A 260,829-nucleotide genomic window follows, 5' to 3' on the forward strand; every position below is an offset into this window, starting at 1 on the left:
GAAACGTGATCATTCCATCCTTTTACGTTGCCCCATAATAGTAGAACAAGAGGTCACCATGAGATGCTAATGGTAGCTTAATTTAGCTCATCTGAAAGATTTTTTTCCCCACACAGCAGGTTGTGTATGAAATTTACACTCCCTCAGGAAGTCAGGGAGTGGGAGTCACTGTAAAAGGTTTTTTTAAAAAAAAAAATGGGCTGCTTAATTTTGGGAGGGGGAACATTAGCATTACTTTTATGACAGTGCCTCATGGAGTTTCTCATTCTGCTGAACTGCACAAATCCAATAAGGACACCATGACAAACAGATGAAAGTGGTATCCAAGCATTGGATATACATTCACTCAGGACAGAGATACGATTGTATGCCCTATGCAGCATTTGTGCTTTAACCACATCTTCCTCCTCTTTACCTCATCGGCCTTGTGCCCATATTAGGATGATGGCTCATTTGCATTTATCAGTACAAAGATGGATTTTTTTTTACACTCAGTTCTTTGAAAGAAAGCAATTCCAGGGGTTCTTTCTCTCTCTCTCTCTCATTCTTTGTATATATAAAGCAGAAGCATTTACTTGATTTTTAGTGAGATAATTCTAGCATGAGCCCAAAAACCTACTGACACAGATGTACCTTATATATGTACCTTCAGATCTTACCACCAGCTGCCTATCTATCTTGTTTGCCCTTTCTTTTTCCTTTTTCGCAGACTGCATTGGTATTCAAAACAATTTAAGACGTCAGGGATGTTTTCCACCTCTTGTTATTTCCTCTTGTTGTCTTCTGCTGGCAGTCTCACAAACCATCAGTGCCAGGAAGATCCTTCCACAGAAGCCTTTAATTGGCTGGCTGACATGTCAATTTCTCTGTATTTGGGTGGCGTGGGAGAGAGAGATTGCTCATCGACCAGTCAGACCTGGACATTCTAATGATGTCAGAGCTGTACATTCCTGTGCTCTGTATGAGCAGTGACTTTACACATTTATTTTCTTCTGGTAGCACTCAAAGGAAAGTCCATCTCTTCTCCTCATGATGCTCTCACAGGTTTCACAGTTCTGAGTCTTATTCCCAGTATGAATTGCAAGTGTCAGGTCCTTCTCTCAATTGTTTTAAGTGAGTAATGTATCACCCTAGCCTCCTGGATAGATTATATAGCTATACAGTGGTACCTCAGGTTACAGATGCTTCAGGTTATAGACGCTTCAGGTTACAGACTCCGCTAACCCAGAAATAGTCCCTCGGGTTAAGAACTTTGCTTCAGGGTGAGAACAGAAATCGTGCAGCGGTGGCGTGGTGGCAGGAGGAGGCCCCATTAGCTAAAGTGGTACCTCAGATTATGAACAGTTTCAGGTTAAGAACGGACCTCCAGAACGAATTAAGTTCTTAACCTGAGGTACCACTGTATAGGTCCTCTCTTTAGCACCTACAACAAGAAGGCCCAAACTCAGTGCTTGGGCATACCAATCAATATAAACATATTATTTAAATAATTAAAGGTTTCTGTGAAGGAGAAGAAAATGCCCGTTCACTGTTCTGGCCTTGCCTCTTTCCAATCAGGAAATTCTTCCCCAACTGCATCAAGTGACAAGCAGATCACTCAGTTATTCCTGGTACAGAGATGCTGTGGACTTATACACCCCTTAGTGTAGTTTTAAAACCCCTTAGTGTAGGTTACACTGATCTGAACATGCAAACTTTGTCTGAATGTGTTGTTGCAGGCCATGGGAGTATGCCAGATTACAGAAAAGATAGGCTGACAGTTCTTCCTAGGACAGCCATCTCAGAGGTTCCCATGTGCTCCCAGCAGGGAGAGCCTTAAGCCAGTGGTGTCTACTCCAGCATTATATAACCCAACAAGGTGGAAACAAGCAAAAAGGTTTTCTGGTTCTTCTGAAAAAATAAGACTGCATAATATAAAATCTTTTTGGCTGTAAGAGGACATGGAGTTATTGCACTCCTATGAGCTTGCATATAGGCAAGGACCAAACGCAAACAAATCCCAAACCAAGGATTCCTTTACTGGGGTAAGACGAATAAGAAGAAAGAACAGGAGCACCCATTGCCTTGTGTTCTCACACTATTCAAGGTTGGGAGGCTCACAACTCCATGCCTTCCCAGTGCCAGCTATCTGAGGCATCCATCTTTTCTATCTGCTCGATTGGCTGCTAAAAGCTGTCTCTGTTTGATCAGGATGAGCTACCCTCTTAAGAAGTCTGAGACAGGTTTAGAGGCAAGTAAATGGGACAACTAGCATGGTGCACAGCTCTGACAGAACTTCACTATAATATTCTGCAAACTTCCAAGTGGGTTCTGATGTGCATCACTCTTGAACAAAGTATATGGATTACCCTTTTAAAATTTATTTATTTTCACAATCCACCTACATATGGAATTGCCAGATTGGTCCATAGCTGGAAAAGAATTGAAAAACTGGCCTATATTGCACATGTTCCTTAGGCTCATATTGGTCTGAACCAATTGCTATGTTCTGAGCTGACTAGAAAAGCAAGGCGATTTCTTCTCAGTAATAAGATTGTACAAGGTTGTTGAAGCACTTAGTTCCTTCCATTGATGAGTATCTCTGCTCTACCATTTTATAATTTCCCAAATCAATACTCAACCCAACAGAAAATTTCTGTGAACCATAACTCATTAAGCTTTAGTACAATTTAAGACAAGGGCCTTGCATGCATGAGGCCATCAGGCACTGATATTGACTCTCCAGGACATTTTTAAGGCTATTTATATCACAATAAAGTATCTTTATTAGCTTCATCAATCAAGAAAAAGGCCGTGTTTTGGCCTGAAAATGACTTTGTCTTAGTCTTGGCAAAGGAGAAGAATTAGGATTCCTGGGATCCATTATCTTCAGTCTCATTTGAAACAATCTAATTGCAACCATATGTAAGAATTTCGGGCTGCTAAAATAAGTGGGAGAAACATTGCTAATTGTGGTGTTACCTTTATAATCAGAATGGCCTTTAGGTGCTATGCAAGAAGTTACTGGATGGAAAGTGTCAACAACTAGCTCAAACAAGATGGCATCCTTTTGCAATGAAAATAACTGTAATGTGATATATTGATTGAGAAAGCATTGGCTCAGCAAAATCTAGGTTCAAATCCTCATCCATTGACAAAGCTCAGTGAGTGGGCTTAGGACAGTAGTTGCCAACTCACTTCCCCACAGAACACTTGAAAATTGCTGATGGTCTTGGCCAGGGGTCAGCAACCTTTTTCAGCTGTGGGCCAGTCCACCATCCCTCAGACCATATGGTGGGCCGGACTATATTTTGGAAAAGAAAAGAAAAAGAACAAATTCCTATGCCCCACAAATAACCCAGAGATGCATTTTAAATAAAAGCACACATTCTACTCATGTAAAAACACCAGGCAGGCCCCACAAATAACCCAGAGATGCATTTTAAATAAAAGGGCACCTTCTACTCATGTAAAAACATGCTGATTCCCGAACCGTCCGCGGGCCGGATTGAGAAGGCGATTGGGCTGGATCCAGCCCACGGGCCTTGGGTTGCCTACCCCTGGTCTTGGCTGACCCCTTAATTATTTATCCACTTGTTGTATCAGTTGTAGTGTGCTATGTCAGATGTTCTGTGATTTGTAATTCCACAGAATTCAAATTATGATACAATAACACGCCCTCCAACATTTATCAGTAGAAAATTGGGGCACATGTCAGCTGGCTCGCTTGCACAGGACCATGGCACCAAATGACGCACAAGCCTCCCCTGCTGCAGCCCCTACCTGACAGCTGCTCACTCTCTTCCCTCCTCAATTACTATCTTCGTCCGCACTGCACCTCACACCGCCATGACTTTGGCAGCAGCAGAGAGTGGCTGGCAAGAGTGTCATGGGCATTTGCGGCTTCCACTCCGGCGGGGAAATGCTTCCCCCCACCCCCAGACACAAGGGTTCTGCTTCACAAAGGTTCCCTTGCTAAGCAGAATCGCCTGCTGCAAGTGCCGGCTCATTCTCCTCCCATGCTAGGATTATATAAGGACCCAAAAGGAGCTCTAAGATGCAGCTTTTCAGTTTGGGAAAACACACATGCAGCAATCAATTGCCATAATTTAAAATGCTGGATCAAGAAAGACCTTCATCTTGGGGGCTCGTCTCTGCTCTCTATAGCAAATACCACACACACTCACACATAACATCTGCTGTTAATAAGCTTGGTACACGATGACCTGGTGTCCTTTGTTGCCAGTACCATCTGTTTTTAGCACTGCATCCGTCAGCATCTCTGGTGTGCATGCTGTCATTTGTGGATGACTATATTTAGTTTACATACCTTGATTAACAGGTGGTATCAAGCTGGCATTGCCCACTAGTTTCTATCAAGACCAGCAGAATGTACTTATTAGTATTCCAGTCCAGCAGCATCAATTTTCTTCTCTCCTTTTCCACCCTCCTTGCAGATTTCACACCTCAGGCTTTGCTTACCTGGGAGTAAGTTAATAGGAGCAGTTGTTCAGGTAAAGAGACAGCAGGTTGGCATCACTCGCAGGGGCCTCTGAGATTAAGCAATAATGCCAGAGCTTTAAAGTAGTTACAGATATTTGATAACTAATTGGTTGGGAAATCAATTTATTTTAATTACACCAGTTAAATAAAGCAGAGAGATAAAAAGACTTTGAATTCCTGTGGTGCTAAACCACTGTCAAGGGGAAAGTGAGTGTGCGAGAACCCATTATATCACTGCTTTTATGCCACCAGGGGCTTTTAAGTTGCTGAGAAGGCTTCTTATGAACGTAGCTATGCTCTTATCTCCCTGAGGTTTAGAATTAGAAATGCAAAGAGATTATTTCTGTAGCCTGTTGCAAACGTCTGCTGAGGAGTGGGAAGGTGAGACTATTACAACCTTGTGTTAGCCGAGAAGTTCTAATCATTTTTCCACCCTGCTCTAGTCTTTTTTGCTGCTTAGGCCCTAAAATGCAATGAATTTGACAGGCCATCTGTCTGTGTGTTTCAGGGCGTGGGTGGGTGTACACATACATACATACACACAAAAACGTTTTAAAAAAGGTATGAAAATCAGTCTAGTAAGCTCTGTTGAAGGTTAAAACAGAAAGCTTCTTATAAAACCTGCAACACAATAAGATACTTGTTTATAGTTATTATTCTTAAGCTAGCCGTGAATCAGCTTAGTATCAGGCCTTATCCATGTCCCTCTTCGAGAGATCAATTGATCCTTACAGCCTTTGCTTCCTTCTTCCCAAAGATCAGTTATAAATCAGCTCCTAACTTTCATGCTGACAGTAAAAAAGAAAAGAAGAAAAAGTCTTCCATCAAATAAACCCTGCCATTTCTTTTTTCTCTTCTACTTATTTATTTATAACTGCATCTTCCTTTGGAAAGGCTCATTGTGGGTGCAGGGATGAAGGTGAGTTTAGATCAAAGCTCCCAAGAGACCTCATTCCCGGCATTCTTTCTCTCTCGTTTCCTGCCTCAAGCCCTTTTCAAATAATTCCCTCACACAGCCCACAGTGGACAAAAGTGACACATCCGTGACATGCAGAAAACTCAAAGATGCTAGAAGAGGAGAGAAAAAGTTTACTTTAGTTCCCTACTTAATATAAATGGCACAGAATCTCTTATAGTACACCTTATATACAGTACTAAAAAATATTAATCTCATCTATCTATCTATCATCTCCCAAGAGAGAGAGAGAAATGAAGAAATTGAAGAGACTCAAAACCAGACACCTGATGTGACTACCTCCCTTTGCTTAAATGCAGAGGTAGCATTGCCCATCCCTTTGTGTTTAGTCCTAGACCTTTGTATACATTCTTGATTCTTTCTTAGATTCTTCTTGCTTTTGACTTGTTAGCATGGTCCCTCCAAACAGGTTCACGTTTTTGCTTACCCAAACCTACACATACTTAGAAATCTTAAACTTCCCTTTCAACTCAGCTGTGTTGCAGCTCTTTCATGCTTCCTGCCCCACTTTATTTGTTAGTTCACAGAAAGAAAAGCAAACTATCTTCAACTTGCCTGTACCTTCCTGTAAATGAGGCACCCTAAACTGAACAGAGGCATTGTGGATGAGTTGTGTGTGTGTGTGTGTGTGTGTGTGTGTGTGTGGTGATCATTATTGTTAAAATGAATAGAAGCAGAACAGCTGAGAGTGAATCTGCCACTTGGTGCCTTTCTTGATGAGCATCATTTGCTGATGGTGTTTCAGAGCTGGCCTTGGATATGGAAATGAGACTGTGCATATGTGTCTTGCTCAGAAAGCTGTTCTTAGCTTTCAAGTAGGAGCAATATATGGGAAGCAAAGCAGGTAGGTTAAGCGCATCAGAAGATTCGTCAATGCTAGACTTTTCTTTACATTTCTCTGTGCTTCAACAACCAGAGCAGTATGCACACTAAGAACAATGGCAGGGATGGATATAAGAAGGCCTCACTTTCCATTCTGTGTCATAGCATCACATGCAGCACTGTTTCCAACCTGCTGCACTTCATCTTCCATCAAAAAATATGTTGTCTCAACGCCCACTGTGGTGAAATTATGTTGCCATTACATTATCTCCCTCTTGGACTACTGCAACGCGCTCTACGTGGGGCTACCTTTGAAGGTGACCCGGAAACTGCAATCAATCCAGAATGCGGCAGCTAGACTGGTGACTGGGAGTGGCCCCCGGGACCACATAACACCGGTCCTGAGAGATCTGCATTGGCTGCTCCCAGTACGTTTCCGAGCACAATTCAAGGTGTTGGTGCTGACCTTTAAAGCCCTAAACGGCCTCGGCCCTGTATACCTGAAGGAGCGTCTCCACCCCCATCATTCAGCCCGAACACTGAGATCCAGCACTGAGGGCCTTCTCGGTAGTGGCACCCGCCCTGTGGAACGCCCTCCCTTCAGTTGTGAAGGAAATAAGCAGCTATCTTCTCTTTAAAAGACATCTGAAGGCAGCCCTGTTTAGGGAAGTTTTTAATATTTAATGCTGTATTGTTTTTAACACTTGATTGGAAGCCGCCCAGAGTGGCTGGGGAAACTCAGCCAGATGGGCGGGGTATAAATAATAATAATAATAATAATAATAATAATAATAATAATAATGTATTCCTTCTCATTAATTTCAGTGCAAAGAAAACATCATGAAAGGGTGGTTGTGTATCAATTATGTATAGTTTGAGGACTGAAAGCAAGAACAACATCAAATACCAATCATATTCACTGGATTGATTTCCATTCCAGACAAGGGATTGATAACCGATAACAGGCAATTTCTATTTCTGTTTTTATTTCTGTTGGAATTCTGTGGCCTCCCTAATGGCAACTGCTTATATCTTCACTAACATGTCAATATCTCTTCCATCTTTGCCTCCTCCAGCAGAGCTGCAAAAAATTATAAAGTCACTGCATTTATAAAAGATATTAGTGGTGACTGGTGAGATGTATTCTGCTAGCAACACATAGAGATGGGCTTATCACCAACTTTTGTGGGATAACCAGCTTCATATAACCAACATGCTTGAGTCTAATTAAAGTATGAAGGAGTTAAAACCATAAGAGTGCCCTGCCAGGCTTAGCTCACCTTGGGAGGGATTAGGTAATCAGCACTTTGTTCCCCTTCATTCCACCTGAGAAGCTCAGGGTGTGAGAAGGCCTGAGCTAGTTGCTGCAACTCAGACCACATGGCTGTTACAAGCCAAGCTGAAGTTCCTATACCAATAATTTAGGAACTTCCACCACTGTAACTAAGTCATGTTTTACTACCTATGCAACCTTTTCCTGAATGCTGTATGGAAAAGCATATGAATCTGACCTTTGAAGAATTTGTAAGTAAACCAATTTTTAACTTATCAAATGTGTGGTCTTCTGTGCTGGGGGAAGAGGGACATTTTGGATCTCACAAGGGCAAATTTTAAAGGTCTAACAACCTATATGTCCATGTTTACCTTTGCTGCATATTTTGTGGTTTTAAATCTGCTGAGGTTCTCTCACCAAAGACTACTTGCCCCAAATCTTGATCTTTGCATCCAAGATATGTGTGTGTACACACATGTACACACACACACACACTTGCACCAAGACTTTTTTGATCCTGTGCCTGTGACAGCTGCATGAGAAATAACAGGGCAATGGATGCAGCTTTCTTCATCACTGCATCTCAATGCTGGATACTTCTGTACTTGTTATGTTGCTATCTGTCAGGCACCCTGAAAAGGCCCACATAACATATGGGAAAATATGCAAGGGTGTTTCTGCAGTATAAGCGATATACTGTATGTGCTTATTATTACACAGAGATTAGTTAAAAGTGGGAAATGTGTTGCATATGAAGATGAAACCGCTATAATAACATTGACTGCATGAGAAGCAAACCTATTAATGTTATGGATCAGTTTTTATCATCTCTGATGAATTATTTTTTTTTATTCTGTGCCTTGCTTTGCTGATGTCTTTCTTCATTGATCATTCCTGTGTTTGTAGAATGATATTTGGGTGTGGGAGAAGCAAGGCAGGAAGCTTTGAAGTTCTCTCTCACACACACATTTTTGCTTCTTCTTTCTCTTTTTCACCTGTACAGTGTCTCTGTCTTGCCCTCATTTTCCTCCCCTTATTCTCCATTCCTTTCAGGGTTCGTCTTTACATCGATAAGCTATGACTTTAACTAATTCTTCAGTAGCTGCATTGGGTGCCTTGATATCGCTTCTCCCCACCCCTTCTTTCACTGTGATCTATTACTGTTTTGCTCCATCTGTCTGATTGTCATTTTGCATTTTAACTGGGTTTAAGGGCATCAGGTGCTGTAGTTCTCTGATATAATTAATTAATTAATTAATTAATTAATTATACCCCGCCCATCTGGCTGAGCCTCCCCAGCCACTCATATGAAAGAATGTTTCATAAAGCCTAGGCAGGCTTGATCATTAGCAAGCATTAAGGAGTTCCAGCCAAACTTCCCCTCCTTCTCCCCCCCCCAATAAATGTCCTTCAAACCAAGCATTCAAAGAACTGAGTTGTTGTTTTAAAAAAACCTTCTCATAATTGATCTATTTCAATGTTTAAAAATATTTTCTAGAATTTATCTGTTTCATCAAATACTAAATATTGTTCTATGCATGTCTAAAGGTAAAGGACCCCTGACAGTTAAATCCAGTCGCGAATGACTCTTGGGTTGCGGCACTCATCTCGCTTTATTGGCCAAGGGAGCCAACAGTTTTTCCGGGTCATGTGGCCAGCATGACTAAACCGCTTCTGGCGAAACCAGAGCAGCACATAGAAATGCCATTTACCTTCCCACCAGAGTGGTACCTATTTATCTACTTGCACTTTGATGTGCTTTCGAACTGCTAGGTTGGCAGGAGCAGGGACCGAGCAATGGGAGCTCACCCCTTCATGGGGATTCAAACCGCCAACCTTCCAATTGGCAAGCCCTAGGCTCAGTGGTTTAGACCACAGTGCCACCCGCGTCCTTGCAAGTCTACTTCAATGTAAAGTCCACTATGTTCAAAGGGACTTACTCCCAGGTAAAGGGCATAGGAGTGCACCCCTGAATTCTGAAGTCATGACCTCATTCACCTTTGCAAATTCTAAATGAGCAAAATGGAACAAAGTTTGTTGGTTGTTAATATTTATAGTATACATTCCTACATATGAGGTACCCAAAGTGATGTAATTATTACTATGAATCTGGTTTCAAGGTTGGGGAATTGTATGTAGGGGAAAGCATTTTTCCCAAAGCTACTCATTTGACCTGATGGCTACTCAAGAATTTTGAACACAGAATTCCTATGTTCAATTTCAATGTTGGCCACAATAGAGACTATCTCACATGTGACATTCATTTTTTGTGCAAGTGAAAGCAAAAAAAAATGCAGTGTCTATTTTTCCTTGTGTACAGGGTTTTCTTTTTAGATAAATGGCTTCAAGTTACAAGAAATGAGATTCTGACTAAAAATCAGGGCATATTTTCTGACTGTAACAGCTGTTCAACAGTGGAAGCAACTCCCTTGGAAGGTTTGGGGACTCTCCTTCACTGGAGTCTTTTAAGCAGAGGATGGGTGGCCATCTGTCATGGATGCTTTAGCTGAGATCCCTGCATTGCAGGGGGTTGGACTAGATGACCCATGGGTCCCTCTCAACTCTATGATTCTATGAAAACATGTCTATATGTTGAAAAAATATTAATGGAATTTTCAAACATAATGTACCAATTTTATTAGGGGTGGGCATACCCCTTCAATCCCTCATGGAATCAATCCAGTAAAAATCAGATGGATAACTTTAAGTAACTACGATCCATAAATTATATCCAGATTTTAGACATTCATAACCCAGGTGTCTTGTTTGGAGGAGCCTTGAGCTCTTAGATAATATGTGATAATAGAAGACACGTAGTGCAGCAACATTGCTGAAGCCAAGCAGGTGCAGGTCTGGATATGAGAATCTAGAACTTTGATGCAAAATAGACATTCAGTGGAGGGTAAACACTGTTGCCTCATCTGCTATGTCCTTCCCTGCCACCCCTATACCAGTATTCAAAGGAATACCTTTTACAGAAATAGTAGCAGTAGACATGGATGTCTATTGCTGTTTTGTATCAATTTTTCATTTTGATTGGGGTGGGGAACCTTTGGCCCTGTAGATGTTCCTGCACTACATCTCCCATCACCCTGACCACTGGTCATGCTGGCTGGGGCTGATGGGAGTTGTAGTCCAACAACAGCCAGAGAGGCTATATGTTCCCCACCCCTGATCTTGATAATCACTGTCTTGAATAGAGAGATGAATGTTCTTCATAAATAAAATAGGGTTGAATTTTTGCTGTGGTTTTTCTTTGCCGTTGTTTTCCCAAATGCATCCCTTTATTTCATGCTCCAAGCCCTCTGGCATTGGTATAATGTTTTATTTGTCTTTTGAAGCCTTGAAGTTGTATTTGTCTTTAGAATCCTTCCACACGTTTTTTGCACCATGCTTGCTTCTAATGCAAGGTTAAGTATGAACACAGCCTGGCAAACAGTTTGTTGTTCTTGGTCTCAGTAGTATTTGGCTACTCTTGTGCAGCTATTTGCTTGGCTTAAGAAGCCAAAGAATTATAGAGTTCAGGAACATCCTAGGGAAGTTTAATGTCTGTCATTGGTGGTAGTTGGTAGGTGTAACAGGTCCGCCCATTGTGTATCCATGAAATGTTTTTTGGCTCTACAAGATTCAAACAAGCATCTATACATCAGTGCAGAAATCTAACAATCCACTTTATTCCTCTGCTATGTACTAATGCAATTCTAGAAACGAGGTTTTCTTTGCAGAGAGAAATAACAATGGCAGGCTAGGATTTTGATGGCAGCCTCATGAGCCATGTTGGAATGGGATGTTCTGTTTTCAAGAGGTTGTGTTTCTGTCCAAGAAGCACTTGGACAACCACTTTCCTCCCATGCCTCCTGTAGAGGAAATTTTCTCAGCCCTCCCTCCCATAGTTTAGAGGCTTCCACTGGGGCTAGCTGCATCTGCTTGGTTAATAGGGCCAGAAATAAATTTTACTGTCATCCTTCTCTTAGGGAGAACTACACAACAATAGAACTCTGAGTCACCCAGGGGAACTGAATGTTGAAAGATTCAAGACTAGCAATATAAAGTACTTCTGTTAGTTAAATTAACGAATTCTCTCCCATAAGACGTATGGGACTTTGATGCCTTTAAAAGAGTATTTGACAACTTGATGGAGGGCACAGCTATCAATGGCTACCAGCTAGGATGACTATGTTCTACCTTTGCTCTTGGAGGCAGCAAGCCTCTGACTGCTGGTGGCTGAGGGACCACAACCAGGGAAGAATTTTGTCTTGGGTGTGGTGAGAGAGGGGAGCTGCTTGCAGCACCCATTCCGGCCACTGGATGATACTTAGGTCAGCTTTTGTCAACCTGGTGTCCCTCCAGATGTCTTCAACTACAACTCTCATCAGCCCTGGCCAGCACTTTGTTGCTCAAGTCGATTTTTTTTACATGCTTTCTAATGTATTGTGGTATTTTAGGCATTGTGACATGGCTGCTTATTTGTGCTGATTGTTGTCTAGCAAGGTTTTGTTGTAATTGTTGATAGTGATTTTTCTGTTGGTATTTTGAGAGTTAAATTTATTGTGTAATATTATATACTAAATGGATTGTGGACTGTTACTTTATTTGATATAAGTTGTTTATTTTAAAGTCGTTTTTTAATTATGACTTATTTACTGTGCTTTTTTTCTGGGAGTACTTAAAGGTAGGCAGTACCGGGACACTTTTTTTTCAAATGTCCAAAGTGTGGCACTTACAGTAACAACTTCCTGGTGACTACCAGCACCTTTTTTTCCTTTTTCTAAAAAAACCTGCTTATTTGCATTGGATCGGACTGTAGGTTGTGGGATCTTTCTTGTATGATTTTTGTTTCTACAGCTTGTAAACTGCCTTGTGTGTATAGCTATATAGAAAGGTGGCACATAAATCAAAAGTGAAACGAAATGGGAAAATAGTGTGCTCAGGTCCTGCTGGATGGCTTCAGATTTGCCACTGTGAAAGCAGGATGATGGGTCCTTGGCCTGATCCAGCAGTACTCTTCTTACATTCTGATGAAAAGAAACCATCTTTGTTTGCTTTGCTATGATGTCGTTCCTCCCCTGCCCCTTTCTGTATTGTGTCTAACAACAGCATTTGCTTTCCAGGATAACACTTTACAACACTTTAGAGAATTTGCCTGGCTTGTTTACTCTGGCTGCCAGGAGTCGGCATTGCTTTGCATTGAACAAGTAGCATTTGATCCCGTTTTATTTCCCTTCCTGCCATTTTGCTGCTGGCTCTGGAGGTGGCAGGGGGCTAGGATGGGTGGCAAGGGAAGTTGTTAGCTGAATCCTGCAAATTCATGTGAAATGGCAAGATTACAGCTGGCTCGTCAGCACTTGTGGTGGTGTGATCCTTAAGGGAAGGCAGGCTTTAGCAGGTTGCGGTGCTTTCAGAAAGAGGCAACTTAACATTTGCAGGAGAAAAATGCACTGCACTCTTTCCAAACTATTTTTAAATCCTTTCCTCTTTTGTGCTTTCTTTATGCTAAGATTTCAGGTGTGTCTCCCTGTGTGTGTTTAAATCACTAAGGTATACCCTCCACCTGTATCTATTTATGAAATGCAGGGTCATAGCTCAGTTGGTTTTACAGTAGTGCTGATAACGCCAAGGTTGCAGGTTCGATCCCTTTATGGGACAGCTGAATATTCCTGCATTGTAGGTGGTTGGACTAGATGGTCCTCAAAGTCCCTTCCAACTAAAATTCATTCTATGATTCTATGAAACATTCTACTGCATCTTGAAATTTTACCTAAATCATGAACATATTTGACACTTGTACCTCCTAAACTGGTGTAGTACTGTCTGTCTTAACTGAGCTGGCCTTTACAACTTTGCTATCGTATACTGAATATGAGGCATTCTTAGCACCAAAAGACATGCTGGCTTTTGGCACCAATGTGACTGTCATCAATACATGTGGACTGTTCCATTAAAGAACTGAAATATATTTTGGGTCTGAGTGTCTGTAGACATTAAGTCACCCATAAAACACATTTTTTTTCAGAAAAAGTAGATATATTGATACAGATTTATGTAAAAGCATTCATACAAAGGCTGGATATCTTCTCCAATAACCTTAAATTATGCTGCCAATTACAGCTATGTAAAATGTATACTAGGAAATGTTCAGATGTAATTATTGTTATGTTCATTGATCCTTAATAAACATTTATAGTTGCTTAAAATCGGATGGGTGCTATGCAGTGGCTGTCTGGACATCAACTAACTTGCCAGTTAATATTCTGTTAGTATTGAATTAACACTTATTACCCTCTGTTTGAGCAACTTGATGCAAATCTTTATTAAGGTGTGATCACAGGGCAAAGTGTTACGCAAAATAATGTATATACTTGGAATTTTCACATCTGGCTGTTGATTTCATCCACCCCAGTTTAAAGAAAAAAACCTATCTTATTGCACAAGCTGCCAAGGAATTAATAAAAGCTTTGGAGAAACTCAGTGATGTCCTCCTCTACCACAACTGTATGCACAAGTGAGGGCTGAATAAGCTCTGTGCATGGACTGAGACTGGTTTTCCATGCAGATTCTCTGGATTTTTTTTTTTACTGAGGACAGATGGTCATGTTTCTGCCTTTGGTCAGTAGCATGGAGAGTTAGTGTGTTATATTGGATATACACTTGGGTTGAACATACTGGAGCTTACTGGGTGAATTTGGGCAAGTCACTATCTCTTGCCAGATTGTTGTGCAGGTGTCTCTTCCTGTGATATTTTCACACCTTTTCATGATTAGAGATCAGATTTGCATCCAGCAATGCTGAAGAGAGCAAATAGAGACTTGTTTGCCAGTGGGGACAACCAGGAAAGGAGGCTGTGAATGTTTTAGCAAAGCAGTGATCTGTGTTCTCAGTATATGGATCAGACCTACATTCGGTTTGAAGAACTCTGTAAATGTCTGACTTTTCCCCCAAGAAACCATTTGAAACCCTACTGCCAAATAGTTTTCTTATCTTTAGGTTCCAATCTTCATTCTTCTGCTCTCAAAATACACTTGTGTGAATAGAGCCGACAAAAGGTGAGAGAACAACAGCCCTGGAGACTGGAGGCTTTACAGAATAAGAAATACAGAGCAAGTGAAATGTCTCTTCGTATTCTGTTCATCGTTAAAAATATTGAGAGCAAGTTTTCAAACTAGCCTATGAAACTTAAATCAAGGCACAGAGCAAAATAATCACAATTCATAAAAATAGATATTATATGCCTGGCATTTATGTATATTTGGTTGAATGAGCTGCCTTTTAAAAGACAGAAAACAGAATAGCAGCTATCATAGGAAGGTAGGAGGCTGCCCATTGGTTGAGCTGGCTGGTCACAGCTCTCTTAGGGTTTCAGATAGCAAATATTAGCCCTATCTGGAGATACAAGGGATTGTACCTGGGACCTCCTACATGCAGAACAGATGCTCTACCATTGAACTATGACCCTTGATCAGAAAAAGGGTTAAGGACTCGGCTTAAACTCCCCAGAGACAAAGTAGCAAAGGAAAAATATGCATCAAGTGAGATATAGAGGCAAACTGAAGGGTTTTCCTCCAAGCCAGTAGAAGTATCCATTGACCTAGGAAACATCAGGAACAAGCTGCATTGAGTCTCGTTTACCATAAAAAAGGGCAGGGAGTAAATGTTGAGAAAAATGCATACATGCATGTCCTGCAGCTCCTGGTGGCAACAGATACTCCTCTGCATGCCTGTGAGAACATTCAGAACTTTTAAGTCTGAAATCTGCAGCAGCAGCCATATTTATTCATTTATTATATTTATTATATTTATATCCTGTGCTTTTTTCTTTTAAAAAAAGGTTTAGGGGTACTCTCATTTCCCTACTCATATTGAAATGCTGCCCTCAATGAGGCCAAACTTAGATTCACAAAATGTTTAGGGGTATGTGTACCCCTGCATATCCCTAGAAAAAAGCACTGTTTATATCCCAGGGAGTTTAAGGTGGTATACATCTTATTCCACTTCCTGGTTGGTTGGTTGGTTGGTTGGTTTGTTGTTTGTTTGTTTGTTTGTTTGTTTGTTTGTTTTCTAAATCAACAACCCTGTGAGATAGGTCATATTGAGAAGCAATGACTGTCCCATGGTCACCAAGTGAATGCTTTTCTTGGAGAACCATCAAATCTAGATGCTGCTAGTGACAACTTAATTCAGGCCTGATCCAAATCACACCTAAATTATTATTATTTTCTAGTTGGGCCCAGTCTGAACCAGGTGCATAAAAGTTCACACACCATTGCACTAGGCCACTGCTCTATATAATATGTAGAACTGTTATTCACATGCTTTCTTCAAACTGCATGGAGAGTTTCCACACCAACACAACACAATCCTCAGCCTCATCTGGCATCTAATATTGATTGCAAACCTTGTCACTTCTGCAAAGAGCATGTGTACAGTACATTGCAGTCAGGACTAAATGAAGGTTCAAAAGAGCTGTATATTTTACCATTGCACTCCAAATTGCATTTATATGTTTTGAGTACTCAGCATGCTCCTCCTTCAAAGCAATGGTGGAAATGTGTTAGGTAGTTTGAAGTGCTTCTGTAAACCAAAACACACCATTGTTTCCCATCCACTTCTTTTTAGCGTTGCCTCTCATTTTCCCTCACCTGTGAAAGCAAAGGGCAATGTTAGCAAAATGATAATCTTGCCTGGGAATAATTGATATTAGGTAGTGCATTCAGCGCAAATTTGATGGAGCTCCATAGCAGCAGTTATTCCAGATTAATTGCTCTGGAGGAAAAGGGCTGTGAGATTCTATGTATAGCCTCCTGGGTCAACTTCATCCTCTAGATGCAGCTGGGCCTGACTTTTTGAGAGCTTTGTTATTCTTTTACATAAAAGAACTGAATGACTAATGTAGCCTGCAAGGGCTGTCAGTCCCCCCTCCTGCTAGCAGATACCCCACTGTTATCGACAGCTGCAACTAGGGGCATGCCAGGTGGCAAACTGTACTGTGTTTCTGTCTGCCCTACATCTTCACCCTCCTTCCTCTCACCTCTGTATCACCTGGTTTTTCTAAGGACATTTAGGCAAGCACAATGGAAGGTTGCTAAAAACAGATCAGAATTCTCGTACCGTTTAGGCAGCGAATACACTGTATGGAGATCTGCTGTTGGCTAGGGGGCAGGCAGCAGCAAGTTTCCAGGAAAGATTAAAATGTCTAGTATAGCAATGGGCAAGAAAGGGGGTAGATAGCACACAACTCTAATGCCAAAAGGAGCTAGCGGGAGCCAGAACTGGAGAATAAATGCATAATGTAACAGCTGCATTCCTATAACAAACAGAAAGTACAGTTCATAGCCCTGACCTCTCGCTCCTTAAGCTGGCAGGGGGCTGCGGATATTTTGAGTCTGCTCTGCATCGAGCATCTAGGTACATATGGCGGGGAGGACTAAAAAGACTTTCACTTTATGTTCTCACTATTGGCAATGTCAGAGAGAAGCTTGTAGCCTGGAGATAAACAGTGCAGAAAACTTAAGAGGAGTTCTTGAACTCTCTTTAAAAAGCAGGGAGGGAAAGAATAAGGAGGGAAATAGTTATTCACACATTTTTGGGACTGTCCTCGCCATTGCACAAAATAGGTAGTTTTAAAAAGGGTAGTATACTGTAAACTTTTGAACCATACAGAGGTTCCTCTGTAGAGAAAGCAGAAGATGGCATGTCATGAATTCAGATTGCTTGAACCAGGGATGAGAAACCTGTAGCCCTCCAGATGTTGTTGGACATAGTATATGGACAGCAAGTGGAACTGAAAGTTTTTTTTTAAAGTGGGCTCATATCACATCACTTGTGTGGATGTCTCTCACTGATAAGTTGTTTCCAGTCAGGTTTCATATCCTGGAAAAGGAAATTTTACAGACCTGGACAGATGTGTAGCCCAATACAAGCATGGTTAAAAATAATAATAAAAAGAACTTGGCTAATTAAAATATACTACAGTATAGTAACAATTGTAGTGGATTTTTGTGTGGATGTGTTTGTGCCTCAGGGAGTGTTTGGATGGATGGAGAATATTACAGGCTCTATATGCAGAAGATTTATTTGATACCAGTATCTGTCTTTTTCATCCCATGCAGGTGTTTTATAGAAGACAAAAGCTCCAAGGTGGCCTGGTTAAATCGTTCCGGCATCATTTTTGCTGGACAAGACAAGTGGTCTCTGGACCCCCGAGTAGAGCTCCAACAACTTTCTCTTCTGGAATACAGCCTCCGGATTCAGAAAGTGGATGTCTATGATGAGGGATCATACACATGCTCAGTGCAAACACTGCATCATCCCAAGACTTCACAGGTTTATTTGATCGTTCAAGGTAAGAAATCATGGCGGGCGGTCAGTGGCGGACCTACATTTTGGGGGCCCTGGAGCTTGAAATGATATGGGAGCCCCTTTGTAACCCACAATGAGGTCTGGGTAACCACTGTTATCTTCTTCAATGGGGGTTTTCTATGGCAGATCACTACATTTAAAAAAACAGCAACTCGGATTTTGATTAAAATTGCTGTACTGGATTATTTCACATGCCCAAGTCACTGGTGTGAATTAAAAATTCATTTGCACCATAGTTTTTAGAAACTGATATATGAAAGCTAGGAGCTAAATGGCACCTTAAACCTAGGTTATGGGCACAACAATGGAATGTCTAGGCATGCTTTTTATAACAAGAATACAAAGCTGAAAATGAATGAATTGCAGCTAAAATATTATGTTCATTTTTCACATGGTCTACTCCTTCCCCTGCCCATACCCTAATATTCTTAAGAGGGTCTCTTCTCCAGTCTTCAGTGAGTAGCTGGAAGTGGGCAGGCAGAAAAAGTTCCTCCTTTCCTTCCAATCTGTAGTTTTAACCTGAAATCTTAGGCGTAGCACCATACCCAGAACTCAGAAACTGCTTTCACTAATGAAATTCCCTGTTGCAAAATGTGATTAGAACAATAGAGGTTTCGAACACTGACCAGTCTTTAGTCATTCTTAATATCTGATTAAACAAGGGTTCCAAGGGCACCACAGTGCCTGAAGTCTTCAGCCCTTGCCCCGCCCAATTTTTTAAATGAAGTCTATTGAGGGACATTTAGCAGGTCATAGAATTGTAGAGTTGGAAGGGACCATGAGGGTCATCTAGTCGAGCTACATGCAATGCAGGGATATTTTACCCAATGTTAAGGTTAAGAGTCTCATGTTCTACCCATGGGGATGTTTCCAGATTCAAACTGCTGGCTTCTCCAGCCAAAAGGATTAGGCAGTAGGCAATTTTAATTCATTAGTTCACATCATGAATGCAGAAAGGCTTATGACTTGATAAATGCTATCAACTGAACGATTTTGTTTCTGTTTGCACTTCTGGGAAAACTTGGCTGCTAATTCACAGTTGCCCTTCCACAAAACCAAGCAAACGTGTGATAGTTGCAGCTAACATGGCTGATAACCACAGTGGCTGGCCACTGTGAGATCCAGTTGTTGTACTAGATGAGGTTCTGGCCTGATCCAGTCGGTTCTTCTGATGTTATTATGGGATAACATAAGAATTAGGCCTTAGTCAAACTGGTGTTTTGTGCTCAAAGCTTCCCGCATTTTTCTTGACTGCCTAGCGCTCCCAGTTCTCTGCTTTTGCCAGATTTATTCACAACTTTATTAAAAGGAAACAATAATTGGCAGCACAAGATATGCTGGGACTGAAGTGCCATAAAAGGGAGATGAATTTGAAACGAGAGAGAGAAAACGAGCGCTTTTCAGCAGGCTTTCAGTCGCACCTCAGCTGCTGAAGCTCTGGCCTACAGAAGCTTTTCACAATCAAAGTTCTCTTTGAACACATGTGAATAATGCCTTTTGTGAAGGTTGCTCTACTAATTGCAGAGATAAAATTACCATCAGCGGAAAATATGATTTTTTTCCCCTTCCCTGCATGAAGCGTTAGCCAGCCATCTCCATTTGGAGACCTTATGCCCTTGACTCTCTGCAAATCCAACAGGATGCTTAAAGATTACAAATTTTTATATGCTCTTTCTCCTGATTCTGTTTAAAAGTATATTTTGTCAACCTACAAGCCACACAAGATACATATGTGCATATATGACATACATAGGACCATTTCGTTGAGAGACAGGTCAGGACATAAATTTAGTAATGAAAAAGAAAAATAAATTATTGACTTTTTTCTCAAGTAGGTACTGGCATTAACAAAGTCATGTAAAAACTAAGCAAAGCACATACAAGATCAAAAGCAAATGTCTTAGTCCCTATATTGATTATGAAAACACATTTTTACAGCCACCAAAATCACAGCTGTTATTGCTGGCTATGTCTATGATCACTTGCATCACACTTTTGCTTCTCTATGTGAAATACACACACACACACACACACACACACACCTGGGGATGATCAGTACTGTTCTATGGAGGTACACACACATACCACACTGCTATGAATTTTAAAGAACCAGGATGAGATTCTTATTGGAACATTAAATGTAACCAATTGGTGCAATAACAATAAGACAAAAATATTAGACGTTTATATTGGATATGTCCCATTCTATTTGCTGATATAAAGTGCATTCTGCTGGAACCGTTATATTCCATTTTGTGCCAAGAATGTACTTCTCATGCGCTTGCTGCCTACATGCGCCACGGTGAGCACCTTCTCAGGTCAACTCCTTTTGAGGTAGACGTGCTGATGTTGCAGGGCTGTGCCACCTCCCACCCCCAATGTTTAACTTGTCTATGAATGAAATAGGAGAAACAGGAAGCAGCTGCTTAGCCACCTATGTATACTGATAAATATCACCCCACCAGTTTCCAGCCCCTCTGTATCTTCTTCTTCTTCATAAGAAGAAGAAATAATAATAATAATAATAATTAATAATAGGAAGAGGAATTGAGGAGAATAGATAACATGGTTGCACACTAATTTGAAAACCTATGTGTACAGACCACATGGATAGCAGATGCCCCTTTAGATGGTGTGAAGGTATGTGCAATTGTAAATGACTACGTATAAAAGCACACTGGAAAAAATAGCCTCTGCACATTTCAAAGGCTATGTCTACATAGCCTTTGCCTTTGTTAATCTGGCTTTCTTTCTTTTGGCCTCCTTGTTTCTCTGCATATCTGCTGGTTCCCAATCAATACTACAGCTTTTGTCCATTGCCCATCTTTGATCAGTTTTGGCTCTGCCTTGGCCATCTATAGCCCATCCATGGCATTTGAATTCTCTTGAAAGTACGGAACTCTACAGTTCTTCTCAGAACATTATTTTCTTACTGAGCTGCATTGTATTTTTCTCAATGTTTAACTAAAAGTTAATTTCATGTAATTGAAACTCATTGCTTCTCCCTTCCCCTCCTCCTCTGTAGATTTGGTGAGCAATCATTCTGTAATTGATTGTTACATTGATCTTTAAATCTCTTGTACCCACATTGATCTCTTCTAATGTTTCTATCTAGAAGGAATGTATATTTTACTTAACATCTCTTATGTCTATCTAGCTCTAAAGTGATGTATTCCTAACAAGCAGTATCATTCTACTAAAAAAATTGCTTGTACAATCTGGATGCCCAAAGCAATTTTCATTATTGTTGATGCTACATTGTTACTCTGAATCTCCTGTTATTTCTACAGGCAGAACCTCTTACAATGTTTTCCCTCTACATTTACTTCCAAATCATGACGGAATCAGAGTGTACCTTTTTCATTAACAATAGCCAACACTCAATAATTTAACATGCCTTACTTAATATATGGCACCAGTGGAGAAATGATCAGATCTGAAATCTGCAAATGAAATGGCCGACTGACTGACTTTTATTTTTTTTCTGGCTTCACATTATATTCACCCCCAGTTCTTCATCTAAATGTGCCACTCATCCATTAGCCTGGTGAAGTTGTGCTGTTTAGTCTTAACTGTACCAAGATGACCTTTGACTTGCCATTGGGTTTTCCATACCTTTCAATGCTGTCATATGCCAGAGTGGCTTCTGTTGCTGCTTGGTACAGCGCATTAACTTAACTGCGGACATTATTTCTTTGTGTATGATTCTAACTAGGCAAAAAGGATCAGCAACAAAATGTTGCAGCATATTATCACTTCCTAATAAGTCTTTAAAAGCAGAGACATCACCTTGCCAACAAAGGTCCGTATAGTAAAAGCTATGGTTTTCCCAGTAGTGATGTATGGAAGTGAGAGCTGGACCATAAAGAAGGCTGATCGCCGAAGAATTGATGCTTTTGGATTATGGTGCTGGAGGAGACTCTTGAAAGTCCCATGGACTGCAAGATCAAACCTATCCATTCTGAAGGAAATCAGCCCTGAGTGCTCACTTGGAAGGACAGATCCTGAAGCTTAGGCTCCAATACTTTGGCCACCTCATGAGAAGAGAAGACTCCCTGGAAAAGACCCTGATGTTGGGAAAGATGGAGGGCACAAGAAGAAGGGGATGACAGAGGACGAGATGGTTGGATAGTGTTCTCGAAGCTACCAGCATGAGTTTGACCAAACTGTGGGAGGCAGTGGAAGACAGGAGTGCCTGGCGTGCTCTGGTCCATGGGGTCACGGAGAGTCGGACACGACTAAACGACTAAACAACAACAAGTCTGCTCCAGTGCAGGGTTCCCCACAGCCATGCTCTTCTCGTGTTTTTCTTCTCCCACTGATATTCAACATTCCTTGGCTACTACACATACTTGGTTTTATATCCTCAAGTTATAAAAAAAACTGGCTCCAGGATTACCTTCAGACTGTGTTTCTGCTTCTACAGAAGGAGTGCAACCCCATCCAGAACAGACATTGGCCAATCCTGAACATGGGAACCGCTCACCCAAAGCTTCCATCTTACCAGGATTTAAATTCAGTTTATAACCCCTCATCCAGGCACTGTTCTATAACATGGCTGGTGAGAGTTTGCACTTCTGCAAACCTCAGGCTACCCCTGAGCATGCTGATCCTTACTTTATGTTTTTCAGTGCCTCTCTTTTGGCTCACTTCTGTTTGTACTTGCCATCTGAGTTTGCTGTTTTAAGGTGTTATGATTTCCAGTATTCATATAGTGAGTTCACAGCTCAAGAATCCTTCTGCATCTGTTGCTTAATAACTTTCATTTGCATCCAACTGCTGTTTACTTGGCTGCCCTGATGCATTTTTTTATCAACTTTATTACGAAGTGGTGGCCTGAGAGATGCAGGTGGCTTGGGCAAACTGCCCACAGCTAGCAGAGATTCAGTGACCACTGGGTGTCTGCAATTTCATCCATGCCAATGGCCATGGGCATTTTGCTGTCCATGACAGCTTACCATCAGCACCGGACAGCTGCTTCCGTATATACTTGAGTTCTGATATTCCTTCAAAGGGTGCTTTATGGTTTAAAGTTTGTGGACTATATGGATGTTGTGAAAGTGAGGCTAAGACAGACTGCAAATGAAGTCCCACTCAGTTCAATGAACTAGAACAAACAGAAAATATGTGTGCCAGAGACTAAAAGGATGCAGGTGACAAGTTGAAATGAGCAATACCACTTTACTACTGATATTCCTGATATTTCATATTTTATACATTTCCCTTCATAGAAGGCTCTTCTTGAAGGAAGCCTGGAAGTGTAGCAATACCAGATATTTATGTTGTGCTAGATGTACAAGAATAGAACAAGAATAAAAATATAATTAATAATAACATGCTGAGAAGCTGCAGATTTCACCTAAGCATCACGCAGTACAAATATTTGTGTGATTGTGACACTTACTGATGTACATGTAGGTTTTATATATTCCGCCGTAATCTCTGTCCAGTACAAGACATGGGTGTCCAAAACATTTAATTGTATTTCCTCTTCCTATAATATTATTCACTTTACATCATATCTTGGTGGGATTTTTTTCTTTAGCTTTCTGCTGCTTACTTGAATTAGATATTTTATTTCTTCTATTAAATACCGATCTGTTGAAAGATACCACCTTTCTCTCACCCTTGAGCCAACATGATGCCAGCTCCACACACTAGTGTGCAAGAATGAAAATGTTCAAGCATTATGTGTTTTGTTCTTAGTTGGAAAATGGCTGTTTTCTGTTCAGTTGGTCACAAGAGGCATAACAGGTCAGCCCAGAAAACAGAAACTTGAGGAGGAAAGAGTGACCTAGTTGCTATGGGAAATAGCGACTTTACTGCCCTTCTGACTGGCCAAGAGGTTGGGAGTTAGAACAGTAACTATGCAATAGTGGATATAAGTTAAACTGGCAAAAGGCAGGAGTGAATAGTTGGAAAATTCATGAGAGAAAAGGCTCGAATTCAAAAGAAACCAGGATGGAGAGTATTGCAAAAGAACCAGACTCCAGTAACAAAAGAAGCATAGCTGAAAGCGTAAAGGCTGAAAGCTGCATTGACAATGGACTAGGATGAGCTGAAATTGATTTATTCTTAGGGCTTAAGAATTCTTAAGTATCTTGCCTTCCTTTTCCAAATTGTTCTTATAGTTAACTACTAAATTTGTTTTCTAAGCAATAGCCCCCAGCTCCCAGAAACATAATCATGGTAACTGTTCATTTCGTGCTTTTCAAGTTTGTTGTGGGTTAAACTTTGGTCTGATGCCTTGATTTTCACCCTATCACTAATTGCCTTACCATGCTACCCAGGACAGTCAGTTGGCAGAGTCAGTAAGTAAATTATAGAGATTATAGGGCTGCTTTAAGGGATTTCCACCTGGCAGTCTGGATGATCACAGGAATTGAATTAGCTCATGGCTCACCTCCTGTCCTTTTTAAGGTGCAGGCTGTGGCCCACGCAACAGTTCACATTTCCAATTTCTTTCCTTCCATAAGAAGTCAAAGCTTATAGGTGTCTGTTTGCCTGTCCCTAGATATAATAGTTGGATCTGTCTTGGCAGACCTCTTTGGTAAATGCTTTCCAATCCTGCCTTATTTGGCTGGAGACTGAAGTAGGTGATACAATGAATCCCTTCAAATTTAATGCGATGCCATTAAAATTGTATTTGAAATACTTTGGGGGCAAAGTAGTACTTTCAAATCCAGTGCTAGGCATCCCTCATCCCTAATATTTTCAGCTTCATTCTATAGTTGGGTGACTCAGTTTTCAGAAGACTGATAAGCAGAAAACACCAGCGATTAGACAGATGGTATTTTTTTCCTGTGCTCTACAGTACATTGTATGACTTCCAGACTTCCTTCTCCCATAATTTTTCTGCAGCATTGAAACTTATTCCATACAACAATAATAGCTAATGTTTCTTCCCTGCTTACTTCAACATCAGGTAGGGCTAGTTCTTGCAGGTCTTGAGTTTACTTTGAGTTGCTTCACATGTTGCAGTAGAGTCTCCCTTCTACCGTATACTTTGCAAGGAGGAGACTCTTGAGAGTCCCATGGACTGCAAGAAGATAAGATCAAATCTATCCATTCTTAAGGAAATCAGCCCTGAGTGCTCACTGGAAGGACAGATTGTGAAGCTGAGGCTCCAGTACTTTGGCCACCTCATGAGAAGAGAAGACTCCCTGGAAAAGACCCTGATGTTGGGAAAGATGGAGGGCACAAGGAGAAGGGGATGACAGAGGACGAGATGGTTGGATAGTGTCTTCGAAGCTACCAGCATGAGTTTGACCAAACTGCGGGAGGCAGTGGAAGACAGAAGTGCCTGGCGTTCTCTGGTCCATGGGGTCACGAAGAGTCGGACACGACTAAACAACTAAACAACAACAACAACAAATGTGTCTTTCCCTCCCTAAATGCTCTGGTAGCTATGAATAGCTATTCCTGGAATACGTTAACAGAGTTGTATGTGAGTGCACGTTATAACATGGGAGTCACTTAGAAATGCAACTATCCTGAAACTGGATGGAATTTCAAAACTTCCTTTCTGTCTCAGCCTGAAGGGGAAGTGTGGGGTGTTATGTGAGGGAAGAAACTTAAGTAGTGGACAGATTCCATCAGAGAACTGATATGAGCCAAGGGTGACCTATGCACATGTACACAGCTAATAACTCCACAGATGGATGGATCTGTCAATATCAGTTCCTCTTATTTTCTAAAAAATAAATAAATTCAGCCTTAAATTCAGTTCTCCACATTTCCATATCAGTTTGCAATTTTGTTTAAATTCATCAGCATTTTAGTGTGAAAAGGGTGCTTGAAAATGGAGCTCTGTGAGTTCCCAGGATTTTCTGGGGGAAGCCATGGACTTTAAATGCATGGTGTGTATGTAACCATAGTCTCTTTGCCACAATGCTATACCAGTTTTTATCAACTCCCAAATGCCCAATTTGTGGCTTTTATTGTCAAACACATTGTAATAGACACTGTAAGTTTCCCTAAGAGTTTCAGGGAGTGAAGGGTGGGATATTAAATGTAACAAAATAAACAGGTATGAAGTCAAATCTAAGTAATTGTCCTGTTAATGGCTAGTTTGTGGCCACTTTATAACAGATGAGTAAATGATACAACTGTTCATGTCCCAATGTGATTTCAGCTTTGAAGCATCTGAGAATCACACCTTCTTACTTCACCTACATTTAATAGTCTTCTCACTTGAACAGGTGTACATCTGTTTTTCACTTCTGTAAGTGAGGAAAAAGTCATATTCTAGTGACCTAAGGCTTACTTGTCACTCTCACATTTAAAGCCCACCAATTGTAAGAAACTCCAGTATAGCGTTGCTATAATCCTTTACTCCTTTCTCAAGCCCATGTCCAAAAGTACTGTTATAAACTGTTGCCAACAAATGTCTGTCAGTAGTTTCCTTCCACATTAATGTAAGAAGCATAGTTCTTAATTTCTGTTTGTTCACAAAGTCATTTCAGAATGGAAGTACTGCAATCCCTCATTTCAGTTCCAAGGGTTATGTACATACACGAAAATCACAAGATCTTTCAGGAACTTGAATTGTCCTGTGAGATCTCACAAGAGCATCCCAGAGCCACCCAACCCACTTCTAACTGGTTCTTACATATATGTTCCGTGTTTAAAAAGGGTATCAAATACAAATGAACTATCAGATATCAAACATACAGGCAGAGCTTTCATATCATCATATATCATCTGAAACACAATGCTTTCCAGTTGAGTCGTTTCATATATTCATTGGCCAGCTCAGTTCAGCTGCTCAGTAGCACCGGCTCAATCACCTGCGGGAATAGAGAACCTACAGTGCTGCCCTGAAACGCTTTCCCTTGAAACTCTACCTATCAATAACTTCTCAAGCACAGCTTGTGTAGCAGAAGTTAGTCTAAGCCATAGCCATCTTCTCTGTTGCCCACACATCTAAAGTTTAATGAGTGCTGTGTGTCTGTAAGCTATAAACAAGGCAGATAAAACATTATGTCACAATTCCTCTCCTGTCAACACCGAGTGCTTGAGTCCAGCGATCTCTTGGCAGCTATGGACACAAAAGCTGTGTTTGGCTCTATGGGACACTGTTTCTTATATATATGAATTATATGCAGTGGTGGGCAGTTAAATTTCATGAAGGTCTGCAAAGTAATGACAGCAGGCACTAAGGGCGATGCAAACAGTTATGCTGGCAGAGGGAGCTGGGTTATGTGGCCCAACCAACCAAGGGGAGAGGGTGGAACTTTTCATCAATTAATCTGGGGTGGCCTAAATGTACTACAGTGAAATCCAAGCACTGTTATCACTTGTCCTTTCTCCACTACTTGGCCTCTTTAGAGCATACATTCTGCTTTTAAAGAGCTCACATTTGCTTAAGTTAAAGATGCTCACTTCTGTCAACATTATCAGCAGACTCATGATTGCAGACTAGTGATTATTATTACCACTTTCTCACAATAACCATGATTGCATGGATGAGTCCATAATTATGCAAGGGGGGGGGGAATCCCACCATTTCATGTGAAGCCATTCAGATGCAAGCTGAAGCATCTGTAGGAAAGGGGTATGGTTGGAGACCATTCTGTCTTTATCAAGAATGAACCATCAGCTCTCTTGTAGTGCAGATGGTGTGAGGAAAAGCAAATGACTGGCTTCCAAGCTAGCAGGGAGGAAAGTCTTTCTGGGGTACAAACAGCTGGATGGTACTATTTACCCTGGAGGAGAGTCAAACGAGGTAGCCTGCTCTACCATTTTTTAGAATCCTTTGTATGTCTAGGGTCTGCAGGCAAAGTCAAAGAGACAAGATGGTTTGGAAGTCTGTTTATATCACAGGTACACTCAGAATTTCCCATTCAATATTATTCACATGGAGGATGATCTGTGTTAGAATAATAAGATAGCAACATAGTTCTTCATCATCTTTAGCATCCTCTAATGAGCTGGTGTCTGCCTTCAAAAACAATCATCTCAGGACACCAAGGGAGACAAAACAAGAGAACATGTATAAATCAGATTTTAGTCAGCTACCCAATGAGATGTGAAATAGGTTCCAGGACAGATCATACCCTACAACAAACTTGTTTGCCATGATAATGTATAGACATTCCCTCTGTTATAGAAGTCTCCTTATCACACCTTAAAATTCCTACCTAGTAAAAATGTTTGTTGTTGTTGCTGCTGCTGCTGCATATTTAATGGAGGTTAAATTTTTTGGAGCAATCTTACTTAATGTTTTCTCTCATTGCCTCTGAAACAGAGACATTTCATCTTTTCTTTCAGAGCTCCAGATTACAAAGTTACACCAGTTCATTAGAAGAAGCTAAAGATAATGAAGAACTATGTTGCTTTCTTGTTATTCTAACACAGGTCATCATCCATGATGAATAATTCTGGCTAGGAAATTCTTAGTTTACCTGTTTCACATGCTCCTCATTCTATTTCTGTGATTTTTCAGAGCTTTGATTGTTACATCTGCTTTTACATTTCTGGTCAACAAGGATTTCTAGTGCCAGCGCTATTGACTTCTTTCTTTGGTCTTATTTCCTCTCTATTTGGGCTCTGTCTTTCTTTTCTCTTTGAAATATGGATCTGTTGGGGCACCTGGAGACTGCTAGCCTGATACTCCCCAAGAGCATACTTTAATTTGTCTACCAGAGGAAATTATCTGTTTTTTCATGTAGCATTTCTCACTATGGAAATATCAATACCTATATCACCAGGTGGTAAATGTTAGTGGAAGTGTAATATCTTCAGGGCCTGCCCTACCATTAGACAGGAGTGAAGGAGCTGCATTTGGTGACATATCCTAAGAGGTGTTGGAGGACAGGGCTGTGTGTCACATGCCCTGCCCTACACTCCATTAAGCCAGTTTATTGCCATGGAGGATGCTGTCCTGTCACCAGTCCTAGCAATCAGAGTTTACAACTATCAGGAATAGCAATCCTGAAAGGGTTTGCCGGTTCAGATCAGTAGTAGTAGGCAAAGGGAAGCAATTAAATCAAGAACATACTGGGCTTAAATATGAGAGCCGTGGGGGGGGGGGAGGGGAGAATTACATAGAATACTTACATATACTGTATATCAACATTTTCAAGATGCAAAATTTAAAACAGGTCAGTAAACAATAAATATACTGAACGTGTGCTCGCATTTCTAAGTGCCCAGCCTCTGGATGAACCGTTAATGGCGGGCCATTAATGGCAATCACAACATGTATTGCATTCCTTGCTCATCTATCACTTGAGATAGCATAGAATCTTTGATGGCACTGATATCCATCATGTTTCACTTTATAATAGGGGTAGGCCTTTTCCATAGTTATGGAATCTATGCAAAAGGTAGTAACATTTTACAACACTACACAAGTCTTTAAAGAGTACAGTGATGATTCTGTGAAATGTATCATTCCACTCATATAATTTAAAGGTGTCTGATATCTTGTGTCGTTGTAACTCTGAACACAGGTTGATTTGTGTAGTGCTAGAACAAATGAGCTAAACTTGGCACAAGACACTCAGAAACGGTGTTGGATGAAGGCAGCCCTGTATTGGGAAGCTTTTAGGGTTTGCTGTTTCATGTGTTATTTTATACCATGTTGGAAGCTGCCCAGAGTGGCTGGTGCAACCCAGTCATATGGGCAGGGTACAAGCAATAAGTTGTTGTTGTTGTTTTACTAGACTCCCAATTCTCATCAGTGCCAGCCAGCATTGTCCATGGTCAGGGATGATGGGAGTTGAAGCTCAGCAACATCTGGAGAGTCACAAGTTTCCCATCCCAGAATATTTCTGTGCCAAATGTTTTAAGTTCTCCAGCTGTAACATCAAGCAGAGTGCATAGTGCCAAATACCAGTGGCACCTCTCTGTATGTTTCACTTCTGTCCAATGTGCTAAGGAGCTATGAGGTTGCAAAGAATGGTTGCCTACTACCACTCTGAGCTCGAATGAGATCCATTCCCTCTTTGCTGAGTAGTGTATATTTATGATGGAAAGAGTTGCAGGTGGTTTTTCTTCTAATCTCTTACCCACACTGCCGAGCTCCCAGTATTTATTCATAGCATGCATCCAACATCCAGCTGCTATGCAGAAGTTCATCAGCACAGCATTGGAAGGGACAGGCAAGATAAAGATTTTCCTTTTCCCTCCTGCTGTCCAGTTTGTTTTCCCAGACAATCTTGTTTAAATGTTGGATCCCCTCCCTTCCTATAAGTAAGGATACAACATCAAACAAATACAGCAATGAAAAATTTTAAGCAAGCAGTGAGAAATTTGAAAAAGCACATTGATAACAAATTTTATTGCTCTTCCAAAATGGACTTGAAGGCTGTTTTTTATTTGTTTGGTGGTGGTGTGTGGAGGGTTATATTCAAATGTGATTAGGACCTGGATGATAACAAAAGTTAAATGCACACAGAAAGCAATAGCATAACAAATTTTAGAAAACAAGAGTTGAATACACTGCTACCTCTGTAGCACAGTTCAAAACATTCCTGGATAGAGGTGATTTATATTTCCAGTTCATTTCAGCTTCATTCTGGGTTTGGGGGATAGTCAAGGTGGTATAGGCATTGGTAGCCATGTAGACTAAGTTTCATATGGAGATTAACAGGCAAAATGTGACCTCCTGTGGCTTTGACACCATTAATTGTGAGACCCTGTTGAGACAGCATTGGAATTGCTTTGAGTTTCCAGATTTGGATGTGAATGTGAAACAAGATCAATCTTGTACAAACTTGAAACACATAGTTCCTCTTAGGGGAATAACATCAGAGCTAGTGCAATATATGACTTTGAGCTAAGAGTTTTGGCTATGCCCTTGGCAAGTCATCTCAGTTACGAATTCTCACCATACACTTAAAGCACATATCTTTTCTCAAAGAATCTTATGAACTGTAGTTTTTTCCTCACAAAGCTACAGTTCCCAGCACCCTAAGCAAACTACAGTTCCCATGTTTCCATGGAGGAAGCCATTCATTTTATATGTGCTTTCAAAGTATGTTGTGGATATGATGTTAGCTGTTTTAGGGAAGCAGCTTTAGCCTCTACCTCCATCTGCAGTATGGGGAATAAGACTGGTCTACCACAATCTTTATGACCACTGTAATGACTGACTGACAAAAAGGAAATAAAAGATGCAGAAGAGAAATCTGATTTATGTTTGAACTTAGGTTTTTTTAACTTAGTGGCCAAGCACATGTTTTGTATGCAGAAAGTCCCAGGTTCAGTCTCTGGCATCTCTAGTCAAATAAATGAGGGGCAGCAGAAAATGGGAAAGACCTTTCTCTGCCCAAGACCCAGAAGAGCCATTGGCCAGCCACAATAAAACAATACAGGACTAGACAGAAAAATAGCCTGACCTGAGAGCAGCTTCCTTTGTTTAATCAGTAACAGCTTTTGTTTATGGTTTGTGCGATTGTCAAGGCTCTTTTGTACTTGAGTTCATCTGTAACTGAAGTCTGCTTCTTTCAGGAGTACATTAGCCTAATAGATTAGACGGCAACATGGAAGCATCTAACCTTATCTAAGCCCCTCCTTCTCCACTACCCAGTTACAACATTAGTGCATAAACATCTCCTCCCTGTTGTCATTCCCCCTGCCTGTTCTCGCCTCCCCAAACACAAGGCCTTTGAGCTCTGCCCCTTCCATTTAAACTGTGTTTCCCTACTTAATGACATACACTAATGTGTGTTAACAGATGTCTGAGGGGAAATTAGCTGCGGTGTCCAGATCAATTAGAGTTGAGTTGCTGTGCAGAAACAATTGCTCAATAGGCTATGGAGGCTTCGGAAACGGGTGGGTGGGAGGAGGACTGGTGGCATTTTTTTCCCTTTACAAAGGTGAAATTGTGCTGGCCCAGCTTGAGCCTGCCTGCTCCTGTGAACTCCAGCTCTAAACAACCCTCCTCTTTATTTAATGGATTCTGATCTCTCTACTAGATGGAGACAGCTCCGACTGCTGCAGGCAGCTAGCAGCAGCAGCAGCACAATGGTGAATGCAAGGTAGCTATGCTCTGTCGCAAATGAACTTTGTAGGGCCAGATTGCACCTTAACATGGGAAACCCATGCAGACACTTTTCTTTTTTTTTTACTTTTAAGGCAGCCATGATGGGTTCCAAATCTGATCTGATGTTGGGGAAAGCAGTCTGTAACTCTCTTCCATATAATCTTTTCCCATTCGCAAGTATCCCTCTCTCCTCAAGTTGCAGTTTGGACCCCCTGGAAGGAAATGCAAGAATTGCTCCAGGAAGATTTCTGTGATGGCCCTGTATAGGTTTTGCTACAAGTGTGAAGGAGAGAGTTTCAATGTTCTTTTGGGTTTTGGTTCTCTTTTCTTTTTTCCTCCACACAGTGGTATTAGAGGCTGCAACCAGGGATGGGGAACCTGTGAGCCTCCAGATGTTACTGGACCACAGTTCCCAACATCCTTAGCTACTGGCTGGAGCTTATGAAAGTTGTAGTGCAACAACATCCGGTCACTGGTTCTTCATTCCTGCGATCCACTGTAGTGCCCTCCCAATATTATGCAAGTTGGTGCCTTCCACTTATCATGCTGGAGTAAAATTTCCATCACCCCTAAACAGAATGGCCAGGCCAGGGGTGATGGCAGTTGGAGCATGACAACATCTAGAGGTCACCATATTGATTACCCCTGCTAATACACTTACCCAGGAGAAAATGCCATTGAACTCAATAGAGATTGCTTCATACAGAGAGAGAGAAAACAGGGCCAAATAGTATAGGTACATTTCAAAAAGGTTTAATTCCTTTTTACAGGGACTGTTCTGAAAACAACCATACAAACATTTTATATATTATGCAATTAATCTTCCAGACATTTTTAGGGTAATTGCTTCATCTAAATTAAATGAGGATGAGGTAATTATGCTAAAAAAAAAAATTCTGTTTGAGAATTTGTGTTGTTTTTAAATCAATTTTTAAAAGCGGAAGATTAATTGCTTAATGTATAAAATGTCCGTACGGTGGTTTTTAGAATAGTCCCTGAAGAAGAAGGAAAGAATTTTCTTTCCAGAATGTGCAGGTATGTTCTCTCTTGATTTTATAATGGTCAGTGTGCCTTTTCTGTGTGGTTCCTTCCTTCCCAATAGACATGCACAGTATTGCAGTACACCTCTCATATGATGACACAGGAACACTGCCTGTACTGAAATACAGATTGCACCAGTATTCTGCTGGAGAAATACCAGCAAATACAGCTGGTGCAGACAAACAGTTATGTGCGCAGCTTCTTTTCAAGTATCTGTGGGGAGTGAAATGCCCTTCTAATATTTCTAGTCACCCATTTGGTAAACTAGCACATTTAAATGCTTTTTGAACCAAAATTCCACCAGGTTCTTTATAGTTTTATTGATTTTCTGCACTGAATTATTGTTGTTGTTGTTTTAGTTCCAGGCACCCAGTTCAGCAAACCAAGTCCAAAACCAAGTTTAAGTACACAGATGGTTTTGCTGATGTTAACAGCCTGATACTTCTACCTGAAGCATCTGTTGCCTTCCACTGCTGGTCTTTTCAATTTTTCTCTCTGCTGATACACTAGTTGCCAGTATATGGTCCAGAGTCCATATATGACCTCTGGGGCAATTATGTGAAACTCATAGGCACTTCTGAGAAGACTGAGCAGGTCAACTGATGCTTATTTGTGCTAAGTATCTAGCCTTCATATTTGTGAAGGGAAGTCATTTAACATTCTGTGATGTTCCAGAATAAAATTATCAAATAGTATGTGCAACATGTCCACCATGATTATGCACATGCATGTGAAAATTATGTTACTTAGCAGTAACTAAATATAAAAATGCCATTTCTGTCATGTTGCCAGTACTAATCAGCTGCCCGTCACTTTTTCTAAGTTTAAGATTTCACAAGGATTTCCTGTGTAAGTTTCTTAGTCTTCCAGATTTATATTCCTGAGGAACTAATAACAGTTCATTTTGCAAAGGAGATAGTGGAGAATGTACAGATGAAATGATTCAGCCAAAGTCAATTAAGACAGCTGTGTCAAAATTCCAGTCATCCGGCAATGTCTATTCTGTTTGCAATTTCAAGGCCATTTCCCACATTCCTTTTTAAAGAGATTTGGCTATGTAATATTGGAAAAGCAGTGTGAATATTTATTTTTGAAAGTAAGTATAGGGGGTTTCCAGAATTAGTTCTGGAGTTTGCACACTTTCTTTACTTGAATGGACATTACAGATCCTAAATCATATTTTCATGTATGTGGACTCTCAAGAGTACACCAATGTGTCTTAAATGTAATGGAAAGTAGTCTTCTGGCATCTCTCTCTTTTTCTTTCTCGTTTGTTCTCTCTCTCTCTCTCTCTCTCTCACACACACACACACACACACACAGAGAGAGAGAGAGAGTGCATTATCACACATTTTTCAAGATGCAGCCTATTTTAAATTTCAATGTCAGTGTTCCTAATCTCTCCAGGCACTTCAGTATAAACTTCAGTATAATTTCAAGTAGGTTGTGATTAACATACCACGTCTCTTGGCCCTCTCTGCCCCATCCCCCTTGTCATCACCCCAACTCTACATTATGTTACACACCCATTTGTGCACCCATCGGAATGTGGAGAGATGGGGTATGAACATGCAAGCTTAGCACTAGACTCTTGTCAGATCAGCTTCCGAGCCACATTTATCAAAATTACACCACAGTCCTTTGCAGAGGCAGATATTAATAGTGTTCATTTGAAACCAAGAGTGTTACTAATGCTTTTTCCTGTGTGCTAAATCAGAGGAAACAAGAATTATCTAAACAAATGCACCAAGAGAAAGACTGTTGAGATTAGTCAACAAGACAGGTAAAATCTGAGGATGGTGATTACTTCACCAGGCAAAAAATATAAAGGAAAGATATATTAGACTTAGTTTCAAGAGAGGCAAACTCTCTCTCTCTCTCTATATATATATATAGCAGCGTAATTTCTATAGGGCACCCATGATGGCTTTTCTCATCACTGTAGTAATTACATCAACATAATGGAAAGTAAAATGTTGAAAGGAGATGCACCTTAAATTGTGTATTGAAGATTTGATGTTTTGGGTGCATTTAATTCAGCAGGACACCTAAGGTTAGTCAGTTAACTGCAATGTGATCTTGCACTTTCTTCATAACAACTCCACCTCAAACTATCTCTAGCACCTCTTCCAACAGTGGTATCAACCATCACCCTTGGTCAGCTGCTTACTTGTCAGAAACGAAAGCTTCTTCGCTTACTACCAATGTTATCTATAGTGGTGAATTTCCTGCATTGACATGGTGTTGCAATTGATGACCTCTGAGGTCTTTCCAAGTTTAGGATTCTGTGATCTAGCAATGGTACTTTCCTTGCTTCCTACAGCAAATATCCCCACATCTATTCCCAGTCTTGCAATCAATATGACTGTGAAGATTTGCCATATGGAGTAAAAAGTAGCCTAAAATATTAATATCATCATTCACCAAACTTAGACTCCTCTCTCTTGTACTCTCTCGTGTACTCTCTTGTATAAGGTGATATAGAATCTTTCTTCCATAACTGCAGTCCTATTGTAGAAGACATAGCCAATCAGCAACTTCCAGAATAATGCAATGCCCCTGTGAGTCTCTCAGCTTTCTTTCATAGACTTGGTTTGCATGACACATGAAGCCATATTTTGGCTTACCAAGACACTGCAAGCAGGCAGACTCTTGGAAATGAACTTGCAGTCACTTTGTTCCTCCCAGGTCCTTTTTAAACTCACATATGCTGCATGCATGTTAGGGATAAGGAACAGTTGTTATGCAGATGAAGGTATACACTGCATCCTTATTGATGAGGGAGGAAGGGCAGATTCAAAGATTAACTCCAGGTCAGTACGGGATACAGGTGCACATGAGCAATCCAAGTGATGGGGAAATTGATCTGTTGGACCAATTGCAAACCATTTGATGCAAATTCACAGTTCTCAGCATACTCCACAGAATGTATGAGGATGCACTTTCCCATCCATCTCTCATTCTGAATGTAAACATGTATGTATCCGAATATAGTGTTTGTTCCACCGGATGTTTCCCTCCCAAACAACCCCAGACACGGTACTAGTCTTGTATAATGTATTTTGTATGTGAGCATCTCTGAATTAGAGTCAAACCCTGATCACTTTTGGTCTGGCCATAGTTCCCCATGGTCAGACCATATAGCTCATGTTCTTTCATTATTATTCTCTGTCCTTTCAAGGTGTTTTCTGCCTCTCCACCACACCAATACATTCACTCCTAAATCCCTTATTCAAAACCCCAAAAAAGGTTTTTTAAAAAGAAATAAGGAGAAATTGTATGTGCATGTGTGAATTTAAATATATTCGATAATTTAACCCAATCACAAAATTTGGATTTTCTCATTGCAGAGTTTGTAGCATTAATACAGAAATCTGATTATGATCTGTAGTGAGGGGTTAGATTTGTGCCTGGGAAGCAGGGATTCAGAAAAGGAGCAGGGATTATTGTAGATAGCATCCTCCACATGAGCTCAAAGTTTAATGATGTGGCAAACTGGGCTAATACGAACACTTTGTGTATAAAAAGGATAGAAAGCAGAATTTATAATGCTTCAGCACACAGCACTGGTGAGCCCACTGTTACAAAACTGTATTCAACCCTAGCAGTCACAAACTTTAAAGTGGGACAGGAGCATGTATGAAAGAATTCATAGAGGGATCAGAACATGCCCTGAGGTGGAGAGCAAGCCTTGTGATGTAAGATTCAAAGCTGGAAAGTCCCTTTATCTCTATACATCAGTGTTTTCAGACTTGGGTCCCCAGCTGTTGTTGGACTACATATCCTGTCACCCCTGACCCTGCTGTAGTCCAACAACATCTGGGGACCCAAGTCTGAGAAACACTGCTATACATATACACATAGGCAACATGCCCAATCTTAGGAAGTTGCAGACATAAAAATAACAAGATCCATTGGAAAATAATATTCTAGCTCACAGTTCATGGAATTTGCCATCTAGCACAATCCTCAAAATGTACTAAGGTACTAGTTTATGAAGCAAACTATAATGTGCCACCAGACAATCTCCAAAATGGGGGTTAGGATTCATCACAATACATGTGCTGTATATCTCTGGTGTATTTGAGCATGTGAACTACAGTGTCCAAGAAAAAAATGTACCAGACTGCACCAGGAAAACTGCCCTATTGTAATTTAAAGTTAATGCAAAACCAGTTACTGCATCCAACTCCTTTAGCAATGTCTAGTCAGATCTGGAGGGTAGCTGAGGAAAGCTAATTGGAGAGCAGGGGTCTCTCTTGAGTGGAGAGCTGCCTGGAGATAAAGATGGGCAGCCTGCCAACAAGAAAGCCCCCAAAACCTGGCTTCTTATTGATTGTCTCAGGAGAGAAATTTATTTATTCATTAGTCCACTGTGAATGTCCAAGGCTTGAGTACTCTTCATCTTTTGCTGATCCCAACCCCCATCTGCCAAACAATATGAAATGACTTGCATCTTCATGTCAGTCCCAATTGTCAGTTAAGCACCAGGAACAGCAGTGATTGAAATGGTATCTGTCACATCTAGTATTCTGAGAGTGACTGCAAATTATAATTTTGTATGCAACATAGTGAGGCAGAATTAACCACATCCCTGAAACTGATTGTAAATCAAGGGTGCTGCCATGACCCATGACCAAGACAGACTCGGACAGCTGCTTTGAGAAGCAGTGTGTGTGTGTGTGTGTGTGTGTGTGTGTGTGTGTGTGTTTGTCATCTCTTAGCTATTCTGTAAAACTTGTCACTGGAGAACAAATATCTGCAGAGTCTGAAGAGAGAGCAGAATCACAACCTCACCTCATACTTCCAGAATTGCTTCTCTTGCAGCACTCTCAGATGTGCCAGTGAATGTCTTCAAAATACCCCTCTGGTACCATGCTATTCCTTTTTGCGCTATTTCCAAACTCAGTATTGCTGATGCAGTATCAATTTCCCCCGCTGTTTTCTGGCCTAACTGCATTCAGCTCCCCTGTGATCTGTCCATGGTCCTGAGCTGCTGTTTGAGATTCCAACTTTTGAACCTCTCTTTCAGTTCTGTTTCTTCCCAGTGGATACATTAGTCCATCTTCTTCCTTGAATGAAGGTGTGCCTTACAATGCTACCCCTACGTCTCCACAAGTCTTGGCCTTGATTAGACAAATACTAGGAATGGGATAGTTGGGGGTTTACTTATCATACAACCAGGGTTCAAAATTAGCAGGGCGCCAGGTGCATTTTGCACCTAAAGATTCTCCATTTGCAAACACCTCAAAAAGGCTGGGTGCCATTTTTTGTACCTGGCTGATACTCAAGGATTATTGAAATGTATGTGCTTTGAAACTTCAAAGTATATGTTAAGGATAGACAAAATGTTAAGGAGTTTACAATAAAATACTTTATATTGACAATTTCTTTTAAAAGTGTGATATTAACAATGTAGCACTTACGTTAATTGTGTATTAGTTCATGCTTATCAAAATTATAAGTAAAAAGTGTCTGTCTCCCCCCCCCCCGCACACAATGGCGACTAGACATTCTGTTTTGGCACCCACAACCCAGGTCCCAGGAGCCATTTGGCTCCTAGCTTTCTATCCCAGTTTCTAACACTGCATACAACCAAAACTATACATGACACTCTCCATGCATTTGCCCTATGCATTTTTTCAGTACATGGGAAAAGCTGTGTTCAGGCATTCACCCAAAGAGATGAAGGGTTAAACTGATAGAAGATGCTTAGAAAATGTCCCTGATAAGCTAGTGTTACCACTTACAGGGCATTTTCTAAATACATGGAGCTGAAAACACTATTAAAAATCTTCAGGATGTTAACACTAATCACGAGTATCTAAAAATTAGCTGGTGTGCCCAAAGACATTGGGGTGAGGCTTGTGTGTGGACCTTTTTCTCCACCCCCAGATTAAACCCTCCATGTGTTCAAGTGAACACATGAGCATGGCACAAGAATGAGTGCTGTTGTGCTTATCTCCTGCTTGTGTATTTCTCACTGGCACATGACTGACCACCGTGAGAAAGGATGATGGACTCGATGCACCTTTGATCCAGAAGGGTTTTTCTTATGTTTGTATGCTTGGCTGTAAAAAGGATGGTGTGCCTCAATGACTGTTTTAAGAGGGAAGAGGTGTGAGTTCCACAGCAGGCTATCCTGACACTAACTAGTACATAGGGAAGGCAATAGATTTGGATATAAATTTCATTCTTATTATTTATAAAACCACCAAGCCCTTTATTTGTCTATTTTTTGAGGGAAGGGAACTCTTATGCAGAAAGGGAAACTTTCAGAAGGAGAAACTCTTCTGTCAACTCATGTTGTTTCCCATCTTCTTTTTATTCCTTCCCTCGCAAAGCAAATATTTTTTTAGTGACATCTGTCACCTTCACAATGCTTTGCAGCTTTCAGGTGAGGAGCTCCATAGGCAGGTAAAAAATCTGATCCAAATTAGCCAGTCTTCTGCATTGTCAAAGAAACCATCCCCACAATGGAAATGCAGATGCTTTCCTCTATAGTTTAGCGATAGACAATGTGGAATACAGATAAAAAGGTAAAGGGACTCTTGACCATTAGGTCCAGTTGTGGCCGACTATGGGGTTGCGGTGCTCTCTTTATTGGCCGAGGGAGCAGGCATACAGCTTCCGGGTCATGTGGCCAGCATGACTAAGCCACTTCTGGCGAACCAGAGCAGCACACGGAAACGCCGTTTACCTTCCCACCGGGGTGGTACCTATTTATCTACTTGCGCTTTGACGTGTTTTCAAACTGCTAGGTTGACAGGAGCAGGGACTGAGCAATGGGAGCTCACCCCATAGCAGGGATTCGAACCGCCGACCTTCTGATCGGCAAGTCCTAGGCTCTGTGGTTTAACCCACAGCGCCACCTGCGTCTGGAATACAGATAGACCATCCCTATTGGGCAATCTGACTGAGGTTCATGGGAGTCTAACAACACCTGGAGGGCACCACATTGGCTACTACTGCTTTAAAACCATATATAAGCTGTTTGTAGATAGCCTTTTAGAGAGTGAGATCAGGCCCAATGCATGCGTACGCAGTTACACACTGAGCATTTTTTTGGTGTGTGTGTATGTGTATAATAGATGATATATATTTCAGGCTTTTAAAAGCTATTATGAACCCTACTGATAACATGAAGTTTTAAAGCTTAGACTCAACCTTTTGGGAATGTAGTTGTCAATCTGGATCCTGGGGAGTTGCTATTTTAGCACTGATGAAGTGCCTATCCTTTCAGCACAGTGTGCTGTTTCCAATTTATAATATCCTACTTAGGACTCAGCTAGAAATTTTCAGGGGCTATTTTGACCAAACTTGGATGGGGAGAGAGACCAAGAAACTCCCTGCTGAGCAGTTTCTCAGGAGCAGAGAATTTAATTGGAAAGTGAATAGGGAAGGTCATAACGGCAGCAGCTGTGGGCAAGGAGGGCAAGGGTGGTGCTAATAAATATAATGTCCTTCATCTGGGGAGAGAAAATAAATTGCAAAGATAGAGGGCAGGCTGGGGGGCATGACACCAAGCACCCTCCTGCATTAGCACTAATAACTTTACTTTGTTTTTTTCATTCGCCTGTCCTGCTAAAAAGCTTCAGGGTTGACCAAGTCATTTCTGGTACTGATGCAGGAACTGGACAGCAATTGGTCTTCCAGAAATCCTACTACCAAATGGTCCACACCAACCATATACAGCCTGTGGGATGAATCAGTGTGCTTAAAATGCGAAACTAACACACACACATCATGCAGGGAGAAGCTCCATTTGTGAGATTTCCTAAAATACAGAAAAGTGCAGCTTCAACCACCATGCTTCCTGTAGAAGCATCCAGAAATTTCATCCCAAAATTCTTCTTCCGTTCCTAGTACCAGGCATGGATTTTTACTTCTATGGAAACCCAGGCAAGAAATCGTAGGAGTTCTGAGCTATTCTACATTTTCCCCAAGAGCCATTTATGAACCTAAGATAGTAAAACTTGGAATTTGTTGAACTGAATGTTCAAATCTCAAAAAAGGGTTTTCTGCATGTGTTGTTCTGTTTATGTTTGCCAGTCAGGAAGGTTCTTCTTTAGGGCAAAATTGTAGGATGAAGACTGAAAGTGATCTGCTTCGTGAGACATCCATAGAGGGCTGCTTTCGGCCCTCACTCTCTTCTTTTTCCTGCCACATTGTTTGGATGTCTGCTGCTTTAAGTTGAGCAGCCAGCTGTTTGTGTTTCCCCTGATCTTTTATTATTTCTACCACACCATTCCCACGGGTGGGGGAAGCTGGAACTGCAAAAGTGTGAGGTTCTTTTGCATACAATGTGTGAAATTCAGAGAAAGGTTAAGTGCACCGAAGCCCCATTGAAATCAGTAACAGTTAACTGCTTCATTGTGTATTTGATTTTGATGGAACTTGAACTTTATTTATTTATTTATTTATTTATTTATTTAGAATTGCACTCAAAGCTCTTGCCTTATTTATCATGGAAGTCATGAACAGTTGCTCTGGATTAGGTATGTACTTCTTTTACGATGCAGTGGAAGGCATGCAGGACAGAATGTTCTGAAGACCACGTTCCACTTGTCCAATCAGAAGGGGGCCAGGCTTGTGCAACCATCTGTTCAAGACACTTATTTCATGCTTTCCCCAAAATTACAGATTGCTACTTTTCCTTAGCGTGAATCAAACTGAAAGGATTGGATTAAACAACTTGAGTTTGCTTTTCTGTATGCATTCAGGGGCGGTTAGCCTCAGAAATTATATCCTGTGAGAGTTTTGTAAAACCCCTGCATTCTTCTTGTTCCATTTTTGAAGCTAGCTTTGTTTATGAAATGGCTATTATTTCATACAAATACTAGTGAGATTGCGCCAAAGTCTCATTATCTCTATTCCATCTCCATACTAGCAACGGAAATAAGTCTGTATGCTCAGAAGAAAATATTGATTTGCTTCTGTGACTGCATGGACCCCTTAGCAGCTTCTATTGTGGAGGATGCAGATGTTTCTTCTCAGCATCTGTCACCGGTGTGCCTTGGCACTGTCATCCCTCTTCTTCCTTGCGTATATGCAGAAGGGATTGCTTTTCTTCATGATATTTTTCACCAGTTTGGCAGGGTGACAGTGTTTTTGCTCCTTCGGATTAGAGATACCTGCACTAAATTGGTCAGTTGCCTGAGGTCCTTGGAGATCACTGGAACCAAACATTTGACAAGCTGTAGAAGCCTGCTCTATTTACGAAGCTTTCCAAGCCAAATGTCATCAATTTGATGGGCCTCTGGGAGTTTGCAAACTCCACAGCAGGCTCATTTCTGGAGGGAGAGATCTCTGATGTGTCTGCTCCCTGTCCACTGAGATATAAAATGCTTCCAGAGATGGTTGAGAAGGGACAGTAACAGTCCTCATTTTGTGTGCATCCAGGTAGAACAAAACCATTCATGCAGAATCATGCCACGTTTTATTCTGCCTTGACCCTCTTTCATTTTTGTTATCTTGTGGCATCAGCTTTAATGTTTACAAGAGATCAGACTTTAGCTTTGTTCACCTCCGTGATAAAAGAGGAAGCTTAGAATTGAAGGAAGAAGGAAAAATAACCAACTTTTTGAGTCATGCAATGCAAAAGGTAGCTGTAGCTCAGAGCGCAACATGTCTGCAAGGGAATAGTGCAGCGCACTGTGGATGAATGTTGAGAGCTGAAGGGAAGCAATTGAAAAGTGAACTTCTCCCTAGAAATAGACTGGCCACTCAAAACAAATTGCCAACTTGCCTTCGGGTGAGGAAGCACACCTGCCAATCCCACTATAGCCAATTTAGTGCTGTAACTTTAACAAGCCACATTCAGTACCATGGGCTCAACTTCTCTTGGCAAGCTGAAATCAGCAGGTCATTTCCACCTACAGCACCTGGTGCTGAAGCAAGAGGAGACAGCTGAGGCTCGTTACTGGAGCAGAAGGCAAATCTCAAATGAATGCCGCTTGTCTAGGGTTATCTATTCTCTTGCATAGACGCTAAAAATATCTGTTGCATTTCCTGTTTCTGTATCACAAACGAAAATTTGCATTGGCTACTGTCCATTTAATTTTAAAGATAGCTCACTTCCAGTTAGGGATGAGGGATAAGTTTGATTTTCTTTGCATTTTAATGAAAAACTATCAAATTCACACTTCTCAGATCAATAGGCAAAGCAAAACACAATTACCCTTTTTAATTCACACTTCTCTGAATTTTGCAATGCAGTTCTCTGACCATACATTGTGTATGGAAATGCATATATTATGCATTCAAATGCCCGTATTGGTGAAAATAGTATATCAAATGCATTATAGTAGGTGAAATTGCTTTTTAAAATGTGTATGTTAGTCATAACTGCATACAAAAATGTAAATATTATGATAAATTTGCACTAAAATGCTGATAAATTTTCATGATAATTTTTTTATGTTCCAGAAATTGAATTTAATATTTAGAAACTGAGAAATCAAAATTGGAAGATTTAACCTCTCCTTCCAGTTTTTAATCTTACATGCACAACATTCATGAGTGAAAAATGATACAACAATGGCTTAGACTTGTGGTAGTCAACCTGTGTCTCGGTTGCACCACTTCAGATCTCAAGGGCCTAGCTTGATTGACTCCCCTTATTATGGCAATTAGGAAAGTAGCATATCAAGGAGAAGACAAGGATAGATTATTTATTCCTGACAATTAGTTTTTGTGGGATAGTAAATGGAGGAATATGCAGTCAGGCCCTACCTGACATGATACAGTCTGGACACAGATTTACTCCCTCACTGAACTGGTATGCAAAATTACAATTAACTGTGAAATAAGTGGAAAATTTAATAGCAGGTGATGCAAGGACAATATGCTTGAGATATAAACAGTATTTGGTCCACAAGGAGCTTAGATTTTAACATTGTTATTATTATAAACATATTTTCAGAGTAGTACCAGTAACATAAAAGACTGAGTTTGAGATTAAATTGTGTAAAATATTTTTGCCTCGCATGTCTTGAATCAGAAAGTAACTTTAATAGGACAATTCTCTCCTTCTTGCATCAGTTTCTAAGAAATTAAGAGTAACAAAAAATAATTTGGAGTATTCTTTGTAACTTATTTAAAATGCAGTGATTAAGCTGATAAATTTGATGTGATTTTTGTGAGTGAGAGAATCTAAATTTGGTTGTTTGGTTGAATCTTTCTAGAATTAAAAATTTACAATGTTTTTGATAACTTCTTTATATGCCTCCCACAAACCAAAAGCATTAACTGTTCATAAAATATATATACATATTTACAGTGTGTGTGTGTGTGTGTGTGTATCTATCCAGACTCTATAAGTTAATTGATGCCAACAGACTTTCCAAGTCAGAACTTAGTAAACATAAGGACTTTAAATTCATTCTTATGAGTTCTAATTTAGCAATATTAATTTGGGTTTGCATCAGCCACAGTTAATCACTTTAATGCTCTATTAACATAAAACATAGTATAAACAAATATGTTACCATTTATTTATTTTAATTGTACAAATAAGCATAAGAGGTTTTAAAAATGCCTTTGGCCATAGTCCTATGCATACTTACTTGGGAGTAAATCCCACTAACTCCAATGTATAGGATTGTGTTATGTATTGGCTTGAACCATGCCCCTATTGCCCCACAGGTGCAATTTGTTCACTTGTGAACAAATTGTCAGTCACAAGCTTAATATGGGCTAAACTGGACATGATGGCATCATGGTTAAAGCATGGGACTAGGACTCCTTTCTCAACCATAAAGGTCATTGCATTACCTTGAGAGTTACTGTCAGCCTAAACCAGCCTCCCCCAGCCTGATGCTAGCTGGAGCTGATAGGACTTGCAGAACAAAACAGCTGGAAGTTCCTGTTAACTGCAGGAAGAAAGGCAAGCAGGCTAGCCCTCAGGTGTATGGGGTGTTAGGAGAGAGAGAGTACATCTGGTAAGGTACATGTCTTGCTCCTTTTGTGGTAGTTTGTCCACCTTTTGTCCCCACCCTGCACTCAGCTTTCACCTGTGGCTCCTAGAAGCTATCAACAGTGGCCACACCTGGGAAATGCCTTCAACTGGCCAACTAAACCAGTTGAGGGTAGCTGATGGGTCTCAAACCCTCAGCAAGTTAGGGAATTCCCCTGCATGTGAAGACAGGCTCCAATGGATTGAATGGACAAGACCAATAGTGGGTCCATGGTCAAGATGGTAGTTTTTGCATATGCTGTAGGCGGGAGTGATGGGCAGATAGGGCTCATCAGGGCAGCCTATCCAGGAGAGGAAAAACTGTGATCCTAAGCCTCCACTGCATTGCGGGATATCTTCCAAAGAAGAAAAGGTTAAGGAGTAAATCCTACACAATACCAGAGTGGAATCCCTAAGATGGTTGGGTGGAGCCTTATATGCCTCCTTCCAGCAACTCATGCAGCCAAACTGGTGCTAAACATACTGCTCTGCTTTGCTTTGGACCACATCATGGAGGCCGAGAAGCAGGACTTGTTGTCTGGGCAACCCAGGATCTCCATATAGGTACATTGCCCAGGCTTGTGCCCCAGGGATGTCACTCTGGTGCTGTTAACACAGTGATTTGACTCCATTGAGACAGACAGATGCCAACCAAGTCCAGCCCTACCCTCTGTGGTTAATAGCAGCTTTGGAGGGATTTAAACTCCAGGCACCATGGTCCTGATTTGAATTTGGTGCTTCTGTGGCCACTTTCAGTAAAAGAAAAAGTCAATGGGAGAGTCAGGCAATGAGAATCCTCCATCACTTTAGGTTTTGCCCTGACTTCACTTGTGCAGGTTATAATGTTTGGGCATCCCACCACCTCTCTCATTCAAAACAGGCTCGCTTATGTTGCAGAGTTCTTGCAAGCAGGCATTACTGAAGTTGTGTTCTTGAAGTGTCTGGAACATTTTCAACATGCTACAGAAATTGTTAAACATTACTCCTAAGTGCTGCGTCTCAATTGCATAGGGATTTCCGCCCCCCCTCAAGAGACAGAACAAAAAAGGGACAGAGCAGGCCCAGTGAGTAGCAGGAGCTCATGTGGATTTTGGAGCTACTCTTGAGTTGCTGCTAAGATGAAACAAGGCTTTGCGGGATTTGCTGTAGTAAGTTATTTCCAAGTTTCGCTGCAGCAAGCAACACAAGGGTTCATCACTCTTCGCCCACATGTCGAGTGCAGGATAACACATTAGCTGCAGCGGCACACACTGCTGTTAATGCTGCCGGAGCTCCATAGCACTGGACTGCCTGTGTTTGAGTGACCTCACTGCCACACACACACAAATATTCCAGAGGAACTCAGTTAATGGCGGGCACCACCATTAGGAAATTTGGGGTGCAATAAATAAAGTAAATTAATGTACTCTTTCTCTAATCTCTCCTCATTCATTCGCACATCAGTTCTTGTCAGCCTTTTCCTCCTGTGTGCAATATTTTTATTTGTTTTCCCCTCATAAAAACTAAAAGGCCTCGGAGGAAAAGAAATGAAAGATAAGCTTAGGTGAATACACTGCTGATTACTTGTAACTGCAACCTGAGGTTTTGTGAGGAATGCACCAAGCATTGACAACACACAAGAGAAGGATTAGCAACTAATAATAATAATAATAATAATAATAATAATAATCCCTCTCCAAACAGGGTTGTTCACATGAAGGGGAAGATTCCAACTATGGCTAAGGGTGGGTTTGGAAATCTTCATTGCTATAGTTAAATCAGCCTTCCTCAACCTGGTATGCGTCAAATGTTTTGGACTACAGTTCTCATCATTCTTGACCATTGTCCTTGCTCGCTGGGGCTGATGGGAATTGGGAGTATGCAGGGTATGAGGCTGCGGAAGGATGAGATTTTTTTCATGCTCAACTGTTGGTTTGGCTCTGCCTTTAATAAAAAGTAGGCGAGTTTGCCATAAACCAAATCTATCTCTGCAACTTAGTTTTGGGTTATAATTTTACACACACACACCAGAAAATGATCTTTAAAAAAAAATATTATGAGAAAGATATGATAGTATTAATGTTATAAGACTTTGGGGGTTTTTTAGTGTGTTGCCTTGGTTATTCCCAGGTGAAGAATAGGGAGCTATTCCCTTAGAATAAAAGGTTACAGCATTTGGCCCTTTTTCTTTTATAGAAAATGTATAACATTATGCATGGTATTGAGAAAGTGGATATAGGAAAGTTTTTCTGCCTCTCTTATAATATGTGGGCATTCAGTGAAGCTGAATTTGGGACAGATGAAAGAAACCACTTCTTCACACAGTGCGTAGTTGATCTATGGAATTTGTTCCTCTTTGCTTCCTTTTCTGTCTTTTGAAGATGCTGTTCTGAAAATGGTGTCAGAGGTTGCTAGATGTGCAATAGCAGTCAAATCTCTGAGTTTAGGGGTGGGTGTATCTCGTCTCTACAGCACATGCATGAGCATGAAGATGTTTGTGAAGTGCATTGTATGGTGGTGTTTTGCACACTGCTGAACTACAGGACCATGACCTTAGCACATTTGCAACTAAAAGGACAAATGCCTTCTTGTCTTTTAAAAACAGTTCAGGACAGGCTGTTGTTGCACAAAGAAACACAGCAAGAGGGGCTGGATGAGGCGTGTTGATTGTTGCTCCCATTGCTTTCCACATTGATTTCAGTGGGATCTAAGTTCAACCAATTTGGGGATAAATCCAAACTTAGTCATGCTCAGAGCAGACCTATTGAAATCACTGTGACTTGAGTTAGACATGACTAACTTAAGACTCCTTAATTACATTGGGCATTTTCTGAGCATGGCCAAGTCTAGATCCAACCCACAGTATAGAGTCTTCAGTAGCATGGTATGGGAAGGGGGTGGTGATGTCAGGAAATGATCTTTGCTCTCAGAATGGAGGTAGTAGAAGTGTGTCCATATTGTCAGCTGAGAAGTGTTGGAGGGGTGAAACATGCGTTGCCCTTAAAGATAGTGAGAAAATAAGTAATAGACTTTGTATGCTAGTGGGAGGCTATGTCTGGAAGGCTGGTTGAAAGTATGATCTGACAATAGTGTAAACCTCACCTTAGCCATAAACTATTAAGAGGCTTTAGCCAAAGTGCTGTTCTCCCATCCATAGCACTCCACCAGCAATAGAGGAGGTTGCCTACATTAAAGGAATTTTGTAGAGGTAATTCAGGTGGATTTTTCAAACACTTGAAATATACTCTATAAATCCTAAGTCTTATTACCCATAAACACACCACTGATCCAAACCTTAAGGGAAGGGCCATAGCTCACCTGACGCCTACATGACATATATTTAGGTGCCATATCAAAACGTTTCTCTTTAACCAGGCGTTTGGCAGATTAACATTCTATGGCTTTTTAAATGTGGGCGGGGGCGATAATTGGTTTGTTTTTGCTTTATTATGTATTTTGTGTTCTCGTTTTGTATTTTTACATTGTGAACCGCCCTGTGATTTTTCAGATGAATGGCAGCATACAATTTTTAATAATAATAATTAATAATGTAATAATAATTAATAGCAGCTCAGTGGAAGAGTGTCTACCAGAAGCTTTCTGGTTCAGTCCCGGGCATTTCTAGGTAGAGCTGCACATTCCCTCTGCCTGAAATGATGGAGAGTCACTACCAGTCTGTGTAGGCAATAGTGAGCTAGATGGACCAGTGGTCTGACTCTGTATAAGGCAGCTTCCTATGTTCCTATGTTAAGCTTGCCACTTTGTCATGGTGATATCATACAAAGGTACAGTGGTGTGTACTGGGAGGACACAAATCCTGAAATTTAACGTATCCTACTTATGCAAGGGATTAAGTATGGGGTTTATTTCAGCAATATATTTTAGTAATGTGCTTTTATTAGTCCCCCACACCCTGTTATATATATGCTGTATAAGTTATATAAAGGCCTTGTAAAATGCTTATATGGCAGTGTTTGAAAATTGTTGCCTGCTATAAATAAAAATGAATGAATATGTAAATAAGATGTGTATTCTCAGGTGTGCCTAAGTCCTCTGGGCCACAAGAAATGTCAGTGATTGGTGATGGAACCACTTGCATTTCGCCCTTACCCCCAGAGTCCTCACCTCATGATTGTGAAGCACATAGCATCCAGGAGGAAACATAACAAAAAGTCTCCCATCGTGTTTCTGTCACCAGGTCTCAATCCACAGAAGTATTTCCTGGCTTGAATTATCATTTCCAAGCAAGTGTTTACTGACACTGTGTTTTCCCTTTGACCATTATTTTTGCAATTCAGTTCACAAACAGTGTGTGCTGGTATACATTCAGTACCATGGGCCTGCATCATAAGAACTTAGGGTATTAAATCTGTATCTCCCCACAATAATAAATGCATCTTAATGTCAAAGGGCTTCAGAAAAGAAGGGAAGATTACATTTCTTTTCAAACAAGTAATTGGTGCCCCAGCAAGGTAATGCTGAACAGAAGTTTCCTCAGCAGTTTTTTTCTTCTTATTGTTTTAAATGGTTTGTTGCGTTTCAGCAGGTATACAGGATGTTAAATGTTAAAAGCATAAGTTTCCCCAAGGCAACTTGACTCATATATTACTGTCATGCAAAAAATTGCATATTGCTTATGCCAAGATATCAGATGAAATCAGTCTACATTTGGACATTTGGATTGCCTTGAAAGAAAAGAAGGGAAAGTAGGTTTTCTGCAGTAGTAATTAAATATTTTTGACACACACATTTATTAGATCCAGAACATTTACAGCTGCAAACACATTGTGAATCTCACTTCTAGGACTCAACCCTCCCCCCCCCCCCAGCATACTCCCAAGAAACATGCAATTATCCCAAAGCGAGAGTGCTGTTTGGTTTAGGGAAATTTCTATATTCTACAAAAAGAATGGGTAAAGAACTTAAGCATATTGTCCATTATATACTTTTTTTCATTTCTGACAATTCCAGCTTGCAATACAGTCCAAATATTTTCAGTAATAATGAGGGGAGAAAAGAGTAAAATGCACATGTTCTAGCCGTGATCTAGGAAATCTTGCCTACTCCAATTTAAACTGAAATAATATTTTCAATACAAATTTAAAGAATGCTGGGATTATCTTCAGATCACACACACCAGGTAGGATTTCTGTTTACATGGTTTTATGCTGGATAGACAGGGCATTCACACACACACTCCCCTTCATGTGTTGAGAGGGTCATAGTGGAGAGGCAAGTATTATCCGAACTGATCCTATGCAACTCTTACACTAATTACACACTCAAGGTATGGCATGCTTTAAATGAGTGCAACACTGTCAGAGTCCTCTCAATTTTAGCTGCACCCTGGGTAGGCTTGCCATACGTCAGGATGACATGTCTTGATTTTCTAGTGTAAAAATGGCGTTGGGGGAATTTTGTCGAATTGGCAAAATGTCAGGGAAATCCCAGATGTATGGCAATGTGATGGGAAAAGCAGCGAAAACAGCTCTTAAAGCTTAAAATCACTAATTTTGGGGGAGATTTTCCCCAAACAGCTCAACAATATGGGTTTGTTCCCCCCAAAAAGGTATTTTGCTTTTTGAAATATGGCAACCCTAACCCTGGGCCTATATTATTTAAAAACACAAGGAAGACTTGCAAACTTGTATCACGTTTGCTTTCCTCCAGTCTTTCACTTTCTCTTCCTCATTTCTCCCTGACTTGTCAGGTATAATTAGTAGTTGTTGAATGAATTGATCAGCTAATTTCCTCCTCACCCTCGGATGCATTTAATCCATTAGCGGATGATTTGTAGAGACTTGGCTCCCCCCCCCAAAAAAAAACCCCACCACACACACCATTTCCTTGCCTGCGTTTTAACAATAATTATATTTACTAAATCATCACCATTTCCTGATTGCCCACCTCACTATGTTCTTTATTTCCCTTGGAAAAGGCTTTGTGGTATTTTTACCAAGCACTTTTGCATCTCACTTGTTTTAAAAAATCATCTTGAATGTCACCTCTCTTTCATATATTAATGGGCATATCTACTACATAGCAATTTTCTCCTTCTTGATAAAAGCTGTCTAGGACATTAACCCATTCTTACAGTTTATGCAATTATGTATTCCTTGCTTTGCAATTAATTTAGAATACCTTTTTATCCACGTTGACTTGTTTGCCTTATAGATAACTTTGCCCCACATTCAGATCCTCAGAAACCTCCAACTGCAATAAGTGTTGGATAATGTTGTGTGCTATGTTGTGCAGTGGGGTGATTTAGTCTTCTGCAGAGCTGAAGTCTTCTCTTCATAAAGATTAATAAAAGGTTTATTTATTTTTAAAGTATCCCGAGCCGCAAGTGGAAGCATAATGATACCAGAATCATATATTGCGGAGTTGGAAGGGACCATGAAGATCATTTAATCCAATCTCTTGCAATGCAGGAATCTTTTGCCCAGCCTGTGGCTCAAACCCACAACCTTAAAATTAAGAGTCTCATGCTCTACCCTGTTGAACACAGTGAATTCAACTTTTCTTTTCTTTTCTTTTCTTTTATTTATTTATTTTAATTTTTTAAAAAAAATAATTTTTATTAACCGACCAATCACATCAAATCAAACCAAATTACATAAATTCCAAATTACAAAGCCAAATTTTAAATTTTTGTTGGGGGTACCCATATTTCAAGTTCCGAAGGGGATCCAATCCTCTTCTTGCTGCTGCTTTAATGTCCACAAATCTATCCATATGATGTTCACAGTGCTATCCAGTCCTTTCTTATTGTTTTCCACATTTCTTCTTGTTATTCTCATATATTTCTCCTTTCTCTTTGTGTCCTCTGATGCTCTTCAAAGCGGGTTAAGACAAATTGTAATCCTGCGTGGATATTTTTATTCATCCAAGAGCCATATGTGAATTCAACTTTTCAGGCTGGCATTGGAGACAGCGGTGAAATTTTCATAGGGGAACAGTTAGGGCCAAAGGCACTAGCTTGCGAGGGGGCATGGGGAGTCGATGTCATGCATGTGACATTGTGTGACATTGTGACATCCTGGCATCATGCACAAAAGCATTGTGCTTCCCTCCCTAAGCTGAGCAGAAGTTTCCCGGGCTTTGAGAAGGAGGTACCACGGTTCTGACAGGATGCTGGAGCTCTCCTACCTCCTTCCAAAAGCTGAATGGGCTTTGGGAAGATTGCTGGACTGATCTTGGATCCAGCAGAGCTTCTCACTTTCCTCCCTAAGCCAGGCAGAAGCTTACTGGGCTTTGGGAAGGAGGTACCAGGGGAACATTTAGGAGACCAGCTTAGTCCCCTGAGTCCAATGACCGCAAGCCACTGGGAAACATCCACATTGAGGGTTGTGTTCTGCGACTTACCCAAGGCAGGAATATATGACTAGCCGATTTGCGTGTGCTTCTCGCTTTAAGCTCCTCCTCCAGTTTAGTTCCAGTCTTCACTGAAGGCAGGTGTATTTCTCCTACTCTTCTTGCTTTACCTTTTGAACTCAGGCTCCTGTTGGATCTAGATCTACTGCTGGGCAGTTTGGTCTAGATCCCCTTGAAGGGGGCCCACATCTGTTATCAGACATCGTAGCTGATGTGGCAGTTGGGAGATAGGTTCTGCAAGACATCCATCCTCATCCATCCATCCTCATACCATCCCTTGCAGCTATACAATTTTCACCCAGCTTATGTAATTCCCTCTAGGTGGATGTGCCCAGTGCCAACCTGAGAATGGAGCAAAGGGCCTTCTAGGGTAGCATAAGGAGACCCCCACTGTCATACCTTATCACACTTCACTCTTTTTACACTGACTTCCTTGATTATTCACTCAACCCATGCCACTTTGCATAATCTACTCCTTTTTCCTTGTGGTGTCTTTTCATTGTTTTCTTCTCGAGATGAAATATCATTTTTGCTTTTGTTTTGTCATGGACAAAATTGAAAGGGGAGTTTAAAGGGAAGAGCTATTCTTGACAAAGCACATTGTCTAATGTGCATGTCTCCTGATGCCAACCTGGAAGCCCTGTCTACCATAAGTGATCAATGTTCCTTGCTAGCTTTCTTGAAATCATGACGGCACATGAGAATTCTTAAAAGCATCTTCATTCCAAAAATTGTTGTTCAAGTGGCTGAGAAGCCAGTACTCATGTCTTCTATATCCTACATTGCCTACTGTGCCCCCAACCTCAGCACAGCACAGCACTGCTTGAGCAATCAAATAGACTGAATAAACAGGAATAGAAATGTATAGGACTATGTGATTTTGTGTGCTGCCATTTCTTAATCTGATATCCTGGCATTTAGAGGGTTAGCTTGGCTTTACTTTGCAGCACTTCCTATTTACCTTTCCTTCCTATTCATCCAAGGAGATGCAGTGTTTAGAAACTGCAAAATATACATACCATACCTTACCAATGATACTATATATGCCGCTGGACGTATCACTATGTGGCAATATATGTCCACTCAGCCTTTCTACCTGACAGTGCCTATCTGCCTCAACTTCAAAGGGAGGCAAGTAATGGCGTGCTTGCGGCCTCTACATTTCTGTTCTTGTGTCTCTTGCTAAGTGGCTTATAATAAACAGTATTCCCCTTGAGAACTGCAAGACATACTTTTCTAAGAGAATTAAATCTTAATGGAAAATTACAGTAATTAGATACGATATCTACGGCTCATGTGGTTTTTTATGTTCCTGAATCAAATTGGAGTACTAATTTACCCTGGAAAATATGCAAATCAGAATTTTGAGGCCATTGAGAACTCGGAATTTAACTTCATTGGTCACTCATGCAGGAAAAATCTGAACTTTGAAAATTAAGGCAGCCATTTTGCCTGAATGGTAGGCTGGACATTGGGAAAGCATAAAGTGTTCTGGTATCTGTCAAAGTATTATCCGAATAACACATGGCTATAGCCACGGCTGGCACCCGAAGGTTCACCACACTGCTCCAATGAATGAAAAGTTCCAGGGGACTAGCATTAAGAAGTAGGTTCCCTGTCGACGAAGGTCAGTGAAATAGTCTGGGAATTTCATAACAACTGTGTTTGAAAATATACAGGCTGGCCATAGACAGAGGTACAGCTTACAGACTGTAACAGAAAGCTGGATTTCTAGGGAGATAGTCTGCACCCTCAGGTGCTTATGGAGCCCAAACTCTTTAGGTTTTCTTCTGTGCCTGATCTAAACTGCAGTCTGTTTTTCTTTTCACAAAACAACACCTTGCCCCTCCCCCTGTGATTTCTGACCATCACCTATCCATGTTAGCTCACATGGAAGCACACCACTTGAACATCATGGACAACAGCACTCCTTTGACAAATCCAGGTATTGCCTCCAGCAACCCACACTATCAGAGTGGTCTGATAGGAAAGAATTCTCATAGGAAATGCCAGAGCTTATTTTCTTGTGCAGTCTGACTATTGGTTGAGATTATTCCCCTCCCAGGGAAGGACCAGTAGACATGTCATATCACATAAACCCAAGCAACTGGGAATCATACTGCGGATGTTGTAAGAGTTCTTGGACTGCTCAAATCTAGCGGAGAGACCTATGTAGCCATTAACACTCTTCACTGAACACAGGCATTGTGGATATTAATTTGTGCGACTGATATGAGGAAGTAACAATTGGAAATTGAGGTGGAAAGCAAGTATTTGAACACAGTATTCATTTCCATATACTTTTAAATATGACAGTGCAGCATAAATACATTCTCTCTCTCTCTCTCACACACACACACAGAGAGAGAGAGAGAGAGACAGAGACAGAGACAGAGACAGAGAGAGCGAGAGAGAGCGCACACATAATGGCCTCTAGGTTGCAGGGATGTGAATACAGCATCAAGAAGTTCAGGTATATTGCAGTTCTGGAATTGGTAATTGAATTTTTGCTCTCATTGCTATCTCTATTGTTTTTTACTTCATACAATCTGAAGAAATCCTGGGTTATTACTGATTTGAATATGCAAATTAATTAGCATAGAAACAATATCAGCGTGCTTTCCAAATTTATGAAATTCTTCAAAGGTCTGGGTTTCTTCTGTGGTTCCTTTTACCAGTCAACTCATGGTTCATTTGAGGAATTTTTGTTTGTTCTTAATTTCAGTGCATATATTAGCAAAGTTGTCCCAAAGTTAACAATTTAACATATCAAACCGTATATTATTCTTCACTACATTTTTTGTTCCTCCAGCTTCCCTTTTTACTCCTTCCCTTGCCTCTCTTTGGTTTTTCTTTCACTCTCTGCCTCTAATAGTCTCCCCAAGTGATAGTTAGCGATCTCAAATTCAAGACAAGCTGTCTCTGCTGACAAACACAGAAGTCAGTCACACTGCTCACCAAAGGGGAAAAAGACAATTGGTCTCTACAGCACACATCTGATGGCTGCATTCTTTTCCATGGTAGGGAAGGAATCTGTCTCCCTTCAAACTTTCTTAGTCCATTTGATTTGCATTGATTATGTGGCCTTGGGGGAATGAAAGGTGAAACAGCAGAAGTTGAGCTACTCAACTTCATGGGGTACCCTAAAACCCAAAGGGCATATTTGTGATTTCATCATAAAGTTGTAGCAGCCTAAATGAGTCGTACAGTCTAATTCCTTGTGCTAGGTCATCCCCTTGTACACACATACCCAGCAGTACCTCATTTAATCCTGTGTGTCCCTAAACCGCAAATAGATTTGAAGCCTCTGATTTAAAACATTATTGAAAATGTTTGGTTGTAAGTCACTTTGGGTTGCCTTTAGCAAGATAAAGCAACAAACAAATTTAATAAATATTAATAACAATAATATTAAAAGAAGCCCTGTGCTTTGGTGTATCTCAGTGATGCTCACCAGTATCTGATCTTGTCATGTCCTTGACCTTGCATGGTAGCAAGCCAAGCCAATAGCTGCAGTACCTTGAAAAGCTCCAAATTCGAAGCCTATCTTAAGGACTCGATTAAATAATTTTATATCTTCAGGAACAGATCACACTCAGAGGCTCTGCACATTCCTTGAGAAGTCCTTAAACAGGCAGTCCTTAAAGCCCAGTGTTCCTTCGCTCTGAAATTTTCTTCCAAGATGATAATGATGACAATTTATATACAGGCCTTCATCCAAAGATCTCAGGATGGTTCACAAGATCTCAGGAAAAGACCAGGGGATGTAGCTTGCTTCCTCAGGGGTTTACAGGCTCCAGGAGTACAGACCCTTATTCAGCAGTCTCTACCTCAAGAGCCTCTGATCTGATGCTCTCTGACTCAGGCCTGCTCATGATGGTAAGGGTTGGGTCACTTTCCAGTAACCCTGCTGGCATTGGTTCAAAGGATCTGGCCTGGCCCTTCTCATCTGGATCAGAACCTACCCATACCAGCATTGGGATCCTGACAACTAATTTATCAGAGAAACTAATGTAGGAGATTTTTATCTCCTCTTTCTCCAGACTCATACCTTAGGGGAAACGTGTTATTTTGTAAAGAATAGGAACTGAAGCAGACTCTGGTCTGGTTTACACATGCACATACTTCATTTGATTTCTTTGCACTTAATGTTTCTTCCTCAAATTTTCCCCTGTACTATCCTTGACATGGTAGTACAACACTAGCTATTCATTACACTCAGTATTAATCAAGAAGGGACATTTAGATTTTTTAGGCCAAAAATTGAGATGAAATATTTACTGGCGGGGAATTCTTTTCTCACTACTGATTCTTGCAAACTTCAGCATGGAAGCTCTTAAGTTTCATCTTTTTTTTAATCTGGTTCATATTGATTCCCTTCAAAGCTTTTACTTTTCTGTCATTTTTTACCGTATTGGCCCAAATATAAGCCGCACCCACAAATAAGCTGCACCTTAAAAATTCGGGGGGGGGGGAGAGAAAAGACATTTCCCCATGTTCCTGGGCTGCTTCCTGGAGGGGGCAAAGCGGTGTGGCTCTCTCCCCCAAGAGCAGCCATGGAGCTGTCAGGGGAAAGGAAAGGTCGCAAATATAAGCCGCACTTTAACTTTTCACTGTCAGAATTGGGGGGGGGGGTGACATATATTCGGGCCAATACAGTAATTGAAATTACTCTTTTCTTTTCTTTCCTGTTCAGTTTCACGGGTTATTCCAACTAACTGGGAATCATGTAATGAAGAGGATGATGTCTCAGTGTCATATAGATTAGGCTATATGGTGTCATATAGCCAACTGAGAGTAAGGAACAAGGACTGCATCAGTTCTGTGCATGATCTAAGTTGGTCAGACAACTGATTGCCCTCACTCCTATGGCTCAATATTTTCTGCTCCATTTGTCACAATCATTGAAAAAGTGTTAAATGGGAAAAGAGCCGCTGCAGATACTCTCAAAAAGTGTCCCCCTCATTTCAGTTCAGCTTTAGCTCTCTATGCTTCTGATAATGGATTTCTGCAGAAAAATGCGTTACATAAATTAAAATTTGGCTGATTCTACTTTTTTCAGTTGTTCATTATAATTTTATTCCCTTGGATATTAATGTGCATATATTTTAGCTCAAAATGTATCATGTGTTTTCTAGTCTCAAAGCTATAATACAGAATCATGTGTGATTGTGAGTGTGTTTATCACACACACTGCATCATAGTGGTTGTAGTAGGCTGTACAAACAATATGCTAGCCACCTTAATTGGATCCTGATGCAAAAATATTAACTGAATGACCCAGCAAGGAAGTGGTTTGACGCAAATGGTAAAACATTATGAGAATAAAATACTGAGACAATAAAGAATGCTAATTGCTGTGTTAACTGAACTTAGCTGTTGTGTCCTTGGTTAGCATTCAGCGAATTTAATTAAACGAATGCATATTTTGGTAAATTTGCTTGAAATTTCTGCCTACTATTCCACTTTGGTGAAATTGGAAATTTCAACCTGAATTAAGTTTTTAGTTAATTTCAACAAGTGACTTTTGTGCAGAAAATTCCATCTCATATTAAGTGGCACTAATTCACTTATTATGTGCTTTAATTCCTTGTAAATCCCATAAAGCAGAATTGCAAAGCACCTACCACTACTAAATCAAACTTCTATTGTCTCAATGAATATAATTTCTGTATGCTGAACAGAAAAGGAAAACCAAGACAACAGATGCTTTGTCGCCATTGTTACTAGAGTTCCGTTTTGTATTTTGGCAAAGCTTTAGCCACATGATTGATGCACTGGTTTTGCTCCATTCAGTTTAGCAATCTATGCAATTTTCTACCATCCTGATTGAGTTTGTACCTTTCCTACAGATGGCATTTTCCTTTCTTAACTGTCTCCTGAATTCCTGAGTTACTGTGATGCATACGTCATTGGGAGCTACCCATGTGCATCTGATGGTTTGATTTCTGCCTTGTGCCTTGAGGCAGATGATAATATTAAAAATGTGCAAACTAAATGGCCAGAATTATTCATACTGATGTTCACAGCAAAGTCTCCTATTAAGAAAATAAGAGCCTCGCTGCATCAAACCGAAGGCCTAATTTTTGTCCAGAATTCAGTTCTTTAAAGTGGCATGCTGGCTCTGATCCTGGAGGTAATATAAACCATTATGGCTAGTAGCCATTCATAGGCTTGTACTCCATGAATTTGTCTAATACACTAAGTCATCTAAGTTGGTAGACATTGCCATATCTTGTGGTAGGAAATTCCTTATGTGCTGCAGGAATAAATATTTATTTTTGTGTGTCCTAAATCTTCCAACATTCAGCTTCAATAGATGACTCCGGGTTTTATGAGAGGCAGAGATAATCTTCACTGTCCCCTTTATTCACACTATATGTATGGCGCTGAACAATAACCCAAATGTGCTCCCCATTTTGGGGGCAAGGTGAACCAGATGGGCAATGAAGAGCATGGAGTCACAAAAGATTGACCTATGAAGCAGACACCCAGACTGCCATTAACGGGCCTAAAACACCTCTTGTTTCAGGAAATTTCCTTTTTTCATACAGCATCACACCTAAATTGTAAAATGCATTTGGCAGTTGGAATGTAGTCCACCATTTTTCTGCAGCAAAAGGCTTTTTTTCTAAATTTGAGAGCCAGTGTGACTTGGTGGATAGTGTCTTGGTTTTCAATGGGCCTGGTTCATAGCCACACTCAGCCATAAAACTTACTACATGACCTTGGTCACCTGTATTAGTTCTTGTGAGGAGGGGAGAGATGGTCATGTATGGCACCCTGAGCTCTTTGGAGGAGGCAGAATACAAATAAGGATTTTGTCCTTGATACAACTTTCTACAATCTGAAGTTAGAGGACCTTGGGATTTCTGTTGCCAGTAAGTTTGAATATTGTTTTTCTGTCCATTTCCATTGAGCATTGTGACCATTTATAGGAATAAGAACAATTCTGTAGTAACATATCTTGGTAAAGAAAGCAAACACAATGGGCTAAACATTTTGCTCCTACAATGTATTTTGTATGAAATTTACAATAACTACCAAATAACTACCCAAATAACTACCAAACTGTTAGAAGACATCTGAAGGCAGCCCTGTTTAGGGAAACTTTTAATGTTTAATAGGTTACTGTATTCTATTGTTTTGTTGGAAGCCACCCAGAGTGGTTGGGAAACCCAGCCAGATGGACGAGGTATAAATAATAAAACATTATTATTATTATTATTATTATTATTATTATTATTATACATCTTATTTGTTTGTTTTTTAATAATTTTAATTAGCGATGTCACCAAAATAAGTTGTTTGTAACTAGTAAAACTTCATAATATCTGACTCCTATATTGCACAAAATTTCTGATTTTTCCCCACCTAAAAACCCAGAGTCTGAAAAGAGTAAATAAAGCAAAAGAATCAACAGTTTGCACTATTATTATTTATGTTCATCTTGCTTGACAGCATGAGTAGTCCTCTTTCACTTTGCAAGCTCCACCACTATTTTATCAATTAGCAATACTAAACTCTGTTCATATTTTGCTATTTTTATTTCTAAACATATTAAGGCTATTTGTTTCCACCTGATATCCAATTTGCTAAAAATACATTTTCAGCCAGTTGATTCAAAATCCTAGCAGCTCTTATTTGTTCCATTTTGTCTTGTCTCTAGAGATTAGTTCAAAGCAATAGATCACACCTAACAGTGATGAGGTTGCAGCTTTGGACTCTATGAATGTAGATATATGCTCAGCTGCATATAGCAGAATTTCATGTTATCACCAGTTTTATTCCCTTGATGTTACAGAATAAACTTCATATCCACATGTAAATGAGGGCAAGTTGCATTACATGGCTTTTCCTTGTCATAAGTGCAGTGAAAGTTGAAGATTTGCATATTACTACACTAATACAACTTGATCTAATAAGGACTGTCATTTTACCTCTTTTGTATTGTGGAATAGCTATGGCATGAAGTGTTGTGATAGATGGTCTTATAAGATTTTGAACCCAGCTTTGTAGGCATGAATCATAACACACCAGGGAAAATGCCTAAAAAGAACTTACCATGCACTTCAATTGTGTATAGCTTTTGCCCTTCAGATGCAATTTCAATATTTTTATCGGTCACTTCTCTGTTCCAAAGTATTCAAACTTTACATCACTTGACCTTTTTTTTTATCTGCCATCCTATATCAAATGTAATCAGGATGAGACAATAGTGAAACATCCCATTTGTGCATAGAGTGCCAAAAATGGGGGGGGGGGGCTATTCCAAAACTGCTTTATCCATAATTTTGGTAATTATTGATATACATAACAATATCATGTGGGAATATTGTGGCTTGCAACCTGAATACTCCAAAATGCTAGAAAATAACTTCAAGACTGTCTCTCTTAATACCGCGTACAGTGAATGACAGCATCTCCCATGTTCAGCTGTCAGAATTGTGCAGAAAAAAATATCCTCCCTGCCCACAGCAAAAACATGAGCATTGGTTATTTCTTGTACCTACTTTCATCATCAGACCTTTTTCCTTGCGCCTCTCACATTGACAACTGTACCAACTTGTACTCATCCTTTTTTCAACTTGTTAGTTTTTTAACCATATACAGTGGTACCTCGGGTTACAAATGCTTCAGGTTACATACGTGTGATGGGACGATGAGCTGCTTGTGTGTAAAATCCTAGTCCCTCAGAGTTTGGTCAAGTTTGCAAACCTCTGTCTGTAACGGAGCCCCTTAAACATGGCTCCGTCAGTCGCTGGCAGATTCCGACAGTGGTTGCTTTCGGAATCGCTTCCAACATAAAAGCTCCTTAACGGAAACACGTCTTCTGGACTCTCTGCGTGACAGTTTCCGGCGAGGAGTGGGTGTCCCTACAGGAGGTCCTGAAACCTCCCCACTGTTTTCGCTGGAAGTGTCTCTGAGCCATCCCTCCAGCTCACTTTCCCTCAGCTCAGCTCCTCTCCCCCTACTGGTTCCCTCTTCAGCTGCTGAGTCTCTCCCAACCTGTGTGAGCCCTTCCACCTCCCTTCCTTCCGATGGCAGTTCCCTGACATCCACCTCCCCTCCAGGGCCCCCTTCATCCCCTCTCGCCCCCTCCTCTACGGGCGGTGAGGAGGCAAAACCCCGGAATGAACTTCCTTCATCTTCCGATGTCCCGAACACTTCTCTCCACCTGTTGCGGTTCCTGGTCTCGAAGTACTCCTCCTCCTCAGAGTCCATCTCCCCTTCCCCTTCCGAGTCCGGGAATCCTTCCAACTCCTCCTCCTCATCGGTGGTCCCAAAGTATTCCCTCCGGAACCTCTCCACAGGCTGAGGTTTCCTTGGGAACCTTTGATGGAACGTTTCTATCAATACCTCGTCATTGATATCTTCTGCCATTACCCAAGTGTTTTCTGACTCCGGTTCTCCTTCCCACGCTACCAAATACTCCACCTGATCCCCCTTCCATCTGGCGTCGAGGATTTCTGCCACATGGCTGCTGCATTCCCTTTCTTCTATGACCGGTCCCCGAGTGGCCATCCCTTCTCGTCCCCCCTCATACGGTGACAGTAACGACCTGTGAAATACTGGGTGCAGTTTCATGTGGTTGGGTAACCGGAGCCTGAAAGCCACTGGGTTGACCTGTTGAATGACCTCAAAGGGACCCAATCTCCTGGGTCTTAATTTCTTACAACCTCCTTTGAACGGCAACCCTTGGGTTGACAGCCACACCCTATCTCCCACCCTTATGGTTTCACCTTCCCTTCGGTTCTTGTCTGCCTGCCTCTTGTATTCTTCCTTCGCCCTTTCTAAGTTGAGTTGGAGCTGACGATGGATTGCTTCCATTTCTTCTACAAAATGCTCGGCTGCCGGGACACCCCATCTCTCCCCTTCTCCCCCTGGGAAAGCCCTGGGATGACACCCATAATTAGCCAAGAAGGGGCTCATCCCTGTGGACACATTCTCGGCATTGTTGTAGGCAAATTCCGCCAGCGCCAACTTTTCTACCCAGTCATTCTCTCTGTCATTGACATAACACCTCAGGTATTGCTGGAGGACCCCGTTTGCTCTTTCCGCCTGCCCGTTGGTTTCAGGGTGCCGGGCAGTCGAAAAGTTGACCTCCACCTGCAGTAAGCTCATGAGCTTCCTCCAGAACCTGGAAGTAAATTGTTTTCCTCGGTCTGAGACCACCCTCAATGGCACCCCGTGCAACCTAAAAATGTGTTCTACAAATAACTTCGCTGTCTCTTCCGCCATGACTGCATGCGAGCAGGCTACAAAGTGGCACATCTTTGTTAGTAGGTCTACCACCACCATGATGGCTGTTTTCCCCTTGGACTTCGGCAGATCAGTCATAAAATCTATCGACACTGCCTCCCAAGGTCGTTCTGGGGTTGGTAAGGGTTCTAATAGCCCCGCCGGCGCCCGCCTCTCCCCTTTGGCTCGCTGGCATTGCTCGCACCCTCTTACATACTCCCGTACATCTTCCCTCACCTTAGGCCACCAAAATTCCCTGGTGACCAACCACATGGTTTTGTGTTGTCCAAAATGCCCCGCCGTGGGGCTGTCGTGCAACTGCTTGAGTACCCTCCCCCTTAAGTCTCCTTCAGGGATATACAGTGCCCCTTTGTAATACAAAGCTCCATTTCTTTCCTCGAAACCCCCTGGTTCCTCTCCCTCACCCCTAAGACCTCTGAGCTTATTCTGGGCGTATTCATCATTCTCTGTTTCCTCTACCAGTTCTCTTTGTCCCACCAATGCCGCCCCACACACCCAGCGGTCCTCTGGAATGACATGTCTCTCTTCGGGTGCTCCCTCCCCCTCCAAATATTCAGGTTTGCGTGAGAGAGCGTCCGCCCTAATGTTCTCTGGGCCTGGCACGTAACAAATCTCAAAGTTAAATTTGGAGAACTCCTGGGCCCATCTCACTTGCCGTTGGTTGAGCACTCGTGCCGTCCTCCAATACTCTAGGTTCTTGTGGTCAGTGCACACTTGCACCTTATGTTGTGCGCCAATTAGCAGGTGCCTCCATCTCCGGAACGCCTCATGAATGGCTAGTAGTTCTCGGTCATACACCGTGTAGTTCCTCTCGGATTTGTTCAGCTTTCGCGAAAAAAAGGCACACGGTCTCCACTCTGACTCCTCCTTCCCTGGCTGCAGAAGCACCGCCCCAATAGCTCTGTCTGATGCGTCAGTTTCCACTCTCATCGGTTTTTGTAAATCCACATGCAGGAGTTGTTGTTCCGAGGCGAAGGCCCTTTTTAGTTCCTCAAATGCTCGCTCCGCCTCCTCAGTCCAAACGAACTTCTTCTTACTGCTGAGACAGTCCGTAATGGGCGCCGTCAGGTGGGCAAAGTTTCGGATGAACTTACGATAGAAGTTCCCAAATCCTAGGAACCTCTGCACATCCTTCCTTGTTTTGGGTGTTTTCCATTCCAGCACCGCCTGGACCTTGCCGGGATCCATGGCCAATCCCTTGTCTGACAGGCGATACCCCAGGAATTCCACCTCCTTGGTATGAAACTGACACTTCTCCAGTTTCACCCACAGCTGGTTGGCTTGCAGCCTGCTCAACACTTCTCTGACGTCTCTCACATGCTGCTCCTCATTCTCAGAATACACCAACACGTCGTCTAAGAAGGCCACACAATTCTTGTAAAGCAAAGGCCCCAGGACGTGGTTCATAAACGATTGAAAGCACGCGGAGCCTCCTTGTAGGCCGAAGGGCATAACTAAATATTCAAATGCCCCCAAAGGGGTGAACATGGTGGTTTTCCATTCATCCCCCTCCCTTATTCGTATCAGGTTGTACGCCCCCCTTAGGTCCAGTTTAGTAAAAATCTTTCCCTTCCTGACCCTTGTCAAAATGTCGTCAATCCTGGGCATAGGGAAAGCCACTGGTTCTGACACTGCATTTAAGGCCCTGAAGTCACACACAAGCCTCGGCTTGTTCGTGTTTTTTTTATCCACAAAAAACACTGGGCTGCCCCCCACCGCCCTGGACTCTCTGATGAACCCTCTCTTCAAGTTCTTGTCAATGAACTCTCTTAGCTCCTGCATCTCTCTGTCTGACATGGCGTACAGCTTGCCTACAGGGAGCTGTGCCCCAGGGAGTAAATTGATTTGACAGTCAAAGGGTCTATGCGGGGGTAATTGGTCAGCTTCCCTTTCGCTGAAGACGTCGCGGAGATCTGCGTATTGTCGTGGTACCTTCACGTTCTCCGTTACTTCAGTCCCTGCTAGGGTGGCTTGGGCCCCTGCCAAACCCTTTCCCTCTTTGCAGTGTTCTAAGCAATGTGCTGAACCAAAAGAAACCACTCTCTGATGCCAGCCCACCAGCGGATCATGTAACGCTAGCCAGCTCATCCCCAATATAATGGGAGCTCCTCCCAAGGTGGCCACATTAAACGCTATCAGTTCGGTGTGCCTTGCCACCTTCATTATCATTGGGACGGTCTGCAAGCTGACTTCTCCTCCCAACAGCTCCCTGCCATCGATCGTGGTCACCTGCAGGGGGTTGCTTAAAGGGATCGTCTGTATCTGGTGTTCAGCTGCAAACTCTTTGCTCATGAAATTGCAGGAGCTGCCTGAGTCCAACAGCGCCTTTATCTTTAGAGGGTGTCCGTTTGGCAGCTCTAGCGCCACTTCTATCACTAGGGCGGGTTTAGGAGGTTCTGGCGTGGGCACTTTCACTGCTCTTTGGCCTGGCTGCTGTGCCCCGACGGTGGCAGCCAGGCGTTGGCTTTTACTTGCTTCGGTATTTCTTCCTCTCTTCCCTCCACAGCTCCTACCATCCCTTGCCATTCCTTCCTCTGGGGGCAGACTCTGGCAAAGTGACCTGGCTGTTGGCAGAGATAGCATTTCCGGGCGCCTTTTCCCTCCTTCTTTCCCCCCTCACTGGGCTTTGAAACTGCGCGCGCGCGCGCTGTTCCGATTTCCATCGGCTCTGCCGGCGGGAAAGTTGGCTCTGGAATGTCTGGAATGCGGAACTCCTTCCAACGTTCCCCCTTCCCTTCCCGCCTCTCCAATGCTCTCGCCTCCTGGCGCGCTCCTATGGTCAGCGCTGATTTGGTCAGCTGGTCCATAGACTCCGCCCTGGGCGCCCGGGAAAGTTCGTCTTTCACAGCCGAAGAAAGCCCTTCTTCAAAGAGCATTTGAATGGGTTCCGCCGATAGATCCCACCCCAATTTATGGATCAACATGGTGAATTCAGTCCAGTACTCACGGACAGATCGGCTCCCCTGTTTGCAAGCCATTAACTGTCTGCGGACCACTCCCTGTTCAATATCGCTGGAAAACATCAGATCCATGGCGCGAAAGAACTTCATCGTGTCCTTTAGGACGTCACTATTCGCTGCCATCAGGGGTCTAACCCAGTCTCTCGCCCCCTTTTCAAGATGCCCAATCACGAAAGCCACTCGTGATTCCTCGTCAGGGAATTCATCAAACTGCAGATTGAGGGCATATTGCATCTCTGTCCGAAAGCCATGATAGTCTTTGGGCTCCCCCCCAAACTTCTGCACCAATCCTGGTACCTTTCTGACGAGCTGGGTGTCTTTCCCCTTTTTGTCTGCATCCTGAGCCCTCCTCTCCTCAAGCCTCGCCGTCTGCAGCGCTAGCTGGACCTCCAACACCCGGTACCTTTCTTCCAGGCTTGGACCCGCTCCAGCTCCTGCTTCTCCGGTTCCGGCTGGGTTGCTCATGATGCCTTCTCCTGCACAAGCTGCTCACGAAGACTGTCGGAATGCTGTGATGGGACGATGAGCTGCTTGTGTGTAAAATCCTAGTCCCTCAGAGTTTGGTCAAGTTTGCAAACCTCTGTCTGTAACGGAGCCCCTTAAACATGGCTCCGTCAGTCGCTGGCAGATTCCGACAGTGGTTGCTTTCGGAATCGCTTCCAACATAAAAGCTCCTTAACGGAAACACGTCTTCTGGACTCTCTGCGTGACAGTTTCCGGCGAGGAGTGGGTGTCCCTACAGGAGGTCCTGAAACCTCCCCACTGTTTTCGCTGGAAGTGTCTCTGAGCCATCCCTCCAGCTCACTTTCCCTCAGCTCAGCTCCTCTCCCCCTACTGGTTCCCTCTTCAGCTGCTGAGTCTCTCCCAACCTGTGTGAGCCCTTCCACCTCCCTTCCTTCCGATGGCAGTTCCCTGACAATACGCTTCAGGTTACAGACTCCACTAACCCAGAAATAGTACCTCAGGTTAAGAACTTTGCTTCAGGATGAGAACAGAAATTGCGCAGCAGTGGCGCAGCAGCAGCAGCGGGAGGCCCCATTAGCTAAAGTTGTGCTTCAGGTTAAGAACAGTTTCAGGTTAAGAACGGACCTCTGGAATGAATTAAGTACTTAACCCGAGGTACCACTGTACATGGAAATGAGATCAACCAGAAGCCGTGCAGGAAGGCTACTCTTCCACTTTTGTTCCTGTTTGCCAGGATGGGGGAATCAAGTTCACAGTAATGACTTAAAGCAGGTATTGGGAATCTGCAGCCCTTGATATGTTGTTGGACATCTCCCGTCATCTCAATCCTGATCATTGGCAATTATGGGTGAGGCGGATGGGTGCTGAGAATCATACACCATCCAGGGGCTCATAGGTCCTCCATGTCTTGACCTAAATGATGATGGGATTCAGCCTCAATATGGTTGTAAAATGTCATCCCCAATAAGCCCAGCTGTGTTGTGAATTAGCTCTCCTATTAGCTCAAAACTGAGGGTTGGGACACATGTTAAACTCAACATAGGGTTGCTGCTGAAAATAGGCTTATGGTGATGTGTTCTCCCTGGTCCAGTCCTATGATATTCAGCTGCTTACTGCATGGATCTCCTCTGTCATCTTCTGAGATTTTACATTCCTTGACACGTGTTTGTGTTGTCCAATTTCAGTAACGTTTATGGGAAATTTCATATTTCTTAGTTTAATTTAGGTACTGTTGATAAAATACTTGACGATTTAGATGGCTATTACTTTGTCCATTGTCCATCAAATATGAAATGCATCTGTTCTCTCAATCCTAAATATCTAGAAAATATTATATCTGTACTAAAATTTAGCATCTAAGGAGCAATTAAGTGAGAAGAGTTGCTTCTTTATATAAAAACCATGGTCTTAGGAAGCTGCCATCTACAGTGATCTGTTATCACTGCTAACATCAAAATCCCATGCCAAATTCTCGCAAACACTTTAAATATAAATGCTGCTCCAACACATATATTATTAGGTTTGGTTTTTTTAAAAAAAATACTCTTTACCCTGTTGGATTAGTCAGCATCCCAGGGATTAATCATTTGGATTTAGTGCAGTAAACACTTTGTAGTGTAATTTAAACATGCAGTAAGAATAATGCCTTGCACCATTATTCACAGCATGTCTTTAAAATATAGTAATCAGCAAGCTCTAGCTGGTATCAAATTTGCAGGGCAAATGCATCTAGAGATTATTGCTGGTAACCTTATTTAGTTTTACTTCATTCTGCAAAGAGAGTAAATTTTATTTTATTTTAAACCATAAATTCAAGAATAGAATATATAGAATTCTTTGGTCAACTCCTTAAGAGTTCAACTATGGTTATGTTACATAATTTCCTTTTGACAGTTGGCTAAGTTAGCATCATTGTTATATCTGAATGAAGCAGAAGCTAGCTTTATTCTACCTTCATCATTCTTGTTACAGGGGTACCTCAGATTAAGTACTTAATTCTTTCTGGAGGTCTGTTCTTAACCTGAAACTGTGCTTAACCTGAAACACCACTTTAGCTAATGGGGCCTCTTGCTGCTGCTGCGCCGCCAGAGCACAATTTCTGTTCTCATCCTGAAGCAAAGTTCTTAACCGGAGGTACTATTTCTGGGTTAGCAGTGTCTGTAACTTGAAGTGTATGTAACCTGAAGTGTATGTAACCCGAGGTACCACTGTATTGTTGAGCTGGACCTAGACTGAGCTAAAGTCCTAGCTGATGTAGAAGATCCCATTAAAATCAAAGTGAAAAATAGAGTTGTGACTAAGTACAATTAATATGACTGGGAACTAAATGTAACTAACCTAGTCTGGATCCAATCTGTAATTGTCATCACCATTGTATGATGATGATGATAATGATCATAGCTACCATTACAAGACTGAAAATAACATAGACCCTGCACACATGCTGACAATTAAGAGTATTTTGTTCTTTATGAAAACAGAGAGATTGGAACCAATAATTTTCTATTCTTAAACCAGTATTTTCTATCGTTAAGGTTGGATGGAAGGGAACCTATATCTCATTCCAAACCTGCATAGTTTTCACAATGTAGACCTGAATGACTAGGGTGAGAGTCAAACTAGATATTATTTTAATCATATGGTGAACAACCACATCAGGAGATTATTTTTAAAAAAAATTAAAGTGTGCTCACTCCATCAGCACCCATCCTAAAATATGAGGGGGGTTTTTAATGTAATATAATGCTAATTAATATAGTACTAAGTGCACTGGCACTTTAGCATGCATTTATCCAACTGCAGATCCTTTTAGCTGGAGGTGGTAGGGCAGGGGCCTCTCTCTCTACAAGTCACACCCGTCAGTGGTCCTGCTGTATGCCCTCCCTCAGTGTTGACATTTCTATTCCACCTTAAGGAACAGGCATGAGATTGTTGCATGTTACATGTCTGTTTACATTCCAGCACAGTATGCTGGGAACTTCCGTTTGTGTATAGCTTTTGCTGTTCTTTCTGAGACGACAGGAGAGAGAGACGACATGTTTCTTTGTTCTGATTTATGTTTAATAAATCTGTAGCTGTAGAATGATTTCACAAGCCTCACGCCTATTCTGTGTGCGCAGTACACTCTGCTAATAGTGTGCCCTGGCTTTTGAAGTCCGGGTCCCTGATTTACGTCGGAGCATGGGACTTGCCGATCAGAAGGTGCACTTCACCCGGCTGGAATACTTTGTTGAACTGTGATCATGCCTCTTCTTTACCTGCAGTTGCAGATCTTGGGGTCTCAAATTTTAGAGGCACCCTGTGTAACACCAAAATCTGGCACCCCTTCCTCCCACCTCTCACCTTCCATTGGATGCCATAGTTCTGGAGCCTCAGTACTACAGAAGCTCTGTGCCTGGTGTGACTGCACTAGTTGTGCTCCCCCAGATCTCCCTTTGTTACCTGGATGGAGAGATCTCTGTGTAGAAACATCTGACCTTTGCATGGATAAAATGTAACTTACTGTGCAAAGGTAAGAGTCACCCCTTGCTCCATGCACTTTTCCCTCTGGCCCAATCCAACACTGGTATAGTATTGTGTTGCATTGTGGAGTTTTTAACTGAATAACTTTTTTAAGGTTGGATACTGCTTTGGGACTGATATAGAAGGCAGTATATAACAATTTTTAAATATTAATAAATAATCACTCTTAATATGCACACTTTTATTTGGAAGCAAAATAAAAACAAAACCCTCCAATACTGGTAGCTGTATGTGCCTCCAACCAAGAAATTCAGAGCCTGAAATCCAGTCAATGAATTCAGAAGAAAAGCAATTTGTCTATGTGACTGAATGGAAAATTTTGGAATTGTATTTGCAAAGCAAAGATTTTGCCTCTAAATCCCAAGCAGCAGCATATTTGAGACCTGGAAATGTTGGTGGATTCTGATGCATCAGTATTTAGATTGAAATCAGATTTAACATATTTGCAGGTGACAATCAGTTCCAAGTTGATGAACTCAGTTGGCTGTGATAAAATAAGGATGTTGGATTTAGTTCGGAACAGGTGTGTGGTTCTGTGTGTCCATCTGTGCTGTGTTCATAGTATACAGAATCTTTTCTGCCCTTCTTCTCTGAATGCAAAGCACCCTTAAAAGGATTTTGGTTTATTATGAGATACAGGCCAGTCTTCTTTTCCTCTTCTAATCAGGAAACTAAATGATCTCACTTCAAAGGTGCTCTTTGAAGAATGCCTACTTGATTACTGAGCAAAGGGGGAGGGGGCTAATAAAATATTTACGCAGATAGGTCCGAGCCTAAGATTTGTATCTTCACACACACCCGAAGTTCAAAGTTATTAAGGCTGAAAAAGGTTCGGTTTTGCACCTCCCTGTCTCTTCTGATGTTCCTGCCACATATATCCATGCAGATTAAAAGCCCAATGACTTTATTACACTCTGTGATTCACTCATGTGCTTTAAACCTGGTTGGTCTGGTTGCCAGCTGCCAGTTTCTTGCCTTAAAACACAGGTAAAATGTAAGGAGTGCTGCAAAGACACCCACTACTTCATTCACCTCTAGCTTTGGGCTCATATTTTGGCATAGTATGGTATATAAAAGTGGCAAGGAATCAAGTGTCCTGATGCATTGCCTCAGCCAGTATATAGACATGGAGACATTTTCAGTGATAGTTTCTGATGGTCCCCACGTCTACTTTCTCATTCTGTTCTTATACTACTTATACTACTAATATGGTAAGAAGATAAGAGGAGCCTGCTGGATCAGGCCGAGGGCCCATCTAGTGCAGCAAACCGTTATCACAGTGGGCTGGACAAGGTAACTGTTAGATGGATTGGTAGCTGGTTGACTGAACAAACTCAGAGTGCTCACAAATGTTTCCCCGTCAACCTGGAAACAAGTAACAAGTGGGGTGCCACAGGGTTCTGTCCTGGGCCCGTTGTTGTTCAACATCTTTACAAATGAGCTGGATAAAGGAATTGAGGGGGTGCTCATCAAATCTACAGATGACACCAAACTAGGAGTGTAGCTAACGCCACAGAAGACAGAAACAGGATTCAAGTTTACCTTAACAGATTTGAGAACTAACAAAATGAATTTCAATAGGGGCAAATGTAAGGTTCTACACTGAGGCAGGAATAACCTGCTGCACAAATATAAGATGAGTGACAGCTGACTTGCCAGTAGTACATGTGAAAAGGGACTTCCGGAGGTGGCGCCACCGGCAATGGCGGACTCCCTCTGAACTGGAGGGACTGGCTCCACGGTAAACAGGGTCTACTCTGCTACGGCGAAGCGGGGACCCCTTCCAAATCACAGGCGGATGAAGCCTGTGACCGTGGGACTCGGCGGGCACCTTTAGCGCCCCCCCAATCCGCTAAGGAACCCATAAACGGGCTCCGAAGTGAGGAGGGGGAAGTGGCGCGGTGCTGTGAGTCAATCGCTATTTCCGTGGAGCGAAGCCGCACAGCTGCTGCCGGAGAGCGCTGCCTTTTTTTCCTGGGACAATTTGGACTTTAAAACAAGCACCCGTGAGTACTTAGAATTCGAACAAATGGGATATCAAATAAAGATTTGCGAGAAGGACAGAATTGGACTATAATAAAAAAAAAGTTATCGAATTTGGTACGGAGTGGGAAGGGCTAAACAGGAAGTCACCCTCCCGTTCTTTTGTAAACAGAATAAAGCAAAGGCAATTTACACTAGAGCTTAGAAAATCGTCTTTAAAAGAGTGGATTTCAACATTTTAAACTGGGAATCTTTTTTTCGGACTATTTGAGTAATTGCAAAAGGAAGTTATTTCCCTCCGTCCTGATCCTGGAGCGGGGTGTCAGGACTGACGTGAGTTTACCAAGATAATTGTCTTTTGACAGATAGCTAAAAGAAGAGAAACTTTGTGATTCCACTGTTCCCTTTCGCATTTTAAAGGAATATATATGGACAAAGTATCTTAAGTATTTTTTTGGGGGGGAAGGAAACTTTCTAGCAAAAATAAATATAAGTCTTCCCCCTAGGGGGAGCTTGTGAAACTGTAACTAACTCCAGGAAATTGACAGCTGTTACAAAATAACCGTGGGAAAGTATTTGACTGTGCAAGACAATGTATTCAGAAGCCTTGGTCTGCGCTTTTTACAAAACAAATGCTCTACTGGAAGAATTACATGATAAGGTGAATTGGATGGCCATTTCGACTAGAAATCTTAAACAGGCAGTGGAATGTTTTGACCAGACTGTGGGAAAACATGTGGAGCCCATTCAGGATTCAAACCAGGAGTGTGTTTTGACAGAACAGGAGTCTGTGGCATTAAATCAGCAGTATGTTTTGACAGAACAGACCCAACAGGAGTATGATCATTCGGACTGGACAAATGAATTTGGAAAAAGTCAGATCCAGAATGGGAAAGTTCGGTGTGGCTTGGAAATGGGGGGTTGGATTGACCCCCCTATGTTGGGATCTCTGGACTCTTTAAATATGGTAATGGGCTGCGATATGTTTGGGACTGTGGGGGCTCTCAATTTTGGAGGGCCCTTGAAACATGCCTTTAAATACTACATGGAATGCAGCGATGAATACGGAAAAGGGTCTGATCTGACAAGAAGGGTTAAAAACATTATTAAGTTGGAGCTACCACGAGCAAGAGACATTGTCAAGCTGGAGTTACCACGAGGAGATAAGGGAAATTACAGTTACAAATATGAAGAAGAGCTGCGGAAGGGCCATGGAAGTGACCTGAGGACCTCGGACATAAGGTTACCGGGTTAGACTGATGGGAATAAGGACTGACAAATCCCGGAACCAGGAGGAAGGGACGTTGGATAAAGATTGGACTTGTCTATATCATCCTTTTACTCTTTCGTTATTATCAGAATGTTTTATAAAGTTGATGAATGATAGAAAAATGTTGGAAGAAATTACCTGACTTTAGTAAAGATGCATAAAGAAGTATGAAAGAATATGACGATTATAAGAAGCTGGTAAGGTTAAGACTTAAGTTTTAAACTTTAAGGTTTATTTTATTATAGAAAGATAGGATTAAATTAGTCGAGGTAATGTAATGATAGAATCTTATGAAACATGGAAAGGAAAGGATTTGCTGGGATAAGTAATAACTAGAATACAAAGGAAGGGAGGAGGAGGAGGTCTACGAAAGTAGGTAATGACAGTCAAGGGTCTGAAAATAATGAACCTGTTTTATTTTTGTTCTTTACTCTTTTTTCTGTATTTTCTATTTTTTTGTATTTTTACTTTTTGTATTTTTTTTTTTTGTTTCTGTGTAACTTTTGTATCCTTTGAAATTTTAATAAATATCATTTAAAAAAAAGAAAGAAAAGGATCTAGGGATCTTAGCAGACCACAAGCAGGGGCAAACGAAGGCTAACTGACACCCGGGGCGGGGCAAACCGACGTTTGCGCATTTTGCGCTGCTATGTACAATGTACGCATAGCGTCGCTATGTAGGGCGCGTGTGCAGCGTTCCCACCTACAGTGCATGCTTGCGACACTGCGCATGTGTCGTACATAGTGGTTTGCCGCCAGCGCCGCTCGAACACCGTACGGATGATGGCGGGATCCTCTGCTCGTGGCTGCAGCTGCGAACGGAGGATCCTCCACATGCAGCTGCGGTGGCGCAATGGCTGCTCACGCTGCCGCACCCGGGGGTGGTGGGGCAAGCACCCCGCGGTGTGCCTTCTTGTCACATACACCCCGACATGGCACCTGGGGCATACCACTACCCCCTTGCAACGCCGCTGACCACAAGCTTAATATGAGTCAACAGTGTGATGCAGCAACCCCAAAAAGCTGTGGTTTTGCGCAACTGGTATTCAAAAGTATTACTGCTTCCAGTGGTGGAGGCACAAGTATAGTTTTCATGGCTAGTAGCCATGCAACTGAAGCAACCCACTGGCAAAGCCGTATAATTGTTCTCATTATTTTCTTGCTTATTCCATTCCTATTGAAAGCTTTCCCCTCACCCCTCTAAATAAAACTTGTGAAATGGGTGGTTGAGATCTTAGTCATATTGCTACAAAACTTAATGAGTGTTTCTCTTTCTGACATATTTTAAAAGAGCCCAGATGTAGTAACTAACTGAATTGACCTTTGATAACTGCCACTCTTGTGTGCCTGTGAGCAGATTTCAACCAAAACAAAAAATTACAGGAAGCTGTTCTTGCTAAATCAAATTGGATGCTTATGTAGCACTTTGTATCTTCAAAGCGATTCATGGGCATTAGCATGCGTCACCCTAAAGGGCTTGGGAATTTGCTTAGATTGTTAGCCTTGTGGACAGAGGCAGCATCACGCTGCTTCTTGTTATAGGTGTAAAGAGCAGTGATTAGCCTACAGTGTAGAGGAGAAGAGGAAAATTAGCCACTCACTTCTATTTACCAGTTCTGCCCCCTCTTTAAATCCCCTCTCCTCCTTCTTCACACTCCTCTCATTCACTTTAACTCAACAATGACTAATGAGGCCAATTTGATGCCAATTAGTTGCCATAGGAAATGACTGCTAATTGTAGCAGCCAAGGTGTCAGCTCCAAAATGCTCAAGGTGTGTCTGTGCATGTGATGGCCAGCATGCCCCCTCCCTTTAATCTTCACCTGGGGGCTGATTAGTTTCTTTGTATTTGTTGCAAAATGTTGTTAATTAGGAGCTAGGGACAAGGAAATTACAGCCCTCAAGGCTTAATTGGGAAGCTCCTGTGGAGGCTTTTATGACTATAAACTCCTTTTTTTAAGATGCAGGTTTAATGGTTTGCTCTTCGCCCTTATAGTTGAGGACTACAAAGTGCTAGAGTACTCATTTTCCACACTAAAGGAACAACAGATGTAGAACGTCAAAAAGATGGTGGATCACCAAAATTGAAGAAGCATGAGAGAAATTGATTCACAAAAGTGCCCAAGTTTACTGAAGCCAAGCACATTTTGGAAATCCAGCTTTCTTCTTAACAGGCAATCAGGTGAAAAGTGCGTCTTGAGTCCTGGGCATTCCTGAATCAAACACCTTTGAGCAGGGTAACCAATGTGGTACTCACAAGAGGTTGTTGAACTACAAACTCCATCAGCCCCATCCAACATGGCCAATGGCCAGGGATAATGTGAGGTGTTGTCCAACCACATCTAGAGGACACCACTTTAGCTACCACATCCCAAAGAAATATCCTAGCTAGAGTCATGAAGCATACTCTCTGGATTGCCTCTGGAGAAGAAAATTGTATTTCCAAAATGCTTTGGGATTGCGTAAGGACAGAAACTTTTGAGAATTGACTCCTCTCTCATTTCTTGACTGAATGGTGCCTTTCATATTTGCTTTCTAGATAACCAAAATCCCAACAAGTGGGGAAAATTGTGTGGAACCCCAGATTTTGGCTTTGCAAGGAGCTTGTTAGAGAAGTATGTACATCTTCTGTTGAGTCACAACTGAATCAAATGTGAAATGACTCACCTGAAAACCACTAGGTTGGAGCTTATCTGAAAGGTCTGATTGTAGTGCTTTGCTGTGCACCCATCACGTTCCACAAGGATGCCCTCAGGAGCCAGGGGCCCAGTTACAGAAGATAAAAACCTCCACCAAAAGCTCATCAATAAGTTGTATATACAACACAGTCCAAAAAGCCAGAGAATTAGTTTATGTCCAAATATGATCCAGAGACAAAGTCTGGCAACAGTCCAAAGTCAGTATTTTTAGCTGTGATTCCTGCATTGCAGGGGTTGAACTAGATCAGCCATAGGCAAACTTGGCCCTCCAGATGTTTTGGGACTACAACTCCCATCATCCCTAGCTAACAGGACCAGTGGTCAGGGATGATGGGAATTGTAGTCTCAAAACATCTGGAGGGCCGAGTTTGCCTATGCCTGAACTAGATGATCCTTTGGGTCCCTTCCAACTCTCCAATTTCATGATTCTGATATCACAGGGAGTTCAGACATGGTCCAACACAGCAAAGCAAAGAGACTAGAATGAAAAAATGAGATACCAGGTCAGGACTAGGCATGACAGCTGGACAAATGCACAAGTGAGTATTCTCTGGATGCTATAAAATGATGACTATCTATATCTATCTATCGATCTATCGATCTATCGATCTATCTATCTATCTATCATCTATCTATCTATTTAAATTTCTACACCACCCTTTATCTGAGGATCACAAGGCAGTTTACAATATAACATTGTAAAAGAAAAAATTACTTTAGCACAGAGAAAAAGTAGGAGCACAGGATATGCATGTTTGAATCAGCCTCACTTTCTCTTGAAAGCCAATGGAACTTTCCCATCAGAAGATCCTGTTCATTACACAAACCAAATACTTGGGTAGTTTTAAGGAGGAGGGTCATCCTTGCCTCTCCTTTCCTTCTCTCCATCTCCCCCCCCCCCCCGCCATTGCCCAGGCATATGTACAAGATAGTTGAGTCATGAAGACACAAGGGAAATGAAAGAGCAATGGACTTGGATGCGTGATTGGGTCAGAATGAGGAAACAAGTAGCTTGAGGGAAGCAGAGAGGAGGAATTATCGGAACCAGAGAAATGGGAATCCTCTATTAAGACTAGGAGCTTGTATATGAAAACAGAAAGGAGCCAGCACAGGCACTCACTTACAAACTAGTGCAGTTGTAGTAAACAAGGAAGTATCAAGAGAGCCACTCAGAAGTTACTGCCTTTGTCTAAAAATGATATTTGTCTTCCAGCAGCTGTTTTCCCTGTATGTGTTTTTGAAGATATTCCCTCCCCCCGCATTTGTTACAAGTGCAGTTGGCACTTAAGAGACATGCTAATGTTTTGTGGAAACAAATCACTTGCTTTCATCTTGAGTGCAACCCTGATTGCACTGGGGGATTTTTGTATGTTTTCATGTCTCATTCTTTTTATCATTTACATCAATGTGAGTTGTTCCTGTCATGAAAACTAGAGCTTGAAAATCACCAGGGTTAGATATGATGTAGTGGGAAAAGACTGTCTGCCAGCTTCTGTAGAGCCCTGTCAATGGCCTACCTTATAACAATGCTATGCACAGTTCCATGCTCATGAATAGCCTGTGGTTCAGCTGTCTCACCATGGGCGTAGCCAGGATTTATGTAGGGAGGGGGCAGAACCTCAGTTAAGTATTTTTATCGGTTTAATTGATGGGGGCAGCTCCCCCATCCACCTACCCATGCCCATGTGTCCCACCAGAGGAACATGACTATTGGACTCTTTCTCCAATGGAGCATGAAACACTGGGACCAGAGACTGTGAATTAATGCGGTCCTTTTAGGGAGATGAAGTTTTCTTTAGCACATTTTATGCAAGTACTGGGACAATACTGCCAAAATTATGATTCTACACAAAGGCATTTCTTCTATATAATGGCACATTGTTCTTAGGTTGTGCTGAAAGTGGCATAGATCCACAAGTCACATCAGAAAGCCCAGTTGAATTCGGCAAAATGTACAGTGGTACCTTGGGTTAAGTACTTAATTCGTTCCGGAGGTCCATACTTAACCTGAAACTGTTCTTAACCTGAAGCACCACTTTAGCTAATGGGGCCTCCTGCTGCTGCCGCACCGCCGGAGCACGATTTCTGTTCTCATCCTGAAGCAAATTCTTAACCCGAGGTACTATTTCTGGGTTAGCGGAGTCTGTAACCTGAAGCGTATGTAACCCGAAGCGTATGTAACCCGAGGTACCACTGTATTCTGGATGTTCAAGATTGGCTTCTTTGGCTGTCCAGACTATCCCCAAGCCACACCTCTCATCTTGACCTGGCTGGGGTTTTTCCTTGCACTGTGATAAGGCCTCTTTTTTTTGCCTGGATGGAGGGTGGAGAAATGTGGGAAGAATATAGCTTCCTGTACAAAAATATTTGTTGCCCTGCTCACTTTAGCCTCTAGCCCCAAACACCATGTGGCCCTGAAAGGTTGTCCATGAGGGAATGTCGCCCTCAGGCTGAAAAAGGATCCCCAACCTTGACTTAGAGGTAGATTCCACTAGTTCCAATGTATGCTCCTCCTTCATTAAGGAAGCATGTATAAAGTTAGAGTTCACAGATGTCTACCCTTAATTTACAACTTAAATATATTACATATGCTCCAGCTGTCCTATTCACTAGGGGCAATACTTATTTCATAATAATAATAATTTATTATTCCATCTACCTGGGTGACTATATATGTATTAAATTTCCATACCACCCTTCATCCTAAGATTGCAGGGTGGTTTACAATATAAAAACCAAAAATGCATACCACAATGACAAAACAAAAAGAATAATCTGACCATACAGTTTAAAAGGCTTGCTAAATAAAATAAAAGTTTTTTTTTAATGAAAGAGTACAAAACAACTTTCCCCATTATTTATTTAATTCGATTCACAAATCGCTCTCCCTAAAATATCTCAAACGAATTTCACAGTAATCACGGAGCACCTAGAGTAGTTCAAGCTTGCTTTAAAAGCTTTACAAATATTTCAAGCTGCTGCTAAGGTCCACAACAACTCTATTAGCGCAGGAGAGCCAAGATTGTCCTTAATGCAGCCAAGACTTCCCAATTTAAAATTGTCCTTTAAAAATTGCATACAAAGCAGGTGGGGAAGAGAGAGAAGCTAGTACAATGCTGCAAATTAAGACGATGCTGCTTTTAACACCTATAATTTCTGACACAGTGGGGGGGAACCCATTAGAAAGGAAGGCTTCAAATGATTTTGGTCTGTTTTAGCTAGTGGATGACTCTGAATGTTGACCGTGTAAGATCCAGTCTTGCTTTAGAGGCTGCTGAGTGTATTCTGGGACTGTAATGTTCATCACAGCCCTCCCAAGCAAGCGAGGCAGGCTTCCCAAGGGAGTTTGCCAGTAGTTAGGTCACCACATGGACAGATTTGTACAAGCAGGAGGCATTTGGAAGCAATCAGCCTAAAGTATCAAAATTTTTAATTTAAAAAAGATGAAGAAACTGAACTATGAGGTTGTCTGTACCTCTCTGGGGCTTGCTCAACCATTTCTTTCATCAGGGGCCCCCAATCATTTGGAGACATATTTAGAAAAACAAGAATTGTTTTGGGCCACACAAAACACACACATTTCCAAGAAGGAAAAGTGGTAATGCTCAAAAGCAGACATCTCAGAACAAATGAAACACAGCCAAAACAAGAAACCAACATGTCACCAAAAAAACAGGCAATCTCCTCCTGAAACCCCAAAATTCCCATATAAAATTGGGAAGATACCACAAAGAATGCCTGATGGTGTTGTGGTGCCCACAGATGCCGGGGGGGGGGGGAGCTCCAGTGCTACATAGATGGTGCTGAAAATCACTTGCCAGGGCAAACTAAGGAAGCCGCCTAGGGTGGCAGAATGTTACAGTCCCTAGACCAGGCTCCCATTGCTGTGTCACAGAATTACAGCTTTTTGATTGTTAACTCATTAATTATTTGATAGAGTTTAGATAGAATAATTTATATTCATTTTATGTAATAATCAAATTTTCAAAAGATGTTAAAGGTCTTGTAACATGCACTTTAACTTCAGAATTTGATGAGCCTAAAACATAAAACAAAATTACAATCTTCGTTCCAACTTTTCTCATTTGTTCAGCTGATATAGGTGAACCATTTTCAAATGAATCAGTTAGTCTGTAAGGACCTTTCTCTCTCCATTTCTGAATAGCACATTCTTTTCAATCAGTTTTGTCAATCAATCATAGGGCTCAGTCGGTAGAGCATGAGACTCTTAATCTCAGGGACATGGGTTCGAACCCCATGTCAGGCAAAAGATTCCTTCGTTACAGGGGGTTGGACTCTCATGGTCCCTTCCAATTCTATGATTCTATGATTTTCCTGTCATATAAAAAGTGGGTGCAGTACAAAAGGCATCCACAGTGAGATTGAAGGAGCTAATTTAGGTGCCCACATCTTCATTACTTTCAGATCTACCTAAGCAAATGGCTTTAAAGGTAAAGGTACCCCTGCCCGTACGGGCCAGTCGTGACCGACTCTAGGGTTGCGCGCTCATCTCGCTCAAGAGGCCAGGAGCCGACGCTGTCCGAAGACACTTCTGGGTCACGTGGCCAGTATGACGAAGCTGCGTCTGGTGAGCCAGCACCAGCGCAGCACACGGAAACGCCGTTTACCTTCCCGCTATAAAGCGGTCCCTATTTATCTACTTGCACTTAGGGGTGCTTTCGAACTGCTAGGTGGGCAGGAACTGGGACCGAACGACGGGAGCTCACCCCGACACGGGGATTCGAACTGCCGACCTTTCGATCAGCAAGTCCTAGGCACTGAGGTTTTACCCACAGCGCCACCCGCTTTACTATGGAATAAAAATGTTTTTAATATATGTTAAAAATGGTAAACTTGGTACTCTATATCGGGGGGGGGCAACTCCCAAGAGACTGTGATCTACTTTTAGAATTAAAATCTGGCAATGATTTACCCCCGTTTTTTGGGGGTTCAGGTCAAAGTTGTTGAGGAGGAAAGCCCCATTTTTATACAAATACTTTCTTGGGAGGGAAGTTCCGTTTTGGGGGGGGGTTAAAGGCAAGGGTCAAAGGGGGAAAGTCACTCACAATAATATTGCTTTGAAGGAAAACAGCAAAAAGTGATAGCAAACTTTGTACACTGGGGTAGAAGACCCAGATTACAATTAGCTGTGATCTATCAACAGTCTCAAGGTGTGTGTGTGTCTTGCTGTACCTAATTTACAAAGTTATAAACTTTGTAAATGAGGTACAGCTATCATCTTTTGCTACTTAAATACAAATACAAATGGGTATAGTCTGAAACAAAACTTTTAAAAAAATGGTAGGTTTTCACCTAGGACACTGTTCCCATCCATGATAATGTCTGCCTAGACCAGTTTTTGAAATCATTCTTAATATTTCTTATAAATGGCAGAAAATTAGCTTTATAAAGTTTTTCCCAGGTTTTTGTTATATTAATTCCAAGATATTTAATATATTGTGGGCAGATCGTAAAGTCTATCTTCTTTCTTAATTCATCTTGTAAATCAGTTCAGACACAACAATTCTGGTTTAGTTTTATTAATTGTCAATCTGGTCACTCTGCCAAATGCTTCAGTTTTCGCCAGGCAGTGAAACAGGGCAGGCTGCCCCTGCCACTTTCAAATGACACTTCTTCAACAAAACCATGCATTCTGAAACCAGCTCCCAATAGGACTATGTTTTTTTGGTATAAAAGGTATCCATGCAGTTGGAATAAACCATATAGAAGCTGGCTTTCAAAAAGTAGGTTGACTACAGAGAGCACACCACCTTGGAATATATGCAGTACAGTGGTACCTCAGTTTACGAACTTAATCCGTTCCAGAAGTCCATTCTCAAACCAAAACTGTTCTTAATCTGAGGCACACTTTTTTTAATGAGCCTCCCGCCGCCGGTGCCCTTCCACTGTTCGGATTCTGTTCTTTGTTGTTGTTGTTTAGTCGTTTAGTCGTGTCTGACTCTTCGTGACCCCATGGACCAGAGCACGCCAGGCACTCCTGTCTTCCACTGCCTCCCGCAGTTTGGTCAAACTCATGCTGGTAGCTCATGAGAGCCAGCATAGTGTAGTGGTTAAGAGTGATGGACTCGTAATCTGGTGAACCGGGTTCGCTTCCCCACTCCTCCACATGCAGCTGCTGGGTGACCTTGGGCTAGTCACACTTCTTTGAAGTCTCTCAGCCTCACTCACCTCACAGAGTGTTTGTTGTGGGGAGGAAGGGAAAGGAGATTGTTAGCCGCTTTGAGACTCCTTAAGGGGAGTGAAAGGCGGGATATCAAGTCCAAACTCTTCTTCTCCTCTTCTTCTTCGAGAACACTGTCCAACCATCTCGTCCTCCTTGTGCCCTCCATCCTTCCCAACATCAGGGTCTTTTCCAGGGAATCTTCTCATGAGGTGGCCAAAGTATTGGAGCCTCAGCTTCATGATCTGTCCTTCCAGTGAGCGCTCAGGGCTGATTTCCTTAAGAATGGATAGGTTTGATCTTCTTGCAGTCCATGGGACTCTCAAGAGTCTCCTCCAGCACCATAATTCAAAAGCAATTCTGTTCTTAGACCAAGGTAAAGTACTCAAACCAAGACACTATTTCCAGTTTTGCGGAGTTTGTAAACCAAATCATTCTTAAACCAGACTGCTCTTAAACCAAGGTACCACTGTATATGAAGAAATGACTCTTGGTGGCTCTCCTGATTTGATTAGGAGATAACCAACCCTTCCCCCAGATTTTTGAAACAGTGTGATGCAAAAGAACTGGCTGATTTGTGTTTCTGATCACAGTATGTGAAATTCAGCCCACACAATCACTCTTTCTGTTAGCCCTCACAGCCTTTTGTTGCTAGTTTCAGCAGCACGCAAAGCTATAATGGACAGAATTCCCATGTACTTCAAGCCTTACAAACCTATGTTGCCTTGGCCTAGTTCTCCAAGCTGCCCATTTCCTTCCACGCAGTCCTAATTTTCAGCTTTCTCCTCATACCTTCTTTTCTTCAGCTTCGTATCAACTCCTGTTATTTCCCCAGGCCCTTCCTTTTTAGGTCTGCTTGAGTTGCTTAAGAACATAATAGGAGCCTGATGAATCAGGGCAATGGCCCATATAGTCCAGCATCCTGTTGTCACATTAGGTGAGCTTGCAAGCTAGACCAACACTCTGCCCACCTGCAATTCCCAGCACCTGCTATTCAGAATCATAATGCCTCTAACAGTTGAGGTAGAACATAGCCATGGTGGTTGGTAGCTGTCAATAGCCTTGCTCTCCTTGAATTTTTCTGAACTTCTTTTAAAGCCATCCAAGTTGGCGACCATCACTTTAGCCACCCTATCTCTTTATTGACTTGAGGAAAAAATTGGCTGCCCCTGCTTGAGGTGGAAACAGCAGCTGAAAGGCTTCTAGCCAGCAAACTTCCAAATGGATGAGAGAACGATTTTCACCTAAGAAGCCACCGCTTAAGGTGACTCAGCCTTGTGGTTATTTTAGCCTCCATAGTGAATCAAAGCTATTTGATTCCCTCTGTGCTCCTGAGTTCCTGCTTGGTGCTCTGGAAGCTGACTCATGGCTCTAGCAAAATCAAAAGAGCCAAGCAAATATTGTATACATTTTCTTTACTCAGCTGTACTTCCACAGCTAAATATAGCCCTGGCATGACACACTGCATTGGTTTGCACTCAGTTCACATTTCCAGGATTATTTACAGAATCACAAGGACTCTTTGAAGTGAAAGCACAGATTCCGAAGCAAAAATATGCATCGTAGGGGGAATTTCACAGCAAATTCAGCTTCCTGCCATGCCGAAGAAGACACCGCAACCTTACCTTCAAATGGAAACTGTATGCTATACAAAAAGATTAGTAAATCCCATGAGTAAATGCTTTCTCAAATTCAAGGGTACAGGCACTTTTACTTCGGACTTGTTGGGGAACGCTGATGACAGAATATATGTTAAAACTGCAGACCCATAGACTTAGAACATGGGTTGAGCTTGGCAGGAGTGAAGGAGTGGGGAAGGTGATTTGGAGGGGTGAACCTGCCTGTCAGAGTGCTGGATCCTGTTCCTGCCTCCTGCTCTAAGCCCTTTAGGGAACAGACACAACTCAGTGGTACAGCATCTGCTTTAGATGCAGATGTTGCCCAGTCCAATCCCCAACATCTCCAAACAGGACTGGCAATGTCTCCTGTCTCAAATCCCAAAGAGCTACAGCTTCCTATGCTTCCCCCACCTGACTACAGTGGAGTAAGCTAAAGTGGCTGGCCCAGATGGGCTGCTGGGAAAAAACTGCAGGCATATTATGAGTCCAGTTTCTCCTGTGCAGCGTATATCCACTTGAGGCAGAGCATTCCTCTTCTTTGCAGCTATTTGGTGCTACCTAGGTTTGAAATATGGGCTGCTGTCATAACTTGCAATTTGGCCCTAAGGCTGCACTCCTATGCAGATGCATTAGAAAGCAAACACCACTCAACACAGTCTTGGTTTATCATTAATGAATACATTAAGTTTTGTTGAAGTATTTCCTGAAGACATCAGTGTCCAAAGCTAAAAAGTGTGGGTCACTTACTCTCTGCCTCTTCCTGTCCCTACTCTGTGGTATTCTGATCACCTGTGTAATGAGTTTTAGTAAATAATTTTAAAAAGCAGTGGGGTTACTCCTGAGTACGGAGAGTTGGGTTGCACAACAGCAATGTATATCAGTGAGAGTAGCACCTGAATATTTGCCTTTAATATGTTATTTTTATTTGACTCTTAGAATGAGGGGATTAGGAAGGGCACTCAGTAACCCAACTATAGGGTAGAGCTGCTCTGAAGTTGAAAAGCTAAGCCAAAACCAACCAACCTTTTTGTTTCCATAGTTCCACCAAAGATCTCCAACATCTCATCAGATGTCACTGTGAATGAAGGCAGTAACGTGACCCTGGTGTGTATGGCAAATGGGCGCCCTGAACCTGTTATCACTTGGAGACACCTCACCCCTACAGGTAGGTAGCCTTGGTCTGTATCTATGTGCTTCTTATTGTTTCCTGTTTTGCACACCAGCAGAGGAAGTTTCAATGTAAAAACAGCCAGGAAAAGGTAAGCTCATTGGATCAACAAAGTGTTGATGGGTTGTTGTTTTTCTACATCAGACTGTGCCAGTCAACACTGGGACATTCTGCTTGCTGTTAGCAGCTGTTTTCATCTAATAGATGTGGTCTTTGTCATTGCAAATACAATATAGCAATAAGGGAACCTATCACTAGCCGCAGAAAAAGTGAAAAGGCCTTGCCCTTCTAATAATGAGTTCAAAGTGAGCCTTTCAAAATCACAAAATTGGCTTCTAGTATGGTGCCAATCGTCATTTCTTACCTGCAGTCTTAAGTCTCTCTATAGACTATTTTTGCAGATAGGTCATAGAAGAAAACAGGTTGGCTCCCCACCCCACCCCCACCCCCCGTTTTGTGTTACAAAAGAAGAGATGCTAGCAGGAATTCAATGAGTGCGAAACCAGCCAGGCCCAATGACCATTTAATTGTTCCTTTGATACTTTAATGTTGGTTGTCTTGGAAAGGGCACTGTCATTAGCCTGACCCACAGGGCAATCAGAATAGGGAGGTTGCTTTCTGATTATTTATCCTTTTAGCATTTATCTTAGACAGAAAAAGAACATGCTTATGGCAGTACTAAGAGCTTCTTGACACTGAAGCCTTCCAGACTAAGTGCTGCATCACACATTAATCAGCAACAAAACCAGGTTCATTATCAACTATGCACTCTATGTGAAGGCACAGCCAGTTTCTGATGAATATTTCTGTATGATGCATGTGTTTTCAATCAGCTGTTTTCAGAACGATGCTTAGCAAGACAAAACCTTATGTGCACACCTAAAAATGTAAAGTGTGAAGTGACCCCAAGATGATTCCACAGTGTTTTCATCTATATTATAACACACCCACACACACACAACCACATATGGCATATTTTAGCCTTATCATAAAATGGCAATGCAGATTCTAACTGTGCCCAGTGAAATTTTCCACACATGAGGGATAGGGAACCTATGTTCCTCCAGAAGTTGCTGAACAACAACTCCCATCATCCTCAGCTATTGAACATGACATGCAGGCTGGGGAGTTGTAGTCCAACAATATCTGGAAGGCCACAGGTTCCTTGCTGAACACCAGTACAATTAGTTCTGAATTCTCAGGTAAATGATAGTTATAGATCTGACTCTCCAAAATGTTCTTTTTTTAGGACAGTATGAACCCATTTGTAAATAACTGTCTTTTACATTACAAGGTGTGGTTTTTTCCTTGACCTGTACCAGTAATTTCCTTCCATTTTCAAGGGATGTAATTTCCATACATATTTGCATCCTATTAAGCTTTAGCAAGAAGATTTACAATTTTTCAAAGAATGTAGCAAGACGTGTGCAAATTCAACTTCTGACGGTGCCTACTCTAGCTCCCACATGTTATCAATGCTGATGATCCCAGCAGATGTGGGAGAGAATCAATTTCAATTCAGCAATTACCCCAGACGGACTCACAATTCACTCTTTAGGTGCCATTTCCTTTAGAAATGGATTCCGCTCTTATTCAGATTAGCGAAAAACACAAAATGAAACCCAGACCGTGTCTTCTGACTTCTGTCTTTTTAAGAATAAGAAATTTGACAATATGAGCCAAGGTGTTAGAGGAGATTAATGCTGTCATAGGAGAAATTTACAGAGCAAGAAATACTGTGAAATTAAACAGCAGGCACGGATCGGAAATTAGGAGGGAAATGGATGGGAATGGAAAAGTTGGAGATTAATTTTAGTTTAGTCACCCTTAAATCGGAGGGGGGATTGTCAAATTGTGAGCCAACCTTACAGTTTATACATAGGACTAAGGTAAACAGGGTTTCTGGGAAAGCCTCTCTGATTTTGCATGGCATGCATGCAGGAAGAAACTGCACCAGCTGTACTTTTGCCTGTCTTGCAACTATTAAAGAGCCCTTTCCACTCTTTAAAAAAAACCACCCCACCAAAGAAGCAAAGAATGAAGCAAAGATTATTCCATATGAAACATCTTAGAAGAGCAGTTTTTGAAATCAACTAATATATTTACAGTCCTCATGCAGAATGTCCCAGTTTTAATCCCCAACATATCGAAATAGGGCTCAGAGAAATCCCGACTAAAACCCTGAAGAGTCACTGCCAATCAGTGAAGACAGTACTGAACTAGGTGGAACAGTGGCTTAACTCAAGATAAGGCAGCTACTACCCCTACCAATGCTACTAACATTACTACTACCCCTAAGTAATACTAGTGACAGTGTTACATTTCTATCCCACCTTTTGTTCAAGATTAAGGCATCATGCATGGTATGTTCTGTCCTTTAAACTCTCACAACAACTGTGTGAAGTAGGTTACGCTGAGAGAAAGGGACAGGCTCAAGATCACCCTGTGAATTTCAAGATTGAGTGGTGGTTTGAAACTGGGGTCTCCCCAGCCCTGCTCTGACACTCTAGCCATTCATTACATTACGCTGGCTTTCAGAAGTAGTAGTAGCAGCAGCAGCAAAATGATAATAATCCAAAAGGCCTGGTCCTCTCCCATTGAAACAAGCTATATAATAAGCAAGGGAGGGAAATGCTGCCAAGAATAAATGGGGCGGAAGAAGGGAAGCAAGCCAACGAAAGAAATGTGAGCAAAGCAAGGCAGAGAGAATGTTTCCTCCACTGAATTCTGAAGTAACCAGCCGTTCCCTTCTGCCATTGCCAGTACTAGGTGCAACTGTGCCAGCTCCTGAGGTATGATTGGAAATGTGTTCTGTTTCCCACCCCCCTTAATTAAGTTATATGCTTGCAATCTGCTAACTTCCAAGACCTAATTTTGCTCCAAAGGGCTGCTCTCCCACAGCATTTTATTTTCTTCCTGCTTGGAATATTAGTCTTGCAACATTCAGACATCTCTTCTAATGTTACCGCGGAAGTCATTCCACATTGCGTACGGATCATTGGTGTGTATTACAGGAGTTAAGTGGATGCTCATTGCTTTGAAAATCTATCCTGGAGCCTTCATCATTTTTAAAGTTTCCTGCAAAGTAACCCTTTTTTTCTACTTGGGTATATTTCTGTATATTTCTGGATGACCACCCCTTCGTATCTGCTAAACTCATTTGCCAATATTTAGTTATTCTATGTTAGCAATGACCTTTATAATTGGTCTGTGAATGAAGCATGTGGCTTATTGCACTGATGTCTAAGGATAATACAAACAAAATAAAAATAACAAGACTATAGCAAATTCCAGTGAGTTTAAGTCCCAGCACCAAATCAGTATCAAACTCTGAATGTTAGATAGTCAGTCCCTTCACAAAACATTCAACTACTTAAAATAAAACCACAGCTGAGGTGCAGGTGTTCATTGCTTCTTTTTAGAATTATAAAGTACAGTTCAACCCTAGATGATTAGGAGACCCCCAGTGCTTCACTTCTATACTAAATGGTGCTTTTATACTGCCATTAATTGGAAGATAGATAGGAGAAAGTAAAGGCATATTTACATTCCCCCCCCCCCGCAACAAAAGTAGGGGGAATTGCTTTCCCCCCTTGTCTTTTCTTTTACCAGATATGCAAAATATACCAGACATTTTTTTTCTCTCACATCAGCCACCAGTTCCTCTAAGCCCATAAGCTGCCTGTAGCAAGCAGGCTTCCTCCCTGGTGAGATGGTTAAATTGTCACAGTTGCTGTCGACTGTAGCACAGAAGCCTGGGGTAAAGGGAGAGGAGCTGAGGTATGGGGAAAGAAGCCCTTTAATAATTCAGATGGCAAATATCAATGCAAATCAGCTTTAATTCTGGGAGGTATTCTGGTAATGAAAGCTGAAATGCCATTTCTCAGAATGACATCAGCCCCTGATTCATTCTTCATGACTGTTCTGCCACTTTTGTACGGTAAACAGATTGGTTTGGGATGAGCAAGCAGAGAAGAAAAACAACCGCACCTACTCAGCACAGTCATTGCCCTCTTCATATTCTGGGATGGTGAGCTTCAAAGCTTGGATGACCACCTTTTGTAGCACGTTCAGGGATTCCATGTTGGGCACAGTGATTACCAAAGCTAACCAAGCCGTGAATATTTCTGTAGCTCAAACGGCAGAACTTTCCTCTGTGGATCAGTCTTGTAATAAGGGTGGGCAGTAGGCAGCACTTGCCAGGGTTCAGGAGCCAACAAGTTTGAGGAAAGACAACTTCACTGCCAGAAATGTAAAAAAAATAAAAATACACTGAATGTTGAGAAGATATGGGAGTGAAATTGGAGGCTCCTTTCTAGTGGTTGTTGGGGATTTGGGGGGGGGAGATAATTAGGTGCCTCCATCTTCAGTTGAACTTCAATTAAAAGGGGGAAAAACTGTTTTGCCTGAGGCATCCCTGCATTTCAGGTGTTTAGACTAGATGACCATTGGAGTCCCTTCCAGCTGTACATTTCTATGAATCTATGCGTCAAACAAAAAGTTGTTCTATCATAACCTTAAATCCATATGAAATTCTTTTAGTTAGCTGTGGGGGAGGAGAGAATTGGCACCATATCCAATTTCTTACTGTGACAGTCAAATTATGGATAAGAAGGGGTGCTTTGTCAACAGTAGCCTCATTCTTCCTGTGCACATATTCTAGTGTTACCTCTTTCTAAGTGACTGGATATATATTGTGAATATTGTTTAACAGATGGGGTTTCCTCAGCTATTAATCTGCACCTATATTTTCATTATGCATTTGCATGCTCTGCAACTTATTGACACTTCCATTACAAGTTCCCTGTCTTTTTGTTTTTAAATGGAGTAGTTTCTAAGTTGCTGGGCCGAGATGTCATGTTCAGCATTTGCCCCAATTAGCTCCCTGTGTGCTTTCTTGAATCACTATTTGTAGCAGAAAGTCAGCTAAGTAGTTCCTGTGACAGTTAGCCTGGCCCGTTCCCATGCTAGCGACCAGACGCTTCTCCTGCATGAGGCAATGGCTTGTGGTGAAAATGCTCATTTGTGCAAAGAAGATACTGTGAGAAAGTGTTCTAAGCAATATATTAAATGTCTAGATAAAGGCCATATCAATATCTACCATGGGAGGCATTCAGGCTCATTAGCATGAGAAGTAATGTGAAAATGTCATACATACGCTATGTATGAACCACAACAGAAATCAGAGCCACTCCATATGTTTACCTACAATAAAATAGTTAGCTGGAAGATTCCATTCCCATTATTTACTTTCCCAATTCCTTTCCATGCAATACCAGTAATAGGACAAACGCTGCACCCAAATATCTGGGACAGGCAATTCAGTGCAAATCAAACCTTTCTAACTGGGCTTATCAAATATATTTGATCCATCTCTTTTTCAACAGTAATAATTCCTTAATCCCGTCTAGATAAAATACATATCCACATAGCAATGCTGGTGTGTGTGTGTGTGTGTGTGTGTGTGTGTACGCTCAATAAACAATGGACTTAATACAACCTCCCCACAAACTTTGTGCAAATAAATTAGGGTGAATGCTCCATAAACAGATTGTTGGGAAGAAAACCTAAACTTTTATTCAGCATTTATTCTTTTGGGGTCCATTGGGTATTACACTGAAGAAACAATAAATTCTCTAATGTGGTAAGAGTTATGGTCCAGTCCAGGCCAAATCTCGTATTTGCAGGTAATGAGTCATCTGTAAAAGCAAAGAGAAATTCAGGGCACCTTCGTTGAAAAAGGGTTACTCTAGTTATCTAGTTTGAGTTTAGTACAGCATTTGAGGCTGTGAGTGTTCAGAACTCAATACGATACTTCGATTAGGCAATTCAATTCACTGGGACAAAAGTAGCTTGAGGGGGCTTGTCTCTTTTTCTTTTTTGCTCTTGCAGAGGGGAAAAAATCATCTCTCCTGGTTTTTCAACTTTACATTGCATTCAAAGAAAACTAAAAGTTATGCTTTCCCATACACTGGACTCCCCCACAAGGCTTAGTATTAACCTGAGATGTCCCCGGGCAATGCAAAGGTCCAGCATAGACTACAGAGTTGAAAGAATCCATTTCTGACTTTGTGCAGCTGTTTCAAGTGGCGCTGCTTATCCCTACCTCTTCCTAGTAATTTGATGTAGTTAATTTGCTTCCACATACTTGATGGCGATGCCTTTGCTCAAAGTCCTCTCTTCACAAGCTGTTTAATCGTGGTTGGTAACGAGCTGCCTCTGACAAAGTTGCTGCAACTCATAGAGCTGCTTTTGGGACCTGAGCCTTAAAAGCTGCCACTGTAATCTGGTGTGCAGTTTTGTAGATATGATACTAATATCCAGTGTGGTGTAGTGGTTAAGAGCGGTAGTCTCGTAATCTGGTGAACCGAGTTCGCGTCTCTGCTCCTCCACATACAGCTGCTGGGTGACCCTGGGCCAGTCACACTCCTTTGAAGTCTCTCAGCCTCACTCACCTCACAGAGTGTTTGTTGTGGGGGAGGAAGGGAAAGGAGAAGGTTAGGCGCTTTGAGACTCCTTAGGGTAGTGATAAAGCGGGATATCAAATTCAAACTCTTCTTCATCCCATATTCTGACAGTACTCTGTCAGTCAACCTTCAAAGCATCAGGCAGGGTCTATATGCCCTGTGGGGTAACACACATTTCTGTATGGTTTGATGAGCTACAGCATGAGGGATTTCACCAGCAGGCATCGATAAGGAGCATACATAGGTTTTATTTTTTGTTGCATTGGGTTAGATGCACTTGTATGGTGTGCATTTATAGAAGGCAACACAGGGCATTTCCTATATCTTTTGCTTGATGATACAGTTATATTTGATACCATATTTAAAGATTTTGGAATTTTTAGGCTCTCAGTAAGTGTGGATATTATGGTTTTATATTGATGGTCTTTATCATAGTGGTTGGTGCTTTTCAGATTGCATTGATTGTCACATCTTTTGAATTGTTTTTGCAGACATTCCTTTGGTAAGGGTATGCATTTGACATCTGGTAGGGAGAGCGGTCTGTGTCAGGGTTGAACCAGAGATCCTATTTGTGCAGAGCATTTGTTCCTAACTAAGTTATGGGTTGTTTAAACCCACTGGTTTCAGAATTGTTTAATAGGACTTAAGACTACAACGCAGGTGTGTTGTTGTTTTTCTTCTCCTTTTGAGACACTGAATATGCTTGCAAACAGTCCCATCACTAAAGACTATAAAATCCCTGGCGATACACGTCACATGTATAATATTAATTCAGCTTGATGACTGATAGTCCATAGGCAACTCCATATATAGCTGATACATTGTTAAATGAGTCACACAATATTTAATGAGAACCCTTGTGAAAATCCGCTTCCATTAAAAAAATACTAATTAAAAACAAGTTTCTGACCCTTGTGGCTAGACATATGGATTTAAAAAATGCAGGGTGCACATGCAAAAGGCTTCATTATTGGGGTACGGGGCGAAATTAATACACATTATATAGAAATTTACCACTTTCTCATGGTTTTTTTTTAACAACAAAGCATGGAGTTTGTGCACTTTTTCAAAAACAAATAAAAATTTCTTAGATAAATGCATAATTTATTTTGAGACGAGATGAATTTCTGAAGTAAATTTAAAAGCTTCCATAAATAAGAAAACAGAAGAAAAGAAATGGAGCAAAACATTTAATTACTGCCCTGTCAATGTCTGTTTTTAAAAGCAAATTTCCTATCTTAATTATAATTGCATTCACATAATTGGGATGAGAGATGTCCTTAAAGTTTTTTAAAAGGGTGAAGCCCTCATGCATTCATCACCACTTCTAAATGGTTCCCCACTCCGTCACAGGAGGGATACTATGAAGCATCTGTGATGGGATTGTACTGTCCATGATTATGTATTTTCATTCTAAAGGTTTTTGTATATTTTTAAAGAGAGAAAGCAAGCCTAACTAGTATCCTCAAAATCTCTCTTTACAGTGAAAAAACTTTAGCACGAATAATGAAAATTTGGTTAGCAAGTGCTCAGTCTTCACCGATACTTATTTTCACTGTAGTTCAAATCTGTGCTGTCGGAAGGTCAGGGCTGCTTGCACAGGCAATTACTCTGGTCTCCTCCTGGTTTTCTTCCTAGCTGCTCTGAATCCTTTCACTTCTGCTCCTGCTGTGCCGGTTGGTTTATCCAGAACCATGCGATTAGAGACAAAAAGCTCTCTCTAGCAATGGATATCTGCCCAGGAAGACATCATTCATTCACCTGAATTGTGGGACTAGCTAACCTTCATGCATGGTACAAAAATACTGGCACTAGATTCTCCAGCAGGGACTTTGAATTACACAGTAAGAACAGCCTTTTGCAAACTGAGGGACTAGGGACCTTTGAGAACGTGCAACGTGTGACTACTAAATAGGCATAGGGGGAGGCAAGAAGCCTGGTTCCTTACTTACACATGTATAATAATAATAATAATAATAATAATAATAATAATAATAATAATAATTTATTTATACCCTGCCCATCTGGCTGAGTTTCCCCAGCCACTCTGGGCGGCTCCCAATCGAGTGTTAAAACAATACAGTATTAAATATTAAAAACTTCCCTAAACAGGGCTGCCTTCAGATGTCTTTTAAAGATAAGATAGCTGCTTATTTCCTTGACATCTGGTGGGAGGGCATTCCACAGGGTGGGCGCCACTACCAAGAAGGCCCTCTGCCTGGTTCCCTGTGACCTCACTTCTCGCAATGAGGGAAACGCCAGAAGGCCCTCAGCACTGGACCTTAGTGTCCGGGCTGAACTATGGGGGTGGAGATGCTCTTTCAGGTATACTGGGCCGAGGCTGTTTAGGGCTTTAAAGGTCAGCACCAACACTTTGAATTGTGCTCGGAAACATACTGGGAGCCAATGCAGATCTCTCAGGACTGGTGTTATGAGGTCCTGGTGGCCACTCCCAGTCACCAGTCTGGCTGCCGCATTCCGAATTAATTGCAGTTTCCGGGTCACCTTCAAAGGTAGCCCCACGTAGAGCGCATTGCAGTAGTCCAAGTGGGAGATAACTAGAGCATGCACCACTCTGGCATGACAGTCCACGGGCAGATAGGGTCTCAGCCTGCATACCAGGTGTACTGGTCTGTACAAATGCACGTACAGATTATGCACATGTAGGCTCGTCTGCCTATTTGGGCGCCCTGCTTTATTTTAGAGGCTCCATGCATGCACATTGCATGTGTATTGGTTTTGTGCAAACAGAACACTGAATCTTTGTAGGTTGAGCATGGGGACAGCCTCTCCAATTCTACTTACCAAATACACATATGCATCAACATACACACACGGCGGCTGCGTAAACACATACTCATTTGTAGTTCAAAACAGTAGTTTTCTCAACCTGGAATCGTTCATTCATGTCTTCAATATGCTGCTTTCAATAAAGATTGAAGAGCCTGCTGTCCACAAGGGTGGGTGTTGTTAGTTGTTTGAAAACACTCCCCATGTTTAAGTTACTCACAGTTTTTCCCTTCCTGCACATGCCTCAGGTGAAAGAAGAAGGAAGTGGTGATTGTGCTCTTGGTGTATGCCCACCCACAACTGGGCAGGTGTGCATACAGCTCCCATTGCTGGGGCCACCTGTTTTTTTTCTGATGGACACATTGCAAGGTACTGCATAATAAATCTGCAATAAGCTTGTATTTTCATAATGAAACTAGTTTCTCAGTAAGTGCTTTTCTGGGGTAAAATAAAGAGCAATAAATCTAGATTGTGTGTGGACTATGTAGAAAAAGCAAGCACTCATTCTCCATTGATTCTATTATAAAAAGTGTGCATGCAGCCACAAAGGAGTGATAGCATGTACTGAGATGACATCCTCTTCTGCCTGCCAACCGAAGCAATTATAAAGGCATATAAAATATCCACTTCTTCAGCAGTGTTTTGTATGTTTAGGGTAACAGATCCTATGCTACTACCCTCTCTTATGGCCAAGATTTTTTTACAACGAATATAAAACACATTCATATATGCTATATAAAGAAGTAGGGGGCAAATTAAGAAAGGAAAATGTGTCCTCTGTATTTAACTGCTCCAATTTAAGCATAATTCAACGGGCTTCCCATAAAAATGAAATGGAGAGACTTCGTTCCCTCCCATATCCGTAACGTGTATCCTCTTCTGCTTGAACCTGGCAGGCTTTCTTTTCTCAGCAGGTAGGGGAAGATGAGTTGTTATAATAAGAAGGAAAAGTTTAGGATAGCGGCCTCAGGCGTGCTTTCTTAAAAAGAGGGTTGTTTTTTTAATTATTTCATCTCATTTTTAGTTCGTTTTCCCCCTCCTGAGTCTCTGATTCGTTTTCTCTATATCAAAGCAGGGACTACCAGTAGCTCTTTCTAGGGCTCCCCCTCCCACACCAGAAAATGCACTTTCAGCCTTGCCCTGGCAAACACCCCTATGCATGCCTTCCTGACGGTACCCAGGAAGTCCTTGAAAGCTTCTGTATGCTTCTCCCTTGCAAGTTCTCCCCATTACCATGAGCAGCAGCACCCTGAGTCGAAAAGTGACTCAACATTTGCCTGCTAGGTTCAATGTTGGCTAGAAAACATGCTGGCAGGAAGGTTTTTTGTTTTGTTTTTTGGTTGAAACACATACAGGATTCAGAAATAATTGAGCTGGACTCTGAAGTCTCTGAGGTGCAGAAGGAGAGGAAAGACAGAAAGATTAATTCCCTTCCTATTGGAGAACTAAGGCAGTGTTCTGATTTATGACTCACAGGCTTCCCAATCCCTCTCTAAACTGTGCTCTTAAATATGCCCTCATTTCGGGATGCTACAGTCTGTTATATGAAACTAATGAGAAATAGAACTTTATTTGTCACATAGGGCAGCTTGCAGGAGCCCAGAGAGATGAACTGCGCTTTTGTTTCTGTTACTGAGACCTTGATCAGAAAATCGCTTCATGCCTGTTCGATTTCGGGCTCATTCGCACAACCTTTTTTTACATGGGGCAAAGTCCGTATGAGTTAGCTATTTCAGCAGGTCTGGCTTATTGAATGATTCTGCAAGACTGTTTGGTAAAAGGAATAAAACTGCAGACCCCAGATATGCCAATAAACAATTCTGGAGGCCATTACCATAAAGCATAACATCAACAAATGATGCATTTACAGAAATGGGTCTGGGGTTATGAGGCATATAAATCAGATATATTAGATCACAATCCAGCCCTTGTTGTGGCACATGCTGGGGACAGGCAATGGTTCAGACAGAAGGCACTTACAGAGCAAGGTAGTATTAGATGGCCCAAGCAACTAACCCAAGTAGCATGTTCAGAGAAAATGGGATGTTTTCCATTAATTAATGGGAAATGACAGCAGAGAGATGGAGGAAAACAGAGAAAGGGATGTAGTTCTTTGAGTGACAGTGCTAGCATCCAATCGGGGAATTTACTAGACTCACATTTTTACTTCTAACTGCAGTGGTTTGGATTGGGGCATAGAAAGAATATATCAGAATCACAAGTTTCTCTGCTCTTTGAAAATATATCTGTCTGGCAGCAGCACCCCCCAAAGAGGGTTCACATCAATGTTTGGCCATCTCTGTCCCACCAGTGCTAGATGCTATTGGATAGTTTTCTTGCTTTATTGTTGGCGCCCAGCCACGCTTCCCTTGGGCATTTCTGCAACTTCTGTTTACGCAGTGTGGCCGTAAAGCAATTAGCAGAGTTACACAGCGGTCGTGTGTCGAAAGAGCAGTAAATCAGTCCCAAACGTTTCTTCTGTCCTAATATCTCTTTATTGGCACAAAAATAGCGTATTTACAAACTCCAACTTCCATCTGAGTTAAGCTGCATCTTCTCTCTCTGCTTGCAGCGTCGTAACAGACTGCTTTCGATTTCCACTTAGTACACAGCATTCCAAGCTGTTTGCGTCACGTCCTGGCTTACTTCCCTTGTAAGCGCCTCCTCTCAGGCTCGAGGCATAGAAGGTTAACCCTTCACTACACCCAACAGATGCTCCTGTTTCCATCAGCTTCCACCAGAGCACCAATAAATTCACTTATTCTGGATCTTCTAGATGTTAGTAGTGAAATGCACCTTCTGTGGCTCTGTCCTATGCAGTTCCTCTTGCACAAGGGTGGAGAACATATGACCCTCCAGATATTTGCTGGACCATAATTCCCTAGCCATTGGCCATGCTGCCTGGGGTGGATGGGAGTTAGAGTCCAACACTGGCTAGGTGGTCACTGGTTCCCCACACTTGCTCTAGCTCTGTCCACCTGGTACGGCGAGGGCATCAACCTCCTGCTGAAGGCATATTGAATGATCTCTACTGTTGCACTTCCAACAAAGGGGTGGGAATGATGGTCTCAATCCCTCCCGTCTCCATTTTGTTGTGTGGACATGCCTTATGTTAAAAGCCTAGTTGTCACTGACATTTTTTAATAATAATAATAATAATAATAATAATAATAATAATAATAATATATTATTTATTCCCCAGCCACTCTGGGCAGCTTCCAACAAAACACTAAAATGCAATAACCTATTAAACATTAAAAGCTTTCCTAAACAGGGCTGCCTTCAGATGTCTTCTAAAAGTTTGGTAGTTATTTTTCTCTTTGACATCTGATGGGAGGGCTTATACCACTTCAGGCTCTGCATTAAAAAAACAAACAAAAAACCTCTCTATTCATATAGAAAACTGGATGTCAAGGATAAGAGTTATAGTCTACGTGGGAGGATTTTTTATTTTATTTTATTTTATTTTGCATATGCAGAATTATTTAATCATGTGAAGCCCCTTCTCTAATCTCAAGCCCAGAGACAGATTTGCCACCTCAGAGGATTAAAGGCTAGGAGCACGGGAGCTGGAAAAGGTTCATTTTGGCCACAGCATTCATAGGGAGCAGCACACTTAAGAGCCGTTGTTAATACAGGTAATGGGGACCTTGGAAAGGCTAATCTATTGATCAAGAGTGATTTCAATTATTCTGCTATTGAGCAGATTCATGGGAGAGTAGTCAGGAAAGGCAAAAGGGTCCTGGAGGCAAGACTCTCACCTCTTCTGTATTTGTTTTTCTGAGCATTTGACAAAAATCAATTCCTTGTCCTGAGTTTTCTGCCTGGGACACAAGCCAAGGAAAGGCAGGCAAGCTAGAAGTTCAGACAAGAAGGAAGAAAAGCAAACAGATGCATTGGATGATAAGAAAGCTTTGTGTTCAGCACATCACAGTATGTGCCTTGTGCTTATCCCTTATCAAATACTTATGGAGGTCCAGAGCATTGCTGTTGTCTGCCGATGTAAATGCAGACCAGTGCATGGGATTTTCTTTTCTTTTCTTTCTTTTTTAAAGATGAGGGCATTTTTGGCTTGGATAGTGTTCCTTCCAATCCAACCAGGGAGTCTAAACAGGAGGAATAGTCCTAACTGAAGCCAAAGGCATCTACCCAGAGATAAATGAGATGTAAGATGGATAAAGCAGATGGACATGTCATTTCAAGCTGGTGGGTCAATGCTGGGAAATCCATCTGTAGCAGATGAAGAAAAAAGGTGACTGATGGAGCAGCAAGGATAGGAATAAAGATCAAGGTGCAAAGAAGATAGTTATTAGAGGTAGAGAGATCAGCCTAATTCTGTCCCATTTCATTTTCATTGACATTCAGTCTACCATCTGCTCCATCCTGTTTTGCATGGACTTTTTAAAAGAATATATGAAATTAGCCATATCGATTTGCATGCTGTCATAGGGAGGGTTATGTTGTTGTTTTGTTGGGCTGCGTACGTAGTAAAGGGGAGCCACACCGGGGTGAAGGCATCCTCTTTTGTTTGTCCCCATGCTAATTTTGATTTGTTGGTTAGCTATTCTAGTTGGGAATGTTTCCTATACAGCTTGGTACCAGTGGTCTATGTTCACTCCTGACAGGTCCCTCCAGTGTCTAGTTATGATGCTCCTAGCTGCTTAGATCAGGTGGCTTATGGGTTCTTTGTAGTGTGAATGTGCATTGTTGGCTTGTAAAATATATAATAGGACCAGTTCTGGAGTTGCTTCTAACCCCTCCCTCTCTCACACACAAATAAAACTCACTGCCATCAACCAAATGCAACCAACCATGCCCTGGTCTCCCCAATCTCTCTCAATGCCAATGAAAACTAATAAAATTATAGATGAGGAACCTATCCATGCAACGCTGACACAAAAGCCCCTCACATACACTATGTAAAAGAATGGAAGTTTACTATCCCCCTTCTTTCCCCCCCTCTCTCTCCCCACCTTTCTTCTCCCCCAACCTCATACTGCCTATAACAGTAGTGTCTCACGTCGAATGTAACTGATCTTTAGAAAGAACTCTGTGAATTGAAAACTTTTGTTGCTGAAGAAAACCTTTAATAAAAAGAATTTTTAAAAAAGAAATTACAAAGCATATATGAAAAAATGTAAGCATTATTTGTATTCATGTTTATATACACTTCCCCAAAATAGATATTTTCCAATGCTTTTCAGTGTGCTTTCCCATAAAATATGTATTTTGTACACATTTAAACCATAAAATCCATATTTCCATGCATCAAAACTGCATTACAAAATCTGGAGACGTGTGAAATCCAATTGGGAGTTCCAGTATCTTAAGGGCACCAAACAAATTCCTTCTTCATCTCTAACTCTAAGCAAAGGAAAGGTCAATGAATGAGCACAAGGGGTCTTTTGACAACCAGGAGATAAGACTGCATTCATACTGGTTATCCACAGCAATCAGGAAAAAGAAGACCACAGGCCTTTTGTATAGACCAGAGTATAGACCAGAGTATAGACCTTTTGTCTATAGCCAAGATAGCTAAGGAATCCACCCTAGCACTCAGCTTTCACGTGCTGTTGGGGAAGCAACTCTCAGGCCAAATCTAGGAGCATACAATCAACAGATCAGAATCTTTGACACAGCCTTCTGTTGCTCACACAACAACCAGGATGCCTAACACAAACTATGTGAACTAGACAGGACATGCAGTAGTGGTGAGGAATCTGAAATGGAAAAAATATGCATGGCATGGAGAAAATAGATGGAGATTTTTTTTCTTCCTCATAATCTGAGGACATCCAATGAAGCTGAATGTTGGAAGATTCAGGACAGATATTGTATTGTTCCATGTATAACATGCCCCCATATATAAGACAACCCCTATTTTTTGGACCGCAACAAAAAAAATGGGGTGGGGGGAATTGCACAAAGTTGTTGAACTTTTTTTTGGAGGGGGGGAGATTTCCCAGAGTTGTTGAGCAAATCACACGCAGCAGGCCTTGCGGCAGCAACCAATCAAGCATCCAATCTCCTGCTGCCTGCTGTCACCAATCATGTATAAGGCGATCCACAATTTAGGATTATTATTTCTAAGGAAATAATATCGTCTTATACACAATATTGCATAGTTATGTATGGCCCAACAGACTTTCAAAGAGGTTTTGATAAATTCATGGAGGAGAAGGCTATCAAAGTCTACCAGCCATGATGGCTATGATCTGCCTCCACCGTTGGAGGCAGTAATGCTTCTGAATATCAGCTGTTGGAAACCACAGGAGAGAGTGATGTTGTGCTTGAATCCTGCTTGCAGGTTTCCCATGGGCACCTGTGAAAACAGGATGCTGGATGGGCTATTAGCCTGAACCAGAAAGTCTCTTCTTATGTTCATACTTTTGCAATAGCTTAAATTATTGCACGCCACCCCAATTTCCGAGCGAGATTCCAGGGCTTGCAGGCACTTACCCAGGGTTCATGTTTCCTTTGGGGAATGAGGCACAGTGGATACGGTGCTGGATATGTGGTTTATTTACATATAGATACAACCAGAGCCTACAAAGAACAGGTTCACAGCATTGACACCCCTAAAAGGTCTTGTTTCTGCCATAGCCGCAGCCTTGGATTCTAACAGAACTCAGACATTGCACTCAAACGCTGCTCTGACTCTCTCTCTCCAGCTTGCTGCTTTACTTCTAGGTCACATCACAACTCTAAACTCTGGTTTTGTCCTTCTCTCTGTCTGAATTGCCCACCCATTAGCCATATCCCACAGAGCACCTTCCTTTGTTCTCCTTACACCTCACCAGGAGGTGAGTCTGACTATTCCAAAAATTAGAAGCCTTGATTAAATTCTGACACTTGCTGGATCCAGGGATTAGAGGAGGCTGGCACACAACTTAACACCCCAAATTCATAACAATACAAACAACTAGTATTAATCTCCATGGGCTTCTATTCCCCCAAGACAAAGTTGTAGGAAGCAGATTCTAACAGCTATGAATTTTCTGGTATTCTGATAAAATAAAATTGCAGCATGGATATAGGTAAGTGACTCATAATATGAAGTACGTTTTGTGATATAATTATAACCTTCTGGTAGAATAACCACAGCAGTGATGTACTCGTTTAAAAGTTGTTTCACTCTGAAGACTGCCTTTCTATTACTGTCTTAGTTTTTTTTAAAGTGTGGCAATCATATTGAGAGAGAGAAAAACCCCACATCTTTTAGCCTTAAACAAAGTATTATCTATTAAGAAGAGCTACAAAATCAGTTTTTGACCTATCCTATGTTTGGATATACCGTTTTTTTTTGTTCTATAAGACTCACTCTTTCCCTCCTAAAAAGTAAGGGGAAATGTGTGTGAGTCTTATGGAGTGAATGCAGGCTGCGCAGCTATCCCAGAAGCCAGAACAGCAAGAAGGATCACTGCTTTCACTGCGCAGCAATCCCTCTTGTTGTTCTGGCTTCTGAAATTCAGAATATTTTTTTTTCTTGTTTTCCTCCTCCAAAAACTAGGTGCGTCTTATGGTCTGGTGCGTCTTATAGAGCAAAAAATACAGTAGGTATTGCTTGAATGAAAATTGGAACACAGGTTTCAATATTCACTGATGCTCTCAAATGCCATTGCAATAAACAAGGTTGGTTGGTCCTGCCATTAGCCGGAGTGAAGGCATTGCCTAAGGCAACAGATTTTGGATCCTGGGTGCACATTACTTAAAACATAGCTAAGTATTTCTTTTTCACAATTGGGATCCAAGCTGGCTTGGGGGGAAAGGCATCAAAATGCAGTAGTGTATTTCATAAGAAACAGCAGGATAGATGTGGATTGTGGCTTTTGTCATGTGTACTATAATTCTAAAACTAGTGGTGGGAGGGCACCAGATGTAGAGTAACCAGGAGTGTGTGCATAGCCTGGGTGCCATGAAAAGGCAGAAAATTGTTGGCTGTTTTAATTTATTTTTTATTGTATTTTCAATGCCAGGAAGGGGAAGAGACGCTTGTGGAATTTTCTGCTTCGGGAGCCGAAACAACTTGGCCGGCCTTAGGTTCTGTACACCTTCACTTGAAGCAGCTGCAATTTGCTGCTCTGCCTCAGGCAGGAAAAAAGTATTGGGCTGACTCATGCTACATCTGCTCTGGGACTTGAGCAATTTTAAGAGGACAGTAGACAAGTCACAGATATAGGGAGGAGGTATCTGAACCAAACTGGAAGATCCAAACAGCCTGGGTACAAGACAAATGGGGGGGGGGGGAACAAGCCAAAGGAGGGGGGAAATAGTGAGCAGCTGTGGAAATAGTGAGGGTTGGACTCGATGGCCCTTGTGGTCTCTTCCAACTCTATGATTCTATGATTCTATGATCAAGGGAGCTTCTTAATTATCTGTCATAGGAGTTATTTCCCCAAGGGTCAGAGAAGTGAAGAATACAAACAAAAGAGTGTTCTTTTAGGATGTGGCTAGGGAATTGGTATTTAATAGACCCAAACAAATGTATGCAGCATCAAATTCTGAACTTGATATTATATAAGGGTAAAGTGTGATAATGAATACCTCATACTAACCTTTGCCAGCCTGATGTCAACCACATGTTTTGAATTACAGTCCCAGCTTACACAACTATGCTGGCTGGGAGTTATAGTTCAAAACAGCTGGAAAACATCAGGTTGGCAAAGGCTGCCTTATTCTGTATGTTGCTAGTAGCATTCCTTTTGTATGGTTCTTTCAGGATTGGGGGAGAAAATTCAATTCAAGTTCACATTCAATAGTGAACCCAACCTAATTCGCACTTTCTGAAACAATAGCCAAACCAAAGCTCAACCATCCTTCAAAATGTGTGCTTCTCCAAATGCTATTATCCAACCAAGTAATATGCACAAAGATGTATATGCTAGGTTAAAGTGCACATAGAAAATTATATATTCATGAATATATATATATATATATATATATATATATATGCGGCATACAAAACTGTATTATATTAGGGAAAATTGATTTGCAAAAAATGTGTACATAGGGCAAAATGGAATACAAAAATGTGTATATTTGAAGAAATTTGCACTAAAATGCTGATGATTTCCATGAGGACTTTAAAAAAACTACCACAAGCTGATGTGAAAATATGAAGAACTGAATTTAAGATTGGACAAAAAATAAGAAACTGATGGAAACTGAAATTGACAGATTCACCCATCTCTAGGTTCTTTGAGAGACACTCATGGCTCATGAATCAGTTCAGATATCATGCTTTGGTTATTTATGGTTAACTGATACTTGGTATGCACTTGGTGGTATTGAAGCATAAGAAGACACCAAGTGTTCTGTTGGATCACATTGTGAGCCAGCATTCTGATTCCAACCACATCCCAGGATGGATTGAGAACCAGGACTATTGTGGTTCTCTACAAAGCTCTCCACTTTCACATCTGAATATACCATTTTCTATAGGCTCTTTTCTCCACATTAGGTTCTCTGTCATAAGGGCAGATAGGAAAACACTAGTGGAAATGGCAGAGATTCAGCTGAGAAGCCTTGTGTTTGAATGCTACCACAGCCATGATCTCACTTGGTTCCCTTTGGAAGTACTAAAGCCCTATTCACTTGTTACCCCCTCCCACTGCATGCATGTAGTGAATGCGTAACAGAGAATAAAAACATTCATGGAGGAAAATCAATGGAAACAAATCCTGATTGGGTGCTGATCTTTCTTTCACTCACTCTCTCTCTCACACAGACAAACACATGCATACACACGCCAAGGCCAGGTTAATGATTTCCTTGGAGACTTCTGGGATCAATGAATGGAGTTTGTTTTAAAGGAATGAGCTTTGTGCTGGAGGTTTTGCAACTTGTGCTAATGAGAGGCTGTCTATCAAACTTAAGTGGCATCAAGTGACTCAGAACAAGAGCTCTTGGGCGTTAAATGGTTCCTACCAAATACCAAAGCCATTATCGTGATTGGCTGTTATGGCCCTCTAAACAGCAAAAGTGATTAAATTGGTCGTTATGAAACCCTGAAGATGCATAATTATGAAAAATACAGCTTGAGTGCAAGCGTATTTTCATCTCTAGGCTGCTTTCTATCTCAAAGAGGAAGAGATACCAGAATGTTTTATATGCAGAAGTTGTATTATTCAGAGGTTCAAGGACCAGAAAAGCCCCTCGAGCAGCACAGAAGGTTTACCAAGAGGAAGAGAATTCATACATTGAGTGTGCAGTCACAACCACAGTTCATCTACGGCCAGTGATTTCATTATCATACATGTGATCCCCAGGCGGTTACCCATCCAGTCACTGTCCAAACACAGACCAGTGTCTGATTTCGGATGGTGTGGGTGGTTGCCCTGCACAGGACGCCGAGTCAAAGGGGCTAACAACAACAACAACAACAACAACAACTAGTACCTACTGAGAAGATCCACAAAAAGCAACTGAATCAAAAGGAATTCTTGTGAAAATAAGAAATATGGGGGGAAGCAAAATTTGTCCTTTCTAAGAGTGCCATATTACCAAAGTCTGCCCCTGCACAGACCACCTTAGCTTCAGCATACCATGGGAAGCTGAAATTACATTTATATCCTTCCTTTCCTGAGGCAGAGTTCCTATCCAGGTTCCTACATTATGTAAATAACAATGGAGTTATCACATGGTTGCTGTTCTCCCATGTGACTTGATAAAGCTATGTTGGGAACAGGTAAGGTGCAGGGTGCATGTTCCAGAAATAAATAAATAAATTCTGCTGCGATGCACTATTGATCCACATAGCCTACTGCTGTGTACGGTCATATAGCTTGACCACAGTGATTCACACATTGGCAACCTCACCACTTGACTACTGTAATGTGCCCTGAAGCTGCATCTTGTGCAAAATGTAGAGGTTAGGTTGCTGGAGCAGTCAACCATGACCATGCATGACCATTGCTGAAAGAGCATCACCAGCTGCCAATTTACTACCAGACCAAGTTTAACGTTTTCTGGTTGACTTGCAAAGTTCTAAACAACTTGGGACCTCATTACCTGAAGAAACACCTTTGCCTATATAGAGCTGCCTAGCTGTCAAGATCTTTGAAGTAGGCCTTTCTGGTTGTCCAAAGCCTGCTGAAGTACATTTGATGGCAGGAGGAAAACTTTTTCTGTTGCAGTACCTAGCCTTTGGAATCATATTCCCTGTGAAATAAAGCAGGCACCAATTCTACTGAGTTTATTCAGCAAGATTTTTGTGGGCTCCTGCTACCAAGACTTGACAGGCAGCTTGTCTACTGTAGTTACAGTAGTACTGCAGTATATTTATCCAATGTGATGTGTTTTTACTTATCGTGTTTGCATGTGGGTTTTTCTTAAGCTGTGTTTTGTTATGGTAGGCCACCTTGAGATCTATGGAAAGGGTAATATAAAAATATTTTTTAATAAATAAATTTCTTCTAACAGGAAGAAAACAGACTAGGTTCCTGTTAACTTTCATGTCTGAGTGTCCCATAAATAAGTCCTCCCCCAGGCTCAGCCCATGAAATGCAGTTCTCCCAAGACTGAACACTGAGACTTAATGTGATTTTTGTTGTAGGTCAAATTGTCCCTGGAAGGGGTTTCCCCTATGTGATAAAGAAGAGAAAAAGGTGTTGGTGGATAACAAAGGGTCCATGTCTATAGGATGACTAGAGAGATTGAGATCCTGTGCAAACTTTTAGTGGAAGGTTTTTCTCCATTAGATATGCTAATGGCTGTTGTTGCTGTTGCCATCATGGTCATGAATTATTATTCATAAGCATATATTAAGTATTCAACACTTTTCAAGGCAATTTACATTCATACAATAAAAACAGTTAAAAACAGGGTTTAAAACTGTAAAAAAAAACCCACCTCCAATTAAAGATAGATCTAAGAACAAAGAACACCCCAGGCAAAGAGGTACCCCCCTCTGCCCATCCAGCTGAGAAGCTTGTGAAAACAAGAACACCTTCACTTTTTTTCCTGGAAAATGCAAATAGTGGGCACCTATTCCATGAAATAACTCCTGTTAATGAGTTGACCAGCATTTGTAGTGCTTTAAAGGGAGTGCTGTGCTGCAACTGGATTGTAAGAGAACTAAATTCTGGATGTGCTTTTGGGTGATTTAACTTATGAATCAAGTCATGAAAAGGCACCTGCATGCCCACAAATTTCACACAAATGTACAAAGCTGGTGGGAGACACTTCTACTGGAGGTAGCAGGTGTGCATGCAAGGTTCCATGCTGTGGCTGTCCTTAACATCTAGCCTTTCACAGACAAAATTACAATAACTATAGCCAAGGCACTTGGAGGGATACACAAAAGACCATCATAGGTGAGCACCTCAGTAACAATGCCTGCTAGATATCTTATTTTTGCACATTCACAGACTTAACATTCTAAAAATACATAAAAGATGGGCCCTATTCCTGGTGCATCTACAATCAAATATTTAGAATGGGGTCTAATGACAGCTCCAAAGTGCTACTCTGTGAAATCCAGTAACCACCAACTGTTGGATACCACGTAGAGGAGGGTTGGTGGAGAGTTGGTTCTATCACACAGCCCAAATCCACTACTGACATATATACATTAGTATATGATGTTATTAAGGGGCAGAGACAATAATGTGAGGCTCAAGACAGAGAACAATTATAGGGAAACTCAAAAATACACTAACCTAAAAGTATTCTGGCTGCCAATGGCATCAACCATGAAGCCTGATGTAATTGTTGGGGTAATCTGGGGAAACGGGAAATTAAATACTGATGCACTGATGTACTGGCTTCCCACATTTTTGTAGTGCCAACAGACCAAGGAAGACCAAATATCCCAGAGTCACTTGCAATATTTAGGCACATAGCTAGGGCCTGAACTGATACAGTACAGACAGTGATACCATTAATTGGAGCCTACTTGCCAGAATCAGAACACACATACCCTTTCTCGTTGACAGCGTTTCTGCCTTCCCCTACTCATCTGGAATTGCACATTGATCCCTTTTTGTACTTAAAGCAAGAGCTTCTATTTCCATTTCAAAGAGACGTGTCTTTTCCCGGAAACCAGTGCTGAAGACTAGTAAAGAAACCCCACTGACATCCACCTGTACACCCATTTGGAAGTTGTGACATCATCATTCCTTATGTTTTCAGACGTTTTCACATTTTGAACTATCATTCCACTTGTGTCTAAAATTGTTCTCTTGGTATCCATGCTGGAAGCTGCCATTCTGCTGCCTCCTGTGTTCAGGATTCCTCTCATTCTGATGTGATTCTTCTGTGAGTTCATTAATTGAAAGGAAATTTCTGCCAGACCAAAGGTGTCAGGAAGCTGAGGGAGACGTGTTCCTCTAAAGTTAGGCTTGATCTGCAGCATCTGCAGCACTGAGAATCTCCCACACTGTGCCTGTGAGGAATTTAACAAGGGTGCCATCAATTTATATCCTTTCAGCACAGCCAAAAATGTCCTTACCCTGGTCTAGGCTGCAGTGAGATGTCAATGCCCCTTCCCCAACTACTGAGCCACTGCCATTTTTTCAATTCGCATATTTTGACCATTTTTTCCCACCCAGGAGTGGTTAATAACAACAATAACCTCAACTGCAAATGATAGGCTGAGACAGTGAGAGGCGATAATGAGGAACTGGACGTGTGAGGTAAAGACAGGAGAATTAAGTGGCAGCCAGCTAAGCAGCAAAGGGAGGATGTGATTATTTTATTTTTTTAAAGCAGCATCAGTGAAATAGACAGGGAATGACAAGACTGAGTCACATAAAAATAGAATGACAGGAAGAGATAAGTGAGGGAAAAGAGAAAGGCAGAAAACACAATATAGATCCAGCCATTAACTAGAGCATCATAAAGAAAGCAGAGAGCAAAATGCAGAGGAAAATAAAGGGCACAGGGTGGGGAGAGAAACAGATGATGGGGGAGGAAAAAGAAAGGACTGTCTGAGGAAGAATGAGATATGGATCAGCACAAAAGGGGAAGGGGAGAGAAAACTGATTTTCATTTTTCTTTCGCCTACATCAGTAAAAATCAAAATCTGTGGACTCTACCAAGTTGCTACAACCTTCTCTGTTGCTGACCAGCCATGCTGAGGGATCTGAACTCAAACCACCAGTATGGCTGTTAAAGTCATGCTCCTGAGAGTTGCCTCTGATTCAAGGCAAAGTCAGCAGAAGTCTGCTAAGCATTCTTCTTGCTATTGATTGAGTTATTAAAATGTGTGCATGCTTGCCACCTGTCCTCCAAAGACCTCAAGGCATCTAGCAAAGTGCAGAAAACTAGAGAATGTGGCAAGAATAAGTATTCAAAACTCCAGAGACAGTTAAAGCTAACACCATAAAACAGCAAGTTGCAGCCCAAGTAAAATAAGGTTTTACTAACTTGCAAAATGATAATAATAATAAAAATATTATTAACAATAAATTTGTCACTTTTTACATTGAAGTGACTTAAAATGATTTGCATTATACAAACAAAAATAGCAAAGAACATTAAAACCAAATATAAAAACAGCAATAAAAACAAGAGTTGCATATAAAAGGACCAAATCTTACCCATGCCACTTAAAAGGATGAGGACAAAAAGAGGCTATAGGCACAATTAAATTGCCACCCTCTCAGTTAAGAACTAAGGTGTTCTTCCCTGGGGATAGCATTGCACAAGTAGGGAGCCACCACTGAAAAGGCCCATTCTCATGTCACCACTCTGCACATCTCCCTCAGATATGGCACACAGGAGAGCCTTAAATGATGAGTGCCAGATTGGTTTATGTGGAGAGACAGTCCCTGAGGTATTGGGGTCCTGAGCTACATAAGGCTTTATACAGCAAAACCAGCACAGTGAATTGAGCCCAGAAACTAATTGGTGGCCACTGCAGTCATCCCAGAATTAAAAAGGAGGCTAAATGGACTTTCCACTAAAAATATTATGCTTTGTCAATATATCAACTATGGGAGATGCTGACAGGTCCTTGATTCTAGAAGTATGTATTCGGATGCCATGGACAAATTAGTGCTCACAGTCCCAAAGACCATAAATCTTAGAACTGCTTCCCAGGTACTTTTTGAAGCTGGATGATTGCTCAACCTATTTCCCAAAGATCTATGCCCTACACACATGTGTTCTATGAAAGGATTGTTCTTTCTATACTATTGATGTTTATACTGAAAGAAATGCATAACCAGTGTTTCTGCTTAGATGGGGGACAACCCTCAAAGCAGCTTCACATGCCACAATGAAGGAATCACATGCTTTCCCACTGTGTTCACAGGGCAGGGCAATCCTGACATCTTAATGTTTTATCCAAATGATTCCTGAGCTGGAAACACTTGTATCTGTCATTTGTAATAACGGGTACATGTGAAATGTTTTGCATTTAGCCTTAAGAAAATGGAATATGTGAAGCAATCTTCAGAGACTGAGAAATAAGCACACAAAGTTAAGGAGAGACATGAATGCTCAAAGTGAAAAATAAAAGGAGCTACAAGATGAAATACTGTGAGGAAAGAAGAAAGAGGCCACCACTTTCCATTAAGTTCTTCAGAGGAGCATGAAGAAACAGGCTTTGAGACATTGAGTTCCTGATGACTCCTGGCTCTCCACGACTTCAGAAGCTCCCCGTCATGTATGGAATCTGCTTAATTTTCTTTGCAATTTTCTTCTTATAAACAAAAGACTCAACTGGACTTGAAATCATACCATTCTAGGATGCTGGCATATGGTCTCAAGAAAAAAAAATGTATTGTGTATGGCTAGGTATTAGAATTTCAGCTCAGCGTCTTATGGAACTGAAGTGAATCAGGTTTGCATTATTCTTTCATCCAGGTAGTTCAAGTACCGCCCATACTCTGTGTTTGCTGGGTGATTACGTCTTTCTACCTGGGTCTTGTGTTGGAAGAATGTTCCTCTGTGTTAGTAAAGTAGATCAATGTTGGCATCATATGCTATAAGAGAGTTTTCTATCAGTGAAAACAGTCACAACTGCCCTGGGCACTCATCAATAACCAATTATGAGATCATCTGGATTTTCTAGTTTTATATTTCTACCCTTTCCAAAGGGGGGGGGCGGAGAAATGGTTATATTATTTATCACCACAATTTGTCCCCAATTCCAGTCAAAATAGAAAAAGTTGAGCAATAACAATTTATGAAATATATCTAACATCTTTGAGCAGCAACACCTGTCAGAGTTGCTGATAGCAAGCATCAGTTTATATACTGATGGATGGATTTCACACTGCATGTGGAAGACCCCAGTTCGGTCTCTAACTTCTCTGGTGAGAAGGAGCCAGTGAAACCGTGGAGAGCAGCTGCCCTCAGAGAAGACACCACTGAGCTAGATACATAAATTGTGTTAGCTTACAGAAGGCAGGTTCCTGTGCTCTTGTGTCTTTCATATTCATTTCCTGAAATTAACACCTTTGCACATTCACCAGCTCTTCTTTAAATATCTGATGGCTTGCTTAAATTCTGTGACTTGGAGTACCCAACAGCAATATTTTGTATTCTTAGTGGGAGACTTATAACACCTTCAGTCCTATCTGTATCCCTCATTTCATATCCCACAAATATTGTGGCATCTGCTGGTACAGATCAGACCTGTCTTTTAATCATTTTTTGCCTGTTCTCTGAATCTTAGCCCTGATTACTATCCTCCCATCTCTAAATTGGAAAAGTGTTACTGAAATGTTTTTTCAAGGAATTGGTTGGCATTTGTAGACTTGGTTGAAATCATATGTTGTATACTGAAAGTGAAAAAGAGGTGCAGAATTCAGAAAGCAGAATTATGGCAATAGAAGAGAACCCAGGCAAGACTTTGATTCCAATAGTATAGGACTGCTCCAGCTCTCGTCTATTGTTCTGTGAATTCCATATAACAACATTGGCCTTACTGGGTCAGGCCAAAGTCCTATCTGGTCCAGCATACTGTTCTTACAGTCACCAACCAGATGCCAGATGGAAGTCTGCAGCCAAACTACATGCATAATGCCTGTATTTCTTCAAACAGTAACTCGATCTTCTCTCAGAACCTTCTGCAAGAACAATTCTCATTGCTTCTGGCGCTGATCTCTGGCACCTGTACCGTCATGTACAAAATGGTAGTGAAGAAAAGGCATGATGGAAATGCACAGCTTGAAATCTCTGCAGTAGCACCTGAGCCTGAGAAAGTGGCTAAAGCATCTAATGATGATATCCATCATCTTGTTCTAATCATCATCAAAAGACTTATGGTATACATATAGAAAATTTGCATCTCTGGTTTGGGGATAGTGCATACATTTCTGCAATTTGCTTTTTATTTAAATTGTTTTACACTTTTAACTTATGGTGTGTTACTTTTTGGCTGAGTTTTGACTGGTCAGGATAAGTTCCATGGTTACCACTGAGTTCCTGTTTGAATGAGCATTGCATCTCCCAGTTTGAGAATAGACTCACACGTATATAAACTTTATGTGTGCATACTGCAATACTTTAAAAAAAATAAAAGTTCCCATGAACATTCGTGCTAAGAAACATTCCAAGAAAATTTATGGGTGGAGTTTAGAAAATGGATTGAAAAGCAACCACAGTTGCTCAAAAATTGAGACATTGCTTTGCAATGTTTGTCCAACTTTCATGAGAACACTCATTGTCCATTCATACTGCTTCCTATGTCCCTCAGTGTTTTCTTAATAAGATCTTGTGGGCTTTAAGAAGGCTGAGAATAATAATATAAGTTCCAAGCCAAGGAAATGAACACTTCTAGTTATTGCGAGCTAGGCTCATGGCTGACATCCTGATGTAAGGATTTGGTTTTCAATGAGACAAATCTCTCCAAAAACAGGGCAGCAGAAACACATGGGACAATATTGACTAAACAGAAAACAATTCAGTGGCTGACCTTCATTCTCTTGAGTAAACAGCTATGAGAATTCATAGCATGTAGATGGCAGCGGATCAGTATTCATTTTTTGCGAATAGTTTTTTGTGAATTGTTACCATTCATTGCCATGGAACAGATGAAAGGCAGTATCCAGCTATATAATATGATTATAAGATAACTAACATATAAAGCCATTATTCCAGAAAGCCAAAGGGTCAACAGGACTAGTGCCTTTGATGAAAATGATTTATTTTTTTAAGATTATTGACTTTTCTGTGTAAAATAAAAGTAGCAAACAGCTAGAATCACATACTACAGCATTCTGACCAATTTACTCCATGCAACAACAACAAAACAATACAACAAACATGATGACAGTGTATTTTTAAGAGATTAGGTGTGATAACTAAGAGAAAATTAGCTTTGAGCATCCATGAAAAAGCAGCTGAAAAGGATAGGAAGGGGAGCTTACCAAAATCCATAAGTCCCACCAATGACTTCTCCCCATTTTAGCTAAATCAGATCCTCCTGTTACCTTGATAAAGGGGGCAGGACCCGTCTGCAATTCAAGCATTGCCAGGAAAGTGAAATAGGCAGACAGGCTGAGTAAACAGAGCAATAGTAAACAGAGATCCAACTGCCCTCCTAGAGTGATGAATGTGAGGGGGGCATGGGGAAGTGTTGCATAGAAAAGGGGTGAATAATGCACTCACCAATACTCGGCTAAAACTACGTGGTAGAAACTTCTGGGTCCTTCTTTTCCCTGTGATTCAAGCACTGCCACAAAATTTATCTTGGAATCATAATGGAAAGCTCACTAGAAATATTGTCTCACCATGTAGTAGAAGGGGTACAATGGGGGGGCAAGGCTTCCAAGGGCCACAGGCACTTAGCTTTAATTTGTTTTTAAAAAGTAAGTCAATAGGACTTTTCTGAAGGAAGTTAGAGAAGGAAGCACAGATGTAGCTCTATAATGCTTTGACACTCGGCATGTAGCACCATTGCTCAGGACACTTAATCCCTGTTGCTAAGCAATCAGAGGAAAGGATGTTGACGCCCCCACCTGGGACTCCAGAGGGGGCCCTCCCAGAACAACACAAAAAGCAGGAAAGGCTGAATGAAGGGGGATACTGAAGTATGTTTGTTAAAGCACCCTCCTCCTGTCCACATTATTTCATACACTCAGTGTGCTGCCTTTACAGAATAAAACAATTGGCTGGTTTGGGTGTGTTTTCTCTGGAAGTAAATAATGCCATTGTATGAGCCTTCAAATTCACCTTGAACTTTTCTTTGAATGAAATTTTGGCGGTTTCTCTGATAATTTCCAGTGTTTTCCTTTCCTTTCCTTTTTAAACTGTAATCTGTAAACTGTAGTATGGTCCACTGTCGAACAGCTTTTAGTGTCCAAAAGATCTTCCAAATGTTTAGTTAGCATCTTCTTCTTATAATTTGAATCCTTTGGTTTGGGTCTTACCCTCTGGGCAACAGAAAATACTTGCTCCAGTACCCATGTGATATTTGAAAACAACTATCATAAAATGTCTGTCTGCTTTTCTTTAAGTGAAATCTACCCACTCCCTCAAATGTTCATCATAAGGCTTGGTTTTTCATCTTGGTTGCCCTCTGCACTCTTTCCAGCTTCTCAATATCCTTCTTAAACTGTGACGCCCATATCTGGACACAGTACTGCAGGTTGGGGCTGACCAAGTGGTACTATTACTTTCCTTGATCTGGACATTATAGTTCTGCTGATGCAGCCTAGAATAGCTTCAGCATCACACTGTATCACTCATGTTAAGCTTGTGGTTCATTTATTTATGTACTGAATTTGTTAGTCGTTTTATCTTGTCCAAGGCAACCCGAAATGTCTTGCATACAAACAGACAGCTCCCCTTCCCCTGTGCATGCACATAGATACATTAAAACCAAGAGGGAAAATAAAGACATTAAAAACATCCCACCCACTTCTAAAAGATAGTTAAAGTTCAAAGTTCTGGTTCTAGAGGAAAGGCCTGTTCTCCTGTTGCCACCCTCCAGATCTCTCATGAAGGGGGCACATGAAGAAGAGCCTCAGATGATGATTGCAGGGTCCAGGTCAGTTCATATGGAGAGAAGTGGTCCTTGAGGTATTGTGGCCCTGAACCATCTACTAAAACCCCTAAATGCTTTTTACATGTACCGCTGTCAAGCCATCCTATATTTGTATACCTAATTATTTCTGCCTAAGTGTAGAAACTTACACTTGTCCCTACTGAAATTTATTTTGTTAATTTGGCCCATTTCTCCAATCTGTTATTGTTGTCTTGAATTCTGATTCTATCCTCTGAGATATTAGCTACCTCTCCCAGCTTGATATCTACAAATTTGATGGGTACCCCCTCTATTCCTTCATCAAAGTCATTTATAAAGATGTTGAATAACACCACGCTCAGGACAAAACCCTGTGACACCCCACTTGTCATTTTTTTCAACACCAGTTTGCAATTATTATTAATTTTAGAATTCCTCCTGAAAATTCATCATGATTTTAGTGTGAAATTCTTCTATTATGTACACATTTTTTGTGAATTTCCCTGCTATGATGTATTTTCCATGCTCTTTTCACTAATATATGCATTTTTATGCACACTTTACCATAACATATTAATTTTGGATGCATTACTTGGCTGGAAAAGCACTTTACAAAATTCAGAGAAGTGCAATTTTTTCCAAAAAAAACCCCCTGTGTTTCAGTTTGCATATTGTTTTGGAAAGTATGGCTTGTGTTGGTTCATCTTCAAATGTGAACTGAATTTAATTCTCTCTCCAGCCCCTGGTTGTTATGCAAAAAGGTTGGAGAGGAACGCTGAGGTCACTTTTCTTGAGGAAAGAGTTTCAACAGTTCGTAAAAGCCTCTCTCCCCCTCCATCTTCTGAATAGCAACTGCTTTATCCTTCACCCTAGAGTATACTTTACAGAAATAAATCACCCTGGTGCTGCCACCCAGAGATTGTTAAGTGAAGACTTCAAAAGTGTACAGAGCCATGACAGACTTATTCCTGTGCAGTTCTGAAAACTTGCATTTCTTTCTCTTGCACTGTTGCCTTGTTTCCCTCTCTTCTTTTGACCCGAATGGAGGTGCCTCCATTACTATTATTTAGTACTTCATCACCATCATGTCTGCTTCAGACGAAAGTAATATTCTACATATAGTTTCCATTCCAGTTATTAAGTGGCATAGTATTAGAAAAACCATTGTCACATATTTCCACCTGGAACTTTGTGATTGGAAGCACAGAGATGTTTATAAGAACAGTCTCTTGAAATAATCTGTTATTTGTTCGTTCATTTCATTTCATTTATTCCAAAGTGATTAACAAATATTTGTGACTTCTTTCTATGCATATGTGTTTGGGATATCTGGTAGAAAATTCATGACATTTGTAAAGTGGTGATATAAGTTACTTTAAACCAGGTTCCAAGAAAGAAGCATTCAAGAAGTCAGATAAGACCACTGATAGGAAAAAATGTTTTAGGTTTTATATTTTCATATTTCATTTTATGGCTTTTGTATTTTTCAAGCTGTTCAGAGTATGCAGAAAGTCATGAGCTTGCACTCAATCAGTCATTTTAACTCAGTCCAATAGTGCCTGGATTTGCAGGTGGGATTCAATCATATACCAGCAATTTCAGGGTCCACAGTTGGGCACTCTTATGCAACAAACCCTCTTCCCCCATAAATTGGACTTTTGCAGCAAGGAAAGTGATGGGGAAATGAATTACCTTTATATAGAATTATAACATTAATGTTGCTGAAGCTAACCCAAAATAATTTACTCCAAAGAACAGAAGATATTATTTTGCAAAAGCTTTTGCAGCACATATAATTTAAGTTCCTGCTGATGTTCTTCCTGTGCTATTGAAACAAGGCCAAATAAAACAGGCAAAGAAATAGAGCAGCTGTATGCTGCAAAGAAAGTTGGGCTGAATACTAGACCTTTTCAAGTGGAGTATTTCTTTTCTTTTTCCACTAAAAGAACATCATGGTTATCTTAACTTTACGAATGTTCTGCTATTGTTACAGAAGTTCATAGATTTGCCTGTGAGAAGAAGACATTTCATTCTTTTTCAATATCATCTGAAGAACTGCCCACAACTTATTTATATAGTGCAATTGACCACTCATCCCTCCCCCCTTTTCAATTAATGTGAGTGGCCTGTTTTCATGAACATGGTGATGTGTTATTTGAGAATGAAAGGAATGGCACAAGAGCAAGCTTTCAGGATAGAGTACTTCCCTGACCTTAATGATACATATGCCCCTTATCATCTTGACCAACTGAAACTAATGGGAGAGTAAGACTGCAATCCATATTAATCTTACCTGGGAGTGAGTCACATTGAAGTCAATAAGGCTTACTTCTGAGTAAGCATGCATATTATTGCACTGCCGATCATTATATTTAGAGGGTCCAGAAGTTCTTGTGTTCTGTAAATGTGTGAGAAATAGACTGCTTCTATAGGTTTCTAGGCTCTTCATTAACAGTAAAAAGTAAAAGATACTGCTCACAAATAAGCCAATAATATAAAGAGCATAAAGTCAATAATGTGTGATTAGATGAACAATGCAGAAAGTGTTTGCTTCATATTCTAAAACCCACCTTTGCTCTTTTCATATCAGGATCTCAGAGGACTTTATAAAAAGATGTGTTTATAATGAGCTATTGTTAGAACCTGAAATCAGGGTGGCCTTTGTCAAACCACTAGACTATATGAGTAATGACTCCTGAGTTTTATTCCCATCTTTGCCTTTGACACACCATCATATTTATTCATCTGTAAAATGGAAATCATACTCCATGGTATTCTAAAGCAGCACATCTTGCATCTAACTCATAACTTTAATTTGCTGACTTGTGCCTTAGCCATTCACCCACTTCTTCGATTCTCTTTGAGCTCATCAACTGGATATAATGCATATGGCACAAATAATACTGTGCAGGTTTCAAGAGCTCGCTGTGAAGTGACTTGGCAAATTCCCAGACACTTGCAACTGGTGAAGAGGGAAGGGCGTGATGGAGAGGAGGGTGAAGGTGTAGGATGTGGCGGGGTGGTGGTTGAAGATGAACTGGTTTTTCATACAGATGCCTGGGGAAAGCCCAGACAAATTAATATTCAGAAAATATTCAGAAATATTCAGAAATATAATATATAATATTCAGAAAATAACTCCAGTGTAAATACAGTGGTACCTCAGGTTACATACTCTTCCAGTTACATACGCTTCAGGTTACAGACTCTGCTAACCCAGAAATAGTGCTTCAGGTTAAGAACTTTGCTTCAGGATGAGAACAGAAATCGTGCTCCGGCAGCACAGCGGCAGCGGGAGGCCCCATTAGCTAAAGTGGTGCTTCAGATTAAGAACAGTTTCAGGTTAAGAACGGACCTCCGGAACGAATTAAGTACTTAACCCAAGGTACCACTGTAATGCCAGAGTAATATCCTAGAGTCCACATCCACTGGAGGGCCTGTATGCAAGTGAAAACCCTATAATCTCCCTATTTGCATTTATAAGTACCGTACTTCAAGCAGCAGCCTTGCAACTAGCCCCTGTGGTACCATTCTTATGAAGTGGTTTGTGTTTTCCTACGGCTGAAAGGGTCTCAGCCACTTGGTTGCTCAGACCCAAGTACAATAACAGGAGAAAGAGCCACTTTGCCCAGAATATGGCAAGCCTTTGGAAAGTGGAAGAGCATTGCCCATTTTCTCTCCCTCCTGCTTTCAAGCCATGGGTGAGCAACCCATGACTGAGCAGAGGGGTACAAGGGCTAAACACGGCAACAGTGCTTTCTGGAGGGAAAGGTTTTTTTTTTTATGGGCACTCCAGGAAACAGAGGGCTCACTAGGAAATTATGGAGAGCCGCAAGGGTCCTTTTTTAATTGTATAGAAAGGCAGGGGAAAAGGACACCAGCTGGGTTTGAGAATTCACGATGCTTTTATAAAAGGAAAAGACAATGTGATGGGGCCAAAGCTCAGTATCAGATCACATATTTGGCATGTCTGAAACACAGAGAGCTGCTGCCAGTCAGTGTACACAGTACTGAGCTAGATGGAATCAGTATAATACAACTTCCTGTGTTCCTAAACCAATGAAAGCTGTAACTATTTTTTAAAACTACAGAACAGGGGGTGGAGAAAATCCTCTTCATAAACTCAATCAAAGTGAGTACAACATCTCCCATGAAAAATTTCAAGGGAATTTCTGCCCCTCAGCCAGGCTCCAGAGGCAATTTCTTTTTATATCCCACCCCATGAATTGCACTAGTTATAACTTAATATCAGCTGCAAACATGAAGTTACCATGCATCCAAACACAATTAAGAAAACATCTTAGCATGCTTTGGATACCTGATTGTCCTGGAAGACTGAGATCACTTGGGGGCATTTCATATAAAATATTCAAGATGGAGGGATTTCACAGCCTTACGAAATCATCTTGTGAAAAGGGGAATTATCTAGGTGGCATGTCATTGGAAGGGCCACAACATAGACCAGTGATGGCATTGTGAATAAATGCAATGAAAATTGTGTTTCGGTGTCTGAAAGAAGAGTCTAGTGCTGAGAAAAGAAACCCTGAAAGTTTTTTCAAAGTTGAGTGAGGCACAATGTGAGAATTAAGAGAGTGTTAAATCAAAGCCTCACCATGACATCGAAAGCTGCTGGAGAGATAGAACACCAAAGGAGATGGCATTCTTCCTGGAGACCTTTGAAGCAGAACAATTCCTTTTAATAGTCACCTTGCCTACAGGTTTTAACAATAGTTCAGCGTGCAGCTGCAGTCTGTAAACTTTCTCTGACAAGTGTCACCAGTAACTTTGGAGCATCCATTCCCCCCCCCCCTTGCATTCAAAATCTGGGCCAGCAGATAAGACATTTACTCTTTTTAATGGTTAAGAAATTTGACTATAAAAATAGCTATATTTTCTTTCCTCACTTGCAAGATTTTCTTGCCCTATTGCATGCCTGAGAAAATGAGCATCACTTACTTGATAAATGGGTTACAAGTGACAAGTATTGGACAAGAAAAGGTAACAAATACAGATTCAAAGAGAAGTTGGAATCTCAGCAGACCATAAAAAGAATAGAGATTCTGTATGGAAAGAAAATCCAGTATAGTATATAATTTTGAAGAAAACATTATCCAGATATATACACTAGGCTTTATAACACATTTTCACAAAACTGGGAAGGTATATGAAGGTCTGGTCATATGTTCAGACAAATTAATGTTAGATTCTTAGATATCCCCAAGAGAAAAGAAAAATCTAGTGTACAGAACAGACTGTATTTTATGAACCTTCTTGCAGAAGAAACAATACAAAGCAACCTTGAGCACTTGCATGATGTGTTTTTGGTGGCACATTTCCACCAGGAGGTGTATCAGAAAGAGCCACCAGGGTGGTCTGAATCCAGAACATGGCTGCCAGAGCATGGTCAGGTCTGAATCTGAATAAAGAGGTCACTTTTCTTACCAGGTGACAATTAAACCTGCAAGTAAATTGAGTACAATGATGGATCCATGAATGTCCCAAAAGCAGTTAGCCAAAGTGATGTAAAATGGTCAGATGCCATCAGTGACTAAGGAACCCATTCTTTCAAAGCTTAAGGACCTGCCAACCACCATTAATCCAGTTTTGCCTAGATTAGGCCAGTGTGTGTGTGTACCACTATTCTGTGCTTTGAATATCTATCATCTCAGTTAGAACCCCAAAAAGTGAATGTGGGAGAGAGGAAATATATAGTAATAGAAGTTAGATCAGGATCTCATCCCCTCACAAACTCCATTGTCACATAAAACAACCAGGAAAATTTGCCTGAGTTCTACATTATCTATTCTCCTCTGCTACTGAGCTCCAGTTAGAACTGCACACCACCAGTTTTACCCCAGTCTCCAATTCCAAACCACTTCATAAGAATGTTTAAAGTGATAGAAGGTAGCAGGATGGTATCAACTGTATAAAGAAGAATCTCTGAAAAAATAGAGTCCTTACTAAGGAGACCATTTTGTGGGTTCTTACCATATTATTCATTGCAGAGCTCCCTTAAAGGGCTATCCAGCTAAATTTTATTAAAAGACAGTGGAGCAGTGGTCATGTCACAAGTGGAGGGTTGAATCAGAATGGTGATAGCTTTACCCATAGAAAGAGCTTTATATTTCCACAAAATATGAAATACAAATCAGAAGAGGTGGGGTGAGGGTGTATGTCTGCATCTCTTGGGCCATTTGAGGCTGGTCCATCAAGGTGAATGGGGCACCACCTCACCAATCTCAATCTGCTCTCAGCCAGCTCGCACCCGCCCAATTTCTCACGACCAGTTCAGGAGGTAGCACAGCATGTCAGCTGTCTTCTCTTTGGCCTCAGTATTGCCATTGTAGAACTTTGCAGGGAATATGATGGCTCAAAAACTAGAGTTAGTTATCTCTGCCCTTGGCAGTGGCTCAAACTAATAGTGGGCTCCCTGCCTTCTACCTTACCAGCTGCCACTGGCTTGAGTTTGAATTCTGGTAGGTGAGGAAGCACTGCACACCAGAACGGTGTAATACCTCATGTTCTTTAATGGTGTTAGAATTAAAGCAATACATCACTGCATTCAGATTTAAAAGCTGCAGTGGCAGCCTTAATTACTTGGTTAGAAAACAAACCGCTTCATTCAGCTTCAGACCTCCATGTGGTCATTCATTCCATTGTCACCTCAAAAACCTGGAATATATGCTGCAGCCTCCAGCTGATACACAATATGCTGATGCACCCCCTGGTGGGAATGTGTCACCAAAAACACATTACAAGTTTGCTGCAAATAGCCTGTAATATCTGCTGCCATCCTTCAGCCATCGCCTGCATATTAGTCCTCATTCTATTATGAGCTGGCAGCCCAGGGAAGCTGTAAATCAGAAGCGAATCGTCCTGCTGACTGCTGAGCTCAGGAATCAAGCTGACCACTGAGCAGAGCAGGCCTTTTCCTATGGTAAGACCAAGAGCAGTGAATAACTCTTGCTTTGAAAACTGTGTCATCCCAAACTGCCTTTCGCCATACGTTGAGGTGCACAGATTTACCGTGACACTTACAGATGAATAATTGTTTTCAGTAAAAATGGATTTGAGGAGAACAAGAACAGGAGACAGACGTTTAGGCAGGCTGCAGTTTGGGAAGTACATACAGGGCTCTTTCCACCTGAGCTCTAAGACAGTTAGCATCATGTATTGACATTGGCATATCTTATAACATATGAAGAAGAAGCGTTTGGATTTGATTTCCCGCTTTATCACTACCCTTTCGTTGTTGTTTAGTCGTTTAGTCGTGTTTGACTCTTCGTGACCCCATGGACTAGAGCACGCCAGGCACTTCTGTCTTCCACTGCCTCCTGCAGTTTGGTCAAACTCATGCTGGTAGCTTCGAGAACACTATCCAACCATCTCGTCCTCTGTCGTCCCCTTCTCCTTGTGCCCTCCATCTTTCCCAGCATCAGGGTCTTTTCCAGGGAATCTTCTCTTCTCATGAGGTGGCCAAAGTATTGGAGCTTCACCTTCACGATCTGTCCTTCTAGTGAGCACTCAGGGCTGATTTCCTTAAGAATGGATAGGTTTGATCTTCTTGCAGTCCATGCAGTACATCACTACCCTAAGGAGTCTCAAAGCGGTTAACATTCTCATTTCGCTTCCTCCCTCACAACAAACACTCTGTGAGGTGAGTGAGGCTGAGAGACTTCAGAGAAGTGTGACAACCCCAAGATCACCCAGCAGCTGCATGTGGAGGAGTGGGGAAGTGAACCCGGTTCACCAGATTACAAGTCCATTGCTCTTAACCACTACATCACACTGGCTCTGTTGGAAGAGGCTGTTGGATCAAATCCAGCATCCTATCCTCACAGTGGCCAACCAGATGCCTCTGGGAATCCTGCCAGCAGGACCCGAGCACAAAAACATCACCACCCCTTTTCTGTGGTTTCCAGCAACTGGCATTCAGAAGCATTACTGTCTCCAGCTGTGGAGGCATAACATCAGCATCAAGGCTAGTAGGCACTGTGAATAAAGCCAACCCCCTAATATTCCAAACTGAATAAATAGTGAGACTTGAAAAATAATAAATAAAACGATCCAGAGATTGATTTGCTGGAGAAGAAAAAGATACATGTTTACCGTGACCTTAACTACCTGTGCTTAAGGAGAATTGTGCCATTAGTTGTTCTTCTCCTATCCCTGTCTATATTTGAGATGCTCTTGTTTAGCAAATATGAGTCTTGGTGTTTGAAAAACCTATACTTCAATTTGTGAGTATAAAAAAAAATGAATCCCAATGTCATTTGATGTCAAAGGATTTAACACACTGCACATTAGCCAGTTGTCTAATGAAGGATGTGGTAAAGGGAGTCACAGAGAAACTCATTAAGACTGTCAAGAAACCTCTTGTAAGTTTTGAATGGTTCAGCACACAAATGGGGATGGTTTGTGGTCTATCAAAATGTATTACAGAAGCCCTGATTTAGTAAGCCAACACACACGAAGGAAGCCTGTTTTGGTATTAAGTGGTAATTGGCATAAAATAATATAAAAATTAATTAATAAACAAGAGTTCAGGGTCACATCAATGTCCTCCTGCCTTCTCAGGACAATTACCTCCCCTCTTCCCTGCCAGGAAGAAGAGCACCACGGTGGAATCTGGGTATGGCATCAGCCCACCACGAGGTGTGGGGTAACTGGAGCTTGAAAGGGAGGATACAGCTTGTTTGCCCAGGCTGTACACCCAGGGTATTTCTGAGATGGCTTGAAATGCTTTTGTTCAGACTAATGCAGTTCTCCATCAGACTCACAATAAAGACAGGGATGAGTCTGACACCATCTTTATACATTCTACAGTGAGGCCTATCTGCAAAGCAAAGCTGTTTTGCTCAGCAGGGGGGTGGTTTGGTGTATTAATTTAGAGGAAATTGCCAGCACTGATTGAGATGGATTTAGAAGAGGATAGACAAATTTAATGATGATGGCTTGAAAAAAAGAAATTGTTTAATGGTTCTAAAGGTGGATACAGATTTAAAGAAAATTGTTCTGTTTTTCCCCTGTGTGCAAAGGTGCTAATTAACATTGTTTTTTTTTCCTAAGTGTCTCCTTCCTTTTCAGCAGGAGCCCTGCTAGTTTCATTTTATAGCTCTGTAGCTGTAGAAACAGCAAAAAGTTTGTTTCCAAGTAAACTGATTTTCATATTCATAGTATAATTCATGGATATCACATTTCACAGGAGAAGATTACAAGGTTTTTTCTTTTTGTGGTTTATAGTTGGCTGTCCTAGACTTCTAGATCTTCTTTTCGATTAGCTGGGAGTGCAATGTGTTGAGTATTGGAGTGACCCAGAACCTTACCCTACATAGAAAGTTGAACTGATTTTTTTTCTAAGATTAAAATAACGTATTGAAAGGGGCATTTAACTAGCGGTTACTACCAGTTTTAAATACCTTCTCGGTGTGTTATCATAATCTGAAAAGGTAAAAATTAGTAATCCATAATTGCTAGCATAATGACAGCTATTAGTAATAACTAGTTCTCACAGTCAAAACAGGACTTTCGGCTAATTGGTTAAGTCAAAGCTTGACAGGAACCAAAACCCTTTCCATTTTGTTGCGGTCTGGAAGCAAAGAAAACCTCTAAACTAAAACAGTGAACATAAGACTGTTCCAACCTTTCGTGCAAAAACCTAGAGCCAATTCATATGTAGGCTGCACATTAATTCACACATGAAAGTGGATTCCATTGAGTTTTGAACATGTAAAATGGCCTGTTGGCTTGGAAATTTAAAATACATCAAGCCTTGGAGAAAACAGATCCCAACTGATTTAAATCATACTTTAGAAGCCAAATAGGTTGTGCCATTCTCTGCATTGATATTTGCACCTTGATGTTGAAAACCTTAGAATAATAATGTCATCCAGGTCCAAGCAAACAATTCTATCAGAGGAGCTGTTTCATTTTATTTCATCCCTTTCCATTCACTGCCTGCAACCAAATAATTTTTGATTGTACCTGCATAGACACATAGCTGTTCATTGTACCAGTTCCTAGGTTATTGTGTCAAAAAGGAGATAGGATGCATATGTAGACAAACAATTTTCTCACCTAAACACTGTTTTAAAATAGATGGTGCATTTATTAGATATAGTCCTACTGGTGTCCCTATTCAACTTTCCAAGCTTCACAGAGCTATCCTTCGGGTGGGTTAATGACATCTTTCACATTCTGCCAGGGTTGGATCTGATAAAAGATTCCTGCTTTTTTTCTTTGTGTTTCCCATTGTTTGGTGCTAACATGATGGATGCTAAATACCTTCTAAAATAGGGTTATATCAAGGCACCTAAACAAGCATATTCTGCAACTGTTGTCAGTCACAGAAAATGAAGCATCGAACTCCAGCAAGTTTTCCTTGCAATGTTAAGAAATGAAAAAACCAAAACACCAACCAATGCCTTTTGATGTTGTCAATACAGCTATTGCATAAACAAAGAAGGGTCAACATTATTAATAAGCATAACATTTTCGTGGCAAAGGGGCTGTAAGGATGATCATGAAACGAATGATAGAGGATCAGCATTTCCTGAAGAGCATATTTTGAACTAATCTCATGCATACTTATTAATGAGAGTATTTTAACCAGTGTAACCTATTAGTAGCAAAAGGGCTGTAAGGATGATGATACGATGAATGATGGAGGATCAACATTTCCTGAAGAGCACATTTTGAGCTAATCTCATGCATAATTTACTTCAAAGCAGGGGCAATCTGTAGAAAAGGTGTACAAATCAATGCAAGTATCTGCAGCAGCTTCTTCACAGGGCATGAGCTGGCTGTAATTAAAGACCGGTGGGAGTCTTGCTCCAAATTCTAAGTTTATATTCTGATCATAAATATTTGCTGTTTGTCCAAACACGTACATGCTTTTACAGTGGTGCCTCGCAAGACGAAATTAATCCGTTCCGCGAGTGTCTTCGTCTAGCGGTTTTTTCGTCTTGCGAAGCAACCCTATTAGCGGCTTAGCGGATTAGCGCTATTAGCGGTTTAGCGGCTATTAAAGGCTTAGCAGCTTAGCGGCTTAGCTGCTAAAAGGCTATTAGCGGCTTAGCGGCTTAGAAAAAGGGGGGGGGAAGCGAAAAAAAATCTCAAGACTCCCAAGACATTTTCATCTTGCGAAGCAAGCCCATAGGGAAATTCGTCCTGCGAAGCGCATCGAAAAACAGAAAACCCTTTCATCTAGCGGGTTTTCCGTCTTGCGAGGCATTCGTCTTGCGGGGCACCACTGTATTCATTTGCTTAAGCTTTCTTGTGTAAGATATATGCATTCAACCTTTCACTTTAACAAACATTCACAAGGCAGCTTTCAGATAACAAAATACAAGTTAACAAAACAATAAAATGCAATAACTGATCAGTTATTGCATATGACACTGCAGAAATTGTAGTTTGCAAAGTTTATTGCGACAACCACTCTAAATATCTGCATGAAAAATCTAAAACAATAAAGAATCTCATTATTATAATTTGGCCAATATCAAACCCTTTCAAGAGCATGTGTTATTTTAAATCCAGGACACTCTGAAGGCATGTCTTTTTAAATTAAAAAAAAACAACCCAATGTAACACCCTTTCCAATATAAATATAGAAATAAAGTCAAATCTAATGCAAGCAGGTTTCTTTACATCAACTGTTGCACTTGGAGATCCCAAGGATAGCTCTTAGCTCCCATGGCTGGAATTCTAATACTGTATGGAGGTCTGAGGAGCATTTAAAAACCCTTACTATTCATAGAGTTGTCACAAAGGTGATTAATGCATTCTTGAAACAATCCAGGGACATAAGCTATTGTTATTCTGAGTTTACAGATGGATAGCATTGACTTAAGGTTGGAGAGGATCTCAAGGCTACACACTGAGTCCAAGTTTGAACAGTGGTATCAACCCAGATTTTCTCCATAGACACATGATGAGAGTTTCATACTGTGCATTTCACCAGTTCATAGACAATGACACTCCACTGGCTTCGAAGAGGGCAGTTGTCAACATTACAGAGCAGCTCCTCTGATGCAGAAAGTTAAGACTGACACATGAGAAACCCTACATAAATGTGTCATCATTTTCAGAAGAAACTGGGCTTCTACATGTAAACATAAGCCGTGTGTCCATGACAGATCTATGTAACTCCTAAATCTACACTGAGGCCACCTTTAGGGTCTCTGCAAATTAGTGCTCCATTGTTACCTTGTCTATCCTGCAAACCTGATCAGCCAGCAGACTTCCCCATTATACTGAATGAGAGTTTGCACCACCAAGACATGGAACTAAGGGAGCACTCTCCAAGCACTGATGGACAATAACTTTGCAATGAGGTCAAACATTCTATTGTGCTTGGTCCTCTTAAAATGAACACACAAAGGGGGAAAGACCATCATAAATTCCCTCACACTGCCATGGTGGTTATTAACTTTACACTGTGAGAATATATTAAATATGAGAGACATTTTTTGTGCAAAGTGAAGATAAGGAAATATATGCCCTCTATTAAATGGCATGACCCCTTCTTCATTTTTTTCCCAGTGCAAAGTAAGAAACCTGGGGGTATGAATAGTTCTGTCCCACTTGCTGCAGTTCATTGAGCTATACCTCTAATCGCTTTGCTCAAAAATAAGGCCAGAAAGGCCAACGTAATTGGCTCTCAACCACATAGATGGGACATTTAAAACAGTCTCCCAGCAGACCCACAGCTCAGTAACGAAGAAGATCCTCTACATACAGAAGGTCCTAGGTTCCATTATTGAAAGTCCCCTGTATGGGAAAGACATCATTTTCAAATTGTGAGGAGTGGCTTTCAGTCAGTGTAAACCAGGTGTAGTCAAAGTGGTGCCCACGTTGTTGGACTCCCATCAGCTTCGGCCAGCATGGTCAATGATGAGGAATGATGGCAGTTATTGGGCAAATTAAAGACATTGTGTCCTTCATTTGTTTAATTTATTTAAATATATTTAATTATTTAACTCTCCCAAGAAGGTATACAAATAAAATAAAATACCACAATAATTTACAGCTGGTAAAAATAGACCATAAGCAACCACCTCCCCCTCCCCACACAAAATACCCCAAACACAGCACACAATTACAATAAAAAGCACAAGACAATAAAAAGGAGACGAAACAAGACCCAAAGGCCCACATCTAGATATATTCAAAATTAAATACCCCCAATCACATTGTATTTTAAGGCTGTTGTTGGTGGTTACTTTTTTAAAAAGCTCATAATTATCAGAGGGCAACAGGCATTGGTACTGGTACCCTTGGGAAGCTGCATATGTCAGTATGCATGGCAGTCATTGGAGCATTCTAATCACTCCCCAGGTAAGCCCAGTGAGGCTCACCAGCATAGGGACATTTTGCTAAAGGTCACCCTCAGACCCTGGTGCTGGTCTTCTTCAAGGGAAGAGAAAAGGTGCCTTTGAGAAAGAGTTATATGTGATCTGAAATGGGCGCAGCGGGCAGGCATTGCCCACTCTTTAAACTGCATCCCTGCTCAGCTCAGCTGTTCTCTTCCCTCTGTCAGATCATTGGTGAAAGTAGACCTTCAGCAACATTTCCTACCTACCTGACCATGCAGCTGGCCATTTCAAGAGACAGGAGCCCAGAGTCATTGCAGCATGAGGAAACTTGTTTTCCATATATCAGGGTGAAGGTTGCCTCTGCTGCTGGGTGACTGACAGCAGCAAAAGCTTTCAAAACCTCTCTCTGCCACTGCTTAAATTAAGAGTCACTTAATGAAATGCACAGCTTCCCACCCCCAGCACCTCATGACCAGATTATTAGTGGCTGCTTCCCCCTACTGCATAGGTTTTTAATCCAGGTCTGGAATAGTAGATGGTGTTGTATGCTAAGAAGTTGAGCAAACCTGTGTGAGAAGTAAATCCTGGAGAATCAAATTGCCCACTTAAACATATCAGTCAAAGGAAAGTAACTGTTGGTGAGTGAATGGCAAACTCTACTGTATCTTCCCCCCAGAGAGCCTGTGTTCCACTCCTGTTGCAACTACTTAGTTTGCAACTGTATATAATCTTTTAACCAGATAATGTATTTCCTTCCATTATCACAGATTCCATATCCCATAATGTTTCCATAAACCATATGTCCATGCAGTCTGTGTGTATTCATAGATAGATGTATCTGTTTTCATGCAGCTACACAGGCACACAAGGGGATGTAGATGAGCCCTCTGGGATTTCAAAGAAAGCCTCATAAAATGAACCTGCTCCTCAGCGGATGCAAATTGATGCAGTTCATTCTGCCTTTAGGCCAATCTGACATCTGGCTAGTTCTGTCCCAAGTAATGGGTGATGCTATACTTCATGGGTATACCTCTTTAGCAGCAGAAATGGCTTGGGAAATTTAAAGAGTCCGAATCTTATTACTGTCACTGTGCTGAATCGACACTGCTTTTATATCAAACTCTCCATGTACTTTTCATTATTTCCCAGCTGTGCTGAATTAATACAATGATAGGTGTTCAAATTCATACCTGCCTGAGATCATTTAACTGGGAATGCATATGTCTGCATGCATGTGGGCTTTTGTAATTAATAGCATTCAAAACACTCTGCCCATCTTTGCACATAACTAAGCCCTGGTGTGAAAACAATTGCTGGGAAGACAGCCATGTTGCATTTTGGCTCAAATTAAGTCTCCTTTTTGTGGAAAATTACAGATTTTGGGTGTAGATGGAGATATGGAGAGGAGCGTCCTCTCTAAGGTTAGGTTGTGGGAGGGATGTTTCGGTTTTAGGGTTTGGTTGTGGGAGATAACTATCACCCACCCAACCTCCTACCCCTTGTGGCTGAAGTAATTTGGGAGGACATTCCCATTTCCCCTAGGATTTGTCCGGATTCGTTCAATGGTGATAGGCAGGGACAGTATCAGGGATCATCATTAGCAGGCACTCGCTGAGAACTGCACGCTGTGAAGGGCCCAACAATGATCCCTGGACTTCCTGGCCCTGGTGTCCTTCCTTTTTGCCACTGCTGCTCGTTCACCTTCCCTCTACAAACAATGAATGGAATGAGATGAAGAAACAATATTTTCCACTTTCCATGGTGGTTGTGTGAACTAGGCCCTAAGGGAGAGGGCAAGGAAATGAGCAGCAGACGTGGTAATGAGAAGGATGTGGGCCCACTCCCAGAGGGGAACCTTCCAAAGGCATTCTGCCTAAGCCTTCCCAAACCTGAATTGCCTTGCCAAACAAATTGACACAAGAATTTGTGGAGCTGCTGATCCAATGGGGAGTGGGGGGTGGGTTAATGACATCACATTCTTACTTGGGAGGCTGGGAAAGACCCCAATTTGCCTGTTTGGCCACACACAGAGCTGATGCACACTTCTGCCTTGCACTTCTCATTTAGCCTTGTTTATAATACAGAAAGGGTGCCCAGTAGATAAGATTTCTGCATGTGTAAGCATCTTGTGCTTTGAATGTCCCTGCCTTCCAAAATAAATCACAGTAAAGCTAGAAAATGTCTGACAATCTCTTTCATTCTAGGTTACAATCTGAAATTTCTTTTTTAAAAAAAAAAAAAAGTTTGATTTCAGCCATTTTAAAAAGAATGCTGCAGCATCGGAGTTTGGTTTGTTTGTTGAAAAAAGCTGAATTAATGGAAAGAATCCTGAAGTGAGTGTACCTGCTGCCAAAAATGTATCAAACTATCCCCCCCCCACCACCTTCCTTATGATAAAGCACAAAAAAAAAAACCTGCCCCTGGAAATGCTAGTAAGGTCACTGGGTCTCATCAGCTTCTTTTGCAGCTCCATTAGCTAAGCCACAGATACACCAGGGACGTATCTGGCACAATAGTGTGTATCAGTATGACAACCTTACTGAATGGTTTGTGTTCAAACTGTTTGTCTTCAGTCAAAGGGTAAGCTTTCAGAAGAGACTGTGGGACTTGGAGCAGGAATGAGCATTGGGGGGGGGGGGGGCAGCAGAAGGACCATCCATTATTTTGCTATTTTTCTGTGTTCAGCTCTTTGACTGTTATTCAGCTCCCTTCATCCAAACACCTATTCTGTTTCATATCATTTGATTGTATCTTTATGGCTCTATGGCTACAGAGCTATAATTAATTACTCAGCCCTTCTTCCCTTGTATTCCTCATTTCATTTTTTAAGTATTTTGAGTTCTTAAAATTACATTTTTTTCATTATGTTCTAGCCATGTTAATCTGCTGGAGCAAAATGGAAAGAAAAAGGGAATTGTGGCACCCTGTGGCACAATCCTATGCATGTTTATACAGAAGTTATTGTTGTTGATTTAAAAAAAAAAGACTAGACAGCCATTTTAATGATTGCCTTGTACTGCTTTTGGTGTTTTTATTTTGATGTACGCTGGCCTGATATGAGAGCTGCATAAGTAAATAACTACATTTTATAAATAACCACATAAAAATAAATAAATCTCACAGTATTCAATCAGCGTTAGTCAGAAGCAGCTGCACATAGAATTGCAACCTTAGAGACTGAAGGAGCAATCCAAACCAAAGAACTACCAGATGAGCTGCAGATCTCCAGCTCAGCCAGAGAGATGCTGGCATAACTCTTTCAGCCTGGGTCAGCCAGGGCTCAGCTGGCTGAGCTAAGACTTGTGAATCTTGGGCTGGCATAAGCCCTGGCGGCAGGATGTTTCAGAGGAGTAGCAGGACTAGGAGTGGGCCAGGGGAACTTACAGTGGATTCTAACTCTATCCAGCTTGATCTCATGACCTTGCAACCTGGCAGAATTTATACTGGCAGAAAGGGTGGTGTAAGTCAAACTCTCTTTTAAAGACTTGTTTCCCCTCTGCAGATTCCTAAGGCAGTAGCCCCACTCCTGAAGAAAATTTGGAATAGGGGTAATTTATGCCAGCTTTCTATACTTTTATGATTCCTCTGTGATATATTGTAGCTCAAGCTTTAATAGGCATGACCAGTTTCCTATCTACAGTTGAGGGTAGGAGGCAGCTAGCATGAGACCAGCCCACATTGATGAGAAATGTTGCAGGTTCCTTAAGTGCTTGATGTTTGTGACTGCCACCACATCTAATAGGATGGTGCATAAAATGAGGCATGTCTGAAATATTCAGAGAACAAGGAGTTCAGGTGAATAGAAATACAATTGGATGCCCAAGGGGATGCATTTTGTGTCTGAATCACCTCATTACACATTATAACAATTACTGCATTCAAATTATTAATATGGAGATCTGCATTAATGTTGAATTATAACTCATGGTTTGGTGGGTGCTGTATCTTACTTCAGTGAGGCAACATTCTTTTTAAGTAAGCATATACAGTGGTATCTCAGGTTAAGAACTTAATTCGTTCCGGAGGTCCGTTCTTAACCTGAAATTGTTCTTAACCTGAGGTACCACTTTAGCTAATGTGGCCTCCCACTGCCGCCGCACCACCGCCGCACAATTTCTGTTCTCATCCTGAAGCAAAGTTCTTAACCCGAGGTACTATTTCTTGCTTAGCTAACCTGAAGCGTCTGTAACCTGAAGCGTCTGTAACCTGAAGTGTCTGTAACCTGAGGTACCACTGTATATAGCTGCCCTGTGAAGAGATAAGTCTGCTTTATGTGTGCTAGTTCTCTCTCTGTCACCATGGATTTGCTTTATGTGTGTTCATGCTGAGTGCAGTCTTATTATTAAATTACTGCATCAGTATTGTTAGTAGATGAGACACCAGTTTCCTCTGGGCAGATGCAAAGCTCTCCACTACATAAATCATGTTCATGTGCAGAAACAGTGGTACCTACCTCTGCAATGTATTCCTAGCTGGTGTCATCCACTTCTGCCCAACTCAAGGCAGCACTTCTTCATTGAGAAAAGTGAGTGAAATCCCAACCCAGGCAATTTCTGCTGTTGTTGTGGGGAAAGAGACACCCAAAAAACGCCTGATACTAAGACTGACAAATCTACTGCAAAAGGCTGTCTGTCCATCAGTTGTCAAGAGCAGAATGTTCTATATTCACTGCTTTCAGTGTTGTAAAGAGCTGGGGTAAATGAATTCCATGCTTCCATGGCTAGGCATGTCAACAAATACTTTCTACTGTGTGACATAGCATTTTAATGGTCATGTTGATACTCCTGTACTTGCAAACGCCTCCTGTAACAAATCTTGTTAGTTTCCCCTTCCAAAGGAAAGCAGGTCAACTTGAAAGGGCCAGCACTGGAACTTGCCTGTTGTTTTTGTTGTTTGCATCCATCTGTCTGAAGAGACACTGGAGTGTGCCTCTGGGGGGGTGAAGCCAAATTGCTGCATTAGCAGACAGCAAGACCCCCTTCTCGGCCTCACCAATATGATCCAAAGGAAAGAAGAGCAATACATATGGCACCGTCTCGGCTGCAGGAATTGCTGGACAGAGGCATACAAGGTGCCATCCAGCCATCTTAGGGACTCTACTCTGGATTGTGTAGGGTTTACTCCTTAGCTTTTTCTTCCCCCAATTATATCATGGAAAGCAGTGAATATTCAGGATCAGAGTTTTCCTTCTCCTAGATGGGCTACTTTCCCAAGCTGATGAGCCCATCTGCCCCCTCTATAACACATGCAGAAACCATCTTCTTGGCCATTGGACCCACTATTGTTCTTGTTTACTCAATCTGCCAGAGCCTGTCTTCACATGCAGGGGAAGTCCCTAACTCACCGAACATTTGAGAGCCATCGGCTATCCTAATCTGGTTTAGTCGGCCAGTTAAAGTCATTTCCCAGGGTGTGGTCACTGTCACATGCTGATGGCTTCTAGGAGCCACAGGTGAGAGCTGAGTGCAGGGTGGGGACCAAAGGTAGACAAACTACCCCAGAAGGAGGTCCTATCCTTCCCCTAACACCCCTGTACAGACATGGCAACTAACATATAAAACATGGATTTGGAAGTTCATTTCAATGAGCATGTAATTCCATGTTCTGCCAGCATGGATGCATCAAAGAATGTATTTTCATATTAGCCACTCAAGAAATTCCTTTAAAAGTTAGGAAATAAGAAATGAAAACTGAAACAATTTTCCAGCTATAGGGGGGTAGATGTTAATGGATTACAGGCCATGCATTTGTTGAACTGTTAGGGGTGGACAAACTGCCGCCTTTGGTGCAATGGGAGGGAAGGAGAGATGAGAGGGAAGGATCACACACAAAAATGAGACTTTGCCCCTTGCTGCACCAATAAACAGTATGTGGCCCCCAGAAGGCTACTCCTGAAGGAATGCAGCCTTCCTTATCAATAGAATTCCCTTTCAGTGGAGGCCTGCCTGGCACCAACTTTGCAAAGACATACACACACCAGGGATTTGGGCAGCAACCAATGGGTAGTATTTAATTAAGCTTTACTCAGAGTAGATGTGTTGAATCAATGGACCTAACAGTAATGTTCATTATATTCATGGGCCTAGTAAAAGTAAAGGTAAAGGGACCCCTGACCATTAGGTCCAGTCGTGACCGACTCTGGGGTTGTGGCGCTCATCTCGCTTTACTGGACGAGGGAGCCGGCGTTCAGCTTTTGGGTCATGTGGCCAGCATGACTAAGCAGCTTCCGGCGAACCAGACCAGTGCACAGAAATGCCATTTACCTTCCCGCTGGAGCGGTACCTATTTATCTACTTGCACTTTGATGTGCTTTCAAACTGCTAGGTTGGCAGGAGCAGGGACCGAGCAACGGGAGCTCACCCCGTCGCAGGGATTCAAACTGCTGACCTTCTGATTGGCAAGTCCTAGGCTCTGTAGTTTAACCCACAGCGCCAACTGCATCCATGGGCCTACCTTGAGTTAATTTTAGTTCACTACTATCCAATGTTTGAATGTTTTTACTCTGACTATCTGATGGTATTCCATGCTGATACAACTCAGAGTAGACACGTTGAAATTAATAAACATGACTAAGTTTGGTCTATTAGTTTTAAAAGGTCAGCTCTGAGTAGGACTTAGATGAATAGTTTTTAATTATGTATTTTTATTACTGCATTTTCATTTTGTTGTACATTGCTTTAGGAATTATCATTATGATTATTATTTTTGGCCGTGAGAAGTGATTCATAAATTTAATTATGTTAATCAGTGATGGCCAAACTTGGCCCTCCAGCTGTTTTGGGACTACAACTCCCATCATCCCTAGCTAACAGGACCAGTGGTCAGGGATGATCAGGGATGATGGGAATTGTAGTCCCAAAATAGCTGGAGGGCCAAGTTTGGCCATCACTGCTGTAAATCAACTCAAAGAAAAAGGGTTACCCATCCCTGATCTATGTCAAAGGAAACCCACTAACCTAAAGCCAACCAGCTAGGAAAATGTTCATCTCTGAGAAATAAATTTTCACTTAACAGATCACCTTCCATTGATTAAAACACATACCCCTCTTAGACTAATAGTGCTTTTGCCAACCCAAGGACTGTCATGTTAGAGCAGATGCTATTTGCCTTCTCTTATATGCAGAGGAAGCTGTGTGAGGAATTACATTACATTCTGTAAAGAACTGGAGGTGAACAAGAGTTGTGCATAAGTGGAGATGGAAGTTGGCAGAAAAGTCTCATGTTCTGCTGTGGAGATTTCTGTGTTTGCCATTGTTCCGAAAAGGTTATTAGCAGGCTGCAGTACAAACCGTCCTGAAGTGTTCGCTATGCCTTTGTCTGACTACAGAGTTTTTACAAGCCCTATTTTCTTTGAGAGCTGACAGCATAATGGTCCTGGACAAAGCCAAATTAACATCTGCATGTTCACTAGGGGATGGGCCAAGCTCTTTTATAGGAGAGAAAAAAGAAAAGCAATTCAGCAGCAGCCGTACAAAGGAGAGAGGGAGAGAGAGATTATTTTATTTCTTTGTGGTCCACCAGAAAGAGGCAGACCCCGTGTTGGGGTTATAACTTGACCACAACTTTATTAACATTTATAGTATTATGCAAAATTGAGAAAGAGCCTTGTGGCACCTTAAACACTAAAAGGTTTTAGTTATTAATGAACTAGCATCCTTTTGATATTATCAAGAGAAACATTTTTCTTCAAGAAATGGACTAGAGATGTTGTCCAATGCCACACCCCACCCACTGGTGTGAATGAGATTCAGTGCAACGTGCTATATATTGGTGAAAAAGCCACAGTTCCAAAATGTGATAGGTACTGTACTGCAGTGTGAAAGGAACTTTAGAAAAACAGAAGTGTAGCATTATAGTTAGGAAAACTAGTGCAATATTCCCTAAATCTGAATGCATCCAATGTCGCCACTCCCCAACCTTTCAACACATGCATGCTTCTGTCCCCCCCCCCCTAATTTGCCCATGACAATTGCAGGAAAGAAGTGTATGCAGCACACTGCCCTAAATTTCATCACTTTTCTTTCTCAATTTTCTGGGTTAAAGCAGTTGCAAATGGATTTTTTTCTCGAAACAACACAGAATGAGTGCTAAACTTCCACTAGATTTTCAGAAGTGTCTTTTGCAGTGTGAAAGCTCAAAGAGGGAAATATTGGGGAAATGGAATGAAGTTCTGTGTCAGTGCAGCCTTTGATTGACCAGTGGACAGACAGATAGTAGTTGTTCATGTTTAGGCCACACATGAATGGGTATTTTCAGTAGTGCTTTACCTCTCCCCAGACTGTGGAATGTTCTCCCCAGGGAGACGTAACTGGGACTATCCTTCTCAGTCCCTAGGCACCAAGCACCCTGGCAAAAACATTCACCTTGTTTACTCAGGCCTTTGGTAATTCAGTTATCTTCTATGGTGATGTTCATTTTTTAGTGGGTGGGTACAACTCGTCCTTCTGAATATTACTAGATTAATATTTTAGGTATTTTGGATTATACATTGTTTTAACATTTTCTGACTACTGCTGTGTCAAAATCTGTCCTCCAATTTCTAAAACTGTTTTCTTCACCAGTGAAATAGACTTTGCATGTTTCTCTCTTTGTACTTCTGATGGGTGCAGGACCAATATTAATTTGTTGCTGTAAAGTAGCTATGAGTGTTTTATGTGTATGTTACAAGTAGGTAGCCATGTTGGTCTGCCGTAGTCGAAACAAAATAAAAAAATTCCTTCCAGTGGCACCTTAGAGACCAACTAAGTTTGTTATTGGTATGAGCTTTCATGTGCATGTGGTATCTGAAGAAGTGTGCATGCACATGAAAGCTCATACCAATAACAAACTTAGTTGGTCTCTAAGGCGCTACTGGAAGGAATTTTTTTAATTTTGTATGTGTATGTTGTTATCTGCATTAAACATTTCTCCAGTGCCTTCTGAGCTGCTGCTGCTTCCGGAACTAAAAAAGGGCCCATGGGAGACGTTACCTCATGAAGTCTTCCCCTGGGTTTTAACTGAAATGTGGGGAGCTAGGAGGGGAGCTAGCGAGCTCCTGAGATCAGTGTGCTCACTTTCTTTGTTTTTAATTAATTTTTAATTAATTTTTAATTTCTTTTACTTTAAAAGACTTTGGTTCAAATAGTTTTCCTTTAAAGTAAAAGCAGGGATTTCCCATGAAACAACAATTAAAAAGACTTAACTTTAAAACAACAGCAACCAGCAGCCAGGTATATGGAAGGCCCTTTGCACTTACTGGAAAGCTCAGTTGAGAAAGGACGCCATTGGGTCAACAGGAAGTGTGGGCACCCAGGAAGGCTGCAGAGTGCAAATGCAATTTCTTTTCTCATAAATTTATGAAGAACATTGGGGGGGGGGGATACAGGATAAATATTTGGCACAACAATAATAACTGAGGCAGAACACTGCTTCTCCCACCCATGAAGAGGACCAAATTCAACAAAGGGCCCTGAGGTATGTGGATGGGTGTAAAAATGTGTTACTGCCCCTTGAAAGTACCGGGGTCCTAGGCTTTCTTCAGTTAAGGACCATGGTTAGGCTGATTGTAGCAACAGGTAGACATATCTTCAAGAAAATCTGTTTTAAAATAGCTATACAGAAGTATAATGTTTTATTATTTCTATAGCACCATCCATCTCTACTGTGTTGTGTAGAGTTTCTTAAGCAAGGACAGGTTCCTGCCCCTCAAGCATTTTACAATCTAATTATTCAGCTCTGGATGGCATAGAAAAAATATTCTCCAAATGTGTTAGTAATATCTTGTTAATGGCAAAAAAAAAAATGATCTACATGTTTATATGGTTTAATACAAATGGATATCCATTTCATCCAGATTTTTTTTTTTTTAATGCAGTGTCTTAGTTTTGGCTTCTCTGTGGTTTAGGGCAGCCATCCCTTTCAAATCTTGAGTCAATTGCTATTGTGGACTTGGCATGAGGCATCCAGACCAGCAATGGTTTCAAATTCAATGATTACTAACCATGATGGCTATGTTCCACCTCCATTGCTGGAGATAGCATGCCTTTGAATGCCAGTTGCTGCGGTCACAAGTGTGGAGAGTGATGTTGTGCTCAGGCCCTGCTTGTAGGTTTCTCATAGGCATCTGGCTGGCCACTGCGAGAACAAGATGCTGTACTATATGGGTGGCCATTAGCCTGATCCAGCAGCCTCTTCTAAATTCTTAAATTTATTTGCTTGCTTTCTTGATCTGCAAATTCTTCAGACTTTTATTACTTGACCCCTGCCCTTGTGTCTACAACTTCCTAGGATGACAGTGTTGGAGGGGGGAATGAAACAATTTTTTCTAAACTCGTATATCAAAAAAATATTAATTAAAAAAAGATTTTCAGACATGGAGCAATGCAGTAGATGATCCTGGCTGCATTCCTAACCTGTTTAGGTTCTGGTGAATATTAGCTATTCATTCTCAGGTTCTCTTTATGTCTTCTATTAAATTTTTACTTTCATAAAACATTTATCACCTAATATTAATTTGAAACCAAAATATTTTCCGTGACATAAAAATATACAGCCCCTCCTCCCGTCCCCCACATACTATTGTCCCTTTTGCAACTGTCAGATATCTCATGGTACCATGGTATCACTTGTTAATGCTGCACTGCTGCTTGTTTTCGCTGCAAAAATAAGAGGAAGAGTGTGTGGTACAACTTCAGACAGTCACTGCTATCAGGAATCCTGCCCTGACCTCTGGAGACCCCTTTTTGTGAGAGAATCCAATTTGTTGATGCACATGCTTGAGTGCCTCACAGCTTGCCCATAAGTTTGCTTTTGCTAAATCAGTTGCATATGAAGAGCTTATTAAAATGTCATTAATGGCAACCATATAATTATCATTAAGTTGGTTATCTACTAGGCACTGCGCTGGTTCCTGATATGAGTGCAGGCACTGGCATTCTGATTTTAAAGGAATATTGTGTCTGTGCTTCAGAACCTGCTAACTGTGGTGACTTCTGAAGAGCCTGAATATACCAGCCTCAAGAAAAGCTCCCACAGGGGGATTTTCACCTATCAAAATTCTGAGAAAGGGCCATATACCTGCTTGCATCAATATCCAGGCTGGACGAGCACCCTAACCCATCTCCAAAATAGGGAGGAAGGGTTTTCTTTCTTCTCATCAGTGTCCCTTGGAAAGACTACAACTCCCAAGAGTTGCTGCTCTGGACGCCCTGATGTGCTGTCATCAGGGTGACAGAGAAAAAAGGAGAAAGAAAAGTCATTTTCCTGCTCTTTCCTCACTGCTCCTGCCAGCAAACTCATACTTAGAAGGGTGAAAATGCAGGAGGTGTTTGGGGTTGAAGAGTGGCAGGAAAGAAGGCCCAGTTATTCCCCAAGCCCCCCCCCCCATTGCTTTGAGAAGTAGTTTATCAGCTTTTTTCCCCCAGGGAGAACTAAGCCCTTTTACAGGTTAATCTGGTGAGCTCACCTAGCCCTATAGGTTAACTTTCCTTCACATTTGATTTAGGCAGAGGATTGTACTTAAGATATCCATCCAGTTAAATAAATAAATTTAATTCTGATTAACAGAATTTGATTCTTCGCTGGATCTAGTTATGGAGAAAGGGAGTGATTATAGCTTCATCACCCAAAATGTTCAGCTAAGGTTTTTGCAGAACAGGTTTCGGGGGGAAATATCTGCCTGAGATTCAAGAGATGTAATCCTTTGCCAGTCTGGATGGACAGCAATGGGCTCAGTTACTTTGAAGTGGCTGATAATATATCCATGTGATGCTCATGAGTTAATCAAGTGTCACTGTGTTTCATTCCACTCTCCACCCTTATAGAATTCCTCCCTGGGTGAGACCCACCTCTGTCTGAGCTCACTATACTGCAAGGCTTTGCGGTTTTAATGTGGTCTTGTATAATTTCATGGCTAGTATGTGTTGCAATGATTTTATGTTTTGTAAGCTTCCTTTGGCTTATAGTAAAATGGGGTTAAAAAGGGATTGACTGATTGACAGAAAAAATCAAAATGGGTTGCTGATGTAATTGAGTGGAAAGCCACTTTGAAAGGGTAGGGATTAGCGGATCACTGTCAAACAGGGAGGAGTTAGCAGTGCTGTACAGGGTTAAACAAAGTCTTCCATGCTGCGACATACTTTGCTTCCCTTGCCACTGTTTTGCTGCAGTAAACTTTTGAATGTGTATAAAAAATCTGGCTGTGTCTGTCATAGTAGAGACCACTTGATGAAAATGTAGTCTTTAACCATCTTAAATAAGAAATGAGCTCTTCTGCAAACCTGTGTGCCATGTGGCATGATTGGCAGTCTCTGATCCAGCATATAATAGATTATTAAGTTGCAGGTCACAACTGGGGTGCATCATTAGCAAGCGTTGCCATTCAGACAATGGGAGACGCAGAAAAGAGAAGGGGAAAGTTTGTATGTTGACTGCCCTGGTTTCATTTAGCCATGGGCAGCCATTCTGTTTGAGTAAGACTAAAATATTCCTATTTGCAAATACATATATATTGCATTGACCTGTCACTCAGGATTTACAGAGTTGTCTTTCTTATCAGAACACGAAGACAGGGGAAGACATTTTACGTGGAATGTCATGTGTCAGTCTAGGCTTAGATACCACAATAATGGGCACTGGAGGAATGTCAGAGAAGGGGAGAGAGGAAGACGAAATAAAAGCCAGCTCAGAGATATAGTGGGTATCTAAAATGAAGAGAAGCAGGTACTTAAGTATCCAATCAACTGACAATAAAAGAGGAAGCGTGAAATCGTTTCCAAGGAGCTGCAGCAAAGGCCTGAAGTAGATAAATAACAGTAGGTATAGATAATGGGGACCAGCTTGCAGCTCTGTGGTTAAGTGCACAGTCTGATGCAGCTCTTCCCATGGACTGTGGATATCATGCCTTCCGACATTCCATAGATAAAAAGACAGGCATCTTTGTATCACCCCTGCTCACATTCCATAGATTATTCTACAAGACCCGCCTATCTTGAAGGCTCTTCACTACCTGAACTGTATGCTGTATTCATTATTCTGCAATAGACCTGTCCTCCACTTATATAAACACACATTGATTGGTGGTTCTTTGACCGAATCACATACTTAAAATATATAATTTTACTTCTGTATGTGAACAACAATTTAAAATATACCTCTGCATCTGCAGCAGGTGTTTTGCATTGATGCATATGCCTTTACTAACACATAATGATGAAAATCCCTTTGTTCACCCCAAAAGGGTTGAGCTGCTACCAGTATTGCATGCAAATACTTGGAGAGCTTCTCCCTCTATCTCCCCTGCAAGCCTTTCCACACACCCCCCCCCCCATAAAATATAGATATACTTTGGGGTAAGGGAAGGCAGAAATCTCAGCTTTGGCATTCCCAGTCCCCAAATGGAACTGAACTGGAACTTGTATCCCTGGCAGGAAAAATCTTGCGCAAAGCATCATTTTCCCATTCAGAGTGCTAGAATGTTTAGACCCAAGTCTCATCCCCAATGGGAAACTGAGCCAAATTTTATCCATTCTCCCACACAGTCTTCAGCTATAACCCTATGCATATTTATCTGAGAATGAATTCCAGTCATTTTTTGTTAACACTTATAGCATTATGCTGTTATTTTCCTGGGAAGGGATATGAACCTTGACAAAAGTTGACTCTAACCATTCTTACTAGCAACTTGAACAAGCCATCCCTCCACAACAACAAACATAGAGGCAAGTTAAGTGCAGCGATTTAGTTGAGAAAACAGAGATTGTCCTTAGCAAATAGGAACAGGTAGAAAATATGAGAGATGTGGCTCGTCTGTGGCCAAGTTCCAGATGTGTTTGTATGTGTGTAAAGCCTCATTATCAAGAAGCCTACTCCCCCTGGAGCTTCTCACTGCCCCATAGTCCCTTCCCAGCTGCTACTGAATCTCTTTACTCTGGAGTCACCTTCTCTGTCTGCTTTGTCAAACTTTTGTTTGGTCTCTTGCTGACAACTCTGCCTTTCAGGGATGTGGGAGGGGGTTATTTTTCCTGTGCCCTCTTCTCTTCATTCACTTTACCTAGCCAACAAACTCCCCACATGCAATGAAGTGCCTGGCACAATTATTCCAAGCAGTGGGGATCTCACAGGGGAACCGCACCAGTTAACATGTTAAACCAAAAGGAAACAGCAGGCCAGAGCGTTCCATGCTCTGGCATAAAAAATGGATGATCTAATATTTTATTCATCAAATTCCCCTCTTCCTTTTTCTTTCATTTTTTTTTCCTCCCACAAGATCACGCTCCAGCTCCTCTCACGCTCCTTTCCCCTTGTTCTTGATAATGATGGCTGTATTATGCAGCTTTCCTTTAAGATGCCTCTCAGCCTCCCCTTTTTAAATGGCAGCACTGAATCTTTAGCTCCTGGGGGAGTGTTTCCTAATCTCTGCTGATTCCGGCAGCTCCGCCTCCTTGTGACTGGGCGGGCCATATGCAGATACATTCCCATATGGCATTAGGAACATTAGGAAGCTATAAGCTCTTTGGAACTTTATTCGCTCACTCAGCAACTCCAGCAGTGCTCCTGATACATTTGAAGGGGCATAAAAAGATGCTTAGCTGTCATAGTGAGTGGGTGCCTACAGTGAAATAAAGGTATTAAAGGTATGCATTCACTTGCCCATGTTCCATCACTAATCTAGCATCGTATCTAGGCTGTAATAAGTGGCAAACGTCACACTCTTGGGCCTGAATAAATCAACATTCCTGTGTGTTACTAGTCATGGCTTCAGCTAAAACAAACAAGGAAATGTGTTCCGGTGACAAAGGAACTGCATGTGGAGTTGTCACTTGCTGGTAAAAACTCTGTTCCACAAAGGAATGCCGGTCTGTAGCAGCTCAAAAATATATCTTGCCAACATTAATTCCAAAGGGGCACAGTGGCTGTAAATCTAGTCACCTTCTTGCTGTCTTCTCTGTATGGATTCTGTTGGTTCCTTAATATGGTTTCTGTGCATTATTCACATTTAGGGGCATTTTACACGTGCATGCATTTCACTTGACTACTCATTGTTTCATCATGTCCAGATGAATGGGTAAACCAATTATACTGAAAAGTACTGTGTTTGTAAAGATATGAAAGTCCTGTTTGTGGTGTTTTGGTCCACAATGACCTGTTCACTCAGGCAACCCACCTGTTGATGCTTCTGTCATCAAGTGAAGAGTACATGTACTGTCAACTGGCCTTTTCACCACCTTGACTTGCTTTTACCAGAACCTTCTACCTGGTGCATTTCTTTGGAGCGCATGCCTCCAAAAGTCATCTGCTCCCAACTATGGTACCAATGGTTTGGATTCAGGCTCGGTCAGTTGAATGTAGATCCCACTGAAATGGATGTGAAAAATTAGTTACAACTAAGTCAAAGGACCTAGATTTCAATGGGAACTAAGTTAAATTAACTTAGCCTGGATCCAACCCAAACTATGAGACATAGTTTGCACCACTTGATGTGGGAGGGTGGCACAAGGCTGCCACAATTCTTTTTAAATAGCCTCCCCCCACCCCATGCTGCTTTGAATTCACCTAGAGGGAAACCTACTTTCTGACCTCTGCTGATCTGAAACAAGGGAATACTATAAATCATGGGTAGGCAAACTAAGGCCCGGGGGCCAGATCCGGCCCAATCGCCTTCAAAATCCGGCCCGTGGATGGTCCGGGAATCAGCATGTTTTTACATGAGTAGAACGTGCCCTTTTATTTAAAATGCATCTCTGGGTTATTTGTTGGGCCTGCCTGATGTTTTGACATGAGTAGAATGTGTTTTTTTTTATTTAAAATGCATCTCTGGGTTATTTGTGGGGCAAAGGAATTTGTTCATCCCCCCCCCCCATTATAGTCTGGCCCCCCACAAGGTCTGAAGGACAGTGGACTAGCCCTCTGCTAAAAAAGTTTGCTGATCCCTGTAAATCTTCCCCACATTTTCTGGTTGTCTTATAATTTTGAGGGTCCATTTGTTGAACTGCCATAGTTTTTACACATGGGTAGTATAGTGACTGATGTGGCAGCACATTATTTATAGTGCTTAATCATGCACACATTAATTACCCATACCTGATTTGATCAAGACTTTAAAATATTATGGATTTATATCATGAATGTTCATTCATGTAACACATGCAAACTCTGAAAACATTCTCGTTTCTTCCTGGATGAAATTGTTGGTGTTTCCAGATCATTCTTCCTGATTTGTCTGCAGGGAGGCTAGATGGCTAGATTTGGTATTTAATGAGCAATCACCTTGATTTTTTTGTGGGGAGGCTAGACGATATTACAGAAAAATTAATGGTCATCCCACACTTTCCCCCGTGACTTTCCTTATTGCAAGGAGTCCAGTCTTTTGGGGAGGCACAAGAGCTCCAAAATGACTTCAATTGAGCAACCTGAATTTTGCCAGTATGTGATTGTCTGCCGCCCCAAAATAGTGACAGTCTTGAAGTGCCCTGTGACCGATTTGATGGATTTTGGTAATCCAGAACAACAGTCTGAGCTTTCCTCATGTTTTGAAAAAAGTGAGAGACTGCCCTCCCCCTATTTCTAATAAAGCCTTCTAACAGAGTTTTTTTATCACCTCCTACCCCTATGGAATAATACCCTTCCATTAGGGTTGGCCGAATCCATCTATTTCTCATCAGTGTCACTTCTCCTTGCATTCTTCCTTAGGCCGATTCCATCCTTCATCTGCATTAATCAACTAAGTTTGATGGATTTTTTTAAAAAACACTTTAGGAAAAACATACCTGGGGTGGATTTACCTGCTGTGTGATTCTGGTCCTTCATGTCATTCCAGGCAATATTTGTTGTTTTTGTAAGCACACATACATCCCAAAACTCATTTCTCTCACATGCCCTTTGTTCGTATTAATTATATTTTAATGATATTTTATGGACACATGCTTTCCTTCACCATCTTCTGTGAATGACACCACTGAACTCATATCAGGACCTTTTGAAGTCAGCCACCACCTGTACTAATAGCTGTGGGTATCCTGAAATGCATACTTTTTGCCAGTCACAACAAAGATGCTTGTGGAAAACTGGCTAGCAGGACCTGAGCACAAGAACACTCCCACCACTGCGGTTTCCATTAACTGGTACTTAGAACCATTACTGCTTCTGATCATGGAGGCAGAACACAGCCCTTATGGCTAATAGCCACTGATAGCCTGATAGGACTGAGAGTACAGAGCAAATTGGGCAAATTCACTGAGAGACCAATACCCCCTGCAGAAAGGTTCTTCCACATCAAATAGTTGAAATATTGGCAGAGCAGCATTATACTAGTCATTAGAACACTCATTTAAAAATTAGCAATCCCTCTCTCAGCTAAAACAAAATGCAGGAACAGCAGAATAAGCATATTAAAAGACAATTTGTCCAGTCATTTGGGCAAGTAGGTTTTTCATGACATCTCAAGTTTTTGTATGCAAAAAAATTGCACAGTTCCAAGTCATTTCAAATTCATGCTGTGCAACACTGAAGTTCTGCCTTATAACACTCAATAAATAAAAGTTCTTAGCTTTCAGGTGTTGATACAGGGCCCAGGAATATAAAGCCACGGTGAAATGACAGCCGTGGAGTGCATGTTCTGACATTTGAACATGAGGGTCTTTAAAAAGAAGCACTGTTTAGCATCTCCTCTGTACAGCCACTCTCTGCTCCTTGAAAGTCTGTAACCCTCACCAGAACTTTCTTTTTAGTCATGTCAAAGAATGCCAGTGTCCTTACATTCACTGAACACCAGCACTGCACTGAACTTGTGGTAGGGTAAACATATCTTCACCTGCTTGACAGGTGCTTTTAGTAATCAGAAAAGTCATGCTGATGCTTGGTTGTCTTTTCTTCCTTCCTTCCTTTATTTTTTGAGCATTCATTCAGGCATTGGGTTTGTTTGTTTTCCCACCTTTTGGAAATGGTGTGAAAGAAACACACAGTCCATTTGTACTTTAGGAATTACTTGACTGCCTTACCATTCTGTTCCCCATTGTCACGGGGGTGTATTGCAGAAACTAATCCTGTTTTTGAGTTTAGAAACATCCCTAGAAAGTGCTGCAGCCAGTTGAAATAGATGGTTCTGGTCTAGGCAGCTCAATGATCTGACTCAGTATAAGGGAGCTTAATGTGTTTGAAAGTGCTTTTATATCAGGGGTTTCCCCATTGCCAAGGGCAAGTACCTTTCCTGCACAAGTAATGCGGTGTATGGTGGTATTAGTTACCAATTCCCTCTTTACAACTCATTTCCAGCCATTCCTATCCTGAGCTGAGTAACAGATATTCATTCATCTTCTGTAAAAAAAAATTTAAAAAAATACTTTTGCATATATTTGTATGAAGTAGTATGTGAACCACCCTGAGACTTGAAGGTATAGGGCAGTATATAAATTCAATAAATGATGATGATGATGATGATGCACAAAGCAACATGCATGAGGTGCATGATGGGGTGCAGAGACACTGTCATGCACAGTAGTTTGAGTAGAGCTGCAAACAACTCTCATGGTTGGAGGTTTTGTCAAAGATCTTGGCAGATTGCTACCACATTCTGATATTCCACAGAATGCTACTTGTTTTTGACAATGAGCATATGCCATACTGCATAGCAGCAGAGACATTTGTCTGTATGTTATGTGTCTTTCATCCTTGGATGTTACTCTGTTACTCTGTTTCTCCACCTTTTGACACCTTCTCTGCTGTTGCATGTGATAAGATCTTGCACTGCTGTGCTGAGATTATATTGTCAGGTGTAGGGTCAAAACACATTAGTTAATGGACTGTATCTCCCTCTTAAGAATTTATCAATGCAATCATAGGTCTTTAGGCCTTGGAAGGATCTGGCAGTGGCAGGTAAGAACAGATTGGTTCATCACCATTGCAAATTATTACCAAGTTGTATTGCTTTAGAAGATTGTCCCATAGACTACAAAGCTGAGGTGACAAATTATGTCAACATTGCTAGTTGGCTTGTATGGGTGGTAAAAACTGAAAGTTGGCTTTGTATACCTAGCATTGGGGGAAAGTACATTTGCGTGACCAGGCGGTGACAGCCCCAGCCGCCAGAGATCATAAGGAAGGAATAAAGACCCTGACAATGTTATATGGAATTAAAATTAGGCCACAGCTTTATTAAACTTCCAAACGGAGGAAGACCTTGGCTTAGGCCTTGGGCGTGTATCCCTCCCAGCCCCCCAGCCGGGGGGAACTGGGGCTCATCAGGGTAAATGGGATATGGGGGTGTTCTGTGAGACATAAGTGTAGCAGGCAGCCAAACACACATCCCCACATGCAGGGAGGTTCACTGACGACCTTTCAGTGTATGGCCAGTGACACCCATATACATAACCCCTTTAAGAGGGGGACCCTGGAATCACTGCTGCAAGGGGGTGAGTCACCACTTGACACACACACACACACCCCAATATAGAGAAGAAAAGACTAAAGGATTTCACCCAAGGCTATAACTGCCCAAGTTGTGACAAATCGCTACGGGGAAGACAAAACCTGCCAATGCAGGAAAATTTCTTCCCGGTCCTTCAACAGCAACCAGTCCAAGACCATAGCAGTGCCCGCTAAACAGGAAGAAAAAGTTAGCCTGTAAACAAGACACATTAAACAAAGGGAGGGTAGGGAGGGTGAATCTCCAGAGCGGACTGTCTGGCTATTGTCAGCTCCACGCCCTATTTATAAATGGGGCTGGCCCCACCTCCCAGTAAGAAACTTGATTACTGAGGCTGGGCGTGAACCTCCAAAAATTAACACTGAGAGGCAAGCCAGCCCCTGTTTGCCAGTAAGCTCCCTGGGAACAGTAGCCCCATGCATGATCCCGCAAAGGGCACCCACAATATAAAGTGTGAGTGCTCATTATGTCACAAGGTGATACGTGATATGAACACCATTTGTTATATGCACAAAGCACAACTGGTTTTATTGCTAATCCTCCTATTATATCTTGATTGGTTATAATAGTTTAGCTGCCTTGGGGGTCTTTTAAAGACAGAAAGGCAGGGTGTAAATATTTTATTATAACTATGACTGCACTAACAACAACAGAGATATGATGACCTAGAAACAATTCTGGGCAAAATTCGAGAGTGAACAGAGCTGACACAATAGATAGTGTTACTTGATAATACTTAATGTTATTATAGCAGTTCGTATGCTATGTATTGTAGTCCTTAAGGTAAGGTAAGTCAGTATTATTATGCCCCATACTGCATGTGAATGGGTGGAGATAGAGAGAGAGAGAGAGTGAAGCATGTGAAAGTATAGTTGGTACCCACTTAGAGTGAACAAGGATCAGGCAGACACAGCTTTGGAGAAAGAGAAGGTGAGGTTTTATTGCTGAGCAATAAGGACCCAGTTGGAATCTCTTCCAAAAGACTGGGACCCCGAGAGACAGAACTCCTGAGGTCTTTATACCTGAGCAAATCACAGCAAATCACAGATCAAGAGACAGTCATGGGACAGTCACGAATGCCAGCGAAAATTAGCCAATTAGCGTGCTTCTTGCCATGCTTACGGCTCCTGGTCAAGTGCGGAGCTCTACTCCCAACTTCTGCTTTCCGTTGTCTGCACAAATGATGCACAATGATGCACAATCTGACCTTTCCCCCAGTTCTGACAGAACAGGGAGTTTGGAGTTTTTGTGGTTTGGCCCTTCCTGTTCTTGTGGATTATTTTAGCCTGCATTTGAGGGGGATTTTGTACCAGTGTCTCTGATTCATGTCTTTCCCCTTTTGTTCAGGGTACACGGATGTTTTCTAGGGGAAAGGTCGGTTCTAAAGTTGCTGTTCCAAGCAGTTTGCAGTTAGCTAAGGCAAAGCTTTCCTTTGATTCAAAATGGATTATAAAAATACTGTAAGCCCTGATTATGTGTGAGCATATGTGAATATATTGATTACTGATAACTGATTATATGAATAGCATAAGGGTAGCCCTTCTTTCCTTGCCTCAAGAGGTGCTTGCCCAACACCACCAGGTGAGTTCATGGAAGATGTGAGATTTGAATCAGGGGCTTTCTGATTTGTCTGATCTGTCTCTCAGCCACTATATTACATGTATGGCAATGAGAGTTCCATCTCTCCAAAATTTTATTTCTGCAGTGAGATAGGGATAACTTCTTGAAGGATCCCCAATAGACATCATGCATGAATAGAGAGGGACTGCAAACAAGCTTTCTTGGTATCAGCTCCCTCGTTTTGAAATTTAATCCTACATTGGTTTTTTATTACAGTTGAATTCTGGAGATTATGGGAAAAGAGTGGGAGACAAAAACCCTTCTGAATATTAGGATGTTCCAGTGACGGAAGTGGAGTTTCAGGAGGGCGGAATCACTTGGCTTACAATTGCAAGGTGGCCCATTCCCCCCTTCTTCTTTTTTTACTCTCTCTCTCTCTTTTAAAAAAGTCAGATAAGTAGCCTGTCTATCAAGAGTATTTCTACTGCAGGAGATTTCAGAGACAAGGCAGAAAAGAGGAAGGATAAGGACAGCTTTATGAAACCTTTTATACAAGTTGGAAACTCCATGTAATATTTCCAAGGTCATTAGTCATTATGAACATGCTCTCAGATGATGAATCCCAAAGCCAAGGTATTTCTTTGATTTAAAACTAATTTTCCGAGTTAGAGCTTAGAAACATGAATGAGAGACACATGGATTTTGTAAACAACTTTGAGGTTTTTAACAATCAAGCAGTTTATAAATTTTATGAAATAAATAAATACATGAAGATTGCACCCAAAATGTCTAAGCCTGGGGGGCCTCACACCCACTAGAAATGGGAAAAATGTGATTTATAATACTTTTTCTTAGGTCAAACATTTCCCTTTGTCTTGCCTGAGTTGGGTAGAGAAAGGCATGTCAGAAGTGGTCAGAACAGCACCCCAGTGTAAATGTGCATTGCCATTTAGTTAATCTACACCAATTGCAATGTGCTTCTATTCAATGACATGCATATTCTGGGTGAATGTGTGCATTTCCTCTGTATGTCTTTTAGGATTTTTTTTTAAAAATCATCATTTTTGTCTGACAGCATACAGGGCCAATCAATACAGCATATGCCTCCTTCTGTCCCATATAAAGGGAATATTTACTTGTGAGAGTGATTCTAAGAATCCCTAATAATTAAAAAATACTCTAATGAATGCAGTTAATTTCCTATTCTGAAAATTTGTCGGGAAAGCACTTTTGCCATATTAGCATATTTTGCAAGGTTAATGTAGTGTACTTAATAAGATAAATAAAGCTTGTCATGATATTTCAGGCAAATTTTAACAAGAGAATTCAAAACCATTCTGAAAGCCCTAATCTCTTGGTGTTGTTGAAACTTTGCTTGTTCATGCTGAAACTTTAACTCCTGAGCTTCCGCTAGGAATTTAGGTCATTGCCATCATGCTAAAGGCAGCTCCTGTATATGGGAACTGAAGATGCTCACAAGAAAGATTGGTGTCGCTTTTGTGGTATGGAAATAATAGAAGCTGAGACGAGTTTCTGCATGAGATGAGTTGAAGCAGACAGAACTGCCATGAGATAGAATGGGGGAGTCAAGGAATTAGGAAGGGGAGAATCAGCCTGTTTCTGCACCATATCAGTTTCACATAAAAGCTCCTGTAAATCTATCTCATCCATTTTTGCGTTATTCTGGATGTGTGTGATATAATTTGCATGAAAACTGAAACTGAAATTTGTATATTAAATGTATTTTCTCTCATAATGCAGATTTCTAAACCTAGATTCCCTCAAAATAAGTACTTATAATAAGTCTATTTTGATGAGGTCACATTTAAAGGTGAACTTGCCCGATTTTCGCTTTCCAAAACAGTACGGAAACTGAAATGCAGCCATTCTTTGAAATTTGCACTTTACCTAATTTTGCAGTGCTGTCCTCCAGCCATGTAATATTTGAAAAATGCATATACTGCAGTAAAGTGTGCATACAAATGCATGTATTGGTGATCATTTAGAAAAAAATGCATGCAAAAATGTGCATATCAGGATAAATTTGCACTAAAATGCTAATAAATTTTCATGAGATTGCTGTACAAATGTGACGAATTGGATTTAAGAATAGCACAGGTGGGCAAACCGTTTCAGCCTGAGGCCCATTTTCCTTGCTGGGCAACCTTCCAAGGAGCCACACATGCATCCCTTTAGCATCCATCTAGACAGCCAAGAGGCGTTATTAGAGTTCAAGGACATATTTCAGCCAGGAAAAAACACTTGGGGCGGAGGCAGGGCCAAAAAGAGTGTGGCCAGGGGAGAGTCCTGAGAGCCAATTAGACCCTAAGCTTGAGGTCCCCCATCCCAAATTTAACAACATGCATGAGTATCAGGGCTACCCTGCCATCCCCGCTTCCTCCAAGGAAGGCTGCAAGGAGATCAGAAGCTTCTGCCTGCGACCATCCAGTGATTTACAGTGTCCAAACCTGTACAACACATCACGATGCCATCCACAGTTTCGGGAAACAAGTCAACTCCAAACCATGGCTTACAATCCTGGCTTGTTTCTCTACCAAAACCACAACCGACAGCTACCAGAGCTCTCAGCTTCAATCAAGCATGCAAACTCAGTGCACTAAAACTAGATGGTTTCCCCAATGTTTTCCCCATGCAAGTGAAGCCAACCATTGCTTGCCATTTCTGCATCCCAAGCCTTCCTAAGGAAAAAAATTAATAAAATCTGAATGAATATTTCAACCCCTCTCTGGTATGTGCACAGACACTTCCTATTTCCCTCCTTGGGCTTTTATCACTAGCAGTAGGATGCAAAGCGATATGCATAACAGCAAGAAGAGTGAGGCACAGAAGGAGCCTGCATTAATGTTGCCGGTGTGCTGACTGTGCACCTAACTTGCCTGTAGCTGCTCCCATTCACTGTATTACCTCTATTTCCAAGGCCAACAGGCTGGTGCAGAATGAGGCATGGCAGATTACAGGGATCAAAGGAACACCCAACCGCATCCATTGCAGATGCAGCCCCTGGAAATATTCAGTGCAGATGTGCCCTCCAGCAGTGGAGATATAGCAGACAATTTTAGTAATAAACAATCAGGTGGAGTGGTGCAGCCACGGGGTTTGATGAGAGCTTGCGATGGGTTTTGAAGAATTTCAATTTCACATAGGTACTGAACACATTTTTTTAAATGCCTTATTTGAGCTATTGACTTAATGTTTTATTTTCCTGTAAAAGTCCAAAAGCAGGAAAGCATTTGAAAAATCCTCATGTAAGACACTGAGGGCCATGGGAGGCAATCATAAACTCGCTTCCTGGCTGCCAGCCGTGGGCAAGTCTCAGGTAATCATTAGCAGAGAGCCCTTGTGTTCCTAATGGTTTCTCCGCCTTGCCTTTTGCAGGATGATTGGTTTCTCAGCCTTCTTAATATTATACACTAAAAGCAGCTGCATCAACAGATAAATGAGGCCCCAGCTGGTAAGGTCAGGAAGTGAGAGAACATCCCAGGCAGACAAGAGGGCAGCTCGCTCATTCACAAAGCCCCAAATAGGGCAGCCAGCTCATTATTGCACATACTGATGTGGGCAGGATCGGGGGGGGGGTCAGAGATGGGCAGGCAAACGAGATATTCAGTAGAAAAAAAATGCATGGGTAGCTAACCACTACAATAGAAGGATGGGGGAGCCGATCAATGCAAGGAACGGATCGATGTGAGAGGGAGGCAGGTACAATTGAAAGATGGAGCAAAAGATACTGGAGAGGGGTGGAGGAAGAGATAAAGTAGGACAAACCCAGAGTGAAGGGATGGAGAGGCAGATAAGAGAGGCTGAGAAAGAGGGGCGAAGGCGTTAACAGGCCAGCACTGTTGTGAGGCAGGCCATGGGTGGGACGTGTGGGAATGACAGAATAGATTGCTACAGTGGGGAGATTGATTTTGTTGTTAGATATATTGCAGGTCAAACGCAGTCCTCACACCCCATTGCCTTCACATCTGTTTTTTTCTTCCACCTGCCTGTCAGGCCCCTGCTGTGTCCTCAATTTTTATTTCAGATGGAGCCCCTCATGTTTCAATGCAGTACGTCTAGCAACCCTGGAGGTGAGGGAGGGAGGGAAAAGCAGTGGGTATATTGGCTCTGTACCCTGCTGTCACAATCATCTTTTACTAGAGGAAAATGTAAAGAGCTTAAAATTACAGGACTTGCTGCTTACCCTCAGCTCACTCATTGTCAAATTCTCAATCAATACTCTGGGTGGTACAGGCCTGTGAGAAGACTATGCCACTTCAGGTAGTGAATGTTTGAAATGAGGTAGCAGTAGCACTGCTCGCCACCAGAGTAGTTTTCATGAGCTGTCAAATTCTAAATCAGTCTGGCATACTTACTATAATACAGAAAGTTTTTGAAACAAAATAAGAGCCAGGAAGCATGGCAGTCAGTGAACATTTATTGAGCTTGCCTCAAGAGCCAATCAGAAGTTTGGAATGGTTCACAATGACCTCCCCTTCCATAGCCCCATATAGCTGATCATCACCACCTCTCTGAGACAGTTGTGTTCATTACCTCATAGGAAAGTCTCTTCTAGCGCTTCTTCATACATAATGGTAAGCCATGAGCTGTGACAAACTTTGTACTTGAACACTTGCCTTTCTTCTCTCCTTCTCTAGCATGTGCTAGTGGAGGGAATAGGAAGCATCTGATTCTGCTTTTAAACAAACCACAGTTTCCTGTTGCATTTGTCAACAAACCAGGAGAATACACCCTGGTTTGATTTGGGTTTGTTCAAATTAACTAGAGTTTAAAATGGGGGGCTAACCTGTGACCCTCCACATCTTGCTAAACTACAACTCCTGTAATCTCTGACCATTGGGCAGGCTGAGACTAATGGGATTTGTAGTTAGCAATATCTGGGTGGCCACAGGCTAGCCACCCCTGGCCAAAACAAACCAAAAAGCTTCTGAACTCCCCATGCCAGGGGAGAACAGGGGAAGGAGAAGGCACATGCCACACAAACCTGAGGATCACCAGGGCTCATGCATGTCATGGGAAAACATGGTTTCCCATTATATTTCAGTTGGCCCTCTCTCATGATTTGCAGCGGCATATGGGTAGTCTGAAAATAGGAAGTCAAAGCCATCCTGAGATTACTGAGATGGTAGTGCTCACAATACCTGTAGGCATCTTTTCACTCTTCATTTAACAGACTCCTGTGATGCTTCTGTTTGAACTACTACTGATTCTGTCTGTCACTCTTGCATGCATTTATTTATTCGTGCCTAAGTGTATTTATAAACCGCCAACGCTGAAGAAAAATATCGTAACGGTGTATGCCAAGATGTGTAGCTGTACAGAAAACAAAGCAAGAAGTTAACAAAAAAGCTTACGAGTAAGGCTGAAGCAAGGAGATCAAACATGTTGTGGGTTATGCTTGTGGGCAGTGAGTCACACAACATTCACTAGCACTGCAGCTCTGTTTATGATCGCTCAACACACATTCCCATGTTGTTGCCTTTCTGCAGTGAAAGTGGAAGAGGAGAGAAACAGAGGTGAGACAAAGAAGTACGCTTTGGGGGGGAGGGTTGAAAGTTCACATCAATACCCATGTTATGTTGTGTTGTTGAGGAAGGATTGTGGTTTCAGCACTTGGAACTAAATATATATATATAACTACTGTTTGTTTTCATGATTATTCCTTCAGATCTGGGGAACTAGAAAGTATATGCAGAAATATACAAAATGTTTGAAAGTGGGGAGTTGTTTACCAATATTCCTAAACATGTAGGGATGTAGCATGAGTTTCTAGTGGCCGGGGCCACGCGGAGGACGAGGTGGGTGGGTGGAAAATGGACAGAGTCTGCATGTGCATACGAAACAGTACCAAACACTACCAAACCGTAACAGTGTCCACATCACCCAAAAGATCGCAGCTGCTGTTTTCAACAGAGCCCAGCAACAGAAGTGTGCAGCTATATTGAGGCAGCAGTGGGTGCAACTGCCCCTGTGGCTCCCTGCATGCTACACCACTGGAACACATGTCTTGCATGCAGAAGGTCCTGTCCTTGCTCCGGTGTTGGATGTTTTTGAAACAGCCTCATTGCCTTTTATGGACCAGCATTGTGAGGAAGGATACTTTCCTCCCTGTGGACCCTTTTAGGGGAAAGGTGGCCACGCAGGTATTAGCATCTTTAGTTGGGCCTTGTCCCTGTCAGGCAAGCTCCTCACGACTGAGATAGCGTTGTCAACCTCCAGTGTGATGGGAACGTCCTATTAACATGAGGCTCTTGTGCTTTTCTGTACAGCAGCCCATTATTGCCTTGTAGCATCCAATTAAATAACAGAAAAGGAACAAGCCTCTTTCTCCTTCAGAGCTGATTGTTCTCTTGCCTCCTGGGGTGTTTGAAACAAACAACATTTGCAATTTGAAACGTGTTTGCTTTCCAGCACTGGACTCCCCACTTCCTCTCCTGCCTTTCTTTCGTTGCTCAGAAGCCTCTACAGCGGAAAGGGGTTCGGGAAGATATTTCTCTGCCAACCTGGGTGGCAGCCAAGCCAGGAAATGTTGCTACAAGCCCCCAGTCCTGATACAGCAGAGATTCAATTTTTATCTGTTTATTGGCAAGGAAAGACTACATAGATGGGTGTTAGCATGTGTGATTGAGGTTTCATGTGAGGGTAGAGCGCCCTCTTCCTGCCACATCTGTCTTCCTTCAGAACTATATTGTGCTTTGGTTTGCTGAGGAAGGGGTGTCTGTTTTGCTGCCAGCCTTCTCCTTTTTCACACTCCTCTGTGCCCTTTTCCTCACTCCCTGATCGTATGTTTTCCTTTTCTCCACTGCCCCAGTCACACTCAATCGTTTCCCTGGTATAGACTCTTCAGACCATAGCAGATGCCTCAGGCAATAAGGCAAGGATCTAAAGTGTGTACATCTATTCAAAGAAGTGCTGCTATCAAACCTTGAATCTCCTTGATATTCAGATTCACTAGACCTCAGTGTGGCTTTGCACAGTGTAACCTCACAGCAATACCATTTCAACTTTTGTTGAACTTCCTATGAAGCTTTATATATGTTTGCACATAGGGAAACTGAGGATATCTTCTACTTGAACAAAATACCAGTAGGCTCCCCTCAACTATTGTACTTGCTAAATGAAAATGCAGTAGTAACTTTAGGAACTCATTATCCTTGTGAAGGTCCACAGGTAAAATGAATGAGGCATCCCACAATCTTTGTTCACACGACCAAGTTCTGAACAAGGTGGTTAAAATAAGCCCCTGCCTTCACTACAAACAGCACTGCAGTTCAGATTCCACCAAATACTACACTATTCACCTCACTATTATTTACACAATTACATAACAGGTTAATGTCATTATTACCACATCATTCATTTCAATGCAAAAGGACACACAATTTAAAGAGGGAAATCGCGCATCATTCAAGAGTGAAAAGAACTCAATATTTGCTGGATCTCGATCTCAAGAGGCTTTGGGCATCATAGCTTTGTCCCCACTAGCACATTCTATAGAATAGAAGCATCCAATGGGTTGCTGATTAGAGCTCAACTACTACTCCAGATAGTGGCAAACTTTCAATTTGTTTGCTTAAAAAGAAATGAAACTTGAGGAAACCTCTGCACCCCCTGACATGTAGGAAACCCTTGTAAAGAAATGTATTGAATCTGCCTTTCCCTCCTTCTAAAGAAACCAGGTTTTGGCTTGCTGTTTGCCAACCTCCAAAGGGGGGGGGGGCTCAGAAATCACACAGAAAAAGGCCAGGCTGCTCTGTTGTGTACACAGTATATATCAATCTTTTGGAATGTGTCATTTTTAATGACTCCACTAGACTTATACCCAGGCTAGCTCTCAATTATCAATACAAGTGTGGGAGTGTGAAAGCGACTCTATTCTGCCTTGTGCACTGTCAATACAAATAATAACTCCATTCCAAGTGGCACAGTATTTATTGCTGGGGATGATGGACACGAAGGAAAAAACACAAGAATAACTAAACAATGCAAAAGATTGTCCATCCCTCCCCCACCCCCATCAGATCACAAGGGACGATTTATGTTGTGTTGTTGCAAAATCATTATTTAACCTTTAGTTAATGGGCATTTGTGTGTAACCACAGATGTGCTAAGAGTTCTCTCAATATCACTGAACCCAACAAAGTTTAAAATAGAGCTGAGACCGCAATGCCATCTACGAAGGGCAATTAGAATGTATGAGGATGTAAGTCCCTCCAATGGTACTCACTGAAATTATTCCATGCTGAGATAAACACATCAGCAGCCTGCCCTGGTCATACCTGCATGTCTTACATACAGACATCAGTACATTCAGATGTCCTTTTACCCAGGCTTTGCCAACCCATAAAATCAGATCCTGCTTTTGTTTGAATTCCCTGAATTCCTGGTTTGATATGCTTTTATATACTTTCACTTAACTGTAAAAAACAACACAGAAAACCTCTAAACTAAAAGATGTTTTTTAATGTTTAAATATATTTAAAATATCAAGTCATTTATAACTGTTTTAAAGAAATAAACTTCCAAATAGTCCCATTGAAAATAGTAGGCTGCATGAAAGCAATACTTTGGGCCAGGGGAGCCTTAGGTGCTTCCATTCAAATGTATTTACAAGGGACTGACAGTGTAAATCAAAGCTCCAGTCCCCTGCTAACAGTTTCAGATGGTGGGGTGGAGTGCTGCCACTCACCTGACCTCTTGTTGGCTGTGTTATTGCTACTTACCAGGTGATAATGGAGTACGGGGAAGTGTTGGAGATGTTGGTGCAGTGCAAAAGCACCAGCAAGATTGGTTCTGCCAATGCATTTGCACCACACTAACCTTACTGCCACCTTGCCCACCCACCCTTCCCAGCAAGCAGCAGTGATGCAGTCAGATGGAGGGCAAGTGAATGGTTGCACCCCACCACAGCATCCACTACTGCCTGCAAGCTGTATGTTTGGGGAGCAAGCCTTGTTGAAATTGTGCTAGTTCATATGGACTGCAAGGCTCAGTGTGGGAGAGAAGTGCTACCGTCATGCAGATACCACAACAGTAATTCTACCACAGCAACAGGAGCAGCAAGTAGCTCTTTAATGAGATACTTCTTGTTCTTTCCTTTTCCCTTTGCTGTCATTACCAATTGGATCGATGTCTGAAAGTGCCCTTATTTTTTTAGTCAGTAAGGTAGGCAATCCAAGCAAGCATATCCACTATAAAGAATTCAAGCTTATTTTGTAAGATGATCTTAAAGCACATACTCTCACTTTGCAGGTTTCTATCTCAATTTACTCAAGAAGCAGAATACAGGAAATAGCTCTTGGGAATTTTCTGGCCATACTGTGGATAATTCAATAATGAATGGCCTTAAAAGATGTTCCGTATGCAGCAATGCACCATTGATCTGAGTGAAGAGCAGTGCATTCAATAAAATACATAAGCGCTCTGGAGTAAACTCCCACTAGAGAATTGGAGGAACTCCTTTAGTGGTGAAACAAAGCTGGCTGGGTTATTGAACTCCTGCTTATAAATATCATATAAACCAGTATATGAACTAAATTCTTGTGATCGTTTTCAAAACTATTAGCAAACACATTTGTATATAGATCTGAGGCTTATTTAACTCTCTAGAGAGGTTTTGACCATGCCCAGCAATTTATGCTATTATCTCAGTTTTGTGTTATGGCTGAAAGTAAGTTCTAGTCTGTGCTAGTTTACAAAGTTATTTGCACCATTTGCTTCTTGCTATATAAAGACAAAGGTCATCTTGCTTCTGGTAGTTAAATAAACACATAGAAAGAAATCCATTCATCGTTCAACTGTTCTTTCGGTTACAAAGCAATTAAAGCATAAACAAAAATAGAACGAGAGAACGTCCAATATGTAGTCACAGCGAGTATATAAGAACATAAGAAGCACCCTGCTGGATCAGGCCAAAGGCCCATCTGCTCTAACATCCTGTTCTCAAGTGGCCAACCAGATGGCTGTGGGAAGCAGGACCTGAGTACAACAGCCCTCTTCCCACATGCGATTCCCAGCAACTGGTGTTCAGTGGCATGCTACCTCTGACAGTGAAGGTAGAAAGTCGTTGTTGCAGCTAGTAGCCTTTGATAACCTCCATGTATATATTTTTTCCATCTTCTTTTAAAACTATCCAAGTTGGTGGCCATCGCTGCATCTGTGGAAGCCAATGCCATGGTTTAACAATGAGCTGTGTGAACAAGTTTTTTCATTTGTCTGCCCTGAATCTTCCAACATTCAGTTTCATTGGATGTCCACAAGTTGTAGTATTATAAGAGAGGGGGGAAACCTATCCCTTTCCATTTCCCCCGCACCATGCAGTATTGTATACACCTCTGCCATGCCCCCACCTAGTCGCCATTTTCAAAACTAAAATGCCACAAATGTTGCAGCTGTACAGGAGTTGCTCCAGCAGCTTGATAAAGTTGCCTTATTCTAAGCTCCTGAAATCTAAATGATATAAAATACACACATGGAACATGCAGCCTGAGTGTAATAAGTTAGCATACATATTGTGTATAACATCTGCCAGGTGTTTCATGTCTACTAATCCTATCATGCGCTGCAATAGCTATCCAAGAATGAGCTTAAGGCAGCCATTGCAATTAAAAAGTAAGAGGTGCACTATATATATGAACAATTTCTTCTTCTTCTTTAATAGGAACAATCTCCAAGCTGTTATTGGGATAGACCAGTTGTAGCGCCGGGGTTATAAATGCAGGCCCCTTTCTTCAGTGTATATTGGTGGTGGTTGCCTCTGCCTACGTGATTCTCAAGTGGAGTTAGGAAATTGGACTGTTTAGTCCTCTCCCTTCTTTTTCTGCCTGGCACACAAATCCCACTGGATATTAAACTTTATGTAGGAATGTTAGATGGATGGCCAGCTATGCAATTTGGGTATATATTAGCATTAAAGCTGTAGTGATTGAAATGAAAGGCTGTTCTGATGCGCATATCAAATCATGTCAGAACTTTTGTGACTTTATGAAAAATGGGACCTGAAAATTGAGTAACATCTAAAAGCAGAATTACAAATACAAATTGCTACCCAGCCAGTTTTAAACCATTCTGATAGGTGTTGAGCCCCATAACCAGTTTTTGCTTTCTGGGTTGGCCTCCTCTATATTGAGCAACAGGCAGATGCAAATGGGCCCATCTGTTAATTTAATTATGTGAGCAAAGCCCAGATTTTTTTCTCTGGGAGAAAAGCATCCTTTCTGTCTCCAAGAACCTGTTTTAACTGCACTCTCCTGTGTGATGCTAGAAAGAAGGCAGCCTGGTTTTCTCAAGGACAAAAGCCTATACTAATGCACAATTATCTTGGCAGTCAGCAATAATGGTTTCAGAATGTGTCAGTAGACTGAGACTTGTAAAAAATTCAAAGATATTTCTATATTGAGCACTTTTTACCTGAGCCTGGCAGCATGTTAACTCTTTCTGCATATAATTTTTCCTCCCGTTTTGTCATCTGCATTTATTTGTCTTGAGAGCAATGAAAAGAACTCGAAGAGCTTTTGAGATTTGTGACAGCAAGCTGCAAATAGAATTATTTAAAACACTTTCCTTTTACAATGCTTAAATATAGAAAAGATTGGTGGGCTATGTGCACGGTGTACAGTGGGGAGGGAATCATTGTTTGGAGAGAAAAGGAAGAATAGCCTCTGCAGGTCTAGATCTTGCAAGTGCTCCTGTACTTAGAATAATAGAATTATAGAATTGTAGAGTTGGAGGGACCCCAAGGGTCATCTAGTCCAGCCCCCTGCAATGCAGGAATAAGTGGTGTGTCCCACATATTCTTGCATAGAAATGCATTTCTTACAGATCGACTACTTAATGAGTTGTGGCTGAATGCTGGAGGTGATGGGAAAGTTCTGTCTGTGGTGTTTGATTTGTGATGGCTCATTCACACATGCAGTCAACAAGTGATGAGAATGCATATGTGAAACGGAATTCTTTTTTTAAAAAAATATCCAGCCATTATTTCTGTCAGTGAAATAATACGATAGGGATTGTGCTAATGAGGTAAACTGGTAAAAGCCCATATGAGCCCATATATTTTTTGAAAATGCATGCACATAGAAGTTAGCATCACTGGGAGAAAGTTAGGCAAGCACCCTTCATCCTGATTTCGGTGTGCTGGGATTTTGCGTGTCATGTGTAGAGGGACATCTGCATATGCGAGTCTAAGTGGCATAGCTCAGACATTGGTTCATGCCCTACAGTGAGAACATGGTCTATAATATATAGAAACCTGTACATGGTCTGTATCTGACAACCTTTTGACTTGGGGCTGCAGCCTGACACAAGAATGTGGAAGAGGTTTCATAAACTTCAGTCGTCCATAGTCCTTTGCCTACTACAGCTGATACCAAATGGTTTCCATGGAGCTACCTTCAGTTAACATGGAACATTCTGGTTTTAAAGCTAAATTATTATTATTATTATTATTATTATTATTATTATTATTATTATATCCTGCCCATCTGGCAAGGTTGCAAACGAAATTGCATGTGGAATTCCACTCACACAGTGGTTATATTCAAACAGTACATTAAGCCATAGTATAGCATGACAAGCATAAGCTGCAGTGAATTTCGGGCTCACACACTTTCTTCTCACCTCCAGCCTGGCTGAAAGGAGAAATAGAATCTTTTGCTTCCAGTTTCAAATAACCTCAATCGAGTATGTTGTCCAAACATTAAAATGTAGCTAAAATTAGCCATGGTTTGTATAAACAAGAAAGCATCATAACCCATGGTTTGAAGCTGGATTCTTTGAAACAAGCCATAGTTAAGATTAACCACAGCCAGGTTCAGATGGCAGGGCAAGCTGTGGTTAAGGTAAGATGAAAGTGAAAACTCATGAATTCCTCCCTGTGGCAGCACTGGAGAAGGGAAGAGCATGCGACCATAAGTCTTGCTGTGGCGCATTCTTATCATGCTGTGGTTTGGTGTGACAACCATACTGGGCTAATAAGGCTCCTCCCCCTTCATGCTACAGTTCTTTGTGCCTCCGCCGCAGCAGATTCCAGCTTGGAAGGAATTTGTTGATGATTTTAGTCCGTTTTACAGTCCTGCCTTTTTTCTATCCTGAAACTCCAGGCAATCTTCTATTCAAGCACTGCTTGGTCTGCTTGGTCAGCGCCTGTATTCTTACAAGAGAAGACTCTTGTACGGCATTGTTTTGATCCAAGTCTGATTTAACTGCAGTCCATTGAAATGCAGTATAACAGCGGATTAGGGGAATACTGCATTTGTATAGCTTCTGCCATGCTCCTGGATCTTAACACAAACTAGATAGCTGGGTCAGAAAGACCTGGGTTGCCATGGAGTTTTCACAGAGACATGAAAGTATCCTTAGACAAAAGTGTTTCTGTAGCAGACGCTGCATCTGATCAAGCATGGGTAGGGTGGGTGTGTTGTGTGCACATACATTCAGTATCTAGCACTGGCTTGCACAGCTTGTTGCTATCCAAACAGTGCAATATATCAGCTATATATGGCACTGTGCAGCCCTGGTCTAACATAATGAGTTTTGTTGCCATGTTGTGCTCAGTTCTACTTCTGGAATGTGTACATTAAGTCTTCAGTGTCACTTTAGAACTTTAAGAAATGAACTTCTAGAGAGTCGATTTAAAAAAGGCTCAAACCTTAAAAATAAAAAAAAAGACAGTGTGGGCTATTTAAGCTGTTTTTCAGACTACATCCTTCCTGCAGAAATAACCCCCTTTTATCACTTGAGCAAAAAGTGCTCATGTATGCCAGTAGAAATTGGATATGTACAAAATCTTGTTTAACTACCATTCTGATGTCTGGGTATTCAGTGGAATTAAAAGACAGAGAGGCAGATGCTGTTGCCAAGATGAAACAAAAGGATTGCCTAAACTTAACTCAAACAAGCTGCTTTTTTTCAATGAATGAAAATGAATGCACAGCAATAAGAGCACAGTGACTTTGTAGCAGGTTGCTGGGCTGCATCAAGGCTGAGACTTGTTTTGTTGGCCCATTGGTTTACTTTTATTTACTTTTTGAATACACAACTCCTGTGTGTTACTCACAGGGATGGATGGAACTCTAATATTGCACAGGCTATTCCTGCAATTCTGGGTTACCAGACTGTCAGACTTGAGGGGGTTTAGTTGGAGAGAGCAAGCAGTCAGGGCTGGACTAGGTCTAGGACTATAGTCGCAGAAGTGTGGAGCTAGAGACCTTGTTGCTTTTCTGCGCTCTGTATCACAACATCTCACAAAGGAGATCACAGAGCTGGGGGAAGATATACTGTATAGAAAAGGACAATGAATATGCAGCTTCTCTGCTCTTAAGCAGCAATGTTCCAACCCAGGTGGTCAAACAGATCTCCCCTCAACTCACCTTTATAGTGAGTTGGCAATGAAAGGCTTGCATCAGTTTAAGACTGATACTGGGCTTTGAGCCAGGATGATGTCACGCAGATAAAGAGTTAGGGAGACATTTTAGACAAGTCTGCAGAGAAGTAGGTTGAAGTTCCTGTTGTTTCTGAAGATACTACTAGACTGCAGGCTGACAAAAGTGGATACCTTTTAACACCACACTATTGTGTGTGTTCCTTCTGCATGTGGGGACAATTATAAAAGGGATGGAATATATTTCCTTTGAGGAAACCAAGTAAATCATTGGGACTTATAGGTTTGGGGTTTGTTTGTTTTTTAAGACACCAAGAGAGGAACATAGTAGAGAGGCTTGTAAAGTTATAAATGGTATAGAGCAATTAGATAGACTGCTTCATAATAATAGAACTGAAGTATGGGGAGTGTCACCCAAAGAAGCTGATAGGCAGTTCATTCAGGATAGACAAAAGCCAGCATTTATTCAGGCAAAGGCTTTGAATCAGTGGCAGAGCTCCTGCATCACATGCAAAAGGTCCCAGATTCAATCCCAGGCATCTCAGATAAGTTTGGGGATAGCTTTAATCAGACACGAGGGAGAGCCTCTGTCAGTCACTGTAGATCAAGAATGGGGAAAAGTTGGCCCTTCTGATGTTGCTGAACAACAGTCCCATCATCCTGGCCCATTGGCCGTGCCAGCCTGGGCCAATGGGAGTTGGAGTCCATCAACATCAGGACAGTCAAAGATTTCCACTCCCTGCTGAACCAGGTGGACAATACTGTACTAGACAGTACTGAACTAGGTGGAACAATGGTCTAGTATAATGAAACTTTCTATGTTCACACAATGCACAACAATCTTATGAAATGCATCACACTAGTTATGGTAATAGCCACTACCTTTTCTTTTCTTTTCTTTTCTTTTCTTTTCTTTTCTTTTCTTTTCTTTTCTTTTCTTTTAGGATTCATTGTTAGCCACAATAGCTAAATGGGAAGGCTTTATTATAAGGAAGCAGTTTTCATCTCATTTCCAAACGCTGGCTACCTGTGCCTGAACCAGAAAGACAGTTAATGTCTTCTTGATCTCAATTGTTCATAGCTAGTGGGTTAAATAACAATAAAAAATTTAAAAATAACCCATGATGGCGGAAAAGAGAAATTTCCTTGTCAAGAAATGCGACATGTATAGGATGCTTTTCTTAACCAGTAGAATTAAATTCTGCCGCTATTCCATCCACGTCATACCATTCTGTTAATGTAAATGTTTATGAAAAGGCTGGGCAGTGGGGGAGGAAAGCCAAGTTCTTCAGCTGGAAACATTCTGTCAGTATATAAAATATGCCGATGTATCTGAGAGTTAGGCTGACACTGAAACCATAAATCCAAGATAAATAATTTATCTTCTGTGAACACATTTCAGTGTTTTTTACACATCCATTTGTTTCTAGAATGCAGTGAAGTGGGGCTGGCACTCCCTGACAAGTCTCTCAAATGGTGTTTTTTCCTAACACTGGTGTTGACAGCAGTGTTGCAGTTGGAGTAAGGTTTTTCCTCCAAGCCTTCACTTCATAAATGGTGAATTAGACCACTGGAATAATAATAATAAAAAAGAGCACTTTGGCCAAATCTGGCATTTCCCCACACCCACCACTCAGCTGCAGATCAAGAAAGCAAGAGCTATTTTTAAATGTTTAATGAAAAAAATGTGTTATTCATTAACAGGAATAATGTTGTTAGCCTAAGCATTCTTCAAAATGCTCCATTTTGCCTCATGGCAGGAAAGGGGAAATAACTGGCATGAAAGGAGTGGGTAAGAGAGAGAAACTTAAATTAAAAAGATTTCTTCTGCTAAAGAAAGTGGGATAGTGGAATTCTTTTGAAATAGTGGCTCCCTATTATAGATGAGTAACAATGGGCTCCTTAAGTCTAACAGCTGTCATCATGTACACAGGAAAGAAAGAGAGCACGGGGAAGAATGACAGCCCGGTCCTAACCATATAGAACAGCACTGTTAGTTTTGTGACTTTAATATGAAGACAATTTACTGTTGCTTCCAAATCTAGAAATAACCCAACTCAGTACAGATTAATTCGCTGCTGGATCTAATTCCTCCCCACTTCCTCAAACCTTCCAACTCCGTGATTCTATGAAGTCTGATTGTTTGAAGAACTGACGTCAACTTAAAATGGATTTCACTGTCAGTGACACAAACCCAAACAGGCTATTTGTTCCCGTTTAGCATGAAAATTGTGTTCTTGTCTTTTTCTTTGGTTTAGTGAATCTCTTCTGTCTTTTTATTCTCCCAAGCATAATGACCCACCTCTTTGCTGGTGATAGATAGATATTGTTATAAACCAGTTTGTAGGGTGGTTGTGGTTCTTAAAAAAAAAAAAAAGCACACACACGGCAACAGCCAAATTATGCTCCAAGTAAGATAATCACTTTCCCTCTGCTGTTGTATTCAGATCCTGCTAGTGAGCTTTGCCTAGGCATCTGGTTGGCTACTATGAAAACAGGATGGTGATCTAGGTGGGCCTGTGGCCCAATGAAGCAGGGATTTTTATGTGTTCTTAATGCCAGCCTTTTTTTATGGATTTGATGTGAAGTGTTAATTTCTAAAATGTTTCAAGTCAGGGTGCTGCACTATACTGGAAGCAGAAGTCTGGAGTGGGAAGAAGAGAATGGAGCAAAAAGATCAGGGCTCTGTATGCAACACCACTTCCCAAACCAGCAGTGGGATCACACTGGATGCAGAGTAACTGAGAGGTTGTACACAGTCAAAGTTTAGGTGAAAAAGAGCAGGTGAAGAACACTGGGGGGGGGGGAGGTTATTTCCCCACAGCTCCTGAAGCCATTCAAAGGGGTCACTTGTAGTGAGGTGTCGATATCCTGACGATACCCACCTCCCCTTCTCTATAACATCTGAATTAGGAGGTGCCTTGCAAACCCTGGATCAGTGTCTGAACTTGGTGATGGGTTGGATGATGGCCATTAAAGTGACTCTGAATCCTGGCAAGACAGAGGTGATTTTGAGGGCCGGCTCCTGAATCCAGATAATTGGTCAATTGCCTGCTTTGGGTGGGGTCATCCTGCCCCCGAAGAACCAGGTTCATAGTCTGGCAGTGCTCCTGGATCCATCCCAGTCACTAAAGGCCTGAGTGACCAAAGTGGTTAGAAGTGCCTTCCATCAGCTTTTGTCTAATAAGACAGCTCTGGCTGTTTCTGGACTGATAGCCTGAGCAGTATTGTCCCTGCACTGGTAACCTCCAGGCTGGATTACTGCAATGTGCTCTATGTGGGCGACTCTTGAGGTTGGTCCAGAAGCTGCAGGTGCAAAATGTGGCAGCTTGACTGCTCACTGGGACAGGATATCAGCAACACATCACCCTGCTGTTGAAAGAATTTCATTGGCTGCCAGTTAGCTATTAGTCTCAAGTTTGAGGTGCTAGTTTTGGTGTGCAAAGCCCTATGCAGCTTGGGATCAGGATATCTGTCTCCCCTCTTATGTAGCCAATCGATCCCTGTGCTCTGCAGGTGAGGCCCTCCTGCAGATATCATCTTTTCTGATTGATTCTGAACAATGTAGGAATTGGGCCTTAAGTGTTGCGGAACCTACCCTTTAGAATTCTCTCCCCTTGAGTGTTGTGCCCAGCTAAAAATCATAAATAGCTGCCATCTGCACATGCCCTAATGTGAGAAATAGGAAAGGGACGGAAGTGAGAAAGACATCTGAAGGGAGAGTAAAGAGTCCAGTAAAGAGTCCAGTATAAGAGCAGGAAAAACACTTCAATATTTAGGGTTTCAGCATATAGGCAGGGCAAAACCCAGGGGAACACAATCCAATATTTGTTCAGGTTCCTCAGTTTATGAAATGAATGAAGCAGCAGAGGAATGGATTAAAGCTTACTGTGAATTCTAGTTAATAAAGGGTAAAACGTATCCAGTCTCTTTGAAATACAATTTCTGGTCTCTAAAATTGAAACAGCTGTAGTTTCCATGTGTGCGTGGGGAGGACTTTTCTTTTCGATGCTGAAAAGATATGTGCGATTTTGTTTAATTGCTTTTCCCTGCTGAAGGGACCCAGAGATTTGTGTAATACGCAGGTCTGTGATCAGTGTTTTTGTACAGGCAAAGGAAATGCCTTGGGCCATTTTTTCTTTTAAAGAAGAGCAAGTGCTCAGCTATTAGTCTGAGTCTAACCCTGATTACATTTCTCCTAGGAGAGGTTCCCCAAGAAGTCCGGGCATAGCAACACCATTTCCTAGTAAAGCACATGAGATACATGTGCTACAGCTCCTGGTTTAGTACTCTTGCACAAAACTGGTGGCCTGAATGGTGACCTTGGAAAAGATTTGCCACAGGGAGAACAAGATGCTGGAATAGAGGCACTTTTGGTCTCATCCAGCATAGCTATTCTTATGTTCCTAATATGGCATCTCCTCTCCTCTGAGATCAACCTCTGAGGCCACCCCCTACCTGACAATCTTAGTGTCCATGCTGTTTGTCAAGTTCTCTCTCCAGCACGCATGTGGACTGTTCCAGACCCCCATGTTGCAAGGTAACAAGCTTACCAATTAATTGAGACCAGAAGCACCCACTTTTGTAGACTGCTGTAGGGATTAGATGTGCTGCATGAGTAAAACTATGCTGTGTTGAATGACAAAATAAAACAGCTGCATGAGCATCCACTCCCTAAACTGAGATTGGCCATGTGGACAGTTCTGAACAGATCCAATTGATACCTTTCTCTGATGTGATGTGAAGGCAATGGAGAAACACTCAAGAGTTATGATGTTAGGACAGTGAATAAATTGTGCTATGTGTTATTGTGGAGAAGCTGAGAATTTAACTTGGGGATGACATTTTTGTTTTGTTTTTTATAATATATTTATTAAGGTTTTTTGAAATATTACAGTGAAAATGAAAAAGAAAAAAGAAAAATACAAAATAAAAACAGTTAAAAACACACATATTTTCTATTACTTATTTTCCTTTAGCTTGTTTCCCGGACCTCCTCGTACCTCCCTTTTTTGTATTCCACTTCAATTTATTGGTTCAGCAAATCCTTACCATTAGATTTTAACCCATTTATAACCCTTTTTTCATATTCTCTTAGAACATTACAGCTGGAAACCGCTTAATTACTATCCAACATCATTCTATCATTCATTAATTTTACAATATTTCTGTAAATAGTCTTTAAATTTCTTCCAATCTTCTTCCACCGACTCTTCTCCCTGGTCTCGGAGTCTGCCAGTCATTTCTGCCAATTCCATATAGTCCATCACCTTCATCTGCCATTCTTCCAAAATGGGTAGATCTTGTGTCTTCCAATACTTTGCAATGAGTATTCTTGCTGCTGTTGTAGCATACATAAAAAAAGTTCTGTCCTTCTTTGGCACCAATTGGCCGACAATGCCCAGAAGAAAGGCCTCTGGTTTCTTCAAGAAGGTATATTTAAATACCTTTTTCAGTTCATTATATATCATTTCCCAGAAAGCCTTAATCCTTGGGCACGTCCACCAAAGGTGAAAGAATGTACCTTCAGTTTCTTTACATTTCCAGCATTTATTGTCGGGCAAATGATAGATTTTTGCAAGATTGACTGGGGTCATGTACCACCTGTATATCATTTTCATAATATTCTCTCTTAGGGCATTACATGCCGTAAACTTCATACCTGTGGTCCATAACTGTTCCCAGTCAGCAAACATAATATTATGTCCAACATCTTGTGCCCATTTAATCATAGCAGATTTCACCGTTTCATCCTGAGTATTCCATTTCAACAGCAAGTTATACATTCTTGACAAATTCTTAGTTTGGGGCTCTAACAGTTCTGTTTCTAGTTTTGATTTTTCCACCTGGAAGCCAATTTTCTTTTCTTTTTTTTCTTTTTTTTAAAGCAATTTATTGGGTTTTACAATAAAAATAAACATAATAAACAATATAACATTTATCTTAACATATTTTCACATTTTCTTTGGACTTCCTCACATCTCCCGCTCCCACTTTCATCGTTGTAACATTTTGTCAGCAATTTATCATCTTATTTAAATTCTTATATCCCTTCTATATTTCATAATCTTATAATTCTCGGAAGGAGCTAAGTTTTCACAGTCTTACTTATTTTCTTAAAAACTTCTAAATTTAGTGGTGCTCAGTTATTTTAATCTAGCATCTTATTTAGCATTCACTCAAATTACAATACTTTTGTAAATAGTTCTTAAATTTCTTCCAGTCCTCCTCAATCCTCTCTTCTCCCAGGTCACGGATTCTGCCGGTCATTTCAGCCAGTTCCATGTAGTCTATCAGTTGTATCTGCCATTCTTCCAGTGTGGGTAAATCTTGAGTTTTCCAATGTTTGGCGAGAAGTATCCTTGCTGCTGTTGTTGCATACGGAAGCCAATTTTCTTATCCAAATTATATGCCTCCATTATCTGATAATAATGAAGCCAATCTCTCACTTTGTTTTTTAGTTTCTCGAAACTCTGCAATTTCAATTTGTCTCCTTCTTGTTCTAAAATTTCCCAATATTTCGGCCATTTGGCCTCCATATTGAGCCTTTTCAGAGCTTTCGCTTCCATCGCTTAAATCTTTTTTCACTTCCGTCCAACATTTTTCATAATTATCTTTAAATAAATTCCCATTTTTGGCTGTCATATTAATCCCCAGGTATTTCACTTTCTTAACCACAGTCAGGCCTGTCTCATTCTGAAACCTCTCTCTTTCAATCGGTGTTAAATTTTTCTCTAAACCCTTAGTTTTTAGCTTGTTCAATTTAAATCCTGCCACTTGACCAAATTCTTGAATTAATTCTAAAACCCTTTTAGTACTAGATTCTGGCTCCTGTAACGTCAATACTAAGTCATCTGCAAATGCTCTCAGTTTGTACTGTTTGGCTCCGACCTGTATACCTTTAACCAACCGGTCCCTTCTAATCATATTCAGCAGAACCTCCAGGACCGATATAAAAAGCAGTGGGGAGATTGGGCACCCCTGTCGTGTCCCTTTTTCTATCTTAAATTCTTCCGTCACCACATTATTTACAATTAATTTAGCCTTTTGTTCAGAGTATATTGCACCTATACCATTTTCAAAACCTTGGCCTACCCCCATCCCCTGTAGATTCTTCTTCATGAAGCTCCAAGAGATATTGTCAAAAGCTTTCTCCGCATCCACAAATATCAGAACTGCTTTAGTGTTTATATTCACTTCTAGTTTTTCCAAAATATCAATTATATTCCTCAAATTATCAGACAAGTGTCTTCCCGGGAGAAAGCCCGCTTGGTCTTTATGAATCTCTTCCATCAATACTTTTTTCAATCTCTTGGCCAAAATGTCTGCAAAAATTTTGTAATCCACATTAAGTAACGATATAGGGCGGTAGTTCTTAAGCTGAGTCTTTTCAGTCTCTGTTTTAGGTATAAGTGTAATGTACGCCTCTTTCCACGACTCTGGTGCCCTTTTCCCTTCCAAAATTTCATTGCAGACTTCCTTCAAAGGTTGCAATAGCCACTCTTTCAAGGATCTATAATATCTAGAAGTCAGCCCATCCGGTCCTGGAGATTTGCCCAATTGCATGTTTTGAATGGCACCTTCCACTTCCTGTTCAGATATTTTATAGTTCAGCATTAATTTACTTTCTTGAGAGATTTTTTGTAATCCATTTGTCTTCAAGAATCGGTCTATGTCCATTTCTTTCTGTGGCCCTTGCATGTATAATTGTTTAAAGTACCTCTGGAAACAGTTTCTAATCTCAATTGGGTTGTGTATATTGTTTCCTTCCACTTCTAAGTTTTTAATAGTATTTAATTTTTGTCTTTTTTTCATTTGCCAGGCCAATAATTTCCCACATTTATTAGCTGATTCAAATGTTTTTTGTCTCATTTGTTTAATTTTCCATTCTATTTCCTGATTCATCATTTTCATGTATTGTACTTGATATAATTTTATTTCTCTCAGAATCTCCTGCGACTTTGGTTTTGCTCTCAATTTCTTCTCACTGTCTTTTATTTTCTCCAAAATTTTATCTTTCTTCTCATTCTGACTTCTCTTCTTTATTGCATTCTGTTGTATCAGAAACCCTCCCATGACCGCTTTGCTTGCGTCCCAGACATTTTTGGAACTAGTTTCACACTGAGATGACTTTAAATGATATCCCTCTCAGATGTTACACTTGTAACAGCACCTGAAGACTACAACTATTTTTAAATAATAAATAATGGAATGTAAAATTAAAACTTTAATTAATACTGCAATCCTAAACATTCTTACAGGGAGGTAAGATTGATTGAAGAGTGTTGTACAAATTATACTTTAAAAAGTAGTAATGAGTTGATTTGCAAAGATCAGGGGAGATGGAGGCTGCTTTATTTGGTGTTCATGACAAAGGAGATGACAGATAATCACATTCAGCAGAGACCAGCCTTCCCACCACACACTAAAGATCATGTGCAACATAGCCATAATATTTGTTTCCTTTAAGAAAGCAGGAGCCAAGATAGATTTAGTTTGCGAAATCAGAAGCAGAGAGAGATGATCCAGACACTACTTTGAGTGGTTTTACATTTGCTGAAGAAGATCCAGTGAAAAGCTCCAAACTGCTCAGGTAGGAGAAGAGAGAGCATAGCTGTCAACCTTCCCTTTTTTTTGCGGGAAATTCCCTTATTCCAGCTCCGTTTCCCGCTGCTATCCCGGATTGTTAGATATCCCGTAGACTGTCCCCGGGATAGGTGAGGCTGCTGATCCCTTATTTTCAAATCTGAAAGTTGACAGCTATGAGAGAGAGTAAAGCACACAAAGATAGTGGCATTCAGAGGCCTTGTGTCAACATCAAGAGGAAAGAACGGGCAGGAAGGGAACTTCCTTTGTAATGTACTAAGCATTATTGTCCATGTATTTGGGGAAGGATCATGGTTCAGTGGTAGAACTTGCTTTTGCATGGAGAAGGTCCCAATCTCTGAAGTCTCCAGGTAGAGACGGAAAATATCCCTGCCTGAAACATGGAGAGCCACGGCCTGGGATCGTAGACAATGCTGAGCTTGATGGACCAATAGTCTGACTCTGTGTAAGGTAGCTGCCTATGTTCCTATGTATTCCTGTACCACTTGGGCCTGTGAATCTTAATACCAACTGGCTCTTTCAGTCCTGAATGAGTTGCCTTCATACATCCTGGAGAGGCAATCTTGAGCCATTACTGCTCCTGTAATATTCCCTCTTTCCCTTCCAACAGCATATCTCATGCACTTCGCAGAACCTGAGACATAAAACAGATGGGAGATTAGGTGGCTGTCAGATGAAACTTTATCAGAAATACAGGCAGCCTAATTCTTAGCATGTACAGCAGATGGGGGAGTAATTACAGAAGCCCTGGGTTGCCAGTTAGTGTCCAGATTAGTAAAACATTGGATTGGAGCTCTGCTGCCCTTTCATATTCAATTAGTAGACTTTTCCCCCACCCCTAGAGTTTGGGGTTGGTTACAATTCCCAGTTCTAGCAGCTTCCTTGGATCACAGAGGTCATTGGCTCACTTCTCTCACTTATTGGCTGGCCTTGCTCAACTGCGTGACAACTTGATAGGGCAGGGTTTATACCTTAGCCTTCATCCGCCAAAACAGATTAGCACATGAGTGCAGTGGAACTGCAAACAGGTCAGCGAGAGGCAGTTAGAGAGCCCCCCTCTGTGATCCTATCTGTCTCAAGCCTCCTGGCAGTCACGCTCTCCTCCCAGCCCCTCAGTGAGAACCAGGGCTTGTACACAGCAGAAGCCTAGAGGGAGAAAATTAAGAGGAAAGTGTGGGGAGTCTGACAGGGATGTACAGAAAAGCTAGGAAGGTAGGTTCCCTGCTGTGCAAATATGTATTTTTCAGAGCTGCATGTCTGCTGATGTCTGCTTACTTCCCCCTTCCCCCTCCCCGCTCTAAACAATCAATCTACAAGCTGTCAAACAATTTTGTGGGGTGGATCATAATACAGAAGTGTCTTAGTATCCGATTTCTCCCTTCCACCCTATTCCCAATTACAAAGCAGGTAATGGCAATGGTAGCAATTTCTCACTTGGAGAGGTATCACTAATAAAATATTTGCACTGATATCAAACTACACAGTGCACATTAAACTACACATTACAGTGGTACCTCGGGTTACGAACTTAATTCATTCCAGAAGTCCGTTCTTAACCCAAAACCTTTCTTAACCTGAGGCGTGCTTTTGCTAATGGGGCCTCCCGCTACCGCCGTGCCACCAGCACACGATTTCTGTTTTCATTCTGGGGCAATGTTCTCAACCTGAGGTACTACTTCCGGGTTAGCAGAGTTTGTAACCTGAAGTGTTTGTAACCCAAAGCGTTTGTAACCCGAGGTACCACTGTACATATTACAAATGCATGTTTTGTATCTCTATGTCCTTTCTAGTATTTAAAAGTAAGTGTCTGGGACTGATTTGAATTGGGACCACAGCACATGGGGAGAGATTATATGCTTCTCTTCCCCATGACAATGACGACAAAATCTGCCCCACGTGCAAAACAGTGTAAAAAGAAAAAAAATCTCATTGGTACTAATGGGTACTACTATTTTCTTAGCTATCTGGCATGCAGTGACCTTTTTTTTTTTTTTTTTTTTTTTGGCATTGCAATGGAGGAACAGAAGGATTAAGCCTTCCGCCCCCATATACTGCAATCCCTAGCAGGCTCTGTGAATTTTCCTTTAACTGGAAACAGCAACAACATACAGAGTAGCCATCTGTGCATTTAACATAATATATAGTTCGGCCCTTAGTGGCTAAGCATCAAGACATCACTCTTGTCACCAGCCTATAGGTCTACAGTGAGACATTTTTCTGTCTGCAGATTAAATTGCTAATGGTCACAGTGTAGGAACCAAAGATCTATTTCTTTCTGTATCCTCACATTACCATAGCACCAATATCTGTCAGCTGAACCTGCTTTTGGTGAGATTATGTGTTGGTGACAGCTCAGTTATGTTTACCCAGAAGCAAGTCGCATATTAGTAGTGCAATGGGAATTATTTCCCTATGGTTAGGATTGCAGCCTAACAACCCAGCTCTTCCTTAAGCAGAAGCAACTGAAATAAAAATACAAAACACCACACCGAAGCAAAGAAGTCTGTGACCAGATGACCTATATGCCTGCTCACTTTGCTAACAAAGTGCTAACTGTTAATGGACAAGTTCTCCTTCCCATGGTTCTTTATCTTTTAACTTGACTTGGTCTGTACAGTCCTTTAGACAGAGGTCTGACCTCTGTAAAGAAGGGCACAAGGCCACCCTAGTTTTCTGGCTGGAAGCCATGACATTTGAAACCAAATGCATTTTGCCGTGGAACACTAATGGTACAAGCCAGTGCAGTTACTTGAAAATAAGTGCAGTTGAAACCAATGAAGCAAGTAAACATAGTTATGTTCTGGCTGAGTGTGCTTAAGACTGGAGCCATACAGCCCAATTCTGTGCATGTTTTCTCAGAAGTAAGTCCCACTGAGTTCAATGATAAATTCCCTGTGCACATTTTCCTGTGTGTGAGCTGCAGTGAGCTCAATAGGACACTTGCTACATTTGTGTAGAATTGCTGTTCATATTGTATTTTCCTAGCTTATTGGAATGCAAAGCCCTTATAATCATTCCCTCCGTTTTCAAGTTCAGATGTGAAGGGTAGGCCCTTATGTGGCCAAAACAGCATTGACACAAAAGAGGGGGAACTGTGAGAGGGGAAATGAAAGAAAGCATAACAGTGGGGGGCATGGCTGACTGATTGACTGGAGCAACAGACAGGAGCACTCTGTGCTGCAACATTTTCTTGCTGTTCCCACTTATCTATGTATGTCTGTTTATCACTGGCACTCTTTCTGTTGACTTTTTCCTTGTTCTCATGCAGCCTTCTTTCTTCATATTTTTTCTCCTCCCCACCACACACACAAACACACACACACACCATATGCCTTTTAGGTTGTTGTTGTTTTTTATTAGCCCTCTGTTTCTCTACCTTTCTTAATCTTTTTTGTTGTTGTTATTTTCCTTTCCCTCCTTCCAGTTTCCTGGTCTTTTCCACGCTCTTATCTTCCTCACTCACTCTTTCCCCTGACTCGCTGCAGGAGCAAGACTGCATTTGCTAAAAATTGCCTGAGAAACTAGTCTACAAAGCAGAGTGGAAAGATACAATCTGTTGGTAAATTTTTGCCATTTTTAATGTATATAATGCCTCTTGCTCCACCTCTCCTGAAACTGCAAACTGCTGAGATTTATGGCAGAAAATCGCACCAGGATATTGGCATAACCTCTAAGCCAGAAAGTTGTTTTTAATCAAACCCAGCATCCTATTTGGATTTTGGACTCAGAAGCACAAGGCCAGCAGTTTTGACAGCAACTTGGAAATAAGAAATTAAGTGATGGGGGGGGGAGGGCATTTTTTATAGCTATTTTGGTGTTTGATGAACAGTCAGGAGTACTAATTTTGCTCTCACTTCACTTGCCCATTTTTTAAAGCTATTTAATAACATTAGCCTTGCACTTTTTGGTCAAGTGCTGGCTTGTGAAGGACACAATTCTGGCTACTGCAACTTCATGGGGACATTTATCCCCACTGATGAGCAAAGCTCTTGGCCTGTGTAACCTGCCTTACACATAGTAAGTAGTGATGCCGCCTAAATAAGAATGCCATCAGTTCATCCTCTGGCTCCCCTATTGCAACAGAAGTTCAAGAATGATATATACATAGTCAGTTTGCAACCATCTGAAGGAGGATTCTCCTTATGGATGCTCCCTAGAAATCAGCAATAGTGAGACACACCAACAATGTCCATTTGGTCAGTAGTCTGCCTATTAGCAAGTAGATATAGAAGGCCCTCTGAGTTGCTAAACTGCATGTGAAGGAGATGGAACTTTAAACTGTAAAAGAGAAAAGATGTTAGGCCTCAAGACGCAACTACCCTGTACCAGATAGAAGCCTTGCCTTACACAAAAGCCCTATCATTTTTCACCCTTTTGACTTCTCTGGGATATTTATATATACATCTAATGTATACATTGACTTAGAAAAAAATGCATAGCAGGGTGCATAAGATATACAATGGTACCTCGAGTTACAAATGCCTCAGGTTCCAAACGCTTCAAGTTACAAACTCCGCTAATCTGGAAGAGTTACCTTGAGTTGAGAACTTTGCCCCAGGATGAGAAAGGAAATTGTGTGCCAGCAGCGCAGCAGCAGCAGCAAGATGCCCCATTAGCGAAAGCACGCCTCTAGTTAAGAACAGTTTCAGGTTAAGCATGGACCTCCGGAACGAATTAAGTTCATAACTTAGAAGTACCACTGTACAGATATATAGAGAGAGATCTCAAACACATACAATGTTGACTTCAAAGTTAACCCAGAGCCATTATCCCAATGGCATCATCCATGTCCATATGTGTCCTGTCTCTATGAATGAGCAATAGAAGGGCAACATTGCAAATATGTCATTGAAAATGATAGTGGAAAGGTGAATGAGGGGGAAAGGAAAGTAGGAAAATTGTTGAATTTCTTTTTTTTCCCCTCTCAGCTCGATAGCAGTGGTTTTCCCCAAGGTAGTGTTATTTGTCCAATTGTGCCAGCAGACAAGAATGTCCTGAATGCACACTGCCTTTATTGTACCATGCTATCCACCATGAAAGATGGCAAAGGGCAAAGATGTATGTCACTCCAGCCCAGGCAGCTAGTGATGAGCTGAAGCTCTCTGAAGCATGAGGATTTACAGCCTTTGTCATTATTCACTGTCTGAGATAACATATTGATAGATGATTCATTTAATCATATAAACTACAAGGACCTTTGTCCAAGATCATCAGAGAAACAAGTGAGTGTATCAGCCCTACAAATTGAGGCATACTCAGCAGGATCCATCACAGTCAGAGTTGGGAATCTTACATGTATGTTTGTGTGTTGGAGAGTGTGTTGTATCTTGTGGGGTAGGGGTGGGCAGAAGCGTGATCAGGGTTACCTGTATGTGTACTAGGGAGAGTACTGAGACCCAATACATGTATGTATGTTGGAATGAGAGAAAGCTGGAAGAAGAGCCTACAAGAACTGTCTATCTTTGGGACTCTTCTGCTGTATTTGCTTGGAATCTATCCAAATCCCTTGGGCTTCACCTTCCGATCTTCAAAAGAAAATGGTCTTCCAAGTGAATACAAATGGAAGAGTGCTTAAGATCCACAGTGCTATCCATGGTTTTAAAACAATAGTACAGTTAGGGGGGGACCAAGAATGGGCAACGGGCATTTTCAATTGGTTTTCAGTGCTATTTTCCAAGAAGTTATACTAGTGATGTCTTTTTTACCTTATTGCTACCATTTAAATACTGTGTTTCCCCCCTGAAATTCTTTACCTTGCCTTGCCTCGTATGCTATATCATATATAAGTGACTGGTAAAATTAAACAGTGCTATATAAAGCAGTTTGGAATAAAACAGTGGTATAAAAGATGAAGCATGTAAATAGAAGTATAACATACTCACTTTATACTATGCATATTAATATGTATTTTTCTTCTAGGTGATATAGTTGCCACCTTTAGCTGGGACTAGGGATTTAAGAAGGATTTTTTGCCCTCCCTCCCTGTATTTCTCACATGCAGCACTGTTTCCATTCTTCTGCAGTTTGTCTTCCCTCCAAACCCAAGATATTTATCTTGCTTTCCTCTGTGGCAAATTGACATACATTGGGCAATAACATTGTTATTATGTTATTCCACTCTGTTCATTCCAATGCAAAGGAAACACAATGCAAATGGGAGAAAAGGCACATCTGTTACATATCATTTGTGGATTGAAAGCTACAACAATAGTGACTGCTGGCTGTATTTGCTGGATTGATTTCTGTACCAGACATGGGTTAAACAAGCCAACATCAGCAATTACCCTCCCCATTTCCATTACTGACAGAATTGTCTGACATCCCTACCAGGGACACACCTTTTAAGTATCCCAGTGACGAGGGAGGCAAGAAATTTGTGAGGAGGCTGCCTCCTGTCTCCTCTCTGGTCCTATCAGTCATCCCCTTCTGTGGCTCCCAGGGTGAAGGTGTGGCCCAGTGAGAGTCCCAAGGGTGAGACAGAAGTGCATTAAGGGCTTCATTCAGCTCCTGGTTCTCCACCTTTGGCATGAAAGGTGTGAATATAAAGCTCTCGTTCTTTGCATATATCAGTCAACTCTTTCACACACCTGGTCTGCCTCACTGTTTTATCAACTGCCATTAGAGTCCAGCCCTTTCCCCATTCATGCACAGATTCCATTTACTATTCTCAAGCAAACCACTACAAGCAAGGGTCCCAGAAGTGAACCGTGTCTCACAAAGTCTTTATGGGACTTTCCACAGAAACTCACACAGCAAATAGAAGGGTAGTTTAAATGCTTTTTTAAAACCCGCCTTCCACGCCCACTGGCAGCATGTTTGTTGTCTGTATTTGAGAAGCAGGCACGGGGAGAGAAGCCTGGTAAAAGACAGGCTTTAAAATGAAGTGACTTGTCAAGTGTGTGACTATAGCAGGGATCTAGAAGGCAGTAAATTTAGCAGCTTTCTCTTCCACTGACAGCCTGTCATGTGCTTGAAACGTAAATAGTGGTGGAGACAAATCGCTGCTGTTTTCCTATTAAGCTTTGGCCCACTGGCCTGCTGGCCTCCTGGCAGCATTTCCACCCACCTTCCTGGCGTGCCTCATTTCGGGGACTGATGTGGGGCCCTCCCATAAGCTCTGGAACAGGAAAGGAGAGAATGATGGTGTCAGTTTTTAAGTGTCCTTGGTGTTATAGTACTGTTAGTCACATGGAGGAATAGTCTCCTTTTCTGATGTACCTGAATCACATAGTGTGAATAACCTGGAGAAGAGGGGGGGAAGAGGAGCCTACATTTTTCTCCCCAATCCCCATCTGGCCCCAGTCTCCATTCAGTTTGCAAATAAGGGTCATACAAAATACAGGAGATCTGTGGTTAGGATCTCTCTCTCGGCTCCTCCAGACAAGCTGTTTATTGAGCATTTGAATGCACAAAGCTTATGTGGATGTCCAGTTTTTGCTGAGCATTTGTTCTGATTTGTTTGCCTAAGCTGAAGGACAAGATGTATCATCCTTCCAACCAAGCTTGCAGTTGAATCTTTGCTGATGGGACAGCATCCCGAATTGCACCTGAGAGCAGTAGGCTAGCTTTTAGGGACACAGGAGCCGACCACATATTCCATACAACTCTGTTGCCGAACATCTTGCCACTGCCTCACGCTGTCTAATAACAGAGCCAGCCCTGCCACAACTACACAACTTGACATTCATATGCATGTAACAAAAGTCTGGTGAGAATGAGTCTTTTTTTGAATGGAGAAACAGCAGGAAGACAGGCATTTTAATCACAGTAACAAAGCATGAATAGTTATTTTAATTCTTATAGGTTAAGTCTATAGATGTTTGTATTAGACTTAAACAAAAGGAATTTGTTTCCTACTGAAGCTAGTTACTGCAGGTCTAAATTTCACTCCGCCTCCTCTTCGTCAGAAATTTCTACATTCAGCCACATTCTTTTTCTCTTCTTTTCCCAGTGGAAAATGAAGCCATTCTAGGGATGAAGATGACATCCTTCTCTGTTGCTGCGCTTTGTGTTCCCAGCACATTCATTCAACTGCATCTCTTGTAGCATTTCAAAATTCTCACAAGGCCTATGCAACCAAGTCACTTTAATACAATCCACGGCTCCCTTAGGTATGGCAGAGCAAAGGAACGACAGCAAATTCTGCAACTCTCATGAGTACACCCTGACAAAGTTCCTAACAAAATCCCAACTCCCAGAGTTTCAAGAAGAATAGTGCCTAAAACTAAAGTCCTTTTAACCGTTCTTCTGGGATGGCACTGCTTTGTGTATTCAACAACACTGATAAGTGGTGCATGGCAGAACAGGGTGCTTATCTGCTCACTAGAGACACATGGGTCCCTCTAGCACAACTTCTTTTCTGTCAGTCTTTGGAATCACTTATTTGATTTATTTTCTCTGCTTCGTTCCTCTTTGCTTTATCTCTTTCTGGACTCCCCCGCCCCCCACTGTTCCATTTTATCTCTTTCCCTCTCTTTCTCCCATTCATTTCTCTTAATCAGCCTTCCAGTCTGCTCTGCATCACCTTTCACTTTACAATTTTCTTCTCTCACACTTCTGTTTTCTCTTGAATACTCCAATATTTTCTATGGATTCATTTCTTCTGTGCTTTGCCAATCGCTCTGTTCTTCCACGTCATCTTGGGCCTGCAGACTTTTTTTTTAATACACCAAAACATGCATATCAACTAGGGGAATGGCCAAATGATACAGCCCAGCAGCACCAAATCCACAGTTCTCTTTTTGTACTGTTAGATCAGATATTATACCACCAGAGCATAAATGTAAACATGGGTCATTGCCCAAAGACTCCCCTGTGTGCAATCTTCTAATCCCAACTCCTCATACTATGTTGTTGATCACTCCCTTACTTTGCCCATCCATTGAAAAATTCTGCCAGTGACAGTGGAAGGACAAATTGTCTGGTCTGCAGTAAGGCAGTTTCGTATCTCTCCATGGGCAGAAACAATCCAAAGTCCACAATGCATGTTTGAGCCAAACAAACTCCATAAGTTATGATACCATCCATTCAGGTACTTGCCCAAATATTTGCAGCTCTGGGGGTGGCATAATTTAACCCTGTGATTTTTACCATTTATACCATTATTTGCAAATGGTATAAACTAAAGTCTGAATACAGATCTTAAGTGGTTTCAAATTTATTTTATAAACTCATCATTGTGCTTAGTTAACTAACCTGGATTTATAAAGACCTTTTTTTAAAATTAAAAAACAAAACAAAGCTGGGTCGTTGTACCCAAAACCAAGAAGCTTAACTAAAATCTGGGAATCAACAGTTGTTAAGAAACCTTTCAAGCATATCACTGTCACTAGGGACTGCAGCAGGTCTTCAACCCATTCTTTATGCTCCCTTCTACTCCATATTCCCTTTGCTATGGTGCATGGATATGGTTCAGCAAGAGCGAACATTTTGTTCCCAGAGTCATTGGAGAATACGAAGGCTGGCTGGTTGTTCTGCTTTAATTGCCTTTCAAATGCTTGCACGGCAAGCAATATACCCTTGTCCCCCAAGCAACTCTTAGGCTCCATTATGCTGTTGTGCTGAACATAGTCAGTAACAAACCAATTGATTTCCTCTGTCTGTCTTCCCTCCTGCAAAAGAGAACTGCCACCCCACACCCTTTTTCCTCCTTCTTTCTGAATGGTGGTTATACCAAGACAAGAAGCAGAGGATCTTATTAAAACAACTGAGAAATCGATCTGCACCACTCAGCACCACTTGGTCAATGCGAACTCTTAGGCATGGATGACAGCATCAGAATTTTTATCTGAGAACTGTGTGCATTATTCTCCTTTTTAAAGCTAAGGATTTCCCAGGTCATCAAATAATACTTCATTTGGGCTGTCTTTGAATGACCTCAAAGTCTTGGATTTTATGATAACTCTTTTAGTGGTAGAGTGCAAAATATCAACTCTGCACATGGATATAATTTTGGCTTGTTGTAAAAACTTCCAGTCACATTCCTTGTATATTCTTGGACAATGATTCACAAATGACAAAACAAATATTCCTAGGTGAAAGCATTAAAGGTGAGTCAGAAGGGTCAGAGTATCAATGAGGGTTCATAAGTATGTCTTTATCTTTGCACATAGTATGTCTATATCTACTCGATATGTGCTCCAGAGTGTGTGCTCTTTTGTCCATTGAACCTTGGGAAGTGGGCTTTCAATACAAGGCTGCAGGAGAAATATATCAGCTGTGAGAGCTGCGGTTATTTTCTGCCCAGAAGATGTGCATGGAAAAGACATAAACTGGAAAGAACACTAGCAAGTCCAGCTAGAGGGAGTAAGGTGGGCGCGATGGGCCTAGACTATAAACTCTGAAGCATCACAGCTAATGCTGTGGACTGGGGAAGCTGGCTTGCCAGCCCATAAATGGGAGCCTTCAAAGAACCAGCCAGAGCCAGACCTCTTTGCCACTCTGCTCATTGCTGGTTATGCACAAGAATGAGATGTCTAAAACCGTTGGTGGCATGGAGCTCGCTTACGCAGCATGCACTCAGCTGTGTCTTATTGCTTTGACAGAACAATTGTTAACACAGCAATTTTTACCCTGTCTGCTTTTTTGCCTAGGGCACTTGATGCTTCTTTGAAACCTGGGACTATTATTCTTTGATTCATTTATTGGGATTTTGTAGCCCGCTCTACCTTCTGAACAAACAGAATAGGTAGCTTCCATTTCCAGTATAAATAATATACAAAGATATATTTTGCTGCCTACACATACAGCAAAAGCATAAACTGTTTTCGAGTGTTGAGTGCACAAAGCATACTCTACAAGTGCAAGGGGCTAGGGGAGCCCTGATGCTGTCTGCTGTCTCCAGCATCACATAGCTTCCTTAGCCCTGCCTCAAGATCCATGCATTGAGATTGGATGTGAGCCAATTGGGTGCCTGTGCACATAGACCTGGGTGCAAATAGGCTGCCACTTGAACCAACTCCCTCAAGGGTGCTGACTGTGGACACTGACCTGCAACTAAATGTAACACATAGGGGAATGTGAGTTGCATGATATCTGGAGTGGGGCCAGCAGTGTGTCCTTGTGGACCCTTATACTCATGGAAAATCATTACGGTGTAAAGAAAGCAAGAGAGACGTGGTCATTTGGCTGTCAGGCAATGCTTTCTAGCCACAACCTGGTAGTGCTTCTCTTGTATATCTCCTAAAACAGGAATGCAACAGCACTGATGCAGTTTTAACCATCTCATGCTCAGTCTCCCAAGCTTCCTTCTTTTATCAGCTCCATATCCCTACCACTCTCCATCTCTCTTCATTTCTGGCTTGCCTGATCCTCCTTGCGTTTCCTGCCTCCCCAGTCATTCTTGTTTTCCATTTTCAGCGTTGCCTGTTGCCTTCCAGCATGTCCAACCCTTTTACTCATTTACCATCTGCCACTCTCTACTGATCTTTGGATGTGTGTGTGTGTAATTTAAAACAAGTCTCTTCAACTAAAGGACAGATAAAAATGCCAAGCTCCTGGAAATCTGTGGTGGGTGAAGAAGAAAAGACTGATAAACAGAGGCTTCAAAGTTGTAAATAGGACGGGGAGAAAATCCCCAGCTGGAGGTAAAACAAGAAAATGATGCCAAAGGCTCCCTTCGCTATCTTTGTTTTTCTGAAGCACAGTCCTGGGGAATGCAAGGTGGTGAGCTGGGGAAAAAGCTAGGTGAGCTAGACCTTAGATTAAACATGAAAAGTGCGGAAAGAACAAAACAAAACAAAAAAGGACCCTCCATACAGCACTGGAAGCTGCCACAGAAAACTTCAAATGGCATCTTTTGATTGGCACTCTTTTTCATCCCTTTGCATCTTGTTTTAAGCGGAGGGTGCCCAACACGGTCCCACGGCCCCTTCTACTCTCCACTCCACACATCTACAAAAGGGTGTTTGAAGAAAACAAACAAAGCAGCAGGAATTCTGCTATTTCCCCCACCCCATACATAAACATATACGTAGGTGAGTCTGAATTTTATCTTTGTGTAAATACGCAACAAGGAGAAGAAACAAGAAAAAACAAAGAAACATATGTGGGTGGGTATCAGAGAGAGATGCAAGGTGTGTGGGTGTGGGTGTGGGTGTAAGAGAAGGATGGCAAGGAATTTTGTGCTCGTCTCCTCAACAGAATACATCAGTGAAGTGAACATGAAATGTCTGCTGCTGTCTGTAGTTGATTCTCTTACCTTTAGCTACCAATAAGGATGTTACCAATAGATTGCTGGTCTGGTAAAAGCTCTGTTCTTCAGTTCAGGCTTATGGAAGTGCTTTGATGACAAGCTATGTATACTTAGAACTTCGAAAGATTAATACCCTATAAGGAGTAGCATGGTAGTTAAAGAACATAGATGCCCTATTTTTCATTACTGGACAGATGTTCTGGGTATATGTACAGTGGTACCTCGGGTTACATATGCTTCAGGTTACATATGCCTCAGGTTACAGACTCCGCTAACCCAGAAATAGTGCTTCAGGTTAAGAACTTTGCTTCAGGATGAGAACAGAAATTGTGCTCTGGCGGCACGGCAGCAGCAGGAGGCCCCATTAGCTAAAGTGGTGCTTCAGGTTAAGAACAGCTTCAGGTTAAGAACGGACCTCCGGAATGAATTAAGTACTTAACCCGAGGTACCACTATATAACAGACTCAGGGGTTTCTCACATTTGGATCACCATGCTTCCACCCAAGCCTTTGCTGCATTATTAGAAGAAAAATCCTATGCCTGAAAGCTTGGAGTGGGTGTTTTCCCGATATGAAAATGCCTATGAAACATTACAGATGTAAGAAGTGACCCACTAAAGGAAAATACAAGAGAGTGTGAAAAATGTGAATACGGCATTAAAATTGTATATGCATGCTAGGGCAAAACAATTTGTGATGCTGTGAATAATGTAAACCTTTCTGTATTTGTATTTGTGGTTAGGGATATATTTGGGAATGGTTCTTCAAAACAAAAGGTTAAGTATTGTATATATCTTCATGTGCTTCTATGAAGACACCTAAGTGTACCTGCAAGTTCTCACAAGAAAGGTAGTGTACAGTGCACATATTTAAGTTCCAGGGGGTCATGTACAGAGAGCAGCTTTTGAGCTGCATGGCTGGACATCGGAACCCACAGCCAGAAATGCAGCAAGAGTCTCTGGGAAAAGGCAGGTGCCTATTATTTCAGTTGGCCCATGGTGCTTACTCTTTTGGCCCTTCTGGTGTGGTTGGTGGTGGACTGGTAGAGACTGAAGCCCATTGCCTAAAGTTAAGGCCATCTGAATTTCCTCACAAACTGACCTATGGGACATTGCTGAACTGCAATTCCCCTCATGGGCCATGCTTGCTGGGGCTGATGGTGGGAATTGTAGCTTAGCAGCATCCAGGGACCAAAGGTTTCCCACACCTGCTCCTGAGCAACATGCTTTTTACTGACCTTGGAGAACCCTCCTGTCCTATATTCTATTAGACAGTAGGAAAATATGGCATGAGGACCCTCGTACCTACGGGACCGCCTCTCCTGGTATGCCCCACAGAGAAACTTACGGTCTTCAAATAAAAACATCTTGAAGGTCCCAGGCCACAGAGAAGTTAGGCTGGCCTCAACTAGAGCCAGGTCTTTTTCGGCTGTGGCTCCGATCTGGTGGAACACTCTGTCACAAGAGACCAGGGCCCTGCGGGACTTGACATCTTTCCGCAGGGCCTGCAAGACAGAGCTGTTCCACCAGGCCTTTGGCCAGGGCACAGCCTGACTCCCTCCCTCGGCAATCTTCGCGGAGCTCTGGCCCAATGGTTGCCAGTGGCTTGAATTAATTAATTTTATAATGAATGATTTTAGAGTGTTGTTTGTGCTGTACTTTTGTACTGTTTTGTTGTTGTTGGCCGCCCTGAGCCCGGCTTCGGCTGGGGAGGGCGGGATATAAATAAAATTTATTTATTATTATTATTATGAGTATGGTTTGTGTTGGGCAACACCTAAGGGAGGGCATGCAAACCATCAATCTAGGAGTCTCTGAAGGGTATATTCCCCAAGGTAAAGAGGTGGGCAAAGTGGTATATAACTTGGATTTATGAGATGTCACTAAGAAAAGGTCAGTTCTGTAAAGGTCAACTGTATTTATATGCTGGCTAGCCTTGCCTTAGGAAAGTGGTGAAGAAACACCCATCACTTGGGATATATATAAAGCTAAACTAAGAAAACTTTTGGAGAATACACAGTGGGGAGCCATCTGAAGCTATAACAGTGGAGAATGCCAGCAAGCGGGTGGTATTCCCAACTTGCTTATGAAATGGTGCAAACACAGAGACTTGCTCTGGAAAGTGTCCAAAATGTCCACCTTCCTCCAGCTCCCTTTGCTGCAGTAAGATAGATAGCAACAAACAAACACCCTGCTGTTTCTCTTCTTCCCTCCCCCCCCAAGAGCTTGACAATTTAATGCCTCCCTGCAGACAGACTCTGTTCTTCTTACTATTCATTTCCGTCTTCCTCAAAGATAGCCTCCAACCTCTTTTAGACATTTAGATTGGAGCTAGCAAGACCCACATTCTCTGTTTGGTGAACTGAATTGGTCAAATAGCGCTCAATCTCGACAAAGAGGTCCAGTTAAAATACCCAGCTGTATCAGTTTTGTTTTGTATTAGTATGATACAGCATCACAATTCAATGAATTTAAAAATAAAAATAGTTTGCTTTAAGGGCCCACAGCTGAAGAAAGAAAGGCTTAAGTATGAGTTGCATTTCATAGCTGTTATACAGTATATGGATCAAACTGTCATCCTGTGAACAAATGCAGTTTAGCTAAAAATACAGCAGCATTTTGCTGTTCATCTCTCCTTGTGTCCTTCTTCCTCTTTCTTTTTCTATCATAGTTTTCTAAGGAACAGAGTGCTGTTTTAAATTGTAAGCATGTACAGCTCCAGGCACACTGCAAGAGTGATAGAAATATACCAGCACAGCAAATATAGCAACAGTCACTGACACTCAAGGAATAAGGCCACAAAAGTCTTTGGAGGGCTACTAGAAATAGTACATAGTTTAGGGAACTAGTGTTATCACAAATCCCAAGCATCACTGTGCTACAGAAAACACTTAAGACTCCTACTGCATTTTAATACATTGAAGAATAGTTGGGGAAACATTCACACATGTTTATTTACACACATATCTGCTTAGAACCGTTACCAAAGGAGTAAGGATTTTGCTGTACATATTATGGCACCATTGAGGTCTTCCCCCGATGACTATGAAGTCTGTGAAGGGGACACACACACAGTCCCCTTAGTCATGAGGTGGTGAGATGCACATGCTTTTCTCCATTGAAAAGTACAGAAGGGGAAAGTTGGAAGCCTGACATTCTTTCCAACTTCCTCTTTCCAGCTTCAGATTAATTCCACTAGATCTGACTTTTAAATAGAGTCCTTGGGAAAGCGAAGTGTGTTCTCTCTCAGAGGAGGGGAAGAGAAAGAGAATTAACCTGAGTGGGCATTGCCCATGGTACCTGCTCAAACCTCAAACTGAGCCCATGGATCTGAAAAGTTGATGACCCCGCATGAAGCACATACTTTAAAACATAGGGGCCAACTCCTAGGAGTTGAGGTCCCTTCACCCACCCCCCATAAAGCATTTGAGGGGACTGCCCCCCCCCCAGTTTATGGGCATTGCCATTCAAATTGCGTGAGTGTGCCATGTCTTGTGATCAAGTATGCGGGACAGGCTTACCTGACACCCCCCCCCCATCAATATTTTATTCAAGTTGGTATCCCTGAAACAGGAGGAGGTTTGTGGAAGACACACAGGCAGAAAAAGAGTGCTGTAAGGTGGTTGAAATCACCTTGAGGATGGAGGCCTAATTTTGAGGTTGCAGGCATTCTGATGTGGAACAATGATGAGCTGCCTTTCTGGCCACACATATGCCTTGCTTGTATATTTGTAAGTAAATAGAATACTTAAAACACATCCAAAGCCAGGGATGTCCTCTGTCACTTTGTTATTCATACTAGCATTGGAGATACTCTTGCAAAATATTAGGACGAAGGAAAAGATAAAGGGAGTTGTAATTGGGGGGAAATCCTATAAAGTCAGGGCTTTCACGGATGACTTAATAATAGCAACACAAGATCTGGAGCAAAGTATTCCTGTGGTGCTGGAATTAATTAAAATATATTGAAAAATGGCAGGCCTAAAAGTAAACTACCAAAAAACTAAAATGTTAACTAAAAATCTAAATACAGGAAAACAGGTCTTGCTGGAGAAACATCCAAATTTGAAAAGGAATTGATTCAAGGTAAACACATCTCATGGAAGTATGATTTATTATTACAATGGGAGATAAAAGAACAAGTTAAAGCAGTAATGGTGAGATGTTCGCAAGACTTGGGTTATAACATTTATATGGAACAAAGGGGAAAACTCTGGCAGGAGGATATTAAATTGACGTCTTGTTATAACCTCAGGGAGAATACTATGAAGATGATGTACAGATGGCATCAAACCCCTGCAAAACTTGCCAAAATGTGTAAATACAGATCACCCATGTGTTGGAGATGTAAAAAAGAGAAAGGGTCCTATCTACATATGTGGTGGAATTGTACAGAAATCAGTGAATTTTTGAATAATATATACGAGGAACTCAAAAAACTACTTACTTTTTAAAGAAAGACCGGAAATTTTCCTCCTAAGCATGTTGCCAAAGGAACTTGGAAAATCAAAAAGAACATTGACCATGTATGGGATAACAGCTGCCAGAATATTAGTGGCAAAAAACTGGAAGAGTCAATCAATACCCAGTATAGTGGATTGGCAGAATCTAATGGTAGAATACCTGCAGCTAGCAAAGATGACAGGAAGGGTTAGAGGTCAGACAAAACAGAGAGTCTATAATGAATGGAGAATATATAAAGAATACTTCAAAAATTATGGTGTAAACAGAAATCTCCTGGCAGAATTAAACTGATCATTGAAACTCATAAAAGGTAACGAAGGTATAATGAAAAATCACAAGAAACAGGTAACTGTGTGGTATAATGTACATAACAGATAAAGTACAATGAGAATACTTGGAAGTCTTTTTAAATGTTTGCAGCACTTTTTATTTCTAATTGTGTGAATAATCATTGTATTAACAAAATACTTAATTTTGAGGAATTTCATAATTACATATGCGTTTTCTCTTCTTTTTTCCTTGATTTTTATACAGTTGTCCTTAACTTGCGTTTTTCTTTCTTTCTTTCTTATGTTGTAAACTTGTAATGGCAAATACTGTATGGATGTATTCATTTCAACTCAATAAAGATTGACATAAAAAAACAAAACCAACAAAGCTTCCCTCATCTAAAGAAATCTAAATCCAGTAGCCCTGATTCTGGAATTTCTCATCCCTCTGGTTAGTAGGGAATACATAGCAATATAAAAAGAAGTGAGCTTTGGGCGTTAAAAAAAAATGGTGGGGGGAGAGTCAGCATTGCATCCCCTTGTCTCACAGTTATTTTGAAAACTGGGCCTGTATATCAGGTCCCCTGTGTCTCTTCCTATCTGAATGTCCATCTCAGCATGCAAAGCAAAGAGGCACCTGTTCATAGTCCAAGAGCCCATACTGAGAAAATTACATTGGAAGGAACAGATTATGTGGCTATTTAAATGTCTTAGGGTGTGAAATCTCCAAAAAGTGCCAGCCTTACCAGCACCTGCTGGGGTATTAAATGAGTAGCATCCTACTCTGGGGGCCCATATTTATCTCTGAGAGCATGGGCTCTCTCAAGGTTCAAAACAAGCTCTTCTCCCTTCAAAGACACTCTGATTTGTCTACCTCACATGGAACGCCTTTTTCATTACTTCTCCAACAACACATTTTGGAATGGTAACTGAATAATTCCCAGATTATGCTAAGAGGGTTTACTTTGTCTCCAGTGAAAGCACTCTGCCACCACAAAGCGGCCATGGGATCCAGGTGTCTGTTGTTCTTTATATCAGTCTTGGCAGATTTTGGAATTGAATGCCCATGTTTATCCAACCCTAGTCTGGAAGAAGATCAGTGAATGTGGATCAAGACCCTTCCAAATGCAGAAGTGTTTCTGCCCAGTTTTGGCTGTCTCTGCCAAAGGGACAAGAATGGAAATTATGCTTTAGCTGAGAATGTTTTGTTTGGGACATTTATACTTGTTACTGCTAACTCTTAAAAAAAAATCTACCCAATGTTCTGGTCAAAGTTTCATCTGTTCTCTTTATTAAAAAAAAAAACCTGAGCAAAGAAATTTCAACCAGGGTCTTGCCTACATGCTCTGTTGCACTCAGCTAAAGAGAGCTGGCTAATGTACTTTGTACTCTATGTCACAGGAAACCCATGCCAATACTGTAAAATGAATGGAAGGTTCAGATACATTGGGGCCACTGTAGGGAATCCAAAGGGAACAGAAGCTTCTAAGGATGGGTCTTGCTGATATTGCCATTCAGTTGACAGTCATTGGAAGGGAAGCAAATGAACCTCTGTTTTTTGCTTGCTTGCTTGCTTGCTTGCTTGCTTGCTTGCTTGCTTGTTTTGGATATATTCACATCTGGACCATAGATAAAGATCTCAAGTCTTACTGAAATGCTTCTATGAAGAAAAATGATGGCAGATTCAGGACAGACAAAAGTACTTTTCCACACATATCATAATGAAACTATAGCATTAAACTCAACCATAGAATGTGATTATGGCCACTAATTTAGATGGGCTTAAAAGGGAATTTAAAAACATGTGTATTTTCTCTCAAATTGTGCATTTTAATTAGTGCTGGGCCAAATATTTCCTTCTCCCTCGCTTTTGTGAGGCCATTCGTGATGACTTCTGGTGATAAGCAAATTCTGTGAATTTCCCAAGGGGCAGCTTGCTGTTAGCAATGAGAGCTTCCCCAAAGACAGGAATAATATTTGATGGCTTGGTGAAAACTTTAAAAAGTGGATTGGTTTAACATTAAAGATTACATGGCCCAAGTTTTCTCACTTTTTTCACACACAGAAGCTTTGCCGCCATTTCAAACAGTGGTTATGGGGCCTTCAAGTAGCCCTTGCTTTAGATTTTGGTACATCTTCACTGTTAAAGAGAGTCAGTGAGTACCATTGGGCAACTGGTTGTGTGAAATTTGAGGGGAATTGTTTTTGTCTCATAGGGGTGAAAAAGGATTGAAAAAGAGAAACTGCAGCTGTTTTGGTCCCTGTCAGGCTTTAGGATAGGAGTGACGTTGCATGCATTAGCACCCTTTACATAGGTATTTGCTTCTGTGTCCTGTAAAGCCTGGTTAACTTGTATATTGACAAATAAACATAAACATCATCCATTCTCTATAAAGGAAACAGAGAAGAGGGAGTGTAGAACATAATCATGTGTGCATATATTTGTAGCCACTGCCAGACTGGCTCACTTCAGTACCCAAATACCTTCTACATGAGCTGACAAGTCAACCCAATTTTCTTCAGGAGTTCAACTTGAGTCTCTAATTACTGGACGTGAACCTATTTCCCAAAACTCCTTATTTTACAGATCTTTCTTTCATACAAAAAATAATAATAAATCCTATTCCATTCAATGCCCTCTTAAGTACTTGAATTATGTCTTTTGTCTCCTCTCAGGCAGGGAATTTGAAGGTGAGGAAGAGTTCCTGGAGATTCTGGGGATTACCCGGGAACAGTCGGGCAAGTATGAGTGCAAAGCTGCAAACGAGGTGTCCACAGCAGATGTCAAGCAAGTCCGAGTCACTGTGAATTGTGAGTATCTTTATTACCAGATTGGGGTGTGGAAAGCAACACTTAACTTCACCACATTGTCATGTTGATAACAAGAAGGAAGGTTTGCCTTACCTGACTGAAAATAATTCTCTTAACCTTCGTGGGCTTGCTTCGGGGAGGACTTCAGCATAGAAAACTAGTTTGATATCCCTGCTGAGCTATCAATATCCATTACTTTAGCCCAGGGTTGGCCCAAGACATTTTGGTACCACAAAATGGTGCCCCTACATCCTACTAGGCAAGAAGGGTTGAGTGAAGATCTAAGTTAGGAACAAAGGAAGAAGGAAGGTTGACATCAGGATCTGCTGCCTCTGTGGACCCTTCTGCCTGAGGCTGTTGCCTCATGGATGGGCCAGTCATGTCTCAGCCTCTACTTTATGGGTATCCACAGGGCAGAGGAAATAGCAAGGAGGGACATTATCTTCCATCCTGGGATGGACCATAATCCTCGGATTCCCAGCTTTAGTTTTCTTTTTTTTAAAAAAAAAAAAAGGTTAAGATTCTGGCAAAATATCCAGGCACTATTCTTCTTGGTTCTTTGTGAGGAACTAGCCTGCTCCCCACTTTGAGTGTTTAAAATTACCCTCTGCACTCCGAAAGAATTGCTGTCAATACTTCCCATCTGAAGAATGTAAAATTGTACTTCTCTTTTTCCTTTTCAGTATGATTTATTTATTTATTTATTTTGGAACACATTTCAAAAAAAAGGAGTATCAAAAAGCAAGAACAGAACAGAACAGTACTACAAAGGGAAAGGGAAACTCACTGTTTAATAGACCTTTAGTATATCATGTGGGAGGTTGTGTAAAACAGTAAAGCAGCCTAAGGAGAAGCTCATTTTCTATTGAGAAATCTGGATGTGTAAGCTATGTAGGCCAAAAAAATATGCATGTATATTTGATTGGAATAATACACAAATTACTAAGCCTATGCATACTACACAAATTACTCAACCTATACAAAATCATGGATAACCATGGAATGCAGTGAAGTGGCTTCTGTCATACATCCTAACACAATCTGGATTTTTGTCTACATGAGATTTGTGCTAGTTCACAGTAGTAGAAGAAGAAGAGTTTGGATTTGATATCCCGCTTTATCACTACTCTAAGGAGTCTCAAAGTGGCTAACATTCTCCTTTCCCTTCCTCCCCCACAACAAACACTCTGTGAGGTGAGTGGGGCTGAGAGACTTCAAAGAAGTATGACTAGCCCAAGGTCACCCAGCAGCTGCACGTGGAGGGGAATCAAACCCAGTTCACCAGATTACGAGTCTACCGCTCTTAACCACTACACCACACTAGCACAGTACAATCAGTGGTGGACTTTGGGTTTTAAAATTTCAGCGGGGCCTTGTTCAACACCAAAATTCAGCATCCCCCACCTCTCACCTTCCGTTGCTTGTCATTGTTGTGCCGTCCTCGGTAGTGCCCTCTTGGCTCAGTGCCCAGTGCAGGCAAACTGGTCCCAGTCCCCTAAATCTTGCTTTGCTGCAATTCTATACATGCTTACTAAGGAGAACATTCACCAAGGCTCTGTAGGGTTCATTTCCAGGTAAGTGGGTATAGGACTGTAGCCTAAGGCTACAATTCTAAACACACACACTAGAGATGGGCACAGCACTGAGCACAGTAAGATTTACTTCTGAGTAGACTTGTCTAGGATTGCACTGCCAGTCATACTTGTGCAATATAATAATCACTATTATTCTTCTCATATAGAGAATCACTAGTTCTCTGACATTAAAGGAGATTGGAGAGGGTGCAAATAAAGACCTGACAATAAGTAACTGTAAAATGTGAAATGCTGTAATTACTATCTTCTGAGTGACCACATCTGTATGCAAATGTGTGCCACGTTTCTTTATTATTTTCTCCTAATGGCCTTTGTTTGCCATGTTTTCTGAGATGAAGTGCCCTTTCTTATTAAATAGCATCATTCTAATGAGATCGTTATTTAAAAGCCTATCCTACGTGTAGGCATGAGATATTTACCCTTCCGTTGTGGGATAGATAAAAGCAGCAGGGAATACAGCTTGTTTCCAAGATCAAAACTCCTGGCTTCCATTATATTATCATAACAAAGGGAGCAGCCTAACTCAACTCTTTCTTAACTTTTCCTCAACTTGATAGACATAAAAACAAAAGAAGAGCCCTTCTAGATCAGAGCAGAGCCCCATCTCATCCAGCATTCTCTTCCTACAGGAGCCAACGAGGAGCCTATGGGAAGCTCACAAGCAGGAGTAGGAGTGACTTGCCCAGTGGGCAACAATATTCTCCTGCTGGGTTGGGTTGCCACTGTCCTTTAAGTAAATAATTTTAATATAAATTATATTTGCATAAATTTGCATAGGAGTAAACCATAACAAACACCTGCTTTGTTTTCAGAAGAGGCATTTCCTCATGCGTAAAGGAAATGCTTCTTTCGAGATGCGGCCTGAGATGTGCAGGTATAAATATTAGGGGTGTGCACTGGCCACAATATTCAGTTCAGATCAAAATTCAACACTTTGGAAAACAGCCTGCCTCAGTCCATAGACTGCCTTATTTGACTTGGGGATTGTCTGCCTTTTCCTCATTCCTTCCCCTCCAAATACACTGTTGGAAAATAATAATAAAAATTAAGCTTTAAAAATTGCCATTCCGACAGAGGTGTATGAGATTTGTAGCCATAGCAGCTGCTCTAGGGTGCATAAAACCTGGAAAATTGCAAACAGATTGGTACAGAAACATTTGTCAGGGGCACTTTTAAACTTTGCATTTTTAAAAAAGAAAAAGAAAGAAAATGTCTATATTGTTTTTATTTGGGGGCAGAATTGGATTATATTTGTAAGGAAGTTCGCTCCTTCTAAAAGCATGAATTCTGCTGAATTTCAAATGGATAACTGCAGTAGCCATTACAGTTTGTGAGTCTACTTTGTTTCCTCACCCGCACTCATGATTGAAAAACCAAAAAGTGGCTGTAACGTTATTTCTTCTTACAGAAGTAGGTGAAATTTGCAGGCATAGTAGCCAGAATGGATAACACCAGCCATATAACAGGCAACATGTGCAGGAGCTTTTGTAGCAGGCATCTTTAAAATTTGATTTATTTAAAGAAATGCCTATAACTTCTTTTATTATTATTTGGGGGCAAAATCGGGGCAGATAGCATTGAGCTACTCTTCTTCAGTTCTCAGCCCAACTCCTACCTTCTAGTCATATAGAGTATGTTCTTTCTTTCTTTCTTTCTTTCTTTCTTTCTTTCTTTCTTCTTTTTTTGCTATTAATGGCTAGTCTGTACTGGTGTGCTTTCAATAAGCACCTTAAAGCCTGGTTGCTTGTTTATAGCCTTTGGGGAAGTTAATGAGGCCAAAAATATCGCAGTTGGAGATATCTTGCTTAGTGTCTAACTGAGGTTTATGTAAGATTGAGAAAGAGGAAATTTACATTAAAAATAGACTCAAATACACTCAAATTTGACTCTCTCTCTCTAAAGGCTTTTGTTTGTTTGAGCTGTCATTGCACATTTTATTTAGCAGTGGCTCGAATTAAAAATGCACAATCTAAACACAACACTGCAGATTGCAGCTCTAGCACATAGCTGGCTTTTTGTGTTAGGAATAAAGCAAAACCTGGAACGCTATTAATCTATGGGAAAGATGCTGGAAATTATTTTTAATGAGCCATCATTACTTTTACCGGATGTAGTTTGCCAGTTACTAAAAGTAATTCTGTACTACTTTTTCCCAGTGCACATCATCATCATTATTTAATATTCCACTGTTCTGTGTACAAGCAAAGGTGGTGGAGTAGTTAGCATGCTGTACTTAGACCAGGATACCTGAACTGGAATCCAATGAAGTCCCTGATCTTGGCCTAGACACTCTTTTGCCCACCTCTTTCCCCACAAACTACTTCATGTGAGGATAAAAAGAATGTGCTCCATGCAGGCTATCCTGAGAGGAAGGGTGGGATACAAACGTGACAAATAAGTACCGTATTTTTCCGTGTATAACACGCCCCTGTGTATAAGACGCCCCCTATTTGGGGGGACTCAAAATTAAGAAAATGGGGGGAGATTGCCCCCGTGTATGATGACCCCCCTTTTTTAACATTATTTTTTATTTTTTAAAAACTAGTCTTATACACGGAAATATACGGTACTTGAATTTGAACAAAAGCACATAGTGGACAGAAAACTTTGATTTCACATATGCATTTGGGTTCTAAATTTACTGCTCAGAAAAAATGACCCTGAGCTCACCCAATGCAGCCACCAGTCTTAAGTGTGTTGTAGTAATGAAAACAACATTTTTAATACCCTAAAGAATTTCAAAAAGAGGTTAAAAAATAAAACTGCAATTAATGCCCTTATACAGAAACCATCATTCCCATGCCATTCAAGTCATAAGAAACAAAGTTACAGATTAAAATTACAGTAAAGGTAAAGGTAAAGGACCCCTGACAGTTAAGTCCAGTCATGAACGACTCTGGGGTTGCGGCGCTCATCTCGCTTTACTGGCCAAGGGAGCCGGTGTTTGTCCACAGGTGCCAGCATGACTAAGCCGCTTCTGGCAAAACCAGAGCAGCGCACAGAAACGCCATTTACCTTCCTGCAGGAGCGGTGCCTATTTATCTACTTGCACTTTTGGGGGTGCTTTCGAACTGCTAGGTTGGCAGGAGCTGGGACCTAGCAACAGGAGCTCACCCTGTTGTGGGGATTCGAACCACAGACCTTCTGATTGGCAAGCCCAAGAGGCTCAGTGGTTTAGACCACAGCACTACGTGCATCCCTAAATTACAGTAGCACATCTAAAATCACCCCAAAGAGTAAATAACATATGGCAGAGAAGGGATGGACAGATCAGGCTGTGCCTAGACTAGGGCACTTTAACAGGTGCCCATGCATAAGTGTGTTGTGCCCAGTTGGCACACATTAATATGCAAAACAATAAATAAATAGAAAGATCTGCACACACAAAATCATATATAACTAAATCTCTAAATCTCTGACTAATCACAAAATACATATTAAAATATGTGTTTTATTTCAATGTATGCATTTCTAAATCTATTTAAACCTACAATGCACATCTTAGCGCATTTTGAACAGACAGCTGTATTGCAAAATTCAGAGAAGAGCAGAAACCTGAGGATAATTACTATCCAAGGCACACATTATTCTGGGACCTGCAGATCAGGTCAGTTCACATTGGAATTTACAGAAACTGACTTCCGCAATCATCCCTGGCACAAACAGATGTTTAAATCAATATGTTTATCCTACAGCTAAAAAAGTTGACTTGAATATATTTTTCTTGCGTCTATCTGTTGCAACTACAAATCTGACTACCCTTGTAATAGAGCAATGTTGTTTAAGAAGATTTTGTATTGAACAGGTGTTGTCTTATTTGCCACCTTTGAGAAAAGGGGGGTGTCATCCAGTATCCTCTGAGATGCTATAGATGGAAAATTAATATGAGTTTGAGCTTCAGCTGCACCCTTCCCATGTATGCTATAGCCCCCAAAAGCAAAATCAATGCCTGGATGAGAACAGCTGGTGGAAGCCAGTCCCTTCTCTTCATGCATTAACTATTCCCTGTTTTAGTTGGCCAAGCAGGGCTAAACTGTTTCTTCACAATGCTCTTTTGAATATCAGCCTTTAGGGGGTATAGGAAGCATAATTTGTATCAGATTATATAGTTGCACGGTTTCTCCACCCTTGGATTATTGTTTAATTTTTGTTTATTACCCCTCGTAAAAGAAAGGATATAGCAGGAAGGGGGGGCAAGGATGAAGGGTGATATACAAACTTAAGTAAATATATAAATAAATTTATGATCTAGGTAAGATTCCTATATTGCAGTGGGTTTGAACTAGATGACCCTTGGGGTCACTTCCAACTGGGGTCACTTCCAATTCTTTGATTCTATGATTCTAAGTATGAAAAGGGCAGCAAAAGGACTCTTGGTTCTCTTTGGGGTTTCAGTCATTGGAAGGTGATGTCACTCAGTCATTCCTACCTAACACAAGAGGGAAAACAGCTCAGTGTTGGAGCATGTGATTTGCACACAGAACAGGAGTGCCAGCTTGGCCCTGGAACCATGGGTGTCCGGGGCCGTGGGTGCCATGCAGTGTGCATGGTCCTGGCACCGAAATTTGTGGGTGCCTGGCTCCTTCATGGGGAATTTGGTGGGTGCTTGGGCACCCAAGGCCCTAGGGAGTTGGCACCTATGACATAGAAGGCTTCAGGTTCGACTTCTAGAATCTGTTGGACTTGGTGGACAAAACAGCATGCCCAGATATGATACTGTGGAACAAACTGAGAAACATCCCAAATCTGTGGGGCTGCCACAGCTAAATCTGCATCCCAATTAGGGAAGTGGAGCAGAGGAATCTCCTTCTGCCATCCTTATCCTTCACGATTGCTTGCCCTTCATTTAAGGTATCAACATTCTTAAGAAGCAGCATATATCTTTCATGCAGCCTGTCCATATGTACTATTTCTTGGAAGTAAGCCCATGGAGTTCAGCAGAGCTTATTCACAAGTCAGTGTGCATGTAGGATTTTAGTTCTTCGTATCAGATGGTATACTAAGAGAAAAGGAGCCGGGGTAAAAGTCAGAACAGCAGCTATTTTTGTATTTTAGTCACTTGTTCCTCCTCCAGAAACATAATAACATAAATAAATAGCAAATAAATACAGGCCTTTTTCAGATCCAGCCAGGCTATTGCAACTTCCCTCGCAATACCTTCTCAGCAAAGGGGAACTGCTGTTTTTCTTAGCAACTGAAATCAGTTGGCCTGGGGTCCCTTAGACAGGGCGATGGGTGATCAGGATTAAAGCCAATGGAACTGGCCATGGGCCTGCCTAGAATGTCTCTCTTAAAGTGTTGTGGAGCGTGGCTAATATGAAGAATGCTGCTGAAAGTGAGAGAGTCAGCTCCTTGGCAGGGAACAGGAATACAAAGCATTGCTAGGCCTGGTGGTGTAGCTTTCAGGTCTGTAGAAAGGTATTTGTTCATTTCATGACTCATCTCGTGTGTGAGGTCCAATGGAGCGGAAATGGTTTGTCTCGCTGCAGATGGCAAAGAGATTTACTGCCAACAAAAATACATTCGCACAGTGAGGTTTTGAAAAAACACCCGCACTTCTCCTGGTGTTTGCCTTCTTTATCCCTAGGTCTCGGTGACCGTTTCATAGCAAGGTCGAGTTCTTGAAATAAAGATTTTGTGCTAACTAAACAGGGCATATTATATTCCCCACAACCACCGCTTTTGTGTATAAAAACACATTTCCTTTTTTCCAAAGGGATCTGATCCCTTTCCTCTTGAGATCATAACAGCTTATTTCTGCAAACTCAGTAAAAACAGTAAAGCTGTGATCTTGACAGCCTCAACCATTCAGCCACAGAAATGATGGTGGTACTGTTGATAGCAAAGGAGGAAACACCCTGAAGTAATATCCTACATCAGCCTTTGTCAGACTTGTATCCTTCAGATGTTTTAGATTACTACAACTTCCATCAGTCACAGTCAGCAGACAGTATACTGACTGAAGTTGCTGGGAATTGTAGAGGGGAGTAACTATGGAGGGCACCAGGTTGGCAAAGATAGTCCTACACCTATGGCTGGACACTTTGATGCCACACATGTAGGTAAGGTGCATGTGTGGCATGCTCCACCAAGGACACAGATGTTAGGATAGCAAGAGGGGCCTCAGAGATGGGAAGGAGTAAACCACACTTGTGAGTCCTCAGCTGCTGCAACCAGCAGTTCAAATAATGACCCCAAATCAGCTCAGCTTTTCTGCAACATTCACCCATCTGAATCTTCTCCCTTTAATTTCCATTGCTGCTTTTATCCCCTTGTAACAGGTGAGTGACTGTCGCCTGTTTCCTTCACTTTAGTCATTTTTTGGCAACCTTAATGTCACCTTCCATTCAATGGGTCTTTCTGTTTCATGCAAAAGTGTAGATAAGTTTGGGTATCTACTGCTTTGAACGGCTTTGTTCCTCCCGTCATGGCTCCAAAAAGTCTTTCTCTCCTGCAGACCCTCCAACTATCACGGAATCCAAGAGCAATGAATCTGCTACTGGACGACCAGTTTCGCTTAAGTGTGCAGCCTCTGCTGTTCCTACACCTGATTTTGAGTGGTACAGAGATGACACTAGGTAATTATATTGCTTATGTATATATTTTTCCTATGTTATCTTTGATGTCTAGTAAAAGAAAGGAAGAAAGAAACCTAAAGCCCCTTGTTCTCTCTACAATCAGTGTTTTACAACCTACATTTTAAAATGGATTTTGCTTAAGGAGTTAAGCAACACTTAAACACAGTGTTGTGGGAGGGAAATGGGGGAGAAAATGGGTGTTTAAGGGCCCTCCCATGAACCTACCCTTTCTGCAGTGGATATGCCACTCACAACCAAATTTATCAAGGATACGCAACATCACATTTGAAGACACATGATGGAAGGCAATGTGTAGGTTTACTCAAAGTATACTACAAAGTCTCCTACAACTCTGTCCAAAGTCAGTGGTGATTCAAATAGAAATCCAACTTGCAGTCATCCCATTCTTACTGGTGCGAAGTACACAGTCCATACAAGAGCCACACTGAGTTGATCAACTCTGTAGTGAAGCTGCTTGCCTTTATCTCAGTTTTATTTCTTGCTTTCCTTGTCTTCTTCCACTTTTAGCTTTTTCAAAGTTGTTGTTTTTTTGTGTCTTCATGCGTTTATTAATAATTATGATTTGTGAAGAGCGTAAAATACAAACAAACCAAGCACAAAGCACGTGTAGTATTCCCAGTATTCCAAGTTCTTGTGGTCAGTTCGGACCTGGATCTTGTGCCGCGCCCCTATCAATAGATGTCTCCATTGCCAAAATGCCGCAAGCAGTTCTCGGTCATACACCGTGTAGTTTTGCTCCGACTTGCTCAGCTTCCTAGAGAAAAAGGCACACGGCCTCCAGTTCTGCTTGGCCCCGGGCTGCAAAAGGACCGCTCCAATTGCGCTGTCGGACGCGTCCATCTCCAGTCTCATGGGCTTCTCCGGATCCACGTGCAGGAGCTGCTCTTCCGAGGCGAACGCCTTCTTCAGTTTTTCAAAGGATTGCTGCGCATCCTCTGTCCACGCGAACTTCTTTTTGCTACTAAGACAATCCGTTATGGGCGCTGTCAAGTGAGCGAAGTTCTTTATGAACTTCCTGTAGAAGTTGCTGAAGCCTAGGAACCTCTGCACATCCTTTCTGTTTTGGGGGGCTTTCCATTCCAGCACTGCCTTCACTTTGCCCGGATCCATGGCTAGTCCCTTGTCTGACAACCTGTACCCCAGGAACTCGACCTCCCTGGCGTGGAATTGGCATTTTTCCAGCTTGACCCACAACTGATGCTTCTTCAATCTCTGTAGCATCTCCCTGACGTCTCTGACGTGTTGCTTTTCATTGTCCGAATAGATTAAGACGTCATCTAAAAAGGCTACGCAATTCTTGTACAGCAGGGGCCCCAACACATGGTGCATGAAGGCTTGAAAGCAGGCGGACCCCGATTGTAATCCAAATGGCATGACTAAGTACTCAAAAGCCCCCAGGGGGGTGAACATGGTCATTTTCCATTCATCCTCCTCCCTTATCCTAATCAGATTGTATGCTCCCCTGAGGTCCAGCTTGGTAAAAATCTTCCTCTGCCTCACCCGTGTTAAAATGTCGTCAATCCTTGGCATTGGGAAGGTCACGGTTTCTGACACCAGGTTCAAGCCCCTATAATCCACGATCAATCTAGGCTGATTAGTCCCTTTTTTGTCCACAAAGAACACCGGACTGCCCCCCACCGCCTTTGATTCCCTTATGAACCCCCTCTTCAGGTTCTTGTCAATAAACTGCCGCAACTCTTGCATCTCCCGGTCGGACATGGCATACAGCTTACCCACCGGCAACTAAGCCCCTGGGAGCAGGTTGATTTGGCAGTCAAAGGGCCTGTGGGGGGGTAGTCTTTCTGCCTCCCTCTCGCTGAAGACCTCCTTCAGGTCAGCATATTGTGGTGGCACCTCCCCCTTTTGTTCCATAGCCAGCCCAGCCACTCTGGCCACCGTCATTCTTGGGTTCTCCCTCCCAGACAGTGTCCTAAGCAGTAAGCTGACCCGAAGGTGACTGACCGCTGATGCCATGACACTACGGGATCATGCAGTCCCAACCAGCTCATTCCCAGTATTATTGGGGGTCCTGCCAGCGTGGCCATGTGCGCGCGCTCCATCAATTTCCATCGGCTCCGCCGCCTGGGAAGGCTCCCTCGGCATCTCCGGAATGCGGTTGTCATGGAAACGTTCCGCCCTTATCTCCCGCTTCTCCTGAGCCCGCGCTTCCTGGCGTACACCGATCGCAAGCACAGTCTTTGTGAATTCATCCATCGACCGCGGGCGGGGCGCTTGGGACAGACAACTCGCCTTTCACTTCGGGGACCAAACCCGCTTCAAACAACATTTGTACTGGTTCAGAGTCCAGATCCCACCCGAGCTTGTGGACTAACACCGCAAAACGCGACCAGTAGTTTCTGACGGACAGGCTCCCCTGCTTGCATCCCATCAGCTCCCTCCGTGTCACGCTTTGCTCCACCTCGCTGGAGAACATCAAGTGCATTCCCTGGTAGAATTTCTTAAGATCTTTCAATGCATTATTCTGCGTCGCCATTAGGGGCCTGATCCATTCGCGCGCCCCATCCTGCAGATGTCCAACAATGTAAGCCACCCTCTCCCCGTCATCCACAAAGTCATTTTCCTGCAATTCCATAGCGTACTGAATTTCCGTTCCGAAGGCATTGTAGACTTGGGGCTTTCCACCAAACTTGTGTACCAGCCCCGGGACCTTCCTCCCTATCGGGGTGGCTCTGACCTGTGCATCCCGAGCCCGTCTCTCCTCCAGCCGTGCAGACAGGGTAGCGACATGCGCCTCCAGGTCTCGGTTCCTCTCGACCAGACCTCGCACCATGGCTTCTTGCTCTGTCTCTCCGGCCGGCCCTGTTTGGCTCATCGTGCTGCCTCTCCAGGGCTGCGCACAAGCAACGTCAGAGACTGACGGATTGCTGTAGTGGTTCTAGGGGTTGCTCGTGCGTAAGCCGGTGCAAACACCGGGCTGGGTTGCCTGAGTGAACCTTTTCTGTCCGGACAGCCACTCACCCGTGGCTGTCTCAATCGCTGGCAGAATCCGTCAGTGGGCGTTTCTTAAACTTCTTCCAGCAAAGAAGCTCTTTGACGCCTAGTCGCCTCCTACTCTCTCTGCGCGAAAGCCTTCTGCGCAAGGAGGGCGTAGGCAGCGGAGGACCCCTACTCTCCCTGCTGGTCCCCGGCAAGGAGTCATGGGACCGCCTCGCCGCTTCCCCCATCTGCCCCCCTTCTCCACTGGTGCTACGCTGATTCTCTTCCCCAGAAGATGGGCTGCCTCTCCCAATCCCGGGACGTTCTCTGGAATCCCTCTGGATCTTGCTCTCTCCCTCCGGCACTGATGGCAGTTCCCTGACAGCACGTAAACTGCAAGTCCTGCTGAAGGGCTTGGAGTCTAATTTAGATAACAAAGTGGCAGAAACAAGAGTAATATTTATTATTTATGAACTACTTTAAAATCTATAACTCCCTCCCTCTCCCTTTTCTTTCTAATTCTTTATTCTTATGTCCCCACCCTTATCTCCTGTTCATCTTTGGTCCCAGTCTCCCTCCCTCTCTGCTTATTTATATTTCTGCCTTCCAGTCTCTATATAGTTTCATTCTTTTCTCTTAGCATATGAGGAGCATGCGAGTGACTTCGTACCATGACTGTATTTACCAATTACTTTTCTTGGTTCTCAGGATAAATAATGCCAATGGTCTGGAGATCAGGAGCACAGGGAGCCAATCTTTCCTAACAGTGGCCAACGTCACTGAAGAACATTATGGCAACTACACCTGTGTGGCTACCAACAAACTGGGAATCACAAATGCTAGCCTATTTCTCTACAGTAAGTATGGAAGAGGGAAGAAAAAGTCCAAGTGGGTTTTTTAAAAAATGCACATTTTGCAGTAAGATAAGGATTCCCTTTATCTAAATAAAGTTTCCTGTACTGTCCTTCTTCCACCCATTCATCTCATGAAAAATCTCTCCAGAGGGCCAGGAGCCCCTCTTGAACAACTTAGGATATGGTGTGGGGAGCTACTAAAGAACCACCCCAAACATGGCAGGCCACTGCCAAACCAGAGGTGATATACTACTCCCTTGGCAACCTCTCATGCCATGGTCTACATTGTGTGGGCTGATCTTCTGTAGACCCCTTTCCCAGGGGCACTGGTGACTGAACTGGAGAGGAGGCATGGAGACTTTTCCTCTGTGAATTTTCTTACCATTACAGTAAAAGACATGGCCACATTCATACTTGAAATCCAATGTACATGACTGTAAGAAAAGGCAACCTGCTCTGTCCTTGTTCATCATAGAACATGGGAAAAACCACCATCACAATCCATTTAAAGAGAAAATTTACGGTACCAGACCACCGTGTGGCCAAAACAATGAAAAGGCCTTTTGAACACTTGGTAAGACGATGGAGGTTAGCAACTGGGAGAAAGAAAGGGGAGGCTGGAAAAAGTGCAGAAATGAGAAACTGAAAGGGGAATAAGGTCACAAAGCAGAAACAGAACTGAAAAAAATGACTTGAAAGGATGTGACTGTTTTCAGAGACTATGAGAACAGATGATACTAAATCTCAGGGCTGGCCCACATATGCGGCAAGGTGAGGTGACTGCCCTAGGTGGCAGGCTTAACAGGGTCAGCAGATCTTGATGTAGATCTTTATTCCCCCCTTGTTCCTAGTGTAGATCACTCACCCCTTCTTCCTTGGCAGGGAGGGGAGGCTACATTTTGTGGTTCAGCTCAGGTGCCAAAATGTCTTTGGCCAGTCCTGCTGAATATAAGGGAAAGGTGAGGAAGTCTGTGCTAACTAACTACAGCTGAATGTGTTTTTGTACACAAAACTACTAACTGTAGTTCATTCCTAATGTTGAACAGTAGCCCTGCATTTTAATTTTCTATTAGCCCAACATGCAAACCATAAAAATGGCATTTCAGTTGTATTAAAGAACAACATCAGATAGTCTTAAATCCAGTCAATAATTCATGTGTAGAAAAGGCTGTGAGACTATAAGATGATTCTGAGAGCAAATTCTGGTTTTAGGTGCAGAATCATGTCTTCCAACTTTATTTTTTTAAAGAGAATAATTAGGCTAAGAAATCAGCTGAATTATTCACTCCCCTCCACACCCTTTGCTGGATTCTATTTTATGAACATTTTTCTTCTCTTAATTCTTTATTAATTTGACTAAAAGAAAAAGGAATCAGCATGATTTCCTAACTAAACATGACCTTGCTTTGCAGTTGTTTCCAGGAAATCTAATCAAACCTTCAGACCAGACCTGACATATCCAAGGTTTACTTCTCTGTAATAAATTTCTAAAGTTCAGTCCATAATCTCCCCTGGACATTATATATGTTGGGGGCTATTATTTCTTTTTCTATCAGCAGTTTCTTTATAAGGTCTTCATTGATTTGAAATATCCCTGAGGGCAAACTCAGTTAACACAAATAATTTGACCTGCTATAGCTCTGACCTACTCACCTGTGATGATATAAGATATTACGGAAAATGAAAAATATAAATGGCTAGGAGATGGATGAATGTTGTTGATACTTTTATTACAGATGGACAAACTGGGGTATGATGCATGATAGGGCCAAGCCCAGGGTTTTATAGGAAGCCAGTAGTATATGCCCAAAGAATAAATAAAAGGAAATCCGTGGTGATCTGTTTTTTTAAATTATTATTATTTTCTCAATTTTTTATCTAGGATTAAAAAAAAAAACCAACCTGGAGTATAATTCCCATCACCCACAACCAGCATAGTTCTCAGGGATTATGAGAATTGTAGTTCAAAATGCCTGGAGTACACCAGGTTGGAAAAGGCTAATAGAGAGAACTTCTAGATGAGCCTTCTAGATCAGTTAGCACAATGGCACTTTCCTCCATCTGGACAACCCCTATTCTGCTCAGGAGGGTTGGAAGAATCCCCAGAATGGGGTGTAGGGTTAGGAGAGGGGAGATTGTTCCTTCTGGCAAGCAGAAATGCTTACACTGATAGAATTATCACCTTAGCACAGTCTTGAATGCCACCCTGAAGGAGCATCTCCACCCCCATCAGTCTGCCTGGACACTGAGGTCCAGTGCCAAGGGCCTTCTGGCGGTTCCCTTACTGCAAGAAGCGAAGTTACAGGGAAGCAGGCAGAAGGCCTTCTCAGTAGTGGCGCCTGCCCTGTGGAACACCCTCCCACCAGATGTCAAAGGAAAAAACAACTACCAGACTTTTAGAAGACATCTGAAGGCAGCCCTGTTTAGGGAAGCTTTTAATATCTAAGGACTACTGTATTTTAATATTTTGTTGGAAGCCGCCCAGAGTGGCTGGGGAAACCCAGCAAGATGGGCAGGGTATAAATAATAAATTATATTATTATTATTATTATTATTATTATTATTATTATTATACATTTAAAAAAATACTGCCCAGAATGCAGTTAGTAAGGCATACCACAACACCTCTTTGCTTATTTCTTATTCAGCATCTGCTCTCACCACTCTGCTGATTAAGCAGTAAATTTGGTGGGATAGTAAAAAGTGATTTGGGGGTGATGTGGGAAGCTCTTGAAAAGAAATGGCAACGAAAAATTATTGGCGTGGGCATGAATGTAGTAAACCAGTGGACTACTGCACTAGTGGTGGTGCCTCCACATCAAAGTTAGCAAATGTGAGCAGCTTAGATGTTATGCTAATGCAAAGAGAGCAGGAAGCTCAGGTGCATCAGTGTGTTGCTTTTCTTCGCAAGCTCAAGTTGCAGGTACAGCCATGGTTTCTTTAACAAACCCCAAGTTAATCATGAGTTGTCCCACAATCAAACAAGCCCAGGCTTGATTCTCTCAAAGTTTGGGTGTTTTCCCCAGCTGCTCTTGCCTCATACCTTTGTAGTTTGGTTGTTTGAGGTAGGGTGCTCAAACAAACCACTGTTAAAGAGGGGTGCTGGGTTCACACAGAACACCAAGCCATAGTGAAAGCAAACCAACAACAAACCATGGCTTCAGATCACGATGTCATAAGACATAGTGCAGTATTATGTGCAAACCAGGCCATTAAATATCTACTGAGAGCAACAGGAAGCAGAGGGTACTTGCAATTCCTACTCTCTTTATATCTGTATAACATCCAAAGCCACTCTGCATGCAATTAAATGTGTATATACTGTACATCTTTGTTTTTTTAAAAAAATAAAGTAGCTTTTCTCCTGTGACTAAAGATGAACACTTCTCTCTAGCTTTTAGATAAGCTGGCGGGGGGGGGGGGAGGAAGGACCTGGAACAAATTTCCTATGTAGTCCACGAAGATGAGAAAAACTTAGTATTTCTGTGTTAAAGAAGTGTATAATTGGAGGCCTGGTAGTTTATAATTGGCTATCATTAAGCTTCAGAAAGAAGCAAAAGGAAGCACAAGCCATTTTGAAATACCCCTCCAAGCCTGCTTGGCCTCACATCCAAGAACAAACTAGAGCAAGTGATACAGCCCTCCCCTTTTGGGTGGTTTTCTTTTTCGGAATCAAAGGGATTGAAGCATCAGTAAGAGACTTTTCATGCTTTTTAATAGAGAACAAATTTGTTCAAAGATATCCTCTCCTTTGAGAGGCAGATGGAATGTCAGTGCCAGAAGGTTCTGTAGTGGTTGAAAAATGACAGGAGCCGAGATTGAAACTGCAGAATAGGGGCAAAGTGAAATGTTTGTGGCTTTGCCCATAGCAAAAGGGTGCACGGGGCTTATTGGGTCCTGCAAATTATTTGAAAAATACAGCCTAGGAAGGGACAAAAATAAGTGATGGATGATCCCAGGCAGAGCATGAAAAAGGCAGAGGTGGGCCTCAATACGCAGCACCACCTAAAGCAAAATGCACTTTGGGAAGTAAGGGACTGGACCCAAAGGAGGTGGGAATATCTGTCATCAGTGGAGATTTATACCTGTCATTCCTATGGCCATTTAGAAATGGGAGGATTTGTCCAACGAAATGAAGCAGAGCTAGGCAGGAGAGGAACAAGATTGAAACACACAGCAACAGGAGTAATAACAAACTGTCGGAGGACAATACCCTGAAATTGATCAGAAAGGTCCAAGTGCTATCATCACTGCAGAATATAGTGATCAACACATCAGAAGTATCTCCTCTAAATACCAGGTGAAAGAAAGCATTTGCTTTAGACAGCTTCCTGTCTCTTTGAGAGACACTGGCTGTCAATATGTGCAGCAATGTATATAATTCAATCAATTGTTTGACAGTTCGTAGGTTCATTTATCAAATTTTAGTGGCATCAATGGACTGAGATCTGGAAAGCATTGAAGAAAAACACAGTATTTTTTTATTAAATCCCCAAACAATGCTGCAATCCTATACACACTTGCAAGGGAGTAAGCCCTACTGAATTTAATGAATCCAGTAGAACTTAGCTCTGAGTTGTCATGTATAGAACTGCACCATAAGCCACAACCATGCAGAAACTTTGGTGGTGGAAGAAAACCTGGGCAAACATGGATTTCACAAGCCTTACTCTGAATCACAAAAAGAGGTGGGGGAGAAATGGTGGAGAATAGAACCAAGGGTCAGGAAACAAGTCCCCCAAATTTTCTGAGAACAGATTGGAATGTGTAGGTTTTGTGTGTCCGGTATATCAAAACCTCTTTTCTTATTTTGAATTAAGTTAATTATTGATAAATAAATTCTGAGATGTCACAGCACGACTGTGCAGATGTTAAATGTCCAATATGCAAATGCAGTCTATGTGCCTCAAACAGAGGGAGGGAGCAAGGCAAGTGGGTGTAATCCTGCCTCCCCATCCACACAACCAAAACACTTGCACTCAGTCACCTAATATCAATATAACTTAGCAGTATTTGCTGCAAACGCTGTGGGAAATTCAGGTCATATTTTACCAAGCGGCTTTCCTTTGAAGAGAGCCCTGGAGATTTATGATAGCTGCGTAATATAATCCTGGTGCAAATGTACAGGCTGAGCAGGCGGTATGAGGTCTCTGGAGCAAGCACACACTCCTTTGCATCGCCATTTTAGAACCACATGATAACACAGCCTTTCTTGTACATGCACACACTGACCACAGAAAGCATTGTTTACAACCCGCTAGCTTCATATGAACATTGGATAGGTACATAAGCCATCTTGAAGGAGTTGCACTACAAAACGTGGCCTATAAATACTTTAAAATGATAATTGACTGGCAGCATAAAAACTAGAGCACAGTTTTCAGTTGCGCGGGTGGAAAGGCACTCGACAAAGTAGCTGCCATCACATGTCAGCTATCCCTGCACGGCAAGTTTTCAGAGGGGAGTTAGTCATCCAATGAACCAGGTTGTTTTCTCAAAACTTCTACAAACTGTGGCATGGATATCCCCCCCCCCCCCGCTCCTTTTGCTGCATACGTTTCACTTGGCCCACAGACGCAGAGGCCACACGGGGCAATTTCATGCAGCCTTTTCTTTGTGGTTGTAACATGTGGACCAACTCTCAGTTGTGATTTAATGAACGGACTGTGCAGCAGACCAGTGGCTAGCATGCTTTTCATTTCATGCTTGCCTTAAGCATTTTACTCAAGAGCTATAGTATCACAGAGAGTAACAAGGCAAGGTGGAATTATTAGGGCAGGAATGGGGTGGAGTAAGAAGGGTGTTGCACAGCAGGCCGGGGAAAGGTACTGCCGTTTTGTACAAAGCAATGTAATAATGAGGCCAGAATGCTTCAGAATAACCACTTGTGAAGAAGTGTCTTGCCAACTGTGCGAGGGAAAGGTAATGGGCTTATGTTATTTAAGCGCACTAAATAACAAGGAAATCCTGTCACTGAAGCTGACTGTTTTCCCCGAACAATAGGCCCCCATTGCTACATAAACACTAAGTTCCAGCCTGGCTGTGTATTTTTCCAAGCCAAAAGACAATATCTTCCAGCACCTGCTGTGACATCAAACACTCCCATTAAGGCAGTTAGTGCAGGGAGATCTGTCATTAGTCACAGGGATGTGCTTGACCTGCTATAGCATGATTGGCTTATAGAGCTTCCACAACAAGTCGGGTTGTAATAGCACGGTGTACTCTGCCTAAGCATTGCACTGTTGGTGCCTGAAGAGGTTTATAAGCAAATAATGACTGGCTGACTTCTTGAGAGATCCGCCAGGAAATGCTTTAACCTATGATGAGCTTCATGAAGCTCCCATAAGCTCAGAGGGGACATCCAGCATATATTGTCATTCCTAGCTATGCTTCTGCCTAGAGCTTGCAGTTTTTGTACAGCCACCTGGTTATGAATGCACTCCCCACAGAGATGTGCCTGCCATCATCTCTGTGCAGTTTTTGGTGAATGCTTTTAACCTTGGCCTTTGACAACTGTGGTGTGAGTTTTCAGGACCCAGCCTATTCCTGTGACTATGATTTGTTTTAGCTGTTTTAATTTAATTTAATTTAATTTAAAATTATTGTAACCTGGCCTGGGACCTGCTGTTGAAGGGCAAGTAAATAATATTAATTAATAACAAAAACAATACAAGGGCAGAATGTTACCTCCTTCTGTTCAGATAGCCTTGCCCCAGTACCATCAAAGCTTAGTCCTAGATCCTTTTAAATTTGGGTGTGGCTCATATTGGAGTTTGCTGCTGAGGTCTAACCCCCACAACCTCTTCCCTTCACCCGAACATATTTGGCAGTGGTGAGGCAGCAGTGACAGGCGGCAGTCAAACAGCTACATAGCCTTTATGGAGGTTTCTGTACCAGGCATCCCTCCCTGGCACCAAGAATGCTGGTGGGGACTGGATTCTGTTGTACTACCAATGGCATCACTGGTAATTTGAGATGCTTCATAGGAAGAGATTAATAAATGGAATGAAATAAATAAATTTAGTACATAAATAATTCAAAGCCCTACATTGAGATAGATTACACATATGCTTCAGCCTTGTGGTCAGCCTCTGGTTAGCTCACCCTGGCTCTGCCACTGATTTCTGGACAATAATTTCTGTCTCTCCCCTCTTCTTATCCCAATCTGTAAAAGCCTGAATGAAGACGTAAACCAAGCTTCTCCAGATTGTACCCAAACATGCTATGTGCCTGGGAGTCATTTGCATAACAGACTCTTTGGTGGTGACGTTTGTCATTTAATCAAGATCTTTCCTCTTAAGAGAGAGAGGGTGGTCCCTTAAGTCATTTATTTTGGAAGCTGACTAGGAAATGCTGCAACATTGTCCGTGAAATCCACAATTTTCATTGGTACTTTGGAGATTCTGCCATGAGACAAAAGGGTTTAAAGATAAATCAAGACATATAATGCAACTGAGTTTGTACGAAGGAGATGCCATTATTGATTCTTGAACATGGCCTGTATGTACAGAGTAGAAAGTGTCTAGAATGTCTTTGCTGCTTGCAGTTCAGCATAGTTAACAAAACATATTAACAATACAAATTTAACAGCAAAGCAAAATAGGCAAAAGATTACTAGGTCAAAGAACTGTGTATTGGGATCTTGTGGTGATATTTGGATAGTGAAATCATGGCACTCAAGTTCCCTCACAGAAGGCATCACAATTCCCTTTATATTCTGTATATTGCTTATTCAGTTTGTGTCTCCTTCAGATGGTTCCTCCCTGCCTCATCACACACTTAGGTGCTTTGGGAAGAGCAAATGTTCTTTTGAATCAAAGCAATTTCAGGTTGGGAAGCACTCCAGGTTTGTAACTGTTGCTTGCTGAATGTGGAAAGTGCATGTTGCTTATTGTTTTGTTTTGTTGTTTTTCTCACTCCTTAGAGAAAATATTACCCACACTCCCCAATCCTTTTCCAGGTCAGTATATGTTTTGTGTCACAGTAGCTCTTAAGCTGGGTCATTCTCCATCAATTCAATAAGTAGGATGAACCAGGGAAGAGGAAATAGTTTACTTGTTGTGTAAAAATAAGACATCGTGTCTACATTCTGGTTGCTCCTGCCCTTATATCTATGCGCCCCATTGCTGGCAAACTCAGCTGTTCAACTCTTAAGCCATTGGTCTTTTAAACTTAGGTCACCTGAATCTTTTAACAATTCGGCACATTAGAGATTTTTCCTTTGTTCTTCAGTCTTCAAATACTCTCTAACAGAAAACCTATATAGACCCATATAGTATATGCTCCTCACAGACAAGTATCACCTCAGAATGCATATGGGAGATGGTTGATCTGAAAGTTGAAAAAAGTCGTAATTAAAAAAACACAGTAACAAACTCACTTCACATGGAAAGCTGACTTGCCAGAGAGGAGGCTTCTAGACTAACCTTCTATACCCAACATTGTAAATATTTCTCGCGGAGGAAGAGACTGAGTTGAGGTCATTTTAAAAGGACTGACCCTAATGTGTATTCTGAGCTGGTATGAGCCAGTGAGAAGACTATGTCATCTTGAATCCACCAGCTCAAAACTAAAGTGAAGAAGCCAACTTGGGATGATTACCTACCCCAAATAGTAACAATTTGTTTGAATCTCTGGTGTATGATGGACAGGTAGTCCACTACATCCCTTTACCATTACACAGAGTGAGGTGGTTGTCCAGGCAGCAATGCAGAGGAGTAGTGGTCTCAGGGAGTGACAGCAAGTTGTTGGAGACTATGATTTCCTCTGTTTTCCTTAAGTTGGTCTGCTGCCTTCAGGTGCAGAAGACACTGTTCCATTGGCAATGCTAAGGTACAGTTTGTCTGCCTGTTCACTTGAATTCTGCATGTGGAATATGCTCTCTTGCAATGAGGATGGTCTTTCTTGGGCCTGCCCTACATGCCGAATGAATAGCAGGAGATAGTGAAATGAAATCTCACCCCTTGTATGTGATATGTTGGCGCATTCAAATTGAAGGTCACCCATCAAAAAAAATATCAGCCTCCGGTAATTTCAACAGCTCTGCTGTTCACTCAGCTTCTTGGTGATCCAGGTGTAAGGTAGGTCTTTGAAAAAGCACCCCCAGGCTCCCACACAGCACTGGTGTGTGCTTTTATTCTTGGAAGACACCCAGTGACAATGGTATCCAATAGGCTTAATAGAAATGGAAGCACTTATTTCCACTCTCTGCAACATTGATATTTATTTCTTTTTTGAATTTGTGTCCCACCCTACATCCATAGATCTCAGGGCAGTTTGCAACATAATTTTTGAGAGTCGCTGGTCTGCAAGGGCAACTTGGTTCCAGAACAACAGCAACAGCAACAAACCCTCACAGACAATACAGCAGGTGTGGGAAACCCTTTTGGTCTAGTGGGCAGGCCAACTTTGACATATGACTAGGACCACCCACCCGCTAATCATCTGGTAGCATAATGATGTTTCCCACATCTGCAGTGCAGCAGCAGCACTGCTTATTAATCAAGAGGATGAGGGCATACAACATGTTGGTATTGTCACTTGCTTGTTGTCATTTGTTCAAAGGGAATCCACACATTTTCATGGGGAAACTAAAATGGTTAGAACATTGTAGCCACTGGCTACAACTGGGTAAACAGAGGCAAATCTACAAATACAATTAAAGGAAAGCAGATACAAAAACAATGTACCATTAAATTAAATCCTGTATATTTATTTGCCATAAAGCTGAAGAAAAGCAATAAAGTAGGCCATTTGCAAACAAGCAGTCTAAAAATAAATCAAATAAATATGGTTATCATATGAAGCAGGAATGAAAATGTGCACAGATACAAGAATAACATCTTTAAAGGGCTGCTCTGGGTTTATGTTTAGCATCTCTAAATTAATTAAATTTAGGTTTTATTGAAAACAAAGTTGTATTTAAATTAATCACCCACATTGTGTGTGCCTTAAAAACATGCACGCACAACACATACAGTGGTACCTCGGGTTACATACGCTTCAGGTTACAGAGGCTTCAGGTTACAGACTCCACTAACCCAGAAATAGTACCTTGGGTTAAGAACTTTGCTTCAGGATGAGTACAGAAATCGTGCTCCGGCGGTGCAGCAGCAGCAGGAGGCCCCATTAGCTAACGTGGTGCTTCAGGCTAAGAACAGTTTCAGGTTAAGAACGGACCTCCGGAACAAATTAAGTACTTAACCCGAGGTACCACTGTATAAGGAATGCTTTACTCATAGTTATCATTTGGTTGTATTTGTTTGCATCCAGATATATGTTTGTATCCACCCAAAGTAGCTTCAAGTTTAAAAGCTAAATAAATACAATTATTAACAATAAAAAACTTACCTGAAATAATTATCTCACAGCAGGACAAGTTGAATATTAAAATTTCCTTGCTGAAAAAAAAGCAATAGAACGTATCTGAGAAGCAGTTTAGATGCCACCACTGAAAAGGCCTTGCACCTTGTTAAATATCCATCTGATCATGAGACACAGAACTGAGCCCCCAAAGCTGACCTTAAAGCTTTGGCAATTAACCCAGTTTTTTTTTTTTAAAAAAAGATTTGTGGTTTTATCAGGTAAAGAATATATTGGTCTCACTTCATTCCTACAGTCCTAGGGTATAGCTACAGTCCTAATCACACTTATCAGGGAGTAAATCCTATACTTCAAGGGCACACTCTTACTTTAAAACATATTGAACACTGGGACTTAGAAGTAACATGCATAGGATTCTCTGGACTGAGGCATTGCAGGGAATTGGACTAGAGGACTAGATATGGGCCCCTTCCCGTTCTAAAATTCTACAGTTCTAAATGAAAATATCAGCAGAGAAATATATATTTGTACCCACATGATCAAAACTTTAAGCTGTAAAGTTTTAATAGCACTTTATAATGTGTCAGTGTGATTTATTCCATGCTTGAATTAATGCTCAAGCATTCGATTTTGATTCACATAAGCTACATCCTAGTTTACCTTCAGTGCATCCTGGATTACTGAGCAAATCTATAATTTTAATATGTAGAACCTTATTTCTCTGCCAAATGTTCCCAGCAGTTTCTTTGCCATGGGCAATTAGCACAGGTATTGGTGCTTTACTAACTGTTCGCTCTGCCTTTACAATTCACCTCTTGATAGAGCCTCAGGAAAAATATTATCAAATCCCTAAACTGTGTAGACATGGTTTCTTTTCTCAGACATGAATGCGCTCCTCTAAGATTTTGATCATATCACCCTTGCTCTTAAAGCCTTAGGCTGTGGCACTTGTTTTGTTGTGTTTAATATGAATTAGCATTTCCTGACCACATGGGCGTTACAAGGACACATTGGAATCATTTCTGATTTTTTAAACTTTATTAGTATGGGTCTTTGCTGTTAAAGGCAAACCATTCTCATTGTAAAGCAGCATTTTCATAAAATATCCTGTGCAATGATTTACTATTTTGTCACCATTCGCCTGTTAGCGTAGTCACCACAGGCAACTGCAGCCAGATAGGTATAGAAAAGGCTGTCGCTATTGCATTGCCTGGGATGCAAGCCACTGCGGATTACCTAACAAAAACTTGTTTACTGTCTAATAAAGCTATTTTGATCTTTTTAGATGCCAGAGCAAAGGTATTTTTAGAGTGCACATGCTTCTGCTAAAAGTGCTGTGGGTTTCAATGTGCTTCTGTAGAGAAGTTTCCCATGCCTCCCATTTCAGTTCTAAACCAAAATCTTGGGCAAACATCTCCCCACACAAGCCAGAACGATAGTGGAGGCAGCACAGTCTCAAGTTATACCAGGTTCACCAGCTTCCTAAACCAAGCTGTCCCTCGTGTCTTGTATCCACTTCTAGCTTAAGGTTCAATCCCTTTCACCCTCCTTGTTCTCCAGCTGCCATTGTCCCTTGTGCTTTCTGAAGATGCAGTAGCAAAGTAGTGGTAATGCTGAATTTAATCAGCCACTCTTTTCACATACCTAAATCAGACACATGGTTATAGTAAGTGAGTCCAAGTAGATGAGGTTGGTGGTGGTGGGAGAATAACAGTTCCCTTTATGTAAAGCAGATGCTGATTGGAGAATGGCCCTGCATTGACTGTAGATTGTAGCTAGTTTCCTCTTAGATGTAGATATTCTAGCTTGTACTAACACTTTCATTTGGAGGATGGGTATAATGGTGGGCTATAGGCTATAGTGAGAAAGGGGTTGGTTGGAGGGATTCAAGGCAAAAATAGGAGCTTCCTCAAAAAGGTATGACCAGTTTTCTGTTTGATGGATTTGTATTTTTAACAAGGGTTTCTGTTGTCCAGGAGTCCCCCAGTAAATGGAATCACTCTGTCCTAGCAACAAACTCACTCTCTCTGGATGGCTTTCTGTGTGCAAGAAATTTGATAACTTGTGATAATAACAACTTTCTTCCCTTGATCTAACCAAGTCAAATCAAGTGATGGGGGTGTGTTTTGCTGGTCCATCTTTTAAAATGATCTCATAATGCTCAAAAGGCATACTTAGGACTAGCTTTGTATAAGGCTGTGCATATTAATCAGATTTGAATCTAGCATATATGGATAGATTTACAAAATTCAGAGAAGTGCAAATTTCACAGGACAGCTGTGTTTTGGTTTGTGCATTGCTTGGAGAAGTGAGAATTTGGATGGTTCTGTGAACTAAATTATACCTCATCTCTACTTCTGTTTATGCTGGATAATTGAGGGAACCCATTCAGCATGAGCAGGAAAGTCCTAATCCTGCCAAGGTTCATGGTGTCTTCTGATGATGCTATTGGCATATGCAAGAGCCTACATACCTACAAGTCCAGGCTTCAAACCATTTTGGACCTTCAACAGATTCTTCTAAGCTCCAAAGCAGACATGAGGTGTGCCAAAGAGCCAGTCTAACCTTGGTGATCCTCAATTTTGGTGGCTTCCTGCATTACAGTCATTTAGCTGCTCACCCCTTATTTTGCATATACAAACATATACTGGAGACCCAGTGAGGTGTTAGTGAGAGAGTGCTTATGATTGACTGCATAGACCAGGGTTCAAAATCCCACTTGGATATGAAGCTGATTGGGTAACAACATAACTTGCTTTAAAGATAAAAATGAGACAACCAGAACAGGGATCATATAAAAAGTAAACTCACTGTTCAGAGTTCAGTCAAATGATGGAAGACAATGACTGTTTTGGAATAAACTGAGGGTGGGGGAGAGGTTTCCAAAAGACAAATATACTGAGTAGCAGTGTTATAAGCAGGACAAAACAATTCCAAGAATGAGATAGCCAAACATTTGCTTAGAACTTTAAATGTAGAGAATCACACATGCACATACAGCCCCATCTATGCCAACCCGAACTGCTTGAGAAAAGGGCATGGTAAAAATGTATATAAATTTGGATTACAACCAAAATTAAGAATGAATCATATGCATTTGGGTCAACTGATGTATGCTGCGTTTAAATTCACATAAGTTTTGTCTATATATTTCCACAAATGTTTTTGAAGAAAGAAGAGTATTTTCTTTGTTTTTAGATGATTCCCTAATAATACATATCACCAGTCTGGAAGAAGAGAGAAACCTGCTTTAAGATTATGCTTGCCTTCTGTTTTTATAGGCACTTGTATTTAAAAAAAAACAATTTTTTTGAAAGAAAAAAGTCTGCTGCCCCATTAATAGTTGGTAGCCTTTTAGGCTTTAATAAGCAGAGAGGCTGAAAGCGTATAAGTAAGGCAGCTGCTTTTGCTTTCTTCTCTGTCCATTCCACTTGTCCCTAAGTTCCCATTCAAATAACAGTATCTGGTTCTGTAATGGTAAATGGGAATTTAAAAGGATGGCAATGGGAGTGGAGTGGGGTGGCATGTCTCACTTTAACCTCAAATTATTCTCTCTTAAGGCAGTGGCAGCCAAACAGAAAACAGCTTCTCCTTTTACCATTTCCACACATCGCAGGCCATCAAAGGATTTGCCTGACAAATTGGCTTCCCATATGGTTATTTTCCCCAGTGAACAGTCTTTCCATTCACTAACCCATGTTGGTAAAGTCATTTTGGGAAGTGTTGGTTTTATCTTCTGGACTCAGGCTCTGGGGATGAGCCTGTTGGTGACACTGTTCCCATTCAGCATTGGCAATAATAAAAAAAGCACATTACACATGACTGGGCTTGCATGATTTAATACCACTGCATATGCTAGCTTATGCTAACAACAAAAACAGCAAGTCCTTTCCAAAGAACCTGGTCTTGTAGAAAAGCAGAGAATGGTTTCCAAATGGATGGGCTTCCAAGGGAAGAAAACGCGGGAAAAACATTCCAGTCCTATCCATCCCCACGTTGCCTGTGTTTGTAGAAATGTAAAGTATATTCCCATAATCAGGAAAGTACAGCATGAGGATAGGGGCAGTTGTGGAGGGCATAACAATGTTAGATAGATAGATAGATAGATAGATAGATAGATAGATAGATAGATAGATAGATAGATATAGATGATAGATAGATAGATAGATAGATAGATAGATAGATAGATAGATAGATAGATGATAGATAGATTATAAAAACAAACAAATAAACTACATGGGGCTGCTATCCAATATGATAGCTTGGCATCAGTTTCCTCCTTTGTCCTCCATAATGTAAAGTCCATCCTACCTGTGTCCTCTTATCATGCTGAGCATTTATCTACCCTTTGAATTAGCAGCCAGTGATGGAAAATGCACAGTAAGTTGCACAACATGTTATGGAGGTGAAGGGTGCTCTTGACACATGGGCTGCTATTTTCTGTAGCACCCCAAGTTTGTTATTGTGTGTTGTGCCAGGGGCATAATCATTTATGCCTTGAGGCAGGATGATGCTGACCTAGTAATTCCAATGAGATTAGTCCGTAGAAGAAGCATTAGCCAATACTAACCGCCAACATTCAGTGTATCTTCCTTCTTCAGTCAGATATTTTAAGGGTTGCTGCTTTCACACAACTTACAGCCTCTTCTTAGAAGACAGTTTCTGTGGTAAGAATGGAAACAAGAAGGCAAGAAAAAGGTGCCTCAGTTTGGTATGTTTATCAGCTCCAATTATTTACAAATCCATATATCAAGTTTTATTTTTCTGAGGGCCAACTCTAATGGTAACTTTTTAATGGGGCCTACTGCAGAATAAGGTAGGTAGCCGTGTTGGTCTCACGCAGTCAAAATTTTGTAAAACATTTTTTTTAAAATCTCCAGTAGCACCTTAGAGACCAACTAAGTGATATATATATATATATATATATATATATATATATATATATATACACACACACACACACACACACACACACACACACACTTTGGAATAAGCATACTGTAGAAGATGTCCACTGTGCCTGCAAACTGTATATTGGTCTCTGTGATACTCGCCCAGCTCATTTTCTATTCTTGAAGCAGCCCCATAATTTAAGTAAAGTTGCTCAGAGATGCCAAGGATGGTGAAATGTGATTGTTTTTCAGAGAGCTACATATGGCTGAGTGAGGTGGGTGGGGCCCTATCTCCTAGCATCCCTGTGTTCTGTGTGACATCTGCAAAACAGAGCCTGTGCAGAAAAAGTCATACCTCCATAGGCTTTCAAGCAAACAGAAGCCACAGTTGTGCTTTCTGTCAAGTGTTAGCTAATCCAGGTATCACAGTGCACACATAGGCTCCTCTTTGCAGATATTGTTATCAACCCATGGGTGTTAGGGGATGAGACTGATGGGCTGCTGGTGCCAGGGCTGGAGGACAGTATTTGGAAGCCCTGCTCCATAGTTTAGAATACACATGGAGGAGAATGACCGAAGAGGTTTAGAACAGGGGTGGGGAATCTCTGGCCTACAAACTAATCCTGGCTCACTGAGGGATCCAATTTGGCCAGCGACGGTGATCCCTTTGCCTGTGGAGCCAGAGTGTTTCCCACCTCTGGTCTAGTGTCCAAGATAGCCCTACTTTCCCAAACAACTTCTATGCATGTGGGATTCTTATTACTTCTTTCTTTGAGAAGCTGTTGCACAAATTGATGTGCATTGTGTTAGCATGCCAGTGCAGTTTTGTTTTAAATGGTCCCCCCCCCCCATTTTTAACTATCTTTACATTGCCTTGGGATAACAATAGCAATAATATTAGCATGTCAGAATCATAGAATTATAAAGTATCCCTGATGGATGGCCATCCAGCCTCTGCTATAAACCTCCAATGAAGGAGAATACATCACCTTCTGAGAAAGTCCATTGCACTGTCGAACAGTGGGAATCTGCATTGGAATAGAAAATGTGCATTCCACTGAGAGTAATGCAATGCTCCTAGACATCCACACTTGGATATGCATTTATATATGCATTCAGCATCTATTTTCCCTCCTCTCCACCTAGCTTGCACAAAGGTTTTGTCTATCCAGCAGCCAATGTTAGGCAGCAGATGAGAGGTTTGACATATAGGACATAATGTGGTTCAGAATAAGTGCTTGCACCAACAGAACAATGCTATCCACACTGGAATCTTAATCTGATGAACTCTCCTAGAAACTCTAGTTGTTGAAGAGGAACCAGTTCATTGAGATCATTAGTTCAAAATTCAGATCTCAAAAGAAAAACTAAACAAAAGACGTCAGAGTCAATGGAATCTTCTTTGTGCACAAGTTATTAGTGTGGCTATAGGGCAGGGATGAGGAGCATGTGGCTTCCAGCTGCAGTTGGATGCCAGCCCTGTTCATCAGCTACACTAGCTGTGACTGATAGGAGTTGGAGTGCAACAACATCTGGAGGGCTGCAAGTTCCCCATCCTTGCTACAGTGGCAAATGAGATCATGTTCTAAGCAGGACATTGGTGGCAAATGTGATTTAAACTGCAGTTGTGAGGAGACACTTCAGTAGTAGATTACTTATTCTGAAGTTGTGCGGTGCCCTGCCTTGCACTCGAGGGAAGTTCAGGTAGTCTCAGCACTGCTTGAAAATATCCTCCCACTCAGGGAATTGCCACAGTACAAGTTGTTCTTGTAGAGTGGAGGGATTTCATCAGTCTTAAAAGTTCTGTCATGCTCTTTGAGCAAATGCAATGTGATCTTAGTGTGAGAGAGAAGCAATGGCAAGACAAATTTCTTCAGAAGAAAATTACAGAATGCCGCCCACAAACGGTCAAGTGACCAGAACACAGTGTGACAGGGTGATACAATAGCATTCACAAAAGTGAAAATACAGAAGTGTTCTCTGTCAGTCTCTCCGTGTGGGCCATTGGGTAGCTAATTAGCGAGAACACATCATACCCTTTGAAAAGTGTAGTATGGTTTAATGGACCACTGATATCTTCAGCTGTTTACTACTATCAATATGTTGCTTATGCAGCAACACTGAGACCTACTGTCTTAAGACTGTTCCTCCCTATGACTCCACAAAGTCGAATGCTTTTTGAGCCTGAAGTGTGAATGGAACTTTAGATCAGGGGTAGGCGCTGTGATGGTTTGACTACAACTCCCACCATGCCTGACCATTGGTCATGCTGGTGGGCTAATGGGAGTTTGAGTGCAGTAACTTCTGGAGGAAACTACACTGGCTACCCCTGCCAACAAGTAAGATCAAGGAGAAAATGAAGTATGCTTGTTTTTTATTTGCAAATTTAACAATGAGAAAAGGAAAAGGAAAGAACTGTGAAAATTAATAATATGAAAGCAAAAGAAGAATACTAATAATTACCACCAGGGCACATTAAAGATAGAATAAACATCAGCACATCCATCTTAAGTTAAACATACAGGTTGATATAAGCCCTCCAGATGTCCAAATAGGTATCCACATGACATTGATATCTATAAAGAAATATGTTGAAATGAAGCCAAGGCAGTTAGGTCCTCAGATCATTGCATGATAGACATTGGGTCTATTGAAGTATAAATCCCTTGATGATCATAAGGGCTTGCAAAATCCGCTTTTGTTGTCCTTCCTGTCATTAATCCCTGTATGATGGGAATTTAATTTAAAAGTGCCTGAGCATCTGCAAATAGCAAAGATTTTGCCAATGCAAAATTGATACAGCAGCAACTTCAGACCAAAATGAATATATCACTGTACAAGCCCACACTATATGCCCCAATGAGACATTTTCAGCACTACACCTCAAACTCTATCTGTAATGGGCAGTACCTTCCTATGTTGTGGAGTCCCATGTGCCTGAAAATATTTATTTTGCTGGATTGATCTCAATTTCAAATCCAAAGGAACATTCCATATAAAATATTCTAAGTCCCTCTTCCACATATATCTAAGTTCCTGAACTACTCTCTTGCAAAGATCCATAAGCATTTATAAACAACAGTTATGGGTTCAACTTTCTGTAAGGAAAAACCTGATTTCTGCAGAAAAGCTGATTAATGTTTGCTCCAATTCAGCAGCAGAGAGTGGGTTTTCCCAGAGGAAAGCAACAGGACAAGCGGAAGTGTGGGCAAGCCCTTAGAATGAGAATAGGATGCAAATAGAGCATTATGAACTTGATGCTTCTAGCAGCGAAATTGGGGATATTTTTCCCTGTACAGCAGAGAAGCAGGAGGAAAAATCCCTAAGTGTAGCCTACTAAGTACCAGCTGCAAATCCCCAAAGCCTTGGAACTGAGTACAGAGCCTTGGAAGAAAGAAATTAATAACTTTCAAAGCATGACCTTGAAAATGGAATTAACAGTATTCCCCCCCTTTTAAGCCTCCCTGATAATAAAGATTTCATCTTCAGAAACCCTGGCAAACAGAGTCAGCAGACTAGAAAAAATGACTTCTAGCTGAGGTGCTGGCATGTGTGAAACCCCAAGCTCTCTAGGCCGCAAGGGGAGGGGAGACAAAATATGTCTCTTCCTCTCTGTTTTTGGTCCAGCTGCATAACTTGTTTCTCTTTACCTACTTCTGCTTTGTTCCCAAGACACATCAAGGAATACAGTAGGCACAAGCATCATTGCACACAATAGCCTTTATGAACCTGGTGTCTTCCAGATGTTGTGGACTACAACTCCCATCAGCATGTGCTGGCTGGCGCTGGTGGGAGTTGTAGTCCAAAACTACTGGAGCACAGCAGGTTGGCGAAGGCTAACATACAGCAATGCAAGTGTCCACGTTCAAATCTCCCTGGTGCTTCCAGTCTTTATCGTAAGAACCTAAGAAGAGCCTGCCAGATAAGGTCCATCTAGCCCAACATCCTGCTCTCACAGTGGCCAACAAGATGCCCATGGGAAGCCTAAAAGTAGGATCTGAGCACAACTACAATCCCCCACTTGTAATCCCCACATCCATTCAGAGGCATATTTGCCAAGGCATTTTTTAAACATATAAAGTGTGGTTGGGATTCTCCCCCTCAGTCCTCATAAATTCCCCACCCCCAGCGCGTGAACTCAAAATCCTCTCCCTCAGTTGTGCCCTTTTAATTCTGCTTGACCCCAGGTTATATTTGGGGAAAACAAAATTCGGATTTAGAAGTTGTTCATGTTTTCCTCTAGAGTTTCCCAAACTTCGTTCTCTAGCTGTTGTTGGACTACAACTCCCATCATCCCTAGCTAGCAGGACCAGAGCTCAGGAATGATGGGAATTGTAGTCCCAAAACAGATAGAGCCCCGAGTTTGGGAGACCCTGCTCTAGACTCTGTGATTTAGGATTTGCCATTGTATTTTAAGCAAAACCTGGGCCTATGCAAGTCATGTGGCTTAATTAGGCTTGTTAACTTTTCAGAGATTTGAGGCTAAACTGGGCACTGGCTTTTAACTTTACTTCAAGGCGGTAGAGGTTACCACCCTCACTATTTCATGACCAAGGAGATGGTGAGTGGGGAGATTCAGAGGCTTTGTGGGTGCCAGGTGAAGACCTTAAGGATGTCACTGTGCCCACAGATGCTACGTTGGTGGCTGCGGGCTTAAGCAATACACAAACTTCCTGTTTGAGTCTCATTGTTCTCATTGTTTCCAATTTTAGAAGATGTGTCATTTCTTAATAAGTTCTCATTACATATAAGACTTATAGATCAGATAAAGAGATTTGCTGCTCTTTAACTGCTGAACTATTAACAGATTAGTTCTTAAATGCTTGCCAGTCCCTTATTTGTGCCAATTCTCCACCTTGTGGCAAAAGAATAGATTCTTGCTAAAGTACAGAGACCAAATGTAGGTGTGCCACTAGATGGCAGGCAACACCCACTTTTGCAAAAGGAGTGAAAATCAGAGAGCTTAAAGCAATGTGTACTTTTTAGCAAAGCCCTGTGTATTATTATTTTTTAAAGACAGAACCAACCTCTCTGAATATCATGTAAATGCACCCTTACCCTGCCACATGTAAGTAAATATAAATCAGATTTATACACCTAATTACTAACACTTCTCATGGATTCCAGCCCCTAATTCTTTTTAAAACAGAACCTTTCCTACTGCATGCGAAGTGTGATATTGTGTTTAGAGCCCAGTATTACCACCTGCAGATTTGCTAATCAACACTCCATTGCCCCAGGAGATTCATAACTTCTTCCTGGTAGCACTGAGCTCAATTCTCACTTCGGGATCCTTTTTCTTGCTTTTGCCAGACTTCCAGTGTCAAGAAACATTTTTTAAAAAGTGAATTTGCCACTACACCAGACAGGAACTCTTTTGTAACAACATACAAAACATGCAAGCATTTCATACCACAAATGGTGAAAAGGCTGTCTTTGGAATAGAATATACCCTGTTCTGCAGGCAAATGAAAATTGAGAATGTGTGATTCGTATTAGGGGCATGCAATCATGATTTAAACCGTCATTCATTCCACTGTTTGCTCATTAAAATTGATTCCGTTTTGTTATCCATTCATTTGAATTTCACTGTAACCACTGGCAGCGCGGGAGAGGGGAGACTGAATCTCCCTCCCCAACTCGCAACTGCCATTGCTGCACAAAGAGAGAGAAAGCCTGCATTTTTAATTGCAGGCTTCATTCTTACTCTTCTCGGGGCAACACAAAGTAAAAAAAAAAGCTTCTTTCCTCCCCTTCATTCTCCCCACCTGAAGAGAGTGAAGGAAGACTGCCCCCCCCCCTTTGTTTACCTGCTGCCTGCTTGCGGCAGCAGTAATACAAACACAATAAAGTTTGCAAAGCTCATTCCATGCTGATCCTTTCCACCTTGATGTCCCACCTGTCTCCCTTGATCCACCTCGTTCCACCCCACCCACCCTCGGTCTCACTCACTTACAGGCTCAGCCAAGCTACACCCTTCCCCTTCCACTTTAGCCAAACCATAGCCCAGGCAAGCCACAGAAGAATAGACAGGACAGACTGGGGGAACCTCCCCAGCAACTGTTCTGTTCTGTTCTGCTGCTACTTCTCTCCTCCCTGACCTCCTATATCACTGAGGCCGAAATGATGGCATCAGTGTGAGGTATGTACTGACAGCCATAATGGTTGCTAGAGAGCTACCCCAGTTTATCCTACCTGTTCCTCTGTTGCTTGACTGTGCTGCCCTCCCACTTCCTTACTTGCCTACCTGGGCCACCCACCTGCTATTCTGTTTACATGCTACAGTTTTCTCAACCACCTGTTGGCAGCTATGCAAACTGCAGCGTGATGACATCCTTCCAATTCTATTATGTAGCAAGATAAGTTTTGCATTTGCTTTGGATGAATCCTGAATTCCAAATTGTGCTCTTCAGAGAGGGATGTGACTGATCCAAAGACAGTGTCCTTCAAGGGTGTCCAAAGTGAACCAGTCTCTCCCTGAAGCTTCAGGAACAAGTTGAAGGAGCACAAAGGCACAGACACTGTGTCTGTGAAAATGGATCTATTTCCCCAAAAGTAAAATGCCAGCAATGTAAGTGAGGAGAGTATGGGGGGGGGGGTTAACCTAAAGAGAATAACTTTAACACGTCTCTCCTTATTTCCAATTACATTGCTTTTTTAAATGATTGTAGAGGGAGTACTGAACTTTGTACCTGTGTGTCTGTGGCAACAGAGAAAGTTGCAGTGGTTATAATGGCTTGAGAGGCAGCACTAACTGGGAGATGCCTGGTGTCCTACTGCTGCCTGCTCTGTGGGTGGCTGCTGGCACCAGCTCCCCAACCAAGTATGTGAAGTTCCATTGAATTCCCAGAATGTAAGTCAAACTCACCCAGCACTTACATACTGATCAGCTACTAGAGTAAAGGGCAGAGCACCACTTTCCTGCTAAAGCAGGGGTTGGGAACTGGAACTGGCCACCAGGCTAGATCCTGACCTTTCCTGACCACCACAGACCACTCTGACCAGTGGGATCAGTCACCATGGTAAACAATTGTTTGCCTTCATGGTTTGCAGGCAAAGGAAATGGAGTTTGCTGCCATCACGAATCAACTGAAAACAAACCATACGGGGAAAGGAAGTCTTTCCACCTAAGGCTTCCAACCAGCTGGTTGGTGCTTAGCGCAATCGCTACTTTGGACAGAGATTGACTGAACTACAGTGTTCCTGATTGGGAACTCTGCGGTGCACCTGATTCCAGCCTCACTTGCCCAGAAACAATACACCTTAAGGCTCTCAGTTGCTCCTTGTCAGTCACATCTTGAGCTGCACCACACCTAATGTTACATATGATATGTGCAATGGGATGTTCTCCCTTGCTCCTCCTGCTGTACACCTCCTGAATCTGTTAGAAGGGTTCCCACAAACCCCTGGAGAGATTTGGGGAGGCTACAGAGAATGCACAGAGGGGAAAGAGTGGGGGACGTCCTGTTATGCAGGTAGAAATTCTTATACTGATGGGACACATTGGTTGATTTTCACCCAAATGGTAGCAAACAAGCAAATAATGAACAAACAAAACACCTAAAAATGCCTACACTCCCTAACCTCTACACATATCCATCTGAATTTTTTCTGGTTATGTACCTAGTGACATGGCTACAACATGTGCCAATTTATACAAATCCCACCCACCCAGCCTGAATCCCAAGGGGTGAGTGAATCTTTGTCTCCCAAACTTTAAAAACTCACATTGCACAAAAATATATATCTGCACCCATCTGTCTGTATATTGGTAGGCTTCATTCTCTCAGGAGCAGCAGCTATGTCTGCAAATTCGGTTCGATTTCAAAAACCAAAATATTATATGCAATGATACTTTTTAAAAACAAAAAACAAAACTCAAAGTGTAAAGGCTAATTGCGTGTGTACATGCAAATGTGTGCGTGCACACACAAGCCCAGCACCCATTTGTCTGAAATTGGCTGGCATCATCCATAAGGACACCTGTGCCTACAATTTTCATCGAATCATCATTAAAATATTGTGCTTGTTTGTTGCTCTCCCCATTATTGCAATGGGACTACGCAAAGTGCTGTATTTTCTAAAGAGATGTTTTGATTTGAATCCAATACAGAGTGAGTTTCCTCCAAAGCAGTCCATGCTGAATCATCTCACTTTCTGAAGTGCCAAACTGGGATCAGAACTGAATCTTGTCTTGTGTATGCCCCTAGTGATTTATTAATTCCACAACCTCTCTACACATCATATTCCAGCTACTTTTTATTAACCTGCAAGTTCCTTACTGATTGCTAAGATCTACATCTCTTTACCTTACAACAGAGTATTCTTGAAACTAAGAATGCTAAGCTATTTGAAGCCCTTTCTCCCTTTCCATTCACATTTAATCAATCAAATAAAATTCTCAGTGGTAAAAAATTAAAAACAATTCAAACAATGCTTGAAATGTGAATTATTAGGTTTGAAAAACATTATGATTGGGCAGGTTTGTAAGGAAAGAGCAGCATGTTGTCATTACAGAGCAGGGAAATTCAGCATGCTGTGTCTTTGAGTTTGAAATGAATTAGCAAGAATTAAAGTGATCATTTGGCTGTGAGCATTTGGAGATGTCAAGGTTTGTAAAGGATCAGAGGACAGGGAATTAGTTTGCCCAAAACTTGCTCACATCACAAGTCTAGAATGGCAAATGCTGCCCAGTAGCAACAGATAGTTTCTTTAAAATGCAACATTTTCCAGTCTTGCTCAAAGGGCTTTTCTTACTGTATTTATTAGCCTTGCTGCAGTGAGAGACAGCATGCAGCAGGTGGCACCAAAGCCTACAAGATCAGCTGTCAGTGCTTCCCCTCTCTTGCCCTCTCACTCACTTTCTCCCTCCCCCATTTTGATAAAGAGTTCTAATGGTATAAAGAAGAAAACACCATTCAACATTTTGCTGATAAAAGTGTGCATGCCCAGGAGTTTTCCTGGGCGGGCAGGCTTTTGTTAGGAGGGGACAGGCTTTTGTTACAGGGGCAGAGCCTCAGATTTGTATTATTTTTTATAGATTTTGATTGATTTGGGGGGGCAGCTGCCCCCTGTCCCCCCCTTTGCTATGCCGACACACTCACACTCTGCAGCATTAGTGGACCATGTAAGAATCTCCTGCCATGCTGACTCCATTACCTGCCTTTTTCTCTGCCTCAGTACAAGGCACAGATCACCATGCACTATCCTAGTTTTCCCACGAGATCCCTGGAATACATTGTTTAATCACAGTTCGCATCAATGACTACTCACTTCAAAATGATAATGAATCCAAAATCTTGGACGCTTGATAAAATGCTGTATGTGGTCCATGGATCTTCATAACTGCTGCAAGCAGTGCCATAGCAAAATGGCAGAACATCTGCTTTGCATGCAGACGGTCCTAGGTACAAATAGACAGGTCCCAAACAGACTGTCTTGTGTGAAATTCTGGAGAGCTATTGCCAGCTAGTGTAGAAAATACCCAGCTAGATAGACTCATAGGGTCTGTCTGTTCCTAATCCCCAAACCTTTCCACCTTCCTCCAAGCACTGTCTCCACAATCTTCTACCTACCAGTTCCTCCTCTGCCACCAGTCTAAACCATCCATGTACTATATTTGCACTACTAGTCTGTCATCATGCAGTCCCCACTGAAGGATTTGTAGTGCCACAAATATGAATGTGCATAAAGTCAGAGTGCAGCTCTCATGGGAGGTTTTGAGGTGCCTCATGTCAACCCAGAATTTGCATGAAGTCAGGGGCTGGAGCAAAAGAGAAGGCGGGTTGCGCAACAGTAGTGGCATAGGAGCAAGAAGGAGGGAACACTGAGAGGGGGAAAGCAGTGGGTCAAAACAACGGGAGAAGCCTGAATAGATGGGGAAGTGATAGGGCTGCCACACGTCTGGGAAATAGAGTCTGGGAGGAAATTCCCTTCTCACTATAATAGTGTTAAACCACCACTATTTTCCTCTCAGTGTTCCCCACTGCTTGTTCTACTCAATCCTTTGTCGTTGTTTAAGACCACCACTCTTTTCCTCCCAGTGTCCTTTCATTTCTGCCATTGTTTAAAACAGGCACTATTCCTTCTCAGTGTCGCTGCTTGTCACTGCTTTACTCAAACCTTTTCACTCCTGGTACAATCAGTGGTGGAGGAAGCTGCTCAGGGACCCATAGGGTGAGCACCCCACAGGGGCAGGGCTCACCACGGGGCCTCCAGAGTCTGCTTGCCTCCTCCCACTCAGCTGTCCTACAGCTGGGGGGGGCAGTGGGCAGACCATTTGGGCAGTGCGGAGCCTGCGCATGCCCAAGCCACTACGTCTCTCCCAGGAGAGACGCGTGGCTCAGGCATGCTGCAGGCCCCACGGTGAGTGCCGCCCAGCATTTTGTCACTCCCCTCAGTGATGACACCCAGGGTGGCCCCCACACCCACTGCAAGCCCCTTCCTCCACCCCTGGGTACAGTGTGCTGCCTTTACATGAAGTTCCTGATTCAATTTTATAATTGGAACATGTATTTTATGAACAACCAAACACCCATATACATCCAATATCCATCTTTTAATCTTCTCTAATTGAGCAAGCTAACAGATGGGCTTGTTCTTAAGAGTCTATTTATCTTAAAAATACAGAGACATATAGCTGCAGAATTAGGAGGGCTGTAGAATAGGGAGGAGGCATGGAAATGGGGTGGTCTCCGTGCAAGAGGGAGGTTTAAAAAAAGGAGGCAGGAAAAACATGGTGAAGATGAAAATGTGGTGTCTTGGCAAAGGAGCTGTAAAACAGAGGAGAAGGCAAGGAAATGGGAGTGGTTTGTGTGCAATAGGTAATTGAGAAAAGAAGGGAGGAGGAAAGAGAAAGAAGGAGTGAACGGGAAATACAAAGCAGGGTTGTAAACAAGGAGGGAAGAAAGTGTGGGAATTGGGTGAAGATGAAATGAGGGGGTATGAAATGGACTGCAGAATAGGAGGTGTGGCTTCATATTTGGGCAGAAGGTGAAAAGGGTGCTTAGTAGTTACAATGTGTAGTAGGGAGGAGATGCAGGAGGTTACCATGGGTTGCAGAAGAGGAGGTGGGAGAAGAAGGCACAGACATGGTAAAAAGGGGTGAAATGGGGCTGTAGAATAGAAGAGAGAAAGCTGGGGTGATTTCTTGTTTGGTCAGCCAAGTAAATTGCATTGTGGATGGTTTGGTGCAGGGTTGACGAGTGGAGTGGACAGGGTAGCAAATCCCCCCCACCCCACACACACACTATGTGCGGTAACATTGCCATTACAGTATAAGATACCAAAGACTTGCAAGATGGTAGGCCCTGTCCTGGGTAGCTTGCATTGGAGTTGTGTTTCTTATTTTAAAATTCTATTTGAACCAGAGATGGCTATTGAAGGAAATTTGAACAGATGCTGACATAATTTCTAGGAAGCCTCGCAGAACTATTCATGCATCCATTCTGGGACACTGATTCATGCTGCTCCTATAGAAACTGTATTTCATGCTGTTGCTTTTTGTTTTGCACACAGTTTCTTAAGCTTTTTGCTATTTCTCTTTCAAGAAGACATGACTCATGTTAAGTACAAGAGCTATGGGTTCAGGGCTAAAGCTGTGTGAGTGGAAGACTTACATTTGAAAACTAATAGCTTGATTTCTTGTAATATTTTATGGTAAAGTAGGGCTTAAATCAGATTTGGGTTAATTATTAGACCACTGGAATGATGACTGACTGTTAGGGCAGCTTACTGTAGACTTGGGCCCCATCTGCATTATACATTCCCAGGGCAGTTTAACAATCAAGCCGTCTTACCAGGGACTCTGGGAAATGTAGTTCTGTGAAGGGAATAGGGCTCTCCCTAACAAACTAGGATTCTTTGGTGGAAGCCATGACTGTTTAATGTAGTATAATACTGCTTTAAAGGTATAGTGCAGATGGGATTTCCGTGCTGCTCAGGTATGCAAGTACTCAGTTGATGTATTCAGCATCAAAATAACACTCCACATTATTTTCCCATTTAATCCAGATGTACCATTTCCAAACAAAAATCTGGTAAATTAAACAACAACAACACAGAAACAATAACTCCAGATTAAATAGGGGGTTTGGAGAGAATGAGATGACATTTTGACAAGGATGGTGCTATGTGGATGTTGGGGGGGGGGGGAAGGTTGCATTTATAAGTATCGTCCACAGTTCTGCCCCGTGGAAATGCCCTAAATCTTCTTGACTCAGTACTAACTCCAATAAGCCATGAAAGCATTGGAAAGCAAAAGTGTATTTAAAGAAAGTGAGCAGTCAGAGAGAGAAAAATATCCATTCTATACATTTTGTATGTTTCTTGAATATTCAAATAGGTTTCCCAATGTTTATCTTAAAGATGCCAGCTCAGTTGGTGGCATGCTTAATAATGTCGGAATAATGTTAATAATCTCAGCATGTGTACACTTGCAATATATACTGTTTGAAAATTGTTTCATACCATTTTAGTCTTGCAGGACAAATAGGTCCAAGAATTCAGAGCCTGCTTGTATCATCTTGAATGCAAGAAGGGGCTACTTAAGCACACCACAAGGGAATTGGTTGTTATGTGCTTACTTGGGGGGGGGGGAGTATTATAACCTGCAGCACTATCCCATTCATCACCAGTTTACGTGTATAATTCAGAAGTGGTCATGCTTGCATCTGTGACTCAGAAGTGGTCGGTGCAGCAGCAAGGGTATGGCAGCATCGCTCAGCTGAGTTCCAAACACTGAATGTTGCTAATGGTGCTTGAGATGGGGAACAGCGAGACACTGGAACTTAGTGCAATGGGGGTACACTGCAGGCAGGGTGGCCGGAATGTTGGATAGGCTCCACAGCCATGCAACACCACTCTGAGCTTCCCATCGCCTCCCACTCTGAGGAACTAGCAGCAATGCTCAGTGTTTGGAGAACTGGTGAGCAACGCTGCTCTACCTGCACTGTCCCACCAACTGCTGCTGCTGTGACTTTAGCATCTCAGAAGAAAATTTAGTTTGCCCTTTCGCTAAGCAGAGTGTGGAGGCCCTCACTCTCCACATGAAGATGGCAGAAAAGATACAAAATACTAAGCAGCCATGTCAGGAAAATATATATATATATTCAAAAGCTAATGTAGGATAATACATTAACCAATTCACACTGTAAAATCATCTCAAGGCATTTCTGATTCATAGGATCTTTGATACCATATTTTGTTGAAGATGCCAAAATGGACAAAGCATATAGAAAGATCCCTGCAGGATCAGGCCAAAGGCCTGTCTAATCCAGCATCCTATTCTCACAGTGGCACCGTAAACAGAAGTGTGTTGATCCTAAGGGCACATTGCCAAAGCTCAGCAGTTTTGGGCTTGGTCAGTGTCTATATGGGAGACCTCCTAGAAACATCTTGTATACCCCACTGAGTTCTATGATGGCTAATGAAATTTAAATGTGCATACACACAGTCTGCTATTCAGCAAATACTATATTTTTAATAATGTTAATTTGAGGAGTGATGACACCATACAATATCCACCACACAACAAATACTAGCATACTTGTCAACTGCCCCAGAAAAAATGGGACATGCCATTTTTTTTGCTGTGAAACAACAGCAGCCATTGGGGGTTACTTCCTCTAGCACAATTTTGGGACAAGATTCCATGTCCAAAAAATGTTTCTTTTCAGGTCTGTGGTCTTGCGTGGTGCCCTAAAACACGTTTCTTTGAATGCCATGCCTGAAAAAAACCCTTTTCAGAGTCTGTTATCTCTCTACAATACCAGAAGTCCAATTCCTACCTTGTGTAGAATAGACCTCCTGATAAGATGATATCTGTAGGAGGGCCTCACCTGCAGAACTCAGACATCAATTAGGTATATAAGGAATGAGGCAATATTTCACGTATCCTAGTCCCAAACTGTAAAGGGCCTTATGCACCAAAACCAGCTTCTTGACCTTAGCCCGGTAGCTAATTGGAAGGTGGTGCAATGGCCTTGCATTTTTTCAGTCATCCTCTCCTGCGAAAAAAGGGAGTGGGGTAATTTGCTGTGTTGAGTTGTCACTGTTGTCAAGGTATAGCAGCATTCCCTGTCCAACAATAGAATTCTCTGTAGTAGAATTCACATAACTAGGATTTTGATCCAGATGTATATGTGTACAGCAGCTAAGACAGTGCTCCTATCCTTGTGAGTTTATCAGCAATCTTACTGATCAGCTGTTTTGTGAGGAGGGGGCAGGAGGGGGGGTTAATTCAGTCCTCTGCTCCTCCACCCAAATACTTGATCAATAACAAATATCCTTTTTTTCTGAGCAGGGCTTCCTGCATACAGTCTTGGAGGTTAGACCAGGGAAGAGCACTTCATAGAGCGTGTGTTTGGCCCCATATTTTTCTAGCTAGCAAGAGATAAACTAAATAGGAGTCTTCAGAATAGTTGAGGTTCAGGTTGGAGCAAAGGATTCTATTGGATTTTCATAATGCAAAATGCAACATTGACTGACTCACAGGCATATATTGCAGGGTGTACAGAGCTGCCACTACAGGGAATACCAAACGGAATCTCTGCCTGGAGATCATTCCAGGCAGGAGAGTAGCAAATGGGAAGCTGAATGAAAGGACGTCCGTCGTGTTAGCAGTTAATAGTCCTGTTGTGATTCTGCATCATTTGTTGCTGCGGCAGTGAGCGCCTTCTGTTTCCCCCACCCTTGGAAAAATCAAAGCTTTGCTGGCATTCCTGTTGCTCCTCCCCATAGGACTTGCCCTGCAGGAGCACAAACGTTACATTGAAATAACTCCCCCTCCCGATTACCAGATAAATAATTATGCAACCTCCCCTGGGACTGAAGGCATTTGCTGATTGGTTCCATGTTTTATTGATTAGAGTGCTGTGATGAATCTGCCCCGGAGGAGCCAGCGTCTGGCTGTAAGCAGACGGTCGTCAATGTGCAGAATTATAACGAGTCCTGGCATTCAAGGGCCACCACACACAGGGAGAGCAAACAGGTGGACCACACTGCCTCCCAAGGAAGGGAGGAGGGAACAAAAGATCAAAGAGAGAGCCACTGCTCAGGCTCTCCCTCTGCCCCCCCCACATGACTTTCTGACAGGAAATGGGGACCCGTCCTTAAAGGGAGGCTGATAACTTTTTCAGTAGCTTGTGATCCATTCCTTAGTGGGAGAAACAGTCAGTTACCAGCAAAAACAGATATCAATCCCAACTCCACCTTCTTCAACTCAGTGTGATGCTGGAGGCGGATTGCTGTTTGTTCCAATTCCACAGTAAAGAGTGTGCTTTCCAGGATTAAGCTGTGGGGCAAACTGATCATAGCTGTGCTTTCTAACCACAAGACAAGATGAAGTGTGGATGAATCCTAATTTGCATGATAATGAAACTTTTATGAGGAAAACATTTTTATCTATAAATCCTTTGAACAGCTTGCATCCTACATACTGCAATGACCCCCTACTCTCCTGTGCTCCGGATCAGAGCCTTAACCACACCATCCATGACTTATGGGGAGTTGAGGGATTTCTTAGTAGCTGTCACACAACACTGACTGAGTAAAAACAGATGATTCTGAGGTTTGCCCTCCCATCTCAAAGTAACTAGGTTGTGTCTATCATCTAGGTTGTGTCTCTCATATTTGGCATATATGATAGATAGATAGATAGATAGATAGATAGATAGATGATAGATGATAGATAGATAGATAGATAGATAGATAGATAGATAGATAGATAGATGATAGATAGATAGATAGATGATAGATAGATAGTAAGTAAGTAGGTGGGTAGATTAGATAGCCTTATGCTTTAAAAAGCAACATATTGTTGTCCTTTTCCTAAAATCCTTGCCAGGCAGGCTATTCATTATGTGTGTGTGTGTGTGTGTGTGTGTGTGTGTGTGTGTACAGTGGTACCTTAGTTTTCAAACGTCTTCATTGACAAACATTTCGTTTTTTGAATGCGGTAAACCCGGAAGTAAATGCTTCGGTTTTCAAACACATTTCGGAAGTTGAACATGCCACTCAGCTTCCATATTGAGTTTTCCGTATTGAGTATTCCATATTGAGTTTTTGGTTTTCGGACGTTTCATAACTCGAACGGTCTTCTGGAACGGATTACATTTGAAAACGGAGGTACCACTGTATATATGTGGATACAAATCTGCACTCAAAATATTGAGGGGTTGGACTCCAAAAGGAGATAATGGACAGGATTCACTTAACAAGCCCCATTGCAGAAGCCCTGCGCAAGGACTTCCATTTTTGTGATGCAGTTCTCCAGTCCTCAGTTGGTCTGAGAACCCCTGAAACAGTATGTGTGGGAAGAAGAGGGGGGTTGTTCTGTCTGGCAAGCGACAATGCATATGCAAATGGAATATTTGTCATGTCAAATTCCACCCAACGGCATTTCTCTCTCCTTCGTATATCTACTCATCTCTGGAATTGGTTATAAGGCATTTTTGGGTTGCCTTGGGTAAGTTAAAGTGACTAACAAATTTAATAAACAATGATAAATAATAAGAGCAACACATCTTAACTACTCCCATTCTGATTTCTCCTGGCAGGAGACACAAAAAATACAGGGGCAGGGGAGACAGACCTTATCTGCTAGAGTGTGGTTTTTCCTTTGTATTTCTCTTCTTGTATAGTTTGTATGTAATCCCCCACCCCCTATTTTTTGTCTTCTTTCTCTCGTCCCATAGGACCTGGTACAGGGATAGCGGGCAATGGATCAATGTGTCTGGCCGTACCACTGTGGCTCTTGGCAGCTTCCGTGCTCTGCCTACTCAGCAAATGTTAATAACATCCGAATTTTAAAAAAAGGAAAAAAAATATAAAAAACCCAGCAACAACAAGAACAACAACACACAAAGCAAAACAAAAATATGTGTCATACAGGAGACAGAGCAAGAGAGAGAGCGAGAGAGAGAGAGAGAGAGAACGGGGGAAAGGACAGTTTCTTTCACAATTTTATGTGTGTTCCGCAACAAAGGGGGAAAATTTCAGTGAAGAAGATTCAGCAACATTTATTCCAACAAACAGTCAAGTCACTGACCACCCAGGAGTAAGGAAGCCTAGATGGATCACTCTATGGAGACTGGATCCTGCCAAGGATGCCAAGATGCTGTAAAAAAGAAATATCAACAATGAAATTATTGTTATTCTCTCCATTCCCTCATATCATTTCCTTCCTTCCTTCCTTCCTTCCTTCCTTCCTTCCTTCCTTCCTTTCTTCCTGGAAAGAGATGGCCTTTGCTTTGGTGTTGATAGTCACAACATTTTGATTGGCATGCTTATTTCTTAAATTGATACTTAACCTTTTCAGATTTTCAGCAAACAGTGATGCAAATTTCTGTAGCTACTGGTGTCCCATGAAGAAACTCCATGTGGTCCTTTGTTTGCTGCTTCCCCTATTAAGCTCTCCCATATTTTCCTTTGTACCATAAGCCCACAATGTTTTGATTATGCCGAAACATACCAACATTACTCATCTGCCCGCTTGTTCTTAACAGGCCTCGCTTTCTCTCATAAGTGTGTGTGTGTTCATAGACGGGCAGGCATGGGTGTATCTGTGTGCGTGTCTCTCTCTCAAAAGCATGCAAAGGGGGCAGCCCCTGTGTACATAAGCTCATCATGCTGTAGATAATGACTTGCTGTGTACATGAGTTCAAACATTAGCTTGGATGTGAACGCAGGGGAGCAAGGACATGAGCAAAGTCTTCCCCAGCAAAATTTTGCCTCAACTTCTTTTTGTGATCCCAGTTTTGAGGAGCTGATCCTTAGCCTTCTCCTGTTCTCCAGCTGAATTCATCATGGTAGCTTTCAAATGGAACGTATATATTGTCCCTGTTTAACTCTTCAGTTTGCTTTTATCAGAGCAGGACTGGCGAGCCTCCAAGGCCATAGATAGCCAAGTCCCAAAGAGGCTGCTGAATGAATTATATGAAGATTTGAGGGTGTCAAAGTCTGGAATGAGAGAAGGTTGAATGAGATTAGATCTATTATATCTCACAATGTGGACAAATGTTTGGTAAATTTCTTGTAACTGCACAGCCCATTGTCTAGAGGGCTTGTTCTGTCCACTGACCTCAGGCAAGGCACCATCAGGATCTGCTGTGTGGCTTGGTCAAGGCCAAGCAGGCTCTGTGCATAAAAGACCAGTGGTCTGGAGTCAAAGAAATGAGGGAAATCAACAGAATCCAGGAGGTTCATCAGAAGGTCCAGGAAGCCAGAGAGATTAACTTCAGGACAAAGAGAAGAGTTCCTGAAGAAAGACTGCTGCAGCCTGCAGATCAGAGTTTCTCAAATTTGGGTCTCCAGCTGCTGTTGGACTACAACTCCCATTATCCCTAGCTAGCAGAACCAGTGGTCAGGGTTGATGGGAACTGTAGTCTGAAAACAGCTAGAGATCCAAGTTTGGGAAACCCTGTTGTAGGTGCAAATTATATTGCACCAGCCACTGCTACTTACAGCATGTGTAGCTTGGCTACACAAAGCCCTAGCATTGCTCTATCCCTTGGTCTTTATCCTCCAGCCTTTTTGCTATGCTTAATTTGCACTGGTGGGCATCTTTTCTGTGTGTGAACTGAAATAGATGTGGTCAAAGTCAGGTGACCCTGGTAACCGGGAGATCTCAGACTTCATAGGATGACTAGAGGAAAGCATAAAAACCAACCCTCTCCAGTAGGGATTTTATCTCACAGTGGTTCTAAAATTATTAATTTCGTGGTTAGTAACCATTATGACCCCTGAGCCTGATCAGCTTTCCAATCTTTTCCCCCCTCTGATTAGAAATCTCAGGAGGGTGCACTGTACTCAACACTCAGCAATACATAATTCTATAAAGTCAACTTTCTTATAACTATGGTAAAAACAAATAGAAATCTGCCAGAAAGAACAAAGTATTTCTATTACTACCATCATTTTGACTTTATACCCTTCAAATAACCAGAAATACACTTAGAAAGTTTCTATGGTTTGAAACTTAGGAAAGCCATCTCCCAAAACCTGAACAGAGGTCTCCTTGCAAAAGGAAGTTTGAAAAAGGTTTGACAGGCAACTACTATCCACTTGTGTGTTTTTTAGTGTAAACTTTTTCTCTTTTATTTTTTACTGTGCTTGGCTCTTGGCATTCCTACCACAGAAGTAATCCAAGTGCAGGAGATTAATTGGACGCTCATTATAAATTGCAGATGGAGATGGAGAAGAGATTGTGTGTCTCAAGCCAGGTCACTAAGAGGGGTCTGTGCATCCCTGGTGTGAGTTGGAACCTTATCTTTCAGTAATTGAGTCACCTTTGTTTATTTCAGTACTTTACTTGCACTGGTTTGTCATTGAAAACTGGGCAGATATGAAACTAACAGTTGCCTGTAATTCCCATTCCTGATGCCAAATATCCTAGAAAGGGCAAGCTGAACTACTTATGAATTCCTGGCCCAAAGAGGCTGCCTGTAATTTTTAGAAATTGCAAGTGTAACTGGCAGCAGGAATATAACATGAATATAATATGCCCATGTCATGCATTGATTAAAGGAAAACGAGTGCCCTTCATAGCTTATTGTCAAACCCGTGGTAAAAGTACCAGCCTTTTGCCCCAGCCACAAATTTGGCTAGACCTCACAAGTGCAATCCAATTGCATGGTCTCAGTTTATCCATAAAAGGGGTGGGTTCTGAAAAACAACACTAAGATTGATATAAATGCTTCTTTCTCTTTGGGGAATTGTAGATTCCTCATCTACAAGGATGCAGTGGGAGGGATGCAGGAACTGCATAAGGGAAATCTACTCTTCTAAATTGCCCAGTTCCACATCCATAGTTTTCATTCCACTGAATTGCTAAGCAACAAATATCTCCTTTTCTCAATCATTTCAAATCAGTATAACTAAACTGTGCCATCAGCAGGTGTAGAAGCTGAGTGGTTCTAACCTGTAATGCAATTCCTGTATTAGCAAAAGTGGTCATTTACAGTTTGGAAATACAGATGTGAAGAGTGTCTGTGTGTGTGTGTGTGTGTGTGTGTACATGTGTGTATGCATGCTCTCACACATGCATTAAGTCCTTCCTTTTACTATAATGAGTACCAGCCGTTTACAAAAAGCTCCCTGTAGCTCCATGCTCACACAGCAAGACAGCTCTCACCTTGATCAACAGCATGGCAGAATCCCCTCCTGCTGCTTTAGCGATTTATTTTCGCTGAGGTCTGCAGTTTGGGGCAGACTCAGGCAGTCAATTAAGCAGCCACCCAGGCTTCTCAGTACCATCCTTCCAAGACTTGCAATTTACTGTTAGACAGTTAGTATTCTGTAAAGGTAGGAAGCAGAACAGAGAAGTAAGGGGTGGTTGGAGGGTGAGATACAGACAGGAGAGAGCATTCAGCTCTTGGGGAATACCCAACACTGAATTTTGCTACAGTGGCATGGGTCTGACGAGAAATAAATTTACAAAGCAATCCTTCCCACATGCACACATTGTGTGCCCTGCAAAAAGGCAAAAACTGCTGCTGCTGCTCAGATAGAATGAATCTCCAAACCACAATTTAGTTTCAGAGAGAGCAAGAGAGCGCTTCCTCGTCACTCACATAGAAAATTGCTCCTCATCCTTTTGTTTCGCAAGTAAGGCTGAAAGCCTATGGTCCCTAGGAGGGCATCACATGAGATAACTCAGATCTGCCCATCTGACTTCTGACACAGAGATTCAACATCAAAGAGGACAATTCAGAGTGGGATGAGCCTCCCTCTCTGACAGCACCGGCTCCTTCAGTGCTCTGATTTCAGAGCTCCAGTGTTGAAAGGGCCAATAGGGGTTGTGCTGAGGATCCTGAGCCCTCCCAGTCAGCTTCCAAGAGTCTCTAAACCTCTCTCTCCACTTTCTCTCCCTTTGGAAACAGTGGGAAGAAATGGTAAACTAACAAGCAAACAAACAAACCTGAGGTCTGGAAACAGAGCAATATAAAAGTTGCCTCTTCCCTCACTTCCATCCTTCTGGCAAAGCCTGGTAGGGCATTGGCTGAAGTAGTTAAACCACATTTTGTTTCACACACACACACACCCTTAGGTTTGCAACCTAAGTGTCCCAGACCACTACTGCAGGAAGCTACCATGTGGTCACCAAGCTGGATCATCCCAAATGGATTACTCCACATAAGTTCTGCTTTCTGAAAACTGTCTGAACAAAAGTACTGCTAGTGATTTGGCCAACACTTCAAAAAGGTGTGCTGGTTGTGTGTGTGTGTGTGTGTGTGCGTGCGTGCGCGTGTGTGCGTGAGAGAGAGAGAGAGAGAGTGTTTGGGTGAAAAAAATCCACTGTGACTTGGGCTGCTTTTAATTGCGCCAGCAAAAACACATCCTTTTGCTTGGATTGTGGGTTGGCTCACTTGCCATGGCTTCTGGTATTATGCTGTTTACAGAAATGGCATGAATATCTAGTAGCAAGGGATAGGGTTTATTGCCAGGCTTATACATATAAATGCATGCAATGAAATCCTGCCATGATCATGAGAGTAAAAACACATGTGTAACTGCATAGGAGGAAATGACTCTGGGGATGTGATTGGGAAAGTGGGAAAGTGATGGATGAGTTTAGTGTTGAGTACCCCACTGGTTCTCTATTCCAAATTGCTCCTTCTGAATCTGTTTTTTTTTTTTTTTCCCCATACAAGAAGCAGCTGCTGGGATTTTATTGCACATTTGCATGTAAAATGCCCCTCTACCCTGAGCTTTAAAGAGAAATTTGTCAATGTTCCTGAGTTTTATTTTCAGACCTGAAACAACTTATCCTTCCCAACACTACTGGTATTGAAACTTGCCAGAAGTCAGAAATATGATTCCCTATATAATTAATTAGTTCCTTAAGAAATTAATTGCCTTATACAAAAAATCTCAATGAAATAAATAATGCACACAAAATATGAAATATACAAATTTTTAAAACGCAATAGCAGGAACCCACTACAACTGATAGAATTGTATCTGTAATTTGTATTTTAGTTATTGTGCATTGCCTTCAAAAATTTTGTGAAAGGTGATGAATAAGCGAAATAAATAAAACAAATAATAGTAGTATAGGGATTCAGTAGCTGAAAATAGGAGTCAGGAAGGAATCATTTCATAACAACAAAGGAAGTCCAGAATACCCGGAACTTGAGACAAAATAGTTGGGGATGGGGATAGATTTATCTCTGGGTTTCAAGTGAGAAATATATTATTGTTCTATTTTAACCCCTTGCTCATTCCAGCTGGAAATGTAGGATCGGGGGGCGGGTATCAGTAGGGATCCAAATATACACACACACTTACTTCCCTTCTTTCTGAGGAACATCCATCACAATGAAGGGAAATTCTGGGACAAAACACCTGAAATAGAAGGTTTCTTTAATAATAATAATATATTTTTTTTAAAGAAACTGCAAGCTCCTTCACTGTCCTCCCTTTTCTCAAACTGAGCTTCTCCAGTGAGGTACTTGCCATTGAGGAAGGGAGAAGAAGCGAAGTTGAACTCTTGAGGTCCGTCCCCACCAAATTAAGGACTTGTCTTCCTGACAGTTCCAGATAGGTACTTTCAGTGGATTTCAGACCTCATACACAGAGTACTACATCACCCTCGGTTTATATGCTCATCAAATAAGATTATCCCTTGACAATCGAATTATAATATCCCTATTTTATTATACAATAATAATTGTATTATTGCTACAATGTTCCAATGTAGCAACATTGGAAAAGTGAGGTAAAACATTTACCTAGGAGCAGGGTGGTAGGGGGGAGAGGAAGAGAAAAGGGTGCTTGGATGTACTTGTCTACCATTGTGGCTTGGTCCCTGGCCAAGGATACAAATTCCATTTCCTCATCCCTAGTGGCTGGTTTGCAATCCATTTTTTTTCATGCAGAAAAGTTGTCAAAAGATCACTTTCCCCCTTCACTTTGCCATAGCGAAGTAGTCCTTCTGTAACATGGCCTTCTGAAATAAGCCCACAATTTACTTTTAGCATTTTTCAGAATCTGGATAATTTTACTGTGAAAAGATGCTATTTTACCAGCCCAAAAATGAAGGGAAATTCATTTTCTGGTGACTTTTGCAACTCAAGAGCACCCATGGCTCTTTTTCCTGTGATTTAAAGCTCCATCCCTAGTAACTGTTGTTTAAAATGATGAGTCCTGGGAGAAACCAGGACTGGTAAATGTGCTATAAGGACATCCTTGGAGTCCTCATAGGAGTCCCAGTCTCCACTCATGGTGAATTCTACAGCTGTGTTCCAACACGAGGCAGAGAGGAGAGGCAGATAAGTAGGCCATGCCAGCTTCCCTGCCACCCCCTCCTAAACAATGATATTAAGAGAGGTATTTGGATACCCAGAAAATATTTGCGGACAAAAGAAATTTCAGCTAGGAAGGGAGGTAGCTTAGGAACGGAAAGAGCATCTTGTGATGTATCTGTTCCTTCCAACACTGGTCAGATATTAAGAAAGTCAAGGTGAAGGACAACTGGAATAATGGATAATTCAGTGATATCTGGACTGTATATCAGAACCACCAGTGCACCTGCAGAAATACCTGGAGGTATTGACTGAAAACCATGATGAGCAAGCAAGATTTAAGTCTTTGTGTGACTTGGTGACTGCAAGCCATACATCTGCTCCTGGAATGGAGTTAAGCTTCTGCTTTGGTGATTCTCATAATTGTTGGCTCTTCTCATCCCTTTGTCAGGACTTTTGGGATGTGAGCACACCAACCCAGTAGAACTTTTGGTCTATTGGGAAAGAAGCTAAACCACATTCATCCCCCCATCCCCAAAGTGCAGAATCCCTCATCACTAACATTGTTCTTCTGTGTCAATGCCATATCTGCTCTTTAGCTTTGCTTTGGTTGGGTCATTCACATAAGTGTTGGGCTGAATGCACTGTTTGGTTATTGTAGAGTTGCTGATAAACACTGTGCTACTGGCAGCAATGTGTGTTTTTTTAGGAAAAGAAGACTCAAATCTTATGTTTTTTAAAGTATACTTGTAAAATAACAAAAAAACAAAAAAACAAAAACACAGGGTTTTCCTTAGACAGGAGAAGATGGGCTGAAGCAGGAAACAGGAGAAAACTGTCAGACTTCATGGCTGGAACAAAGGAGTAGGAATCAAAATTCCCCAGGCCCTCTGTCACTGACTCATTATGGCACCTTGGCCAACACTTTTATCTGTTCTATGCCCAAGCTTCTCCTCTGTGTAATATGAAAGTATTCAGAGGCACTTTCAAAGAAAGCTTGCATGGGAGTCACAAAGCTTTTAGCATTCTCTAGTTAATGAGAGAATGGCGGGTGGTACTTGTTTTGGAGGAATAAGAATTATTTAGTTTTTTTGTCCCTACTCTGGAAACTCAAATGTTGCTTTTGTGCTTCCTGAGAGGAACTGAACATCCTCAGTTCTCACTGGCCCCTGAACACTTCTGTTTTGTTTTCCATTAAGGCCACCAGGTGTTCCTGGGAGTCAGAAAGAGCAAGTAACTTTATGGTGGGGCATTATGGTGTTTCCACTCTTTCCTCTCGTGTGGTCCCTGCTTCCCTGTTTCCTTCCCCCCCTCACAGCCCTAAAAAAAAAAAAAAAAAAGCTACAGCCTGTCACCGTGCCTGCGTGGTGATTCAGAAGGGGACACCAGTTCCTCAAGACTGTAGGTGTAATCGTGTTTGATTGATGGAAGTTTAACATTTAGTGTTATAAAAACAAAAATACAAAAAAAAAGATTGTATTTCTTCTACAAGTTTGTAAATATACGAGAGTGACATGAAATGTCCTGTAACATCCATGCAAAGGAAGAAACACTTAGGTATTAAGATGACCCATTACTTGCTAGCAGATTTCTAACCTTTCCCCAAGTGACTGAGGCTTAAAAGGAATGGGAGGCTTGCCTCTTCCACAGCATACCGAGAGAGCATGGAGGCAGCCATCTTGGAACATGCGAACTCCAAGCATGATTGGAGCGCACCATCATTTGTATGTGTCTTGCTATGCAGCAAAAGAGTCAGCAACATATGCCTTTAAACTACCAAGGAGGTAGGTCTGAGGGTCACTGTGTACCTTGACAGCTTGATTATTTCCATCCCACAGCCTTGGAGTTCGTAGATCACAAATCAAAAGCTCTCTCCCTAACATGTTGTGTGCATATTTGATCCTTTTAAGTGGTACCACTTCTGAAAGTCAAGGATACAGTTTTGACACCAATGAAGGCAATGGGAGTTTGGTCAATGACTTCAGTGGAAGTTAAGTTTTTATGCCTTTAATTCAGTATTAACTAAGCAAATGTCATCGTTTTCATCATGCCTCTAGATCACTAAAAAAAAAAGACATATAATATTTGAGGCCACACCAGCGTTTTCAGGGGATTAACGGACATTGAATAACGGGGGCAGAGACAGGCTGAGATGCCTTTGCTTTCAGCCACACCAAAGGAGACCTCCATTCATCATCATGTACTGTAATTCCTTTACACCTTCTCATGAAATATTCCAAGTGAGTGGAAAGGACATAACTCCTTCTGTACACTTGCTAGTACAATCTGCTGCAACAGTTCTAACTCCAACGAGTGCCACAGTTGACGTCCTCATTGCACCTGATATCACACCAAACTACAAACATCCAGATGTCCTGTGAATGTAAATTTCTTGGTTGTTCCTTGTGGGATGCGAGATATGGACGCTTTCAGTCTCCCTTTTGAGAGGGAATATATATTTCACTCTTGCTTCAAATTCACAGAAACATGGAAATAAATCTTTCACAGGAATGATGATTGGAAAGGTTTCTGAAGTGGAAAGCATGTGGTTTCTGGAGAATAAAATTTTGGTCAGGTGTTCAGTGACTTTAAAAAACAACAACTATGCAAGACTGTAACCCTTGCATGCATATGCATTAACAAAAGGTGATTGAAGAGGGGAGAGGGAAAGGAAATACCCAAGTTTTTGTTTGTTTGTTTATAGAGATATACAAGGATGCCATCTGTTCATGGGCTACATAGAGAATTTTCCCCTCTTGTGAATGACAAGTATGTATATTTCAGAGAGGCTGCATTTATCTGTCCCTTTAAAGATCTGAAGACATACAGTGATCCTGATGGGAAAATGTGATATCTTTAAATGCTTAGTTATTACTGTGGATGTTAATCTTAGCAAATAAACCAGAATCTGTGAAAGGCATCTTCCTCTCTTGAGAAGTAATTAGCCAGTGGTGGTAGAGAAGGAAAGTCACATGTTAGAAGGACAGGAATAACTTGAGCCAGTCCAAGGCAAGGCTGTCCACCAAGCACGTCAACAGAACCAGTCAATGCAGAACTTATTTCCCCTAAGTGATGTGGTGCCATCAGTTAATTGAGATGCCATCCTCCAAGCACCACAAAAGAAACCTTCACAAGTTATGCTACAGGATGCATCCTACCCCACCCTACATTTTTAAATGTAGATGACATGGTAAACAAAAAGCCATTTTGAATTCAGATGCTAGTTCCTGGAAATAAAGGTATATAATTAAGTGTGCAAAACAATTGGCCTTGTGAATTAACCATGCACACTGCCCTGTTCATGTATGCCAGGTATAATAGATACCACCCTGAGTTCTTTGACGAAAGGGTGAAATGAAAATGTAAAATAAAATATAAAATGCTGCTCAGTGCGATATCTTGATAGGGTTGCAGGAAATTCAAAAAAGTATCGAGCATCTCCTATGAAAGTGACTTGTGGGGTTAGAAATATGTCCTCTGCCTTGGTTGCTTCTGTAATTCCTAGTAGCGCAATTAGGGGTTGGATCCAGAGTGTTAGATCCCACTGAAATTAATCGGACTTCTGTTGAGTCATGGTTTAACTTGTCCCATTCATTTTAATGGGACCCAAGGACAACAAATGTCATCTAGATCCAACCCTATGTGAAACAACCATAACCTACATGGAACAACAATATGCAAGGAACATGGCCACCTAACTACTTTTCACTGAAAGCCTATCTCAAACTAGAGTGTTTTCCTTCTTCTGAAGTTGTTTCATTTGCTCCCCACTTTGGTCAAAGGCAGACATGCACTTGCACGGCGACACATGCAGATCCCACCACCACAACCCCTTCTGCTTCCTGAACTATGACCATCCCATTACCTCGCCCTCCTTCTCCACCTTCCCCCATGGCACATGCAACCTGATACAGACTTGCTGGACGTGCTGTATAATAAAATTCATAAGCTTTGTGGCTTGTGGTGAGCTCCTGCTAACAAGAAAAGGGTTATGCAGACCAGGGCAGGGAGAGGGTGGTAAAGTTGTCTCCAGCAACTACCGGCCTTTCCCATTCCCCCATCTGCAGCCAAATTTTTCCTTTGGGTCTCGGGGAGAATATTCAGTCCCTTCTTGCTGCACTGCTGGGCAGTTAGAATTCTCCTCATTAACAGTGTTATATACATATAAATATATATATATATCTATATCTTTATATATATTTTTCCCCAGCACCGTAGACATGATCTGAACTTCTCTTTAATGAAAACGAAAACACGGCCATTCTATTTTATTTTGTTTTGTTTTATTTCTGTCAGTTTTTCAACAAACAAACAAACCTAGGTCTGTGGAAGAAAATTTTTTAAAGCGCAGTGTGTGTGTAAAAACAAAAAATGACAAAAGCTTTTTTTCTTTTTTTCTTTTCTCAATGTATTTAACTTCTGTTTTTGTGTCTCTGTTTATTTACATCTATGAATGCTCTGCTCTTTCTGTGGTCTTAAAAAAAAAACCCACAAAAAAACAAAAACGAAATAAACGTGAAAAGGAGGAGCTGAGTCTTCATTTCTTGTCATGTCTATGTTTATGGGGAGGGGCTGTGTCACAAAATGGAATGGGCAGGAATGGGGAAGAGAGCAAATTCCCCCATCCCCCATACTGTTGCTACTGTTTACTGTTTATAAAGCTATTATATGACGTGCTATACATCTCAATTGCACCATATTCACGAATAAAAGAAAATGACATTTTATTGTTTCATTAAATAACATCTATTTACAAGAATATCCTTCCACCCTGTTTCTGCTTCAAAGAACCTGGGAAGCCTGAATATCTGTGATCACAGTCCAGAGAATGGTATGACTAAATCAGATTGAAATCCATCTGAGTTGCTCATAAAGGTAAAGGTAAAGGACCCCTGACAGTTAAGTCCAGTCATGAACGACTCTGGGGTTGTGGCGCTCATCTCGCTTTACTGGCCGAGGGAGCCGACGTTTGTCCGCAGACAGTTTTTCCGGGTCTTGTGGCCAGCATGACTAAGCCGCTTCTGGCGAAACCAGAGCAGCACACAGAAACACCATTTACCTTCCCGCTGGAGCGGTACCTTTTTATCTACTTGCACTTTGACATGCTTTCGAACTGCTAGGTGGGCAGGAGCTGGGACTGAGCAACAGGAGTTCACCCTGCCGTGGAGATTCAAACCACTGACCTTCCGATCAGCAAGCCCTAGGCTCAGTGGTTTAAACCACAGAGCCACCCATGTCCCTGAGTTGCTCATAGGCAAGTGCTTATTTCAATTGGGACCAAGACACTCCTGATTCTTGACTCCTCAGTTTGCGAAGCTAATCCATTGATTTCATGTCATCCCAGCACAGAATTCAAGTTCTTTTGTAATGGTGAAATAAGTCTGGATGATTATGTTTGATTGTGAATGTACAGGAAAGATACAACACTTTGGCTTCTATAAACTCACAGACACAAACAAAAACTTTGAGCTTTCTACACTACATGACTATTTTCAGTTGGAAGGGTATCATCGTTTCTTTTTTTCATCAAAAATATGTTACCAAACATGCATTACAGCAGCTGTTCACGCCCCGGTGAGAAGAAAAAACACTTTCATGGATCCACACAGCTATTAAGACAAGCTCCATCCATTGGGCATGATTATGCAGGTAGCTAAAGCCATGGATTCTGGGAGGTGCAAAGTGGCAGAAAGCTATTGGAGCACAGCCTGCCCTTCACTCCCTAAGCTAGCCTAGTACTGCCCTCAGGGGTGATTGATGATACTGTCACATAGGGATGGGGAGGAATTTGATAAACTCACCTTCCAAGGCTGGATCACCCAATATGCACTGCTTGGATCAGATGTTGGTCCACCTCAGAATCCTCAGTTCTGCCAGATTCCATGATGAAATGGGCTGAGTATCTCCTTTCCTTTCCCCTTTCCCCTTTCCCCTTTCCATTCTTTTTCTATTAATGCCAGCCACCTAGAGGTGTAGCTAGTGTGCAGGGCACCTACTACCATGCATATTGAAAATGGCCCCTGGGAGTGAAGGGACCTGATGACATGCTGTTTGTCATGAACCAGAAGAACAACGGGGAGGAGGAAGAGGAGGGAAAGGATCCCTGCAAGGGGTGTAGCTGGGACTGGGACACACCAGGGCAAGCTGAGGATTGGGACAGAGAGTTTGGTGTCGTAAGTACTCATAGGGTGACAGAGAATGACGAGGGGATAGGGGGTCAGTGCACAGGAACCAGAACAGCAGGACCCATCACCAGAGCTAGAGGAGCCCCTGTCTCCACAAACATGGTGGACTCTGAGGCATAAGGAGCAGAGGGTGAGGCAGGCAAGGGCCAACAGCCCAGCAACCTAGCTGGCCAGGTAGGGGTCGTTAGCTCTAGGAGGAGGTGTGGGATTTCTTAGCTGAAGTAGGCTTGGAACAGGTGAGGGTCACATCAAGCCCAGATGATGCAAACAGCATGCAAAATATGAAAGGGCAGCAGAGTTGAGGTGCTGTGTCTGCTCAGCTGCCCATTCTGATGGACCTTTACCTGGATGCTCCGGGACTTCCACGGGACTGTGCTTTGGTTTAAACACATGGATTGACCCTGGCCTGGGGACTTGACACCATGATTTGCCACCAGTTAGGCCAGGGGTTCAGGACACTCTTGCTCTCAGGGAGATTCTATGCACACACCATAGGAGCAGTCATATTTATTCCCTGCATAGAGCCAGTGTGGTGTAGTGGTTAAGAGCGGTAGACTCCTAATCTGGGGAACCAGGTTCGCGTCTCCGCTCCTCCACATGCAGCTGCTGGGTGACCTTGGGCTAGTCACACTTCTCTGAAGTCTCTCAGCCCCACTCACCTCATAGAGTGTTTGTTGTGGGGGAGGAAGGGAAAGGAGAATGTTAGCCGCTTTGAGACTCCTTAAAGGGAGTGAAAGGCGGGATATCAAATCCAAACTCTTCTTCTTCTTCTTCTTCTGTAGAATTTCCCTGAGAGTGACAGCATGGCTTCAGGTCTCATTGCTCCCAGAGGTTACTGCAAAAGAGTTTTGGAGATGCTCAGCAGCAGAATCTTATGCACTAGCTAGTCCTTTAGGCCAGAAGTGGGCAAAAGGTAGGTCAGGATGTACTGAAAGATCTCTGGATAATTTGAAGTAGATCAGCAAGGATTTCTGGCTCCTAATAGTGTAACAAGGGCAACAACAAAACGCCTCCCCATCCCAGTGTGCGAGTGTGCGCATGTGCGTGTGCTTTGCATGCAAATAATCCCAGATTTAATTCATGGTGACTCCAGGTAGGGCTGGGGAAGACTATATCTTAAATCCTTAACTCATCGTTGGTTTTGCTCACTTGCTGTCATGGGCCAGTCACCAGGGACTCAGCTATACAGCTTCAAATATAATGTTTAAGTGTGTTTTAAGTGCATTATACAAGCGTGACACTAGATGGTGATGGTGAGCTTATGGCAAATTAAATCTATTTTTCAAAATGATTTTTTTTTTATTAAAAAAAAGCATTTTCACAGCGGGGTTTTTTAATATGTGTCTAGATTCCACCTAGCACTCAGCCTAACCTGCCTCACATGGTGTCCAAATAACATACAATCACAGCTCTCACTTCACTCAATGGCTAAAAAGCACTGGTAGGTGGGTACAGCCAAGTGGCTCATCTCACATAATCACTTAGAAAGGTGCCTGCACATTCTCCTTCATATTTTTTTTCCCATGAGGCCTGGAGAGAGAAACTGTACATAACTACCCCTGCACCTGCCTCTCAGCTGCCCTGGAACCAGGCCCTATGTTTCAACTTGGATTCCAACTTCACACCGGCTATAATCCTCAGGAAACTTGCCATTCTTAAGAATCTGAGCTGATGACTATTACTCCAGAAACAAAGGATGTATTTGGAATGCCATGGGTCATTAGCCATGGGTCAGGTCCTGGGTGCCCTGCATTTACTCTCAGTCTCACCTTCCTAATGCAGTGGATCACCAAAAGGTGAAAGTCAGTCTCATTGCAGCAGACTGATAGCAGAGCTAACAGAGCAAGACATGCTTAGGAACCTGGCAGAAAGAAGAATAGAAGGGAGGGAGCATTTATGACCCTAATGTTCACCAGCACGCGGCATTTGAAGGAAAATTAACACAAGGCAGACAAATGGAAATGCATTTCAGGAAGCACCGAGTTAGAAAGAAAAAAAAGGGCACTGAGCACTCGGGAGATTAACTTCAAAGTAATGAAATGCTGGAAAATAGATTCTTCAAGGAAGACAGTTCTGCCTGCATTCTCCCTGCATTTCTATGTAAGTTTCTTCTCTCTTGTTCACTCAAGTGTCATTCCACCAACAAGTGCTAAAGATTCTGGGCTGCAAATAATTATCTTCCCATTTTTATTGTTGGCCCAAAAATAGTAATTGAGGAAAAGGGTTTAGAAATATCTCCCTGAAATTGGTTTCAGGTTTTTCTATCCTGCTGGGTGTCACTGGCTTCACTAGATGTCATATGCATCTTTGGTTCTGCTTCTGTTTCCTTTGTGGATTGGTCATATGGATGCTCCCAACCAATCAGATATTCCTTAGTGAACAGGAATATGTTTTTATGGCAGGGGCAAACTTTGATAATGAGGAACCCTGAGTAAGCCCAAAATTTGGCACCCCCAAATGGATCTTCTCAGTTATGGATCTTCTCAGTTTTGCACCCCATCCGATAAGCATCCTAAATCCCTATATCCGGTGCTCTGTGCAGGAAAAGGGAGCAATGTTAATGCAACTTTCCTCCACCAAGAAGAAGAAAGGCATCAGATTTCAAACCTCCTTCTATATGATTTGAAAATATAAGCCACAATCACTTGGCAGTTGAACTGAACTGTGCATATTTAAAATGGCTATTGCTCATGGTCAGATGACAGCTTTGTGAATAGGCGTTCAAGGGTAGTGTTGTAGGTGTGAGGAACCAAACAGGTAATGCACATTGGGTGCAGACATACTCTCTCCCCCTCTCCTCCTCTCTGGAAGGCTTTTGAGGTGGCGGTCTCTACCACTCCTCATCTGCGCATTCCCTGACGATGGTATAGGAAAAGATCAATTGTGATCTAAACATCTTTGGTGTAGGAAACATGCTGCCTTCCTACACACACACACACACACACACACACACACACTATAGTTACTGGGTGACATTGTGAGAACATATATAGGGAAAACACTGCGAGACAATTTACATACCCTTGAAAAATAAGTGGTCTTTTTCACACATTCAAGAATGGCATTAGTGCTCTGTGACCCAATTATGGCTGAAGTGTAGGGAAACCTGCACATTACTAATTTTCAGAGTTTATTTTCTTCTCAGAGAGAGCATCTGAGGACATGGTTCATGACCACACTCCCACATTCCTCTCTATTTCTATTATAAATCTCCTTCTGCTTTGCAAGCCTTCTCCATTAAATAAATAAAAAACCATAGCAGAGGCATTGAATGCTTGATTATCTGAGCTGAATGGCAACAGGCTGAAAACCTGTAGACTTATTCACTGACACACCATGCAGATCTGCGTTGGAGGAGCATGTGGGCGGAAATGAATACCTGGTAATTAGGATGATTCTGGGCATGTCAGTAATGAATTTTATGAATATACTGCAAATTCTAGGGCAAACACTTCCATAAACATTCTCCTCCCAGAGCGGGTATGTGTAGGGGAAGCATGATTAATGCATGCAGCTCAAGCACAATTTGAAGCAGCTTTCCACAGCCTGGTGCCCTACAAACCTTTTCAACTAAAACTCCCATCAGGCCAGCATGCATGATGGGAATGGTCAAGGATAATGGAATTTGTAGTCCAACACTATCTGGGAAGCACAAGATTGGAGAAGGCTGATTTACAAGAATGTATAAAGTGTGTTGCATATATGGAAAAAGAGAGCGTTGAAGGCAACTGGTAACAGAAGTGATATTTTTGGCAATACAGTGGTACCTCGGGTTAAGAACTTAATTCGTTCCAGAGGTCTGTTCTTAACCTGAAACTGTTCTTAACCTGAGGCACCACTTTAGCTAATGGGGCCTCCCATTGCTGCTGCACCGCTGCCGTGCGATTTCTGTTCTCATCCTGAAGCAAAGTTCTTAACCCGAAGTCTGAGTTAGCGGAGTTTGTAAGCTGAAGCATCTGTAACCTGAAGTGTCTGTAACCCGAGGTACCACTGTATGCCATATAGAGTGGAGCGAGTTCACTCGTGCTAGCAGTAATGGACTTTGGGTTCTTGCATTTCAGCAGCTCCCTGTACGACGCTAAAATTTGGCACATTCTTCCCGCCTTTCACACTCTGTTCTACAGTATTGTTTGGGAGTCCCCTGCAGGGCAGTGGTGTGGCAAGCATTTGGAGTAGAAGTGTTCAAAATACAACTACAACAACAACAATCTTTATTACGGTCCAGAGACCCAACAACAAAATACACAAGGAGCCTCTCTTCAAGGGCTGTGGGCAAAACCATGGAAGGTGCAACCCACCTTGGCTTCTGCCTCAACTCTACTTAGATCCCACCTCTGACCTCCCTACCAGTCATGCCTCCCTGTTTTAATGCACCCTGAAAACAGAAAAATAGGAGCTAGCAGAGCAGAGAGTGTTCGGGTTGGACAACGGAATTCCCAGATCTGGACTCTTGTGCAGAAATGAATTCTCTTCACCCCAAGAAAGAGTTTTATAGCTTTAATTGCAGAACAATTAAAGAATAACAAAGAATGTAACAAGGCAAGAACCAGCAATGGTTCCATTTCATAAAGTTTCTTCTTCTGGTCCAAAAAAGAACTTAAGCAAGTCTTTCCTTTCCCAGCATGCCAGCATCACACAGCTTCTGTGTCTGTGTTGCAAGTAACATCATTGGCATATATATACACTCAGGTTTTGAATCTCCTGTTGAATGGAGAGACCTAAAACTGCCACAAGACAGCTTACTGCACCCAAGTGGAAAATCATCACCTCTGTCCCAATACAAAAAAACTTACAATGCACATAAACACAACATTTTATGTACATTAAACTTTAACAGGGCCAGAATCTTTCCCAAGTATATATTTGGTGTTTTTATTATCATTTTCTACGGGTTTTTTAAAAAAATAATGTGGAGGAACATTAAAACATGTGGCTCACTCCCCTGAAATGTGAGATGGTACAAAGTATTATACCACTTCAGGAGTTGTCCATCTCAGTCTACTTCATATGTAAACCAGATCCTAGTTGTTGGTATATATTGAATCCACATTGACTGCTAGCACGTATCTCCCAATCTATCTACCTGGGGAAATACTTGTTTTCTCACTAGCCTTCCTAAGTTGTGTCATTCTGATAAATTACAGTATTTAGGAGCTCAAAAATGTGGTTGTATATATAGTACAGAAACTGAATAAATAGTTCTCAAGGTGATAGGGAAATACAAATTTTCAAATGTGAGTTTTTCAGAATTGTGTAATGGAGGCATCCCTGCACATGCCACAAATGGATCTGTCAAAACAGCTCATGTATTTATATTTAACCTGGAAAAGGATGTAGGACGTGCAGACCCCCGCTTCTCTTGTACTACAGCTACTTCAGTGTTGGGTGTAGTGAAGGGTTAACCTTCTATGCCTCGAGCCTGAGAGGTGGGGCTTACAAGGGAAGTAAGCCAGGACGTGAAGAAAGCAGCTTGGAATGCTGTGAGCTGAGTGGAAATCGAAAGCACTTTGTTGCGTTGCTGCAAGCAGAGAGAGAAGATGCAGCTTAACTCAGATGGAAGTTGGAGTTTGTAAATACGCTTTTTGAGCCAATAAAGGGATATTGGGACAGAAGAAAACGTTTGGGACTCATTTACTGCTCTTTCAACACACGACCGCTGTGCAACTTTGCTAATTGCTAATTGCTTTATGACCTGCAGGGGCTCGCAGGGGGAAGCGTGCTGGACGCCGAACAATAAAGCAATAAATATATCACGATTCAGGGCCATTTGCTGGGCCAATGTCAGTTGTGCTGGGTAGCGTCTGAGAGGCAAGTGCAGGGTGGAGTATGGCCAGTTCAGTTTGTGACCAAGTGAGCTGTCTCTGGTGCTCTCCCAGCAGAGTTTCCTCTCTCCTCTTCTAATCTCAGGCATCCCATTAAGACAAGGGGGAGTGGGAGTAAATGAATCACACACCACTAAAGCCCCATGAATATTTCAAAGACCAGAGTCTTCGTAAAATCCTGTTCCCGTTCCATAAATGATCAGAGAAGCTCCAGCAGAATTAAGAACATTTTAGAACTACAAATGACGTGATAAGACACCGGTTGGAAGATTCCCAGGATTTCACCATATGGAATTCAAATATTTTAAACAACTTGCCCAGAACTGAGGCTGCTGGTACATTGCATACAGTCAACCAGTCAAATCTGATGTGAGCGTACAGAAGGAAGTTCAATGGGTCTTACTCCTAAGGATGTCTATGTAGCATTGAAGTCTTTGGCTAAGCACACACTAACCCATTCGCAGCACTAATGTGTATTCTTCTCAATCTGGAATCATTCGTACTCATCCTCAAGCTGCTGCTTTCAATCTAGATGGATTCCAGATATTGCTGTCGACAAGGATGGATGTGGTTACCTGATACATGTTTTAAAGCACTCCCCTTGATTTTGTTATCTATGCCTTTTCCTCTCTGCACATGCCCCAGATGAATGAAGAAAGAAGTGGTGATTGTTATCTTGGTATATGTCCACCCATACACCCCATATGGGGTGTTAGGAGAGTGGTAGTACCTCTGGTGGGGGCCATGCTCCTTCTGGGGTAGATTGTCCAACTTTGGGCTCCACCCTGCACTTAGTTCTCACCTGTGGCTCCTATAAGCTGCCAGCATGTGACAGTGGCCACACCATCTTTGACTGGCTGGTTAAACCAGGTGAGGCTAGCCAATGAGTCTCAAACCCTTAGTGAGTCAGGGTCTCCCACTGCATGGGAAGACAGATTCTGGTGGATTGAGTGGATGAGACTAATCCAAAAACCACCCCCTGCTGGCATGGTTCTGCAGAGCAGCAGAGCCCTAATCCAGAGGTTTCCAGCTGACCTCTTCCAGGAAGGATTCTGACCGCAGGCTCCTCACCACGTGTGTTTGGCAATTAGTGGGAGGTCAACTGAGTGATGTCTCCATCTAATTCGACACAGTCCAACATTAGGGTGCTTTGGATTGTTCTGTAGCAGTTTAATCCTATACATATCTACTCATAAGTAAGTCCTGCTGTTTTCAAGTGGGTATTGCAGCCTAAGAGTCATTAGAATATCCTTGCTAAAATTCCACACCCCTGTCACAGGGGGTGGAGATCCGGGGTGAGTAAAGAGGGCAGATTAACCAAGTGATTACCATAGCATAAAAAGGTAAAGGTAAAGGTACCCCTGCCCGTACGGGCCAGCCAGACTCTAGGGTTGTGCGCTCATCTCACTCTAGAGGCTGGGAGCCAGCGCTGTCCGCAGACACTTCCGGGTCTCGTGGCCATAGCATACATTTAAGCAACTGTTAAGCCACTTTTTCTGGCATTCTCCAGAGTAGTAATAAGGTATAGTTGACATACGTCTGGAATCTCCTGGACGTATTCAGGATTTAACTGGAGAAAATAGCATCCAGGGGGAATTTCAGGAAATCAGGAAAATGTCTGAGATGTTGAGGACATTAAAAAAAGTTTTGAGATTCATTTCCCCCAAAAAAGCTCAACTTCTAGAAATATGGCCATCCTAAATAAGGAGAAATTTTATTCGTCTCTATTTCTCTAGATTTCTCAATGAGAGTAGATGTTTGGCCAAACATATTTGTTTAAAAGATTGTCTTTGCCTTCAGCGGAGCTTCCAGGACACTTTACAAAACAAGACCATAAACATACTCTCTCTCCTTCTCTTCCTTCCTTCAACCATCCAACTTACCTCACTGGGGCACCTGGAAGACGACCTACTTATGGATAACTGGTTTTCCAAGTGGCTATATGCACAGAGGGGGAAACAACTACTTGGTAAATGGTTTCCTGTATTTATTCACCCGATGCCAGAATCCCTTTCATACATTGATTTTGGGCTAGGCACCATTCCTGCTCTCTCTATTGAGGCACAGGCTTTCAGCTTTAACCCCAACTCTGATTCAGTCCCCACCCCCATTCTCACTCACTATCCTCCCCCAGAGTCTCCCAGCCTTCTTTAGTGTACAAGGATGGTGGTGTTGGCTTTGAGACAAGAACAGCAGGCAGTACTTGCCAGACTCATATGTTTCAGCAGACATAGTTCCTCCCTCTAATGGGCCCAGAGGGGCATAGATTTCAAAAGATGCAGCATGCAGTGACAGGCTAGAAAGCATTATTAATGACCTCTCTACCAGTGAGGATTACAGAGGCTAAGACTGCAAACAGGCCAGGCTGCTACCGCCTAATGACTAGGGACCAGCAGCCCCTCTGCCTTGGTAGGCCGGGCTTCGTTTTAAGTATACATAAAAGCACACACCGATAAACTGCATGAAAATATGCTTCCCCCATTCTTCTATATCACCGACCTGGTGCCTTCCAGATTATTTTTGTATCACACTGGATAGATGGGTTTTCACCAAGTTAGTTGGTGGATGGTGTTCTATATGTTTGTTTCTTTACAGATTTCTTATTCTCTTTATTCTGCCTGGACATGTGAAACTCTTATTTTGAGGAAACCAAGCTGGTAGGAGAAATTGTGACCACTGTGCAGCCCTGGACTCATTTGCTGGTACACCTGCTTCAGGCCTCTTTCCTTCCCACCCCCTTTTTGGCTTTAAGTAGCCCATGGTGGTGGGCCTCACTGATACTTTAATTCCTTGCAGTACCCCAAACGTAGAGTCAACCTGGAACGTGAGAGAGGGGGACAGTGGTCCTCAGTCATTTGACTCTGTTGCCACCAACGAAGGTGAATATTAGACGATTCAGGACTTCCAAAGTACTTCTTTACACAGCACTTTGATAAACTATGGAATTCACCACCACCATCACCACCACCCTCAATGTAGTGGCCAGTGTGGAGGGAGAATGAGGATATCAATGGCTACTAGCCATGATGACTATGTCCAATGTTAGTATGTGCACTGCTGCCAGTTACATCTGCCAGTGCTGACTGGATGCCATAACTGAATACCAGCCTACTTGTTCACAGAAATTGATGTCTTGATTTTTTTTGCCCTGGGCAAAAAATTGTGGTGAATAGAAAAGAAAATGCATGAGTAACTGAAATACTAGCCCTATTCATCCATTAGTGTTAGTAAAATGAAAAGCACATAGCAGGCTCTGGATCATGCCCTGTTTGTGTGCACAGATTCTGTATAGCGGTTCTGATGAACACGTGGTAAACAGAAACAAGCCAGCAGACAATGTGCTCATTCCAACTACATATTTATCCGCACTGAGCTTCTATAATTGCCTGCAGGGTGCAAATTAAATGGAAGAGGCATCTTGTCATTCCTCCCTACGTAGATAGACTACAGCATTTTCAGTAACACTAGAGAACCATTTCCTTTGACAATGTGATCTTGATCTTCAATGTCTATATGTTAAGAGGAATTTCAGTTCATCTTTGAAAGAGCAACATGATTTACTAGTTTGTCTGCCAGCAAAGCCAGTTTATTTGCAAGCAAATCACAGAATTTGAAAAAACGAAATAAATAAGATGATGGTGCTGTTTTGTACTACATCGTAGAAACTTTCAGCACGCACAAATGATGAACTGATCAAAGGTTGGGTTGCCCTTACTTTTTACTGGCTAACCAAAGCCTGGCAAATATTTATAGGGTAGAAGATGGCCTTCAAAATTATTTGGGTGCTACAAGCAGTTATGAGTTGCTGATACACTAGGTGGCACTCCTTTCTCTGTGCTAATATTTTCAAACTGTCAAATATGAAAGTACCTTGGTTCCCAAAATATAAATCTTGTGCTACTTTGCTCACAGCATTCTGTGAAAATGATCTCCAAGACTGCTGCCATACGCTGAAGTGAACTATGTAGAAGAACCCTGGGGACGAGTCACTTGAATTTTGTAAATTTGCTAACTAATATTAGAGCTTGGCAATGATTTGTATGAGGATGAGGTTTATTTATTTTCTACAAATGTTAACTAGCTGGATTTTTATTTATTGCAAGATTTGTCAAGTTTTAGCTTGACCTCGTCAACTATGAGGAAGAATTGTTACTCAGTGGTAGGGCACATTTATGCATGCAGTAGATCGGTGACATCGCCAGGTAGAGGAAAAACTCCTGACAGAAACCCTGGCAAGCCACAGGCAAACCACAGTACTGAGCCAAGTGGATGGATGGTCTGGTTTGATATAAAACAGCTTCCTACCTAATAATGCTTTTCTCACTGATCTGGGTACTACAATACTGACCCAATGCTGACATCCCATCATTAGCCCTGCATTTTTAGAAGGTATCTCGAAGCAGGTCTGGAGGTAGAGTTGCTTTTGGGTGTTGCAAGGGTGAGGAAAAAATCTTGCCCAGGTGGAATCATTGCCCCTGCACTGGTGAGTTTGCCAGCCAGGTGGGTCCACTGTGGGGAGATTAGCACTGTACCAAAGTGCTATCTGGGGCCCATCTGGCTGATCCCAACCAAGCGAGCAAGATTACCACCACCAATTCATGCTCCATTGCTGAACCACAGACCTTCACTAAGGATCATGGTGTAAAATGAGAGCTAGCATTAAGGACTGAGAGGGGAAGAAGAGGGACACAGTGTGTTTAGGATCATGGTGGAATAAATGGAATCTGCGACTAGGAAGAAGAGGAAACAATTGGGCTAAGATTCTGGGTAAATGTCTTACTTGTCTATTAGAAGATGTGGACTTGGCTTACCTGGTCTTCAGGAATCCTGTGTGGTATCAAGGTCTGGTTCCATCGTAAAGTGTTCACAGTGTGAAAATCCCTGATCAAAGCAGTAGCACTAAACCTTGTTCTTCTAGGTTTTTTAAATTTTTTAATAAAGGATCAAAAGCTGGTTAATATATTAGGGTCTGTATTCATCTTTGCCTTTGCAGTGCTAACCTGTTAACAGTGTTACTCTTGAAACTTGTTATGCCTTGTTAAACAGCGGCTATGTTTCAGAGTTGGCTGGAGATTCCAGACCCAAGGGCTTTAAAAAGCCTAACAATGAACGGTGTGAAGCATAAATGTACAATTTCATTGTTTCAGAAAAGCTTTCAAGTCAGTGATGGTTATTAGACTGAGCTACCTTGCCTGACTTCTAAAGCAGCCCTTGTTTCCTTTCCCTTGGCACTTGTGCTAATCGGCAGTGTTCTCAAAAGTTAATAGTCATTTGTAAAAAAAAATCAAAAGTTAGTGAAGATTTATTGTTGTCTGCTCAATGGGTTTGCTTAGGGTTTGCCCTGAGGAGAAAATGGCAGAACTATGTATGCCACCTTGGAGGAAAGGCAGGATAAAAATGTTGTCATTATTGTCATCCATCTGTCTTGAGGGACAATGAAGTGTGCCTCCAGGGGTGAAGGCAAACTGCTGTTAGCAACACCGAAGTGATCTCCACAGGGTACAAGCCTAGGCAGTGTGTATGGAGGGCCTGCGCTGCCCAGATGACAAGACCCTCCTTTCAGCCTCACTGATGTGGTTCAAAGGAAAGCAGAGCAAAATTTTTGGCAACACATGAATTGCTGGAAGGAAGCGTACAAGCTGTCACCCAACTGTCTTAGGGACTCCACTCTGGATTTGTGTAGAGTTTACTCCTTAGCCCTTTATTCTCCCAAAGATATCCCACAAGGCAGCGGAGGTTCAGGATCAGTTTTCTTTCTCCTAGATGAGCTGCTTTCCCAGGTTGACAAGCGCCATCTATCCTTCACTTCCCTCTACCACCTGCACAGAAACAGCCTTCTTGAATGTTGAACCCACTATTGGTCTCATCCACTCAATTCGCTGGAGCCTATCTTTGCATACAGGGGAAGTTCTTAACTCACAGAGGGTTTGAGGCCCATTGACTACCCTGACCTGTTTTAGCTGGCCAGTTGAAGCCGTTTGTGGGGTGTCACATGCTGACAGCTTCTGGGAGCCCCAGGTGAGAGCTGAGTGCAGGGTGGGGATCAACAGTCGACAAACTAACCCAGAAGGGCAGTTCCGCCACCAGAAGTACTACCACCCCCTAAATAAAAAATATGCAGCGGAAGCATATTAGCTTCTTAAGAGAATTCACATAGCTTAAATTCCATCTGCCACACTATACTCATTCACCTTACAGAGGAAGCTGCCTTATACATAGGCCTCTACACAGCTATTAAAGAACAATCTGAAAATGATCTTTAAAAACTGTTTTCTAGCTCTAAGTTGTAAAATTTCAGAGTTCCAATAACAGCTCTACAGTGCCATCTGGTGTCACAGGCTTACAGCACATTTGTAAAACTGTTTGTTTGTTTACTAGCATTCTCATTTTTAACTACGATTCTATTCAAACACACTGTTCCAAACAAATTACAGTCATACCTCATGTTATGTTTGCTTCAGGTTATGTGTTTTCGGGTTGTGGACCATGGGAAACCCGGAAATACAGGAATGGGTTACTTCCGGGTTTTGCCGCTCGCACATGCGCAGCAGCGCCAAATCACGCTTCGTACGTGCGCAGAAGCGCCAAATCGCACCAGCACCTGCGCAGATGCAGCACTTCAGCTTGCGAACACTGCAGGTTGCAACGGATTATGTCTGCAACCCAGGATTCCACTGTATTTGGTGACTAGAGATGGAAGTGTTTCCAAAACTTATCTTGGATTCATTCTGAAAAGTACTGAGATCGTCCAGGGGAGGAGGACAGAATGGGAAAACCTCATTGTACCAGTCAATCTGAGAGCCTGGAAGAAATGTCCCTGTGTCCACCAGCCGTCAGTGTTTCCTAAAGCCCAGCCCCACTCTCCCCTCATCCCCTTTCCTTCCTGCGCAACAGCACATCAGGACTCTAAGCCCAGAGGACCATGGGAGATCACATTTGCCCAAGGGCTGTTGGTACTCCTTTGAGGGAGGTTTTTGACTTGTGAGCCCAAGATCAGAGAACTTCAGCATCATCTCTGGACACAGCATCCTTTTGGGTGTTTCAGCTGTGGGGCTAGCGGGCTTATCAAGCATGTGCTATTGTATAACACTATTGCTTAGGGTCACCACGGCTATTGTTTCCAGCCTTCACTGAGAAGAAAGTCCTATTAAAAAGAGGCTTGCAGACAATATAGTGACATTAATCAGGGCAGTGAGAGGGCATCACCTGCAGGATTTATGATTATCTTAAGAGCTTTTTTACAGAAGGATCCTTTAAAAAATGGTTTTCCCGTAATACAATTAAACTGTTTGCTCTCACAGCTAATAAAGAGAACAGCAGACGCAGACAGCTATACATGCCTTGAGCTATCGAGGCTGTCAGGTCTCATCAGATAAGGGAAACTGGTCCTAGTGTATATTCAGATAGTGAACACTAGCAGAATTGTGGGGTTTTGTAGGAAGAAGTTCTCCACTGACTCAAAACAGGTGGTCCTCAGCTAGCTTGTTTGGGATGTTGTCTCAAAAACGAGCTATTCAAGTTCCAGTAAGACCAGGGAGGCCTGGTATTTAAATATATCACAAAGTACTTTGGAAATAATTCAGGTAGGAGGCACTGAGATGGTCTGCAGGATCTCTGATTTGATCAGAGGCTTATATTGTCTTTCACTTTACAGTGGTACCTTGGGTTAAGTACTTAATTCGTTCCGGAGGTCCGTTCTTAACCTGAAACTGTTCTTAACCTGAAGCACCATTTTAGCTAATGGGGCCTCCTGCTGCTACCGCGCCACCAGAGCGAAGTTCTTAACCCAAGGTACTATTTCT

At 41.8% G+C, this 260,829-nt stretch overlaps 1 protein-coding gene and 1 long non-coding RNA gene across 2 annotated transcripts; one reads left to right on the forward strand and one right to left on the reverse strand.

Moving 5' to 3' along the window:
* Positions 1-4,808: 4,808 nt before the first annotated feature.
* LSAMP (limbic system associated membrane protein) lies at positions 4,809-240,287 on the forward strand (the record flags this gene model as incomplete). The annotated part of the gene is made up of 9 exons (XM_081003904.1): positions 4,809-4,863; positions 12,217-12,292; positions 17,660-17,892; positions 84,253-84,378; positions 190,443-190,577; positions 198,630-198,750; positions 202,417-202,565; positions 210,487-210,522; positions 234,472-240,287. The coding sequence occupies 9 exons, from the start codon at positions 4,809-4,811 to the stop codon at positions 234,567-234,569; spliced, it is 1,029 nt and encodes a 342-aa protein (XP_080860030.1). The 3' UTR covers positions 234,570-240,287.
* On the reverse strand, positions 104,717-131,505 carry LOC308476611. The gene is made up of 3 exons (XR_013985994.1): positions 131,329-131,505; positions 106,558-107,022; positions 104,717-105,005 (listed from the first exon to the last, which is right to left on the reverse strand). It is a non-coding gene; the product is annotated as an uncharacterized lncRNA (long non-coding RNA).
* Positions 240,288-260,829: the final 20,542 nt, after the last annotated feature.

The sequence above is a fragment of the Podarcis pityusensis genome (assembly GCF_964106645.2).
Source record: "Podarcis pityusensis genome assembly, chromosome: 4".
NCBI classification, from domain to species: Eukaryota; Metazoa; Chordata; class Lepidosauria; order Squamata; family Lacertidae; genus Podarcis; species Podarcis pityusensis.